The sequence below is a fragment of the Pagrus major genome, chromosome 16 (genome assembly GCF_040436345.1).
Source record: "Pagrus major chromosome 16, Pma_NU_1.0".
NCBI classification, from domain to species: domain Eukaryota; kingdom Metazoa; phylum Chordata; class Actinopteri; order Spariformes; family Sparidae; genus Pagrus; species Pagrus major.
Genome location: NC_133230.1, coordinates 21,552,380 through 21,805,550, shown reverse-complemented (window position 1 = coordinate 21,805,550; position 253,171 = coordinate 21,552,380). Strand labels below are relative to the sequence as shown.

Sequence of the window (253,171 nt, the reverse complement as noted above, 5' to 3'; positions counted from 1 at the left end):
GCTCCTTTTCACAGCAGTGGAGGGGTGACGAATTACAACGTCTCCTCCTGACCTGCGAGGTTTTCTGCTTTTTAATGGAGCATCGGTCGCATTAGTAGATTTCCATGGATAGCAGTCGACTGAATTACGAATTTTGCTCCACTTGTGTGTCCGAGTTATCCTCCTCATTAACATATAGATTAGATGTAGAGAAGTCAGTGTGGTTTATAACCCTTCTTCCCCACTTCTATTGCATCATTAGTGTAAAGGCGGAGGAGGTCAGGCAGGGAGGCAGAGGTATCAAAGGTTGACACAGAAGCAACGAAAGCTCAAGTATTACCATAAAACATAATTTGATATGGTCATGATGATGTTATGAATGTCAAGCTTTTGTGCAGAATAACACGGTAGGTCTACTTGACTGGCTCATTCCTCATCCCCGCTCCTCTCTCTGTCCATCTGCTTTTTTCCTGCCTGTCTGTTCATTCTGTCCTGTCTGGTGTTTGTATGTGGGCTCACTAAGAATGTAATCCTGCTCTCTGCACATATATAATATATAAAGCAGGTCCGCCCACTTCATCCTGGAAGAAGGGGCCTGTTTTTGTTACCATTAAAGGATTTCTTTTGGGAGTTGTCCCTTATTCAAACTCAGGATGTAAGGACATAGGATGTTGTATACAGTTAAGATTTAACAACCCACTTATAACATGTTAAAAATGTGACTACCAACAGGTTGACCTATTTCTTACAGGCACTACTGATGCTCAAGGACAGGATTAGGAGTTAGAGGCAGTGATTCTGGGACTATTGTTGCAAGTGGCTTCAGCATACTGCAGTTCCCACTGACAGCCAGTGACAGTTAATGTCAGGTTTATACACCGGGGAAGCTACAGCTTCAGAATTACCAGCTGAGAATGGGACAGGTGTAAAATGTCTTATACATACAAATCATGAAAGTGTAATCAAGATTGTACTGTTTGCATGAATAGCCCTATAGGGACGTGGCTCAAAAATGCAGACTCACTTCCTGGTTTTACAGCAACAAAATGTAAAACTAGGCCAAAATGCAGATGATACTAAGTATTTACGTTGTTCAGTCAAGATGTGTTGCCAGTGAACTTGCTCTATAGGGAGAGACTGCATGTTTTAATACACTAGAAGAGATTCAGTGACCTATAATTCTTCAGTGCTGTTTGACGTGTTACAGAAAAGAGGAGCTCCAGTAGGACATGTAACGCTGCTCCACAGCCTCAGGATTAGGAGCTATTTACAGCCCAAAAGCAGATTCTCCTCGTCTACACTCACGTGCCTTCTCTATCTCCCTCCCATGAAGTCTGTCTTCCACAGAGACTTAATAGTGAATAGGACATCTTCCTTTTTAAGCCTCAGCAACCAAACCCTTCTTCACTATCGCTCACCTTAAATTCAATACACATGCTCTTGTTTATCTTACAATGACTGCTGCAGTACGCCATCACAGCCTATATTTGCTGATTTATTTTAAAAATTTAAGAGTTGATTAAGCGTTACTCACTTGATTTTACCCATAATGCCAGGGTAAGAATCAGTGCTGCTGTTAAAATCTTTCAAATACATCATTGCACCACAGTGAGACGTGCAAAATACATTCCCACGGGCCCGTCCTATTTTAAATTCTTAAATGTGGGTAAATGTGGGGTTTTGTAGATATTACAGGGTCTGGCAGTGGATTTCTACATGCATAATGCTATTAGAAACCACAAGCAAAAGACTGCACTAAAAACAAGTGGTGACCCAGTTTTTCTGAACCATAACATCATTATTTGGCATTGCCGCTGCTTGTGTGGCCCACAGTGCACTGCAGTGTGTCGCTGCCATTTCCTTTCATCGTGTAGCCTTGTTTCTCTGTACTGATTGCACAAAAAATATATTATTACAATCTTTGTAAGTTGACTCTTTTCATTGTGTTCGATAAAATATTGAATTTGGGGGTGGAGTGGGGTGCAAAGGATCGAACCAGACAGATGGCAAGTATCGATAAATGTTTCCATACAATAAGAGATTATACTGAACATTTTCAGCTACATATGCAGCTATGACAATGTCGACAATTTGTGAAAGGTCTCGTATGGCATTTGGTAATTATATCTTTAGTTTCCAGACGGTGAATTCTAATGACTTTGAGGATCTCATGACTTTTCTTGTAGCATCGCAGGCAGGTGACATTTGTGAGTGAAGAGTGAAATATATCATAGATTGTCATGAAAGTTTGGTGCAACCTTTCAGAAATAAGGAAGTCCAGTCATCCATAAAAATAAAAAAAATACACAGTACAAATACACAGCACACAGTACAAATACACTAGAAATACATAGCACACAGTCGAAATACACAGTCGAAATACAGAGCAGACAATAGAAATACACAGTAGAAATACACAGCACAGAGTCGAAATACACAGCAGAAATACAGAGAAGACAATAAAAATACACAGTAGAAATACACATCACAGTAGAAATACAGAGCAGACAATAGAAATACACAGTAGAAATACAGAGCAGACAATAGAAATACACAGTAGAAATACACATCACTGTAGAAATACACATCACAATAGAAATACACAGTAGAAATACACAGTAGAAATAAACATCACACAGTAGAAATACACAGGAGAAATACAGAGCAGACAATAGAAATACACAGTAGAAATACACATCACAGTAGAAATACACATCACAATAGAGATACACAGTAGAAATACACATCGCACAGTAGAAATACATATCACAATAGAGATACACAGTAGAAATACACAGTAGAAATAAACATCACACAGTAGAAATACACAGTAGAAATAAACATCACACAGTCGAAATACACAGTAGAAATACACAGCACACAGTCGAAATAGACAGTAGAAATACAGAGCAGACAATAGAAATACACAGTAGAAATACACAGTAGAAATGAACATCGCACAGTAGAAATACACATCGCAGTAGAAATACACATCACAATAGAAATACACAGTAGAAATACACAGCACACAGTACAAATACACTAGAAATACATAGCACACAGTCGAAATACACAGTAGAAATACTAAGCATACAATAGAAATACACAGTAGAAATACACATCACAGTAGAAATACACATCACAATAGAAATACACAGTAGAAATACACAGCACACAGTACATATACACTAGAAATACATAGCACACAGTCGAAATACACAGTAGAAATACTAAGCATACAATAGAAATACACAGTAGAAATACACATCAGAGTAGAAATACACAGCACACAGTACAAATACACTAGAAATGCATAGCACACAGTCGAAATACACAGTAGAAATACAAAGCAGACAATAGAAATACACAATACAAATACACATCACAGTAGAAATACACATCACAATAGAGATACACAGTAGAAATACACAGTAGAAATAAACATCGCACAGTAGAAATACACATCACAGTAGAAATACACATCACAATAGAAATACACAGTAGAAATACACAGCACACAGTACAAATACACTAGAAATACATAGCACACAGTCGAAATACACAGTAGAAATACTAAGCATACAATACAAATACACATCACAGTAGAAATACACATCACAATAGAGATACACAGTAGAAATACACAGTAGAAATAAACATCGCACAGTAGAAATACACATCACAGTAGAAATACACATCACAATAGAAATACACAGTAGAAATACACAGCACACAGTACAAATACACTAGAAATACATAGCACACAGTCGAAATACACAGTAGAAATACTAAGCATACAATACAAATACACAATACAAATACACATCACAGTAGAAATACACATCACAATAGAGATACACAGTAGAAATACACAGTAGAAATAAACATCGCACAGTAGAAATACACATCACAGTAGAAATACACATCACAATAGAAATACACAGTAGAAATACGCAGCACACAGTACAAATACACTAGAAATACATAGCACACAGTCGAAATACACAGTAGAAATACTAAGCATACAATACAAATACACAATACAAATACACATCACAGTAGAAATACACAGTAGAAATAAACATTGCACAGTAGAAATACACATCACAGTAGAAATACACATCACAATAGAAATACACAGTAGAAATACACAGCACACAGTACAAATACACTAGAAATACATTGCACACAGTCGAAATACACAGTAGAAATACAAAGTAGACAATAGAAATACAAAATACAAATACACATCACAGTAGAAATACACATCACAATAGAGAAACACAGTAGAAATACACAGTAGAAATAAACATCGCACAGTAGAAATACACATCACAGTAGAAATACACATCACAATAGAAATACACAGTAGAAATACACAGCACACAGTACAAATACACTAGAAATACATAGCACACAGTCGAAATACACAGTAGAAATACTAAGCATACAATACAAATACACAATACAAATACACATCACAGTAGAAATACACATCACAATAGAAATACACAGTAGAAATACACAGCACACAGTACGAATACACAGTAGAAATACATTGCACACAGTACAAATACACTAGAAATACATTGCACACAGTCGAAATACACAGTAGAAATACAAAGTAGACAATAGAAATACACAATACAAATACACATCACAGTAGAAATACACATCACAATAGAGATACACAGTAGAAATACACAGTAGAAATAAACATTGCACAGTAGAAATACACATCACAGTAGAAATACACATCACAATAGAAATACACAGTAGAAATACACAGCACACAGTACAAATACACTAGAAATACATTGCACACAGTCGAAATACACAGTAGAAATACAAAGTAGACAATAGAAATACACAATACAAATACACATCACAGTAGAAATACACATCACAATAGAGATACACAGTAGAAATACACAGTAGAAATAAACATCGCACAGTAGAAATACACATCACAGTAGAAATACACATCACAATAGAAATACACAGTAGAAATACGCAGCACACAGTACAAATACACTAGAAATACATAGCACACAGTCGAAATACACAGTAGAAATACTAAGCATACAATACAAATACACAATACAAATACACATCACAGTAGAAATACACATCACAATAGAAATACACAGTAGAAATACACAGTAGAAATAAACATTGCACAGTAGAAATACACATCACAGTAGAAATACACAGCACACAGTACAAATACACTAGAATTGCACACAGTCGAAATACACAGTAGAAATACAAAGTAGACAATAGAAATACACAATACAAATACACATCACAGTAGAAATACACATCACAATAGAAATACACAGTAGAAATACACAGCACACAGTACAAATACACAGTAGAAATACATTGCACACAGTCAAAATACACAGTAGAAATACAAAGTAGACAATAGAAATACACAATACAAATACACATCACAGTAGAAATACACATCACAATAGAGATACACAGTAGAAATAAACATCGCACAGTAGAAATACACATCACAGTAGAAATACACATCACAATAGAAATACACAGTAGAAATACGCAGCACACAGTACAAATACACTAGAAATACATAGCACACAGTCGAAATACACAGTAGAAATACTAAGCATACAATACAAATACACAATACAAATACACATCACAGTAGAAATACACATCACAATAGAGATACACAGTAGAAATACACAGTAGAAATAAACATTGCACAGTAGAAATACACATCACAGTAGAAATACACAGTAGAAATACACAGTACACAGTACAAATACACTAGAAATACATTGCACACAGTCGAAATACACAGTAGAAATACAAAGTAGACAATAGAAATACACAATACAAATACACATCACAGTAGAAATACACATCACAATAGAAATACACAGTAGAAATACACAGCACACAGTACAAATACACAGTAGAAATACATTGCACACAGTCGAAATACACAGTAGAAATACAAAGTAGACAATAGAAATACACAATACAAATACACATCACAGTAGAAATACACATCACAATAGAGATACACAGTAGAAATACACAGTAGAAATAAACATCGCACAGTAGAAATACACATCACAGTAGAAATACACATCACAATAGAAATACACAGTAGAAATACACAGCACACAGTACAAATACACTAGAAATACATTGCACACAGTCGAAATACACAGTAGAAATACAAAGTAGACAATAGAAATACACAATACAAATACACATCACAGTAGAAATACACATCACAATAGAGATACACAGTAGAAATACACAGTAGAAATAAACATCGCACAGTACCCCCTCCTAAAGTGGGTGCACAAGCTCGACTGCATGTCGAGGGTGTCATAGCGTCTTTCCAAATCAATTTTGGACTTCCCGGGGCTTCTGGAGACACGCATTATGCCGAATAAGCATCGTTATGCTTAACAAGGTTGTACTTTTGGCGCAGCAGCAAGCACAGATCACATTGTGTCTTTTACGGACATTGCAGCGACAGACCAAGAAATTTCACAAAAAAGCTGAATTTTAAATAGCCTCTGCCAATATTGCCGAAGACTCGTAGTCTTATTTAACTTTGTGACTTTGACAGTAATGATGTAATACAGACGGCGGGCAGGAAGTTGGTTTATTGTGATCAGTCACAGTTCATGCATCATATTGTGGGTTTGAATCCAAATCTTTGTTGCCATGGGAGTCCTCGTGTTCTGCCTGATGCAGCTCCTTCTGGTTTCTCTGAAGCAGAGCTGTGAACAAAACATTATCACCCTGTTGGATTCTCCCCCATTGAAAGTAGGTCACATTACCCCCTCATAATTCATGATGACAAAAACTTTCAACAGCTCTTCTTCATGGATTCTAGTTGATTTTTGCAGGGGTTAAACAAAACTATTTGATTATCTTTCAGACACACACACACACACACACACAGCAGATGACGGCTTGTAAGTGGAACATCAGTACACAGGCAGTCTCTTTACTTTAGATTCTTGAAGCTAATTATGTTCGACATGAGGGGAGCAGAGTTCATAATTCAGTGTCAGGAAATGTCCTTTAATCTGGACTCAATGCCTACTCAGATAAGCATGTATTAGAAAGGATAGGTTATTCTCCCCAGCAGGATGGAAATGATGTATTTTCAGCAGTCACTCAGCTGATTTACTCTCCCCTCTCACATTCAATCTATCTCTCCCCGTCTCTATCTGTGCTCTCCTGTCCAGACAGTTATTAGAAAGAGTGAACCTGTCAGTCACAGACAGTATTACATCCTCTGCTGGTCTGGCCTCTTCTCGACATCCAGGTGCATTAGTAGTACAGCTGCTGTTATTAGATGTCACGCGATCACGCCTTCAGAATTGATCTTGGTTCCATCGACCAAAGTCTAAGGTAAGATAAGATATGAAAAGATTCAACTTTCATTTTCCTAATGTGGAAAGTTGGACATTTGAGGATCAATGTATGCTAACATACAGATGTTTGGCAGGTAATGTTTAGTATTTTGAGGCTAATGGGAATGCTGTTGGCAGAATGTTCTGCCCAGCTTTCCTTGTTAGCTCATATTTGGTGAACTTTGCTACCTGCTGCTGGGCATGACTAGCGATGCCTTTATGAACCCTTATAACTTTTTATTTCAATGTGATCATTTATTGTGATCTCACTTCCTTATATGATGACAAGGATATTCAAGAAGTCTTCTGGCAACTTTCTCAGTGTCACAAGCTTTCTGTAATGTTTAACTAGTCAGAGCAAAGCTTAACGGGACCGCCTACAACCCAACCATAAAAATTATACAGACTCTAGCCATGCAGCTTGACTGACTGTAAAAAGTACATGCGTCCCACAGGCTTTGTTTGAAATTTGATGTGGATCATTAAAACCCCAGGTTGGATTAATCCATGGTGTAAAGCACAAAACAGCCCAATAACCAGGACAGGCACACAGATGGTGGCTGGATCATACAGAGGATTGACCTTGTTTCCTCCTCAGCTCTGGATTTGATTGTGCATAATCCTGGCCCACTGACAGACTGACTGATCATCTGCAGATAAAACCAATGTCAGCAGTTTCTTTTCTCTCTCTCTGGAAGAAAAAGAAGAACGACCTGCTCAGTTTGAACATGACCTTCAAGTGCCTCCTGAGAACCAAATCTGTAAAAACAGAGTCAGCAGGGTAGGTGAGAGAAAAGTGCTAGAGTGCTTTTAAGCAAGAAACTGCATCCTCTGCCAGATGTACTATGTCAGATAACTGCATGTGCTCTGACCCTGCAGGTGGTCCAAAAACTTACTACAATTAAAGGTCTCTTTAACAGACAGACCTGGTCTCTAGGCCCATAGGTCTATAGCTCCTGCACTAGCCATGTAAACAGTAATGGCATTTTTCCCCCAGTGCTTTTTGCTGCGCCGAGTCAAAACGAGCCGTGCCAATTTGCTTGTCCGTCACCAGTTTTATAAGCAGGGCCAAGCTGTGCTCACTATAAGGGCAGCCACAGTTAGCAGTAGTTAGTGTTACCCTGGTGATATGCTGCTGGTGATAAAGTAACTTACTTTAAAGTTAGCCTGGCATACTGCATGAGGAAACCTTCAGTATCTCCATTAGAATTTTGAATTTCTCTCTTTTGGTGGCTGGTGCATGGTAATGCAGCAGATTTGTAAAAAAAAATTGTGCTAGTGTCAAAGTTTAAGAGGTTAATTAACCCTGCAATGACTTGTTTTTGTTTATAGGGGGCAGCAGAAACAAGTGTGAATACAACATAGACATATCAACATTTATGTTAATCCAGTAAACATGTTAGCTAACATTATTTACACATCCAGCAGGTATGGAGCAACAATGTCATTCATGTGGAGTTGTGTTTATGGCCACCTGCTGAATGTAAGTCCAATATTCACTCTCTTTTAGCTCTGTGTTTGGTCTCCACCAACTCCTGAGGCAAATATCTGTTTCTTTAGCTGCTAAATAGTCCACTTTGTTCACTAGCTACGTGCTAACTGCTAACATCTGCAATATGCATGTAGTTTAGAGTAGTTTTTATATCTTTTTCTCTGAAAACATTAGCATGATGCAGCTGAAACCAACACTGTGAGAGCGATTAGTGGGCCAAAACAGCAAAGTCAAACAGCTGAGCAGTGAGGTGAAACCTGCTATAAAGCTCCATGAAGACACTTCATGTCATACAGTTCTTAAAGTGTTGATTATAGCTGCTTTAAAGCAAACAGAAAATAATTTGATTATGTTCAATGGTATTATAACAGAGATGTCTTGAGATCATTGCTGTCCCAATTTGTTCTCCCAGATGGCATGTTGTGGGCTGCGTTCATACAGTAGCCTACTTGTTAGTAAGAGACATCATCACACTGCACAGCACTATCCTGTTTATAATCTAAGTGTGTGACTGTGTGTGTGTGCACCCCCTGGATTCACTGAGGGGAGGTGGGAGGGGGGGAACAATAGGGAGGTGTGGAGAGAGGAGGGGTGGAGCAGCAGCAGTCCCACCACCTGCCACCCGCTGGGTTGTAGGTGGGGTTTAGGGACCCGTAGGGGGGGGGATTTTGGAGGGAACGTACCCCAGTTTTAGCTGCCTCTCTTCTCACGTGAGCATATGCACAGCGAGACAGACACGCAAAAACCAGACCTGCCCCTAATCTAGATCCCAAATCTGCCTCAGAATGAGATTTGTGATAATCTGAACGCCTTCAGACTAAACACCAGCGTGACTCGCGGCCTTCTGAACAAAAACACAAAGGATGTTTACAGTGCGCGTTGCTTGCTTGCTCTGCCTGAAATTCCTTTCTGTATCTAAATGAAAACACATGCACGGTATGCTGCGACCTGTTTAAAACAACTGAAATGGGATGATCGAAATAATTGCAAACACCCTGGTGCATATTTTACACGCTCTAGTTGTAGATAAGAACATTAACTGTAGTTGCTGAAAAGAGGTGTAAAGGTCAACACTCTCCTACTTTCTGTGTGTTTTGACATGTAATATCCTTGTGATTTTACAACACAACTACTGCAGTGTGCAAATGTAACACCGGCCTACAAAGAGCACCTTGTTTTCTCACAGAATCTGGCCTGCTGCTGCCGGATCTATTGGTGGCTTTTTGTTATGTTGTAATAAGTGAAGCAGAGTGCAGTGTTTTCCTGAGGGAGTGGAGGGAGAGAATGGAGGCGCAGCTCTGAGGTCAACAACACAGAGGCCTTGAACCAGAAACTGATCAGCCGTTAAAAGGTGCTTCACTGCACCCCTTTCATCGTCCTCTTAAAGGTCAAATCTAGCCGCGCCACCTTTGAACCAGAAGTGATTCTCCATATAATGGGAGATACCTGCACAGAAAGAGCACACAGATTGTTCACCTGCTGGGCTAAAAAACACCGAGAGAAACAAATGCATCCTTTCATGGTCTTCCCCTCCGCTGCCTTTAGAGCATCCCTCGCCTTTGTGTAATTTTCGTCGGCTCCGTCTTGTGATCTCGCAAGAAAGGGGGGAACATTTCAGACACGAATATAGGCCACAGACTCTGTCTTCTTTAGCCTTGTTATTTCTCCCTGCAAGCTTGAATGATAAATAATGCAAAGAGGCCCCCCGCTCACATGCACATACAAAACCCCCAGTTAGATTTAAAAAGCACCCATTTTTCAGGGGGTATCCCCTCACAAAAGTCCCACCCGGCTCACTTTTTAATTTGCTCCTTCTCTCTAAACCCTGCACCCTCCTCAAGCACTCTCTCTTTCAGTTTCTCCTCCATCCCCTCCCCCTCTATCCCATTTATTTCTTCTCTTTTCTCAATCCCCTGGTTTCCCTTTCATTCTCTCCCCCTCTCGTCCTTGTTTTAGGGATCCCTCGCTCTCTGTGCAGTCTGCAGCGTGGCAGATAAGACAGACAGAGGACAGAGTGATAATCATGTTTAGCCACAGCAGAGATCCCCTGGCAGTGTGCGAATGTCTGGCTGCAGGAAGGATGTGGCGTTTGGTTTGTTATGGCGTGTTCCCATGTGACTTTACATACATACAGTGTGACTCGTGGCTGTGTGTGGAAGAGCAGCAGAATAATGTAGTAACAGAGAGAGCCACAGTGCCTGAGTCATTCTGGTAACTAACCATTTGGTTAGTTTTGTATCCTCTTCTCTCCTTTCCTTTCCTTTCCTCTCTCCTTCTTATTCCTTTCCTCTTTTTTCCTCTCCCCACACATTCTCTCATCTCTTCCTCTCCTCTCATCCTCTCCTCTGCTCAGTTTCTCCTACCTTTTCTCCCCCTCTGTCCTAGCCTCACCTGCTCTCTCCTTTTGTTCGTTCACCTCTCCTCTTTAGTCCGTTCCTTTACTTTCCTTTCCTTTCCTTCCCTTTCCTACCCTACTTTGTCGTCTTCCCTCCTCTCCTCACTACCTCCACTCCCCTGTTCTCCTCTCTTCTTTCCTCCTCCCTCCTCCCACACTACCTTGTCCTTTTACCTCCTTTCCTCTCCTGTCTTCTCCTCTGTCTGTGTCCTCTCTCATCCTTTTGTCCTCCTATCCCTTCTTTCATCCTTTCCTCTTTTCTCATTCTCCCTCCTTTCCATTCCTCCCCTCGTTTCTCATCCTTTCTCCTCAACTCTCCTCCACCCGTCTCTTGTCTTCTCTCATTTCCCGTCTCCTCCTCTCACCTCACCTCACCTCTTTTCTCCTCTCTTCTTGTATCCTTTTCTCTCTTCTCATTGCCTTTCCTCTCCCCCTCTCCTCTCTCCTCTCGCAGAGGAGGAGGATCTATCTGACAGGCCCAGCCCCCTGCGTTATGACTCGTCCACACTGTGTGACAGGGGAAGGCTGGGCTGTCCCGAGCTTTATCTCAACACACACACACACACACACTCACTCACTCACACTGAGACACACACTCTACCACACACACACACACACACACAGTGACTGCCTGTGCCAGAGCCTGCCTGCGCTCTCAGCTCAAGCCCTCTTAAAGCTGTTTTTCTGCTGGAGATCAGCGAGAGCTAACGACACACAGCTGCCTCTGCTGAAGACAGGAGGACAAGAGGAGAACAGAGGGAGGGGAAAAAGAGGAGCAGGAGGGAGGAGAGGAAAACAAAACCACCAGCAGCCTCTTAACTTCTGTCTCTGCGTCTCTCCGGCGGTCCGGTGCAGTCATTCTTCAGCAGGGAGTGTGTTCTGCTCCAGTTCAGGACTTTTTTTTGTTTCTCATTAAGAGGGGGTGGATAAGAAGAGGAAGAAGAAGAGGGGCTGGAGTTCACATGACATAATCAGAGTGAATGGGTTGCCATGGTGACTCACCCAGGGAGCCTGACCCGTGCAGAGTGAATGGAGGGAGCGCCTTGGACGCCAAGTGAACGATAAACTAACGGAGGGGAGTCACCAGCGAGAGAGGAGAGGAGAGGAGAAGGAGTGGTGGATAACAGAGGGAGTAGAGAGGAGCGGAGCAGAGGTTGAGAATGGAGGACGGCTTTTCCAGCTACAGCAGCTTGTATGACACCTCATCACTGCTACAGTTCTGCAACGGTAAAACTACTAATCCTCTCATCCCCATCCCCTGTGTTCCCTCTGCTGCATGTTGTTTCTCTGGACTTGACATGTCACCAGCTGACTGGCTAAACTTGACACCAAGTAGAGGTGTGTGTTGCTATATGTGCATGTGTGTTGCAGACGTGAGCTATTTTCAGGTCCAGTGCAAGCTTTTTATGTTCTTCTGCATGTCAAAACATTTGCTTTTGAGCATATGGTCTTTGGTGAATATTTAAGGAAATGATAGAAAATAACTGCTGGAGAATCAAAATGAAGTTTCTGGTTTCTGCGTGTGAGCCAGCAGCCACCAAGAGAGCCAATAAACAAAGAAGGAGGGAGGATGAGGAGCAGTCCTTTGCTCACAGCAGCTGCCCTGATTACTCTGGTTCTGCTTGATGTGATGAGGTTTATGTTATGAATATATTTCTCCCCTGTTGACTGATTGCGATCAGTTCACTGAACAAGACAACACAGAAGTGACAGGACGGGACGCTACTGCTCATGTCGCCTGCTGCACTAATGTTATTTATTTGGTGGCAGAGGGAGAAACCATACTTCAGGCTGCTGATGTGATGGGTGGGAGAGGGAGTGACTCAGGGAAGAAGTAAGGCAGCATGACACATCAGTATGACATCAGTTTAGGATTTATTTCCAAGAGAGCTGCAGTTGCTTTTTTAAATAAAGTAAACACTGGTAAACTATGCTCACAAAGATGGTGAGTAAGCTGATCTCAGTCCAACATTTCTAATCGCTTTTGAATGAGGTTCAGTTTAACTGCGTGCATACTGACAAACTAGAGTTAGTGAGCCCCCTTCACAAAGGGGATTATCCCCAACACAATAACCTGTGTCCCTAATAGAAACTGTAGCACAGGGACTTTGAACCAGGCTGTAATGCTGATTCGAGCCTCACTCAACCAGCTAAATGAAAATACAATGAAATCTTTTATCATATGAATCTCACATTTTTCATTGTGTACTTTGCAGTTGACCGCGAACTGGTTAGCGAGCGTAAGCTATCATTGCTGAGGCATAGAGTAACCTATAATTGGCACTAGTGGATAATGAAAAAATCAATAATATTTACTGCGCTGTGTAAGCAGTAGCTGTCGATGGGATGAGGGAACACTGTTGTCCAACAGAGCAAATTATAGCTGTGGAATTACATAGAGGAAGAGGTATCCCCCCCCCAGCCGTGGATACTGGGAACCTCACTACTTTCATGAATGACTGATGAGGTGAATCCGGTTAAAAGCTTTTATCCCTCATGGATTTCCCTCATTAAATTTATAGCGATCACAAAGGAGGAGATGCAGACAAAGAGGAAAAGATGAGCTAGAGAAGCTTATAGTTGTGATAAAGATCATCCGAACAGAAAAATATGTTTTTCTTATATATTTAGTGTAACAAACAGAGACATAACTACTCCCTTGATACAAGTCCATAAATGAGTAATTAAAGATGGAACATCTGCTCCAGTTTTGAAGGTCACTTGTAAAGAGAAACAGGAATAAGTAACAAAGAGGAGGCGTCAGATTGAATCCAGTTCATGGTTTTGCGTCAGGGTTGTGCCATCTCGTATCCTTCAAGATAATATTAGTATAATTTTAACATGATAATGATAATAGCCTATATAAACACACGGCAACAACAACAATGACTGAAAGCATAGGTAACATTGCTCCTGGCTCCAGGGTGGAGGAGCTGACTCTTCATTAACGTTACCATCGCCTCCAGCCTCACGTTCACCTTACAGTGCTTTTTCATCCTTAGTTACTTTACTTTTCACAGCTAGCTTTGTGTTCGTAACACGGATATGCTTCACACTACATTGTGCAATCTCTATTAATCTCTATTAATCTCTTTTAACTGGGGGAAGAGAACAGAACTGGGTTTGTACTTGTCTACTCACATGTTGTGTTTCTGTGCACCAAGGATAACAACTGAGGTGGGTTGGTTGGATTGACCTGAAAAACAGGTGTAGCAGTTGTAGTACAGTAAGAAGAGCTCTATGAATTCCTCTGAGGAAATGACTGACCTTTAAACATCCAACAAATTACAGCGCAGAGGTGGCAGGTACAGCATTTCAGTACTACACGCCCTCGAGGCTCAGTGGTTTGTGGACAGGTGGAAGAAGTTTAGTGTCAGAGCAGGCGAGCATGGAGAGAATCTGTAACTTCCTCTTTCTACACTTTGTCCACTCAGTCTACTTTTGATTACGCTTAAGATTCCCCTCTTGTCCTTCTTGCCATGTCATTTCCTGCAACCAGAGTGAGAGGCTGTGAGTTTACACTGCAAGGTTGTTTGTAATGCTTCACAATGTCACGTCTCCTCTCTGAGAGAAAGCAGATGAAATAAGACAAGCTCCTCGGGGGCTGTTGCCAGGGATTTTCCAGTCTCCAAACAAACTGATTTCTCTCTCTCTCTCTCCTTCACACACACACACACACACATAAAACTAAAACACACTTAACTGGGCAGCAGCACTTTGCTCGTTGTTCCAACAGAGTGCTTAATTGGTTGAGCCTTACTTAAGGTGAGTGTGTGTTTGAGTGTATGTAGGGTTACAGCAGCTACAGCAGATATTCTTGTGTTTGTGTGTTTGTGTGTAGGGCCTGTAGGCCAAAGTGACATCACTCTGCTGCTGCCGTCCAGCTGAACCGAGATCCACTCAAAGCAAAAGTCAATGATGTCATTCATCCTCCCTCTCTCTCTGTCTCTCTCTCTCTCAGCCCGTGTGTTGTGGAGCACCCAACCAGACTAATGTTCGGAGACTAGGTCAGCTAAACTGCAGAAACACGCGCAGGCTCCATGTTTTGTCCTCAGGAGGTTGGGGCTAGCTCAGGCTAACTGGAAATTAGCCTCATTACACACTCTGACACACACTGATTACAGCTGATGAAGGAAGCGAATCCTTTAGAGAAGCTTTCTGTCTGTGTTAAATATATCAAATCACATTTGGGATCTACTGGTTCTGGAGAAGAGGACAGTTTGATTGAATTAGTCTGTGTTGTGCCCCTTGTAATAAGATTGCTGTTGTTTTTATAGAATTATCATTGTCCTTAAATCAGATTGGCAGGATTCTTGTTCAGTTTAAGGGTAAAAAAGTGTCCATTTGATGTTACCATCACTTTAAAGGACCATCATGGTTGTTTTTCCTACTTCCCTGACATTATACAAAGGAATTATCTGCCCAACAGCAATCTTTTTTCATGCAATAAGAAATTAATTCCTGAAATATCTCTCCACTGTCCCGACTGCTTGTTGTTCATTTTCTGGCTTTAAATTTGCTAGTGCAGTGCCTGTTCAAAACATGCTGTTCAGCACAGACTATCTGGTAATGTGAGGGGTTCACAGATCCAGTCTTAAGCCTCCTGAAGTGCTCACAGACTCATCGGGGTTGCCCTGATGATATCAAAATAAGTTCTGGATGATTACATCTGTACTTTTTCCAAGCCAGACCACAAAAACCAATGAGAGAAGACTCCCGGTGCAGCTGACAGTGCTGCCTTGAAAGGGTAAACATTCTAGCCCTTGAGGCCTTGTTTATGTCTGCTTCCCCATGAGATTGAAGTGAGGATCAGATCAGATTTTCACTGCTTGATTATCGTGGCCGAAAATAATTCACGATATCAATATTATCCCAATATCTCGCTCTAGATCCTATCTTTCTAAAATTGTTTGCTGCTTTAGACTAAGATTTGCAATACTTGAAACAGTAGCTGAAACATGCACAATCATTAGAGAAAAAACATGACTTAATGCGATTCCTTGTTCATTGTCTCCTGATGCACCAAAAGCTCCTGATGTGTTAATAAGTAAATCTGTTAATAAGTAAATCCGGCTCGCTTACAGCGCTCTAATACTGATGATCACACACTCATGTTCATCTCGAAGCACCCAGCCTCTACATCCTATCAAATCCATTTGCCTGCGCTCATTAGTGAGAGGTGGTCTTGTACCGTTTTGAGGTAATGACGTCCGCTCAGATTTGGATCAAAACATCCCTTTATCTCTGTGTTCCACACTCACGCTGTACACCCACAGGCACACTGGCACAGCCTTCACCTCAGCTGCAGCGTACCATGATGGCACCAGAACATGTCAGCAAGACAGCTGAGGGGGCATGGTGAAGACGAGATATAGAGAAATTAGGAGCAAAAGAACAGCAGAGTGAGAGCTTAAGAAAGAGAAGGAGGAAGTTTGAGTCAGTCGCAGTGCAGATGGATGGGGCTGGCATGCTGGGCGGAGAGGGGAAATTAATGAAGACAGAGGCTCTTTTGATGTTTGTCGGCGGTATTTTGATACACAGTGGAGGTGACGCGACTCCATCCAGTCTCCTCCTCTTTTTGGCTGTGCATCTATGGGTATCTGCATGCAAACCCTGATTGGTGATGGCACGTGCAGGGGGATTTAGGATTAAAGCCCTGCTCACGTTACCAAGCACAGAAGCCAAGAAAGGGTGCCAGGGAGGAGGAGAAGGAGGTGCATGTGTCTGTATTTGTGTTTGGGACTAAGTTTGTTTTCTTCAATTTAGAGGCTACAGTGAAACTTCAGGTCAAATAGTGTTGATAGAGCCTTAGTTTTAGATTTTTGATTTTCTATAAATTACGGACCTTTAAAGGAGACATATGCTCATTATATCCCCTCCTCCCAAACACCAGGTCTGCTCTGACTGGTCAGCTTGCACATGCCTGAGCCAAAATTGTTAGTCACAACAGAGCAACTTTGCTAAATGAATTCTTACGTGCCAAACTAGCCGCTAGGCATTAAATTATGCAAATGTGTGACATGCTGATGGAGTGTGATGTCACAAAGTCACAGAATTAAAGGCAGGACTTCTGACGAGGTGTTTCAGGAGCACTGTTTTCTGTGGGAGAGAGGAGCATCTGTTGTCTTTTCAACTTTCAAGATCTTTTACTTGCACAATAACATATAAAACAGAGGAGAGAGGAAAACATTTAAAAAGCATGATACGTCTCTCGTAAATAATACAACATTTCCTCCTAAAGTGATAAATCAAGTAGTTTGAGTTATGCCTTCCTGTTGAGGTTAAATCCACATGTATTGACTCTCAGCTTACCAGGAAATATCCACTCCTCTTCATCCTTTTAACCTCTTTCCCTGCTCTTTTACATCATCTATCAATGTCTAGTAAAACCTGCTAGCAAGCTGACCTGCACTCTGATATTTCCTCCACTTGAGTAAAGGTGCACTAAAATGTCAATGCAGAAACAGTTAGAAAGAGGAGTTAGAGGAACTGATGTCTGTTGCTGCCATTATTCATGTGTCACTGTAAAATGTAGCAGAGCAGCAGTTTAATAAATATCGACCTGAATGGGATAACTCATCCACTGCTGCTGATTCATTTAAAGGTTGCCATTGATTTCCTATTGCTGTGTCAGTGAGAGCACACACTACTCTCCATTTGTTTTTTTTATCGCGCTCTCTCGACGTCGCTGGATTTCTTCCTTTTTCAAGACTCTCTCTGTCCTTCACCTCACTTTGCTTGCCTTTTCTCTGCTCACCCCTCATCCCTGTGTCAGACTCTCTCACGCTCTTTGTTTGATCTTGTGAGAGTGCCCCAAGTGGAGCTCACAGTGCTTTTATTTTTTTTATCTCCAGACAGTCAGATATTGAGCTGGGCAGTTTGGGCTTCTGTAGTCACGAGTCTGCCCACCCCCCTCCCCCCCACTCCTTATCTCCCTCACTGTTTTTCTCGCCTTTCTCCTGATAAGGCTCGTCTTGCACTTTCTCTTTCATGCTGCAGAATAGCTGCTCACAGTTACACCCAGTGACTCTAATCAAACTTGGACATGTTAACAGCTATATTGAGTGTGCGCAGACGGCTACAGCAGCGGCTACACTGTGACTCTGTGGTGTGTTGTCTAAAACAACAGATTGTGCTGCAGGAGAGTCAAGCTGTGTGTGTGTGTATGAGAGTGTGTGTGTTTGCGGATCTGTGGCTGCCCTCATTGCCAGTTGAGAAATGATGCCGATTACATAACGGAAGCAGTCCAGTGACCACGTAGTGCCAGCCCTCCTCTCTGGGATCCTGCTCTATTCGTGAATCATCTGTCTTAAATACTTGTAAACAGGGCAGTCTGTACAGTGGATACACACTAGATATAGAGGAGAATGTACTCTATCTGTAGAGATGTGCTTTATAGTATCTGCATAGAGGCCACAAGCCAGGATCATGCGGAGTCAGGATCAAATGATGCAGAATAGCAGGTGGGCATGTGAACAGCCCCAATAAATAATTTTATTGTACATCCACTGAAAGGACCAGTGGACGTATTTTTTGCTGAGATGAAATCCACATTTGAGTCATGATATCTGAGCTTTGTCCAAACAAAAAATTGTTGTTGCTGTGTTCCCTTTGAGGGCTGAATGCAACTTCAGTTGTTGTGCATTTGTGCTCAACTGTCAATACTGCAATATATAAAATATGCTTGTCAATATTCTGGCACCAGCGTCACAATACTTTGTTGCCTTATTGAGACAGAGGCACTTTCTTAGTTTTCTGCTGACGCTGCACATCTGCATGAGCTCAGCTCTATATAAAACTCTCCATAAAACTCAGAAGTACATTGTTATAGTGTTGTGCGTGGTGTGGTAACCTTGTGATGCGGTGCGTTTTATCTAGAAATAAGGTCAGAGTCAGTGTGCGCATGGAAAACAGGCTCTTGGTGAGCCAGCGGGCAGGGGATGCCATTTGTTGTCCTAACTGAGTATTCCCCCTCTCCTCTCTCTCTCTCTCTCTCTCTCTTGTCTTTTCCTCCACTGACACACATTCACGCAGCCTCATCTCATGACCCACTAAAACAATCAGGCATGTAAAGCAGGCGTGTGTGAGTTCCTGTGCTAAATATATATACTGGCTAATGCTTCTGCCGATCGAACATGAGAGGGAGAAGCACTCTCTGGTTATGTGTGACTGTATTTGTATATCTGTGTGTGTGTCCATCTTCAAGTTCATGTTGTGTATGTGTGTGCATGCCATCACAAGGTCAGGAGAGGAGACACGCAGGCTGCATGAGTCCTTGGACAGGATGTCAGGGGTGCGTAAAAATACCATGAAAGAGCCAAAAACAGAATTGTGTCAGATGCTTCCACTCTGCATGGAAACACTAAGTGTGCTCAGCAGCGCGTCGACTTCTACCTGTGGGGGAGGGCAACGAGTCATAAATCACACAAGTCAGCAGAATCCCAAGGAGATGCCATTATTTTTAGTCCCTGCTTGATGCTCAGAGTAACACCAAAGCTATTCTGTTCAATCAGTGAGACACAAGAAAGGAAAACAGGCATTAAAAAGTCATGAATTTTTTTCATCTGAAGAAGCTGTATAGCGTAGTCAGGTATTCACGTGTGGTTCAAATTAGTATGCAAATGATTTCCAGCACAGATCATCAGCGTGTGTCTGCATGAGCGCAGGTATGTCAGCAATCATGAGTGCACATATCTGTGAATATGAATGCTGTGCATAAATCTCCCTTTAATCCAGCAATATGCCACCAAACAGTTTAAGATTAATCAAAGATCAATTTAATTACTGTAACAAGGCGAGCAATGTCTCGATTAGATTTATGGTAATTATCTCCATAAGCGTATTGTCTCCAGTGGGCCCAAAGCCACGGCTCATTGATTTGTCCGCTCCTCATCTCGAAACCTCTGCCAGGATTTCATCTGTCCAGTTGTGATGTGAACAGATATAATTAACCTCTGGGTGCCCGTGGTGCAGCTCCCAGGAGCTGCTCAGCACCCTAATTGGTCTCTTACACCTGCTGTTAATGGAAGAACCAAGAGGGAAGCCCCAGCTCTGCATGCATGTGTGCGTATGTCCACCGTTGCATGTGTTCAGCCTGTCTGTAACAGATGGAGAGGGAGAAGAGGAGAATCCCATTAGAAATTCCATAAAAAATAGATGCATCAAGAACACAGGTGCAGAGATGAGAGGAAAGAGGGTGGACATGATTATTTGATTTCTTTTTCCCTCTAGCTGTCACTTTCAATGAGGGGATAAAGGAAAAGTCACAGCTTTAAACATACATTGTTATTATATTTACATAGTTGCAATGTACCATCTTTTCTTTGACCAGTGTTGGCATATTTTTCAAACTCGATAAAATACTTAGCATGATTATGGATGTATCATTAAATCAGAATTCATGCATCATTAACATGGTGGTAAATGTCACATTTTGTTCTCAGAATCACAGTGAAGGTAAACAGTTAACCAGCCAGAAATACAGAATGTAACAACAAGCTACCAAGCCATATACTAAAAGAAATCATTAACAGAACAGAACAGAACTTGAAGCTGTCTCATTTTTTCTATTTGTTGTGGATTAAATCTGACGTAACTCAAAACTGTTGTTCCCAAACTCTTTTAGCCTAAGGCACCCCCTTAAAAGAAATGTTTAGCATGGCACCCCAGAGCCACCCAATTTCCAGTTTAGCAAGCGTATACATATACAGATGCTTAACGGTTTTCACACTTTTTGATTTAATATTACTAAGTTAGGCTATATTGTACAGAATTAGTTCAAGATAAATGATACAGGCCCATTCTCAAATATGAATAAAAGCTACAGATATATGATGTTGGGAACACACAATACCACACTGACAATGACAGATATCCATCTTCAAAAGCAGCCAAAGCCTGTCATGTGACGGTGTCAACAGAGCAGTGTTGAGTCTGATTTTAGTTTGTTAATCTGCTCAGATTCACTCCTGTCAGACTGTGCTGAGGGCTGAGATGTATCAGCATTTCTTTGAACTCTGTCTGTTTACCACCGCTGCTGCTCTGACTGAAGGTTGCTATTTTTCCAACTGCTGAGGAGCTGAAAAATGTGTTGCTATGACAATGAGAAACTGTGAGTTGTCGTGTCACTGTCTGTGGCTCAACTGAATACAAAGTTATTGATAGTGTGATTTTTATTTTAACTGCTGTTTTTAAGGCTCTGAGGGCACCCACTTTGGGAACCACTGATCTAGAGGCCTCAGTCAATGCTTACATTTAAGTCTGGAGAGCCAACATTGACAATCAGTGAAAACCCATGGCTGACCGGTCCAATCAGTGAGCTATGGGAAGAATTTAAATGATTACTCAGGACTCCTCAAAGTCACCAAACTATTTAAACCAACCAAAACTGAAACAGCGCACAACTCCAAATGTGAGGGATATTTCTTTTCCCAGATTTATTCAGAAATCTGTACAGTTTTTCATGCAACACCCATAGGAAATAAAGCTCACAGCCCAGTGAATTGCATGATTTTTTCACCAGAAGCATTTAAGTAAATCAGAATACTTGTAAACATCCCACGGGTCTGAAGCAACTGTCCACTGTGACCACAGCGAGCAAAGAAAATATAATGAGGTGGCCTTGTGAGGTTTATCGCTCACTCGAGATAAACATAGCTGGGACAGGCTCAGGTGTGTTTTCTGGGTGATGTGACGGCTCTGGTTGTAAAAATAGACTGCATGTAGAAGCAGATACGGTTTGTTGTGTGATAAGCCTGAGCACAGAATAGTAAATCATCCCAAAATAACTCCTGAAATGCATTGAACATCACTGACATATAGCAGCGTGAGTGCATTGGAGGGATAGAATTCAAAAATAGAAATGTACTAAAATTAGTTTTTTAACATTACCATCAGTCGAGTTGTGCACACCCCATGCAATGAGCGAACATATGGGCCACACCCATGTAGTCCTAGATCTGATTGGTCATAATCTAATATAATCATAATCTATCGCCTCCCTTCCCAATAATCCTGCCGCCTGGTCTCTAGTTGTGTAATGATCTCATTCGCTGCCAACACTAGTGCCACTGTATGTTCTCTTGCTTCCAGATGGCAGATATACAATTGGCTGATGTTCAGGATGGTGACAGTCTGTATGTGTGAGACCATTCTCACACCATGGAAATCTGGTTTCCCATAACAACACTCTTACTGGATGGAACAAAACGAGTGCACACACACATATATTGGATAGAAGAAGTGTCCCGCCTCCTGTTCCTTCCTGGTTGTTTGTTACAGAGGGACAAAGCCCTGTTTTATGTGGGGAAAGGTTGAGACTGAGAAAGAGGCTTGTGTCAGAGCCCGAAGTCGCTGCCAAGCATGACTTAGAGCTTCTGTGGTCTGTTTCTGCCCTAAAAGTCACGGCAACAAGAGGGGTGTCTGTCGTCAGCCGTTTGTTACTTTTATTAGTTTAATCCTAGACAGAGATGTCATATAAAGGACAAATCACCGGTGTTTGGGTGAAAATAGCTGCCATAACAACTGCCCCGCTGTTTGTGATGAGTCAGCAAAGAGCTCCCTTTTCATTCAGGGACTGAAGCCATCTGTTTACAATATTATGGCTGGGATAGTAACAGGCTTATAGCTGCAAACTTGTCGCCTTTTTGCAAAATTCATCAAAAACATGGCTCCCTTGCGACTCATATAGATCCAAAGAGTTTTTTTTATTAGGGAAGGGGCTTATATATGCATACATATATGTCCAAGACAAAACAAATAATGATTTTTTTTGTTTCTCTTAAAGGCAGGACCCTGCCCGACCTGGTAATGAGACTGTTTCGGTCACTGTAACTTGAAATGCTCAAATAGCAAATAGCAGCAGTGGTGTGTTCTCAGAGCTGGCACTTTTTTCATCCCGCTCAAGTTTGCAGACCCTAAAACCTTAAAGGGGCAATGTACTGTGTTGCAGAGGTGTACGGAAGTTAGCATGCTAACCAGCTAGCCCCGGCACGTCCTGTCCAATAATCCCACTTTGTACCTCTAGAGGCGATAGTCCAATAGCCATAGCCCCCATCTTTTCAGCTCAGAGATGTATGCGTTTTGTAAGCTCCTCTAGCTTTTATTGTAATAAACAAGCAAAATAAACTCACAAAATGTCAAGTAAGTAAATATTCTCCCATCTATTTTCATTAGCAAACAGAAAAATACAACCGTACACCATCTGACTCTGATATGATATGCAGCACCTTGTATTTTTGAAGCGACCTTCGAATTCTGGCCAGATTTGACGTAATTACACCTTTAAACCTTTTCAGCCATTGTGCAGCCTGTCTGAAGAACCGATGAATAAACGTTATCTAAAGGCCATCAAAGGCTTTGACCTTTTCTCCACGCAGGGAGAGACATTAAAGCATAAACCACGTAGCAGTTGCTGCTGCATCTTTTTCCGTTAATCTCTCTTGCATGTAAGGTCATTTGAATCCATAATTGGAATGGCGGACCCCGCCACTAACAATGAAAATGACTACATAGAGATATAATTACACACTTTACATACATTGAATGACATTTGCTGAATACATGCAGACCATTAAAATTATCGATAACAGGGTTTGACTCAATGAAAATCTTTAGTATTGCAACTTTAAATATAGTCATTTGGAAATCTGAATCAGTGTTAAACTATCCTTTAAAAATCCCAATATATGACAATATCCATGTGTATCTAAGCCCAATTTATGCTACACACTACTTTTGCAAAGTCAGTGTCATTTTTATGGCTGCACACTGCATAGGTTGCTTTCTGAATTCCACTCCAGTTTAGCATATTAATGCTCCAAACATCCCACGCTCGGAAGTCTACATGTCCTCCCAAAAGTCTGTCGCTAAAGCTAATCTGTCATTGGACTGAGCAGCACAGACGAGAGCAAGAGAAACAGAGGACAGATGTTGGAGAAAAACTGCCGAGCCCTCTTTAAGTGTAATCCTCCAGTCTCTCTTTTCCTCCCACAGTCAATTCATTCTGAGCCTTGATTCAAGACTCCATCCCACCACAGCTTCATGAGACAGACAAATAGAGGGAGAGGTGAAGGAGGTTAGAGACGGAGAGAGAGACAGAATACAAATCCAGCCGGCTGCTAAGCTCAAACCCCCTGAGTGTAGGGATCACTAGTGCTGAGCAAGATCTGCTCCACATATCCAGCATAATCCCTCCGCCACACCGTGAACACTTCCTCTTTGACAGTGTGTGCAGGACTGTGTGATTGTGTGTGTGTGTGTGTAGGGTGTTATTGGTGTATATACAGTATGGAGTTAAGAAGGAGTTATTCTGCCTCAATGGGCCGTGTCTTTTCTCTCTCTCTTTTTGACTTTCAGATTCCTCACACCGTCTCAGAAAGTCTTCAGGGACTGTAGCAAAGTTACTGTTGTTGGAAGGGGGGGTTACATCTTATATTTCAGTTTATTACAATTTCAAGACACTCCCCAGCATTGTTATTATTTTATCTGCACCTAAAAAAAGACATTTAACACCACCTTATATCTGATATCTCTAATATCTTAACAGTACTGGGCCGCTACAACTCTTTCAAGCGTTGAAAAACTGAAAGGGCAAATGCACAAATGAATTAAGATGAGTGATTTATATATATATACACATTCAATGTTTTACTTTTCATTATGGGAAAGTGCACCTTAATGACCCACTGTGCCCACTAAAGCGATCATTTACAGCAATTTGATTCTTTTTTATCAATCCAGCGAGGGACTGCTGCGATGTAATTCGGAGGTTCGAAGAAAAAACACACAATGCTGCCCCTTTCCTGACCTCGCCTCCCCCTCTAATAATTTGTACACAGTCCCTTAGGTCTCTGTAGGCAGACAAAAATGCTGATGGTGTTTGGTGCATCACCTGATCATTAACTCAGCCACACCCGGCTCTGCTTGTGCATCAGTGTGTGTGTTTAAGTGTCGGTGCATGTGTGGGAGTCTTTGTGATGGTGTGAGCAGCAAGGTGGGGGAGCTTGTATCATCCCATTTGACCTGCATTTGACCCAAGGAAGGATGTAGCTGATGGGAGGAAGGAAGGGCTGGAAGGGTTTAACATGCTCTTAGGAGGACAGTCGTGTCTCTCGTGGGGGTCATTTGGCCTCCCTTCATTCTCCTCTTTGACTCACACACACATATCAACAGTTCCATCTTTATTTTAACCCCCCTGTCAGTGTTTGTGCGATTGTCTCTCTCCCTGCACCGTCTCCTCTTTAATCTCCACTCAGGTCGTGTGAGGGCTTCCCTTCTCTGATCCACCTCTGTCTATTTATAGCCCCTAAGCTCCGGTCCAGCAGGAGCCATCAAGGTGGCTTGTGAACCAAGCATCTGTCTCCCTAATCTGGCCAGTTGATTAGCTAACACACCTCTCTGCTCGCTGCAGGTGACACACAGGATTGATGAGACTTTAACTTACTTTTTCTTTCTCCTTCGCTTTCGCTCTTTCTCCGGTCTCATTTTTCATTCTGCTGACATACACCTGATGGATGATTTCAGTCATGCCTGGGGCAGACGGCAATTTTCTAAATGCTGCAATTTCAAGCGTGATATTTGTCATGTCTCGCACTGTGCATGTTATTAAAATTCAGCAACATGCATTCATATTAATTCAACCTTTTAGCTATGCAGACAGCGTGGATGGCAGTGTCAGTCAGTTGGCCCACCGCTTTGGTCCAGACGGAAATATCTTAACAACTGTTGGATGGGTTGCCATGAATCTTTGTCAAGACATTCATTGTCCCCAGAGGATAAATTCTAATGACTTTGTCCAATACTTTGATTTTTGAACAAATTCCTGCTAAACTATTGACATCCTCATCAACCTCAGCTGTACTTTGTGTTAAATGCAAATGCAGATGTTAGCATGCTAACATGATACTCTTAGAGGCTGTTCACATTTGTTTTTACAATCCATCCTGAGTGATCGCAGGTGGACAGCTTCAAGCCCGTCAATTCACCGCTGGCATTAAATGTGTCTCTCACTTTCCCACTCTATATGCAAATATACACATACATCACTGAATCAAACAGACACTTTTTCACATGAAGAATGAAATATCTTCTTGTATAATGTTTGCTGAATTAACAGGTAGACTCAAATAGTTAAGAATTTGTTGTAAACAGCGTTTCACAGAGTTTAGAAAGTCTCTCCTAATGCAGCAAGTCTCAAAATTGAGCTTTTTTTTAAGGGAGTCTGGGGATGACAAAGAAGTATCATGTTTAAGTTACTGTTTACTGTATTATTAAATAGATTTGTAAATTTAGACACCGCCAATATGTTATATTCTTTAGTAAATTTGGTGTAAAGGTGAATCAGTTGAAACGGTGTGTTCAAACAGCTGTTGGGAGGTACCACTCCCTTCAGACACAGAGGCAGACAGGGCTTGGATCACTCAGGACGCATGATGATACCACATCTGAAAAGCCTTAGCATACTAGCATTAGTAAAAGCAGCACTATACTTCAGTACAGCCCACAGAGCTACCAGCATGTCTGTAGACTCTTGTTTTATTATCAAGGTTATTCACTGCACCACCTACATTCACTCTAATTCAACTCTCTCTCCCCTCTGCCTTAGTCCCTGTCTGTCTCTAAATCACTGCCTCCTTTACCTCTTGGCATGAAATTAAATCCTGCATGCCATTTGATTATGATTGGGTCTGGACTTCCATTAGTGAAGCCAGCAGCAGACTGAAGTCAGGTTGTTTAATAAGTGTGACTCATTGGTCTTGGGAGAGATGGCTTTCCTGGAGGCACAATCTGCAGCAGCTGAACTGGCACGATACGGCAGTGCACCACCTGGTCGTGTGCACTCACGTTATGAAATTAAAACCAGTTGGCAAACTGTTTTCCGTCTGCATCCAGCAAATGGGAAAGACGTGCTAGCAGTCAGCGTTAGCTTTTCTGTCTCTGGAAAACAGGAATTGTAGTCGTAATGTTGTGACAGGCTGTTTCCTGCAGCCTCGTGTTTCTTTGATCTGTTGGATTTCTGCAAACACTGGTTGGTGGTTTTTCAAAACTCCCCATTGTGGGCGCAGCTTAACCTGGCTGCTGAACTTTCCATCAAGTCAATTCAGCTTTTATTGTTCTGCTCTGCTTTTCACCGCTGGGTGAAAAGAAAATAGACATCAATCTCTGGTTGTCAGTGTGCAGGAGTTCTCGAACACATGGTGAGACAGCTGGTATCCCGACAGGGAATTTCCTTCACGTCATCTTCTTTGATTCCTTGAGTGTGTACTTATATATTCACATCCTCACGTGTTTTTATAAGGTATATAAAAGTGCACGTATAAAAGAAGAAAGCCAGACAGCTCAGGGCTGCTGCAGAAGATATTTTATACATGAAGTCGCCATGTACTGCTCGAAATGTGACAGTGCCAGGACTATTTTAGTATGTTACTCCTTTAGTGTATTGATCTTCTTGGTTGATGAGAGTGCAAAAGGGTGGAAATGGGTCAGAGCATTTGTGCATGCTCCAGTGTTCATAATTGATGGCGGCGAGGTCAGTAAATGACTCAGGAATAAGGAGGAGATGAAAGTAGGGGCGGGTGTGGTTATTTTAGAGCAGGAAAAATGAACTGAAGAGAGTGCCTGCTTTCTGTTCGCCCTTGATCGAGTCGCTGTGGCTGAAGTGATGGACAAGCACTTAAGCAGGCAGGTGGTCCTGCCAGAACGACATGGCCTTGCAGAGAAAGGTAATAGTGTCACAATGCATTAGGGCGAGCAGATAGCTCTCCGTCTCAGATTTGTGATCCAGCCACATATTGACCAGATAATGAAACAAGGACAGAAAAAGACAGCGAGGGAGAAGCTCTGACGGGGAAGATTGGCAGAAATGAAGTAATTTAAGCAGCCGGCTGACAGGTGTGAGAGGAGAGGAGGGTGCTGGGGTGAAATGAGATGCTTTTGTGGGGATGAAAGAGAGAGACGAGTGTCCAGGGGTGTGATGTGTGATGGATTTGTTGTTAAATGAAGATTGACATCTCACTGATTCAGAGTCTCCAGACAGAAATCACGTGACCTGCGCCCCAGAGAGTCCTGTCACATCAAAAGCAAATTTAGGCACATCAGTGTCACACTATCATCACACATGCTCCTGTAAGAAAACAAACACCAAACTTAAGCTCCAATGACCTTTTCTGGTTTGAACGTGTTATTGGGCGTTAACTTGCCCCAGAGCTATTAAACCGGGGAGCGGGGTGACAGAGGGAGGATGTCCGAGGGGAGCTGTGACAGCCAGTCATTGTACCTCAACGACTCATGGTATCATGCTGTCATTGTGTCAGTGTTGGGAGCAGACCCTCAACAGATGCTGAACAGATAATAGAGGCTTTATCTCAGGATATTCACTGAATATGAGCAAGGAGGGCTTCAAAGAGAGCGTCTCAGGTGAGCAGACAGTTATTTCTGAAGACAAAGTTATGAAAGAAGGAAGCATCTCCTTTGAGTATGAATCTGTAAGTGAATGTATAAGTGTTTGAACTAAAGCAGAAGTATTTCTTATTGTATTTCACTGCTGGGAGTGTAATATATTAGATTGTGCACCCGCAGGTTTCACCTAACTCCATTTCTCCAGATGGTGAGTTTTCATTATGGCGCTTCGCTGGGTGGCCGGTGAAGCAGAGTGTGTTTCCGAGAAATCTATGTGTGTTTTCATCACAAAACACCAGTAATAGCTGTGACAGTGACAGATGCGATTCCAGTCAAATCAAAGAGGGCACTGGAGGACGCCTCTGTGTGTGCGTACAGTATGTGTTGGTGTTTCTGTTTGAGAAGTAATTGGTTGATCCAGCCGTGCTGAATCTGTTCAGATTTCCATTTTCTGCTACAAGCATCAAGTGTCCCATCTGCCTAATGCAGCCATTCACCATCCCGTCTCATCGAAGGTTTTCCCGACTGAAACAATTCATAACCGGCTCACTAATGGAATTTGTCCACTCATAAACAAATCTGTGAAATTGGTTTTCCGCCGTAATCTGCCAGTTAAATTAAACTGACCTCACTGAACCTGATGGGATTATAGATTAGTTCTGAATACTTGAGAGATGAAAGTGTTTCTTAAGAAATGTGGCAGTTTTGATTTGGTTTTTGATTGGCTTTGAAATGAAAGACAACAATTACTTATATTAATCATTTGTCAGTCAGTGTGACACTTCCATGATATTATTTATTAGAAAAACACCTGTGCTAACAAGGACCCTGACGAAGACCCTTGTAGGTCGCAATGCTTTGGTCATTTTAAATACATATTGTTATATAAAATAAAGGGATTTTAATTTTGCACAAATCCTACAGTGTGCCTGCATTTAAAATCTTTTATCAAGATTATTTCACCCATGCAATGAGCCCTTCACAAGATGGAATAACCTTTGCTGCTCAGTTGGAAAATCTTGTTTGTTAATTTATTTGCATTTCAGTCATTATCTACTCATCCCCATGCTGATGGAAATTCAGGTGAAGTTTTGTTAACCACAAAGCATTTCTGGAGCTTCACAGTAAAACAGAGTTGCAGCATTCTCCTGAACAACTACAGAGTAGATGGGGACTTATTTTAAAACGCTCCACGGCTCCATACAGCTCGTCCAGCCCTGAGATCCTAAATTTATTTGAAAAGACGTTATTTATACCCTTTCTTTAGCCAAAGTCTTTAGTGTAGCTGTTACACTAAAAGCATTAGCGCACACCCATCTGAAGTGGATGTGCGAGCCCAACCCCATGTCGAGAGTGTTTAATGTCTTTTCAAATCAATTTGGGATCTCAGGGCCTCTGGAGACTTAGATTACACCGTACAAGCTGTATAAAGGCCATTTTATATGTTTTGGACATTAAGAGGCTCTGATCAGGGATGTTTATTTAATAGACTCGTCACACCACTTTGCTTTCACCAGATTGTCTGAATTCCGACACATTTCAGATATTTAAATGCGTTTAAAACACTGTTGTCCTTGATTGTTTGAACATGTTATTTACAGAAGTCAAGCGCTTCCTCAGAAACCCATAATGTTAGCAGGCAGCTCAGACTCACAGGAGGAACACAGCCTGCAGATCTGCCTAATCACCAGATGCCTGCTCTCTAATGCATAATGCATTAAACTGTTATTGCAAGTCTGCAGGGAAAACACAGCAGTGATTTACATTAATATTTCATCAAGTCCCTGTGACATCAAAGTCTTAATGGAGGAGACCCTGCCTGCGTGTGTGTGTGTGTGTTACCATTAATGAAGTGGACCCCGGTGGCCGGTGCTTGGCCTCTATCGGGGGGTAAGATGGAGAGGTGGTGGGAATGACGTGTTAAGTTAGTTTAAACTCAACGAACAGACAGACGGGCTCATGAATAAAAGGTTCAATAGGAAAGCAGCCAGGTCTTTGAACCAGAAGCTGAACCCTTTCACAGAAAGAGTCAGAGGGTATAAAAAGCATAAAAGTGAGATTATAGTGTGAATGGAGTTTGTATATCAACCCTGGCTTTGCACTTTCTTTTTCAGTCCTTCCTTTCTGTCTTTCTCTGTCCTATATTTGTCTCCATCTGCATGAATGAAAGGGTATAAAAAAACCTTTTATATAAAAAAGTTGATAGTAGTGATTTTATGTGAAAGAAAACTCTTCGCCTGATGTATCAGCTTTGTAACGCTTTCCACATCTCTGACATGTGTGTCCTCAGATGACAGTGCATCAGCAGCCAGCAGTATGGAGGTGACCGACCGCATCGCCTCCCTGGAGCAGAGGGTCCAGATGCAGGAGGACGAGATCCAGCTGCTTAAGTCTGCTCTGGCCGACGTGGTGCGCCGGCTCAACGCGTCTGAGGAGCAGCAGGCCATGGGGTCACGCAGAGGACCCACCAAAGGTAACATATATACATCAGCATGGTCTCTCAGTTACTCTTTCTGGGATGTCGAACAACGGGGTCGTTTTTGGAGATCTCCGTTTTCCGCTTTCTTTCCTGATCATTTCCTTTCTCTGACTGGTTGTCGGTCTCCTCTCTCTCTCTCCCTCCTGTCCTCTCCTCTCCTGGACTGTGTTGTGTTGTTAAACGTGTTGTGCGTCATGTGTATAGACCCTGCTTTGATGAGAAAGTCTCCCTCAGCAGACAGCAATGTTGGGAAGCCAGGTATGCTGACTGTGAAGTCTGTCTGCACTAACCAGGCCTGGTGTTGTGTTTACAAAAAGCACATTTCAGTCACTGCCTGCTGGAATTATGTAGTCCACACTGTAGTATTTCACCAGGAAACACACAGTTACTTTCAGTACTACACTGCCTGAGGTCAATGCACCATGGTCTGAGTCTGGAGATAGAAATGGTTTTAGCCAGGGGGCATTTGTGTCTGCATTATAAACACTCATCATGCCTCTTTATACTGCTTCTAAATCCAAGAACTCATTGATGATTTTAATTGACCTATGGGCCACCACAAATTAGTGAGAATAAGCTGCTAAGCACATTTTATGTTTACATCTGCGTGTATGCAACGTTTCTGTTGAATGACAAATCAGCCCTCAAACTCTTGTCCCTGTCAAAAAAGAGAAGAACGGTTGTCACTGTGTTGTTTCATTCCAACTGAAAATGTCATGATGTAATGTCACAAGTATTTAACAGCATTCACACCTGGCAATGTAAGTGGTTGCAGCCTCAGCTGTAAAAGTTACAATGGAGGAGTAGTTTGACATTTTGGCAAATAGACTTGTGAGGTTTCTTGCCAGGATTTAGATGAGAAAATTGACATCACTTTAGTGTCTGTCACGGCGTGCAAGCAATTATCTTAGCATAAAGAGTGAATTCAAGGGGAAACAGTTAGCCTAGCTCTGTCCAGTATTAACAAAGTCCTCTTACAAGCACCTCTAAAGATCACTATTAAGGTTAGGCTAGGCTAGCTGTTTCATCCATTTTCCAGTGTTTGTGCTAAGCTAAACTAACAGGATTCTGGCTGCAACTTCATATTGAATGGATAGCTATTAGATTGCAGCTACACTGAGCCCAAGAAAAAAATTCCCAAAGGGGACAATAAGGTATATAATATCACATTGTATTGTATCGGATCAGATAGGATCAGATCGTAGATCGGTATCGATCTTTTCATCTAACCAAAAACATCAACACAACAACCCAATTGCCAAGATAATTGTTGGCAATGTGTGTTTCTGCAAACTCATGTTGCAGCTTGTGTTTCTTTGGGTTAAGTTTCTAATTTTATGTTGTGTTTAAGACTGTGTTCATGGTCTGGTTAGGTTTAGGCACAACAACCATTTAGTTGGGGTTAGGAAAAGATCCTGTGTGACTTGCCTGATTCTCTTCTGGTTCCGCCACAATCAGCACATAATCACAGGATAAGAACTCACTGAACATCATAGATTGATACTCTTTTCTGTACAATATTGCATGTGTTACAATCATGTCTCTTAAACAGCATCTTCACGCAAGAGGCTGATGAAGTCATGCATGTGAAATCAGCTGCACTTCATCCCTTTTTATGTGCTCAAATGTGCATTTGAATGATGAACCAGAAACAGATTGTGATTCTGAGCTGCTGCCAGTTCCAGTCTCCGGAGTGACTGTGGACGGAAGAAGTTTCAGTTTGATCTGGGAGCCGGAGGATGACTCAGACTCCAAGCTGCTTTCCTTTACTGCTCTCCACTTGATGCTACGGGGAGGCAGCAGCCTACCTCCCTAAACTGAATGATCAGCTTCACAAAGCTTAAGCCAGGCACACAGACTGCACATGTACAGTCATGGACACACACACAGGGACACATTCATCTTCTTTAACATGCTAACGAAATTACATCCTCGGTTTGCCCCTGCTGTGTAATTACTACATGAAAGATAACAGAGCAATGTGTGTGTGTAGGCCTGAGTGCGCATGCATGTGTGTGTGTTTGTCAGCTGAATGAACAGGGTCTATTAAATATTTATCACTGCAGATAAAGCTGCAGCTTGGATTTGTTATTCTGGGCTAGCCTGACGGGCATGTGTGTGTGCGTCAAAGTGTCTGTGTGTGCATGACCCTTTTCTTTTGTCGAATCACCTCCTGCAAATGATTTGTGAACATATGTGATCTGTTTAAACAACTCACTAAAACAGAACTATATTATCAATAAAATAAGAAAATACAGCTAATTAATATTTGAATTACATTTGGAATAATATGATTCTTATGTGCTGTGTTTACTTTCATCCTTGTGATACATTACACTGTGCAACTCTACATGGATACCATGATACTGAGGGAGTATTTTATGATGTAGTTAAAGCTACAACAGAAAGAGGTGCACTATATATCAGTTAAAATGAGCAAGTGTTCAATTTAAGTTTTTATGAACATTATTATTGTATTAATACAGCAATATCTCAATTGCCAGCGGCAGAAGAAGTACTCAGCTCTTTCACTTTAGTAAAATACCACATTGTAGAAATACTCTCTATTCCAATTTCACTTGACTAAAAAAACAAAAGTATCAGCATCAAAATGCACACAAAGCAACAAAAGTAAAAGTGCACATTGTGCATAATGGCCCATTCCAGAATAATATACATTATAGGATTATAATTACTGATGCATTCATGTGTTCATCAGTTTAATATTGCAGCTGATAAACTGGAGCCAATTTAAATTATTCCATATATTGCTGGGTACCTTGGGAATTTCCCCCGAGGATTAGTTCAGTCTTATATTAATGGACAGCAACCTTCAATCATAATTTATGAATTATATTTTATCTTATTAATCTGAATCTGCAAATTAACTAGTCACTAAAGCTATTAAATAAATGTAGTTGAGTAAAAGCTACAATATAGGACCTCAAGTTAGCACTTGAGTTAATGTACTTACTTTTCATCACTGGTGGTGACACATATCTTATGGCACAAGGTGGACAAAGCAAACCTTCCAGGAAAATATTAAACTTAGCTAACAGTATTGCCTTAGGTATTCATAAGAGTTGTTAATAATGTTTGTTTATGTTTTGATGTAATTAATGTAGTAATTAAAGCCATTTTGTATCATTTAAACATGTTAAGTTTAGGCCACAACATGATAAATGTTGAGTTCTTCAGAATTGAGGTTTCCAGTTTAGCATTATGCTGAATTAGCTTCTCAGAACTGATTATCAGCACATACAGTCGTCCTCAAAATTATTCATACCCTTGCTAATTTTTGTGATTTTCTATTTTTGTGATGAAATGACTGCATTTTTTCAAGTTTGTTTATGAGGTATACGTGACCAACAAGTGAAAGAATGACAACAATACACAATTCAAGAAATTCTTCATTTCAGGGGTATTTTATTCAAGGATTCCCAAAAAATGCCATGTTCAAAATTATTCATACCCTAGTCCAATGTCTTTCTTTAATAGTCAATAGCATAGCCTTTGTTTTTTATGACTGCTTTGAGATGATTCTTGTATGTGTCCACAAGCTTCCTGCATGTCTCCTGTGGGATGTTTGCCCATTCCTCCTTTGCGAAAGCCTTAAGCTGGGTCAGGTTGGTCGGTTTCCTAGCCATCACTCTGGTCTTCAAGTGATGCCACAAGTTCTCGATGGGATTCAGGTCAGGACTCTGACTTGGCCATTCTAGGACGTTGACATCATTGTCCTTGAACCATTTCTTCACTACCTTGGCAGTGTGTTTGGGATCATTGTCTTGCTGGTACGTCCAGTTGTGGCCAAGCTGTAGTTTCTCAGCAGATTCCTTCACGTTTTCATCAAGGATCCTGATGTAATCTTCCTTTTTCATTATTCCTTGGACCTTGACTAGGTTCCCTGTGCCACTGGAAGAGAAGCATCCCCATAGCATTATGCTTCCACCACCGTACTTGACTGTGGGCACAGTGTTCTTTGGTTTATATGCTTCGCCTTTCTTCCTCCAGACATATTGAGCATCCATATGGCCAAATAACTCCAACTTGGTCTCATCAGACCACAGGATGGTTGACCAAAAGCTGGGATCTTGCTTCAAATGACCTCTAGCAAAGGCCAGGCGAGCCTGCACGTTTCCTCCTGAGCAGCGGCGTCTTCTGAGGCCTATGTCCATGGAGACCTCCTCTGTGCAAGACTCGCTCAATGGTGGACCGTGAGACCTTTGTCCCTGACTGGTCAAGCGTTTCAATTAGGGCCTTGGTTGTGGTCTGGGGGTTGTTGTTGACCTCTCGGCATATTTTCCTGGCAAGTTTGGGGGACACCTTACGCTTCCTGCCACGCCCGCTGAGGTTTTTAACAGTATTGAATTTCTTGTACTTGTTAATTATGCTCTGGACGGTTGCCACAGGGACATCATACTGCTTTGAAATGGCCTTGTAACCCTTTCCTTCACTGTGGGCATGCACAAGACATCGACGTAGGTCTTCACTGAGCTCCTTCTTCTTGACCATGATGACCAGAAATTGAGAATGACCAGAACACTTTTCCTCTATTTATACTCTTCTGGAAAGATGCTATTTTTTTAAATCAGTGTTTAACATTTGTTCAACAATGTTAATGGTATTTATTCCATTGTAACATTTTGAAATAACCACAGGACAAAGATTTTTGTTGAGACATTGTCAGGGGTATGAATAATTTTGAACATGGCATTTTTTGGGAATCCATGAATAAAATACCCCTGAAATGAAGAATTTCTTGAATTGTGTATTGTTGTCTTTCTTTCACTTGTTGGTCACGTATACCTCATAAACAAACTTGAAAAAATGCAGTCAGTTCATCACAAAAATAGAAAATCACAAAAATTAGCAAGGGTATGAATAATTTTGAGGACGACTGTATATAGATGAACTGCAGGAACAATGAGAACACTGTAGAGACATGAATAAACTAATAGTGGGATCCATAAACCTGTTACTCCAGTGCATGCTGGGAGGCTTTCCACTACACCACTCCTCCTGGGATGCCAAATACAGCTCTGTTGATTTTCACTAAACATGAAAATGTTACAATACATCAGGAGATGCAACGTTCTGACCAGCATTCTGTAACTCCTCACTCTCACAGGTTGCTTTAATGACTCCACAGCAGTTGATAATAGTCTTAAATCCAGATTGTTCTGAACACGCCGCTTGTTGTTGTCTTGTTCCTTCCAGCCAGGCCAATGATCGCCACCCTGCCGTTACGGCCCACAGTAAACAACGGGACCATCCTACCAAAGAAAGGCAGCGGGACTCTGCCCTCCCCATCTGGATCTGGATCCAGGAAGGACAACAGCACACCAGCCAACAAGAGGTATCACATTTTAGGGAACTTTTGACTGTACATGTTGCTGCGGCTCAAGTCGAGTGTTTTCTGCCGAATTCAGTCGATCTTTTAGTGTTTCTTTACTGAACCTTTGTGCCTTGTTAACTCCCTTGTAAACGTGTTAAATCCTGATGTGAGCTACATGCAGTCCAGGTTGTGAGGTCTTGCATGTATCACGTATTCGTGTACAGACATTTATTTGCCTCAAGAGACTTTTGCGCCACTGTCCGTCTGTGCCACATCATCTAATTCGAGCCATAAATCATCATATTTATGGCTTTTTATCAGCTGACATTAAACAAGGCTGATAAACAGAGGAACAGTGTCATCACCAGTGTCTCTGCTTCTCTGTTGTGCGTGTGTGCGTGTGTGTGTTTATACATGCATGTGGAGCGCAGGTTATCAATCTTGTCTGTCAGGGGAACAATAGCCTTTTCCCATCTCTGGATGACATTACCATAATCATATGGAGCTCCGCAGACAGCAGAGAACGGCTCCAGTCCAAACAGATGTGAACCCCCCTGTGGCGTCGTTTCTTTGATTTTCCATGTGTGTTCTCTTATTTCTGCTTCGGGGATGTTTTCTGATACTGAGAGTTGATACTTTTAATACTTGCTGACTCTCACCTTGAGGTTTACTGGAGAGGACAGTTAAGAAATGGTTCTGCAGATTGAAATGTAGCCAGGATGAGGATTGTTGTAGGAACAAACCCCCAAACAAGAAGCAAGACAGGAAATGTGATTTGGTCTGGTTTGTTACCTTGTTGAGTTTTCTTGCCTTTTGAGCTTGACTGACTCTTTCTAATTCACAGTTTCTCAAACTTTAACTTGTACTAGAGCCAAGATTTTAAACTGAAGTCATTAGGCCAAGTCTAGAGAGATCTGTTTGCTCAGTTGTATTTATTTTTACATTTTCCACCATAGTGGCTTCAGTACTGTTTCAAATCCTTCTCCACAGTGCCCACAGCAAATTCTTGTGGAGAAATACTGAATGTCTCATAATTGTATTTATTTATTGGCCTAAAAATTGAAAAAAAAAAATAGATTAAGTGTAAAATGACTGTAATGAGCCAATAAGAAATCCATTCTGTACATGATTGATTCCTTCCAGCTTGTTTAAACCATGAAATTTCCAGAAAAAATACACATGACCTCAGTGTCTGATATGAATGAAGCTATTGAATGAGTGTTCATGCTGCTGTGCTAAATAGAGGACTTGAATTTGTCCATCCACTGAAATTTAGACATTTTTGGGACATCCTCTTGGCATTATATTGCAGATGAGATTCGGTATAATCCACAATCTTCTTCATAGAATTATCCTGATTTTTAATTCATGTGGATTTAAATATTGTCAGGTGGCAAGATCGATTTTACAATTGATTGCAGAGTGAATAAAGTTAAACAAGTAAGATTTACTTGGTCTATTCAAGGCAGTTTTTTTTTGGTTTTTAACAAAATAAATCAGATTGCTGTTCAAGTAAATACAAAGGAAAGGTCATATTTGTTAACCCAACTGAAAGGCAGTTCACCTACAAGTAAAAACTCAGTTATTATATGCTCACCAGAGGAAGTAGAGTGAAAGCGTTACTGCACGTCGAGGGTTTAAGTAACGTCTCTTTAATCAATTTGGGATCTCAGGGCTTCTGATGACTTGTATTAGCTGTATGGGACCATTTTAGGTTTTGTTTTTTTCCTGTTTCCTGTTCCTCGTCTGCTTCAGTTGTTTAGGGAAATGCTCCGACACTGTTTTGCTGAGAAGCTCCAGAAATGTTTTGTGGACTACGAAACTTCATCCGGCTTTTCGATCAGCATGGGACTGAGTAGATAATGACTGAAGGTTTATTTTTGGGCAAAATTTTTCAGAAGACAGTATATTTCACTTGAATTTCACTTAATTTTTGTAGAGTTTAATTGGTTTGCATGCTTTTTTTAAGTAAGAGTTTACAGTGCATCAGTCGTCTCTCCTGTTTATCTTGGTGTTGTCTGTCTTTCCCATCTCTCCTGTCTTGCATGTTCTCGCTGTCATGTATTGTCTCTCTCTGATAAAGTGATGTCATACCCTGTTTGTGTCCCGTCCACCTACAATGTGATGTCCTGTGAATCTGTCCACTCTGTCTTCTCTGTCTCACTCTACCAGATTTCTCTACCTGCCCCTCAGGTGAGAGGAAGTTACAGCGTACTGGTCACTATTTAACATCATGGCTGCTCTGATCCGTGCTAACTATGTTATTAATCCCCTTCACCAAGCTACATAATAACTGTGACATTCCCTTTCACCATTTCGCTCATTGCTAACGCTCGCTGTTTGCTGTTTGACGCATCGTTCTTTGGAGTTTGAGTTGTTTACCGTCTGTGTGTGGGATTAGTCTAAACTGCAGATTGGTCACAATCCCATCAGTGCTGGCATACACACACAACAGCCTTCCCCAATGCCCCATGGCCCAATTACTATGATTCCTCATGGGATAACACAGCAAACAACAGTTTCTCTCTCGCTCTCTCTCTCTCTCTCTCTCTCTTCTTTCTATTCTGTTCTGCTCTTTACTGAACAAACACACACAGGCTCTCCAGAAGGGATAACGGCCAGCGGCCAGTTTTAGGATTTGAATAGACTTTTCTCCCATAGGGTGGATTAGGTGACTGTGCCTACTGGCCATTGGACTGCTGATGGAGCCTTTTCATTGTTGTGAATAGGCAGGCTGTCTGCACCACTGATATGCAGATTTGCACAGGTCGGTACTGATGTTGTGGTTATGAACACCACAGTAAAGAGAGAGTGAGGAAACAACGAATATCCACATTTCTTTCTTTCTCTTCTGCTTCGGTGCAAATTCTCTCTGACACTGTTAGAAAAGAGTCACACTTTAAAAAAAAAAAAAAACGTCTGAGCTATACGTTCTTTCAGAAGCTATTTCCTGGATGAAAACTTAACCAGAGGGCATTTTTAGAAAAGCAGCGTCAGGCACTTTTATGACCTATTTCTTGTGCTTCCCCCCCTCCCTTCTCTCTTTTTTTTGCCTCTGTCCACCTTTCTCCTCACCACAGCACTGTGAGGCGAGCCAACTCAAACGAACACGTGGGAACCCTTACGCGGAAAGATTCAGGCGACAAGGGCAACCGCACTCGCGCAGGATCCACCGGCAGCAACTCAAGCGGCAAAAGAAGTGACAGGTAACGTCATGTTAAAGCCAGCTTTCCTCCATCTTCACAGTCAATGAGGTTTTCTGTCTAATCAAGACAGGAGGCCAACACACTGATCTCCTTATAATCAATGGTTTACCTGTTTACTCATTTACTTTGCAGCAAACAGAGGGATCCAGTGTTCAACGCAGGTAAGAACTAGAGGCTCTTTTATGGCTCTGTAGCCTGACAGCTTTGATAGTTTCATGCAATGATACAATCCATCAAGAGCCATTACACACCAGGCGCTCAGTGGCTCCCTGTGTCAGTAAAAGGTCAACTCATTTTAGAAGGAAGGCTGTCAAAATTAATAATAATGTATTGTGTGCCCAAAACAAGACAGAAATTGATGTTAGCTTTAATCTGAGTCAGTGCCTTGGACTGTTTCCTGCACACAGAGGACCACTGAGGGCGTCTCTTCATGATGTTGTGTCTTAATCATTCATTCTTTCCATGATCTGTTCATCCACAAGTAACCAGTCATCCATCACTACATCTTCACATCCACACTTCCATGCATTGTTTTCTTTTTAACAAGCTCCCTCTGCATTGTGTAAATCAAACTTTAGTCGTGTACTACTTAAGGTTTGGGTCTCCCATTAAATGTTTTTAGCATTCTAATCCAGAACTCGTCACGAGACAAGACAACCATCTCACAGTTTATTCTCCAAACACAAAGCAGGGCAGACACAAGACAATGGGGCTGAAGATGAAATGAAATGAGTATTGATCAGAATTTCCATCTCCAGCGTGCTATTGATTTTTGTGTAAATTGAACTGCTGTTTTTAATTTGCATTACCTGGCTCCACTTTTCTTCAGTTGGCTTTGCATCCCAACAAACTACCTTAAATATGTGTTTAGTTTGAGGTCTAGTAACAGCAGATATAAAAATACATGTTCTTAGTGTGTTTGCAAACCATCAGATTACGAGGCAGAGTAACACAGTAAAAATTAGTCGCATAACATTATGCAAGTGTTAGCCCATTAATTGCTCTTTAAATATCCCTAAGGTTGATGCTGACGAGGAGAAAGTGCCACAGGGTTAATTATTACCACTGCACACCACTTATTGGACATTTGAATTCATTACAGACAAATAATCTCCTGCAAAGTGGCGTGATCAGGGCAGTGTCGTGGACATAAACTGCCACCGGGTGACAATTAACCGATACAGATGATAATTACAGCAGTGAACTCTGCCAATATACTGCTTACCTGCAATACATGAAGTCATTACATGCAAAGTGGTTCATTTCATTCAAGGAAATGTGCTCCAAGTCAGTGTAAGCACTTTTTTGTGCATAGTTAGAAACAACAGCTGATGGAAGAATAAAACAAACCAAAAATCAGAACCAAAGGAGAATTTATTGAATCACCATAAACCATCACACAGGAAATGAAGAGCTTTTAAGATGCAGTTCATTAGCAGCAGGAAACAGGAAGTGCACTCAGATTAGGGCAGACCAGGAAGTGAGGAATTCACCTGGTGCCACCCTTCACCTGGTGCTTGTGTCTTTCTCTGTGACCTTTACAAGGGATGCGACGTGTGACCCACTGCAAAGGTAGGCTGACCACCCCTCCCTCCCCTTAAAGCCCCCGGCCTACACAGCTCTCTGGACACTGCAGATGACTTGTGCAATGCATTGGATAAAACCTGTATTTTTATTTTGAAAAATTAATGAATATCCTGTAAATGTAGAGATTCTCTTTGGTGCAGTGATCAGTGAGCTGTCCAGACAGGGGCAGGAGTGGGTTGACAAAGTGTGTGTGAGTGAAAGTGACCTTACCTTTATTGTCCTTAGACTAACACACACACATCCTACCTAACCTGCACTGAGAGCTGCGTCAGAGTGTGATTGCAGTGTTTGCAGTTCACCCGTGTGTCTCCACACTTGTTGTTTAACTGCGGATGAAGCTGCCGTTCCACCCAAACATGTGTGTGCGTGTTTGCTCACAGCCGCGCTTTCGCTTGTAGGCATTTAGTCTCTGTCACCATAGTAACAACACAAAGATTTCTGACACACGCTTCCTCGCAGTCGCTTTGAGTTTCACTGCGAACACTTTTAAATCCTCTGCTCTGAGATTCCTCGCTGCAGCTGAGAGCGAGTAGATTTTGCCGCTGCTCTTATTGTCTTCCGGCACTCCAAATGAATATTTGCATAACAAACACACTGAGTCTCTTTTCTGCTGTAGTTCCTATTGAAGTCTGTTCGATTTTACTGTTTGTAGTTTCCTCACATGCTCTGAAGTGTCGTCTGTTTGTGTGTAGCCTCCCTTCAGAAAAGTATTCACAAAGCTGCCAAGGATTTAGAAAAGAATGGAGTTGAGGCTCATTTCCTCACAGATATATTGCTGTTTACCCAGTCGTCTTACAGGATAATTCATTCTTTAAACAACCATTTTACCTTTGGAAGCATGTAGACCAGTGGTTCTCAACCTTATTGGCTGGTGACCTCTTAAAATGAAGCAGAAGCTTACATCCACTCGTCACAGGTTGCATACAGTACGTCGACAGTATGTTCTGAGCAGTTTCATTAAAGAGGGATTTTTTCCCGTAAAGCTCTCAGTTTGTTCCACTGAATAATTATTAGAATCCCAAAGAATTTTAAAACTATGCAGTAGTTATCAAGACAAAATTGATCCCCTCCACACTTGTATTGAGACCCATGTGTGTCTCAAAGGGTTTTTGCAGACAACAAGTATAATTACTAAAATCCTTAAAATGTCACCTACTCCTAATATATTTCGTTTGCACCAGGATTGGCTTCCGAACTATTTGTGATATCACAGATCACACTCATCAGCCGCCTCTTAAAATCGGATCTTCAGTGAGCACAGAGAAGAATTTACACTTTCTGCAATGAATGTGAAAATGGAAATATAAACAAAGTTAAACAGCTTTAAATTGTGTTGTCCTCGAGGTCAGTTCGTTTGTTCGGTTTATTCAGTCATGAAAGCGAAGAGAGTTTGTTGAGGCATAAAAAAATCAGTCAATGAAGAGCTTTTCTCTTCTGATTAAAACTACATAGTGCCAGACTTACTTTATGAATCCCTTTAAGGAGAAACCTAGTTTTTCACTCTGTTGTTGTTTTTTTACAGGCCCAAAATGTGTATTAATAACTACAACTTCAAAATAAGATCCCAGTGTTTGATTATAACACTCAACAGCAGTTCCCTGCTTTTTTATTTTGTTACTTTGTGTTTTGCCAGTTTCATGTTGCTTTTTACTAAATGTGACACAAAATCTGTCTAACTTCTTCTACCAACCTCCTCTACCCTTTACATGTCTTGCTCCTCTGCCCCTGCTTGTCCCTGTTTGGCCCCCTCCACCCAACTGGCCCTGACAACCTCCACAACCCCTCTCCATCGTTTTGCGGCTCCTCTGCTCTTGTCCCTCATCTACGTTGTAGTCACAGTGCAGATTTACCTCAGCCGCTCTGCCAAACGGACGGGGACCAGCGGCAGCCGCGCAGCCTCGACTGTTACGGCCCTTTCAGCCACCAGCTCGAAACTAACCCCAGAAAGCAGCAAGGCCACCACGGCCAGAAGGGTTGGCGCGGCCGCTAAGGTGCCACCGGCCAGAAAGACCCCGAGTATTAACATCCAGTTGAGAAAGACAGGGAGTTTGTCATCATACTCTCTCCTCGATACACCCAGTTATCGCAGCCCCGTCAAGTCTCCCAGCCAGTACTTCCAGATCTGTTACTAGTTTGGAAACCCCCAGTGGACATTCACCTCTCTAGATGTGTGTTTATTCCAGTTATCAAGGCAGTCAGTGCAGAGCCAAATCCATGGTTTTATATCACATCTGTACCCTTAAAAACACTATGGCCACATGTCCTCTTATACCCATAAAGTTGCAGAGAGATTTAGCTTCACCTAATCAAAAGAAATAATAAAACAAGTCCCAATCTCACTTTACACTTATATTACACAGACTTATGGGTGAGATTGGGAACTTCTTTTACATTTCTAATGAGATTAGAAAAAAAACAACCTTTGTGGACATTTATGATTCGTTTTGTTTGTTTTGTTTTCTGCATGATTTCGTTTCCAGTGTTTTACATTTGATGAGGATTTCTCATTATCCACTTTTCTAAGCTTGGATCTGTTTTTGTTTTTTTCATAACATTTCCATTGCCCTGCTTGTGTCTGCATTTTATGTTGGTTAACCTCTGCTGTGAGCTGAATATTTATGAGTTTTCAACGTAATTGCAGTTCATTTTGCGCTCTCTGTTGTTGTCATACAAATGTTTTTGAAATGACTAATAAAGTCTGTTAAAAAGCTGATTTGTTCGTGTTTGCAAATTCTGTCATTTGTTGTCTTTAATTGAGAATACATCATATCACATCCTTCCATTATCCTCTAATCTTGTTGCATATTCATTGTCACCCTTGTCATTCACATCATAATAACACGTTGTATTGTGCTTCAGTGTTATGTCTGTGCTTTTTGCATACTGTCATATATAAGAAAACAACATAATTCAACCAATCACCTGTGTTTTTCTATATGTATCTTACCTGACTGATCCTTTCTGTTGCTTTTTCTAGAGGAAGGTTATGTGAAAATGTACTTGAAGGGTCGCCCCATCACCATGTTCATGCCCAAAGAGCAGGTGGAAGGCTACTGCCTGGAGGCCAAAGCCGACCTGCCCAGCAACAAACTCAAACTGGACTGGGTGTATCCTTTCACTGTGGCTTGTTTATTTATTATTTTCTTTGCACAGGAAAATAAAAGCCCTTCTCCTGAATTGAAAAGTTTTGAGAAGTAATTTCGTGAGGCAAGTAAATCCAGATTGGCCTGTGATGTAGTTAAGAGAGGAAGCCGACAAATGTGTCGTCTCCTCTCGCCGCCTGTCAGAGTAGATCTGCTCAGATGTTCATTTTCAACGTGCCGGGCTGCCGCAGTTGGAGTCGGCCTCATCGCTCTGCAGCCTGCAGTCAGTAATAACCTGCACACAGCTGGCAGGCTGAGACGCAACCAGTCAGCAGCTCCTCTTGTGCTGTTTTATTTTTATTTTGTTTCATTTGCTGCTCTCTCCCTCTCCCTCTCTCTCTCTCTCTATCTATCTATCTCTTTCATTTACTGAAGGAAGAATGAATGTAGTTTGTTGTTCAGTCAAGCAGAAAGCCGAAGGAGAAAGAGCCGTAAGGGAGACAAAGAAAAGATTAAATCTGGGAAGAGAACACACACACACACACACATACACAGAAATAAACATGTGGGCTGCATATTTTGTATGTTGAATCCAGTATGAACTAGATTAAGATGAACCAGTGAGATGCATACAGTAGATAGATGATTTAATGGAGCAAAGAGTAGATTGATGTACTCATTTAAATGTGCTTTTGAAGTTTCTGTCCCACATGTTATAAAGTGTGAGATGAAATTTGAATATTTGTGTCTAACTGATGCCTCTATATGACCTACACAAGCAAATGAGAAGATTGGCTGATTCTATAGTTATTTTGTTGTCTGCACCAGGTCAGATTTTCCGTATAATCATAGTATTCCTAGGGAACTAACAGCTGTTAGCTCTAAGCCACATATAGGGTAACCTAGGTGTATGAACAATACTAAAACAGATTTTACTTGTTTCATCATCGCCATATTATCACTGTCACAAATATATACATTACCTAATCGATATTCATCCTGCAAACAGCTGTGTTTAAAAGCTAGTATTAAAAATTAGTTGCGTGAATATCATTACTTCTTCAATAAATGCACAGGAGCCAGATCAAGATCTTTATCTCAGTTGGAGCTCATACCACTTTTGTCCACAGGGGCCGCCAGAATCAACACAAAAAAATTGTTTCTTGTAGCCGCTTTAACTTTTTAACTTGGAACTAATAACATTTTCTTCTCAATTCATGTCTTGGTCTATAAAACGGATAAACAATCCACAAGTTTTCTGGGGAGGTTATTGGGAAAACGATTATGGGTGATTTTTGAGAGTACCATTTTACCAATAAAAGGAAGTGAAAGAAAAGAAAATTCACATACTTGACTGCAGACCAGCCTTGCACACACAATACCTCCAATATGGTGGTTAGACCCACAAGGCTAGTGGTCAACGCAAGTTATACGTCATCTGAGAAAGACCAATAACTAACGCACTTGAGATAATTTCAAGGCTTTCGAAGCATTAGCTTAGTGAGCTAGTTTTAGTAGTGTTCACATGATAAAGTAGCTAACCTAAATCGTCATGAATTAATCACACGCCTTAGGAATCGCTCTAAGAAAGTGGGTTAGCGTCCTGTTACCATGGACAGTTCCAGCAAAGTAACCATCATAATTCACGCAAGGTATCATGGGGGCTAGGAATAATTTATGAAAATTACGCTGATGTCTTCAAACTTCTTGTTTTGTCCAACAGTCCAAAACCAAGGTATCCAGTTTACTATTAGAGACAAAAAAGCAGCAAATCTTCAAAAGTGAGAAGCTCCATCCAGGAAATGTTATTGCATTGGCATTATTCTTGTTTTACTCCTTGACCTGTCTGACCGGCAGTTATGGCTACCGCGGTCGAGACTGTCGCTCCAACCTTTACTTGCTGCCCACTGGAGAGACGGTGTACTTCATCGCCTCCGTGGTCGTCCTGTTCAATGTGGACGAGCAGCTGCAGAGACACTACACCGGACACACAGATGACATCAAATGGTGAGAGACGCACATAACCCGAGGGACTGCTGTTCCACATGCAGTCAACTGCAGCACATATCACATCTGTCATCTACTTTTCATCACTTTTTCCTGTTGGAGCTGATATTTCAACACTATTTCTTCAATCCTCACAGGCTTTGGAGCTTATTCACAGCAGGTTTTTCTTCTATTAAGAGCACAAACACAGAGACAAAGGTCTTTCAGTATGTTTGTCTACTCCTGCAAGCAGGCATTTCTGCACAGGCATTTAAGTATGTCTGTGGAAAATGTAAAGTGCGGCTAAGCCTTTAAAAGTCAGCCATGATTATGTTTTAACACTCTGGGGTTAACGAAAGTTCAAATTATTAATGAACACTTTGGATAACAGATCAGAAGGACAGATTGAAAACAGATTCTTACTCCTTTGAAGCCATATGTTCGAGCTTTACACGTGCCACGAGTGTTGCTACACCATCATACCCAAAAGAGGATGACTTTATCTTAAACTGTTTCATTTTCCCCCTCACATTAGCACAGACGGCGGCGTGTGGTAGTTACAGTGAATATCATATTCACAGCTTAAAAAACCTCCCTCACCAAATGCTGCCTTTCATGTCCTGTGAGCACGTTGCTCATCTATATTCACGCGTCCCTTTTGATGTTGAAAGGCTTTTAACCAGTTTCATGTCTGTTTTTTTTTTCACATCTTCTTCTTCACCAGCCTGGCCGTCCACCCCGATAAAATCACCATAGCAACTGGGCAGGTGGCGGGCACCTCTTCGGATGGGAAAGTAAGTGAGAGAGATTGATATTTTATCACTTCAGCTCTCAGCGACTGATTTATTATTGGAGTGAGGGGTTATGGTTTTGCTGTTTTCTTATTATGTTTTTACCCGACTGAGGAGCTGAAACACATTCTCTCTTTCTTTCTATTGAATTCAGCCTCACATCATTTCATACTGAAGATATACCTTTGTGACCGTGTGTGTGTGTGTGTGTGTGTGTGTGTGTGTGTGTGTGTGTGTGTGTGTGTGTGTGTGTGTGTGTGTGTGTGTGTGTGTGTGTGGGGTTTTCCCGGGCAGCAGCTGGCTCCTCATGTCCGTGTGTGGGACTCCGTGAGCCTCAACACACTCCACGTTCTGGGCATAGGCTTCTTTGACCGAGCCTTGGTCTGCCTGGCTTTCTCCAAGTCGGTGAGGAAACAGCACAGACATACCAAACAAGGAGTATTAAGGCCATGTCTGACATGCTTTGACTGTTGTCAAACTGCAAAACACGGGTGTGTGTCTTTTTGTGATTGTTAGAATGGAGGAAACACATTGTGTGTCGTAGACGACTCGAATGACCACGTCCTCTCCGTCTGGGACTGGCAGAGAGAGGACAGACTGGCTGAGGTCAAGGTATGTGTGTACATGTGTGTTAAATTGACCTTTAAAGGGCTACTCTGCCAATTTCACACATTACAGGGTGTTTACAGGTCTTGGGGAGTACAACTGCATTATCCACAATGCAATTTAGCTACTGTGACATCACTGGAAGCAATTTATCAGATTACATGCAGCTTCCTCTGGAGCCACAAAAGGCTTTATACTACTTTTTCACATATGCAGTAGTTCTCCACCTGTAGACCTGTAAATACATTTCAATGTGTAAAATTGGTGGAGTTACCCTTTAAGAAATAACATTCTGCCAGTGTCAACGACTCACTATTTCTTGTCTTACATGTTTCGGTTCAGTGCTCCAACGAGTCGGTGTTCGCTGCAGACTTTCACCCAACAGACTGCAACGTCATAGTGACCTGCGGCAAGTCTCATCTCTATTTCTGGAGCCTGGAGAAAGGCATGCTGGTCAAGAAGCAAGGCCTGTTTGAGGTAGGACACCAGACTGCTTCACACATGTTTGATCAATACCATAAAGCAGGTCTATTTAACTGGCAGCCTGTGGGCTGAATGCAGCTCTTAAACAACCTCCTTCCAGCCATTTGTTAACTTTGTTAGTGGGCTAATTAGCCCATTCATTAGTTATGTATGTTGCAAAGCACAGAAATACTCTTATTACGTTAAAAAGTTTTCACTCAGGTTGTGTAAATCAAATAGACAACTCGAGATTTAACTAAGATTAAGATAAGAAATGATACGATATGATGCAGTGCGATACGATACGAGATGAAATGATACAGTATGATACGATACATACGAAACAATACAGTGCGATATGTAACAATACAGTACAATATGATACAATACACAGAGAGTGTAAATGTCCAGCCCCTTGGCACGTCACCTTTTTCCAATCTGGCCCTTGTAGTTAAAGAAATAAAGTGTGATATGAGGAACAAATTCAGACATGGCAGCCTGTGTTGGGATGTGATCCCATCTATAGCTTTGTACTGTAAAGACAATCAGTGCAAATATAGCAAAAAGGAAAAAACATTCTGTTTTTTTTGTTTCTTGCAGAAACAGGAGAAGCCCAAGTTTGTGTTGTGTGTGACCTTTGCAGAAAACGGAGATGCCATCACAGGAGACTCAAGCGGAAACATCCTGGTGTGGGGAAAAGGCATGTTCACTCATTCAGTCCTTCAAGCTCTATTAATACAGAGTGGTCCAATGAGAGGAGTTCACTCTCTTTTGTATGGGTGTCACATGAACATAAATTCAACATTTAGACAAATATCAAAACTTAAAAACTGCACCATCTCCCTTTTTGTCTCTGATTGATCTGTTGGTCACCGCGCCCGTCTGTCTGTCTGTCTGTCCGTTAATCTGCCCTCTTCAAGCAGTCGACCTTTACGTCCGACCAACTGAACCTTCTCATCCATCTCATCCCATCTCTGTCACGCAGGCACTAATCGCATCAGCCACGTCATCCAAGGGGCTCACGAGGGCAGCATCTTTGCTCTGTCCATGCTGAGGAACGGCACGCTGGTGTCTGGAGGGAAAGACCGCAGGCTCGTCTGCTGGGACAGCAGCTACCAGCAGATACAAACAGTGGAGGTGGGAAAAAGTTCAACAGAAGTCAGAGTCTCCTTTTCTTGAGATATCTTTGAATCTCAAGGATAAAATGCATAAGTTATACTTTATAAAAATAATTTAGCTACAAGATGTGTGGGCTTTTAAAGCAGAGCTCTAATGATCCACATTCTGTTAATATGCTTTAATAAAATGTTCAGCTGCAGACCCTTTTTTTTAAGTAGGTTGCTTATATTAGACAGAAATTGCACTCCTGCCCGAGGCGGCGGACTCTGCGTTCTGAATACTGCACGATATCATAAATATTACAGAGGATGAGATGGGTTTGTGATTCATGGATATTTATAGCAGTGAAAATTATGGATCACTCATGTCTTATTTGCTCTAAAGAGACCTCATTATGCAGTAAAAAAAAGAAATTAGTTGATGTTTATCCTGGCAAGTGTTGGATTGCAGGTGAACAGATGGTTTACATGATTAATGTGTTTTCTCTCCGCAGGTGCCTGAGCTGTTTGGTCCCATCCGTACTATAGCGGAGGGCAGAGGGGAGACTGTGCTCATCGGGACCACCAAGAACTTTGTTTTGCAAGGAAGTTTGGATGGAGAATTCATGCCTATCACACAGGTAGATGCATAAATACATATTGTTTTATTGTATTTATTTAATACAGGCATGAACACACATAAGACGCATGCACGCAAAAGTCAATCAAAATGAGAAATGATGGAATAATTTTATTCAGTTTCTTGCATATGACTGGGAGAGCATATTTCTCCTCACGAGAGCAAATTATTTTCTGTTTCATTTGTCATCAGTCCAAGCTGATGACTCCTTTAGTCTGGCCAACAGTTCACAATCCCCATATCCTACTTTTACAAAGATATAACACAGACAAAAGCAGCAAATCCTCAGTTGGAGAAGCTACAACCAGAGAATATTTGCATTAGATAACAAATCTATTGTCAATACAGATCCAGATCAATTTATCATCAATTGTTGCAGCTCTTCTAAGGCTAACATTTGAAAAGCTGTGATGTTGTAGCTAAAGAAGAAAGCTCTCCTCTCCTCTGCAGGGTCACACAGATGAGCTGTGGGGTCTGGCTGTCCATCCCTGGAAGCCTCAGTTCCTCACATGTGGATACGACAGGCAGGTCTGTCTGTGGGACTCGAGTTCCCATCAGCTCATCTGGACCAAGAGTATGGAGGTAAGTTTAGTCAACACTGCCCCCTGGGGTCAGCCATGGGAAATTACATATCACACAACAGCTAATGAGTCAGGCCATTAGTCTGTAGTCATTTTATCAGTTGCAATGTCCATTAGAAACATTAAGAATATAATATTTAGCTACTAAAATGTATTGTATTATGTATGTGTTATATGGAATAGATGAATGTTTTGAAATGAATGTGCATGGAAACAACCAGAATAATATGACTAGAAAATCTGCAATTATCATATAAGCAATGTACCATGTGCATTATTTGGGTTTTTCATGAATGTGGTTAATAACAGATTTTCTCCTTTTCATTTTTTGACATTAACGATCCCATTTCATGACATGAAAATACTCTGATTTGAACAATAATTTGTGTCTGTAAAGATTTTTTCCACAAAAAGTTCAGTTACTTTCTTAAAATCTATTTCTCCGCCCTCATTGAAAAATGTTTGGATACACAGATATTTTTCATCATCCTTCAAAATGTTATGCACTTGAACGCTTTTGTAAATTAAGTGATATATTGGACCATGATTGGCTCCCTAACTAGTGATGATGTCAGAAGATCCTGCTTGTATCTACACATGTTAAACTCAGATTTAAGGTGGGAACAGAGAAATTTTCCTCCTTCAGCAGATGAATGTAAAATACAGCCATTTAGCATTCTACGTTCTACACAGTGAAGCTTCAAATATCCTTTTCTTCCTGTTTCTGGCAGGATTCTGCCCAATCAGCAGGCTTCCACCCGTCTGGAGCTGTGGTCGCCATTGGAACTCAGACTGGCAGGTAAGGGTTTCCATCACTAAAAACACTTCTCTCTTTTCACTCTTTTCTAAATAAATATAGTGTTTATCTGACTGCTTCAGTTAAACATTAATGAAGAACAAGTTTTCTGAGCAGTCTGTCACTGACCCTGCAGGTGGCTGGTGCTGGACACTGACTCTAAGGATCTCGTCACAGTGCACACAGATGGGAATGAACAGCTGTCTGTTATGAGCTACGGGCCAGGTGTGCTGATAACTGCTGACAGTGTGTGTCCACTGTCAGTTTGCCCATTTGGACATTTACAGAATGAATTCATGTCTAAGGAAAAACAATAAGGATTATACAAAAAAGTTGTATTTTATGGTTTTATAGAATAACATTTCTAAAAACATTTTACAAAATTATTATTATAATTATAATAACTAATAATAATTATAATTATTGACCTTAGCTTATTTGCATCCACATTTTCTTTTCTTTCACCACCAATAATCTTCCTGTCTTCTTCTGTTTTATTTAGATGGTAACTTCCTGGCCATTGGCTCCCACGACAACTACATCTATATCTACGCTGTGGCAGAAAATGGGAGGAAGTACAGCCGAGTGGGGAAATGCTCGGTGAGCACCTGTATTTATAATCCCCCCTCATCCGTGGCTCCTGTATTTTTAGTTCCTCCCAGCATCAGCTTTATATTTAGTTCCCTCCTCAAGCTCTATATTTGGGCCTGTACGCTCTGTCCTCACTGTGTGTTGATAAAGAAGCTGTAAAATGACAACGAGCTGAGTCATACCGTGGTGTGTCTATGTAAACATACTGACGAGGGCTGCTGTATCAAATCCAACCCACGTTGTTAGGATTATTTCTGGGGCTTGAAGAACCGCATTGCCCCTAGTCCAGGAACAGGAAGTGTCTGTAAAGATAAATAATCTAACCTGGTCCTTTTGTGTCAAATCTCAGGGTCACTCTAGTTTCATCACCCACCTGGACTGGTCAGTGGACTCCCAGTACCTGGTATCAAATTCAGGGGACTATGAGATTCTGTATTGTGAGTATGATCCCTCTCATCCTTTCACAGCCTTTCTAGTTTTGGTGGTTTAGTTGTTGTATTAATTACTTAAGAGTGTGTTTTCCACCCTTATTATAAAGTGCTACCAAATTGTCAATGTTTAGCTGTTTACTCAATACATTATCTCTGTTAGTGAACACACTTTCCAATCAAAACTTGATGTGATGAGAGCTCATTTCTACCGTAAAGTAGATTCTGAAAAATATTAAAACAGCACCCATGATACTTCATTCATGTTTATTTGGTTTGTGTGTTTCCTCAGGGATCCCGTCAGTGTGTAAACAGGTGGTCAGTGTGGAGACCACGAGAGATATCGAGTGGACCACCTACACCTGTACTCTGGGCTTCCAGGTGTTCGGTAAGTGAAGGCTCGTTCCCTCTCCCACTTAATGTGTGTGTTTTAGTTTAATGTCCATTCATATAAATGTTTCCACTGCTCTCTGTTCCTCAGGCTTGTGGCCCGACGGCTCGGACGGCACTGACATCAATGCCGTCTGCAGGACCAATGATAAGAGCCTCCTGGTCACTGGAGATGACTTTGGGAAGGTCCATCTATTCTCATACCCCTGCTCACAGTTCAGGGTAAGATACTGTACGCTGTCAGGCATAAATATACATCTCAGTTATGTTAAAGAATAAGTTTACCCAAAAATTAATATCATTGTCATTATCTACTCACCCTCATGCTAATGGAAGGTCTGGTGAAGTTTTTAGTTGACAAAAGGATGTTAAAGTAGTTCTTTTGCGTTGTCTTTCCAGGCTCCCAGCCATGCTTACGGCGGCCACAGCAGCCATGTGACCAACGTCACCTTCCTGTACGACGACAGCTACCTGGTGTCGACTGGAGGGAAGGACATGAGCGTGATGCAGTGGAGGATAGTCTGAGGCAGAAACAGATACTGTCGGTTTTGACTGATGTCGGGGACCTGAAACCCAGCTGAACTGAACTGAACTGAACTGAACTGAACTGAACTGCACTAAACTGAACCGAACCAAACTTAAATTAACTCAGATGCTAAAAACAAAAAGTGGATCTGCCTGAACTGAAGTGAATTGACAGAAGAGGAACCCGAGGTTTCTATTCCTGATCTGCTCTCAGATCCCGAATGAGGTGAACTGTTGGAGGTGTAACGTGTTGTTGCTTGAAATACAAAAATCTTGAATATTTCTCCTTTTTCTTTGATCACACTACATGTAAAAACAAAAAAAAATGAAAATGAACATTTCTCTCTTACGTACTGTAGCCTACTCACCAATGAGATGAAACGAATCAAACGGATCAAATCCAACTAAACAGAACCAAAGGCTCGGACTTTCTGACTGCATTTGTACAGTTTGGCTTTCGCTGTTCTTGTGTTGTGTGAACTCCAGCCGCTGGACCGAGGAGGTTCCCAACTGAATATCATCGTGCCGGAGATCCAAGAGCATCGGAACAAAACTGTGTACGGAAAGAAAGAACATAGTGATTTTCTAATTGTTAAACTTTCTTTTATTTTGTATTTAACAACTCAGGAAAGCACTAGTGAAGCAGGACTCCTCCCTGTTATTATTAACATTGACATATCAGAACGAGCCCGAAACACATCCAAACATGCAGAGAACCACAGTTAATATCAGTGACCAACCATTATTGACTCATTTGCATTGACTAATTGTGTATGAAAACTACCTAAAGAGTCGAGGCAAATGCTGAATTTGGTGGACGTGATATTAAAATAGAGCAAGGAGAATACTAAGGGCAAACGAAAAATGACATTATCTGGAATCAGAGTTAGGATTTTAACCATTTTCCACAATATTATCTAAACATGTTCAACGTTTTTTTTGTGCTTCCAGGTCTTTTAAAAAAAGGCACCTTTTCTATTATTTATTGAGTCGAATCCTTCACTGCCAATTTCCTTTTCCTTTTGAGTTTTTCCCAGATGTGTAAATATGCAGAGAGGCTTGAATGAGTGGAAATGTGGGTGAATATGCAGCGTTTGAAACTGTTTCAGAGTTTTGGGATGAGTTGTTGCATCTTTCCTTCACTTTAACGTGCAGGGAAAATGAAAATCGAGCATGAAGTGGCGTTTTTCAATGATGTAAAGCCTTTTTAGATCTGTATCTAGGGGGAAAGGTGAGACCATTACACTGTAACTGTTGACGTCTGATGTGCACATCAGTCACTGGCAAGATATTTAACTGACCTGAAGCTTCTTGAGGTGTTTTTTTTTTTTTTTTACTATAATTCAGCCTGATAAACACACAGCAGGTGTCTTTACCTGCACAGTAGAAGAAGGAAAATCACCATTTAGCACTTACTGTAGCTTTTCATGAACCGATGATGTCTGCGTTCAACCTTTCAAGCTGCATACGGTCCTTAAATGCACTGTATGCAGCATGTCACTCTCTCATCTCATGGTTAACAGCAAACAAATATTACACAAATCATGCATGATTAAACAAGATGTATTTGATTGGGGTTCAGCAGATATGAGGCATACTGTTCTGATTGTTGGAGTTGTCATATCAGGAAAAAAATCCTCTAACAGCAGTGATATAAAGTCACCACTCTTCAGGGTGAATGTAACATGATTTGTCTTACCACTAAACACTCGGGGCTGCAGAATACCATTGAACATTTAACATTTGTCTGAAAGTAAACGCAACATGAAATTACTTGTTTGTGTTGTCTTATATTTTCCACTTTTTCCCTTTCATTTTTTTGTATGTTTCTGTTTAATTTTACATCTTTATTTTAGGAGTAAGTATCAAAATCCCTAAGAAGTCACTGTTTTGTTGACTGAAAATAAATTATTTGAGACTTGACTTGTACTTGGAAGTCAAGGACTGGTGACTTGACTTGAGACATGATAACTAAAAGGACTTGTCTTCATTAAAAGTTTTCAGTTTAGGTTGTTTTGGGTTGGGTTTTTTTATATCAGGCTGTCACTTAAATGTGGAATAGGTAAGTAAGTTTTCTAACAATAATGTTTTGTTATTGGTGCAGAAAATCAGGTGTCACATTGGTATAAATATGGCAAATTGTTTGTTCAGTCAAACCTACCACTATCATCCAGCACTAATTCTTAAATACAGCACCTTTATTTTACTGAATATCAATAAATATAATACAAACTGAATTTATGTTGAACATTTTCAACAGGTTAGAAGTAATATATTGTCTTTACTCTTTATAAAGACTGGATACTGCAGGTAAGACTGACTTGCCTTGACTTGCCCAAGAAAAAAATGGGACTTGGGACTTCCTCGAGAATTGGACCAAATGACTTAAAGGGTAACTCCACCAATTTCACACAGAGTATTTACAGAAAAAAAATCATACAAAGCCTTTTGTGGCTCCAGAGAAAGCTGCATGTGATTTGATATTCAGGGATGTCACTCTGTGGCTAAGTTGCATTGTGGGTAATGTAGGTACCGGGTTTTGAAAAGCAGTCCACTGGTCTAGCATTGCACTCACATAAACTGTTGGACTCTACAGCAGAACCAGAGATATCACCTTTTTCATACCACAGTCTTCTTTGTCTTCAAAATCTACATTACCCACAATGCAACTTAGCCACTGAGTGACATCAGTGGAGGCAATTTAACAGGTGACATGCAGCTTCCTCTTGAGCCACAAAGGGCTTTATATGACTTTTTCACATATGCAGTAGTGCTTCACGAGACCTGTAAACACACTTTAATGAGTTATCCTTTAAGTCATATGTGCACTTTTATACTATAGGCTACTAACAAGCTTTATATTTCTTTATAATGAAAATATTGTCGTAAAAAATGAAATTTAGGAGGATCTTAAAGCAGCTGAACACCAGACTTTAAGCTTTTATAGAAGACATTAACACCAGACAGGCACACCGGTAATCTCAGGGTGGGGTAGGGGGGCGTCAGTGGGCTGCATGTGTGCGTCTTGGCCGCAGATGGGCAGCATCGAGCCGGTCTGTCTCCCCCCTCCCTCCCCTCCTCCTTCGCACGCAGCAGGCTATTAGCATTTTCCCCCAAACCCGCTCCACCTCACCAAAACACTCCGAATGGGAAGAAAATATGGCTTGAAGGAGGCGGCGGCTGACGACCAGCGTTCACCGTCTTGCACCGAGCGCGATACCCGGCTGAACATGGACTTAAGGACGGGCGGCAGCGCGTGTGGAGAGCAGAGACAACGGAGCACAAAGCGGATGGGAGACAACGCTCGTGTTCTCGCTTAACACGACTCACCATCACCATCAGCAGCCTGTGATATCGCCACAAAGGACAGCTGATCCAAGCCTCTCAGACTGTAAATACAGACTAATAAATAAGCGGACCGGTGGTCCTATTCATCAGCCTCATCAGTGCCATCATCTCCGGCTGGATAAAGACGAGAAAATGAGGTAAGCGGCGGCCAGCACCATGCGCTCTGTTTGACGCGTCATGACAGATGCGCACTCAGCCCTCTGCCTCCAGCATCTGCATTTATACATTTATCTTATGAGAACATACACAGCTCATAATGTGCTGAGGATGTGCAGCATCTCAGCCATCTTAAGGCTCATTTTTCTGCATTAGGAGCACCCAGGGGCCCACCCACCGGGCCTCAGCTCCTTATAGGCGTCCTTTACCGCTCGCTTTACACTCCTGATATACAAGACCCTTCGTTTTTCATCAGTTCTGTCCTCTATTAGCCCTCTATTGTCGCCGCCGGACCCGCCCAGTGGGTTCAATGCAGGATTTAAGCCAGGATAATGTTGTCATGGAAACGACAGCATCATTTTTTTTTTTTCTCCACCTGGTTGGGTTGATGCACCGGCCAGTGTGCTGAGTGGCTGCAGGGGGTGGGAAATAGGATAAGTGAGGGCGCATGGGAGGGAGGAGGGTGTTTATTCTGGTGGTTGCCAGGCAGGTTATCATATCCCCCCCTTACACCCACCCAACCACCCACCCTCACCCCTCCTCACACACACCTACATAAGCCCACCCCATGCACACATTGAGCCTATAGATAATGTGTCTCATGGCGAAATCCTCTTTCCATATTCGAGGATGGTATGCCAAACGCGTCGACTCCCCAGATCTTCTCCTGCAGCTCAGTCTCTGTATTCTGATCTATTTATGAAGCACTCCTTTTATATTTCCCCCTCCTGCTGCCTGTAGTTTGACTCCTCTGTGTCCCCGTAGCTGCAGCCTGCACCATTCTGTTTTATGGCTTCAGATTTAGTCTGACAGCTCTACTCTACAGTGCACTCTCACCGCTTTCACTGTAGCTACCGGTGTTTGTCTGCATGTGTGTGTGAGTGTGAGTGAGTGCGTCTGCCGGGGTGTGTAGTTGTGGTGTTACTCCCCCTCAGAGAGGAAGAGGAGACAGAGAGACAGAGAGAGAGAGAGAATAAGACATAAATAGCACATCTGGATATCTTCATCTACGTACCCTCATCCAAAAAAATTCATCCCTCTCCTGTAACCTCACACGACTCAAAGCCAGTAGCTGAACTCTCCTGCTCTCAGACGATAAACATGTAAGATTCATATCTTCCAGTCCAGTTGGATGAACATGCCGTTTCCTCTTTTCTGTAAAGCTCTGCTGCCTGTGTCCCATCCTGTGTGTTTGTTCTTGCCAGAGGCAGATCTGTTCTTTGACTCAAAGCCCAAAAGGGAAGTCTTAAATCCGCACAAAGCAACAGCGAGACCTGCAGAATGAAGAAAAGGAAGATTTAATTCAACCATTATTTGTTCAGCATCACTGCGTCCTTTGCTGCATTTATGTAAGAGTGCACGTGCATTATGTGAGTGTAGCCGAGTTATTTTTAGTCCTGTAACAGTAGTGGGTTCATTATGTGATGCTGTGTGTGTGTGTGTGTGTGTGTGTGTGTGTGTGTGTGTGTGTGTGTGTGTGTGTTGTGAGAGAATTGGGCAAAAAGCGAGCCGTCCGTCCTGTACTATTAATGCAGGATGATTTCTGAAGCCCCTGTTGTGGTGACTCATCGTAGGAAAGGTAGAGAGAGCGAGTGCAGCCAGCGGAAGGTAAAACGCTGAGTTATGCATCTTACTGCAGGCTGCTGCTGTTGCTGCTGCTGCTGCTGCCCTCCTGGCTGATCAGAGAGCAGCTCCACGTGAGCCGGCGTCACCACGTACAGCCACTACACTCATGCTTCATTAATGGGGAGGATGTATAGGTTTACTTCAGCCTTTCAGAGAGACCAGAGGAAAGGAAAATACAGAGAAATGCAGACAGAAATACAAAAATGTTTTTATTTAAGGAAAGAAAACAAAGATATGAAATGCTGTCTTAACACAACTTTGGCAAATTTAAATTTAAATCTGACGCTCACTGATCAAACAGTATGCTGACAAGATACCAGTCTCACCAGGCATTTGATTCTCTAGTTTGTGGGACTCGACACAGACAGAAAAGTAAAAATATATAAGGTTTGATTCTCGTGTTTTTTCAGGTTGGAGCAGGGTCAGTTACATTTCTCAGGTTTAAGAGGTTTTTTTTAGCCATGCCTTGAATAGGATGTCATTCAGTCAACCACTTTGGTCCAGACTGGAAAAATCTGAACAACTATTACATGGTTTGCCATGAAATTCTATACAGACATTCACATGCCATGTGTGCAGCCTACTGGCGTAAATATTGACGTCGCAACCAGTGCAGTTGCACTGGGCCCCCGAGGCTGTCAGAGGCCCATCCGTGGTCGGACTCAGAATAGTAGAGCTTAGCCCCCTTAATTTTTTCCATTCATCCTCTGTGATAGTTCTTATCGCTGCTAATGCCATATATTTTTGGCCACAAGCAGGATTTAGTTGTCACTCTTCCCCCCTTTTGGATAAACGTAAGTGACTTTTTGGAAAGAAAAAATATTTGCACCAGGGCCAGTCACCATGATGTTACACTGCAGTGGCAGCCCCATCACTATGTCTGTAGGTGTGTTCATGTCTATATTTTGTCTGTATGTGTGTGTTAACTGTACAATAGAGTGGAAAATAATCATTCTTCTTTTTTATGGAGAATAGAGCATACTACATTTGGAGATTCCCTGATTTTTTTTCCTACCACCATGAGGTTGACATTTGTGGTTTTGAGTTAAATGTCTCACTTTAATGGATTGCCATGAAATAACACACCAAAATAATATGGTGGACGTGGACTGCAAACATTATATCTGATAAAACAAAAGAATGTTGGCATTGTCACTGTGAGATACTTTATGTTAGCGTGTGGCTGGAAACTCTTAGCCTTGTTTAAAGGGAAAACATGACAGTTAACAGACCTTAAAATGGGTACAAAAAATCAAAGACGGTGCATTGGGAAAAAAATTATATATATATATTTCGAGGAGTAATGAAGCCAACACATAAACACCCACAAACTGCATATACAAAGACAAACAGTGGATTAACCAACAGTCATGTGAAAATCATGATACAATATTCAGATGGTGGTGATATGGTCAAAAAATCAAATTGCAATTATTTTTGACAGATATTGCAATTGTGTCTGATCATTTTTGCATCACAGCATCCTGAAAAAGAATATTGAAATCATGATGATGTGACATTTGTTGGGGTCTGTATCAAACAAAGATGTTTTCTTACAGCTAGAGAACAGGATTTGTAGGCGAGGTCATCTCTGCAGCACCACAGTACTTCATTATAATGCTGGTTTTGTCACACAGTTTGCCTTTATCAAAATATTGCAGCTTCTTGCGATTTGGATATTGCACTTGGCCATATTTCAATTCATTGTGGAGCCCTACTCTAATACTAATACAGCCCCCACAGCCTCAGCTGTACTGTGTTTAGTGCTAATCAACCAAATGTAAGCATGCTAACACACCAAATTAAGATGGGTGACATGGATTGTGAAGATTTATTCTGCATCAACAAAGACAAACAGAGAGTCTTTATTTGTAGCAGTGGTTCAATGGTGGTTCAGTTTCTTCAACTTCAAGTGTTGATGCTGTTTTGTCTGCCTCCTGTAGGTGTCAGCAATAATGTATCAGTAGAGTACTGTTCATTTCATTGTCTGCAATTATATAGGTCAAGTAACCACTTCATTAATAGGGAGATTACAGAATTCATATCTGCATATTTTTCTAGAACAGATCACTCCCCGAGGAGAGAAGATAAATCCAAGGGGTTGCAAGAAGATTTAGAAAGTGGAAAAAACATACTCAAAATTATATATATATATATATATATATATATATATATATATATATTATTTCCACACAGAAAAGATTTGCATATAATCCAGATAATAAAAAAAAGAGATGTGTCGGAAGAGCTCAAGAGGTCATCAGGCTTATGCAACAGACCTCCCCTCCCAAAAACAATAAGATATGATTTTGTAAATGCGACAAAAAGATTTTGTTTTTTTGCAATATAAATACAGATACCATGTGACCCACCCTCTCTTTTTTCATTTACTGCCCTGTCCTTACCATGCACCATATATACACATTACAAATATCCCCTTCATAATGTAGTTATTTATCACATCTCATACATCATACACAAGCTTTGTGTTGTTCGAGATTTAACAGTGAATGTGCATCATGTGTCCTTTTGGCCCAATGGAGGTCACACCGGCTGTATCAGATGACCCCAACACATACTGTGAGAAGCATTTACAGTCAAGTCACAATACAATTCTGAATACATACATACATACATACATACATAGCTTCTTTTTCTTTCGGATGCATATTCTTGCGTCCTATTTCATACGAGCCCTGTTTTTGGATAAGAAATGTATCTTGTATTTCACTGACCCTCCAGGCTCCATTTTGGAGTCTGTTGCGTGTTTCGTACTATTTTCTAAACCCACAAAGCCTCCTAATCTTTCCGTGGACTAGACGGCTCCTTGTTTGTTCCCCACACCTCAGCTTCGTCGTGGCAAAAAAGCCTAATCTTCTGAGTTTGCCTCAGCCAGATGGACCACCGGTCGAGGACAAACTCTGACAAAACCGCGAGGAAACCACAAATGTTGCAGTAGATGAATGAAACCCTTTGTTGCTGGAATATAAAACTAATCATTACATCTGTTCCTGCACTGAGCTTTAATGTCGTGTCCTCTTTATGAGAGCTGAGCTGAATGAATGAATGAATAAACTGGTGTTGCTGTGTGTTTCCCTACTCTGTAGTTAATTGATGATTAGGGGTTACATGCATTTTTTAGAAGTCAGTTACCGTAGAATCTATTTAAAGCTTCACCCTACTGTTTCATGAACCTTACATGCTATAGAGAGACGGCTTGTAAAGGCACTCCTGTTTCCTATATAGCCTAACATGTAATTTCCATCCAGTGGAAATGATTCCTTGGAGGTTGAAAGACAGCACTCCAATCCTCGGAGTGGAGAGAGGTGAATGGTCCAACACAGGTCACATGATCTCCTCTCTCTCTCTCTCTTGCATTCCCTTACTCTGTTGCAACACTCCTCATCTCTCCCTCTCTCTCACTCACTCACTCCTTCCCTCCCACTCTCTCTCTCTGTCTCAGTCTTATGTCTGCTCTGTTGGCGTAGAGGATTTAAAAAAAAAAAGAAAGGAACGTTTTTAGAGGATGTGAAGAAGAAGGGAAAAGGTTGCTTCAGCATGTGTACCGCTCTCTCCTCTCAGGCTGACACTTCCCCCTCTCCTCCATAATCTCTCCCCTTTATACCTCTTTTCATCCTTTGCCTGAGGATTGGACTGACTCCTTCAGCGACATGTATTCCCTGGACGACTTTGGGTAAGTCGACCCCCTCATCATCTTCTCTCTCTCTCTCTGTCTCTTTTAGCCTTTCTGTGCTTTTGGAGTCATGTGCTTAAAACAAAAAAACTGGCTTTGGAGTGTTGTTTCTTCTCTCCCGAGTGTTTCTGTTTAAAGCCTGGCTCAGCTTCCAGACCGCAGAATCTGTACTTGTGGGATTGTTTGTCAGCAGCAAAACCTGCATTTCTTTCTGAATCATCCGTCTCAGCCCTACATGCTGTTGAAAAATGCGACTGGATTGAGTTGGAAAGAAATCCAGGAAAAACAGGAGAGGAAAAACTCCTCTAGGAGTTGCTGACTTTCTGTGTTCTGTCTCCTTCTTTCCACCCCTCTGTCTGTGTTTTCTCTGGAGCCAGCTGTTAGCAGAGGAGCCTGATTGGTTACCCTTCAGCATATCTTTCATTGGTTCAGTCTTTTTCCTGGGAAGAAGGAATGAGCTCCTCGCTGTCTGTCGGTGTGTCCGCTCAGCTGCTCGCTGTCGTTCACGGGATGGATCCCATCTGACTCGTTGCCTGTGTGAGAAAGAGAGACAGGAAGAAAGGGATAGAGAGCGCTAATCTCTGAATGGCTGAATGAGTGGGACTATCAAAAGCCAGATGACACAAGGATAGAGGGGTCGCTGTATAATATGGCCTTGGCAGATTACAGCGGGGCACAGTGATTTGTTGAAGCTCAAATACAGATGTGGAGCCGAGTGGGGTAGAGGAGATAACATCAGAGGTTTACGCTTGACCGTATGCACTCTAGTAATCTACTGTAAAGTACAGTATATCAGAGGGAAAACCTCTCTCTCGCAGTTTGTTCATTATTAAAGAGGACCTGCTCACACTAGCATGATCATGTAACAAAAAAGAAACTTAGATAATCAGGCCAGTCACAGTAATTACATTATTGACTTATCCTATCTTATATTATGGTACACAACTTATCGACTTGTCGATTTATGTACATATCCTCGATCATTTTGGCTGACGTCGATGTTACCCATTGTGTTTATAAAGTGCAGCAGGAAGGACGTACTTTTGGAGGCAAACCCGAAAATTTACATTACCCCTTTTTCCATTTTTCATTGGATTATTGCTGAAAATAAGCTCAGTGGTTTATTCACCACATGATCTTCACAAATGAACATTACTTAAATTATTTTTGAAGCGTAAATGAAATTTGCAGTTTGCAGTCCCCTCCCTGCTCTCTACGTCACCACACTTGCACAACTCCTTCCCTTATTTTTTCAAGGCAGTTCTCTTTGCCTCTCTTTTCTTCAAGCGTTTTCGTCACTTGTTTGCTAGTAAAAGCCGTCACCCAGAGCGCTGGAATTGGTAGCTCTCCCTGGCACCAGAACAGGAGGATCCTGCTCTCTGTCTGGTCGCCAAACAGACAGGAACACCTCATTATGGAGTTCTCTGTCCTGATTGGATAAAGTGAGCAGGAATACCAGAACATTTATTTTCCATTTTACTGCATGAACAGGAGGAAGAGAGACATGGATTAATGACCAAACACTCAATAACAATGATAGCTGTTTGAATATGGAATTATTTTAATAAAAAAAATATCACTTACAGCAGCTTTAAGTCAGCCTTTTAACCATTCAAAAAAACCACTGACTTCAAGACGAGGGAACCCGAAGTAAAAAAACGCTAACTTCCTTCCATCAAATGTTTTTTGTTTTTGTTTTTTACCTTTTATCACATTTTATTAAGTTACATTTTGATTTATGTAGGTTTTATTTATTTGGGATTCTGAATATATATTTTTTTTCACATTCCAATTCCAGTGTCTGAATTCAGTGTGTGAATATTACAAATACAAAGTTAAGCTCTTTGAAAGAGTTGACTTGCATTATCATGCTAATGTATTATCATTATATCAGTTGTATAGACATTTCTATACATTTCAGCATAAGTAACAGTACATATTCCACTGAATGACAGTTATATAAAAATAAAAATACAGGACTCTTGTTGTATTGTATTGTATTGTATTGTATTTAATTCTTCACTGACTGAGAGATCACTGAGTTGAATGAAATATGAACAGGCTTATATTCCTTCCTTCATTTTGTACACGCTGTGTATCCATCAGTGAATCCTATGTAAGTATTTTCCTCCAAATGGAAGCGGCGTTTCCCTTTAAGGATCAGGATTAGTGACAGAAGCAGACACAAGAGCGCTGAAGAAGGTGGAGGGAGGCGGAGGAGCTGTAGAGGTGGGGGAGGGGTTGTGTTGAAGTGGGGGTTGCTACCCATATTGTACTGTATGTGTGTCCATGACAATTAGCCTGAGGGCCAACTGGCATCTATAGAGGTGTGTGATGAATAAGTGATGTCGTCATGATGTTCAATATGCTGATTCCTCACTCTGGGAGGCTTCACTGCTGCTTACTGTGGATATGATACCATCATATCCACTCCTGACTAACACAGTGATCCATAATTAAGCTTTCGTCTAAGGATCATTCAGTCTCATTCGATATTTTGATTCGGTATATCGATATAAAACCAATAGTGTGTCTGAAGAGTCTTTGTAATGAACAGTAAATGCTTCTAATTGGAGAGAAACATCCACATCACTCGTGATTTTTGTCAAACATCTTTTTGATTTGCTAATTTAGGAACACAGTGATGAAATATCTGTCCTCAGAGCCTTATAAAATGCTCTGATGAAAGTGTGCAGGAGTTTTTTTTGGTTCTTTCACAGTAAGTTTATGATCCGACACACTTGTCAATAAGATTTTCTGGAGCGCAAGAGCTTTGTAGTATCTGCTGGGAACATAATAGGCACCCCCAACCCCAAATAACATCATAATCGTAATATGGCAAAGTGCAATATCCATCACGAGGGACCTGCAATTTGTGATAAAGGTAAAATGTGTCACAGCCCACCATATAAATGAAGAATTGTGGTGCTGCGTCCTATGAGATCATATTCTCCAGATGTAAGGGAACATGCTTATTCGATACAGTCACTTCATTTTTATATTTTCTTCAGCAAAAATGTCCACTAAAATCATGACTTATGTAGCAATTGTTATATCTGTCAAAATAATGCTGTGATTTTTTTTGCATGCGGTTTGGCCCTACCTCCATCACATTGTTACATCAACAATACAGAGGGCTTGAGATGATGTCATCACACTAACAGATACTCATGTCTGACAAACTCCATTAGACTGAAGACGTAACACAATTCATGGGCAATATTAAGACTGTATCTGAGCAAATGTCCCAAAGGTAATCAATTCCTGAATACATCTACTCTTTGTCTTCATCTTAAAGCATGTCTGTGTTACAGGGGTACTTTTTTTATATATATGTGTGTATATTATATATGATATTGTTTATATATGTCGGTATTGGCATATATGTTGTCCAATATAAGCAGATTGTTTTAGAGAATGTAATGCAAGATAAGATAGATCCCAGTAAAGTTTACTGTTTCGGTGCACTGATTGCATTATGCATGATGTATTATGGACACTAAAGTAGATTATTAAACTATGATATGTGAGTTATGTCTTCAAGAAACTATCTGGACAAAGTTAAGATCTTCAGAGATTATTTTTTTTAATCTTTTTGTCCTTTATGTTGATAGGGCAGCTAGGAGAGACAGGCAGGAAAGTGGGGAGAGAGAGGTGAAACATGCAGCGAAAGGGCTTCAAGTTGGACTGAAACCCGCACCACTGCTGAGGACTCAGCATGCTCTTGAGCTAACAGGGTGCCCCAAGTTGAGATATTTTGAATATTCATTGTGCTAAATTTAACTTTTAGCACCAGCTACTCCACAATTTAGTTTGATTATATTTCCACCAATTACCTAAATTGTACCCGTAAACACTAAAGCTGTTTTATAACTGAATGCATATACTAAGTATACTCTGCCTCATATAGTATGTAGGTTGTATATATGTGTTAACCATACCTCTCACAAGAGAAACTCGTGAAATCACATCATGTATTGTCACATGTTTGATGCCCAGTGTGATCACTTGCCCTGCAGCAGTTGAGCTTTGCCTGTTATCATTTTCTAAATGTTAGAGAGCGGGCAGCATCGTCCCTCCTCAGGGCACGACAGAGCCTCGTCTGCACAGATCGAGCTTGTTAACATTTGCCCGACCGGCCACAGAGATGTCCTGCAGTCCAGCTGGTCACTCAGAGCCTCCGACGGGCCAACGGTGTTTCTGCTATAACAAGTTTGATAAAAACAAATCACTTTTGACTGGCGCTCCCATTCAACCAATCACTGTTGACTGTGACCCTCATTTAACCAATCACAAGTGGCATTTTTTTGCCGCGGAGTGGCATGTCACGCCTCCTGGCGGTGTGACTGTGTTGTTTGCTGTCACAGCGGCATATGAGGTCAGCTGTTGGAGTGGAGGCCAGTGAACCAGAGAGGTCAAAGTTGAAAGAGTAATAATCTGTCATCGTCACACTGGAGTACTGTCAGTCCCGTGTGTGTGTGTGAGAGAGAGAGAGAGAGAGAATTTGAGGCTCTGATGGGTGTATTTATTCTATGTTTTGATCACCAGCCTTGACAGCATCAGCTGGTAATGTTTTTACCTTGTGAGTCTGTGTGTGTGTCACGGCAGAATGTGTTCCTGGAGACACCTATTGTAGCAGGAACTAACACAGAAGTGTTTATATGTCTGCTTGACTGTCCGTGTGTCTGTGGACAGATTTTTTCAGCATGATAGCGTCACAACCATGCAAGATGCAGTCACGTAACATTACCGGATTGAAGTTGAGATCAAAATGAAGGCCGACTTTGAAGATGGGCATGAGAACTCATGCAATAATGTAGTAGTCAGTGCATGAACATGTTGATGGGTGTCGCAACTAGTGTGATCCCTTTGAGGTGATCCTTTGAGAGAGTCTCTTGTCTTATTTATTATATTTGATCATCTTTTGATCGTTGCCTGAGGAAGACCTGAAGCCTGTCAAAGGGTCACTCACAAAACGCTTGAAAATGTTAGATTTTTTAAAGCTGTTATACTGCTATCAATATTTTCTTTTAAGTTTAAAAAACTCTATTAATGATATATCGACCAGTTTTACATTTTGGTCATTTAAATGTATTTTTTTTACTTAAATGCACATTTTAAAGGAGGAAAATTAGAAGGATTTAAAGAATTGTGACCAGGACCTGAGCAGGATATTTAACACATTAACAAAACTAAAAGTCAGCCAGGACGATGGGAAGATAATTTGTCACTTCTGCCAAGGAGGTTATGTTTGCACCCGTGTCCATTTGTTTGTTGGTTGGTTTGTCAGCAGGATTACACAAAAACTACAGAATGGTTTTCCACCAACTTGAATGGAGGATGTGCCCTGAATAGACCCCCTAACTTTTCGTGTGGGTGCGGATAAAGAGACGGATTCAGGATTTTTTTCTCACTTTTTTTCTTTTTCCATCCATCCAATAAAAGCCATTCATCGTCTAATAACTACTGCATACACTTTTGTGGTATAGTTTTATCCATCCAATAGTTGTTGAGATATTTTAGTCTGGACCGAATTGGTAGACCAATCAACCAAAGAGCTACGCCGCTAGCCTGGCCAAAAATAAACTTGTCAGTGCTATGTCATGGAGACGCTACATACATCAATATCATTATATCAGCATCAGCTTATATAGGCCAATTCATCGGTCCAGTTCTAGTTTTAATTTAACTGGAATACAGTCTGGACAGAGTGCCTCCAGCCAGTGATAAAGCTGATAAAACGCCTCTCTGATTGAGTGTTCGTTAGTCAATTACTCAGTGGATGTTAATGGACTTTCAGCACGCCACCTCTCCCAATTAATGTCTGTCGTACATGTTGGTGTACGTTCACCAACTTCATGTGTCCGCTGAGGTCGAGGGCATCCCAATCAATAGGAGTGACCACAGTATGAACCACTGGCTGTTAATACAGGCTGTGCTTAATACTGGGTGGCTATGGCAACAGCAGGCTACAGTGGGGGGTAACAGCACACACACACACACACACACACACACACACACACACACACACACAATCATTAAACATTAGTGTGTGTGTGTGGAGGGGGGGATAGAAGCTGGTTGAGACGGATATGAGGTAATCTCCCTTGGGTTAACAGTATGACAATAGCACAGAGGTTCAATCACACACACACACACACACACATGCTCATCTGTTATGCGGTCATCAGACAACAGGCTGGTCAATGACTTCATCCCTGCCAGTCTGTCCGTCAGTCATCTCTTTGTTGCCGGATGGATCATAGTGGATGCAGCAGCGCAAGAATTCAACACTGAGGGACGTTTTTTAATCTCATTTTTAAGTGGATGTTTTTGTTCTTTTACAGCCGTCGCTCTTGTTTTTATGTCATTTATGTGGCCGGCTTTCAGCAGGAGGATTAAACTGCGTTTAATGAGTTATAGTTTGAAGCTAGCGGAGCAGCTCGAGAGGGAGTTTGTGTCTTAGACTGCTGCAGTTGTTGTTTTTGCTGTTCACCAAAATGGACATACATCGGCTCCAAGTGCTTCGTTACTGCCTCCCTCAGAGTGTCAGTGACTCAGGGTTGTTTTACAGCCACATCGCTGCCAGGTTTGTACCCACACTTTGTGCGACAATGTGTGTGAGAATGTGTGGTCACTTTTACTTCCAGTATATGTCAAAGATGAGCGATGAAAGTTAAATGTCAAAGGTGGCAAATTAACTGAACAAAGAGATGAAAACATTTTGGGTTGTTTGGAATATGTGCTCTTGACTTCTGATAGTTTTCAATCGTTGTGTGTAAAGAAAGTGTTTTTATGTTTAAGCAGCAGCACAGACAGACAAATCTTTCCCTGCTGTATTTTAATCAGAGCTAAAATACTAATCTTTAATCTTAATCTGGCCTCAACAAACTGTCGTTCACACACAGAATTTAGGTTATTTCGGATTACTTATTCTGTGCATGGATCATTTGAGTTTGACTGCAAGCAAAACATCTCAATTTTAGTGTCTTGTGTGAAAGAGTTAAGTGTCAGAAGTTGTGACTGTGATGTGTTTTGATTCTCTCCTCCTGACTCGTCGTATCTTTTCAGTCAAAGCCAGAGATGCTGCCAGAGAGATGCAGCAGCCCGCAGTGTGAACACCACGCCGAGCATCTTCTTTATTCTAAACACTCGGCAGCCTCACATAGAGCATCTCTGAATAGCCTGGCTTTGTAAGGGCTCCATACATGTTTAATTCACACAAGTATTGAAGACAGCATGGCTTCTGGCTAAAATTGCAGCCTTTCGGGCCAGTGCCCTTCTCCTTCTCTCTCTGTTTTCTGATGGGAGGATGGAAGATGCGGATAAGAGATGGAGAGAGGGGAGGGAGGTTTGGTCGCTGCTGCTGTCCCAAGTGAGAGCTGAAGGATCAAACAGCTCTGTTGGCTGTCTTGCTATCATGAGGGAGAGGAGGAAGGGAAGGGGGGCGACGATTTAAAAAAAATAAAGGACAATGAGGTTTTATGTGGACAGTATGTGCAGCTGCTGCTTAAAAATGGCCTGAACAGCTCAATATGTAGGACACAAGAACCTGCGTGGTCGTTCAAACCCGATAGTGGCATCATGACTTTAGCCTGCTTTAATGAGAGCTGCGATAGACAATTACATAAACATTTCATTGTGTGTTTGTGTGTGAGTGTGTGTGTGTGTGTGTGTGTTATTTATACTGTCACGATTTCATTTTCACTGGACAATTATCGTGGCCAAAAGAATTCCCTTTAACTTTGTTTATTGTATGTTTTGTCTGCTTTTTCTCAAATGAAAAACTTACATTAAACATATAAATTTGTTATACGAGTGTAGAGAGGTGCTGAGAGAGTCTATGTGACCATAAATGTCTGTCGTTTTGACATGATTTTGCACAGCAGGAGTAAATCAATGAGTAGCGGCCACACACCAGGTCAATGCCACACTGGCTGGCTCACAGTTAACTGTTACTGCAGCTTTTTCTTCTTCTTTTTCTGTTGTATGGCGGATTGGCAAGGCGCATGACCCCCACCTAATATAACAAAGCGAGAACAGAAAGAAACAGAAACTATTGAAGAACACACTTTTCAGTCGCACTGCTTTTCCTATTGATTACATTTGATGGCCGGATGCAGACATTCCTGTCATCTCTGAATGAACTATTTTCATTCCTATGAGTGTGTTTTGGTGCCAGTACACCTGTAATCAGTCACTTATATGTATTTCAGTATATTGTAATACATGTGACGCACACAGTCAAGGAAATGCTGAATGTAGGTCATGAATATCTGTCATTATGTTGTGCGTGTGAATTCAAGTAGCGCTGGAAACTGATACATCATGGCATGAGACTGAGCTTTTTGCACACAACTGGGACATTTAGCTAAGAACATAAGCACATTAATGCGGTTTGCATTAATGCCATTAAGACAGCAGTTCTCTGCTCTCTCTCTCTCCCCCTCTCTCCCCCATTTGGGGCTTAATTTTAGCCCTTTCTGCATTATTGCAGGGGAGTATCACTGGGGCAGAGGTTAGATAAACACACCATGGTGTAGTACAGTTATCACAATCTGGACAACATGGATGGATCAGGGATGCTGAAGCTTTAATGACGTTGTGTGTGGCTTATGAGCATCTGAACTGCTCTACCAGTATATAATAGTCTTTTTGTTAGCGGAATATGATGCATTAGTGAAGGGGATGGAGATATCTTTTCTTTAAGTCTCTGAATCCTCATCGCTGCGGTCTTAATCGCGATTACATGTAAAGCATGTTACTTAAATATTCAGTGCTAATACCTCACGTAGAATGTCTCATACATATTTATACCAGCCTACAGTAGAAAGACAAATGTAGAATTTGGCTCCATATGAAAGAGAAATAGGTCTTTGCTGCAGTCTCAAGGGGGGAAAAGTGCAAATCTGAATCTTTTTTATTAAGTGTCAGGTTTATATGTTGGCAGCTGAAAACCTGCCATATGAGATGCATGAGATGACATGCAGTTAGTGAGTTAGTTTTTTAGGTCGACTTAACAATCAGAGACTTAGACATGAGAAGTACAGAAGCTTGATTCCACTCTTGTGTCTGTACCGTGTAAATATGTAGCCGCTACAGGCTGTTAGCTGTCTAGTTAGCTATACTTAGCATAAGGACTAAAAACACAGGGAATGCCAAAGTGTAAAAATGACAAACCATTTCACGGAGTCACGTGCCACCTGATTTATTGGCTAGGAGCAGTAACTTGAGTCTCTACTGGTTGCCAACTGCTCCCAGCCAAGAAATAGCCTGGCCCAGCAGTGAGTTGGATCATCAGAGGATTGTTGGTGTTGTTTATTATTGGATCATCACCTCTTGAGGTACAAGGTGACAAGGGGCTCGCTAGTTAGCATGCTAACTTCAATCGATACCCCTGTAACACAGTACATAGACGTCTTTGAAATAATATCAAAGCTGTTATTTCTTCACTCTCTCTTGATAATTTAAGCTACTTTATGAATGTTATAAACTAAAATTCCTACATATTGCACCTTTTAAGAGTTTGATTTGACACGTATGGAAAATGGCAGGGCGATTATAATCTGGATGTAGATCGCAACATTTGAATAATAATTCTTTATGACTGTTTGAGACTCTTTTTTAGTTTTTATTACAGTAGTAGAGTGTTCCTCATGTGAAGCAACATCAGTGCAATCCCTGAAATCTGGCATCTGTCGTATTTCTTGCTGTTTCTTCCCGACAAGCTAACTGTGCTTTGTTTGCTCACTTACAGATGAGCAGGCTTCACACTGCTCCCCAGCAATATAGTTGGCTTGTGCTGTTTTTAGTTCCCGCAGGCCTCCTTCCCTCCGTGTGCCTGTGAACAGTACTTTCCCCGTGGAGCAGATTAGAGGTCTTGTACGAGAGTTAAGTCCTGGTTAATTTAGATTTAAGACTGCAGTGAGGTAATGATCTGCCTGCCAGGCTCTGTCTCTAATCCAGCCAGTCAGACAGACCTCTTCCCTCCGTCAGCTGGACCCCAGCACCCACCCAAACACACACACACACACATGCATCCATACTGTAAATGTATACACCCCCACCTATTCTATACAAAGGCGGTGGCTTTGCCTTGCCCCAAAATTTCCAGTGATCCCTGGAGGGTATAATCCTCATGGTGGCCGTAATAATGACAGACAACTAACCGAATCCATACACAGTTACCAATCTATGTGTGTGTGTGTGTTTGTGTGTGTGTGTGTTGGGGAGGGGGAGGTGGGGAGTCGATGCGTTTTAACCACCGTTATGAGGACATTTGTATATTGTGAGGACATTTTGGCTGGTCCTTAGGTTTAAATTAAGCATTTAGTTTAGATGGTTTGGACAGAGTTAGTTGTTAGTGACAGATTTATGACAACCCAGTATCATGCCAAACCGTGAAAAAGACCCCTTGGTCCACCGTGTCTCTGTCGTGTTTGGCCTGCCTAACCATGAAAACAAAACGGTCTCATGCAGTGGTCAAGTTAGTAATAACAAACATGGAACGACTGGTTAGACTTTCAAAATAAAACCACCAAAACTGCCTGGTTAGGTTTAGGAAAACATCGTGGTTTGGCTCAAAATAACTATTTCCATAAATAATCACCACTACTTGGTTTTGGAAAAAGATCATGGTTTAGTGAAAATAAATGTTCCCATGAAGTCAAAATTGATGTTTAAATGTTTTTATCACATAATTCTTGCTGTGTATCTCTACCTTGCGCCAGTATTAGACCAATTAGTGACAACAAAGTAGTTTTTTGGTATTGTTAATGATATTTTAGAGTTTTTAATTTACCTGAAAAAAATAAAAAATGTTGATGACTCATCGTGCACTCGGGGGCGTGTACAAATTTTTATCCAATAAATGCCTTCTCAATTTGATTATGCTGCTGTCATAGATGTATTATAACCTGTACAAAAACACGTTATTCACTGATTGCAGGTTGCAGCTCTGTCGCAACTTGTAATACATGTTCAGTGCTATTGGCTACTGAAAATGCCAATCAATATCTGCAGCAAGTCCTTCCCTAGCTGCCTGTTTTACATGAAAGATGTAACTATGCTGAAGCAAAAAGCACTCCACCAGCCATTTCATCGCAACTTTAAAACAATCACTATTGACTCAAACCCTGGTCACCTGGTCTTTCTGGCTCTTTCAACCATGTTCGTCCTTTGGTCTTGTCATCATCACCCCCTGCTGGTACTGCACCTTCACACACACGTGTCCTTATCACACCTAGGTGAGGGAAACACTCACTCACACTCGGCTTGTCAATGACGTATACAAGTATTCAAACGCGTGTCTGTTTGTCTGCATGTATGAGTGTTTGTGCCTGTCTGTTTCTGTCGCCCCAAGGCCAGCCCTTCACTAAAAATATCAGTGCATGTTATTTTGGGTGTACGTGCGGCATGGGTACCATAATATACCCTGTGTGGGTGTATAATTATGTATCTCTGTTCCTGTTGAGCGGATAGCCTCAGTCCTCAGCAAGATGAGGACATGAGCTGACATCCCGCTCGAACTGCTGTTTGTGCTTTACATTCCCAGCAGTCTGTTTACATCTCCTCTTATGTTCAGGATAAACCCAAACTAGATGGATAACTGAGAACATGCCTATTATACAGAGCTGGCGTAGACATAGTTTAGTCTCTCTCCACTCCAGACAGCCAGATTGGAGCTATGACAGCATATTTCCCTGCTGACATAAACACTGTCCATCTGAAGATGCCATTGTTTGTTTATCAAACCTTGGATTGAGTTATAAACCCTCCCTGACATTGACTGTATGTCTCTATTAGTACCAACCAGGGATGCATAAAACTGTGTAATTATCACTCCGGCTGCACAGGAAACCTCTCTGGATTGCTTTCGTCTCTCAGCTGGCGCTCATCGTACAGGAGGTTATGATTTTTTAAAGCTAGTTAATTAGCATGAAATGAATTGATTAATTGGATACATGAAGCTGTCGCCCGCTGCGCAGATCGACTGCTGCACCTCTAAGACGGAGCAAATAATCAGGGTTAATTCTGTTCTTTGTCTCCGATGTGACAGTTGAGAAAAGGATTAATTAGGATTTTCTGTTTACTATCAGGTCTCTTTTCATTATTTTAGGAATCAGTTTTGCCCTTATTAGCTCTGAGCATTGACAGAGACATGAGAGACTGGGGCACAGGGTCAATGAAGCGGGCACTGAGTCTTTTCTTTATATTTTAAAGTTTTATATGGAGGTAATTAAATAATTCTAATACAGGCTAATTCTTTCAAGCAAATTCAGGAAAGCCTCTTTTCGTTCTTGCACACAGTTTGTAAATTAAACTGTTAGATTAGCCTAGTTTAGATGGGTGTCTGTTAAATAAAGGAGCAGCTGTGGTAGGAAAATACAGCCTCTCGAACACTGTGGGTTTAATACTGAGGACTCACATGAGCATTCATTCTTGAAAAATAGCTATTGCAAGTAATACACAGTCCAACAATAACTTTTCTTTAGCTTGTTGTTGCTGTGGCTACAGAGGCAGGTAGGAGGTGGATTTGGATCTTTTATAGATTGTATCTATGGCTGCACAATGAATCAAAATATTATTGAAATCACATTATGGCCAAGAGCAACATCCACATCGCAGGAGCTGCAATTTTCTGGTAAAGTAAAAGATTTGTGACCAGACAGCATTTTAAAAAGCTACTGTAGTGCTGCAGAGATACAAAAAGGATCATTCCCACAAATTGTGAATCATATCACAGTCGTAATATCTGTTGAAAAACAATTGTAATATGATTTTTGTTTTTATGTGCAGCCCTAGTTACTGTATATCTTTTTGAATAGAGACAATAATCAACTAAGAGAATACCAGTGGCTCACGGGTTTAAGTTGTAGACCATGAACATCCCCAGTTTGGGTCCAGTCTCCCTTCATTTCCTGTCCTCATCTGTCAAATAAAGCCATAAAAGGCCCCAAATATACAAAAATGTAAGCCATCCATTTTTGGAAAACTATTTAACTCCATTTGAGTGGAGCTGCTACACGACCACTTAACTGAATCACTTACATTTAAGCAAAGCTTGACTAACTGCATTACTCAAGGAAAATTTAAAGCAGGCTACAAAGAACTTCTATATTTGTTGATTCTGGCGGCCCCTGTGGATAAAAGTACTACGAGCAGCACCGTCTCCTGTTGTAGAGATCTGGATCTGGCTGTCATGTGCATTTGTTTTGAAAGCAACTGAAAGAAAGATGCAAATTATTTAAAATTTGAGGTAATGTATGTATTTGTGGCTATGTAAAATTAATAACTGTGATATGACGCTGGTGAAATAATGTAAACTTTGTTTTAGTGCCATAGCGTAACACCAGACTTCAGGGCAGCCTCTTTCCTGTGAGACCCCTCGGTTCATCCTCAGCACTCTGCCATAAAAAACAGTTTTACTTTTATGACTTATTTGACCCGTATATGTCAGAATCCAACCTGGTGACAGGTATTAAGAATTACTCTAATAACTATTCAGAAATAGCCAATCTTCTCGCTAAAGGTCTTGTTCATTTATGTAGGTCATATAGAGGAATATTATTGAATTGAGACTGTTTCATAACCTGTGTAAAACTACTTCAGGAAAAATAGCAAAATTCCCTAAAAACTGAACCATGAGGACTCTCATACTGATGTCTAGCTTTGTCATTATACAGTATACGACAGTACCTGTTTATCAGTGGTCCAACATGTATAGATCTCTGCTGACGGCGCACTTCTCTACAGCCATTGGTCTTGTTTTCAACATTTAGTTTTCATCACCGTGCGGGGCCATGCTGAATGACTCATCATTTGTTCGGGTCTGTTCGGGTGCCTTCCACTGTGAACCAGCAGGATGAAACAATTACCCCGGCAACAAAAGCTAATTGCCATGATAACAGAAGCTCTGCCCTCGGGTGCTACCCAGAGAGAACCCCACATACACCCCACCGGCCCGATCCACTCTCTCAGTATGCCAAGGAAACACTTTCCCAGCCTAAATACATCCAGTGATTAATGGTGAAGCTGCAGAATCTCACAGAAACCTGAAAGTGCTGCTCCTAAATACAGAATGCACACTCAACCCATGATGTACACAGTTGTTTGCTGGACAGGATCAGGCTCAGGCATCATTTCTCCCTGCACTGAGATCTCTGCTAATGGACTGAAAACACACAGCCGTGACACTCAGAGAGTGCATGTATAGGATTTGTGTGGAAGAGGGTGGGGTGAGTGGGGGGCACATATGTCTAACCATGTGTGCAGGGAAGTGCTTTGCTTAATTCAAAAGCCTGGGAATGTGGCCTCCTTTTCACCACTCGCCTATGAGGCTTATTTGACATGAGGAAGTGCTCAGTGTGGCAGAAGCCTTCATATCCTCTCTGCCCTTGTTTTTGTCTCTATTCATCTCCCTCTCTCACTCTCTGTGCTCTGTGCTCCTCGTCTTTTTTCTTCTCAGCCCGTCTCAGGCTGCCTTTTGAGGTGAATATTATTCAGACTCCACTGAGAAATCTGCTTAGTCCAGCAAAAACAAGGTGAAATGCTCAGACAGGAGCTGTTGGCCAAATCAAGTCAGGCTGATCCTTCTTATGAGCCAGACTTTAAAATCAGGATACATGTGTTTTCTCTACACCAATACAATTATACTGTCAGCTAATAGAAAAAAGCTACAGACTTTAAAAACAACATTTTAAATATTTGTGCTCATCTCATTAGCCTGTCAATGTGGTGTGAGGAACAGTATTTCTTTTTTTATTCATGAGCCAGCAAAGAGGGGAGTGCTTATGCATTTTTAAAGATGTAGTGTATAGAGAATACACAAGAGGGAAAATACCAGCAGGCTCAAACCTTCAGAGGATTGGAGCGGCCTGAAGAGACAAACTGCCCAAATGATCAGTCAGCTGTCGTTCATTCAGACTATCTGCAACTCAGTGAAACAGTGCAGAGCGGCTTTAATCAATATTCTTATATTAACGGTGGATCACCTGACCACTTATGTGAAAGGGGTCGATTGTGAAGAACCCACTGACTCTGCAGGAGCATTTTGACACCGTTTAGCTTTTACTGTTTACCCGTATGGAACACGCATGTATTATACTAAAAAACACAATTTAATATATTAAAAAATACATTTTAGTCCACAAATAATTAATTAATTCAAGCCATTTTTTTGCATTTTATTTCAAGAGTATATTACATAATATATTTTAATAATACACAGGTAATATACACGGATATGTATTTTAAAATCTATTACTTAAAATATATTTTGTGCATTTTACTAGACAATATGTTTTTGGAAAATATATGGTAATATTTTTCACAATGTAAGAGAAACTGCAAAAATAAGGTAGAATAGATCTGTATTCCAACAGTAATACAGGATTAAACGAACATTGTTCTAAAATAGTTTTTTCTTGTTCTTTAACGCACAGTATCTATTTTTTGTCACTAGGGGTCTCACAAACTAAACCATAAAAGTAGTTTGAGGTGGTGGTGTCAATGGTTGTGACCATTGCGATGAAAATCTATTGACATGACTCAGAAATGTTCGCGGGTGAGGTCATGTTTTGGATTTTTATTCACATTATTCACATTCATCGACTTCCGTCGCATCATCTGATGTTTCCCCAGAAGTCATAGTGGTAGGCGACCAAATGAAACGCGTTACCTTCAAAACTGTGAGTAACATTTAGAATAATGCACGGACACATAACAGATTGAGTTGTTTTTAGACATTTGAGTGTGGAAATGTTACACACTATCTCTTTAATTTGACCTTCAGTTCTTCCTGTTATGTTCGTTCCTGCTCTGAGCATCAGTTTGATTCATCGCGTTATTTTAATGTCACTGATTTGTGATTTTCAGCAATAACTGACCTTTGTCAGATTATGCCATATCTCCAACTATCCCTTCATCACAAACACATAGTCACTCTGTTTTCTTTGCCTCTCATCTCTGTCATCTCTCTACTCAACCACCCTTTTTTCCGAAAGTATCAAGCGTTTGAGCAAAATGAGCCTCTTCATTTTTTTTTTGTCTGTAGATGCAGCTGTGATGTAAGGCAGCCATCATGTGCCCTATTGTGCCTTGTCTCGTCTTCGTCATGTGACCTAGAGAGAGTAGCTGGATCAAACGCAGAAGCATTTAGCACGCTGTCAGAAGTGGTGAGAAGTCTGTGAAGGTCTGGATGAGGAGCCTGCTGAGAAATTGTCTCAGGCCAGATCACCATCCTCTTCCTCTTCTTTTTTTTTCTTGTTCCACATCCCATCATGTGTTGATTGAGCAATGTGCCGCATGTAAAGAAGCAATAAGACGAGACGCCAGCTTTATTTCGGACTGCTTGAAGAGAACTGAAACCGTCAGCGTCAAGCTGGAGGCACTCCTCCATCCCTCTGGCCCAAACTGCTCCAGAAATAGGGCCTGTTTTTGTAAGAAGATCCATGAGAGAGATGCAGCCACCTCCCTCCTCCCCTCCCTTTCCTTTTCCCAGGGAGACTCTGGTGGTCTGTCGGGTCTCTGAAGTGGAGAGAAGTGTCTGTTATGTGATTAGAGAGTGTGTTTAACTTATTTAGAGATGGAGGAAACATGATGTCTGTAGTTATCCCTCATGGTTTCACATCCAGAATAGGAGGTTCTCCTTGAATGTAGAGGCAGGAAACTTTTTCGATTCATTTATCCTCCAGCCTGGCTTTTCAGTGTTGAAACTCATTATTATTTTCAGCTGGAAAGTTGGATAAATGTTTCAGTTTTTCTCAGTCTAAATATATAAGGAGCACGATAACATCTGCATGAGGTTAAGGAGGAATCTCATCTATGTCTGGGCTGTCAAACATGAGTTTTGATTTTATCTGGGGTGAATTGTCAAGTTCAGATTCTGTTTAAATGCGTTTGAGAAACTTTCCGTTCACATTTACTTGTGTTAATGACAAATGTGTTTCCTGTTTGATTTTGAAACGTGTTTCCTGTTTGTCCCTAGATGGAGGATCTTGATTGTGTAACCGTTTTCCAGCCATCAGCATCTAGACTCGCTGTTGTCTTAATTTTGTCTCTGCTGGAATCATTGTCATAAATAAATTGTGTTTTGATAGCTTTGATATGATATATCGCTGCTGGTTAACTCGACACCAGTTGTGCAGTGGGGAATGATGGATGTTGGACAGAGGGAGGATGGTTATAATCGTGGGAGTTGTTGCTGAAATCCATCTGTCAAGTGAGCTTTACAGGCCTCTCCCTCAGGAACGACATGATGTTGCTGTGCAGTTTTTACGCGCTCTGATATTGTTGCATGGAGATAAACATCTGTGTATACCTGTCCCCTGTCAGAAAGGTTAATTGCCCCTGAGAGTCTTATTTTGTTGCACCCAAAGTGCACTCAATATCACTTTGTTTCAAATGCTGAATATCAAGTGCATCAAACAACAATGGTCCCAAATCATTGTCCAATATGAAAAAATAATTTTTGGAGAAGATAAGCAGCAGTCGAGTGAAGCCAATAGCAGCACTGCTCTCTCATCACTGCTGAGTTATTTGAGGCTGTTCAGCCCACCGCAAGGGAACCGGAGAGCAGATGACGGCAGGAAAGTGAGAGGAAGCCGGCTGAGACAGAACCATGTGTTATAGCGGTCCGGGGGAGGGTGGGGGGTCTCTCAGGTGTCATGCTGACTTCCTCCTGCAGAGCGCCACATCGGAGGAAAGGTTGTCAGAGGATGGAGGGAGGGAGGGCGGTTCCTTGTTGGCGTTTGAATGTTACAGCCGTCCTCAGGGAAACAAGTCCTCGTAATCTGACTATTCATATATCTCACTTTATTATTACTGGCATTTTTATTGTTAATGTAATTGGAGTAAATTGCCAGGGGTTCAACATAACACCGTACAATCTCATTCACTTCAGGCTCTCTAGATAATAGAACAATTGATCATACTTTGGTTTTTGTCACCATTTCTGGCTTTTTCTTTGCTCTCAAGCACTGTTTTGTAATATAAAGTGTTATTCTGCCAGGAAATCTCTCTAGAGGAGTCTATATCTACGGTGTATCATTCCTAAGTCTCGGATATTAATGTTTTGTCAAATGAGATGTAATAATGGATTTAAAATGTGACTGTAAGGCACATTCTTTGCCTTACTGAAACTATATCATCTCTCAAGAAAAGTGTAACAGGTTATATGAAATCTTACATTTTAAAGCTGCATCAGTTTGGTCAATTTGTCAGTCAGAGAAAATAAATAATTTGCATTGCACGAGTATGATATTTTCACACTACAATAACTGTCCTGATTTCACAGTATCATAGTCTACAGTTTTACACAGTACTGTATTTGATTATTATTGTTGAGCTGTTGAATAACCGCTTTCTTATAATTTAACAAAATATTATACAGACATTAAAACTTGATATAAACTTGGAATAATGTATATATGTATATATGTATATTTTTCATAACACAAATACGTATAAATTATTCATCATGGATAAGCAAATATAAGCTACACGGTATGATTTAACCTCTTTAAAATCACTATATCACTGCATCCTTACAAATCATCAACTATTTTGATGATCAATTAATCATTTCAGTTTTGTTTTTGTTTTTTCAAACAAATATGTGAAACATATCAAATGTGAGAATGAGTTGCTTTTATTTATCATTTTGTAAAAAGCAAATTAAATATATTTGTTTTTTTTTTCAAGTGTCAGTCAGGCAAATCATGATATTTGATGTCATCACTTTTGGCTCTGGGATGTTGTGAACAGCGTCTCTACTTTCTGGCATTTCATAGATTTAATGATTAATGGTTAGTTGAGAAGAACAACAGGCAGTTAATGAAAATTTCAAGTTGCAGCCCTGGTAAATTTTGTGAAGTTGCACATAGTATAGTATAGTCCACCTCATTTTTCCACCATATTGCAATATTTTTTAGGCAATATCATGATATATATGACAGTATTTTGAATCCCTCCTCAAAAGCACTTCATAAATGCTAGATTTAACCCACATGATTTAATCATTTTTATGTATTTTCTAAAGATTTCAGTCAGATTTTAAATCCACTTTAAAGAAATAGGTTTCTGGCTATATTTGTTTTCTATATTTTCAATAAATACATAACACACATGCACAAGCACATACGCACAGACAGTCACACAGACACATATGCCATATGATGATATAACGATATGCAAAATCTAAGAAAATACATAGTTTCATGTCACGATAATGATATAATATAAATATACTGCCCAGCCCTAACCTGATCCTATTAACTTCTTCTGCTGCAGTGACCAAATTTGTTTTATATTACTTCCTGTCATCTCACTGCAGAGGCTAAGGCACTAGAATACCTTGACAGTCAGTGAGCACATCAGCAACGTTCTTCAGTTTTCTTTTCTTGGCCCTCAGTCATTAATGCTGCTAATGTGAGTCTCGCTGCCAGAGAATCAGTCCCTCGGGTGTTGGAAGTGAAAATGAGAGAAGCAGTTAGTCACTTCACAGGTTCTGCAGGTTAACCTCACCTCCACCCGTCCAAATCACCTCTTCACCTGGTGTCATGTGTTTCCATATGAGGCCATTTTAACACCTTCAGGCCCATATGGTGCTAAGGTCATAACAGTAGCATACTGTATACAGCTCTGTGTCTTCTCCAGCTGCAGCACTTGAAAGTGGTGATTTTATGATGTGACCACATAAGTCACTGGCCAAATTCGTCTTTTTCAGTGATCCCCTCTCAGCTCTGTGGTTGTGAACATGATTACTTTATGCTTCTTTGTCGCTGTGTGTTGTGTGACTTTTTCATTTGCTTCTTACCAAATGAGCCTCCAGCTGGCGATACGCTTGCTGATCAAACACTTCTGTTGCGTTTTTAACACACTGTGTCATTACCCAACACATTGCGCACACCCTCCCGCACTGCTGCAGGGGAATTTTCCAGGGTTCAGTTTTAGGTTGAGGTCTTGTTTATAGCTGTTAAAAATGGCTCTGCAACACACACACACTGTAAGATTTCTACAGTTGCAGTATGTGGTGACTTGTAGTGGTAGCTGCAGAAAGGTGTGGCTCCCCAGTGACCCCTCAGCTACCCAGATAATCATAGAGTAACTGTATTTGACTGCTTTGATTTTATTGACCACCATCACATTTACATTATTCTGGTGTACAGTAGCATATTGAGAATTACCAGTGCTGTGAAACATCTATATGATCCAGTATTCTCTATCATTTAGAGAACCGAATCCTGCTCACGTTACAGAAAATAACAATATCATGTTTCTGAGAAACTGATAAAAGAAAATGAATTAACTGCATCTCTAAATGCCTCTCCACAGTCAACAGTGCGACTTTTCAATACTCGACTTGACTCTCATCATGTTCTGTCTCTCTGCCATCAGTGAACAGAGTATCTGCCAGGCGCGGGCCTCGGTGATGGTCTACGATGATGCCAGTAAGAAGTGGGTGCCCATCAAGCCTGGGCAGCAGGGCTTCAGCCGCATCAACATCTACCACAACACTGCCAACAACACCTTCAGAGTGGTGGGCGTCAAACTGCAGGACCAGCAGGTGAGAGACGAAGGGAAATAATCAGCATCACTCAAGACTGTGATGCTTAGTGGATTTCATGGCTGATGAATTTTGTGATGAGACATTTCATTTTTGTGTTCATTAGTTCTTTCCCTCAAACTGTTATATGGGATGAATGGTAAATATGGGTATAACCAGTATTTATCAATAATAAAATATGTATTAATGGATCACTTCTAGACCATCACCACTCATATTTACCTATTTTACCAAGGCAAACACCCACAACGCAGCTCCATTAACTCTTTGAAAATAGGCTTAGAGGTATAGTAAAACCATCAAGTGTTAAGTGAGAATTACTTTAAAAGTGGAATGGAGCTTCCATTAAATGTATATTTTCAATATAATTACATAATTTGTTTAGAATTTAATTATTACTTCACGTTTTCAAAAGTTGGAGGGGAGTCATCCCCTCTGACCTGCCCTGGATCTGTGCTGAGGTGTGATCAAGACGATATGATTACAGAGCTGATCATGTGAGGATTAAAATATTGTGCATTGACAATATCACACTGTATACATTAAATTTGGGTTAAATTCAATTAAACAATGGTCGTTGGCTGATTTGAGACATCCATGATTGTTGTTCTCAGACACTTCCGTATTAGCGCTGCCAAGTCGGAGATATCGGAGCTTTCATTCAAATCAGAGGAAGTTTCTCAGTTGTAATCACAACTTGGATGTTGGTGTGAAGACTATTCACAAGTCAGAAACTCATAATCACAATAACTCTGGTACGACATGAATGCAGCATTAGCAAAAGCAAAGAGTAACATGTTACATAGTTGAGAAAATTTTACATTTGTGCCTTTACTTAAAATGAATCATGTTCATGCCTTTTCGGGAATTTATCAGTACAGAAATGTCTGCCTCTTCTTGATGCGTTTAGTCTGATGATTATTGATGATGCAGCATGATGACCAGGGGATTTTCAAAGTCTGAGACTGTGGGCGTCCCCTCAGACAAAGCCTGGAAAAAGGCTCCCCCTCACCCTCCTGTAGTTTACTTGATTCGTTTTGCTCAATGGATTCCTAGATCGTGATTATGGTATTTGATCGCGTAGACACTCAACACTTGAGCCAAGATAGCCTAAAATTGCTGTTTGTTGTTTCATCAAATACATAAAAAAGGTCGTCGGGCATGTGTTAGTTTGTGACTCTGGTGGAAAAAGTGAGGAAAAAAAGGTAAAAATTCCCCCAAACTCCTTTTGAGAACTTATATAATAACTAATACTAATATCTTTCAATGTCATTCACTGAGACTCCCACTTTGAACACCTCTGTCTGAGAACTAACCCCAGCTCTTTTGATTGACTTATTTTGACTCCAAAACTTGATGCTAATTGTTCATGATTGAAACAGTCGAGCAAATCCACATTTGGTCTATTAGTCACTTTGTATAATTACAAGAAAAATGTCCTATATTTCCTAATTAACCTATAGAGGTTAGAAAATCATCAAGCAAAGCAGAGCAGAGGGACACTGGTGTTTAATGTCCAAACAGCTGGTGAAATATCAAATCTCCATAACATTTTAATGCACAACTTCATTTTCCTTCCCCTCTTGCAGGTGGTGATCAACTACTCCATAGTGAAGGGCCTGAAGTACAATCAGGCTACCCCGACCTTCCATCAGTGGCGTGACGCCCGGCAGGTCTATGGGCTGAACTTTGCCAGTAAGGAGGAGGCCACCACTTTCTCCAACGCCATGCTGTTCGCCCTCAATGTCCTCAGCTCACCTGACAGTGGAGGTGAGGATTCATTAGATACGATTGAAATGAATCTTTTTGTTATTTCATTACACAGTCCGCTATGTTATCCTTTCATTAAGGACTTTCTCCATGAGTGGCTGAGAGCCTGATTTGTATTTGACTACCTGGCACATCTTACTGAGACATTTTCTGAATGTTTTTGAATCTTAAAGTATTGGTATTTTGGTTCAGATTACAACTAACTGCTTTCATCTGTGTTCAGTCTATTTTTGCCTTCAAAAAGACTGTCATGTAACTACAATCAAATAATCCACACAGTTTTGAGTGCACATAGACTCTCTTTGATTAATACTTTCTCATCAGACCTGCTAAACAGGAAGTACAATGTTCACAGACAGCAGAAGCATGCTGACCATGATTGGGAATATTTGACGCAATGGCACAATAATTATATAAATAGTTGATTATACATCCATATTCAATACACTGCAATGTTCAAAGCCCATGAAGCGTACCTTCTTAACTAAGCTGTACTACCCTCTGCTGGTTGATATCATGTACTGCAGCTGCACTCTGCACACTGAGCCAAACAATAACAACAATAGCAGGGCCTGGTCGGTTGATGACTGATGACTTTTCCTCATTTAAAGATGATTTATTTCAGTTTCATTGCAATACAATGCTTTTCATTGCCTTATAAAGTAAAACATATGAGCTGTGTGTAGCAGGAATGCAAAATAATTAGAGACATTTAGTTAAACAGACAGATTTGTATTTTTTTTTTTTCTTTTTTCGTTTATTTAAACATTGAAATAAATTATGAACCCTGAACTGTTTGAAGCCAAACTTACGCCTACTCTTAGTTTACTAAATAGCATCTGACCAGCTCTGGTTACAAGCTACTTATAAGTTTTGTGTGTGTGTGTGTGTGTGTGTGTGTGTGTGTGTGTGTGTGTGTGTGTGTGTGTGTGTGTGTAATTAAGTAAGATATTGAGAGAGAATATTTGTGAGTGTTTAACTGCCGTGTCATCCCATCCTTGCTCTCCTATTGGTGGTTAAAATATCCCGTATGGAGCCTCGATGTCGAACCCCACCGTGCTCACATGGCAGCCCTCCTTTTTTTGGGTGCATTCAGATGTGGGATGATGGGCCTCGTCATGCAAGGCGAAAGTTCCTCTGTCTGTGGAAAATACTTCTTCACCTATTTGACCACGTTTTTCATGCTGTTTCATGCTGGAAGAAGTCACATACGGTAGTCATAGAAGACATATCTTATAGTTCTCATCATGCCGACTTCAGAGATTTCACCTGGTGTCCTTAGAAGGGTTTCCTCTGCCATCATCATCCTCAGTAAGTGTTGTGCAGTAGAGAACTGTGTCCGCTAGAAATGCATGGATTCATAGTAACAGACGTTGAGCGTCACACTATGAAATGGAGAGAGGTGTGTAGGTGATTGTCGGTGGACAATAACAAAGTACATTTAACCTAAGACTCAACTTACAAAGAGTTGTGGGGGCACACATATTTTACTTGAGTATTAACACACGTGTCATGCGATCTCTCAACAACAACAACGGAGGAGGAGGAAAAGAGAGAGATCGCATGACACGTGTGTAACACACGTGTCATGCGATCTCTCTCTTTTCCTCCTCCTCCGTTGTTGTTGTTGAGAGAGATGAGAGAAGAAATGTTAAAGAAAAATTGAAGGAGAACAAGAGAGAGGAATAATTGATTTTTCTTTGATTACATCAAGATAACACACACACACACACACACACACACACACACACACACTGGTCTCCTGAGCTCCCATAAAGTGCTTACAAGCCTGATCAGGCCCTCTCATCCCCTGAGCTTCCTGTACTCTGACCTTCACCATGGCAATCAACAGAGAGCTGTCAGCAGTGGAGACGCACATCCATGCACATATGCACAGATACACCTGGGGTGATAATTGTCACCCTCACATTGACGTCATTAAAGTCTGCACAAAGGTTGTGAAGTGTTAATAAAGTCCCGGGTCGTGTTTTAAGAGTGAATCCCTGAAGTCTCACATAAAGAAATACGTAATGGAGGTGGACCGGGGAGTACATTGTGTTTTAGTATCTGTATCTTTATATTCTTGAATCCTTTCTTGACGATTTCTGTTTATGCAACAAACATTGCTGCTAGTGCAACCAAATACAAAATTAAAAAAGATTTTAAAAAAAACAGGTTGTCATGCTGATACCTAAACAGAAAGTGTGTATTCATGATACCTGCAAGCCTTCTACTGCATCCATCAGCTCCCTCTTAGAGCATCTGAAATAAGTTCTAAAATGCTTAATTAAGCCTGATCAAAGCAGTTAGTTGTTATTTAAGTGTCCTCTTTTCTTGCAAAGAGAGGGGGGGTTCTTTGCCTTTAACTCTCAGGATATTTGCTAAATTTAATGTGCAGCTTTACCAGCTGAGCGTATAATTACCATGAGCTAACAAGCAGAGTTCAGGGGAGTGTCAGGGAGCGAGGAAACAAGACATCTTTCAGGCCGCACATCTTCTTTCTGTGCTTCTCATTATAGTTGCAATGCAACAAAAGAAATCTACCAGCCAAGTCGGCTGTGGCAGTATGTCATTATCAGCAAGTGATACTTTATTTAGCACACTTTGGTCTGAAGATTTTGAGGCAATAGGAGTCACATTTTAGCCAAAAAACACAATTACACATTGAAGGGCACATTTCATGCAAAATTACAATGAAGGTGAAAATACAAAAGGCTCGGGTGAAAATCCCAAGTAGTTATAATCGTCATTTTCAGCCCTTGCTCTGATCCAGATTGTGTTTTTCAAATAGCACTTTGAAGCCACAGCTCTGTTTTGTGTTGACTGCCCCCATGGCCCCGCCCGCCCACCCTCCGGCCACCCCCATGCTCCAGACACCGTCAACGGAAATATCACCCAAGGGTGTTGTTGATGTCACGATGGGCGTTGAAGTTTAATGACTGGTATTCTGGTGATATGTGATCAGCGCTCTCACTGATGCTGCCTGTTAATAGCCGCCCCAGAATGAGGCTCTAACTCTGTCTCTCAGCTGGGGGTGGGAGGCTGAACACTGTCTGTAGTTGGGCAACAAGCAAAGTGCTAAACTGAGATGATCATGTGGCTGACGGGAACTTCATGAAACAATGTTGATGACTCATGTTTTATTGACAGAATGTAATTGCAGACTAATCCTCTATAATTCTATAATTGTACTGTAGCTTGTGTTGAATTCATATTTGCGGGATGTATTCTTCAGCTCTTTTAGTTTAATTTCTGCTGTGGTTTACAGTTGAAATTCCTGTGGCTGGCAGCATGTTGAGCAAATCACATTATAAACAGCTTGTTGGCTCTCCGGGGCAAAGTGCCTCACATGATGCCGGCTGTGCTCTGTTCATTCAGTAAACACAGCTTCCTGCACTCTCTGCTGGGACCGTTTTTCATCAGAAGATTACAATGTTGACAGCTTGTTTACAGATGGAAATCTATCTCACAATTAATCTCTATTGATTTCATACGTATCATATGGAAGATGTTATATATGTTGAACAAGACACACCCACACACTTCAGTAGTAAAGGGGTGACTATCAGTGTTGGGAAGGTTACTTTTGAAGTGTAAGGTGACAGATTCTTAGCTACCCTGTTTAAATGTCATAAGTAATGTAACTGTTTCAATTACTTCAATGAAATTAATCAAGTAATGCAACTTGCTACATTTGATTACTTTTTGAGGACCTTAAAATTAATGTTTTAAGCTGTGAGATAAAGCATTTCAATGTTTTCAGCATTTTCACCACTGGTAAACAAGTTTCACACTGTAAAGTAATCAGTAGTGGGGCGATTGAGGGGGGATGCTTTTAGCAGAATGACCTAAATGTATCCCCATTTCATGGGTTTCTTGTTCACCTAGAATCCCCTCTCTTCATTCCCAAGTAGCAGAGAGGGTGCAGGAGCAGAGGGGTTTATTCTTTGAAAATGTGAGTCTAGTCTGCATGACTTATTGAGCCTTTATCTGACTGAGGTTTGTAAGAATCTAAGCCACAATAATGGCTCTGGAACAAAAGGGACCAATGGAGTCAGTTTGCTAGTCGTGGGTGAAAAAAAAACAGACAAGGGCCCATTCCCCCCGCCTGCTGACAGAGATGTTGGAACCTTCTCTGTTGAAATATTGTTGAATTTCCAGGACTGAAAGGTGTTCTTGATTGAGCAACTTTAAAGGGATGGAGGGATGAGTGCTACCAGGGCCTCATCCATGGTCTCCTTTTCCTTATAAACAGCTTGTCTTGTGTGTGGATTGCTACTGTTTTTTATTGCTTTCATGCAGTTGAAAATTTTTCCACCTTGTGTCTTTCAGGTCCAGTCGTCCAGCGCCAAAATGGGCCCTCTTCAGAGGAAAGCGAGGCACAGAGGAGGTAGGATTTCTAACAGCTGCATGCAAGAGAAGCAAACAAAACAAAGCGCCATGCTGCTGCTTCTTCTAATCCCAAGACACAGAAGCAGGTCTTAATTTGAGGGCAGCGCAGCCATTAGTGTTGTGGTGTGTTATTCATTAATGATAAACAGAAAGGCATTTAAAGAGCAGTGGCATCCTTTCAATTCATAGGATGATGGAGCAGCATCAGATGGTGCACAAGGAGAGGGAGCGACGAACGTCAGGATCAGGTGAGGCTTGAACAAACACACCCACACCCAACTGTATTAACACACACACACACACACACACGCACTCGGTTTTACACGCTGCTCTGGAGACCAAAACGAATAAAGGGGCTGGCATAGCGTTTGCTCCTAGCTACACAAACATTTTAGACAAAAGCTGTCACAGCACACTCTGCAGGGGAGCAAATGGATGTTTGCTCTGCTTTTGTTTTGTTTTTAATGAGGGAAGCTATCAGTGTTGGGTCAGGCACAGCACACTTTACTTTCCCACGGCAAACAGGTGACTTCAGCTGTAATACATACCACAGATTCCACACTCTGATACGGTAGGTTCCTGGAGGTAAACAGGCTTTTCCCGATGTGTGTTAGTGTTTCCCGCCTTAGTTCCAACCACTGCTCCCTCCCAGTCTGTACGCCCTTATGCTTTTTTATCCATGCACACATATAAATGTTCAAGTCTGCCCCGTAAAAGCACATACAGACTTAAACATCCTCCTGTGTCCCTGCTGTCAGTGGCGATATCAGTACCTCCCTGTCCCTGCAACATGCTCTACTGCCATCTCTTTCTTCCAGCTACTGTTGGGGGGAAATGCCATATGCTTTCTGACCATGGCTCAGTCATGTTGCATTCTGCTGCTTGTTCTTTTTATGATATTTTGATTCTTTCTTATTTGCTACTGGCTTCCGTTTTTTGGATTGCTCCTGATTTTCTCATCTTTACTTGCTTGGTTTGCTCAGTCGGTTGCTTTTCATTCTTCTCACGTTTTTCTCTTTTCTGTTTTCCTTTGTTTGTTGCCCTCCTTCGTCCCTCCTCTTCGTCTGCATCTCCTCCTCCTCTCTCTCTCTCTCTCTCTCTATCTCTGTCTTTCTCTCTCTTTCTGCCCGTCACAGTCGTTTCCACTCTCCAATATAAAGTCTCCACCCCTCCCATCCACCCAGACACTCCTCCTGAGTACAGACAGTACAGGGCTAGCACACTGCCACCCTCCTACGTCCGCGTGGCCTCCTCCTCTCCTCCCTCCTCCGCCTCCTCCTCTCCCTCTCAGGAGAAAGAGGCGGGGGCTGCTAGGGACAAGGCCCAGCTCTCCTCCCAGCTCTCCACCTCGCTTGCCTCAGCCTTTTCCCCAGTCCAGGCAGGAGTGACCACCCAGGGCCGACAGGTCCGTCAGATCCCCCTGTCACCTCCCACAGCAGCCCGCCACCTCCACCTTCAACAGCAACTCCAGCAACAAGACATCATGCTCCCCCCTAAACACGGCACATGGTCTGCCTCACATTTGCAACAAATGTACGCCCAGTGTGCCCCGTCTTCCTCCCCTCCCGTTATGATGGCTATGCCTGCGAGGCAGAGTATGCCCCCACAGCCTGTCCTCCCGATGGCTCACCCCCTCCCTCCCTTAAACACTAGGATGAAGCCCCCACCTCTTGACCCAAGCACAGTGACAGGCCCTCACCAGTACCCCTCACACCAGCCCCACCCTCACTCCAACGGTCAGCCAGACGACTCCTACTCTCCTCACTCGCAGCATCTGCCACTCACCCCGCAGTACTGCGAGGCCATCCCCCTGCCTCCCCTAACAGCCCCAGGCCCCACCCCCAGCCAGCAGCCCCAATACGCATCCACCTTCCACCCTCAGCAGCAACAGCATCCGCAACATCAGCAACATCAGCAGCAGCAGGTGTACTACCAGCAGGCCCAGCCCCCCACCACCACCACCACTTCCTCCTCCTCCTCCTCACCCCCCTCTTACACTGCCATGTCTGACGGGGGCTCGCCCAAGAAGACCCCCTCCCCCGTCCCCCAGCAGGCCCCCATGGCCAGCAGCAGTAAGTATGAGGAGGAGAGAGGAGGAGGTAGTCTCTCAGCAGAGGGGTTGTTATGTGTACAGTGTGTCTGTGTGAGTGTGTGTGAGTGTGAATATATGTGTGCAAATGTGTGTGAATGCCCCTCACATATAATGTTACACATGAAAAACAGACATGTGTCTTAAGCCCACAATAACTACAGGGTGGGACAACTATAATCAATACTATTAGCACATGAAGTTTTGTGACTGAAGTGTAATTTTCTTCCCAAATTGAATCTGATTTGAGGAAAACACCCGCGTGGGAGTCAAGAACTCATTCTACCATTGCAGCACACTGCAGCAGGACAATAGGCCTTTGACTTGTCGCAGCAGGAAGTGCACCGCTGTTACTGATAACATTAGTGATGGCTCTGTTTTATTTCAGCGTCGCAGAAAGATGCGACAGAGTGACAGTGAGCCGACATGGCCCTTAAACTGAAGCAGCTAAATGGACTTCAGCCATCAGTAGTTTCATTATGTACACCTGTGCTTTTCCTACTGTGTCACGTCAAAATGTCTCCTGTGTAAATAGCCTACAACACTAAACGTACAAGCAGGTAACCAAGGAGTTCTTATGACCCAGTATTTGAATGTTTTCGATTAGCCTGACCAGCTCAATGGGTGTTTCACATACTGAAAAAAAAAAACACTGAAGGAAAAATTTACCTAAAATGGCCACATTAGTAAAGCTGATGTGATCGTATTCGCACAGCGTCCATTTTCCTCTGATGTCCCGCTCAGGGTGGGAAACTCAAATGTCGTGCTACTGTCTTCCTGGTTGCAAGACCCGTAAACGTAGCGAATCTGACAAATTGTTATCATTTCACTGCTTCCTGGTTTACCTACAACTGAAAAGACAATAGTGAAAATCAGGAAGGATACTGGGCCAAATTTGAAATTGTAACAAACTGTCAGATTCCTTGCTTTTATACGACTTGCAACCTGGAACACGGCAGCATAACATTGTGTCAGCATTCGACCTTTCCATCCTTAGCTGGCCAGAGAAAAATGGTCACCAAGTGAATATGGACTGTCAGTCATAAACATCAGCAAGTAATTAACTGCGATCGATCTGCAAGCAATTATTAAATATGACTTTATTTCAGGTTGTGTTAACCTGTGAAATTACTTTCTGTCCCATAAAGCAGGAGGACTGTGTTAGAAAGGGCCACAATTTATACACTGTTCATCTGACGAATGTAAACACCGTCAAATTAAAGATTACATGCGCCTCCTCCGGAGCCATAGAAGGCTTTATACTACTCACATATGCAGCAGTACTCCCCAAGACCCATAAACACACTTATAAAGCCTAAGTGAAATTATAAAACCTACTTGAATCGATCAAAGTCAACATTTTATCACCTTTATCGTCGAAGTACTGTGACTGTCACATGGTTGTGTGGTTGCAGGCAGTTGTAATAGCTCTTAACATTGTGAAAGGATAGTATGCAGGCCTAAGCAGTTCATTGCTTTAAGGCGTCTTGGTTATTTGAGTTTCCCACATTCACTTACAGAATCACCACCAAGCTAGAGTTCTTAAACTGCCCCCATTGCAACTGTTTTCCCATAAGACTTTAATATCACTTTCATGCTGCACTAAAATTAATTCAAATCAATGGCTGCCTGTAAAGTAGAAAATATCAAAACCTTAGCTCTTATCCATTATAATCAACCAGTTTACCATATATCCAATATCCTTCTCGTCATGAAAACACGTGGCACAGCGGCCAGCGGCCGTGTAGGTAGAAATTATTAGTAGTTCATTACACAGTGAGAGTGCATATCATTCCTCAGACGGTCTTCATACAACCTTCCAAGGGACACAAAAGGTAAATCAACCCGTGCAGCCATTAACCAGTATCGAACTCTGCCCCTCCCAGGCCCCCCTGTCTCTGCAGGTCACCCAGCTATGCTCTCTGTGGCACCTCCAGCTGCAGTTCCAGCACCCATGGCTGGTCCTCCAGCCCCACCGCCACCGCCGGGTCCACCACCCCCAATGGCAGTGCCCCCGCCCATGCCCCCTCCACTGCCCACTGGTGGAGGGCCTCCTGGGGGCCCGCCTGGGGTCCAGCAACAACCCTCAGGACTGGCTGCAGCACTGGCTGGAGCCAAACTACGTAAAGTACATAGGGTGAGCCTCCGTGGTTAAAGGTCCACTCCGTCCGGTTTTATTCTTTGAGGGTGCAGATAAGACACGCCCCACAGCAAAAGCCTGAAACCCATTTTCTGATGTGTTCTTCAGGATGAGAGCAGTCCGCCGGGGTCTGGTGGCAAAAGTGACTCCAACCGATCTAGTGGTGGCAGTGGTGGTGGTGGGGAGGGGCTGATGCAGGAGATGAATGCCTTACTAGCTCGCAGGTGAAACAGTTACACACAAATACACACCTCTCACCTTTCCCTTAAAATCAGTCATGGAAACAGAAGAAAACACCTGAAAACTCCTTTATATACATTATATAACATATTATACCAACATTTTTCTATGTGCACCTCACTGTTTGCTCATGTACTCATTTCTTTCATAGACGGAAAGCTTCAGAGAAACCCGATGAAGTAAGTTTGTGTTTTACAGAAAAAAATGGACATTTGTAAAAAAAAAAAATAGTTAATGTTAGATCAGAAGATTGATACCACTCCCATGTCTGTTTGTGAAATATGAAGCTGGAGCTGGAAGCCCGTTAGCTTAGCTTAGCACAAAGACTAGGAGCTGTACAAGATGTTTTAAACTTGTGATATTAACAAAAAAACGGTAGAGCTGATTGTGTAGTGATAATTAATTTCTTCCTCTCCTGCAGGACGACTCTAGTGGTCGAGGTCAGCAGAACTCAACAGGTACCGAACAGCCTACTCATCAGATTATTATATAACACAGCTTCAAAACATGCAAATCTTCTGCTTTGCATTACAGCCTCCTGTTTCAGGGTTGTTTTATTTGATGCAATCTATTCTCTCCCCCTCTCCAGATGCTGTGAAGAAGCCATGGGAACGATCCAACTCTGCGGACAAGTCCTCACTGGTGTCCAGGTCTGTAGATAAGAGGAGGAGTGACGGAAGTGTTGTCTGAATAATAACAAGCAAACCTCATTAACTGCAGAGATTTCAGGATGAGTCTCATCTTCAAGCACAGAAATGTTGTGGTTACGTGTGGCAAAAAGCCCTTTTAATGACACATAATCCTTAAATGTGTGGTACAATACTCATCCGTTGAAAAAAGGCTTGGCTGCTTTTATATTATCTGTTTGTGTTGCAGAGTGAGACCCATCGGCAGCACTAGTGAATCAGACACAGAGTTTGACAGGATGAAACAGGTTGGTATAAAGTGCTCTATTACAGAAGGGATTTTCTACCAATGTACCCCTCCCGTGAACTCATGAGCGCCTTGTTTTGCAGGAAATTTTGGATGAAGTTGTACGCGAGTTGCATAAGGTGAAAGATGAAATCATTAATGGTAAGCAAAGTTCACTGCATTATGCGAGAGCACAAAGCATGTTTAATCTTTAATCTTTTGCACACAGTAGCTTTTACAACTCGCTGGCAGTAAAATTTTACTATTCAAATCCTAACATAAAAATAAAAGTAGTACTCCCCCCCCCACACACACACACAGATTTTATCAATGAGTTCCAGAAATTCTCTAAAGTCCTGCGTCCTTCTCCTGCAGCCATCAGACAAGAAATCGGCAGAATCAGTACATCCTAATCTCATCCGAGCAACAGTAGGAGGAGAGCGAGAGGAGGAGCTGGAGGAGGATGGACATGCAGATGCACAGACACGAGGACCAGGGAATGTTCTCTCAATGTTTCTGTGACCTCGCCACGCCACGATGCAAGTTGCAGAGATGTTGTGCCAACATTTGAGTCTGCTGGACAGCGAAAACGGAAGAAAGAAACAGAGAAGAAGAGAGGGAGGAGCAGAGGGATGGATAAAGAAAGTCTAAAGGGACTGATGAACTCTAAAAGAGAGGATGGAGAATATTGTAAAAGATGATTCAAGCGATGGATGGACGGACATTCGTGCTGAGTTTGGTGTTGTGGTCCTCTCTGTGCACCTATAGACTCAGTCAGCCCGGTGTTGCAACTCTTTGTTCTCTGTTCAGTCCAAGTCTTAAGAAGAAAATATTTTTGTTTTCTAAGTTTTTACTGTTTTATTATTTAAAAACTGTGGTGATAATGATGATGCTGTTGATGACAATGAGTATTTTATTGATATTATAGAAGGAAAAAGGAATCTTGCACACCATTTATGTCAGCCTTTTATATTTTCTATTATGATTTTTTGTTTAGTTTAGCCCTGACTATTCGACGATAACAAGCACAATATGGGTACAACGGTGCTGCAGACTCACGTGCCCTCGACTGGAATATTTAAAAAAAAAAAGAAAACACAAAAAAAAAAAAAAACAGGCTTTTTATGACCTTATTCATACTGGTGTTGTGTGTCTAACCTTTTCTCTCCAGAGACGCTGGAAAACATGTTAATGTTTGAGCCACAATTAGCCACTTAATGACCTCTTTTCTCCACAAGGACATTAAAAATGAGCGATCGATTTTCCTTTTTTGGGCAATTAATTGAATTACACAATAACAGTCTGCTCTACAACTCCAGTGTGACCGAGGTACACGTTTCTCTCCACCTGTTCAGATGTGTGAGATCATTTAAAACTTGGGGATCATTCACCAAACAGGCCGATAACTGTAAATGTGCCACCTGGTTTTACCTAGATATAACAATGTAGTACTCTCTATTAGTCATCCTATGCTTTGTGAACCTTCCAAGTATGCATGAAACCCCTCATCTCTATGAATTAGTTGTTTTTTTTTATTTGGTTTGAAAAAAAAAAATACAAATGGTGGTACATTTATTATAGTGGTTTGTTTCCATGAAGATTCCCCTTTTCTATATATGAGATGTTGAACTTGATGATGGTAGCAATGTGAAAATTAATAATGACGGGGGTTGCTCTGGCAATATGCAAATCTTACCTAGACAAGAATGTGCAGAAAGTGAATGGTAGGCCTATGTGATGGTAGCTAAATGTGTCTTTGCAGGAAGGATTTGGTTGAATATCGGTTGTTGCATTCTATCCACTCTGTCCGCTCTCAACTACGTTCTGATTTAAAAGCTGGAAGTAAATTCATTCAAACAAAACATGAGGCTGTGTCAACCATCTGCGCAATATCCTGTGTGTGAGTGTGTGTGTGTTCCTTTACGTTTTGGTACATGTGAAAAGTTTAAATAGTTTTCACCTTAAAGATAAGTGTATTTTTTGTCAATTCAGGCGGCCCCCGTGGACAAAAGATGACGATGGTGAAACAAAGTAAGTTGCTTTTAGAGCAGTTTCTTTCATCCGGCTGTGAGACTCCTCAGTTCATCTTCAGCAATCCGCCATAAAAAAATGTTTTTAATTTTATGACTTATCAAACCTGTCAGAATCCTCCAGGCAATAAGAGAATAACAATAATAACTATAAAGAAATAGCCATTCTTCTTGCTGATGGCCTCCTTTGCATATGTAGGTCATAAAAAGGCACGACAAAACAGACAGGAAATGAAAAACCAGGTACAAACTCATTTTTATTTTTATAACTCATTTATAGTTTTTTCTTATATAAAGCTCTTTAACTGTTTTTTATATATATATATTGCAGTCATTTAAATATAATAAAGATCAAGCTGATCAATCACAAAAAATGGATAAAGTTAAGTGGGTGGACAAAATAACAAAAACACAGTACAATAAAATAGCTCTGCCGTAAATTCCAAATTGATAAAGCTTCAAACGTTTTTATTCACAAGTGTTGATGTCCTGTATTTTGTGGTGTCAAAAGACTTTCAATGAGTGAAGGTCAGGGACTGCTCCTCTTTCCTGATGCCGTTTTCTGTTGTTTGGCCGACATCAACATGTTTTCCTTTTCCTCACCTCAGTACCTATTATCTTGGATTTTGTGTTTGATGCACCAGCATTTCAGGCTGTGAATATTTGGCCTATTTTTTTACAGTTTCTTGGTTTGCCGTGGACACTCCCAACATAAAAAAATGAATTTTTCTCACATTTGTGCTTCGGAAACTGACTTTGGAGAAAATGCAGACAACAACATGCTGGAGGAGCCTTAAAAATAAGCTCCTGGGACTGAATGTTCTTGAGACTAAAAGTTTCAGATACTTGGGGTGGAAAAGCGGCTAAGAGACATAATGGAGTGTTGGTTGAGGAGGATGAAATGACCTCAGAGTTAAGTTAAAAAAAAAAAAAAAGGCACCCAACATAATAAGACTTCATGGCATTTTCTAAAGAAGGACTATTTTGCACTGTAAGGTGTTTCTGTTGTTTTGTCCACTCCCTGTAGATGTAATCAAACAGTTCACAGCACAAATGGAGCAGTGAACAAGCAGAATGTGGCGTCACTGAAGAAAAAGCTCTTCTTACTGAAAGGTAAGTTTCAATGCTCATTTTCCACCTCAGCACTGTTCTGCATGATAGCTGTGAAATTGTAATTAATCTGAGAGGCTTTGTGCGCGTCGATCGCCACATTTCAAACTCTTAATCAGCCTGACGCCATGCTTATAGGCAGGAAAAGGAGAACACAGAGCCAGTGACTTCATGAAAATGTATGCGACCATAATCCTATAATAAGGAGTTTTTATCTGTTGAATACTATTATTTGTTGTCTCCGACTGCAGGGAAGGAGATTATCTTTTCATCATAATTTTGCCTTCTGGATACATGGCAGTGTCATCACTGTGTCACGGGGATTCTGAATTAGCTTTCCTGACTGATTTAAGATGGTAGAAATTTGACTTTACAGTGACAACCACACAATACATGGCCAAAAAAACAACACATATCAAATAGATGATATTTCATAGATGTCCATAGATTTTTAACAACTGTAATTCACATTCCTGTTTAAGGGAAACGTAATCAGTCACAGATCTACTCCTTCTTGCTTATCTTGTACGTCCGTTTGATTCTGGCATAGGGGCCGATGCTGTCGTCAAACACAAAGTCCCATAATACCCGGGTCCAGGAAGTGTGCTGAGGCAGGGAGTCGTAATACTCTGCTGCGATTTGCTTGACCTGCCAATGAAAAGAAAATATCAGGAGTGAGAAAAAGAAACATAAGTCTGTAAACTACATGAAGTACATATATACATGACATCTAAATTGCAGAAAAGTAAAACAAAAAAAAGAACAAAAAAAGAACAAAAAAAGAGGCGCCTGCAGGGACAAAAAAGGCTGATAGAAGGAGAAAATTCACTGCTCTGTTCAACAAAGACATTACAATGCACAGTTCAGTTCAGTTCAGTTCATCATTCATTTTGTCACAGCTAAAAATCGAGCGTTTCAGACAGGGGGAATACAGAGCTGCAGCACTGGACAGTTTGATAAAACTGATGTGTTTTTTGAGCAATAAAGCATGTTAACCTGTTCGAATAATAATAAAATGATGAGCCTGAAAATCAGCATAATATGTCTCCTTCAAAAGCCTTATACTTTCTATGGAAAAATACCTCCTGGCACAAATTTGAGAACAGTCTGTTTCTATTACAGAGTGAATTTTTTTTTTTTAATCCTGAAACGTATCACTCTCTGAATCTCTTCATTCTTCTAATGGTTCTAAAGAGCCAGCAGTTAATCAGTTACAAAGCCCAGCCTTTCATCTGATAAATATTTGCCATTGATAGAAAAAAATATCAAGCAGCATTTGTCTGTACTGTTTTGTCTGAAAGACGGAAGAGGCCCCATCTTATCTGACCACACCTGGTGGTGATGCAAGCGTTCTCCACTGCTCAACCAATAATAGTCTCGGGGAAAAAATTAGTTTACTTATTGGAAATGTGGTAGTGATTTATCACAGTAACACAGTCTCACCTGAGGTAGTTTACTGCCAGGTATGCTCGGGAAGTCATGGTGCTCCATGTGATACCCGACGTTGAAGGTGATTAAGTTCAGAGGTCCATAGTAAGAATACGTCTCGTGTCCCTTCAGGAACATGTAATGTTCGGCTATAAAATGTCCAGAGATAGGATGCAGTCCCATACACAGGACAGAACCTGCAATGAGGTAAACAATGGGCTTTATTCCCCAGAGATAGTAGATAATTAAGTCTACTGTGAGCTGAACAACTGCGTTCTGGATCTCCAGCTGACCCACTGGCTTAGGGTTGACCACCAGAGGGCGAAGGGCGTAGAAGAAGGGCTGGAGGAAGAGCCAGACGACCTTCCTGGCAGGAGTGCAGAAGAACCATCCCTCAATGTCTGTGGGGATGTCAACATCCAGCTGGTCGCCACCCAGATACCGGTGGTGGTCGACGTGATACTTCTTAAAGGAGGCCGAGTAAGGCAACCCAATGGGCAGGTTTGCCCACATAGCAAACCAGCGGTTCCACTTGGCCAGCTTGTTGCCAAAGGCAACATTGTGAGAGATGTCATGGATAGCCAGAGTCAGGGAGTGGTTGATGCATCCCCCGAAAGCATAGGCCCAGAAGAAGATCCACTTCCAGGAGAGGTCGTGGACCAGGTAGCAGGCCAGGAGCTGGGTTAGGACCATGCCGGATACCACCCACTTCAGCTGGGGGTCCGGACCCATCAGAGACTTGATCTCTGGATATTTGGCTGAGGTGAGAAGGAGACAGAAAGGGGGATGGAAAGGAAAGAAAGGAAGCAGCAAGAGCAGAGGAGGGTTAAAGATGGACAGGAGGTATTGAAGAGGGAGAAAAAAAACATTCATTTCATTTTTTGAATAATTATATACATTGTAAAGAAAGTAAACTATCTGTCATGAATCCAGCTGTTTATCAGGACTCTTTCTCCTTGATGTTTACAAAAGCTTGGTCTCAACTAATCACTGTGTAAATAGACAATAATGCGTGTCATGGTAGCAGCCTTTCTCCTGGGATGAGCCTGCTGACAAGTCATTTTTTAATTGGCAGAGGTGTTGCTTTGCTGAGGGACGTGAAACTCAGGGAGGGTTTAGTTTAGTTCATAAGAGATTTACAACTTAATCTACGTATCACACCATATGGAGTCTAGTTTGTTCCGGCTGCCATACCTTACAGCACACTAACTAACTAAGAGATTTGAAGCAAATAAGTCAGTTGTTGTTTTTCCTATCCATCTAAAATTCAGGATCACAGGGGTTCAGAAGCTGACCCTAACATGCTTTGTTCCAGTTGAAAGTCATGTGCCATTGTGTGATACTGATAGCTCATGCAAATCTTGTGTGTTCGTATGCCTTCAGCTCACTTGTGTAATGACTGTATGCAAACGCGGCTCGCCTTGGTAACATAAAGGTTAAAATCACCAGAGCCTGGAGCCTTTCAACAGCGTTTCTGCTGCATGTAGGTCTCCACTTTACTAACCAAACCCTTTTTTTCTGTTAATGTTTAGCCAAGAGGAATTCCCTACTGCTCCCCTACAGTCACTCATTTTAAAACATCAATTTATCCAGATACAGCTCCAACACAATATTTAGTTCATATTTTCATATCTAATGTGTCATTTGCTCATGTTATTTACAGCCATGTTATTGGGTTGTACATCTTAAGGTGTCCGCAATGTTGCCCACTCACAGGTTGTAAAGTTGAATCAATAACCAGACATCATAAAATAATCTGTTTAAACTGCATCAAGCCGATGTGCAGAACATGCTGTAAAACCATCAGTGGATTTCACCTTCACCTTGTCAGAGAGACAGAAAGTCATTTCATCAAACTTGCGGTCACACCCATTTAAGAGTTCAGCCTCAAGTTTCAACTTAATATTTCATAATCAACAAGCAGGCTATGAGTAAAAAAACAAAAAATTAAATCATGTATTGGTCAGAGCTACAATTTTCCAGAGCTGCTAAAAATGATCAATAATAAGGCACTGTTGCAATCATTCATGTGACCTCACAAGCTACTTAAAAAGTCAGGCATTGATGTCCTGTGAATTTACAGGGTACAGTAATATCAAGTTTATGATGTGTAAGTCGAGCCAAAACCTTCAGGCTGCAGTCATGTCAAAGAACTAGCCATTCACCTCATGAAACCACTTGCCAATATCCTCCTCCCACTTTTTTTTACATCTGGGTGGGGAGGAAGGTGCAATCAGACTGGAAAATAGGAGTCATCACATGATATTCTGCACGATCATTGTACACCAAATGACATCAGGTGTAGAGGAAATCCTCAGTGAGGAACAAGGCAGAGGGTGAATTAACCAGATCTTCACTCTCAGGAACATCACTGAGCCGTGTAGTGAAAGGCAATGAAAAAACTTAATCAACTCTCCTTAACGCTTTTGACAGCATTCATGGTGATCCAGAAGATCCTTAGAAGTTATGGTATCCCCTCTCATATTGTAAACATCATGTGCACAGCGTAACGGGAATGATCAACTCACTGACAATCAAACTATCTCACATGACAATGTAAAAGGATGTGAGGCTGAGCCACCTCTGACACTCACACAGAGTGCAGGTTAAATTAAAAAACAAAACACTTTTTAATAATTCAAGAGTCTGTGGTATCAAACAACCCATCACCTGCAAGCATGCGACTGCCGGACAAAGCCAGGATCAAATATGTATCAACAGGTTTAGATCTTGTCAATCTAATGGTTGTAAAGGAACTACATGATACATCAGATTACAAAAGACGACTGTTCTTGATACATATTTGATATCCATGAAAGAGTACAAAAACAAGGGGATCTTATATACAGTATTCTCTTGCATTAATAAACTGATGACAACAGATGTGGTTTAAGGCAGTTTTGGTGATTCCTGATAAATCCTTCCTGACCCCCCTGACTCTACCAAAGTCTTCTTTCTTCTCACTGTGTTTTGTCATGAGCATGGAATGTGTCTTGTTACCTGGCAAGCCCCTGGTGCATTGTCAGCCGCACCTGCTATCAATATGCTCTTATTGTCTCACAAGCAAAGGAAAAAGATGACCAGAGGAAGATAGGTTTACACTGAAAGAACAGGTTGTCACCCTCAGTGAGACTTTCAAGCAAAACTGAAATCACCTTGTATTTGATAGTGACAGTCACATGCCTTTTGCTCTGGGTGACTGAGCTCATTAGACTGTACACTCCCAGTTTCTTAAAAAAAGGGACATTTTATTACAAAACGTCATGAAATACTTGAAGTTTTGCAGCCGCCTAAGTTTGACTCAGCTGTGAAGCAATGTCAGAAACAGTAATGTAGTACGCTTTATAAATATTATACCATATGTTTCACATCCATGTGCATTAAATTACAAAATAATATATACTTACCTTAAAAATCTGCAGTTTAAAAGGGAGTGTCAAAGGACATCTCTACCTGTACTTCTACAAAAGGACTGTGTAACTTCCATCAAACTTCCTTATTTAAAATTGTGTTCAGCTTTCTAGACATGTCACTTTCTGCATTTCTCCTGCACAGACTGTTGACTATAGCTCGTTAAGCAACATCTAGTAAACAGGTTAAACCGGCTACGATTTTATAAGCAGGCTGCGGTCAGAGAAAAGCCCACGCTTCACCTTACTACACAAACTAACCCGAAGTTCAGCTCATCAGATTTCCTCAAAGTTTTATCTTTTTTTTTTTCGTTTCTCACCCAGGATTTCTTTTCTTCTTGAAGTGTGCGGCTGGTCATTGTAGACCCATTCAAAGTCGTCTCTTCCACCTGTCTTCCCCATGATTCTCACTCTGTGTGTGAGAGAGAGGCAAGCGGCTTTGTGGCGTTATGTGTCATCAAACACAGTATCGGGGCACACCCACACACGCAGGTTGTAGGCTGAAGGTGCCAGGTGTGATCACAAGCTCCTCCCCCATCCGGAGGGAAGGACCAAACTGGCTGTGCACCTGCACAAGTGTGCGCAACCCTGCAGCATCTTTACATTCTTACTTTTAATGTAAAGGTTTATTGTGACTGCTGACTGGTTTTTCTATTGCATTTTTTTAAACTAGAGAAATCATGAATCTTTTACATATCAGTGGAATTAGCATATAAGTAATGCCATAGCAGAGATAAACCATATGAAAGAGGTTTTCCTAATTCACATGATATATGTTTATATATAAATGTGTTGATACACATCAATTTAGACCATCTATTATTCGCTTCAGTCATTTTTCAATTAAAAATGCCAGGCATCTGTTGGTTCCAGCTTCTGAAATGTAAGAATGTGTTGCTTTTTTCTATTTCATATGATTATAAATTGAACATATTTTGGTTTTGGACTGTTTCTCAGACAAAACACGCAATCTGAATGTGTTACCTTGGATTTTTGTTTTCTAAATATGCACTATTTTGTCACATTTTATAGACCAAGCAGTAAATGAAATAATCAAAAACAAATAACTGCGTTATTGTTCAGCAATGAAAATAACGTATGCAACCTCAATTTGCAATTACATATTAACAGTGATCGAATGTAACTCAGTACATTTACTAAAGTGCTGTACTTACGTACATTTTTGAGGCACTTTCCTTGAGTATTTCCATTTTTCTGCTATCAATACGCTTTTATTGTCTCACAAGTCAAGGAAATAGATGACCAGAGGAAGATAGGTTTACACTGAAAGAAGAGGTCGTAACCCTCAGTGAGATTTTCAAGCAAAACTGAAATCACCTTGTATATGATGGTGACAGTCACATGCCTTTTGCTCTGGGTGACTGAGGTCATTTAAGACTGTACACTCCCAGTTTCGTAAAAGAAGGGAATTTTTCATTACAAAACCTTATGACATACTGAACGTTTTGCGGCCGCCTAAGTTTGACTCAGCTGTGAAGCAATGGATTTATTGGACTGGACACTTGCACTTTCCTTGGGTATTTCCATTTTTCTGCTACTTTATACTTAGTCGGCACTATTTTTAGAGGCAAATAGTACTTGTACTCCACTACATTTTTTTTGGGATAACTTTAGTTACTAGTTACTTTGCAGATTGCATGCTGCAACCTGGGCCAAAGTAGCACATATTTAATTTATTTGATCACTAATTGCAAAAAAAAACAACACTGATGCAGGATATCAAAAATTAATAACTGGCCAGGCTGATAATCGATAGAACCATAGTATACAGTATATACATACATGTAAATATATGCATAATTTTACTTTTACCAGTACTTTTAGTACTGAAGAACATTTATTGCCAGATTATTACTTTAGATATTTAATTACATTTACAATCTGATACTTTTAGACTTTTACTCAAGCAATGTACTTTTCATATGGGTGACTTTCACTTTTACTTGATTCATATTTACCATTATATCTTTAGTTTTACTTAAGTATGACTTTTAGGTACTTTTGACAACAATGCACATGAAATGGTAAAAATAGGGAAGCTAAAATGCTGGTCATTTACATACAGTTGATTGAGTTGTCAGGCATTATTTAGAGGCATTAATACATGTTGTGATTAATATGAACGTTAGAAATTGTGTCCCATGATAATAACTGAAAAATGCAAACACTTTTACATTTAAATCAGTAACTTTATTGGCACTTTTTATAGGCTTAGTAACATTTTTAAGAAGACTTGTTGGTCCAAATCACGCGAGACTTCAAAACTGGAGCATTGTGGCGACGAGAGTACACTAGTGTAGAGTTGTTGTTAGAGAGGGAGGGGGAAGGCTGAGTGTAGACAGGAGGGAAAGCGAGAGTGTTAAATAAAATAGCATAGAAGTAGTAGGAAACACAAAATTTATGATGGCATCGGGGGACACCCTGTACATAGAAACGGACGGGTCAGAAATGCCAGCCGAAATAGTGGAACTGCACGAAATTGAAGTAGAGACAATCGAGACGACAGTTGTGGGAGACGACGGTGAACACCAGCCTATGATCGCCTTACAGCCTCTTGACTCGGATGATCCACACTCGCTTCACCCGCACCAAGAGGTGATCCTGGTGCAAACAAGAGAAGAGGTCGTGGGCGAGGATGACTCCGAACTGCACACGGATGACGGCTTTGAGGACCAAATCCTCATCCCAGTACCAGCCGTGGAGGAGGACTTTATCGAACAGACTCTGGTTACTGTCGCGGGGAAAAGCTCCTCGACAGGCCGGATGAAGAAGGCTGGAAGCGGAAAGAAAGCGGGCAAAAAGAGCTACCTAAGCGGGGGTGAAATGGGCAGAAAATGGGAGCAGAAGCAGGTCCAGATAAAGACTTTGGAGGGGGAGTTTTCAGTCACTATGTGGGCATCGGGTAAGTTGTGTGAATTCCTGCAAGCTGGTTCCTCGCTTTGTTCTCAGCGTGTGTGCCGTGTGACTGGGCCTAGTTGGGGCCTTGTCCTCCGCTAAAAGTAGGAATTATTTCCCAACTCTGAGCCACTTAAACTTCATTTGAAATGTTTTTGTTTTTATGGGAAGCCATGTTTTATGTGTCGATGGGCGCCGCCATATTTCCCCGGTCTAGAAAGTATGGCGGCCCGAAAAAATGGCGTTTATTTGGCCGACGAAGATGGCGGCGAGAGTGGGAGCGACTGCAGCTGGCTCCGCTAGGCCGCTGTGGCGCAGTTCAGTTCAAGTGTGGTGGTGGTGCGTTCAGGAACCCGTCATACTTTACATTTCTGAGGCTTTAAATACACATTACTTACTGTGTGGTTCCAGCGAATCAGATCCCGTGTCAAAAAGTAGTCCCTCTGTTTGCTAGTGTTGTGCATTGGTTTTGAAAAATATTATTTAATCCAGACGAGTTACAGCACTGTTATTTTATTTATTCTTGTTGCGTAGACAATACTGTATGTATTAAAAGGTGACAAATTCGTAAAAAGATACCAACATCTCAGCTTTATTTCCACTGTGAAACAGGATATTTGTAAATTATATTTGTATATATTTGAAAAGTGTTGTTTGTAAACATGGCTGTGAATCTTCCTGTACCATTTCATCTCCATTACCTAAATTAAAGCTAGTTACTTCCAGGCAGATTGTATGTAAGTTACATGAGGCAATATTAAACCTGTGACCCTTTAATCTCTCCATAATAAGACATTGTGAAAAGTATTTGTAGGATCCTCTATTCTTCTTACTATTTATGTTTTCTAAGGCTATTTAAACATGTAGTGGCTGTGTCTTCAAAGGACGTTTTTTTAACCTTGTTTAAAATCTTGTTTTTAGACCTTTGAGCCAAAACCTGTATTTCCTGTCACATTTTTCTACAAGTAGTAAATAAATAACCATAGAGTGTTGCAGGAGATACTGTGAGAGAGGTGGGGGTGATGTGATAAAGATTTGGCTCTAAATGGCTTTATCAATTTGTTCCACATGATCTGGTACTGTTTTAATTATCAACATGCCTGTCCCTCTCATTCAGATGACAAGAAGGACATAGACCATGAGGAGCAAATCACAGGCGAAAACTCCCCTCCAGATTATTCAGAATACATGACAGGGAAGAAGCTTCCTCCTGGAGGCATTCCAGGCATTGACCTGTCAGACCCCAAACAGCTGGCAGAGTTTGCACGGTAAGTTGTAGTGTTGATGTTAATGTATATGGTGGCAAGACAAATTCAGTGGGCCATTATAAATTACATGCATTCACACAGTATTGAAGAGAGAGTTGTTTGCTTCATGAAAAACCTGTCCAAGAAACGTTATTGTAAAATGTGAGGGTGCATAAGTGAAAGAAGTAATACAATTAATGTGGTTAAAACGGCGCTTGCTGCATTTCTTTTGTGTGAAGTCTGGCACAAATGACTGTGTGGCCTGGCCCACTGTGCATACATGTATTGTTGAGTGAAGCAAATGAATCTTAGTTTGTTTCAGGAGTGTGGAGAGTTTTGTGAACAGTCTGTAATGATTATGTGACCACTTTTATTTCTGCTGCAGAATGAAACCAAGAAAAGTAAAAGAAGACGATGCGCCCAGGACAATAGCTTGTCCACACAAAGTAAGTGCATAGTTCTGTTTATTAAACCAGTTTATACAAAAGTTGAGTGTAAAATAAATTATATTTTTGCTCACTTGTACTGTATGGATTTACTATTGACATTACATTACTGGGAACATGCATGTATTCATGACAATGGTATGAGGAGCATTTAATCATTGTGAACTGATGTGATTCAATTGCTAAAGGAACACTGCAAAGTGAATATGTCCCGAGTGATTAGCTTCATTTTGTTTCTCTTCCTCTAAGGGATGCACCAAGATGTTCAGGGACAACTCAGCGATGAGGAAGCACTTGCATACCCACGGGCCTCGTGTGCACGTCTGTGCAGAATGTGGCAAAGCCTTCGTCGAGAGCTCAAAGCTGAAGAGGCATCAACTCGTACACACAGGAGAGAAACCTTTCCAGGTGAGTTTCTTCCCTGTCTCAAGTCATACATACGTGTCCTTGTTCTGGAGAAAAAAGCCTGTCACTAATAAAGCAAAGTAAAATCATCTCAAATGCCTGCTGTTGCAAAATGATATCTGTTTATCTGTGAGTCAGGCTGAGGCATGCAGTGATAGTAACTCAATCTCTCTCGTCTGCAGTGCACATTTGAGGGCTGTGGCAAGCGGTTCTCACTGGACTTTAACTTGCGCACACATGTGCGTATTCACACTGGAGACCGCCCATATGTGTGCCCTTTCGATGGCTGCAACAAAAAATTTGCCCAGTCAACTAACCTGAAGTCGCACATCCTCACACACGCCAAAGCCAAAAACAACCAGTGAATTAGACCTGAACCCGGATAATGACGACAACGTGAGCATACACTGGAGGACTCAACATGTATCTCCGCTCCCTGACAAACTAATGTCCCGTGGCCTGCTTTGTTGTGAGAGAAGAAGTCCCCTTTGTATCATCTCTAGATAAAAGGTTTAAACAGAGAAATGAAACTTTCTCAAACTTTTTGATATACATACGGAGGTTTGAACAAGGAACTCGTGAGAACCCAGACCCCCTCAGGCATCCTACCCTACTTTGACGCTACCTGGATGGAACGATTTACGGTTTCTTCTTGTGAAGATGTTAATTCATGGATCTGCACCTAAAAACTTATTTATACCTGAACACAGCCAGTTAAACTTTTTGCAATAGACAAATTTGAATCAATCCTCAGCAGTGACACCTTTTCAATTTTGTACTTATCCCCCTTTAAGTGTGCATATTGTACACTGTTTGACATAAGCTCTGTGGTAATGTATGTAGTCAGATTGTCCCTGTAGCTCTTCATGGAAGAGGTTTCACAGTTTGTTTTACCTTCCCCTTCATGTGTGTGTGTTTCCAGGGGAGATTGGGGGGTCTTTGCATATTTTCATTTTGTACAAGGCAATATCAGAAAAATGTAGATAATAGCCATGTGATTTTCAGTAGTGATCACTGAATAAACTGTTCCCCCCCCTTGCACTACCAATACAAAAAGTGTCATTTTGTCCTCTCACAATGAAAACTCAACCTGTAATTCACATTTATGTTTATATTATTTTTCAGCTTTGTGAAAATGTTTTTATTTTTCAAGCCATGTCAACCATGACTATTCAGCTGTTTTGTTAAATCACTTGGTCACAAGGATTTGAGGTTGCTTCCACAGTTTAATGGTTGATAAAGATCTTAATTATATATAATTTTGGTAAAATCAAAAGAAGGAAGTGACACAAATTCTGGTGGTTTTTATTTCAGAGTTCTGCATATACACAATTGACAACTGTAGTCACAAAACTTAGCTTTAAGGTGACATCCAACAGCTGGTTAATTCTGTGAGTCTGACCAAAGACAATACACACAGACCAAAGGGAGCATCAAAATAAGCATTGGAAATTCAAAGGTTTCATTCTGATATATTTTTAAAGATAGTCACTTTGCCAGTCGCAACAGCGAAAGATTAAAGTTCAATTAAAATCAAATCTCAATGTAGAAGCAGGAACTAGGATATGTTTGGCAGTGTTTCTTTAAAAAGGGAAATGAGTCAGAGTTGCAGTTCCTGTTGTACAACACTTCACTCCTTTAACATCTGACACCACCTAAAATCAGGATAATCCTGAACAATCAACATTTCAATTTCAATCGACATTTCAAAGTAGAAGTCCAGCTTTAATAAACTCACAAACAGCACAGGCAGTCTTTCTGACATTAAATACATCTGATTCGAGGATTTACATGGTTAAAAGGCAAAAACAAGTGCAACGATGCTGGTGGGTAGAGTTGCTGAATCACTTTTAACCCACATATTACAGTGCATTTAGTTAGTTCATAGCCGCAGAGCAGACGGCAACAAACCAAAGTTTTTAAAGTTTAATCCTAAGCCACATACTGAATGATCCCATTTTATTACAAACACATTAGCAACATTTTGTGGATTGCATGCAGATATGTTATTAAATGAAATGGTGACGTACCTAGCTCATCCCTGAAGGTTAGTTAGTATGGCAGAACAGACGGTCTTAGAACAAATCAAACTTTTATCCAATTACATGCTAAAATGTCTTGATCTGATGAAATGATTGCATCCGATATACAGATTTATTAGACACTTAATATTATAAACATAGGCCTATGTGCACATGTAAGAGGTGATTGCCATGTGTACCTCAAGTATGTTTTCTTTATGCATAGCAACCAGTTTACCCACACTTTTCGTTGGTATAAATCTGGTGGCGTTAATCTACCTGCAAGTTTGTGTAAGAAATTCAGAGAAATCTGGATCAGTTAAAATGCAGTGAACAGCAGAAACAGGCAACTGCAGTGTAGCGTTAAAATTCCCGATCCACCACTATCCCTGACCTAAAAATATCTCAAGAAACAGTTTAAAGCCTTTGGATAAAATCAAATTACACTAATAAAAAAAAAAGAAAAAAAAAAAAGGAGTTGAGCAAACCCTTAACTGGATAGAAGTGATGATGGCAGATAAAAACATTCCTGAAGGCTGAATAAAACAGGAGAGGCATAAATCTAAAGCGTAGGCATCATTTCCCCTCCATTTCACCATCCTGCCTTTGGTATCAGGCACCTGGTCAATAGTTTGGATGTTTGTATAATGTTTGTATTGTTCACTCAGCTAGCAGGGCAGCCAGTAGTTCGGGGTAGTTTGGTGTCCCCCAGCCTGTAACAGGGTCCCATGATGGTGCAGCACAGAAACCTTTTCCCTGAACCGTTTCGTCCAGACAGCTCAGGTGACAGCCTTCAGTCACCTGAAGACAAGGATGCAAAGCATTTAGGACAAGAGTTGGAGAAGGGTTTCCTTCTAACATGTAGTAATGCCTTACCAAGTGGCAAAGAAAGCAAAAAAAAAAATAATTGTCTTGGGTTTTTCATACAAAATGTGACACAATAATGCAATTGTGGTTATCTAGGAGCCTCGAGAAGTAATCAAAGTTTGACAATTTGAGTCCTTGGGTGAATCTTCACTTGTACAGCAACTTTGAAGCACAGGTGGAAAAGCTTTACAAATGCAATCCACGGCCACACCAGTACAATCTAATGAAATCCAGAACTGTTCTGTCTTTTATGAAGCCTCTCACCTTTTGTCATGTCACCGTCATACAGGTGCCAATTCAATCATATGTTCGCTATTAAAAAGGTAATAATTAATGGCGCTGTCATTATTATAGTCTGCATGTTATTGAGTTGTATGCTATATTCTTCCCCTCATGAATATAAATAGGGGCAAAAACATGAAGCATCTTTGATATACAACATGTAATTTGGACATGTCCGAAAATGTAAAAAAAAAAAACACAGAACACTACGTTTATGATTTGATTTATGGCAGTGTTGTTGTACTGAATTGCAATCAGGTGTAACAAAGTGGCAAAAGAGTGAGAACATATCTTTGCAGAGAAGCAAAAAAAGAACACCACTCCCCAAAAATGTTGGTAACAAAATAATATGAGATTGCTACATAAAATCAAGTTTTAAAATGAGCTGGTTATAACTGGACTTACATCAAACAGAGCCTGTCCTTTGAGCTTGTAGAGGCGAGGGTTGAGGAAGCCGAGGGCAGGCAGGCCCTTCAGCAGCCGCTGGTCATTGATGAGAGACAGCATGCCTCCGACCACAGGGGTCGACGCCTGGAAGAGAGATCAATCAATCAATGAGATGTGATAATATGCAATTAGGTGAGCAATCAGAGCAATCAATACTACATGATAAACAATGTATGCATAAAGTAGGTGTACTTTATCCTGTATGTTTTTTCTTTTCTCACAATACTGCCCTACAAAAGGACATGAGAAGCACCGAAGTTGAGAAAAAAGGGTTTCAGCCTAGCTGGCACACTGCATGACTATGGAGGACTAAATCTGCCAAAAACCAAATAAATGTAGAAATATATAAATGGCCAAAAAAAAACAAAACACATCATTTCAACCCCCAAAAAGATCATTGCTGAAGACCTTACACATTAGTTAGGGACAAATTTTCACATTTTGTTTGTAGCATTTACTCTGCCATACAAAGGCTGCCACATAAATATACAGTATATACATACAATACGGTGCAGTAACAGACGTAAAGTGCATAGCGCAGAGGTAAGTATACTCAAGTACGTACAACACAGCCCTCATCAACAAATCAATGTTCATACAATTGAATACATTTAAATGGAGCCTCACTGCCAAATTGATTAGTCCAAAGTCTAGTTTGAAAAGTAAAAGCAACAGGAAGAGATCCTGGAACAACCTGCCGGAAAACCACAGACTCACCAAATCCATACTATTTTTGTAATCAGTGCTTTGATTTCATCATTTATGTTTGTTTTTTTAATCCTTAGTTTTTACTTGTATGGCTGTATCTATCTGTTCTGACACACTGTCAATTAAAGATCGTCAAGTGTAAAGTATTTTACCGAGGTCCCGGAAACCCAGGGGACGGGTACTCTGTTGATGACCACCCAGTAGTTATCAGACAGGGCAGCCATGTCCGGATAGGCTCTGCCGCTGGTATTGTAATATGACTGAGGAGGAAGGCTCGCTGCTACCATCTTCAGATACGCATCCACTGCACTGGCCTAAAGGGACACAGATACACACATCGATGACACCATATGCAATAATTGAGCTTTTAAAGAGCTGATGACTCTGTGTTATTACCTGGTAGTCGGGCATCTTGAAGACGTTGCTGAAGCCTCCTCCACTGATGTAATCTGTTATTTCATACGTGACCTTATATGGGTTCTTGAATGCGGTTCCTCCAACTGTAGTCACATAGGGGCTGGAATGAAAAAGACACAGGAAATAGAGGGCGTTAGATGTTTAGTGATTCTCCTAAACCTTTTGAGATTAGGACCATTATCTTTGGATTCATTTTTGTGATTTACACCAGAAGGCTACAGCACATACAAGAGGAAGGCTGGATGGACCAGTCCCATGCTAGTATGAGTGCAAAAACAGGTCTACTTTCAGAAATGTACAAATGCTTTACCTTGAGGCAGGAAAACTTGGCCTGAAGGAGTTTTGTTCTTTACCCAAATGTTTGCAGCCTGCACCGCTGTCACCTATTCATGAAACAAGACCACAGAGATACAGAATGATGTAACAAATTTACTCATTAAACAAGCTCAGATTGATTGCAGATGATGAGCCAGGTCATCATGCAGCACAACTTTCTGCCTGGCAGGCTCTGCGAGTATTGTTGTTGGTTACGGAAAAAGCTACATGCCAACAGGTAACGTGCAAACATGTTTTTCCAGATCAGGAGTGTTTGTTTAAAACATTCCCGCTGTTATCATGTTCCAAGTGACACAATGATGTGTCAGTAAGACTGGAGCCATGCCACAGTAGTTTGACAAGTTGCCAAAGAAACCAAGGCTGTCTTGCTATTGTTGCAACATCAGCTCTCTCTCAGACTGTTTCTTGCTATTGTTGCAACATCAGCTCTCTCTCAGACTGTTTCACATTACATCTTGTGTTTTAAAAAACATGAATTTGGGTTCTTTTACTAAATAGACTCAACAAGAAGCAAGTACTGTACATAATATATGTTAGTTGTACTTTGGCCTGTGTGCTTTAAGGCATGCGGAGTCTGCATATTTCCTCCTCACTAACCAGAAGCAAAGAGCAAAGAGATTCCCCTGACGCCAGCCTTCATGAACTCTGTGTTGATGCGCATCATGTACGCAGTAGACAGGCTATCTTCATCATCTCCGTAGCTTATGGTGTGAACCCAGGGGAGGTCAGACATGTTGCTGAGCAAAACCATCCACTGGAGGAAAGGCTCCTGGGTCTCGTGACGACCTGAAGGACAATGAGGAAATGAGAGTGTGTGATTTTTTGAGCCAAAAATGCTATACCTAAATCATAGCAGGTACACACTTAAATAGATCATCAGTTAAGGAATTATAATTCAGTTACCTCATACATTAGCTAATGTGCAAGCAAGGTAGCCTCCTAGTCCTATGAGAAGTGTTGTGCTTTCAGAGAGGCTGAGCAAAAACATGGGTCTGCTTGGCCATACTTACAATATGATTGAATTTAGTGTCTCTAGTTTAGCCATTAGCTTAACTGAGAAGAAAGTCTGAAGGCAAGCATTTCAATACAATCCTTGTAATGTGTACAGAGTTTCAGTTCTCCACACTCACACATGATTGAAGCCTCGCTCACTCATACAGACCTGGATTGGTGAAGACCCATGTGGAGATGTTTGCCCCCGTGCTCATGATGTACTCCACATCCAGACTGGCCTCCATACCAGCCTTTCCTGCTCCCTGAGTGCCCACAACTCGGTCCACCTGAGAGTGATGCTGGAAGCTCCTGCCAAACATGCTCATGAACTCAGCCAGGTCTGCGGGGCTGTAGTACTGCTCCAAGAACTAAAAAGAGAAAACAGTGTCTTTAAGTACTGAGCTCATGTGCACATGTCTGACAGCAACAACTTATTAGTTTGGACTTCTTCTGAGATGGTCACACCTGAGCTACAGCCTGGCTGTTGTTCTGAGCTGTTCCCACATCAGTTGCTGACAGGTTATAGCGGGCCCTCAAGATGGCAGGAGTCACTCCCAGGTGCACCCCTGCTTTAGACTGCTGTTGCCTCCTGTTGGAGGAGGCTTTACTGAGGTCCTGCTGCCCTTTAGGAGGAAGGCGGTGAAGCCCCCCAACTGTGGAATCACAAAAATAAAAATATTCATCCAGCAATTACAGATGACAGCTGAACATTTCACAGCTACAGATATTGTTCTCACCAAAGTCCAGGTGCTGGTGAACATCATCATGTACTGAGTACGGAGCTGAAGACCTCACTACAGACTGGCTGTCTCTGGTGTAACGTCGGAACTTGCTGCCTGGGAGCAGCGTCTCTGCAACCCTTAATACACAAAACAAAAACAACTATAGCATATATGTATAAAAATTCACATGAAAAACATATTCAATTCCAGCATAAGTACTTAAGAAACCATTTGGCTTGTGTGTGAAAATTCTATAACACCAATTAAGTTACATTTATTCCATGAGTGCAGTTGCATAACCATTACCAGGAAGCAACCTTGGCCTTGATTTTTGAATTGCAACAGCCTTCAGCCTGAGATTAGTTTGATTTCAACCAATAACCACAGAAAGAGGAACCATCTCACAAGATAAGTGCATGATCTTTGCATGTATTACACATAGAGGGAACTTAAGCAGACAAGGTACTTTTGTGTCTCCTAACTGTGTCAAGAGCAAGTAAAAAATAACTGCGGAGTAAGCAGAACATGTGTTGCTGAAAAAGATATGCTTACTCTGCAGTCATGGTGCACTGTAAAAAGTCCTGAGTGCGAACAGTGAGGCAGTTTGTAATCCCATGACTCTGCAGCCAGCGACGCACCACCTTCTGGGTCAGGTCAGATGGACGAACGAGGGAGGACACCTCCTCCAGGGTGAGGTGTTTACCTGTGGAGGACAAGACAGGCCTCTGTCACTTTAAGTATTGAGGCAAGGTTGAGACATGATCACTTAAAGCTAGTTTTAAATTCAGAGCAGGCCAGATCCTAGACTATTAAGGTTACTTCAGGACAACCTGCAATTATCAGACAGAGCCATACCATATTGTGCTGAGTCAGGGTCCGACACCCGTCTGAGTGTCTCCTCGAGCAGGTCGATGTTTCGCTGCTTCAGGGCAAAAGTCAGCTCCAGCTCCTCTGTGGGGTCAACCCGGCCCACATGAGTCCAGTCCTCTGGTATACTGAGGAAAGAGGAGAAACTTAAGATTCACATGACCTAAATAGAATAACTGTAATCTTTACTATGTTGTGATTCTGCCTTTAACTGAACTTTAGTGCAAGCTTTTGGATACATCACACTAATTTGACAATTTTTGATCAAACCCTGGTTAATTAATTTGCCAAATTTTGTATCCATCTGTGCTGCCGTTCATGAGATCCTCTTCTTCAGACATCACAGGTCCTGCAAACCAAACTGCTCAGCATGGTAAAATCCATATCCACACCACCTGATTTTTGGCTTGAATATGGAGCCACGCCTGGAAACAAAAGCCCCAAGAGGACAGTTCCTTCAAAACACATGCAGGGCTCCAGGGTGTTTCTGTTGCTTCTGTTAAGTGCAGCTAAACATTTTGAATGGTTGCACAGGTTAAAATTATTTTTAACAAACACCAACTGGGTGTGCAGACAGTGGGCTTTGAACAAATATTAGCCTATAAACAATTTTTCTGTAGATTTCTTCGTCAGCAGGATTTTATGTACATCTTGCACATGTGGCATGGATGTCTGCATGTGTTTGCATGTGCAATACGACGCTGTTTACAATCATCAATGTGTTTAAGAAATTAAATCAAAATGTGTGAATGGGTGCACCTAAATGAAAAGGTTAAGTGCACCAGTGCAACCAGAGTAGTTAGTCGTTCCTTATTTGAGAATATTGTAGGGAGTTCCTCTTTTATAAAAGGTCATATTTAGGCTGACAAGACTTGTCTGTACCGATGAAAAAAGTCTATAAGGCTCGACTTTCAAGATGTATAATAATGAATGAGAATGGATCTTAAAGTGGATTTGCTCACAGGACATCTTGGTTATATTCCAGATATCCACTCCAGACCAACGAGCTGAACAACAAGGGGATGGAGAAGGTCAGTCTGGTGGAAGGAGACACAAAACATAATGGAATAAATGCACACCCTCATAAATATAGCTGGCACATGTTGACAACACTTCCTAATTCAGTGTTATCTCACAACAAAACAAAGTCTCGATGTGACTTGTAGTATGTGAAATGAAACGCGTTTCTCAGTTACACACGCATAAAGCAGTTCGCTAACACAACACTTTTAAATAAGAAACGCAGCTTGTTATTAACAGTCGCCTTCTTGAACGCTACGTGAAGACTTCAACCTGCCGTGTTAGCTGGCAGCTATCTATCTGGGTCACCTCAGACCCAAACAGAAACAAAAAGCACAGGCTGCCATGCAGAACAAGTCACGTAGAAGAAAGAGTTAGCGTCATGCGACCGCCTTCTTTCCCGTTTCTCTCTCTAAAAACACACATTTATGAACTTATATAGTGAACTCACAGCGCGTTCATCGTGTCCTCTGCTGCTGTCTGAACTCAGCTGCTGTGTCCGGTGGACTGGTGTTATAGACGCAGCAGTCACGTGACATGGCTTCACGTGACTGTGTTATTCAAAAATGAGTTCACCGCTCCTGTGTCAGTGCATTGGGCGCATTTAATGATGTTTATTTTTTTATATTTAACATTTTTATGGAAAATATAAAGTCAGTAGCAGCCATCTCATTTTGGCTTAATCTGGCAGGTATGTGTAAGCTGGGTCAGATCCATACATTTATAGTAAAATCATACTATATAAGCTATAATATAGTTTAGTTTAGAGAGTTTATTGTCATTATACAATGTACAACGAATTAAAAAGGGCTTCACATTAAGGCGCACAAGAAACAGAAAATACAAAATACAGGCAACCCAGCACAAAAAATGAATAAACTGCAGGTGCATAAGCATAAATATATTGAACTGTAAGGTGAGTTATCCATATATAAATCATATATTCATGGTCAGATTCGTGACTCGTGTATATGGTGCTGTGTTTCAGATTGAAATCCAGGACATTCATGCTTTATTTCACCCTTTTTTCCCCCAAATCCACCTGTGCTGACTTGAACCAGAACAAACGATAAATGTGCTCTAAAAGAAAGGCACAAGATGCAGCCATGACCCGTATATAAGGAAGTGTCATCATCCCCTTCCATGCCAAATGAATAGCCTCATAATGCAACTGCATACCTGCTGGTGTAAAGTTGGTGTAAAAACACACTTAAAGCAGGGATACTTTTTAGCAGATGAATGTAGGAACTGAGAGAAAAATAAAATCCTATCTATGGAGTGGTGGAAGAAGTATTAACATCCTTTAATTTAGTAAAAGTACTGCAACCACGCTGTGTAAATATACTACATGTCAGAGTCCTGCATTCAAAACATCAGAAAATAACGTATTATGAGTGACATGTATCAAAAGTAAAAGAAGTCATTCTGCAGTGACGGTCCCTGTCAAGTTTTACTATTATATATGATGTTTGTCTATTCTATAAAAGTGGTTCTCAAACTTTTTTGGTATGACCCCCCTCAAAAAAACCCAAAAGTTCATGCCTCCAACCCACAATCATTCATAACATTTGAGGAGCTAACTAATAAAAACAATCCAAGTTGAATTTTAGCTAAATAAAGGTCAGGATAATTGCATCAGAGAACGTTTGTTTGTTATTTCAAGTACATACATATTTATTCAACCTGGTTTCCCTTAGTTTGAGTAAAACATGAGATCAACATATGTCTGCTGTCCTGTGAGAACCACACCATTTTTCTTGACACAAAAAGGAACACGTATCCTTGAGTTTGTCGGCATGATTTTGTCCCTAATATATAGAAATAAACCATGACCAAGATTTAAAGTTTGTTTATTAAAAGAATAGTTACAACTCACTCTTGGAACTTTGAACTAAAATAAATTTACAGGAACATATTCACTGGAAGACAGCAGCACAAGTCTGTTTTTGACAACATGTCAAAAAAACAAAAATGTGTATCATTTTTATACATTCAATTCCAAGTTATGTTTAGAGGCTTCAAATCAATCATTCGCCTGCATTAACACATTAAAAGAAATCTTACGGGGGAGCAGAACAGCAGTTTTATTGTTCACATTGTATGAATTAAACACGTGACATCTCTCCTCTGTTTCATTGACATTATTTGCTATTAAGAACAAGACTCTTTTTAAAAATGATATGACATTTATGATCCATAGACTCAGTCATTGTCTGAGAAGTAAAAATCCTCTTCCTCTCCGCTTTCACACAGCCCTCCATCATTTCCTGGGAACATCTCCCAAACAACAAAGGTGTCGTTTTCTAGTGAAAAAAGAAAAGAAACAGATTGGGTTAAGCAACAAGACTCGCATTACAAATAAAACGTAGCAACAACTTTACGTCTTCAATTACAGCTTTAGAAATACAGGCATTTAACTTCTGAGGTATCGTTTTGTATTGTCCCTCCCCTCCACAACACAAGTGGAAACTCGCAATGAGCACATTTGTCAGGAAATCTACCTGTGGTACCACATCTTCTCATCGCTCTTTTAACTGATGGTGTGGGTGTGAAGTTCTGAAACAAACAGACGAGGAAATTATTTTTACAATAAAAAAGAACAACTGATGCGCTTCAAAGTAACAAGAATCCCATCATTAGTACCTTTGCAGCCGGAGCCTGTTTGCAGACATTAAACTGACGTTTTTTCATCCTCTTCTGGAGTTGAAAGACGTACTTGTCGTCATTACTCCTTTAAAATTGAGCAAAAGGTGAGTTAGTTATTGCACTGCAAACAACTCTACTGAGCCAGAATGCAGATGTAAACACAGTTCACCTGTTGGGTGAGCCCATCATCCCGGGAGTGATATGTAGACACTGAGGAGTCTTAACTTCAGGGAAACCTGTTGACATGGGGGTCGTGGGCTCCAGGTCTGCCAATGTGAAATCATTATCTTCACTCGGACACATGGAGGGGATCTGTGTATCAGGACAGACACAAGGTAGTAAGATAGTCTCATAATCACAGGAAAGGGATCTTTGCCAAGTACAAATGCAGAAAGAAACAAACCTCAAAGCGTTTAGTCTGCATGAATGCGGAGCTGAAAACGTCATCGACGTCTTCTTTGGGCATCGCCTCCAGGAACTGACGGACCTGCTGCTTTCTCTTTAAGGTTCCCACTCGGGCAGATATCACAGGATGATCTGTAACTAAACGGAGATGATAGTTTGTCAGATCTTTGCAGTTTCACACCTTCTCACTTTATCCAATTATTTATTATCGGTTAATCGTCTAAGTCATTTTCTGAGTAAGAATGCCAATTAGATGGTTGCAGCAACTAAATGCAAATTAAATGTCTTTCTTTGATTCATTTTATCGTGATAGTAAACTTGTTATCTTTTGGTTTCGGACTGTTTGTGGGGCAAAACAATTTATTTGAGGATCACCTTAGGCTTCATTAAATTATGCATTGTAAGAAATGGGAATTTTTTAAAAACTGAATTAAAAACGAACGATTAAGACTAAAGATAAAAGGCCTTCTTTACCTGGATGTTTTGGTGCTTCCCCTTTTTTCTTTTTGGGTTTCTTGGCTGGAGTCTGGGAGGTTCCCTGGGACGGGTGCTGGTTGTGGCACTCCTCTGCAGAACGTGTCCCAACGATCCTCGCCACCTTTGCCCAGTAACCTGCCACGTGCTTAGGATAGAAGGTCACGGCCCTGGAAAACACACACATATATGGGGTTATTATACAGAAATGTGTTACTCTTATGCTACTGCCTCATTCTGTCAGGTTAAACAACTTACTCTTTTAGCCGCATGAGCTCTGCCTCGGTCCACTCTTCTTCATCTTGCTCATGTGGAATCCACAAGTTTCCTTTGTGTGCTTTCTGTTTCTTGCTAGATTGTGTTGACTTGCCAGCCAATGGCTTTTCAGGTTGTGATGTCTTGGTGCATTTGCTCTGTTCATGTTTTGTTTGTGTTTGTGCAGCATTTCTATTTTTTGTCACTCTGGTTCTTTTCCTCAGTTCCTTCCCACTCCCCTCTGACTCACTTGACGGGCTTGGCTGTGACTTCTCACCTCTCTTTCTGTGCGCTGCTTTCGGCTTCTTTCTGCTGATGGAAGAGTCATCAATTGATGACTGATTTGGTGATGTTTTATCAGCAACAGCAGGAGATTCTGGAGATGACTGAACTGCAGGTCTTCTCCTCAACACTCTCACTAAAGGACTTGTGCTGTTAGGCGTCTGTTTTTTGGACCTTCGTGTTGAAGTCTTTTCTGGTTTGGTTTGTTTTTGAGGGACAGTGTCCACATGCGACGTTCTCTCTGCAGCTTGATGCCTTTGGCTGGACCTTGTCCTTCTGCCAGACTGCTCCTTTGGGCTGCCAATTGTCTCCACAGGAGATTCAGGTGAATTAGTGGGCTTAACCATCGCTCTGTCACGTTTGCGGACTGGAGCCTTGACCTTTCTCAGCAGTACAGGTGCCTCGTTGATGCTGGCTGATTGACATTGCTTACGGCCTGGAAACACATAGGACAGTTTGTCTGCATGCAACTCATAACTTATCTCATAATGCTAAAAGTACAGCTCCTCAGTCATCTTTACCTTCACTGCAAGGCAGGAACACACGGGCAGGTTTCTGTGACACCCTCTCAGACACTTCTGTTGTGACCTCCTGTGAGATAGAAACATAGTCATGTTGATTAGAAATATCAGTTGTTTGCTCTCAAGGATAAAAAAAATAAATAGTCTGGCTTTACTCATCTGAGCTGAACTTACGGGGATGCAGATGGATGTTTCATAACATTCATGGATGGTAACGTTCATGTGTGCGTCCAGAATGACTCTCCCGCCTTTCCAATACTCCAGAGGCGGTTTGATGACTCGTCCACTTCGAGACACTTGTGTAGAAGACGAGGGGGCAGGAGGACAAGAAGCAGCTGGAGAAGAGGAGAGAATAAATGTAAATGGTCACAATAAAGTCCTTTAGATACGGATACACAGGTTACTGAACGCACTATCACAGATTGTTTGCTGTGGGGATAAAAATCATGATCTGAAACACTGGGGACTATGATGTCGATCTGTAAGTCCATCAATTTGGTCTACACTGAAATATCTCTATCTATTTAAACATTCATGTCACCTAGAGGATGAATCTTAAAGCCACCAATTTTACACAATAACGTGTGTTTACAGGTCTGGGAGAGTACTACCGCATATGTGAAAAAAGTAATATAAAGCCTTTTGTAGCTCTAGAGGAAGCTGTGTGTCATCTGATAAATTGTCTCCAGTGACGTCACTCAGTGGCTAATTCTATTATGGGTAATGTAGGCACCAGGTTTTGAAAAATAAGAAGAATGTGTGGAATAAAAAAGGTCTCTGGTTCTGCTGCATCAATTATGTTTATTTGTTTCTAAACTGTTACACGAGTGCAATGCTAGACCAGTGGGCTGCTTTTCAAAACCTGTGGCCTACATTACCCACAATGCAATTTCGCCAAAGTGACATCACTGGAGGCAATGTATCATATTACATTCAGCTTCCTCTTGAGCCTCAGAAGGCTTTGTACTACTTTTTTCACAGATGCAGTAGTACTCCTCAAGACCTGTAAACACAGTAATGTGTAAAATTGGTGGAGTTACCCTTCATTCACTTTGATGATCTCACTGACTTTGGAAAATCCTGTTTCGTTTATAATCAAACCCCCTTAAAATACTTTTCTATTGTACTTACGTGTCTTCAGAGGCTTCTGCCTGTGCTGCTTCACAGAAAGGTTGATGGAGGAGGCTTCAGACTTTGTCTTCGCGGCGATGTCTCTGCCTGTTTCTCTGCTGGGGTCAATACAGAAAAACAAAATTCAGCTCTACTAAGAACTACATTTTAACAGCTACACTCAGTGGTCATTTAATCTCATGCTTAAATTATTCAACATCCCCAGCAAAAACAAAACATTTTTGTATCTGGAAGAGCATGGATGGACTTCATTGTTGGTTGCCTTTGAGTGAAATAAATATTCTTACTGTCGTGACTCTGACAGAAACTTCTCATAAAGTGCCTTCCAGTTTGGAGGAAAACCGTTAACAAACTTCTTCAAAAGCCACTTGGGAAACCCTGCTAAGATAAAAGAAAACAGAATATTAATCCACGCAATAATTAATTTTCAAAACTTTCAAGACTTGCCTGAGAATTTGACCTACCGGCGTCAACATCCAAGTTCATCTTGCCAACCAAGATATAAACCTTGCCGGAGACGGTTTTCAGCACATAATTAGAAACCCTGTCCACGATGATGTTACTGTTCCATGGTATGTTTTCCTCCCTGGGTGGAAAGACGAGTAAAAAATCCCAGTGTTTATTTTGAACCACACATAAGTCTTAAGAGATCCTAAGAACCCATGATTTTCTGCTCACAATGTCTAAATCATGTCTGAAGAAACACTTACCTGTGGATTCCATCAACAAACAGGCCTTTATGATTCCTCCTCAGGAACCACCTTTTGAGATAAACTACACTCTCCTGCCAAAGAGGAAAACCAAACCCAATGAGGAACCATAAACTGACATCATCAAGACAAAATATAGATGATTCTGATTCCCACTTGACCTAAAATGAATGCAATAAAAAAATATATGTACAACAATAATACAAATTCCTACTCACACTTGGGAATTTTGTGCGTTTGAACGTGGCCTCGTTATTCCTCCGGATGGAGATCCTCGGCGTATTGAGTACTAGCGGGTCTTCAAACAAGCAAGGTTGTGATGGCAATGCGGGGGGCAAGGCATCCTCAGAGGGATCTATGTCTGATTGGCTGCCAGGTGACTCTACTCTGGACCAGTCAGCAGAGACCACACTTTCTGGTACACCTCTAAAGGTTATGTCCTCCATCTGGCCAACATTATGAGCTGTGGACGGAGGTGGGTCTCTGGACTGATGGAAATCTCCTACAAAAAAGCATGTAAGTGATAACATGAGCATGCAACATAGAAAAACCAAAACAAGAAATATGCCTACACGCATACGCAGCTTAAAATAAATGTTTTGCTTTGCCAAATTATGACAAACGTACCCCCAAAGAGATCCTGCGTGCTGCTGCTGATGTTATAAACTTCCTGCTGCTCTTTTTGACGTTCTCTCTCCTTCATGTAAGCAAACATCTTGGCTGGAGACATCAGAGGACCTTTTTCACTTAAATCATGGCAACCTGTTCAAAACAACAAGGAGCCATCAGTCAGTTTCTTCCCCTTAATGAGTTTCACTTGGAAACAAATCAGCAATAAAATCTTACGTTTCTTTGCGATGGATCTTGGTGGTTTGAACACGGGTTCACAAGTGACCTGATTCATCTCTGGTTGGTCAACAGAGAGCCGTCTGACATGACCCAGATCCTCCATGCAGGTGTTGTTATAGGTGTCATCCTCACTGTAAACTCTGGAGGGTTTCCTTCCTCTTGGCTGACTTATGACTTCACTGCTGACCTCCCTGGTACTGTTGTTACACCCCAATGGCTCCCATTTTCTTTTCCTCAACCTCATGGGGGAAAACATATGGACTGGGGACATTAGGGGAGCACATTCCTCCTCAAAGACACAGGAATTTTCGACTGGCTGCATTTTTACTGGAGTCCTGCTGGTCACACTGAAACCACCCAAGTCTCTGATCTGAGGTGGTTCTGTGTGGATCTGCTGCCTGACCAAAAAGTGGGGCTGAGACACAGCTGTTGACTCCAGGAAGGCTCTCTGTCTTGGTGTGCATCCATGTCCTCTTTCAGTCAGAGATATTTCCTCCGCAGGCTTGTGGCCAATGTTTGAGAGCGAGTAGCTGAAGGTTTTCTGAGGACTCGATATGGGTGAGATGGTCATAGCGTGCACTTCATTGCGATACGATCCAAACCTGTGATTCTCCTTGAGCTCATCGGTGATCCAGGTGCTCTCTGCTCTCTTCCGTGGCGACTTAAACTCCGCTCCGTGTTTGTCTCTAACATTACACAGCGGATCCTTGCCTGTAAAAACCCCCTCGTTCGCGCACATCGCCTCTCGCTGCACCCTGGATTTTAGCTTCGCAAACACCTTGGCAGGAGATTCAAACCGCGGTTTTGTGTGTTGTGATAAATGGCGATAGGACGCCATAGTTTGGGGAAAACGAAAAGTTATTGTTTTACATCCGACACGTATGCTAGCGGCTAGCTCGCTAGCCCGTAAATTTCAAATTTTTCATCACTGCCGCCTTTGGCTAGAAACCTGTGACGTACAGCCAAAACAAATACGTCACTTCCGCACATAATTTAACTATTTCCGTTTTTTTTTTCATAAACAGAAATGTGATAAATCTGTTTTCACCTTTCATCTAGAAATGAATTCGCTTATCAAATCTCTCAGTTTAATAAATGTATGTGTAAGCCTACTTCTGTTTTCTATTCATCTATTTATTTTTTAATATTTATATAATTTTGTATTTTCATATTTGTTTCACTTACACTTGATCTGTCTTTACTGTCATTGTATTATTTTTGTATACTGTTTTTATTTTCCCAATCCATTTAACTTCAAGAGAAAGGTGTGATATGGTCATTATAGTACGGAAGCCCTAAAGGGCCATGCATTCATACATTTTATTTCCTCCATTTTCCCGTGATAACGAGTTAATTTCATTTGTTTTCTCGAGATCTCCAGTTATTATCTCGAAATAACAACTGCCGTTTTCCCGAGATAACAGGATAATTTTCTCGAGATAACAAAACTTTGTTTTCCCGAGATAACGACATAATTAATTTGAGATCTTGAGAAAACAAAACGATAGTGTCGTATATTAAATCATTGCAGGAAACATCATTCAGTGTAGCAATGTCAGAGGAGCAGGAGCATATCGATCATCGCGTCACATATCTTTTCAATCAAGGCCTGACACAGGCTGAAATAGCATTATGCCTTGCTATTACAGATAATTTACACATTAGTGTGCGTAATCTAAAAAGACGGTTAGCAAGGCTTCAGCTATATCGGCGGCGCAATCTAAGTGAGCCTGATGTCGTCATTAACTACATAGCTGACCAGCTACGAGGTCCCGGGCGTCTCCATAATCTCAGGCCTATCATATCACAGTCATTATCTCCAGATCTCGAATTAATTATATCGTTACCTCGGGAAAACGGCAGTTGTTATTTCGAGATAATAACTCGAGATCTCAAGAAAACAAATGAAATTAACTCGTTATCACGGGAAAACGGAGGAAATAAAATGTATGAATGCATGGCCCTTTAGGGCTTCCGTATTATAGTGATACGTGGTAAACAAACTTCATTGGAGAAAATTGGGAGTTTAATTTATACAGAATAAGAGCAGAATTTTATTCAAATGAAACCAATCTGAGATTATTCTCACAACAGCCTTAGTTTCTTTAAAAACAATTCATATTATTAATGATGAGTTCAAAAAGAGATTATTTTAAAATTACGCCCACTGGTTGGAACAGAGCACAGAGGACACAACAAAACTGATGACAAGCAAGTATATTATAACACATGTTGCATTGTTGAGTGCAGGATCTCAAGGCCATGTAGTTCCCGAAGTCTGTTCATATGTCTGGAAATGGAGAAATACGTTCATCAAAAGAGTACACTGTGCATTCAGAGGGTTGGCATTCAACTGAAACTACACTTGTGTGAATTTGTGAACTAAAAAGTTCAAGACATCCTCAAAAGCGGAACTCCGTAGACTACATGCTGACTTTACATGTGACTTTGAGATGTACATAGAAAATAATAATAAACAAATATTTCAGGTCAGACTGAAGCAGAAGCCATAAATTAGTCTCATGTGTGACCAACTTCTTTATCCAGAGCCATACTGTTGCATTAGCTTAACAGAGTGACATTTCATCTTTTCTATCGATGCTCCTTCAGGTGTGTTACTAGGTGCATGAGGTGAAAGGGTACCTGGGCTCAGACCGGCACAGCTTCCCAAGAGCAAGCGCTGCATTTTGCTGCACACTTGTCCTCTTAGCGTCCCCTGCAGCGTGGCGCAGTAGCACCAGCACAATATCAGTGCCCAGCAGGTTGCTGGCAGTTCCCTCTAACTCAAGGCAATGGGCCAAGCACAGGGCCGCATTTCCTGACACCATCTCATCACAGCTGGAACCCAGCAAACGACGTAAAATGGAAAGTTCTGTGTGGAACGATAAATGAATAGCAAATAGCAATAGCACTTTAAAATATATTAAAACACATGATATGAAATTCTACCGACATACTGCACACTGCTGTCACACGTGTATCCACACATAGACACATGTTCTGTTTGCATATTAGGTCAAACCCAAAAATATAATTTGTGGCGTAACGAAAGAGCCTGTAAATATAATGACAACATGTCAATCATTTCTCACTTTTATCAGACTTCAGCAGCTCCTCCCGTGCCAACTGACTGGCAGCAATGCACACAGTCAGAGTCTTAATGGCATACTTAGTGGCAGTCTGCCCTGTTCCCTGGGTAGGCAGACACACAAATAACAACACGATTAACCATGTAGAACGTATGTTTCTAAACTGTAACAACACTTAGAGGTCACACAAAAAATGCCATACTGCCATACAGACCTGTGGTGGATTTGGACACATCTTTTATGTACTATCATCATGTCTTCAGATCACGATGTTGGTGAATGTTTAAGGGGTTATGTAAACATGAGCTCAGCAGTCAGAAAATCAGAGCATCTGGATTAGATTAGATTTTTGTATTTGTTTGTTGATTTCGTTGCAACATTGCTTGTGAATACTGCTTATCAGTGATCACTTAAGCACACTCAAGTTGTCAGGCCCTAAAAAAGAAAGTATTACATAGATACTTATTCAAGTATTATGCATTAGAAATGACATGAAAGTCATCTTCAATCATGTAATTATTTTAAGAGTAATAAATCCAATTACACAAGTGAGATACAAATATGTGTTGGTGTATTTACAGAAACTGGGCTGTATGTACAGTTATGTACCTTCAGCAGTCGACGCATGGTTCGGACCACATCCCCCTGAATAGCATGCTGAACAGCCTCCGAGGACTGAGGGAGGACATAACACAGCACGCCTGTGGCTCTCTGTAGGACAAAGAAGAATTTTGGCATTAGAAAATGAGATAACAGAAGATGGAGAAAGATAGAAGAAGAATAATAGATTGAAAGCAAGAGCGGAGAAATGGGCTAGATAGCAGAGGGTCAAGAGAAAACTGCCACTACTACTACAACAACAGACAAAGTGAATGTGGGGGTGGAGAATTTGAAAAGAGAAAGATGTGAAATCAGTAGGGGTTATGGAGTATGTTTGTTTGCAGCAATAATAAAGTACAGAACGTCTATTGTAAAGACGGTCAGAGAGTTGCTTGAAGACATGTTTGAGGGGAAATAAAATGTGACACTTTCAAGGACAAGATAATAAAAAGAAAAGAAAGAGAAAAACAAGTGTAAGAACTGGAAGAATGTGAACTTTGAGGTTATGAATTACTCAAAGAAGGCGACAAAATAAGTAGTTAGTGTACAAATTAGTCATTTGAGAGAATTATTTGTAGGTCAAGGGCACAAAGAAGTTATTTGAGTGAATAATTTGTAAGAAACGCATGCATCTTGAGTTTCCAATAAAGGATAAACTTCAATTTTTTACGAGTATCAATCAATGCTATAATCAACCACATTTATCACAGCAGTAGGCAGCTGTTTTCACAAAATAAGCTCTGATTAACCCACTGCATGCTGCCACCCCAGTGCCATATGAAAAACAGACAGAGTTACCTTAAGGCCACCAAATACTGGAGTTACACAGCTCCAATCAGATTGTAATGTTGCTTAATGTCTGTAAGGCCATATTATTGTACAGAATGTCAGTATGTGTCTTTCAGCGTGTTTTGTGGCCAGATATTGAATAATGGTGCTTTAAAACTCTTAAAATAATGTTTTACAAGTGACATTTCTCTAATGTTTGGAGCAAAGTGAGCACAGTGGAAGTAAATGGCATGTAGAAACTGGGTAGTTTCCAACACACCTTGGCTCATATATGCATGCTCCTTACTCCAACTCTCGAGAAAGCTGAACCGTATTGTGTATACAATGTGTTTTGTATAAAATTATGTGTTGGTGTCAATTTCCTTTGCCAACTATGAACTATATTTTTTCAACACTCCTGAGTAGTACTGTGTAGTGCTTAAGTGAGGTTCTCTCACAGTTATGATGCCTCCATCAGTATCCCTCAGCAGGCCTAGGCTGCAGTTACAGAGGGAAACAGCATGCTCCTGCAAAAATGAGATGGACAAGTGGCTAAATCAATTTTACATATATTTCACCTCTGATTAGGTGACTGATTAGGTCACACATCACAGTTCACACAGATGCTCCCACTGCTTCCCTTGTCCAGTGGCTTTTAATATATCAGCTGCACTCTAAACTATTGGATTTCAGTGGTGTGGAATGAATTTTCAGTCAAAACATAAAATTCTTTCCAGGTTCTATATTGACTGATAGTTCAGCTCAACTTTAAGATCATCATATCATCAACTAGTACAGTGTGTAGACTACTAAGAGTAGAGATGAGATTAAATCATATCTTACCTGAATGACTGGAGAGGTGATAGCTGAAAGGTTGATGATCAAACCAAGCAGAGCGTAGAGGATCTCTCTGTATTCACATGCACTGCACAGCCTCTGCAATGATAGCCAACACATTCTACACTGCATAAAATGCAAAACCAGCTAAGCATTTTCATAACATTCAAGACAAACTGTAATTAAAGAGGTGAGGTCCTGTCCATTCCAGTGTGCCCCATGGGACCTTATTTCAGACGGTGGTCCACCGTAAGGGCACGGACTCACCTCTCTATTATGTCTAATTGTGTCACACAGACTATACTAAGGTCTAATATTGTTGTATATTTGTATTGTAGCATCTGATTTCAGCTAATTGAACACGTCATTTGCACTTTTCTATGCAAAGAGACCAGTCTGTAATGATACTAACAATGGCGATCAGAAATGCCTTCCAACATTCTGGATTATGAGCAAAATCGTGACGGAGGACTTCATCTTGAGCCAGACGGCCAACAGCCGATATCAGGGATAGAACATGCTGGCTGAACTTGTCGATATTTCTCTGTAAAGTGAAACACACAGACAAAAATCCATATTTACTCAGACACACACACACACACACACACACATAAACACAGCTGTACATATTCAGTGCATAAACATTTATCCATATGAAACGTCGTCTTTTTATCTTCATATCTTACCAGTATTATTGTAAATGGCACGATGACAAAGTCTGTAAACCCTTCCCTTAACTGAACGCAAAATCTGTAAAAAAAAAAAGAAAAAAAGGATATAAATAAAAAAACTGCATTAAGCAAAACATATTATGTATGGGGGTATATTTGTATTAATATGCACAATGTTTGATGGCTGGACACTGTTGAACAGAAGTAGCACCTATAAAACATCACATGCGTTGTTGTGGTACAGTGAACATAATGTTCACTTGAGGACGCAGTGAGTAAAAGTCAAGTTTACTCCTACTCTACTACAAAGAGAGAAGCAGGTTGAGAGCAGCTTTTTGCCTTCAAGTGGCATTAGCACTTCCCGACACGATGTGACAACAGATTTTAGTACTTCTTATATATATATGGATATGATGTATGGGAAATTAATAGACTGTCTTGTGGCTCATGTTCTGAACTCTGCAGATACTCTGTATTTTTTTGTCCAAAACAAAATATACATTTCTAGGGTGTGAGGACAATAACTCTGTTGTTGTTTTTTTTGGACTGTGTAACAGTAATACTTGTCTTCTGCTGCAAAGTTCTCCAGGATGTTGACCACTGTCTTCTCCTGTTGCTGCGTTGTGGTGCACACCATGAGGTTCCTCACTAGCCTTTAGAAACCAGATCAAGGGTGGAGCAACGTACGGCAAGAGGGAAATAGAAGAAAAAGAGAGAGAGGAATACAGAGAAAATATAATAAAACATTTTGCAAAATGACATTCACAGCCTGGTACTGAACAACCCAAGAGCCAGTGCCAGTCCTCGACCCGGTGGTTGGGAACTGGGAGGTGGCAATTGGACTGACAATCATAAACATATGGCTCAGAGCCTCCACTGATTCTAATCAGGATGGGAAGAGGCACATGGAAAAAGTATTATAAATAATTTGTTTATATACTAGTACATTTTTACACCAGCAATGTTATTGCTCACAAGTTGCATCTGATAACAACATCAAGAAATGTCTTACTTGTGTACATTCAAGTTGTCAATGGCCAAACATCTTCCATATGGCGTCTGTGAGTACAATAATAGTAATGCTATGCATTCTTTCTGTACTGCACCATCCTCTGATGTTAGCAAGTCAACAATGGACTGTCTGCTGACTGGGCACGACATCAGCATCTTCAGGTTTTCATCTGAAAGCAAAAGAAAAATAGAGTATATGTAAAGAATGACTTCACTGGACACAGTAATGTGTCACACAGTATATAAACCAGTGTGTAAACACAATAACATGAAGTTCATGAAGTTGATACTGACACTATGCTTGCTTTGTCATATGGTAAAAACATACCCACATCGTGAATATCCATGTCAACAAATTATTACAGTTGTGCTGAAGCCAACATAGCTTGTGTGATTCAAAGACAAATAAAGGTTTGATAAAATAGAAGGCTTCGTTATCACATTGGAAAGCTGTGTGGTAATGGCACAATGCCACAATAGAAAATATCAGTATTGCAATCTTTTAATTTTCCCTCTATTTCCATTTCCATTGCTGTCATAAATGGATAAAGACAGATGAAATGACAAATGAAGTGTAATTCAATTATCTACATACCATTTCCACAACAAATAACCCTCCATAATCTCAGAACAGACGCACACAGCTCCTGGCTGTCTCGATCCTTTGTTTTTTGCAAGAGGCAACTGTGGAGAAAATAAACTCAGTGACCTTAGCTGGGTTCTCTTCTTATCGACATATTACAAATCAGATTTAAATATTACTATCAAATCATGAAAGTATGACAATAAAAATGTATATAACACAACAAAGGATGGAAAACATACTTGAAACTACAAAAACAGAATGGAACACAGGCAAAAATGCCCAATATTACCTTTATAGTCAAATATTGTTAGTAAAACTGGATGCAGGAAGCAATTCAACTCACAAAAGCAAGATGCCATTCCATTACATATGGATATTAAGCAATCAAGCTACAGCTGCAAGGTCTTGGTTTTTAGGGTACCAAAAGCACTCTACTATCATTGTAACTGATTAATGAAGAAGTTGAGACATCATTATCTCTGTTTCTGTGTCTCTGGGTCCATCTGACCTCTCCCTCTGGTCTCTGACCTTACCTCTTCACCACTTCATTGCTGCTGATGATACTGAAGCCATTGTTGAGTCTAAAGAGGGTCTGGCCTGTGCCTGTTAGAAGAAAAGAGTTGATTGTGTAAGAAGACAGAAAGCTATATATCATCACCAAGTAACCTCAAGGTTTTAGAGAAACACAAAGGTGTCTCCTGTTTCAGTTTAGCTTGTATTGTTCATGGGTTTGCAGTCAAGGGCACTAGAGGAAAGAATAAATAAAATATGTTGAGAGAGTAAGGTACAGTGAGGAATGGTTTTCAGCTTTCAGGTGAGAGTTATTGAAGTTTTGCCCTTTTCAGTTGAATGACACTGAGACAGGCATTATATAATTTGACTGTGCACTTTTATTCATCTGAATGAGGACATTTAATTTACCTTGTAAAAAGGATATAAATGCTTACCATTCTGCAGTCGACAGCCAGTGCAAAGGAATATGGTGTACTACAATTTAAATTAAATTAAAATTACATTTTTTTTATTGCTAATGGTATGCTGAGCGTCAAGCTTCACACCATCAATATCATCAGCCTTGGCTGTGTGGTAGAAGAACCTGAAGTTATACAAGGCCTGTATGAGAGCAGCAACAAGATGCATGTTGTTGTTGCCTCTTCTTTTGAGTGGTACCTGATTGGACCAATGCTCTTTTGTCAATGAAGTTTTATGAGTTGCTTTTTCTTGGTCAGAAATGCTGCAAGAAATTCTGGGTCTTCTGACAACAGCTTTCTCTTGCCCTGAAATATATACAACAGTAATAATCTCTTGCATGTTCCGGGGCCCCTGTCCACCACTATTCACAATGGAAGAAAGGGGGGAAAAGTAAAGTAGGTAGACTTTACTTTTCCCCCCTTTCTTCCATTGTCACAGAGCAAGACAGGAAATTATTTATTTTTGTAGCCCTGCCTCATCTGATGGCCGAAGATGTTCTCTGTGAGTAGATAGAAATGGTAAAGAGGTGGACCAGTGAAGCAGACTATTGAGGTAAGAGTGGGCACAAAGAGATTGAAGGAGAAAGATAATTGTGACAAGCTTCTACCAAAAAGAACAATCACTCACAGTCAGTTACTGCTTGTGACAGAATCTCACATCCCCCACAGTAGTAGAAGGAAGCCTGGCCAGGCCTCGACAGCTTCTCCAGCAGCTCGGGCACTATTTTGGCATTCCCATCTCGCTTGTCAAACTCTTGCATTGCTTTCATCTCTTGACTCTCCTTCTCTGCCTCCGAATCCACCTGCATCAGGTATTCTGCGTGAAGAAAAATAAAGAGATAAAAAGAGGGAAGAAGAGAAAGCAGACTGTGATCGGACTGAAAGTTATTCCATAGAAGTAACTGTAGTTACCCTGTTACAGAAAAGAGTGAACTGAAAGTCTCCTCAGATAACCAAGCCACTACCTATTAAACATTCACTGCCCTTGTATTACAAATGTAATGCTACACCAACATATGAAAATTGCAAATAGACTGTAAAACTGCACGACAGCCACAAGCTCTAACCAAACATTTAGCCCATTATGTTTGAGAACTGCAACAAAACATTTGCTGCTTCCAGCCTTCTTAAATGCACTGTAAATTTTAAAAGTTGACTTTACTTTAAAAAGTCAGGAAGCCATGTACCTCAGACTTGCCAAGTAAAGTCAACTATTGTCAAGCTAAAAAGTCTGAACAACTTAAAATTATTTGTCTACTTTACTTGGCAATTTTGAGGTAATCTGTGTCCTGAAAAAGTAAAGTCACTTTGTCATATTTTCCAGTGTCTAAGGATTTTCTGCTTTTCTTTTAAATGTATTCTCGCATATGAAGAGTCTGACTGTTGGTTTGACAAAAAATAGTCATTTAAAGGATTAATGGGGAAAATAACCTGCAAGGGCAATTATCACAAAAGGACTTGAATACAGAAACGTTTTCATAACATGACCTCTGAAAAAAAACAAAAAAAACGTCACTACCTTTCATCATCTTCTCCCTCGCAGGTTCAATCTCCAATATCTTTTGGAAGCAGTTTTTGGACTGAAAAGAGAAGGATTAAGTTCATCACTGGTTGTATGATGTGCTTCACTGGTCTCTTTAAGAGACATGGAAATCAATATGATTCTGGCAACTTTGACAGCCTAGTATCTCAGCACAAGAGTGTGGTGTATAGAAAACTATAATGCACCTTGCAATCACTGTACTAAATAAAAACTTTTACCAGCTATCAATGTTTAATACAAACCCATTCTCCAATAAATGGACCTAAATACCTATAAAACCGAATTTACGGAAGACTACTGAGAGATTAGGACTGCTTCATGCTTATACCCTTCTCTATTACAGGCACACAACCTTCATAAATATAGCTAAGTTACTGCTACAATTAGATGAAACGCCAAATGTAGCTATCTGTATATACAAGAGCAATGTGGGGAAAAAAAACAGGCTTGATTACATGTAATGAGAGGTAATTATACTCACCTCATTATATTTCTTCAATGCCAGATATGCTTTCCCCATGTGCAGGTAAGCCTTTATGCACCTCTCATTACACTGATAGAGACAAAATGATCAAGAGAGTGTGTCACAAATCTACATAATGGTGATGTAATGTTTCTGCATTGATCATACCAGCACAGTAAGACAGAAATGCTCAATCTGAACTCGGAAGAAAATAATTTGCTTTATAGAGCACATCCGTCATCGAAAACTAAAGCTAGCCTTTTTCATTGTAAACATGCTTTGGGTTTGGGGAACCTAAAGAAATTAACTACCTAATTAGGAGGAACTCATAACATCATTCATCTTTGTCAACTTTTTCAAACACAGTGTTCTCTTTAGAGCAGCAACTGACTGACCCCAGCTCCCAGCCAGGCCTCACCTTCAGGGCCCATTCACAGTCACTGATGGCCTCCTTGTACTTTCCAAGCTTGATGTAAGCCTAAGTAGATTTAAACATTGAACAGATAAACAGACAAAAATGGCTTCACAAATAAAATAATCATAATATGACTACTGGCATAGCACTGTTTGGTTATGAATATACAACAGAGACAGCTATCACGATGCAGGATCTCTGGAAAGGAACTTTTTGATTGTAATAAGGTTGCCTTGAAACCAAAAGTTCCTTCATGCACAGTAATCAGCACACAAATGCCGACCTGCTTTGATTTCTTCTGAAGGACAACAATTGTCACTTTTCTCTTAAATCTGGGATCAACTCATTGGATTAAATTCCAACCCTTTTCCTACAAAACAAAATCTGTGTTTTCATTGTAAAACACACACGAAAAAAGGGCTGAAAATATTCACTTGTGCTCGGTTGGTGTACAGAGGCTGCATGTCCCGTAGTTCAGCCAGGCCATCACTGTAATACTTCACAGCAGTTTCATAGTCTTCTTGAGCGTAAGCTTCATTCCCCTTGTCTTTGAGTGCTGCAGTGACACAACATACAACACATAAATGGATGCACTGTTAGCCTTTACAGAAAACCGTTCACTTCCAACGACATCTTTGAGGAACAGAGAATCACACACCAGTTGCCTTTTTCTCTTTTGCAATCCTCCTCACTCTCCTGTCTTCAGCGTCTTTTTCCATAATCTTCATGAAATTCTCTGGTCAAAAAGAGAAAAAACTCTTGAGCGCGAGTGCCACAAATGCATTGTATAAAAATTTACACTTTAAGGTATCCCTTGTCAGAGTGTTGTCACACATTTAAATTAATTAAAATTGAGGTCAGAACAAAACAACAGGGTTCTGTATGTCCTTTCACCTAACACTGAAATACAGGTTTTAAACTAGGCTTCGAAAAGGCATCTTTGGTAACAATAGAAATCCCACAGGTTTCTTACTCTGTGAGATTGTTAATACAAAAAATGTTCTCACACAGACAGTATCTGTCTTTTGGAGAACATATTTTATATTGTTGATCGACATAAGCTGAGACTTTGGTTGCATCATAGTCGAGGATGTGGCTGATCTAACACTAAGTGAAGTGCATCTTTTTCAGCTGTGTTTGTTCAGGCAGGCTACTTTCTTGGAAAATATACAGAGCACTGAAGTAAAGTATCATTGAGCAACAAATTTTCACCACGAACAGTTACATTTTTACTGATTACATTTTTTTTTTTTTAATTCTACATTGTTCTTGATACAAGAGTATGTTTGCTGCTGTATTCTGTTTGTTTTGTGTGACTCTGAGAAACTTTTCTTTCACACATATACAGTAAGTCTGTTGCAATTCATTGCAAGGGACAACCAAATAACCCACTCACCTGGACTTTCATTCTGAAGACTCTGTAAAACAGAAAAATAACGATTACAAGTATATCCATTTACGGAATCCCTAAAGTACGGAAGCCCTAAAGGGCCATGCATTCATACATTTCATTTCCTCCGTTTTCCCGCGATAACAAGTTAATTTCATTTGTTTTCTTGAGATCTCGAGTTATTATCTCGAAATAATAACTGCCGTATTCCCGAGATAACGGGATCATTTTCTCGAGATCTCGAGATAACGAAACTATTTCAGCCTGTGTCAGGCCTTGATTGAAAAGATATGTGACGCGGTGATCGACTATGCTCCTGCTCCTCTGACATTGCTACACTGAATGATGTTTCCTGCAATGACTTATACTACACTATCGTTTTGTTTTCTCAAGATCTCGCCTTTTAGTACGGAAGCCCTAAAGGGCCATGCACTCAGTTATTATCTCGAAATAACAACTGCCGTTTTCCTGAGATAACAGGATAATTTTCTCGAGATCTCGAGATAACGAAACTTTGTTTTCCAGAGATAACGATATAATTAATTCGAGATCTCGGATAATGACTGTGATATGATAGGCCTGAGATTATGGAGACGCCCGGGACCTCGTAACTGGTCAGCTATGTAGTTAACGACGAAATCAGGCTCGCTTAGATTGCGCCGCCGATATAGCTGAAGCCCTTTTAGATTACCACACTAATGTGTATATTATCTGTAATAGCAAGGCATAATGCTATTTCAGCTTGTGTCAGGCCTTGAATGAATAGATATGTGACGCGGTGATCGATATGCTCCTGCTCCTCTGACATTGCTACACTGAATGATGTTTCCTGCAATGAGTTAATATACTACACTATTGTTATCTCGGGAAAACAAAGTTTCATTATCTTGAGATCTCGAGAAAATTATCCCATTATCTTGGGAAAATGGCAGTTGTTATTTCGAGATAATAACTCAAGATCTCGAGAAAACAAATGAAATTAACTTGTTATCACGGGAAAACGGAGGAAATAAAATGTATGAATGCATGGCCCTTTAGGGCTTCCGTATCCATATACCATGCCCATCCTTGCATTAAAAAAGGGATATGGTAGAAAAAAACACAACAAGAAAATTTGTGTTGTGCATATGTAAAAGTTAAATGGACTCGTTTTTATATAGCAGAAAGACATACAGACAGAGTGAGAATGACTGAGACAGATGGAGAACAACAGAAGGAGTTGTTCTCCATCTTGGAGAGACTTTGTGTGCATGTCTTTACTATGGAAGGCTGGAGCGGTGGGTTTGTGTTGATTGTAGTCTTGTTGACTTTTGTTGTGCAGGGTTCATCCAAAGCAGAAATGTAGCGGTCAGCTTCCTCCATTGCTTTTTGCTGGACTTCGGCATCAGAAGACTTCATATCCTTCACTAGCTCACCTGAAAAAGAGTAATGATAAATGTTATTGTAAGCCTTGACGGACATGTTCAATATCAATAATAATCACATAAGCTATGTAAGCTTACTATACTAGCTAGCAGTTATCTGGTGAAACTTATCTGAGCCGATTTTAGGAAATAATGTCTTTGTCAATGTTATAATGCCATTTACTTTTGTGGTAGGTTAAACAAACAATACTTCATCTGTCTGTTTAGTTTGCTAACTAATGACTTTAGCAAGTTTTGCTTCCCTCAGCACGAACACAAGTTAGCCATTCGCTAACAAGCTATTACCTTGTGTTAGTGTTAATAAGGTTTACACTTATATTACTCACTTATTTTGTCAACATTCTTCAAAAAACTCTCCAAGCCTTCAAGTTTGTCCATCGTGCCGTGTCCTTTATAGCCTGCGTTGGTTAATTGATAAGCTAGATAGCTCTGTGTTAGCTTTTAGCCACACTGAGTTTACTTTACTCTCACTTTTCTGACGTCTCAGTGTTGTGTTACCATGGTGACGTGATGCATTCATGGTCGCTCGTAAACAGGTTTTTAACACTTGGCCACAGCAGATAATAGGCTAATAAAGGAATAGCATGTGTCAGTGCGAAACTTTTAACTGAATACTTTTTTTAAAAAATTATATATAATAATGGCTAACTTTATTTTTTTAAACTCAAAGTGCCTCAGGGTTCCTCTTTTCCTGCACATACTGTTTATTCTGTGCATGTGTAACCTAAGTGATGTGAGTTGAGTACAGTGGCTAAAGATACAGTTTATTTCCACAACACTTTGATAAATGAGATAAATAAATAAGAATGACCATCTTGATGAAATAGCATCCTACACCCTGAAGCCCAAAAAAGAGGTGTACAGCCTCAATCCAACAGACTATTGAATCTTTAGCAATAATTAAACTGGATAGGGGAACTATTTATTAAGGAAGTAGAATTTTAGTTGAATGAAAGTCAGCATCAGCAAACACTAAATTGTTGTTTTTGTCTACATAAATCAGATTCATTCAACATAGTTTCATATTTTCTCTCTGGTCATCCACCCTCAGGGCCGGCCCGTGGCATAGGCACTATAGGCAGGAAGAAAAACATTATTTTTTAATTGGTTTATTAAATCATTACCATTTACTATTTTACACTAATACTATTTAATCCTATTATTTCTAAAACTTGCAAACATACATATAGCCTACAACATCATCCATGTCTGTTCAACAATTATTATATTACTAACATTACTATTATATTACTAACTTGATAAGAACTGTGGCTAAATTCCACATTCATAATAGCAATTTAAGAAACTCAACAATACATGCAAACATAAAAGCAGTTAAACACTCAAATGTGACGTACACTCAACTGTTCACTAAATGCATTTTTACTTCATCATTAAATATTTTTACTTTTTAATGTTTTGTGATTTGTATCCTGTAGATGGCAGTAGGGCCTTAATTGCAAAAACCCTAGAAGAAGAAGGGGCGTACAGCGCAGTCTCGCAATAGACTTAAACTTCCGGTGTAAGGTTGTCGCTTTCTTTGCTGTGGCTGTCTCTGTTTCGCGAAGATAAGTTAAATTCAAAGGAAGTGTTTGTACTGTATTGTTTTTGTTTACATGAACAGTGCCGCTGTTATAAGTGACACAAAAAGGAGCGTTGTCACTGTAAATATATTTGGATATAAAGTGTTGTTGCTGTCCAAAAACTCCTGAACCGGTGTGACAGAAGTGATGCAACATGGCAGCAACTCCTCTCAGTAGGTGTTTTCTCTCAGCACTGAGGAGACATACTCGCTGTCCGAGCCGGGGACTCACCTGTGTGGCAGACAGGACAGTCAGCCCGGTGTCCTCTGTAGTAATATGTAACCACAGAGGAGCAGAGGGACACACAAGCCTGGACAGAGGACCGCCAGTGGGGTGGGACAGACAAGGTGGTCAGGACAGCAGCAGCTGTCCTCTGCTCAGGTCTGTCTCGCTGGGTTTGGGACTGTGTGGTGCGGCGCTTCTGGACAGTGAAAAAGACGATAAAGCCAAGGACAGAAGAGTCTCGATAACCGGACGGTATCTTGACCTCATCCTGCCATCAGCTCAGTGTGCCTCTCCCTATAAACCTGACAGCCCCCGGTATAAATACAACTTTATTGCAGATGTGGTCGAAAAGTCGACTCCAGCTGTCGTGTACATCGAAATCATTGGCAGGTGAGTTGACTGAAAAAGACGCCACATGGAATAAGTGGAATGGAAATGAATTCGTAGCATGAGTTACACCCACTTATGAGACCCGAGTAGGAATTTCAGCGATGTTGCTGCTGCAGATGTTTGTTTATCATGCTTCACATTACAGATGTTATTTTGATTGTAGTCACAGCCACAGTATTTGGAGTGTGTTGCATACAAGTATGTATCTAAATATTATGGGGACACATTTATCAAAGTAAAGAATGTGATAAAGTATAATAAAACATTTGAGGAGGCAACACAGATGAAATGCCCTCAGGTCACAGAATGTAGTGTAACATCTGTCTTGTCAACTTCTTTAATGTAGTAAAAGTGCAATATGTAAGAATTTAAATTGTAAACATAAAAAAAAAAAAATGGCATGAGAATGTGAAGAAATAACAGTTTTGACATTATGCACTGTGTTGCAGCGAGAACTAGATAGTCCTTTGTCATGACCTTCAAGGGCCCCAAAAGCCCCGGTTTCACTTCTCAGAATCTGAGTTTCTGTGTGGATTAACTCAAATAATACATTTTGCTTCCGGGCTGAGTATGATTTGCATTTGCTGTTTCACAGGCACCCATTTTCAGGAAGAGAAGTCCCGGTGTCAAATGGCTCTGGTTTCATTATCAGCAGTGATGGCCTCATCGTGACCAATGCGCACGTTGTGGCCAACAAGAGGGGCGTCCGTGTGAAGCTCACCAACGGAGACGTGTACAATGCGACTGTGCAAGATGTTGATCCAGTTGCAGACATCGCCACCATCAAAATCACTGCGAGGGTGAGAAGCAAATTAAATAATATCTGTTTAATTTTTTATCTTACTGGATGCACGTTTTACAAATATGTCTCCCCAAGAGGGCATGTTCAGAGTGCATGAGTTCAAGTTCTCTTAAACAGTATGCAGTGTATGAAAAAGTCTCAAAGTCAAGGTCCTCACTTACATCAGACAACCTCTTTTAAATAGCTTCCTGTATAGAATGACTGTATTGTATGTTTTGCCTGTATTGTTTCCTCTAGAGAATAACAAGGTTGTGATTCATACATACGCTGAAAGACCAAAACTCATGAATAGTCTTCTGTTTCACCATCTAAAAGCAGCACAGTGATAGACGCACTAAAGGCTGATCCAACGTCTTTATAAGAAAGCGGGACACTTACATGATGGGGTCATTGCAGGAAGAAAACAGGCTGTAGATAAAATAGTAAGCTCCTCTAGAGATAAAAAGAAAATGACCTGAGGAGTGAGGATGTAATGTTGACCTGCTCTGTCTCTACCGTGACACATAGAACCCTTTACCCACGCTCGCCCTCGGTCTGTCGTCTGATGTTCGACAAGGAGAGTTTGTGGTCGCCATGGGAAGCCCGTTTGCTTTGAAGAATACAATCACGTCAGGAATCATCAGCTCAGTGCAGAGAGGCAGTAAGGAGCTGGGTCTGTCTAACTCAAACATGGACTACATCCAGACTGATGCAGCAATTGATGTGAGTATTCTGCAATAATTCGTTTTACCGGGTGTATATGGCCACATGATCAGTTTATGTAGATAAGGGAAGAACACTGTGAGAACCAGTAAGGGAAAATGTTTTATGCCCCTTTTTTAGTTCACAAGTGACCTGTTTTAAGTCCTGAAAATATCCCTGATTGTTAGGAACAGTAGCATTAAATGGATCAGGAAAAAATAAGCCAGTGGGGAGAAGATTTACTGTGACTCAGAAATGTCTCATATGATGCTTCCTGATGTCAGATGTGACTGATTTGTTTTGCAGTTTGGAAATTCTGGAGGTCCCCTGATTAACTTGGTGAGTCACCAGTCCTGTTTAAATGTCACCACAATCATCACATTTAAATGTCAGCGGACTTGCTCTGACTGTTGTGCTGTGTCAAGTTTGAGCAGACAGAAAGTTTGTAGACAGATTGTTGCAGCAGGCAGCTTTTTGTCTGTTGTCACAAGATATATGTAAACTGATTTTTTGAGGTGGGGAATGATGTGTGTTGGGCTGCAACTAATGATCATCTTCAATGTCGATTAATCTCTGATGCTCACTAAAACAGTTATCAAAATAAATCACAATTAATTAGATAGTTGAAAGCAAATCAATGAATCGTTTCAGCTCTAGATGTGTGTTAAGTTTAACATTTAAAATGTAGTTTTGTGTGTTTAAAGGTTGCCTCCTAGCAACTGACACAACTATCACTATCAATAAAACTGCAGTTTATTTATTCAGACATTACTGGACTTTGGCAGCCAAACATAATAACATAATGATGCACAAGGCCTTATCTGAATGTCTTATCTTCTCCAATCAGGATGGTGAAGTCATCGGTATAAACACCATGAAGGTCACTGCAGGAATCTCCTTTGCTATTCCATCTGACCGCCTGAGAGTTTTTCTTGATCAGGCAGCAAAAAAGAAGAGTAAGAAGGGATAAGATGTACATTACACCCTTTTTTCTGCATCCAACTGTTCTCTCTTATTAAAGAAATTATCCTCACATCCTTGTTTTTGTTCATCTTCCTCAAGGTTCTTGGTTTGGTGAGTCGGAGACGAAGCGGCGGTACATTGGTGTGATGATGCTGACGCTGACGCAGAGGTAAAACACTTCATGATCAAAAATTCCTCCAGTAAAACTTAGTGAAGTGTAGTTACAGCAGAGCTCACACCACTGCATCTAAAACCAGTCGTGTTCTTGTTTGCTTCAGCATCATTGCAGAACTCAAGTTGAGAGACCCGTCCTTCCCACACGTGACACACGGCATCCTGATTCACAGAGTGATCTTGGGTTCCCCGGCCAGCAGGTAAGCCGACCAAGCAGCAGTGGATGATAAGGAATGGTAAAGGATCCTCCTTGCTCCTGAACTTTGATGCTGATGATGAATGTTAGAGAGAGTGTGTTTCCCTTAAGCCAGTGAATATTTATATCTCATGTTTGTACTGGGTAGATAGGATTTCTAGATATTGCAGGTAATGTTTGGTGAGAAGACATGTCAGAGGGTGGAATTGGGTTTTGGTTGGCTATATTTGCAATTAGTACAGAAAAGAGCATTCCCATATTAATTAAAAACCTTGAAATGGAACCTAACAGGCATCATCTTGAATCATCAAGAAAACATTAAGTAAAATCTGGTTCCAAGTTAGCCAGGTAGTGCACTAATTAAAATGCACATTAACTTACCTAAGTCTGGAAAATCTTATCTTTTTTTTTTTTTTCATTGTGGACATTGTTGATGAATTACATAAGGAACACTAACACACAATGCTGTTATACCTGTTCCAGAGCTGGCATGCTACCAGGAGACATTGTGGTGGAGATAAACGGTGTGAAGGTGCACACCTCCGAGGAGATCTACCAGGCAGTCCGCAACAGTGACAAAATCACCATGGTGGTACAGAGAGGAGACGAGTTGCTGCGACTGCAAATGACTCCAGAGTACACAGAGTGACACCAACCACACAACCTCATTTCTTAACTTTACGTTAAGCTAATGGACAGACGGCCACATGATTAGTTCAAGAGAAGAAAAAAAAACAAACTGTGCAATGTGATGGTGTGCGTGGTCGGATGAACATGTGTTTGTAGTGTCACAAACAATCAAGCGCGGGGGGGTTCCAGCGTATATATGTTCAGTAAATACAAAGAAAAGCCTGCAGTGTCATCTTAAAAAAAAGGGTGTTTTGTAGCCATATTTATCAGTCCAAGTATTGTCTATATTTAAACTTGTCAAGTTTAAATATATATATATAGAGAGAGATGGCTGTCAACTACAATGAATTTCAATGTAATTTGTCTAATTCAAACTATTTGAATTGTCATTAACCTATAGAAGCCCATTTCTACTGGTTAAGTAAATAATAAGATGAAAACAAAGCTTGATAAAAAAAAATACTCCCATGGTAAGTCATAATTATGAATTATAATTGATATTATGAGACATAAAGTCATAATTAAGATAAGTCATGATTATGAGAGTCTAAACTTTGAGATAAATATATCATCAAATTGACTTAACAGGAATATTTCTTTTAAAAATCAAGGCCAGGTTATCTTTTTTTTCTTTAACTGGCAAAAATGGGCTTCCATATTAACCTGTCAGCACTCAAGACTTAAAGTTTTTATTCACAGGGAGTACAATAAACAAAATGTGTTTTCTACCTCAATGCTCTGTTTCTTCTTACTTGGCGAAGTAGCAAAACTAGTTATGTAATGAATCATGTTTGTAGACTGTAAGTTAATGAAACCCGAAACAATGTACTTTATTAAAGCCATTTAATGTTAGACAGCAACAAGAAGCATGAGAGACCCAACAATATGGCATGGATCAATGGTATTAAACTGACTACCATTAACTGAGCAAACAAGTTTGACAACTCACGAAGGCTACTATGATGATGATGATCACACAGGTAAATTATGAATTGTTGAGATCCCACTTATTTTAAAACAGACTCTTCTGAGTATGTCACGCAAAGTAAAAACCAAAAACATGAATTTGCTTCATGTTTAAAGAGAAAATGCCAATCCTCCACGATGAGAAGCAAACAAAGAAAGTGAAGACTCATTTCATTTTGGGAGTCAAAGCAGTGGAGCCATAATGAGTAAATTAAAATTTCCCTGGTATATGTACAGTAACACACACTTACAGTAAAGTAATAAAGTGACATGTACTGGACCTGCTACACAATTAAATGCATTTACCTCAAAGACTGACAGCTATTAAATGGAGATAACATTCAAACCACCTAAGGTTTAAACAACATGTTCATACTTCTGGACTAAAGACATCTTGTTAGGTACGAGTACTACAACATACAAGTATGGGAGGAAAAATAAAATTGTTCAAATCCCATTAAAACGACTTTAAAAAGGCTTAATATATATTGCTGGTAATATTTTTCTTTTTAAGAAAATATAAATTGTGCGACTGAAGCTTACAATACACTGCTGGCAGTAGCGCCAGGTTTCTGTGGTGACCTGCTGGAAAAGGGTCATCTGTCGAGGCGCTGTGTGCTGAGAGACTCCCCGGAAAAAAGAGAGAAAAAACAAAACGGAAAAAAAGAAAACAACAATTGGACATCTCATGATGCCTGAATCCCTTGCACCAAAAAACCAGGCGCTGCTATGGCGTTTGTCACGGCGGAATGATGCAGATATCACATGATGTGCGCAAACGGCAGCCAAACTATAGTCAAACTCATATGGATACATAAATAAGGGGGCAGTAAGGGTGGGGTAGGGTGGGTGGGGGCTCTTAGAGAGGGAGAAATTGTAGTGTCCAGTCTAGTTCAGCAGTGAGCAGGCTAAGCATTGACTCAGTTGATGTGGTCCAGAGCACGCAGCAGCTCCTCCCCCTGCAGCAGGTACTGACGACCCTGTAAGGGGGCGTTGACCTCGCAGTCGTCGCGTGTGAGCTGAGGCAGGGTGAAGAGGGAGCTGGTGCCCTCTGACGTGCTGCCAAGAAGACGACTCGCCAGATCTAAATGAGAACAAGACAAAAGAGTTATGATTGTGCTGGTGTTTTGATTCGCGTGACAAAAACCAGAACTAGAGGTCCTGACCCACACTTGGGTTCCCAAAGAACCACTGATCTAAACTATTGAACACAGATCTAGTTTGTTCACCTGAAGGCAGCACAAGTATGGTCCTGGTTGTTCCCGACTCTGAGGGCTTCAGCTTTTTGCCCTGCTCCTGTTGCCCCTGGTGCAGAGTCCCCTGCGAGAAATCATGAAATACAGACACTCAAACTCTTCATCTGTAAATATAAAGTGATCTATAAATCATGTTTGGATGTTGAGGACTTACCTGTCCAATCATCTCTTTTATGTCACCCAGTTTTCTTTTGCGCTGTGTGAGCTGAGCAGCCAGGGTCCCGAGCGTCCCCAGCTGTGTGGTTCTGCAGCACAGCAATACGGTTAGTTAACCCAAAAAAACTGATATGATAAACCCTTAAAATGGTGCACCTGGATGACTTTACCTCTTAGCAAGGATGGTGGCAAGATGAGGGGCTTTCACTGGCTCAGGTGGTGCTGGGGAAGCTGTGCGACTGCCTGGTGAGCTGAATGGGGAGCTGGGATAGCTGGGGATGTCCTGTTTGACACAGACTGGAGAACTCAGAAGGGATTTGACTGGTCCACAAGTTAGAGGCTCATCTGGGGTCAGACTGCGAAGCTGGAAGTCATCATCCATGGGGATGTAGGGAGCCAGCATCTCCAGATCTTCCATTGCCTGAAGGGGAGAAAAAAGGTCTACTGAATCAGAATACAGAGAACTTTTCACTATATTAGATCAACCAGAAACTTTATTAAAATTAAGAATAATCAACAGTATCTCCTGGCATTATTACCTGTATGGGGGGGGTCTTGGGTTCTGTATCGATGGCAAACAGCTTCTCCACCAAGTCAAGTTTGAAATCTGAGCTCATGTCTGAGTCCATGGGGAAACAGAAGTCCAGCGGACTGTCAACCTAAAGAGAAGAGAAGTCAAGGGTCACCAAAAGGTTTATTGCCTACACTGCAAAATGACAGTAATTCCCTCTGTCCTACCTCTGAGGAGCCAACCAGTGAAGTGGATGTGGCTGGAGCATAGTGCTCAGTTTTTGCATCCTCAGATGTGGTGGTGGTGACGTGGAGAGGCTCGCTGGGCGGCAGAGGGGAAAGAGGCAGTACCAGCTTGTCACTGGTTGATGGAAGCATTACATCATTGTAGAGAGGAACATCCTGCAGCAGCTGGATCTCTGAATCTGTACCAAAAGACAGAGGGAGGTCAGAACGGTTGCACTCAGGATTTAAACTCTGAGTCATGCAGTTTAATGGTCCCATATTGGGCTTATTTTCACATTTTTACATGCTTTAATCTCATCTCATCTGAAATCTAATTTTCTCCAATATGGGACCTTTAAGTGTGTGTGTCTGGGGCCACAAACCAGGACAACTGAAGTCCAGGGAGATGATAGTGTCTCCAGCAGCAGGAGCCAGCAGGGTGAGGGCCTCGGGCTCCTCCTTCAGTTGGTCGTACAGGCTAGCCAGCGACTGGGCCTCTGTCGCTTGAGTGAACAGTTTGATCACATCCACCTCTGGCAACTTCTCCTCCACCTCCTTCTTCAGCAAGGTTGAAGACAACTCGGGCTGGCTGCTCTCGACTACTTCCCCCTCTTCCTCCTGCTGCAGCTCTTCCTCCTGCTGCAGCTCTTCCTTTACTGGCTTCACATCCTCGGTCTGCTCCAGAGACAAGATCAGTTTCTCCTCCTGGATGCCGCTGTAACAGAGCCATGCAGCCGTAAGATTGAGTTTAGTAAGGATTTTGCACAAAAACAGTCTGTAATCTATTTTGTACATGGTAATATATTACAATCTCTCCTGAAAATACTGAATCTTCAAAGAGCCTTTAAAGTACCTGAGCACAAAGTTGACACAGACGACACACTGCGGCTGGGAGTTCTTGTTGTTGTAGATGACAGTGGCTTGTGTTTCCACCCACACAAAGCCTCCTCTCTTGGCCAACATCCGGTACTGTCCTGTGCAGACCTGGCCCTTTGCAAACACTAAAAGCACAGAGAAACGAGAAGGAAAAATTAGAATAAGACATTTGGTTGAAGGCAGAAATAACACAGCTGGAATGTGTGGGTATTTCGCTTGGTATTCATGCTTACGGTTGTGGTGAGTCTTGGTGAGATGGTCCGAGTCCTGAGCATGATAATACTCATACACAGAACGATTCAACAGGTCCTCTGGATCATAACCCATGAGCTCAGTGATCCTGGAAAAGACATTTTTTTATTATTTCTTCCATATTTCCATGCTGAGAGGACATTTGCAGTACCTACACTGAACACTAGGTGGCTCTGTGTGACTAGAGCTTTGGCAATAATATCCATTGACACAGGTATAGCCACAGGTGGCTTAAGAGGCAAGCCGTGTTAAGCTTCTTACGCAAATAATAATTCTCCAAGACTGGGAAACTGACCTCTCATCACAATATGTGAACTTCATGTCCATCGTGTGGCGGCTGAGAAAGGTCTTGGTGTCCAAAGGGACCTCAATGTTGGAGGGGTGTGGGATGGGGTCACAGATCAGAACCAGGTAGGGGACCGGTGGCTCCTTTTGCCCATTTGGAGTCTCCTCAGTGTGGCTTTCATATACATGGACATGACCTGAGCAGTGGAGGACCTGGAGAGACATTAATAGGGTCACAACACTGTTATTATGATTTACAGACCCACAAGGAGAGTAAGAGGTTTCCTAATGCAAGTAAAATTTAGAATACGATTTTAAGATATTGTTAATAGCATTTAGGGCCTTCTCTGGACTTGCACAGAGGCACGTCTCAGATCTTTTCACACCTTAAGTGCTCAGTCTCAATATGAGGTCTTCAGCCAAGGCTTTCCTAGCCATTACACTATCTAGGCTCTAGGCTGACGACAAAGGGTGACCGAGCAGTTTCTCCTTTTAAATCCCTCTTAAAAACATATTCTTATGTGCTTTTACAGGATTTGGGTTCAAAATTTCACTTTTATTCATCAAGTCACTTCTTGAAACCTATTTTTATACAAAAGCTTTCCCTTAACTCTTATATTATTTGATTTAATTTTACTTTGTGTTATATTTAGCTGTTTTTGCTGAATGTTGTATAACCTCAAAACTGCTTTTTAATTGTTTTTTTTATTTTTAATCATCATTTGTCAACTTTTATTTCATCTTTGTAACTGTGTTTTGAAAAGCACTATATAAATAAAGTCTATCATTATTATTGCAGCAGACAGATAATGATCAGACATTTGTAAATAAATAACATCAGTGTTTTGGGTTATGTGGGTTGCTGATGTGAGACTTTGACAACAGCTGCTAGCTAAAGGTTGCAGGAATAACTGCATACTTTAGATGGTTTCATGAGATTATTTTAAGACAAAGATTTGTATTCTTTCTCCATTATTATTTTGATGTAAATCTTCATCTCCTCTTGTCCACTAGGGGACAAAAATTCAGGTGCCTGTGAAATGTCCTCATTTATGATATGATAATGAAACGTACCTACACACAAGGGGAAATGTGCCAAAAGTATATATAATTTCAAAAGTAACAGGAGTTAAAGTACAAATAAATGATGTTTGAATTTATAAAATGATGTTGTAGGTGCATTATAATTGGTTGGTCAATTAGCCTTTCCCTATCCAATTGGTTGGAGATTTCCTTTATACTTACTAAACTTGATTCAAATAATGGCTACATCTAATGTAGGTTTTTTATGTGTTTATATGCTAAACACAGGCACTTAATGTTTCATTTGTATCCCGATTAGTATGATGGTCCATTTCCTCTTCACATTAGCTTATTAGATTACTGCTGGTGTAGACATCATTTACTGCACTCTGTATCTTTATAGTTTGTGCATGTAATCTCCAAAGTTTTCTAACTCTTTACTTACAACATTATGATCAGCTAATTTCTAAACATACATGAGAAAACATTTCCTCAGTGATTCCACCACGGCTTACCTTCCATGTAGCTGATTTGACATTGACGGTGCGGCCCCGGCTTGTGAGAGTGCACTTCATTCGGAGGAAGAAGCTGCGCTCTGTGTTTGGCTCCTTGGCCTTTTTGGAGCCTGAAATCACATGAGCAGGTAGGGAGACGGTTTCAGAGAAAACCAGCATCTTGTGTTATCATTTCAAAACTGTAAGCATTCACAACTGCCTCCATTTTATTATTTTTTATTTCACTTTTGCCTGCCAGCAGTTCACATTTGCATTCAGAGAGGACGTAGAGCTACAGTGGTTTTGCGTTGGGGTCAGCTACTGCAAAATAATTAAGGAAGTGGAGTCGCCAGCCGTTGTGGCTATGATAACATCAGTGTGTACCAACGTTCCTCAAACAAACATGCATTGTTAACAAATTATGCTATGAAGCACTGGAAAGTTTTAGCTTAATTAATTTCACTTAAAAACACTACCGAGGAGTGGGAGTTATGCAAAAAAGTAGACTAATTCAATCCACTGACTGAACTCGACAACAAAACTGAATTCAGTTGTATAAGCACAACAGTAAATGTGCCAGTGATGCAGCGTCCTGTTCCATTTATGCTGCGTGAAAGGTCACTCAAGTACAGACAGTAGCCAACTCTAATCACTTTGACCTCAGGCTTGAAGTGGGAAAATGATAACTTGTTCTGACAGCCTCCCAGTCTGAATCTGCCAGCTCAGAGTGAATTGGACTCCCTGCTGATTGGAGCACTGGCAGACCTGACAGAGTGCCTGTGTGTGCCCGTCTCTGTCCATTAGTGAGGTCTTATAATGTGACTCCCTCCCTCACCTGTTCTGTGGACCAGCATCTCCCTCAGCTCCTCCTGGTCACAGGGATGGATGAAGTCAAACACACTGTGTCCGGTCAGGTCAAACTGCAGCAGAAAGAGTTGTGTAGTTAGAGATGTTCATGGTAGACATTGTGTGGTGACTTCTAAGCTTAACCTAAACAAACAACACTGTTCTCTTCAATGCAGACACACGTCAACTCATCAGACATACCTGTGCCAGCCCGAGGCACTTGTTGATGTTCTCAGAGAGATAGATCATATCTCCGTCTTCGGAGAGCACCATGAGAAAGCCGTCCAGAGCTTTTAGGTAGGAGCTGTTTAGCTGTATATCAAGTTCTGTTTCCTCCTCTGCCATTGGCTCAGCTAGAGAAAGATAATAGAGGAAAGATGGGAGAGATAAAGGAAGGTAGAAAAGAAAAGCAAGAAGAAATGAGGCACAGGATATCTCTTCTGTCTGAAAAACATGTTTGGATGGCTGAGACTGCTGCACAGAGACAGCACACAGGTTTATCTGCAAAAGGATCTATATCTGTGCATGTCTGAGTCGATTTTCTTGAGCAGCTGACTCAGAGTTTAACCATCTATCAGTGTTTTCTTCAGTTTTTCTCTGCATCATTTAATTCATTCATTTCACTTGTGGCTAACCACAGTGAAAGAAAACTTATGAAGATTTCTGAAGAAAGGGGCATCTTCATCAAAACAATACGTTCTCGAGCCTCTGAGATAATAATGAAAATTGTGACACAATTTAATTATAAGTAGGAGTCCAGAACGAAATTTAAAATGAAAATGTGCCCCAAGATAAACTCTCCAGTGACAGATAAAACACCTGCAGTTACTGACCGGGACTGAGCAGTTTCCTCATGCGCAGGTAGCTGATGGTGAGTCTCATTATTGAGGCCTTGTCCAGGCTGGAGCTGACACTGTGGGGCAGGGGGAGCTCCTGGGCCAGCTCGTAGAACACCTCTGACTCCTTCCCACGCCGGCATCGCGCCGCATCCCTTGACTTCTCCTTCCTCCGCTCCGAGCTCACCCTGCGGGAGACAGGTGGAGGGTCAGTCGCAGCCTGGCCACAAACTGGTTTTGAACCCACTATGCACACTACAAGAGCTGACATCCCTCCTTCTGTGTACAGAATCTGGTCAGCCACTGGCCCGTCACTGGGGAGACTGCAGTAGCTGGAGTCCGCAACACGTGAGCTCACGGCCAAGCTGCCGTCTGGGCCCCCGTCAGACTCATTTACATACATGGCTATCTGCCATCGTCTTATTGGCTGCTGACCAAAAGACATGGAGTCCACCCCCTTAGAGAGATTGGCTGGGAGGCCGGGCATGGACTCTCCTGTCTGTCTGTCTGTCTCTTGGTGCACAGCCAAGCTATAGTGCAGCACCAATCATTGTGACATTTACGAGCCTGGCTCAACAGATCTACAAGGGAGGGGAACGATAATACTGACACTGACGCAGAGAGAGCACACAAACACGAAGTGAGTGACATCTTCAACTGTCAAGTTAAACAATTCAGTCGTATTTTCTATTATTCTACATTAGCATTCATCATAACTGCTTACTGTTCATACAAGCTCCATTTTAAGCATTTATGCAAGCAGCTGTCCAAGATCTGGCTAATGGGCACTCACTACACTGTAAACAAGATCTTAAAACCTGGCATTATTTTAAAATAACAAAGTACAGCAGATTTAAAAGGGCACAATGACTTGCAAGTCACTTGTGTGAAGAAAAAAAAAAACGTTTTAACTGAAATGAAAATAAAAACTAGACTTTAGGGTGAAAAAAATAACCAAAATGATAATGTGTACTTACCGCTAACCACAGTGTCATCTGAAAGACAAGGGTTAGGGTTGTCATTCTGATGACACTGGAGCAGCGTCGCAACTGAATGGAAGGCAGTTCAAAAGCCCTCGGCTTTGAAAGGTATACCTAATTGAAATTGATCTGTTATGCATTTACAGCATTGACCGAGGCCATATCGTTATTTCTGGCTCTCTAACAAGAGAATGGACCGCTTAACTAGAATTAGCCTACTGTGTACCAAATGACATGTCAGGGTTGGAGACTGATTTTTTTATAGACTAGGTTAGGGAATTATTTAGATTTTAGACCAAAATTTTCCACCAAGTACAAATGACAAATTTAGTCTTCGGGTAAGAAGTCTCACATGACCTTTGTCTCTCAAAAAGCCCCGAACATGACACTGACCCAAGCCTGAGAAAAACATCGTCAGACAGTTAACACAAAAACAAAAATCCAATCTACCCAACACCCACATTGGATCATGGCCCCATGGCACTACACATCTACTGGACACTGATCTTGTTTTCCTTATCCCTCTTTGATGGATCTGATACAAATTATGTGTAACTGAGGTACATGGTGGTGTGTACACCAATAATCCTCCTCCTCTCAAAGATGTTTATACATACTGTAATATAAACAGGTTTCATCCCAGGCTGTAATTACAGCTGCAAGCTACAGGCATTTACACTCATCCACATGTCGGCACATTTGTCAATAGCATTAACAAATATTTACAATATCTTATGTCAACCCCACCAGACACAGCCAGAAGATCTGGTTGCAGCATTATTATGCAACCGGTTCTGCATTCTATCAGTACATTTCCTTTGGCTCCTGTAACACAACAATCACCACCAAGCTACATTCATGTAAAAAGGGTGAACCATCAACACAGTGTGAAATGATCACATTGGGAACACACTGGGACAGTAATCTCGCTAAGCTACTGGCTAAGCTTACAATGATCTAATGTCAGATAACCATTGCTATACACCGTGTTCCCACTGGGACTATAGATGATTGATTAGTAGCAAACTGTATACAAATTGTTCCCACTGTAGTGGCTTCACCCCCCATTGTATCACATGCCTTCATGCAAATCCTATCCAAATGAAGTTTAGCTGTAATATTCCACTATAGTACACATCCGCTGAACACAGAGGGATGGAACAATGGATGACACAGGACAAACAGTAAGTATAAGATGTATGAGCCACTGTGTACTACTCTAATATCGAATCTATAAATAGCTGTCCTGTGATATAAGAGTCATAAGAGATAGTCAACTTATCTAAACATACAGATCATAAAAGACAACAGATTGCGTTGACAGCTTTTTTCAGTCCTATTCTGTTCCTTCCATACCTAATTATAAAAAGTAAAACTGCAGCTTTTCTATGACCCACCTCCACCATTTTTCAAACCGACAGAAGGAGAAGAAAACTGCTTTCATTCTTTGACTTGAATCATGCAATGAAAACAAAAAAGGTCCCTTGATGTTAAAACAAAGGCGAACAGAGAGGCCACCGTTACATAACACTATTAATGCACATGGTCATGAATCCCCAGCAGTCCACTGCCTGTCATGCTCCACTGCCAACACAAATCACATTTGCACTTTCACTGGCTTGAACTGGACATGTTTTGGTGCCTAATAAGAGCAAGTGCGATTATGTGAGCAAAAATTATTTGAATTGTTCACAGATCTAAACAAGAGGATTGGAGATTAAAGGAGAAACAAACCAGTGAACAATAAAAAATCGCGCTTTACGAGAGTTGCTTGTGTATTTTGTTACTAAGAGCTGACCTATTTTACAAGAGAAATGTTCTCACTATCAGTCAGTCCTGTTTAGTCTAACAGTAAACACTGTCTTATCTATTATATAATCCATTTCAGGGAAACACCACAACTAAAACCTCTACCCAATATGGGGAGAAAAGCAAAGCAAGACTGAAAATAAAGCCCTTTCACAGAACTCTGAACCCTTGGCATAATATGCAGCTACATGCAATACCGTTTTTGGAAGCAGCATAGTAGGGATCTCCCCTAAATTTACGACGCCTCAGTGACACCGACGTCAGATATTCCTTGTGTTCAGGAACAATACATTGGTTATTCCATTTCCTTGGTGGAAACTGTATGTAGTTTTTGTTCCACTCTGTTTAAATTATGTAAACTGTACAAACTTTTGTCAAAGGATCCCACTCATGAGAGGTAGTTTAAAGCTCTGAAAAGGCAAGTAATTGCACCCTGAGTCAATACTATTTTGTCATGCAACAAAAAATGCATTTTTTTTCTTTTTTGGAGGGAGGAGAATGAAGCCTTAAAGAAAAAAGTATATGTAGTAGTAATAATTATCAGTTGTAAAGCTATTTCTGCAGTGTGGGAAGTAACTGGAGCCTGTCACATGAAACACTGCATGAGATTCCTGATTTAAATATGTATGAAGCAAAATCCATTTTCGTTTATACTCAAACACAATTTTGAAAAAAAAAAACCCATTGTTGCATCTGAAAGACTGAAGGCTTACGGGATTCTTAAATTCACAGTTTAAGGGCATTTATAATTTGGTACTTCAAATAGGGACTCTGGCCTGTTCCTCTCCACTGGAAGGTCCTAGCAAACATACTTAAAATGACCAACATTATAAATCATTCATCTAACTGATACAATTTAACTTACCTCCTCCTGTACTACACTCCCGAGAAAGCCTACTTCAGCTGATTACATATGGCCCATGAACATCCACCACGTCTAACTTGTGCACTTAATTTTTTATTTTTTTTTAAGAAAGAAAGAAAGAAAAGAAGAGCATCTCAATAGGGAGTTGGTCTTGTTTGCCTCACCCGATATAGATTGCACAAATCCATCTCCAGCGGATCAAGCACTTTACTTCCTTTGACTTTCTGTGGGTGTGAACTATACTTTGAATGACACTACTAAAGGGTTCACTAAAACAGCAGACATTGATAAAAGCTGAACACTCTTCTGGCTTTGACTACAGATGCTATTTTACAGGGAATCAGTATACTGCAGCCAAAAAAGCTTTCAGTTTGTTTTCCAGTTAAATGTTACAATGATAAGGGTGGGGTTTTTTTTGCGTAGATATTACACTTCACACAAACGTTGGTGAAATATGCAGGAGAACTAGTTAGCTTTTTGTGGCTGATACTGAGGTGTGTTTGGCTAAGGGAGCCAATACCGCAAACAGAGCTAATGCAGCTAACAGCTAAACGCACTGCAGGAGTTTTTCTGCAAAGAGGAACATGAAGCATTAAACAGTGATCTGCAGTTTAATGTGACAACAAATGAAATTTACAGTACTTCAGCCAAGTACAGTTCGGAGGTAAAAATACTTTGAATGCTAACAGTTTTAATTCACAACTATAGAAGATATGAAGTGAAGAAACATGATTTTATTTTAGGATGGTTTACATTCACTTCGGGACATTTAAAAATGTTTTTCAGGATGGTGGTGATAGCCATTACGTCAGTTCTGTATTTATTAATGAAGATGGTGTAAAAAGATGCTTTATTACATAGATAAATGTGAGATTTGAAATCTTGCAGGACAACAAAACCCTAGAAACTGCTCTCTGATATGGTTTACTTTAGAGATCGTACCTTCCAGTGAAAAACAAGCTTCCTTCATAATCAACAAGCCCTCACAATTACAGCATTCAAAGCCTAAATTGCTTGTTTTCCTTAAAATACGTATGCATTTTACTGCCAAAAGCAGTAAGATTCTTATTTGATCAGAGGCAATAGCCATCCACAAAAGGCAGTGATTTAGGAGTCTGATAAAAGCAAGCCCGCAGTGTACATTCTGTTTTTGTGCCCCATTACAAAACATGAAACAAGAAAAATGTGTAAACAAACAAAACTATGCCCTCTACCAGCATGTAGCCCAATTTATTCTTCAAGTTCAAACTAGCCCACACACAAGTAGCAATTGTACTTGAATGTCTTAGGGCAACCTGCAAATTGCCAGGCAGGGGATTGCGACACACATTTGACCACTCCTATTGACGTCAAGCCCTAGTGATTAAGAGATGAGACAAAAATAATATCAAAGCACCCCACAGGGACCAGACAAAACTGCATCAAACTAGACTGCATATCTTGCTCTTTTTCTGAGATCACAATGACCACAAATCTATTGAATCTTAACAGGATGTTAACCCTCTACCTAGGCTTATACAAAGTGCCAAATTTCATGTTGGCAGAGACTGAGTAAAGCCTATAACAACACATTGTAACTGGGGCAAATGCTTAAAAGGAAAAGATGAGAACTATAGGCTAACTATTTACCTAGTCTACCAAGTTAATCAATGCCACTCAACAATTTTGGCAAAAGTAACTGCCACCAACAACAGCCACAACAAGATCTTAACAACAGGATGATAAATAATTGAATCTTTATGAACAAATAGCAGCAGAGATGAGTTAGCGATGTTTCAAAGACATTATTATATAGCTGTTATTACATGGGCTAACTTTTAGGGGACCTTCCAATGCTATTATGTATTAATTTTCAAATGCAAATCAGTTCAGATGTACAGGAAAACCTTAGTACAAAGTACATCCTCTGTACAAGCTATGCAGATTTCTCATGAGCCATTAAGACTCTTTTACACCAGACTGACTGTATACTCCACAGTGAAGCTTTCTATTATTTTCCTCTGTGGAAGAATTTTGTCGATGCCATTTTGCCCTCAGCTGAAAGATCAATCTCAAAGTCTCCCGTTTACGCTGCTGACTACCAGTTAATGTTGTAATGTAATGCACTTTTATCAATTTCATTTTTCTTTTAATCTCAGGACCATATTTGGAACGGGAAATAAGACTGTTATGTGACAAAAGTTGTGCACAAGAGGTCTGACTATAAGTTATTCACCTGTCTGCATATCTAGTACGTCTGTCAATGACAGAAAGGCCCAGATCAGTAATCTACTGGATGCAGAGTCTGGGAGTGCGCAGGTAAATCGTCCATTTTACAGTCCATACTAATTATGTGCTTCCCTCTGACTTGTAAAGAAATACCAGGAACTTAAGCTACACATTGCACTCAATAAAATCTTTGCCAGACTTGATTTATAGTTTTAATTAATAACAACTAGTATATATGATGCAAATAACTCAGTTATTGGTCAGACAAAATAAATAAATCTCATCTGTGACAATCGGTTAATCATTAAACTCATTTAGCTTGTAACAACTTCATGTATGGTCCTAATTTATTGGTTATATCTGTGTGTAAAAGGATTATGACAGGAGTATTCTGGGTTATTGCTTGTTGGTCTGGTAACTTTTTATAGGCATATCATGTTATTTTTAAACAAGTTATACATTTTAAAGACTAATAAGTATGAAAACAATTTCAGCTGTGATACTTACTTAACTGTTGAACTTAAATATATTTGATACTTTATTGCAATATTGCCATAATAATCCATTCCAAAAGTCCATTGAACATTTTCCAGCTGTTGATCTGCACCCTGCCAGATGTTGCATCACTTTCACTGGTTTTGTTTGAGTAAATAGACGTCCAAATGATGCTTGGTTAGCAAACAAGGTTCTGATGCAGGCAATTCTAGTAGCCACTGACAGAAAATGGTAACACTTTGCTAATGTGTGACATTAAACCCCTGAGGGGGTGGGGGTCACTATTGTTGTATTCTTGTCATTTTAAACTAGACTACTGAAAACTTTCCACATAAGTCTAAAAGCTGTATAAAGTTAAGTTAGATGATTACTTCCCAAATAAAACTACACCATAAATTATTACCAAACCAGAAAATTGAAAGGGAAATTCAAACCGACACCTTCACTAAACCCTGAATATTTCATCAGAAACCGTAAACCACTCACCAGCAGTGCTTACATGGGCACTGCCATGGCACTGCCAACACACACCACATTACACCCAAACAGTACACCACCACTGGTGTACTATAGAGAGGATGTATAGCTAGCTGTCACATTCAAAACAAATGTAAATAAAGCTAATGTTGCATCTCTGAGGTCTCAACACTGATTACAAACCAAACATGTAGTAACGTTGGGAGGACATATTTTGTTTAAAAGAAAATAATAAAAAGGTAAACGGACAACAATCAATGTTTCCATACATAAACTCGCCTGTGTGCACTAGTTATCGATAGTATGTTGATTTCAAAACAGTTTGACGTCGACAGCTCTCGGTCTATGCCAGCTAGCTAGCTATGTTAGCCGCTTGCTAACGACAGTAGCCTCGCTAGCAAACGCATTTTGTCGAACTAACACGATACACTAGCAATTAACCTTGAAACAAAGCCCATAATGTCACACCTAAAGTCACAACCAAACCCCAACAGAAGACCAAAGTTGTTAATATAGCTCTAAAACAACAACAACAGCTTGCTCCGTAGCATAAGCTAGCACTGTCGTTACCTTTTCTTTTCTGGTACAATTCCTGTGTCCATGTCAGGACGAAAGGACCTGAGTTGAGTCTCTCTATGGGTATCAAGCTGTATCCGGGCCCGTCGAGAAATGAACCAAAATCCCACGATTTTTCTCTGAGATAAATCCGTAAATCCTTCAAGCGGTTTGCATACGAGTTCTCACGGTGTATATTTCGTCAAAGAAATCGAGCTTTTCCTCAGTTAAACGCACAGCCCACTCGTCTACTCTTGGTCGAAGACAGTGCCACGCTGGAGAGAGGTTAGCTACTTGTCGAGACAATGTTGCACCGGAGCCACAGGATCACTCCCCCCTCTGCCTCCGCGGGGCCGCGCAGTCACATGCTTTCTGTCCGGCGAGGACGCGCACAGGAAACCTGAGAACCTAACACAAAATTAAATGTAATCTCCGACGGAAGTTACAGTTTTCAGGCCACTCAGCTGCAAGTCTGTGACACCAAAACACACATTACATGATTACACAGATCAGACGCCTCTTTGAACCTCTTTGAAGTAATGCTGCGATCCTGTTTCTTCCGTGTACTTTGTACTGTACACATGCTTACTGTATGTTGAGATGTATAGATGTGAGTTTTATGATGTTGTGCTATTAAAAGCCTTGTTTTGAAGTGTGCTGGGCATTGGTTGAAGAAGTACTTAGATCTTATTGAGGTAAAAGCAGCAACACCACAGTGTAAAATACAATGATGGAATGTAACTAAGTATATTTGCTCAAGTACTGTACTTGAGTACAATTTTGAGGTACTTGTACTTGAGTATTTCCATTTTCTGCTAGTTTCTACTTCCACTACTCTACATTTTAGAGGCAAATATTGTACTATTTACTCACTACAGGTATTTGATTACTTCAGTGACTATTTTGCAGATTACATGCTGCATCAGAGCCATTTCCATTTTTTATTGTATGTATGTGTTTAACATATTGCCAATCAGATAAGAAAAAAAAGAACAACACTGATTCCAATAAGAAAAATGCTGAATATCAGATCTGATAACCCGCCGACCGACAGTATACACATACATGTAAATATATGTATTATCTACTTCTACTTACATTTGTTACTTAAGTACATTTGATATCAGATGTTTTCAGACTTTAACTCAGCCATTATGACTGTAAGTGTCTCTCACTTTTACCAAAGTAATATTTTTATGATATCTTTACTTTTACTCAAATATGGGTTTTGGGTACTTTTTTAAAACACTCAAAAGTTATACTAACACTGGCCTTCAAAATTGAGAGTTACAGCAGAAGAAAGTAGGAGAAAGCGCCACAAAATGAGTAAATGGGTAAAAATGGGTACATAAGGTCGCAGGGCACAACCAGTGCTGTCCATATACCTTGTGTGCAAATTAGTGTGGCAAAACCCAAACTGTTTTTTAACAAAACTTTAAAATATGACACTCATGGATTAGATTAACGTCTGTTTTTGAGGGATTTCAACTGGAATCCCCCTCACACTAACTGGAATCCTCCTCACACTTACTGGCTTAGAGTTTTAATTATTTTTCCTGAACTGGTTTTGAGATTTCTGTCCAGTCTCCTCATGTTTGGCAGCTATTCGTGCGGTCTATGATTCAGCTCTTGCTTTGGAAAAGAAAAATGGAAGGAAAATTATTTTTCAAAGGCCCTTTACGATCACAACAAAGCTCACTTTCCATCAGATGTACAATTCTTCATTTTCTTATTTAATGGTTGTTACATCTGGCTACGGTAACTAAGCAAAGGTTTGGTTCCCAGAACTGTTGCCTGGATGGCACAACATGTCCGTGTGTGTGGCAGAGCTGCAGACCTAATTGACGAGAGGACGAATAAATACATGACCAGGCAGGTCTTGTGTTGTGCTGATGCCTTGTGAATTTAATTCAGTGTGAGAACTGAGAAATTGTACGTTACAGGATATTGTAATGATTACTCTGTTGTAGATGCTGTTGGCCTAATTAGTCATTCTGATTAACTTTACGATTGTCTGGAAATGTGTTCAATGTGCTAGCCACACCCTTTTCTGTGCTATTGGTCACCTCAGCAAGGTGAGTGCATGGTGCCACCTCAGACGTTGTAATATTCCAAACCCTGCCAGTCACCTCTGTGGCCGCAAACTGTGTGAGAATACTATTTGAATGACATGCATCTAGTATGCAAAAATATGAACTTCTGCTGGCTCTCTCTTGTGCCACAACCTTTTCTTATTTCTTCAATTAAAATGCACTGAAGCAACTCTGCTGTGTGGTAATACTATTAACACAGCTTTGAAAAGGAAATGTTGGAATGTACAAGATTGCATTGTCATTGTAATAGAGGCCATCCTCTGATTGGAGTTCACCCAAACATGCTGATGGATGAATTTTTCGTAGTCCACGAAACATATCTGGAGCTTCACAGCACAGTCGCTCCTAAATAACTAAAGTAGATGGGGACTTATTTTAAAACGTATAAAAAGAAGGAAAAAAAAGAAGAAAAACAACATAAAATGGCTCCATCTCGGGCCTCCAGAGCTTTGGATTATGCTGGACGAGCTGTATGGAGCCAATTTATGTTTTGTTTGTTCTTCTTCAGTTATTTCTTTAACGTTTTAAAAGAGGTCCCCATCTACTTCAGCTGTTTAGGAGAATGCTGCAATACTGTTTTGCTGTGAAGCTCCAGAAATGTTTTGTGGACTACGAAGCTTCACCCAATTTTCCATTGGCATGAGGGTATGTAGATAATAACTGTTTTTGAACTTATCCTTTAATTCTTGTAGCTCATTCCTGGACAGAATAAGAACCATGATCCAGCTGACGCAACAACTACAGGCTGAGGTACTGAGCATGTATGTAAACTCACAGAACGTATTTCGTGTTGTTACACAAAACAAGTGAGAAAAATTAAGATTCCTACAGAGAATTAAGGAGGTAATGCCTTTGTAGTGTCTTTTACATGATCTGTTGCTACTTTTTTGGGGGGGGGGATCAATCACACGGGAAGGACGGCAGGGTCAAACACTGATTGGATCAAGCAGTGCAAAGACACTGCTGGCAGCCATCAATACCTCAAAGTAATGAAAGCTGAGACAAGGCTCCTAAATCTTTCCTCTCATTCAGACATCTCCTGAGGAAAGCTGCCAAAGGGGGCCACATTCATCGGTAAACAAAAGGTCATTTAATCCAATGTCCCGGTCTTTGTGTAGCACACATCAACTGTCTTTGCTGGTATATCTTAAAGTAGATTAGTGGGCTGCTCGATTTAATGTTTAAGGTGAATCTGAGACTTAACAAGATAAGCATGATAGGAATAGCTTGCCAGCAGTATTAGCTGACAAGCTTTTTGTAGCAGCACTGTTTTCAGTTTCATATTATACACAGGCATATTTGTATTTGAAGCCACCAATTTACAGTATTTAGTGGCACAATCCTCCACAGGATGGGGGGCTGAGGAGATAAACAGATGTGAGCCTGAAGACTTCCTCCTTCAAACTAACAGGAAGGAGTCCATCTCCATTTTGTGGAGGACGGGGCTGTTGGTTCAGCACGGGGGCACATGCAGTTCCTCTTAATTGGAGTCCATTTTCCCCTTTTGTTGTTGTTTTAACAGTTTCAATTCCTTTTACCAACAGCATGCACTGTACTCACACTGTATTCATGCTCTTCAGAGTGTCTCAAATGCTGAGTTTCCTTCTCGTGTCTTGATGCTTCTATCAAAAGGCGACAGTAATGACGCTGTGTGGTTTCCTGTTTACTCTCTACTGGTTTGCAATGACAAAAGGAAGTGCTGATGGCGCCCTAACATGTCAGTGTACTGCAGGGTTAAAGTAAAAGTTCTCTCTCTGTCTCCACCTCCTATTTCCATTTCACATTCTCACAGTAAGGCTGGTTTAAGTGGTTTAAGCAGGGAGAATACTCAATAACTTATATTTGAAAATGCCCCCACATGAGTTCCCATTACCCAGGAAGTCTGCCCACAGACCTCGGAGGTTTCAAAGGCTCTGTGTCTGTCAAAAGAAAAACAGTGTGTATAAGAAGAGAGCAGCAGCCCCACCAATATAAGTCTTCTGGAGGACAACCGTGTGGTGAAATCTCCAAACTTCTACAGATTTCTCATTCAGCATGAATCACCACAGTGCTTTTACCTCAAATGAAATCTTGCATCATCCTCAACATGCCTGGCTGATCAAATTACACAGAGAGTCACTGAGATGAATGCCAAGTTTTTGTTACAGACAAAATCATGCTATTAATGTTTAACTTGACATTTTGACTTGACTAGGATATACTGCTGTTTCTCAAGCCTCATTTAAGTTTTATCCCTCCGTTTCGAAAGTGGAGGGATTCAGCTCTCATTTAGCCAGAGTGGGTGGGTCTGTGTATTAGTTATTTTCAAGTAGGAACACATCATTGAGAAACTATTTCACCCGCTCACTCAGTCCTTCCAGGATCTTAACTGGCAGCTTGACTTTTCTGGGAATCTCTGGCAGACCGGTTAAAAGTGACTCTTGTGCTCGAGCAAAAATGAAACACAGACCATGTCCTTATACTCCAAAAAGTGCTTTTTTTACATTTGAAGTAACTGGAAAAAAAAATCATCCATCTTCAGGAGAGCAAATGTACAGTAAAAAAATCTGTCATTGTGCACTTTTGTCAACACATCAACATGTCATATACACCATTTCCACACAGACACTTAAAAGAATGTGTCCAAATCAGGCTGCAACACAGTCAAACTAAAAGTCACTTTTACGGGAATCACAGGAGTGCTTGAGAGTTCGTCAGCATGTGTTTGGTTGACTCCTCGGCACTTTGCACCTTCATGTCTCTGGGGAATGTGACAGTCTCATTCTGTGCGTACCACTGGGTACCATCTTAGACAAAACCATAGACACTGCGAAGAGTGACTGGTAGATCAATGAGGAGACTCTTAGCCCTCCAGCAGTTCAGGAGAGGTGAAGGAGAAGTTACGAAACTCCTCCTGGTTGATGGAAGGGATCAGGGGTTCATCAATGGGCGTGAGGTTCGGCTCTTCCTGAGTGAAATCTGGGTCGAAGTTATTGACGTCCTCTGGTGCTTTCTGGAGGGGGATAATGAGGAATTGTTGAGCATCTTTATAATCAATTATACACACACAATCGCGCCATCAATGTCATGTCATTCATGTGACTTACGATCCTGGGCTTGAAAGGTGGCTCAATTTCTCTACGATTCAGCTTCTCCCAGTCGATGCCAGCGAAGAAGGCGTGGCTGGTCACGGCGCTCTCTCCGCCCTCTGAGGCCACACAGCCCAACCGCCGGGCCGGGTTTTTGGTCAAGAACTGTAAAAGTGAGATGTAGTCTGGTGAATAGGCCATGTGGTGCCTTATGAACCAATAAAAGACTTTTAAAATCAATACTTTTCAAAAAAATCTTGTGAAAGAAAGTTAAATTAAAGGTTGTATGATGGAATTTGTGCTCTTCCAAAAGACAGTTTTATTCAAATGACTTTAAAACGAATGAGGATTTCTTTGTTTAACTAGGGGGAATAATTGGAGTTGGCATCGGCTATCAGCCAAATTGTTATTTTAAACATTGTGTCAGCCCAGAATTCCTCCCTAGTAAATTATGGATAAAGATATGTAAGATAAAACAAGATAGGATGATTATTTTCTGATCTGTACAAAGTGGGGAAATGTGGTGCATGTTTATAAACTAGATCAGACCAGAAATTTTTTTGGAGTAATGCCAGGACGAAATCCAGTCAATCCCCGCCTCCAAACTCATAAAAGAACACACCCTAGATTGTGTCTAGCACCTCCCATGATGTTTCAGTCGGTAAGAGTTCAGCCAAGTTCAGTAAAAGTGCAACTAAGGTGTCTCCACTTCCTGCTATTGTGCACAATAAAACAATAGAGCAGTGGATCACCTGATGAACTCCAAGTGTGTCTCTGCCACAAAAGTAGTGGAAGGTGACAGAGGCCGGAGGGAGAGGCCCAAACTAAACAAACTTTAAATTGAAAAGCTTTGTTTTAACTTGCCTCTGGGAGGAAACTGAAAAAACAGATGTGCTTTTGGACAGCTGTGTCTTGGCTGTGGAGTTTGTGCACACCTCAGGGCTGGCGGTGACATTCAGACCAAACTAACGAGCCTCAATGTCCACGGTGACAGTGTCCAGATTTACCCGAGGACTTTTGAAAGATGAATATGTCTTACCATATGAGCTCCAAACACAATGAACAACCAGAGGCCTAAACAACACTCAAGTCCACAGAGAAAGCGAAAGTAGATCAGAAAGACAAACGAAGCACTAAAGGGGAGATGAACAAATGCTCTACTGTTGGTTTTGCATAGTTCAGTCCTTTAACCTACAAATCACACATGCCTCACACTGTTGAGCAATAGTCCCAAAAAACTTGCTGAAACCTGAATCCAGCTTGACGTCGGTATCGCTTGATACATCAAGACAGGGCAAAAAACATTACAGTTTAATGCTTATGCAGTTTATGTGCAGGGATTTGCAGCTGCGAGCATGACTTTGATGACGTGTTTTCTAACTAATGGGAGGAAGCGTATTAAAAAAAACACACCAGCACACCAGTATGGTCCTTGAAATGGAAATAAATGCGAGTTAGACAGACCAACAGGGGTCAATCAGTTCAGGAGCTTACAGAGCAGAAACCTTAGGAGAAACTATTCCACTGAAGTCGATGCCATCTTTCCATGGCTGCAAGTAAGCTGTGCCCTCCTCAGCACCAGACCTGCCATGTCAGCATTAGTGCACTAAGAAGCCGTTCTCCACGACACCAGCAGAAAGATAAAAAGCTTTCAGAAAGGAATACAACTACTGCTCTGTCCTTATTTCTTATTTTTATTATCAATGCTATCATTATATCTACATGTATAAGTCCAGTAAAACAATAGAAGGTGGCAAAGATGTATTTTATCTACAAGTCCTTTTCTATTTTGTGCTCTGCCTCATTTTCTAATAAAGAACCAAGGTCATTTTTGTTGAACTTTTATCTTATGGACTTTCATGGCAAGGGCAGGAGGGGATGGGTGGAAGAAACGCATGGAAAATGGAAAGGTAAAATGTTACTTTAAAGGTGCAATACGTAAGAATTTGAGTTTAAATCATTCAAAAAATTAAGGGAAATAATCAACAGAATGTGAAGAAATGAGAATTTTGAAGCTGTATCAAATACATCGATGTATTGTGTTGCAGAGGTGTCTACTTACTTACTTAGCATGCTAACCACCTAGCTCCAGACCATTCTTTTTTTATATAACACTCGGAGCTCCCAGTCGGGACAGCTAACAGCACGGCTAACTGAGCTAATAAAACTAGCAGCTACAATTAGCAGCAGTTAGTGGTTACTCTGGTAATATGCAGCCCCCTATTTGTTTGGAATATTAATTCAAGAGGTGGCCAATTCTTACATCTTGTACCTTTAATTGTACATAATATGGTTTCCATCTGTCCTTCAATAAAATAGATCATATAGATATTCTTAAATAAAGGGGATACTACTGCTAAAACTTTTGGTTGATTCATCAACAATTTTGACTGCATCGATCAATCAAAAAGTCACCTAGAAAGAAAATAAATAAATATTTGCTGGTTCCAGCTTCTGCAATGTCAAGGTTTAATTGTTTATATCAATGTCAATTGAACATCTTTGGGTTTGGATTGTTTGTTGGGCAAAAGAGGCCGTCGATAGGAAGTCACCTTGTGCTCTGAGAGAGTGTGATCGACCGTATGTACATTTTCCTGATACTTTATCGATTAAATGATTAATCGATTAATCAAAAATCGACAATAAAAAATAATCATTTGTTTCGGCCCTAATGAATAGCTTCATTTGATTATCAATATCAACCTGTCTAAAGAGTGTATATATGCAAAAAATCCAAATGACCTGACCAATGACCAGTTATTATTTTGTAATATTAAATTAATAATCATTCTTAACAAACCCAACACTGATCTCAACTCTATAGGTTAAACCCACATAGAACCCAGAACAACCTGACCACAGAACACCGTGAACATGCTCATAACAACAAGGAGATCCTTGCAGCGGATCAACCTTCAGTATAAATAGTGCAGCCGTGTTCAAATCCACTCACACCGACATGCATCTTTACGTAACATGTGACACAGACCACGAGGGGAGATTGGTCCAGTGCTTCCTCAAGCATGTTGGCATAATAACAAGGATAAGAGGAGGTGAACAGGGTGCAGAGAGTGGAGGAATGGAGGGAGGAGTTGTCGTGGTATTTATAGCGCGTGTGCTGTGGCTGGGCAGTGGACCATGCCTTAATATAGTTATGTAAGAGACCAAACAGCTGGTTGGCTGAGCTCCGTAGGGCTGCCAGTCACTCTGCAGTCAGAAAGCGTCAGTCATCCTGAAGGACAACAAATAACAAACCCTGATCATGGAAATCCAGAGCAAAGGTGTTCCCGCCTTTGGCATGTTATTTTATCACACTGCAGACACTTGGTATGCTGTCCAGGAATGCGGGGAATTGGTCTTTTAGTAAATGTTCACCAACTTATTGTATTTTCCCGACACTGGTCACAGATCCAGGAAGAAACTGATTTCCTCTATCAGTGTTTAAGTGATGATTTATAGACTTTTCCTCCAATTGTTGAACATGACAGAGGAAATCTTCTTTACAGTTGATGAATAATTTACTGTACGAATACAAAATGAAAACACTCACAGCTTTGAGTATGTTCACAGCCTCTGTGCTGAGCCAACCCGCATAAACAATGTCTTCATTGAGGATGGACTCGAAGAGGTCATCTTCATTTTCGGCCTCAAAGGGGGCGTGTCCCGACAGCATCTCGTACAACAGCACACCGAGAGCCCACCAATCAACAGAGGGCCCATACAGCATCTCCTGCAGGATCTGTGGAAACATGTCAAAGGCAGCATACCATTGAAAGAGCAGCACTAGAGAGAGCATTAGAGAGTCCCAACAGAAAACTGTGTTGGATTAGTGAGGCTACACTGAGGAGCGAGTGTTGAGGACAGCAAAGAAGTCTTTCATAAATCCAGACACACAGTCTTGGTCAGAGAAAAAAAAATCTCTCAATCATGAGGGAATATCTTAATCCCTCATTATGAAAACCCAGCACGCCTGTAAAGGGATGAGGGATCAGGGCTTGACAAGTCAACAGCACCATTCACAAGCTGACCTCGCAGGTACGCTGCCTTCCAGTTAGTCAGGAGGGAGTTTGGAGTGACGGGCAGTGACCGCAGTGTGTGTTTTTAGTGAGGTGGTGTGATGGAAAGGGGATGGGACTGGGAACTGCATCATATGAACTCAGTAGACCTGGGCTGCAGGAAGCCAAATGTGGATGAATTCATACTTTTTTCTGTAATATTATAAACTTAGATATATAAAAAAGCACATTTAGTTTCCCCACATTCCCCCAGCTAGTCCAACACAACAAGGTTCCATCCTAGGTCCGGTTCTTTTCTCTATACACATGTTTCTCTTCTGTAAAATAATACATTTCCTTCCATTGTTGCACTGATGACACACAGCTTTATCTCACCCTAAAACCAAGCAACCAGTCCAGTCTAGTCAGTTTCACAGACTGCCCTGAGGATAGGAAGTGTTGGACAACAGCTGAATAAAGGCAAATCTGAATTTGTCCTATTTGGCCCCCCTGACTCATCAAAGTGATTAACAACAGTCATGGCAACCAGTCCACACACGTCAAACCCCATGTCAGAAACCTTGGTGTGATGTTCGATTCCGCCTCATGTTTAATAAGTAAATTAATGTAGCAGTAAAAGCCATTTTTCCCCAACGTCGTACCATTGCCAAAAGCAGGCTGTTTCTCTTTTTCAAAGATTATGATGAAGTCATCCTCGCCTTTATATCCAGCCACTTGGACTGCTGCAACTCCCTGCACTAATTCACTGGAATTGGTTATACCCCTTTCACGCTGGCCCGAAAACCCACTAAGACCTGCTAATATCCTGCTTTTGTGTGCAATTGGGATTTAATCCCGGCTCAAATAATCCTGCAGTAGTAACAGGTATTTATCGCCTAATTTACTCGATGCTATGACATGTGTTGAAGCTAAGGCTGCTGGCTTGTTAATATCTTTAATCCGTCTCTGTCAGAGGTCAGAGAAAAAAAAAGCTTTCAATCATGAGGAAGCATCTTAATTCCTCATTATGAAAACCTAGCACGCCTGTAAAGGGATGAGGGGATCAGGATTTGACAAGCCAACAGCACCATTCAAAAGCTGACCTCACAGGTACGCTGGCCTTCCATCGTTCAGTCGGCGCTGAAGTAAAAGATATTTAAAAAGGTAAGCATTGGGTGTTGTTAGGTGTGGTCTGAGCCTAGTCAGCTGCCTGATCGGTACTGCGCATGTGCAACTCTCAACGGAGATCAGTAAGAAGCGAGATGTCTCACTCCTTAGCAACTTCTGTTATCAGCTCCAGAAAAAAACTGTGTCATATACAGATTATTATTGATTAAGACTTTTTTCAACAAGTTCAATGTCTTCTGGAAATAAATAATATTAGTTTGACTTGACTTGGTTTATGAAAATATCTATTTCACAGGTGTAGTGGATACAGGATCCAAATGTTTGTCATTATTAGTAGTTATGATTCTGTAATGAAAAGCTGTATGTTTTTTGGCACAAGTGTAGAAACTGACCTCTGGAGCAATGTAATCTGGGGTTCCACAGAAAGTTCCTGTGGCAGCACCTTCAAATATGCCCTCTTTGCACATGCCAAAGTCTGCCAGCTTACAGTGACCATCTTTGTCAAGAAGAACGTTGTCCAATTTTAGATCCCTGAAGGGAAAGACAAACAGAGAGAGAAACAGAAAATGAGATGAATGGAAAATAGTTAATGGCTGGAAGCCAATCAGCCACCAAAATCCAATTGTAGCCAACAGCTCCTGCTAAAATGACAAGTTTGAGTTCAGTCTTCTGTCACGCCCTGTCTGTGTTGTTTCTCCTTTAAACTGACAGAGGTAGAAATTTGTGGTGAGAAAAAATGAAAAGGTCTTCTGAGGACAGTGAAACGCCTGACAACTTCTTGACCATTAAATGGCAGCCAGGAAAAGTCAGACACAAGACGTTTCAGATGGCCACTTCAGTTGCCAAGAGGAAAAAAGTGCCCTGATGTCAATATTTATTCTGCTCCTAGGAGAAGCAAAACTTGACCTTTTGTTTGTTTTGTGTAGCACATTCATACAGCACAGTAAATCGGATTTGAATGAGATGTTCATGTAAGAACTATTCTCTTTCCATCAAGCTACACCCGCCAACCGTATCACTTGCTGATGCTCACAACTGAGCGGGAAGTACATATCAATGGTGTCTTCTTCGGTTGAGCTGTAACGTTAGCTAGCCTCTCGTCCATGAGTAGATGCAGACATCCTTCCGCATGGTGATGCAGCTGACGGTTGTAGTTCAATAGATAGTTCTGACATTAAACTGCTCACAACAAGGTCTGTGGATTATCTTGAGTAACTGGGTCATGATTTCTGGAAAAAGACATTGCTGGTGAGTTCAAATGTGTATTTTTGGTGCTTTGAGTGCAGTTCAATTGTATTCGGATGGCAGACATCTCTACAGCTGATATCTCCAAAACTTAGCAACTCACACCAAAACAATTTTGATGGATAAACTGCACGACAGGTATGAGGACACATTTTCATTTTGGGGGGAACTGTCCCTCTAATACGATAAAATAAAATGTGTCAACCATACTGCAGAGCAACTGATTTTTTTTCTCTCTCAAGGAATAAAATAGAAAAAGGATGTTCAGTGATTTTCTCCAACAGAATGACAAATACAGGAACACAGACATTCTGAATGTAAAGGAGGAAGACCGAATGCTGGCCAGGCAACAGTGGTTTGGTTTGGATTAATCTGGTTTGCTCTTTTTTTACCGTAAGCTGACTCTGCAACAGTGACTCAATGCCCCTGGTGACTGTCGCTCGCAGCCCAACAAACAGGCCAAAAGACACGCATCATGACCACTCAGCCGTTCAGTACACAGTTTAGAGCATGTAAGGGCTTAGTGAACAATTAAATGGAGGCCGGCCACTATACATTTAAGTATGAATGTGTCCAGTCATGAAATGAATCCCTATCCCTGGCCTTTTTACTACCATGCTCTCATCACTGAGCTACACACGACCAAACATCAATATGCAAATAACCAACTGCAACTGGTGCTCCTGTACTCCCTCATCCACCCACATCACCATACTAGTCTGACTTACTCTGAATCTCTTTCTATGGGAAGTGGGTCAGCTGGGCAGAGAGGTATCCACAGTGACAGCTAATGCACCTGGAACTACGACAACATCTAGTTATTGAACTTTATCACACTGTAAAAACAACTAGCTGGGTGAGAGAGGGGGTTGTAGCAACATGAAAATTTCCAAAGAAGAGAAGAGGAAGTCCTGACAAACACTTTGACGCACTGACTCAATTTTTTTCTTTTTGTGGTTAGTGTTAGCGCACATCTGGACAAACGGCCTTCTGAAATTCATAGAAACAATGAGACTCAAGATTATAAGATAATGTCTAAAGGTTATAAAAGGTTTTTAATACTTTGATCCCTCCTAGCTTTGTTTGTTCTGTAATATAGCAGTGGGAGCAAAAATTAGACAATAATCTTTAAAAGCCTCACTGTTGATTGCATCCTGCAGACTTGTTAAATTGACTCCACACTAAATTGTTAAAGTCAGCCCGTATTGGTTCAGACTGAACTGAAATTAAGTCTTCAAATGTCAGTAGAGATGCAACGATTAGTCGATGAACCTATTAGTTAATTAAAAGAAAATGACCATTAATTAATTGTTTCAGTCATTTTTCATGCAAAAATGTCAAACAGTTGCCGACTCCAACATCTTAAATGTGAGGATTTGCTGCTTGTCTTTGTCATTTATGACAGTAAATGAAAAGTCTTTGGTTTCGGACTGTTGGCTAGAAAGAAAGTAGCAATCTAAAGATGGTCATTTTGGCTTCTGGAAATGTTAATGAGCCTTTTTCACAATTTTTTGACACATTTATAGACTCAACAATTAAATGCCCAGTGTGTGGGATTTAGGGGAAACTAAAAATTGTTGTGTTTTTGCTACCTTAGAATGATCCTTTCATACAGATAGGGGGAGTGGGTCCTCTTCCATGGAGTCTGTCATGTTGTACTGCCATGTATCAACAGAACAGACAAACTAAACACTGGCTCTAGAGAGGGCCTTTCACATTTTTAGCAGCCACCATATGGGAGGGTTAAAGGTGGGATATTCAGTTGGTTGCAATCTGCAACCTCACCACTAGATGCCCCTAAATCCTACACACTGGACCTTTCATCCATTATTTGTGAAAGTAACCAGCAGATTTGTCGATAATGAAAATATCATTAGGTGCAGCCCTGTATGTCAATAGCTCTATCACAAAACTAGATGTACTGTACTTTAAGTCATGAAAAATTGCAGATTGTTATTTCTTTAAACTTCAAGAAACATGATTACACTGGCATAAACTGAGAAGCTGCAAAGCACGACTTTGCCTGAGGCTAATAGAGCCACACAGAGATAACTTGTCAAGTCACAAGGGGACACACATATTACACAACACAGTTACTGAGGCTATCATTTTATTTTTAAGGAGGCAGCACGAGCTCTGCTCTTGAAACACTGGCCTGATGTGCAAGCTTCTATTAGGCTTGCTATTCTAGTTTTAGCATGCAAATTGCATGTGGCCTCTTAAGCTAGCAGTCATGCTATGTGGTGCAGGCTGACGAGGAACACACGGACCACTAAATATAACTTCAGGATTTAGTTCACATGATGCCTCCTTCCTTATCATCATGTACTGGCAGGAAGCCACTGTACTTCCTGCAGGTAGCTAACAGCATCCTAAAAGGGCCTTAAAGATTAGACTTACATATCTGATGCTGGAAATAAGCAATAACGTGGTTACAGTATACAGTTATATTATTAAAAGGGTAGTTCACACAAGATGAAAATTGTACCCATGCTGTTGTAGCGTGCACTCTATGGTAATCTGCTGTTACACTGTACTTGCTATCATATGTTTGGACGTGAGCAAGCACTGATAAAAATATAGGTAAGAATGAGCCTCAAAATGAATTTTTGTATGCACAGCGCAAGTGTTTGGCTGCAACACACTGTGCTACAAAGGTTTAATTTTTAAAATTTTTAATTTAATTTTCATTAGGTGAAAGGCATTGTTCTTAAAACAGTATGCCAGCAAAGTTAGACGATTTGCACAAGACAGATTAGGAAAATGGTCAAGACTGATGCAACAGAGGCCAAGACATAGTTTCCTGAAATGTAGTGCCTAGGGTTTATGGATCCAAAAATGGTGGATACTAAAATTTCCATAATGCAACTTCAGAGTGTCCTTTTAGTTAGACTGTCCTAGGACAAATTTTCTGCAATAAATCTGTAGTCTGCAAATCCAAACCGATATAACCCAGACTATATCATGTGGGGTTATTTTTTCATACTAAATAAAATATCATACATTTGTTTCCCATGTTGTGTTTCCCCCATGACTAGTAAACTGAGATTAATGATGTGTGTGGAGTGGTGTTTTCATTCAACAAGCAATCCATCATGACATTCATCCATCACAACTTGTTTTTCTTAAAACGGTTCAACCATTTGGGTGAGATATTTCCACATTTCCCTATTCTCATTAATTAAAATAGGACGGGATGTGCTGGATTTATACAGATTATGACATCTCAATAACAAAATATCTAGTTAAGATGGAGACTTTTACTAGACTATTACTTAAAATTCGAAATTGTCAGAATTGATTACCATGGGGGATCTTACTGTAGGTCAAATTTACAAGATCATGAGAATAGTACTCTATGTCAGTGTTCTTAGAACTCCCCTGAAATTGTTTTATAGGATTGTTCTATTGTTATGCATCATAATCGTTGTTTTATTATTCTTTTAGACTATACACTTGGATATCTATATATATATATATATAAAGCTTTGAAAACCTTTATGTGCAAAAGTATGTTCTCCTCTACTTGCAGATTGCCTTGTTATTTGTATTCCCTGACCTGTAAAGGATGCCTTTACTGTGCAGGAACATGAGCGCGGAGGTGATCTCTGCTGTGTAGAAACGTGCCCTCGGCTCTTCGAACTTCCTGGACTTTTGGATGTGGAACATGAGATCGCCGCCGTTCACAAACTCCATCACAAAGAACAGACGGTCCTGCAGAAAGAAGCGAGGAGATGACATTTACACATGTGCACAGAAACCACACCAGCCTCACAGAGACCACCCTGCGCGCATTATTAAACAGTCCAAGAACCCAGGAGCATGAAGATGGCTCCAAGGATGAACATGTCTGCTTCTCATAAATTTCACTTCTGCTTAATGGATTCCTGTGCAAATAACCGCAGTTGAAAGTCAGCGGGGCAAAAATAATACTGATCAAACCCATAAATCTTTCTTTCTCATTATAGGCGATGGTCGATATGTGATCAAGAAAATTAAAGCCTGGAGGGGAAAAAAACACTGGAGGAGAATGTGATGTAGAGATCTGCCCACTTCATCTTTCTGAAGGGATAAGGACATTCAGCCACAGCTGACTCTGTTTAACTGCTCTGTGGTTTGGAGTGGTCTGATATTTACCCTGAGATTACAGGTATAATGTCCATAATAATGTGCTGCACAAGCAGAGCAGCCAGCACGCTGTGTGTGGTCTAAGCTGTTATGCTGTGGGAATCTTTAAATCCACACTCAAACAGTTTCATGGTCCTGCATTTTGATTGATTCCTATTGAGTTATACATCTTAAAATACTAGTCATGTTGATATTTTAGCTCCAAAGGTGCTATTACCAATTTTATCTCAAAACGATGGTTCACTGTGGTGAATTTGGTCCTATTTGAACATTGAAGTAATCGCAGATGTCATTTCCCGGAGGAGTCATTTTAAATCCCACGCAGAGTTTCCAAAGTTTATCTATCCTAATTATTTTGAAAGATTCTCTCCAAACCACCGTAAACTTGATGAGTAAGATGTCTGGTGATGCAAGATTAGATTTAATGTAATGTTTAAAGACAAGCAGCCGGTGATAAATTGCTGTGTTGAAGGACAATTCATCTACGCCACATCATTTGCTTAAAAAAAAAATGTGTGCCCACTCCACCACACCACAGGCGCATCAAATTCCCCCCAATCATCCCCTCTTCCTCTCTTTATACTCACATTTTTCAAAACTCACACTGGAGTGAAGCTCAAATGGATGCAAAATTACTACAGTCAACATGTCATAATTCTAATAATTGCAATATAATTATGATAACATTTTGACCATTTCTAAAAATGTTTCCAGGTGCGTTCACAAGATAAATATCAAGTCATTTATAGAAACTACCTACTCAGGAAAATGGCGTCAAGACACATAAAAAAGTGAGGAGGAACTGTGGTGGAACAGAGTGGTTTTGTGTAGGTTTGAGTGGTCAGGGGAGAAGCTCCACTGGTTCATTTTTCACTTTGCACTGCTCTATTTTGATCCGAGGTGAAGTAGGTCAATAGAGGTTAAAACAACGAAAGCAGATTAGAAGTGTCCTGTCTATGCCAGGAAGAGGAGCCCTGCCAGCCGAGGCCCCCTCCCGCCCTCCCTCACACCCTCTCAGACACAAGACTGGGAAACTGCTGCCACCTGCTGATTAATGTACGCACTACAATGCTGTGTCTTAATTACACACTACAGATCAACTGTACACAAGACTGTGTCTCCAACACATCTAACTGTACCACTTTTGTGATAAATACATAAAGGTAAAGGACATTTATCATTTTGTATACTAACAGGAAACTATAGCAATAAAATGGCAACTTTGGAATGCCACTGCTGACTAAACTTTTCAAAGTTTTCCAAAGAAATAATACTCATTTGTCAGTTTTCCCCGAGGCTGCCACTCCTCTATCTGCTCTTATTTTTTAAAATTTTTTTGCAGTTGTAATACCTCTATTACATTTGTGCATCATAGTGTACAACAGCAGTGGATTTATTAGAAAGAGTGACTTTTCTTCAGTATACTTAAATTTTTCCAGTGTTAATACCCTTCTGTTATTTAGTATGTAGTAAAGTTGTCAATAGTACCGACACTTCAAATACTTTTTCAACACTACGTTTAAAACGATACAGTGTCTGCATTCGATAGTATCGAAAGTAGGTAAGCTTTAATAAAAAAAAACAAACAGATTTACAATCAGATTTTCAACCAAAGGCTTCACAGATATTAACATTATTACCAGTTTGTTTTCAGTGACTTTTTCTGTACTGACAGCCCCATGTTTGCAGTTTTCTTAATATTAAGAAAAGAAAAAATAACCTGTGTGTGCCTCTAACTTTTATTTTTTTATGCCACGGTATTGAAAGAGTTATCAAGTGTCGTTTTTTTTAATACTAGTATTGGAGCAAAGTTTAAAATTCTTATATTGTGACAACCTTGGTATGTAGGGTGGTTTAGAGTTTCACACTTGCATCCAGTGATAAACGAGCTCTTTGTTTACAAAGTAACCAAGTAACCTGTTAACACCACAACCTGTCTGAAAATTTTCTTCAGTAAGGCAAGGGAGACGGTTGTTTTCATAAAACTGTGCCTCATTACGTCTGGCACAGATAACCCCCACAATAAAACCTATTGAACTGTGACAAAAGTGCATGTGGGCGTATCTGTACTGACCGGTGTCTGGAAGCAGCAGTGCAGCTGTGTGAGGTAAGGGTGACAGCGGGCGAGCGACAGCACCCTCTTCTCCGTCATGGTACACTCCACATCATCGTCCTGCAAAATTATGTCCTTCTTCAACACCTTGACCGCGAAAACCCGATCATTGCAGTTTAGTTTCGCCAGCATCACCTACAGATATAACAAGCAGAGAGTATGATAGATGAGAATTCACAGGTTTTGTTCAAAGTCTGCATAACTTTGATACAAATCCTAATCAGAATCAAATCAGAATCGATAGGTTTTTTTATTCAAGCAAATAAATCTGGCATTAGAAAAGCTACATATGTTTCATGTTACAAAATAATTTTAAAATAGTTTATATTTCAGAAATTTTAATTATTTCAGAATTAAACTCCTCTTAATTAATGGCTCCACTAGTACACAAAATATATTCCCACGTTCTACAGTCTTCCTCATTTTTCACCTTGGTCATCATTTCATTACACAGAGCATTTCTCCTTTTTCTATCTCATCATTCCCACCTTGCCAAAGCTGCCCTTGCCAAGGACCTGAAGGAACGTGAAGTCTGAGATGCCGAGCCGAGGGTTCTGCTGCTGACTTTCGGTATCCTCCGTCCTTTCAGATGGCGCTCTAATCTGACCTGCACTTCTGGCCTGTCAGACCAAAAAAATAAATAAAACACCACTTAGATCAGCCTGATTAAAGCCATATTTCAGTTAAATTAGAACTTTTTCTGGAAACTCAGCCTTTGTACCAATGAGTTGCGTTTAGAGACCTCTCCAGCCTGCAGGCCCATCTCTGCAAGCTTATTGGCCAGTTCCACGCTGTTGACCCCACAGTTGGGAGCGACGTTGCCTCTGCAGCGGATGTGAACATTCATTTTACAGACTGAAGAGAGAAACCACACAGACAGGAAGACTATTTAGGACATCTGAGATCCTGATTTTGAGCGACAAGTGCTGACACGGGTCTTACTTTTACAGTGCAGCCCCTGCTTGACTATCCCCCACAGCAGGGAGCCGCAGTGGTCACAAAAGGTGGGCGACTTGTAGTTGTGGATGTTGAACTTGTGAGGGATGTTGATGCTGAAGCCTTGGGTTACAGGCTGCGGAGAAAAAACATACAGTAAACTAACCACTGTGTGGTGAAATTATGTGTTCAACCGTGCATGTACAGATTTAAAAATAAATCCGAATCATCACATAGTGTGTGCTGTGAGAAATGTTTAGTTCCTGGTTTTTGTCATAGTGGGACCTGGTCTCAGTTTATTGCTGCATTTGCTTCTCTCTGAATTTCCCCAAGGAAGAGAAACTTGTAATGCTCAGCAAAATATTATAAAACAAGGCCATAAATGACATGTTCCAATGCTAAAATAAGCACATACGTATTTATGGAAGCATGAAAATGCTGCAAGCATGTATGGAAAAACAGATAATAGTATAGTGTTCTGGCTCAGTGACCAGAACTCAAAAACAGGAACATGTACAGCCTGCTGATCACAGCAGGTGTGTGTGTGTGTGTGTGTGTGGGAGGGGGCTGTCAAACATGTCTGCTATCTTTTGCATATCCTGTATTACTAAGAAAAAAGAAAAATAATGCTAGAATGTAAATCAATAAATAGAATTCAATGCCGTAGATATGAAAGTGTACACAGTATGATCATCTTCAAATATTTTCATACCACGGTAAAAAGATGGAATTCAAAATGAAAATGAGGTACCGTTCAAACTCTGCCATGTAAAATTAGCATATCACAAGTCTATAACAACTATGCACAGCAATTTGATAGCGAAGCACCCAGAAGGTGGTGTGTGCATGTATGTCGGGGGGTAAATCTTAAAACTTAGCCGAATAGTTCCCAATGAATATCGGATATTACTTCTGAAACTACTCCTGAAACACTGATCACTTTCTTATTGATCTGATGGTTTGTTGAGATGGAGAAACCTGCTGTCATAACTTATATTGTTGTCTAACAGAGAGTGATGTCGAGTGGTCTTACCTGTTCTTTTGTTGACTTCTTCATCCGCGGACACACAGTGACCACATGCTGGTGGCATCGTTTGTGAACCACACAGGTACACACTGAGATAACAAACACTCAATGTCAAATTTGTGTCTTTATGTTTAAGGAACTGTGTGAAAAGACAGAAAGAGAAAACAAAGTCCCCTCACCTTGGCACTGGTAACCCTGTTTTCCAAAAACACCCCTATAAACAGAGAGAGACACAGTCAGATACAGTTTACAGACCACACAGACACATGTGGGCAGGAGTGATCCGTCACTGCTCATCTCTCTCACCAGATGAACTCTTTGCAGTGAAAACAGAAGGTGGGTTGACGGAGGAAAGTGGACATGAACTTGTGCCCGTTGACCTGGTGGATTCTCCGTCTGACAGCCCCCTGCCGCTTCCTCGTAAATTGCTTATAGGTCTTCTCTTTCACAAGGGCGTCGTCTGACAGAAGAAATGAGAGATAAAAGTTTGTGTTCAAATATCAGGAGTGAAACAAAAGCTGCAGTTAAAAAAATCTGAAATAAGCTCATCCCTAGACCCAATAGCATAAGAACTTTGGTTTGCAAAGGGTTCACTGTTATCATATTGTGGGACTTTAAAGCAGCTATAAGTAATATTTCTGTATTAAAAATGGATCACATCACCACCCGTATGTGAAAGGGGTCACTCGCAATGACAAATCCACAAAGAATTGTCACCCAGCTCATCTGTTGTATCGCAACTTTCAGCTCATCATTTTAGTTTTGTGACCTACAACTTTACTGTTATGGTTCACTCTTTCTCTCAGTGGTCTCTGGGATTTTTGGCAGCTGTTTTCAGCTCATAAGCACCCACTAAAACCACTCTATGTCACCTGCTCAGGACCAATCAGTAGACAGACAAGTTAGCGACTAACTGGTGAATACAGTGGGAAATTTTGCAGCGTAAGAGCCAGATATTTGACAAAGGTGTTGGTACAGACCTCCAAATAACTGCTACCATTTTTTCCATATTCACTGAATATGAAAATAATTAGATTTTGGCTGAGAAGTTTGCCTTGTCGACGTGAAAGGTGTTAATATGTCAGTGTTCAGAAGTTCACAGCTTGCTATATATTTCAGGTTTAAATATTGTGAATCAAGAAAAATAATCAATTTTGTTGTATAAATTAGCAACTGATGGTTTTGTAAATAAAGCATGAGCAAACAATGACAAATAACAATGTCCCATAACTCAAGTCGACATCTTCATATTGCTTGCTTTGTCCAACCGACAGACCAAAGATTGCTGTTATGACTTTTACAAATAAAGTGTGACGAGCATTTAACCAGACAGAAGACAAACATGTAACTAACTGCCATCAGACTAACGTAAAGGGGCTCAAGTCTGAGAACTTCAAGTCTGAGTTCCCCAGGTTGAACATTTCCTGTTTGACTTGATGCTACAAATTATACGATCATTTGACAAATGATTTTTCATACCTAAACAAACTGTTACCATTATCAGAAGAATATCACCAATTAATTTTTCTCCGTATCATCTGACCCCCACTGTGACACGGCAAAAGTTTTCATGCCACAGTAAGGCTTTAGTTTTGTTAAATTAATGACATTTATTGCTTTCACTTGACATATCAGAATGTGAAATGAGATGAACTAAAAGACAGAAAATTAAAAGAGGATGAACAAAATTCCTTTAAACATTATATTATGTAAATTCATATATATATATATATATATATATATATATATATATATATATATATATATATATATATATATATATATATATATATATATATAATTTAAGCTTTGTGCGTATTTGCGAGGTTTGGTTTGGCTCTATGTGTTCTAGGTCTAAGTAAGTGTAGTGAAGCTACTCGTGAGTTGAAAACCACACACACATTATGGAAACCTGTGTGCTGAGCCCCCGCCATCCCCCTGCAAGCAACACAAATGCGTGTTTGTGGTTGAAGTGTGAAAGAGGGGCTTTACATTAGAACTAAGTTCGTGTAAGATCATATACAAGTACCGTGTTTTTCTCTGTGAAAGGTCACATGTCTATCAGACAAATGGATCCATTTGTAGCGTCGCGCCAAATATTTTCCCCAACTACAAAGATTTTAGTTTCATTTTTCTTCAAATGTTTTCATGAAAATAAAGTTTGAAGTGCATAATGACTAATAAAGACTTAATTAAAATTATATTGTTATGATGGAACCATAAGGTGTTTGTCAGACATAATGTAGGTGAGAACCTTCATTTAAGCTGTAAATTAATTACATAATAATACATTAATATACATCCAGTATATTTAAAAACAAAAAATGTCATGTGTCTCATAAGAGGATGAAATGTTAGTATTTCATGAAGTTTATCAAGCAGTGAGGCGTGATGGTGGCAGATTAAAAAAAAAGGAACTTAACAGAAGGCAACTAGCCACCAGCTGACAGGACTCCTGCTTCTAAAGACCTCCAAACATCACTTCTCGCTCATTTTAATTAAAAGGCTTCATCTCATTGGTTACAAGACCATGTACACGTACTCTCCAGACGTCCTCAACACTGACATGCTCTGACGTTTGAAGAAAGCAAACGAGCATACGTGAAACATACCAACCTACTCAAGTCACACAGAAACATGTGTGCATACCTGTTCTCTGAGCCTCTTATTACATGGCTATACATGGATCAATTTTCATTATTATTCAAAACGGTGCTTTTCAGACTAAGAGAAACAAGACAGGGACAAACTCTGCTATAGCAGCAAATCTATCGCAGCCTTACCATCAGTGAAGGACCCAGTGAGGGCAACATGGACGTAAACCTTGCCCTCTGGTTCCAAGTCCATCTGTAGACAAACAAAACACAATGTTATATATCTGCATACTTAAAATAGCTAAACAGAAACAGTAGACAGATATTAACACTCACCACATTTCAAAAGTATCTAACAAACATATACAGCCCAAACTAATATATATTAAACAAAACGCAATTCAGGAGAATGGCACATTTGATGCTTTTGAAAATATATTTGAAATGTAGAAAGTGAAAGTTGTTAATAAAAAAGGCATGTGAGAAAAGGTATCTGACATTTGAGCCTCAGTCCTTCTGCTCTGGTATAGGTATGTAACTGCATATGTTTGGCATTCCTCAGTGTGTATGTAATGTCAGAGGAATTTGAACAATGTGACGGAAAGACAACGCAGCAGGTCTGGCAGGTTGGGCTTGTTGCAGAGGCTGTGGTGATGCTCAGCTGTAAGTGATGACTAACTAAATGTCCGAACACATACCGGAGACATACAGAAGTACAGCAGACAGAGCAAAATACTTCCTGCAGCACACGCTGAATGGAAACTTAGGTCACTCTATGCTGAAATAAAGATCTATTTATGTTACACACACACGCCAGCTGGAAAATACTGACTGCCCACGAAACAGTGACACATTTGGTGTCAACTGTGGCCACTCATTTAGTATAAAGCTTTCATTTCATGAAGGAGTTCATTTCACTTCAACTAAAACATCTGCACTTTTGTTTTCAGTCACCTGCTCATATCCTGTGTCTCAATCTACAGTCTAGACAGCAAGTTTGACTTGTCCACTGTGAAGACTTCCTCGGCGTGTTTGTTATCTTTGGTTTTTAAACCCTGTTTACTCTGGTCAAGCTTTAGAGAAGAGCTGAAAGGCTTGAACGCATTTCTGAAATTTCACCTGACGAAAGAAGCTCGACTGTACAAACGGAGTCCGAGCCTTGAAAACAATATTTATATGTACATATGTAGGTAGAAAGAATTACTGGCGATCTTTGTGTGACTTTCCCTCTGCTGAAGCTCACCAAAGAAAGACATCCTCATAAAACATAGAGGAGAATTCTTTGCTCAAAAGACTGTAATCTCAGAAGATAATTGATATTATATTGCTGACGTGATATCAGACTATATATCCTCTTAGATTTTGGGTAATGTTATAATGTGATATGACATAAGTGTTGTCATTTCCTTGTTTTAAAGGCTACATTACAGTAAAGTGATGTCATCTTTCTGAACTAAGCAGACTGCTCTACTTGTTCTAATACATGTCTTTACCCACTTGTCAACCAGTCCTTGCATTTCTGAAGTGTTATTGAATAGAGGCCGAACAAAACGTGATTTTTGGAGCCGATGCCAATATCGATATTTGTAAAAAACCCTCATGATGACATATCAGCCGATATACGCTCTTTTTTTGCAGTGACGCCTCAAATTATGGGAACTTGGGATCCTAGTACCATTTTGCATTTTAACAATACAATACAATACTATTGGTGTTTGCCCGCCATTAAGTTTGAGTTTTGGCCCTCCGAGGGGAAAAGTTTGGGTGCCTTTAGAATTAATTTCATCACAGAACGAGGACTGTGGATTTTTTTCTCCATCGCTTACATTTCTAATTACTATGTAAAGACAAAGGAGAAACAATTAGAAGAAACCACCTTCGTAGTGAGTACAGGCATGTGAGCATTATGTGAGACTTGAAAAAAATAGGAAACTACAGAACAGATCTCATCTAAAATAGATGGGTGGGTGATGGCGGCATGATTGTCAAGTTTAAAAGCAGAACATTTTAATGCTGTATCACAGAGAGAGGAGGAAGTTTGACTTTTTTTTTTTAGACACAGGGGATGGGGCCTGTTTCACTCGAGCACGCAGTACACTTGGCTGGAAAATGTCGAGGGGCCATATTTAACCCACTTTCAGTTTCAGTGCCATTAGGCAGACTTGATCGCTTCAAGTCCGAGAAACAACTCCAACACCACAGATGCCAGAGTAATGATTACTGGAAACTTATTGTGCAATTAAAAAACTCAAATAAATGAGTAATAAGTAACAAAGATGTCATTATGTTGTGCCATGGGGTGTTAACAAGTGGGAGGCAGAGGAAACTGTCTAAATGTGATGTCTCAGACAGATGAAGTCAGTCCTGATGATAACTTGAGTTGAGTCACTAAGAAATTCTGCAAAAGTTGAGCTTGAACCTTCAGCGATTTGTCAGGATTAAGGGCATCAAATTGGACAGAGTGCACAGAGTCAAGTGAACGCACTGAAAAAGGGTAAGTGAGAAGAAGTAGAGCACCTGGACAAGAGCCAACAGAAAGTGAGTATTTTAACAGTGAGCCCTTGAGCAGTGATCAGATGGTGGGAACGCTGTGATAAACAGCAGTGTGGGCGTGTGGAGGCTTGTGTCTCAGTCTCATGTGTGAAACAAACCAGCCCAGCATTTCTTCAGCGCAACAAAGCACAAAAAAAAAGACATTCACTGATCTGGCGGATAACAACTTCAAGCTTGTGTCTCAAAGTGAGAAAGGCAACTAATTACTTCTTCTAAATCTGCAAGCAGAGCTGCACTTTCATACCCACTTCCCCTCAATGCTTGGGGTCTTGGTAAAGGTGTGGGCACTCATCCTGCTCAATACTTTAAAATCTTAAATTCAGTCTGCTGGTTTGAGGTTAATTTTGCGATCATTTCTAATTACGTGTATTTCTTTAAGATGTATTTGCGCTATTGAGGCATGTGACAATATGAAAACTTAATTTCCAGCTTAGTAGCAATTCACGATATTATCCCCATAATCATCAAAATATTATTAAAACTCACTTTATCCTTACATTTTGTGAGGAAACAAATATTTTTTATTGCATCACAGATAGGACACACTTTTTATAGTGAAAAACAATCAAAGAATTTTAAATGAGCAACCATAAATCATAAAAGAAATCTATTTTGATAATTGATTATTCGATCATTTTGCAAGCAAACATGTCAAACTGGTTGCTGGTTCAGCTTCTTAAAAGTAAGAGTTTGCTGCTTTTCTTTGTAATTTATGTTTATGAAGTGAAGAGTCTCTGGGTTTTGGACTGTTTGTTGGACAAAAGAAGCAATTTGCAGACGTCGCTTTGGGCTCTGGAAAACATAGCATTTTTCACAATTCTTTGACGTGAAAACAATCAGCAGATTGATGAATAATGAAAATAACTGTTAATCTAGTTTCCTTGTTGTGTACTTTGTGGTGACGTGATGCTCAGACCACCGAATTGATTGAATTCTGAAACACAAAATCTGACTTAGAAACATTTCTAGTCAAAACAAGTCTTTTGCAGCAGGATCTTGCTGCTGCTGACCCACTGGGCGATTTAATTAACTTAAGGTTGACACATTGACACAGAAAAATGTGCTTTACTGACAAAAGTCTGTAGAAGAGAGACAGCTCTGTTGTGGTACGTAGTCGATACCACCTCAGACTGCTCCAGGCCTGGACAGGTTCAGATTACATTCATCGACACCTGCAGAGGCTTACAGTCCAAGAGGGATGAAAGTTAGTCAGAGGAGGGAAACTCCGGTTTGAAGGGGCAGTTTTCTGTTTGCGTTTGGCAAACACTGAGACGAATGTGATACTAAACATAAGACACTGAATCTGAGCTTTGATGACGTCCATTTTCTCCCTGAATTGTCAAGTGTGCATCAGGCGTAACGTTTAAAAAAGACAACCAGCACCCTTACACCTCAATCAACCGGGTATGGTTAACTTCTCACCCATGCCAACTTGTTGAAGCGTTGAGGGTTTTATCAACATTCATTTGTTTGTACAGGCAGGTCAAATGCTTTGCAAGCTCAAGAAATTAGAGACTGTTTGTGCAAACTGCAAGCAGAGTTAACACCTCGCCACAGCAGCGGTATGTGTGGTTTGAGACACCATTTGCTGATGATCACAGCAAATCTTCTAGGCCGATAAGCGCAAGACGTGAAAAGTTCAGGTCCAGCACTTGCTGTCCACGCAAAGACATGGACATGGGAATACGTGAGGTGTTTTTCTTGAAAGTAAGCCTGGTTGGATCTCCCGTCAGTGAGCTCAGCGAAGACAAGCAAGTGTTGATGTTTTCAGGCAGAAAAACAGGAGTCACTGTGTCACTCAAGACACGTGTAGCAACATCGCCCCAAGCTATATTCCATGTTTTGTTTCCTAAGTTTGCTCTCAAATCCTGATCAGCACGGTCAAATTCAGTACTACAATATACGATATTTCATAGGAACACTTTTTATGATGACATTTCTCAATGCTTTTTTTTTTATTTTCTAGTTAATCTGTTCCACTGTAATCTTCTTAGAAGTAAATGGGGAAGTACTATTAGCCTACTAATGGATGTATGTTGTAACAATAGATCCCTGTACCAGATAATAACCAAAACGAAGGATGTGATAAAGATTTCAGAGTAGCCTTGATATGGACGGATAAATCGAGGACTTCAATCACCATAAAAAAAATACACAAGCAAAGGCTTGGCAACTCAAAGATGGATCTACTGGCTCTTATTTTCAGGAGTGGATTACCATCAAGGCTAAGCCAGCCATTGCTCAGGGTCCCCAGGGTTGGTCGATATTGACCTCTCACAGATACATCTCTATTTTGTCATATATGCACTGACACAAAAGGCTTTTTAAAAGATTATAATGCAGAAAAAGATCCTTGGGGTGATTTATAATTATTAAATTCCCAATGAGGTTTACTGTTTCAGTGCAGTGATGTCATTTCAGAAAATAAAATATGCTTTTAAACTGTAAAATATCCCGCCTCCATTACATTATATCTTTGTCACAAGTGTTTGATAACCTCATTTGATGAATCGTTGCAAAAAAATGTGTGTACATCGGCCGATATATCGATATCAGAATTTTTGACGCTGTAATATCGTTATCGGCCCCAAATATTGAGTATGGGGCAACTCTAATCAATATCAATAATATGAATTTAGTCTTAATGTTATTGGTGTCTTGTTTTGAGTATTTATAATAGAGTCAATGAGCAATCACCTCATAAGATCAAATATTTCTCAACATAACCACAAAGAGATGAATCAGAGATGGCCTGGAACACCTGCTTGTCTTGTGTTTTAATGCAAATGTAGCACTACATTCAGATATTGAGTCATGACTCACTGCTTTTCAGTGTCCTGTGAATACATTAATGCGTTTAAGTAAATACTGTAGTTCAAGTATCAGCATTGGTGACTGTAGTACTGTAATTACTCAACACTGGATCGAAACCAAATTTTGTGGTGTCACCCACCCTTCCTCTCTGGGTGTGCCCCAGGACACCCCAATAGGTTAATCCGTCCATGTAGGAGAGGACATGGCTACATATTTGTTTTCCAGTTTATGCTTTGTACTCACCCATCCCTCAAAAGTCTCTCCTGTGTTGGAGGTTTTGATGAGGTCTTCAAACTGCATGATGCAGTTGGCCACAAAGTCATCATATCCGATTGGAGTGTCGTGGAAAACTGCCATCTCGATCTGTTTCCCGTTGTTCACGTTCAGGCAGAACTCCTCGTTGTACGTCGGCGAGTTGGTTTTCTGTTTGGTGTGAGTCTGTCCAATTTTGTAGTCGTCCACCTTCACCACAATGTACGGGTCCAGAGCCGGGGAGGCTTTGTTGAAGATGACAGAGTGGCGGAGGGAGAAGGTGGTCGGCTTCAGGTCCACAGCCTCGCCGATCCGGAGCTTCAGGTAACCGTTAAACTTCATTGTTTTTATCAAGGTAGCGACGTTAAAAAAAACAAGCAAGAAGCGACAAAAAAAAAAAAGTATTTAAAAAAGTATTCGCATTCACTTCACATCAGCACTTGACCAACAACAGTGCTGTAATGAACTCATAAGTATAATAACAAACACTCATCCCGGCTGACTGAAGTTCTGGCTGCACACCTTCCGCCTCACTGCTCGCTGCTCACTGTCAGCGCGCACAGACGCTGCTGTGTGTCGGTGTGAAGCTGCTTCAACAACTTTCAGTAAGTAGGAAGCCACAACACACACACGCCGAGGAGGAGGAACAAGTTCCGCATAGCTTGTCACGCAGTGCACATTCACACACAAACACACACATACCTCCTCGACCTGTCACTGAAGGTTTGCTGTGTCACATGGTGGAATTTGTAGTCCTCGCTTACGGAAGAGGAGCCTGGTACTATAATAACCGTGATGCATCAGTGTGTTCACTGAAGGTGTTGCGAAGGCTCACCTGTCCTGAGTGGGGAAATGCCTCCCTCTAGTGGCCATTATCCTGAACACCATGGCATGACCACGACGGGTTTTTTCTTTATTTCTAAATTTGAAAAGAAAAAAACTTCAGTGTGTACTTTAAGTGCTGTTATTTTTATAATAATAACAGCACTTTAAAAAATATTAAATATAATATAATATAATATAATGGCATATGATATAATATAATATCATATAAATATATAATATAAACCTTAACAACATTGTTCTACAGCAAATAAAGAAAGAAAAAAAAAGAAAGAAAAAGCAAGGAAAGAAAGAAAGAAAGAACCAAAATGCATAAATTAGTTTTACGCAAGTTACTCATGGAGGGTTTTAAGTGCTGTTATTTTTATAATAATATAATACAATATATAATATTATAATAATACACAGTAATATAATAAGTTATAATATAATATAATATAATATAATATAATATAATATAATAAAGGGATCTGGTGTTTCTCACCCCAGAATGATTTATTACAATGTATGAGCATTTATTAATGGAATGCCGGCGAGGGGAGTTTTCGCAACCTGGCAACCCAAAAATCTTATTGGTGATCTGCAAAGCACTGATAAATGTTTTATTTACCACTGATTAATGCTTTCAAATTAACAGCCCTTTTTAATGGGTGCCTTATTAGAGAGTGGTACCAGATTTTCCCAAAACAGCTAAGGAATGCATGTTTGTTTACTATCATGCACAGTCAGGTTTCTGTCATCACCACAGTGGTGTAACAGGAAATAAAATATCTGTCAATGCAATCTGTTGAACAGCATCTGTTATAATAACAGGTCCATTTAGTAGCTGTCTCAAGGCCGCAGATGGGACAACCTAAATGAATACGCCAGCGATCTGGTGTCCTTCCATAATGTTGGGTGACTCAAAAAAGACAGATGTAAGAACAAATGGTTCAAATATAGAAAAAATTATATAATCTTATAATATAAAATAAGATTTAAAAAAAAAATAGAGAAAAATAAAGTAATATAACATAACAGCAACAGACAGAGGTACATAGACCAATATAGACATCACAAGAGATAAGTTTCAGGGAAAAGGGTTTCATTACTCATACATTTTTGTTATTTATTAACTTAAATAATTAAAGCAATGAGTTTAGTTCTAAAAGCGGTGCATCAGTGGGTGGCATTGGGAAGATGTGGATTCAGACATCAGTATTTCTGAAATCCTGGCCCAGATTTAGCCGCAGCCAGATTCTCATTGGGGCAGTCCAAGTGAAGTGATGTGATATGATGCAAAGAAATTTGGAACAACTCTTCATTTGCACAGACATGATGACCTAAATTAATCAATTAGTCATCAGAAAACCATTGTTTAAGTAATTTATCAAGCAAAAATGCTTCGCGTTAGTTAGTTCCAGCCTCTTAGATGTCAGGAGTTACAGCTTTTGTCTATTTTGTCATTGTAAATGGAGTTTTTGGGGTTGTGACGTCAAAACAAGTATCTTGTTTGGTTTGGTACACTTAATAGACCAATTAAAAAACAATATAACAAAAGAAATTCCAGTTGCTAATGAAAAGTGAATCCTGAAGTGAAAGTAAACATTTGAAATGAACTCCCTTCTTTCTTTTCGTGCCCTTTCTTTTTTCTTCTTTAAATGCCATTCTCTCTCTCTGTCTCTCCCTCCCTCTCTCTCTCTCTCTCTCTGTGAGGGTGCTGTGCCTGCTCCATCCATAAATGCCACGATCAAAGTCTCCACTTTATTGGTGTTAGACTTGACCTCTCACCCCACTCTGCCAAATGTCAGCGCTCCACATCTCTCTGCTCCAGCTGTTATAAATAAAGAGCCGGGGTCCCCTCTTCTTACACATCCCTGGGATACAGACTGTCTTGTAAACAACATCTCAGACATGACCTTACTGAGCAGAGAAGGTCGTAATGATGAGGCAAGCAGATAGCGGCTTAATGGTGAGTAAACTCACAGATATTAGCAGTACTTTTATTACTACATTTATGCTGCAGATCGGATTGACCAAAAAATTGTAAGCATGCTTGTTTTTGTTCACAACACTTTAGAGTCAAAGTATTTTAATGTTGTTTTTGTGCTCAGAGGTCACAAGTTGTGAGGAGTTAGTGTACCTCTGCTCACAGAAGCTCAATAAAAGTATTAAGAGATATTTTATTAAAATTGTCCAGCAGAGGGCAGAATAAGACTGCTACAGTAATATTTTTTCTCCTCACCTCCCCCTCCTCTTCCTCTGATTGCCTCTCTCTCATGAAGAAGCAGCTTTTAAATCTGTATATTTTACTTCCTCTTAGCCCAGAGCCAGAGCTGGCATTTTTACGGTCCAGGATGATTTGTTTTGTTTCTTTGTTCTACCTTTGGTCCACCTCTCTTTTTCTCCCTCAGTCCGTCAAACTCTGTGGCTCTTTGCCCTGCATCCCATCCTCCTCATTCCAGCCTATAACTTTCTCCCTGTAAGTGGTTGTCACGGCCAAATCTTGAATTATGCACCCATGGGAGAAGTGTGCAACTTCACATGACTTGAGTCACCTAACTGACTAACTAACACTGACTTGTGGGCTTCATGTGTACATGTACACACAGAGACACGTGCACACACACATACATTACTTCTGATGTGTCTCCTCAATATGCCAAAATTTTATTGCACAAAAGGCCGGCTACCAAAAGCCTCCCATATTTCAGAGCAGACTGATTCTCTGTATCGACTTAATTTCAGCCACCTGTAGAGTTTCCACGTTCACTTCACAGTCTGCGCTCCAATTTATGTCCGTGTAACCCAGGACAGCTCAATCCTCTGGCTCCATGCCCAGGTACACCCTATAGCTGCGGCTAATGAACCATAGCATTAGTGCCAAACAGGGCAGCAGGGGAAAGGAGAGTATGGCCCAGTTATGGCAAAGCCCATTCCCAACTCTTTTGACCCCGGTGAGAGAAATCCTGCGGGGCCAGTATACACCCCCAACACGCCTCCACAGAGCTAACCCCCATCCTACAGTCACAACCTCTCCTCAGGTATAGGGACCTACACACAGTCAACACACACTCATACATGCATACATACACATACATCCCTGGGGCTCTCTTGTGTGGAAGCAGAGGCACTCCATAAATCACACCTGTAAAAGCTGATTTGGTACTAAATGTGCTTTATTCACAAGTGGTGTTTACTGCCAGTGCTCCACCACAGGAAAACATGACTTACGATGGCACTATTCAGCAGAACTTCTACCAGCAGTGGTCACGTTTCCGATTAACTAATAATTTTTTTTGTTGTTTTTTAGCCTTTAGTAGGAAAGAGAGAGAGAGAGAGAGGACAGGGGACACTGTGATTAAAGGATTCACCCAAAAATGAAAATTCAGTTTTCAGTCATCTTCTCACCCCCATGCAGAAGGAAGGTCAGGTGAAGTTTCATAGTCCACAAAACATTTCTGGAGATTCACAGAAAAACAGCGTTGCAGCATTCACCTTTCTAAAAGGGGGGGACTGGTTTAAAGTGTAAAAAAAACAACTAAAAAACATAAAATGGCTTCATACATCTCGTCCAGCGTGATCCAAGTCTCCAGAAACCCTGAGATTCCAAACTGATTTTTAAAGACCCTATTTACACCCCTTTTTCAGCTGAAGGGGCTGCATACATGACAATGGTGAACTTTTTTTTGTGGTTTTGGCTGTACACCAGACACACTGTATGAAGTCCCCAGGTACTTTAGTTGTTTAGGAAGGACTATGAAACTTCACCTGACTCTCCACCCACATGGTGTTGAGTGGATAATGGCTGAATTTGAATTTTTTTGGTGAACTTATCCTTTAATGTCTTAAATCTCTAAGTCACAACCACAACAAATTTGTTAAAACTCAATAAAGAGGATGTGTTTGTTGTAAGGCAGAGGAGAAAAGATGACAAAAATAAAGAGTGGTGTTGTGAAAAGTGGTGGAATGTAACTGTGAGAGTGGTTGAGGCTGTGTTGGACAGCGGTGCAGAGCGTAGAGGGTGGTGGTGGGGGGCTCTGTCACAGCTCCTCCAGGGTAATTGGCTCCAGATGTGAGGCAGCGTGGCCCCTGCGCCAGCAAGGCGTCAGGGCCGCATTAAGAGCTCAGCCCAGGGCTGATGGGATCGCACAGACAAGCTCACCCCTACTCACCACCCCAAAAATACAGACTGAACCTCATACTGTGCCACTGACCACTGGGCCTCCACGAGTAGCCCTCCCACCTCTCAACCCTGCACATCATCTGCCAAAACAACAGAGCACTGCAATAAAACATTGTTAACCAAAGAGTTATTACACTTTTGACCTTGATTTCTGCACTGACAATATAAAATCTCTCCACGGATTATTATGTCTTGGTAACTGTGGTGACAGCAATTTTGGAGTCAAGTCTATTTTATGTCATTGTGTTGCTGCTTTTGTGTTGGCCCTGACTTTCGACTGAAAGGTGATGAGTGTGTCCAGCAATTCTCCCTCTGACATGCTGTTTAAGGAGTGTCTATACAAGACAGCAACATATTTGCTGCACACAATGGTTACATTTTCAGTATTTTTGGTGAAAGGCAGCTTTGTGCAGCCTGTGGTCATCTTAACATCCACAATAGAAGGATGTCACCTGTCCATACACGTGTAGCATGGAGCATCAGACACATTGGCTAAACAGCAGAAGCAGATCACAATGTTAAAACACATGATGTCTCACATAAAGACCACTGAGGATAAGCACAGCCTGCTGAGCTGTTGTTATATAAGATAATGCTCCTTCCTTCCTGTTACAAACAATGACCTTATGCTTTGCTATCTGATAGTACCCTAATAGGAAGTGGGCCTATAATCTACAATTTCACAAAAAGCATGAAGAAATTTGAGTGTAAAAAGAGTAAATTTGACTTTGGCCAGAACATCTGCTGTCTCAAAAGAGTCCTCAGAGCCAGGAATGTTCTCCCTGTGACATAAAGAGCATGTTTTCTGATAGAGCGTGGAAATTGATTCAAAGCAGAAAAGCAGCAGGGAGTGATGGAGGGAACGGAGGGACTGGAAGGACAGGAAAAAAATTAGGTGGAGAGCACTTCATCAGTGATGACACTTGCGTATCGATGGCCCTTGCTGAGTTGCAGTCCGCCACCATGACTAAAAAGGAAAACCACTCATCATGCCAACCGGCATTAAAAGGCTTATGTGAAAAGACCCTTGAAGCACCTTTCAGCCAGGAATGCCTGTTGAACAAGATTATGCGGGTAAACAGAAAGCAGATGTGCATGTTCTCAGCTCTGCAGCAGTTTCTGACGTCCACTACCTGTGAAGGCACGCTGATAATGTTGTGGAAACACAAACAGGAAGAGGAAGTAAAAATACTGCATTGGCTCTGCTTTCTGCCAGTAGTGATTTGGAGGGGGCTGAAATGACCTCACTGCAAAGTCAAGCTGAACAGTTAAGACTGCTGGGTGCTTTCTGCAGATGATCTACTCGACTACCGTTTGTTTGCTCACTAGTTTTCAAGTAGGCCTAAGTTAAACTGGTAAAAGATCATTATCACGTTTGTAATACTATGGCTGTTTACTTTCAGCCTATTTGAATATATAGATTTTCTACATATTATATACATATATATTTAATTGACTTGGTTGATTTTACTTTTGTTTCGCTGTAAATCTTGGCCACTGCAGTAGTACCTATAGGGTTCATGTACCCCTAGTTGGCAATCACAGATCTAATCCATGAAGGCAGTGCTATCAAACAATAAGCTGTCCAGCTGTGTCAAAGGTCAAGGGTAGCAACATTGGGATCAGACCCAGCTGTTATCCAAAAACCCTAATCTTCAACAACAAAAAATAATTTTCAAAGAACACAGCCGACACCTCTTAAAATAATACGAGAGCAGAGGCTGCCAACAGGGGATTAATTTCAGCCCACCATCGTTCCTCCGCCTCATTCCATCCTTTAACCCTGGGAGATGGTGTTGTCATACTGCTGGACATGGTCCCAGGGTGTGAGTGAGTTTAACTAAACAAAAACACTCCCACCCCGGGCTGAGGACACATACCCCAGTCAGACCTCCATAAAAACAGCTCTGGTCTGTGTTAACGTGCTTTCCAACACACGATAAAAGTGGGAGAAAATTGGAGCATCTGGTTATCTCTTGCTAGTTAGGCTTTCATAAACTAGGATAGGAATGTCAATGAAATGAGGAGGAACTGAGCTGCTGTGAACACAGTCTGACACTAGGTGGTAATCTTGTGTTGAAAATGGTTTTAGTTCACATAGGAACCCATGTATAGAGGTCAGGTCGTTTAAATTCCTCGAAGAGCTTGTGTTTCGATAAATATGGTGACAGACGGCTGATGATGGTCAGTGAAAGTGCTAAACAACTACGTCACACCTACCCCTCTAAGTAACTGCAGTGCATTTACTCAAGAAGTTCATCTTTCCATTTTATGTGTGATGTGATCCCGCAGTCAACCTCGCATGTGTAAGATCTTGCTCGTGCTGATGTGTTTGTGCGTCTGTTGTGACTCAGGCACACATGTTCATGGACGATGTAATGTTTTTAATTTTTATTCACGTCAATAATAGTCTGGTTTGTTGGCTTCCCTAAGGAAGTAGCGACAACCAACCGAATCAAACTCACTGTTTACCTTGAGTAAACTTGTTGATTTCTCTGGGTTTGAATATTGTTGGAAACATTGGGGATAATGTAAGTACACAACTCAACAAAGGTCTAGACGTTTTACGACATCTTAATGCAGAATTCTTACATATTATATCTTTAAGTAAATTATTTGAGTACCTCCTCCACCACTGCCTACTAGATATACAGTTTATTCAGTGTTATGTAGTAGTTGTGATTCACTTTCTTTATGGGAGTGTCTTTCAGAGTGGAGGATGGAGGTCAGGGATATTTCCTGTACTGGGGAACCTCCCTTGAGGGGGCGTGAAGAGCGGGCAGCCACTGCTTTCTGCAGGGACGATGGGGCTGGTCTGCCTAATTCCTTTCGATTAAAAGCAGCAGTCGGGTGCCTGTAGGTTCCAGAGGCAGCATGAAGACAATCTAAACAGCATCATGATTAGAAACGTACCGAGCATGTGGCTTTCATTAGCTACAGGCTGAACTCACAGCACAACACTGAGGAGCAGGTTTCCGTGTCAATACTGTGCCTGCCAATCAAACACACAGCCATGAATGTGACATGTTAGACTGATGGGCTTTCCACAACACTGATAAAGACATGTTAGTGGTTAAATGAGCAAACTGAAATGTCAGTACATAAACAATTTCCCTTTTATTAAATGCCAGTCATATGAAGAATAAAATGATATTATTTTACATTATAACCACATGGAGTACATTGTAATTAACTGGTCCAAACAAAAAATAATCAGTTTAAAAATATGGACCCAGCTGTATTTGTCGCATTCATTAAAGCTAAAGAATACAAGTAGCAGCAGAAACACCTGAGGTTTGGACTGTGGTAAATCAATACATAAATTAAACAATAAAAATAAGCTTAAAAAGCCATAAACAAACTCCGAGAAAGCAGTAAACATGACACATTTACCGTTCAGACATGGTCCACAGCATTTTCAAATGCAGATTTACATAAGGTGCATGATCATCCACAGAGAACAATACAAATGCATGTAAAAGTATATATTTAAGAAAAAAAGTACATAAAATAAACTTAAAAGGAAAAGGGCAACTTGCTTGGCAAAAGCCTTGCCTATCTTTTTTTCCAGGCAGATTAAAAAACAAAACAAACACAGATTGCCCTGAATGACTGTGTAAAAGAAATTTCAACATTAAAAAGTACCACATGTTTGATCTATATTTGTAGTTGAGAAAGAACAGGAAAAAAAAAGAAGCACAAGCCGAGTGTTGAGAACAACTTTACCATAAATAATCTGCTTGAGGTGATGCTGATTAGCATCTGTCTGATACAGTATTCAGCTTCTTTGGCACGCTTTTCCCTTTCTTTGCTCTTGTGCTTGATTTGGAAGAGGGGGGCCGGAGAGGGTTAGGAGCTCTGTACCCACTCGATGACAATGAGAATGAGGCTGCTGAGTCCCATAATTAAACCAAACACCACCAGGAATATAGCCTAGAGACACAGAGCATAAACAACACAGTTAGCATCATTATTAGTAAAAATAAATAAATAAAAGCACTGTAGTAGTAAAGTGGGCTCAAAATGTTTTTGTTGCTTGAATTTAACAGCATTTCATATATTTGTGTAGTTACCCCAATGGAGTCAAAGGATCTGAGGGGTTCGCTGCTGATCTTGAGGTAGAAAATGCCGGGGAAAACAAACAACAGGGAGCTGGATGTTGTGGATCCTGCGACAGAGACAAAAAAATCACTTGATTTGCACAGACAACAAACTGCATGCCTGATAATAGCAGCTTCATAAACTGTTTGAGCAGGACTGCATCATTAATTATGTATAAGCAGATACTGTGATTTTAGCCCCCACAATCAATAATTATTATTGATATCTTGGCTGAGATCTTGGCTGCTTTTATGTCTGCTGTTGTTGAAAATGGATCATTATATTTAGAGGTCAATGTTAAGCAAAACTGTGTACATAAAATAAAAAATAGAATAATTAGATAATTAACAAAGGCAATAACATTTAGCAAAACAAAAAGCTTTTTTTGAGTATTTCAAAAAGATCACATACCAACGACTCCAAAGACATTTCTGATATCCGGCACAAAGATGGCCATCATCAGCACCACACCCAGGATTGTTAGAGTTATAATGATGTGGATCAGCCAGGAGAAGGGCCGTCCTTCACACAGCAGCAACATCGCAGACTTACGGGCCTGCAGCACACACAAACAAAGCTCATTCAAACAAAACATACTCTCAGAAGGTGTTAATGACTCTGAGCTGATGTCTCAAGAGAAAGGTGGAAACTGGGGCGCTGGTGTTTGGACTTGAAGGAAGTAGTAGGATCAACAGCAGTAGTGAAAGAGTTTTTTTTTTCCAGTTGCAAAAGAGAAACTGAGTAAATGTGCTGACATGCATTTAAAGCTCCTGTTAGTAAGATAGTTGATTTATGAGTCCCATTCCCAATTCCTCAAATACTGACGCTTTGGGTTTCCCCAACTTGTCAAGCATCAGCTGATGCGACCTACAATCCCATAGGGTCAGTATTACTATCTTACTAACAGGAGCTTTAATATGCAATGCAGCATCATAAAGAAAAATAATATTAATCTATTGAAATTACAATTATAAATGTTTTAAAGCCTCTAGTTTGGCATTATGGCTGCCACCATCTTGTTTTCTTAAAGCCAGAAGTGACCATATTTGGACGAGAGGGTTAAACTGGGGAGGATATCTTCATTGGATCTGACTGAGAACCAGTGGACAAGCACACCCGTGCTTTATCGTTTATTTTACTATAAACAGGACCATAAGTTGCAGAAAAAATGTAAAGCTGCGTCGAAGAAGACTTCAAACTAACGATTGAGACGATAAACTCATCAAAAAACTGTTTACTGAGGTAATAAATCAAGGGAGAAGTAGGGTCATTTTCTCATAAGCTTACATACAATCAGACTTCTTTTTGAAACCAGAGGAGTTGCCCCCCTGCTGGCCTTTAGAAATAATGCAAGTTTAAGGTTTTCAAACCCAGAAAGCGCCATTTGTTATTTATACTGTCCCTAATGGTTAAAATAAAATTCTTAGGTTGTTCTACTCACAGGGAATTGAATGAGCGGCACAGTGAGCAACACCGAGAGCAGGATAGCCAATCGAACCGTCATCACCATGATGTCCCGAGGCATGTAGGTGTCGTAACCAAGCATCAGCTCAGAGTCCACATGAGCTATGAGCAGGAGACAAGCACAGATTGAGGATGCAGTCATAACAGATAGTACATGGTTTGGAGACGCAGCTTCAGTAAAATGTGTCAGTGCAGGCTTACCATAAAAAGTGAGGTAACCAAACAGCGCAGAAATGATGTAAAGCAGGAAGCTCAGGCCAATACTGACATTTGTAACGTTCTGCATCCTTTTCTTAGTAGGTCTGAAAGATACAAGGGCACATTCACGGAGAGTAATGTTTATATAGCTGATAAACAAAAGATTCAATGACTTAAATGTCACAGTTAAAGTAAAGCTGAGAGGCTGAGGGCTCACCGGTCCAGTTCACAGTAGATCGGCAGGATAGCCGTGTGGCAAAGAAAGGAGAAGGCCATGGTGGGGATGGCGAAGGCACTCTGCAACACCCATCAGTCAGAGCACAGCCGTCATTAACAAATTATCAGCTTACACGGTTACACAGGAGTTAAGGGGCAGGTGGGTCAAGGTATGGTTTGTGTAGCAGTAATTACCATCTGGACTGCAGATTGGGACGATGCAAAGTTCAGGTGTGAATATATATTATTAAATTCTCTGTAAGAGAATCTACTCACAAAACATTGTCAAGCTGTGTTTAAACAACTGGACCAAACATGTGCTACGTGTAATTCTGCATGCCACATGTGCATATGGCCTTTAAGTGTGACATACATGTGAGTGGCAGCTGCACAGTGCACTCGAGTTCCTTACGTACACAGCCAAACCTTCATAGGTAAAGAGTGTGACTTGTCACCAGAGTCACACACTACTTTCAACAGCTTCTCACTTGCCACCTCACACATTCTGCATGTACAGCATAGAGGAAAAAGACTGGATTCATATACACGTACCTTCCTGGATATGACAAAGAGTTTGGCTGTACATTCTGAGTCAGAGGAATTTGATATCTGGAGAAACAAGGAGAGAACAGAGAGGTGTGTTATTCCTGTGGGATGGCTTCTGCAGTGCTGCTGAAAACTGGACAAACAAAAAAAGCTGGATTTCATTGGTTGGCTGTGGAGCTGAAAGGAAAACAACCATCTAAGTAAACCATGCCGGGTCTGAAGCTATACTACAGTTTGTTTAATTCCAAAAGGCCAGAGGTCATTTCCAGACTGATGCAAGGTCATCTGAACTTCCTTCCCCTCAGGACTGGCACCAGTCACCAGCTCCCTGCAGCCTTCTCTGGTCCTCATCAGCCAGAGTCGACACAATCAGTCAACTCTCGTGGGTTTTTCTCATAATCCTGCAGCCGTGACCGTCTGGTTAGACTACCTACGCCAGACTTATGGTATCTTATGTATAGAAGGAAATTGGGGTTGTTACCTGGACGGCAGTGGTAAATGTTGTCACATTGAGAGGCAGTGGGCAGGGGATGGACCATTTCTTGATCACAACCTGGAGAGGAGAAACACAAAATGTCAACAACAGAAAAGATTGAAGAAAAAAAAAAAAAAAAAAGGGGTATAGTAAAACTCACCACAACTACAAAGTACACTACGAAGAGAGAGGCAATACTACTGGTGTAGCCCAGGAAACCTGTAAGGGTTAGAGACAGAGCAGGTGAGAAACAACTCAAAGCAGTCAGGGCAGCCAATCAAGATACTTGATACTTGAATTAGGTACTTACCAATTTTAGGCAACATGGACAGAGGTAGAACAATACCAACTGTGACTATGATCAGAAGCAACCTGCCATCTTCATACCAGGCATTTCTGGAAAAGAAGTGGAGATTAATAATTATAAGACCAAAAGCCAAAATAAATCTTCAGTGCCTTAAAAATGGTCCAGCTCTAGAAATTTGTCTCCATTTCGTGCTCAAATACAGAGCGACAGATTCATCATGTGGTACGAATTAAGGGCTTTAGCTCTTGCAAACCATAACAATTATGTAATTCACATGCAAACGTTGTGTCGCTCTGTCATTTGAAACCACATTTCATTTGCCGGATTTTTGGAGAGGGGGAATAATATTTTCCTTTGCCGAGGGACAGCCTTGGCGGTTTATTCTGGATTGGGGAGCCACAGGAGGAGAACGACGAGGAGGTGGAGGAGGGGCGGTGTTCGAGGTGACACATGTGGAAGGCATGTCGGCTCCGCTGGGGTCGGGGTCGGGTGGGAAGGGTGCTGCCTGGCGCTGCTGCATGTTGGACCGCAGCGTGGGGTCATGAGGGACTGGCTCCACCACTCTTTATGGGGCTCCCACAGTCAGCAGCACCTGCTCTGACCACATCAACACCCACTGACCCCTTTTTGGCAGTTTCACAGCTGTGGCGTTACCATAGGCGCTGATGGATTTGTCTCTGCGTCTACACCGTTTCTGCCCTGTAACTGGATGTCAGGGAGACCTCTGCTCTGACCCCCCAACTCTCTCTTGTCCAATCACTTCTACTCTAACCTATGTTTAGCTTAAGCACTCGACCGCAGCTTAACTAACCCTCTTCTCCACTTTTACAGAGCATTATGCAGAGGCAGGGGTGTAAAAAAAAAAATCTCCACCACCACTAGGATCTGACTTGAGGCTTACTGTAAAGGCGCAGGATACCAAGACAACCCATGAAATGTGGAACATTTCACGCTATAACGAGACGCAGGATAGATCTCAGTTAAGGTTGGAGTTTGACTGCCAATGAGTCAATCTCCTCATAGTGTCGAAGATCAGCATAAATCTAGCCGATCCACAGCTGCCTATGTCTTTGGCCTCATTACTGAACTGAAACACGACGAGAGAAACAGGACATACAGACCATTAACACAGACAGAGACCAAAAGATTGAGCACGACTGTGTTTTCGCTCTGCTGTATTATGATAAATGAGCCAGAAAAAAGAAACGCGTTTTAATATAAAACAACTCATTTATTCAGGCTTTGACGGAATTGAGTATGTGTCTGTTAACATCCCAAAGCCACTCATTAACAGAAATGTTTTGTTTCCCTCGGCAGTGAGCTGTAATTAGAATGGCAAAACTGATATCCCCTTGTATCAGTCTGATTCCGGGGGAACATGTGCGAGAGATTTGGGGGGTGAAAGGAGAGCACTAATACAAAGCAGCTGTGTGTGGAAGATTCAGATGTTGACGGATTGGGCTGAAAGCAGCTACAACTCTCGCTTTAAACCAGTGTGGCCAATAATAAAGTGATAGAAGTTACATTCTTGGCCGGGGACTTCTCTGTGCAGGCTCGTCCACGTAGGCCTATGAAAGACACAGGCTGCTGATGACGGGTGACGAATGGCTCTCCATCATAAATACATTTCCTCTGGGCATGCTTCTGGCTATGCAACACAGAGCATGAGTTCCCCTCCAATCGCTCACAGACAAAGTATTAGTAGTGCACTGTGGTTTGGTGAGAGGTCCTCTTCCAGTGCATTATTCATACGTTCCTCATTGCACTACAGTTTGAGCAACTTTGTGGTGCATAAGTGTCAAATTTGACTTATTTGAGGGCCAAAGGTATAATCTACAGAATCATGGGAAAAGGGATGACTCATTTGTTATCTTAGGTCAGCTAATCTAAAAGAATGGCTTGGTTTTACCCACAGCTGTGACGGATTTTGAACCAAATTTCCTTATTGGCGAGAGAAGGAGCTCACAGTGCTGTTACTGATTCATTGATTTATCGGCCACACGTCGGCCTTACCTGATGTGGCAGCTGGATTCACAAGAACATGAGATCTCGCAAATCCATCTTGCCAGGCTTCAAGCTATGCGTTCGTGGCCGAGCATACAGTGGTTCAAACCAATCAGCGTCCTATGAGGAATTATTGGCAGACGGTCTAGGTGTGACCATAGGTTTAAATCACAGAAGGGGCAGCGGGGATGTGACCCCTCCATCCTGGGAAAAATATGGTTTGTCCCCTCCAATATATCACAGTAAACACAACTATGTAATTTCAATGACATCAGCTACCAGTTAGCTCCTGTTCACTAGTGAGCCACAGTAACATAACTAGAGTCTGCAGTAAATGTAGCAATGTAGTTTCCCTTCGCAGAGCTACAGCACTACTTTTGGTGTCCCCGTCAGGAATATCTCTTTTCATGCAGTCATACCCTCCAAAGCTGATATTCGTTTTTTGCTCCTGGGCATGACGACAAGATGGAGAAGCATCGTTTCATTTTAAAACAACACTGGCAGCTCCACAAGAGGTTAGCGTGGCTGCTAAAGGCATCTTTTGTAAAAGAAAAGCAAAGACCGCCACTGGAGGCTTTTCTCGATGGGAAAGATGTTTTTGTTCTTCTCTCAACAGGCCCTGATATAAGTTTGATTTACCAGCTGGCTCCACTGTTAGTAGCCCTCTAACTGTTGATCTGATTGGTTGAAGTTAGTGATTGACAAATGGTTTGTCCAAACACCTATTTTCTGAAAGTGCCTTCCCTTTTCCCCAAATGGTTTCTAGCGGTGCCTTCCCAGATTGTTTTGTGAAACAAACCATCTGGCAGTTACTATTAACCTATCTGCAAATAAGATGACATTTATCAATAGCATTGGCCGATGTTTATATGATGTGTCACATCAATTTTGCAATGCATCAGCTGCATCAGCCAAATTGTTATTTCAAACATCAGTATGAATCAGCCCTGGGGTGCATCCCTAAAGTATGTATATACCCACCCTGTGCCGTCTTCGTTCAAGAAGCTGTTGATGGCTGCAGGAAGCTCCGACTTAAAGATGAACAAATAGGAAGACATAGCTGAGGGAAAAGAGGAGAAGAGGTCAGAAAATGTGTGTTTTATAAATTAAATAAACAAAAAAAGCGCGCAATCACACCAAATGACCAAATCATAAACACAACAGATAACTGCATGTTGCCACAAGCAATACTTATTCGCTGTGTGAGGGGTGTGTATAATTTCCAGCGCAAGGAAATGGAAGGCAGGGTGGGGGTGGGGGGTACCGCGGCTCTGAGTTAATGCAGATGGGTGGGGCAGGCAGCTCAAGGGGGATCACTAGCAAAGCCCTCGGTGCAGAGGAGCAGACATTATGCAGATCTACCAACTGCTGGAGACCAGGAGTAGCAGCCGGGATGAAGAAGTGAGAGGGGGGAGGAATGCTAACAATAATGATCTCTGACGCTAATCCAGGTATTTCTCCCCCTGCTCCACCTCATGAGGAAACAGGATATTATCAGCCTCCGACGGGCTCCAACATCCTTTCATGGACAGCCAATCAGAGAGGGGATCGGGGTCACTTCCTGAGGGTCACACCAACACACAAAAACACCAGGAAGAAAATAGGAAAGGGGAGATGGAGATTGCACCAGGTGGAGAAGACGCTGGGACTGGGATGCAGTGTGTGGTCAATCATAAAGGGAGAGAATGTTAAGGGATTTAAAATTGTGAAGTGAGGCAGAGCCAGAGATAGCTGGGACCTTATTGCCCTGGGGGAAGCGCTTGCACTCGCCGTTAAATAAGCCTAGACCATAATCCCTCAGATCCTGTCTTTGTTTATGAAAGAAAATTCCTCCAATAACGCTCCAGCCCACACAGACGCAAGGACACTCACTCTGTGAAAATCTAATGCCATTTATAAGCACTAAAATCTGTCAATAAGAGGTCGCTTTAGTGTTTTAGCCAAAATGTTTCCCTGCAAAAGTCCATCCAACAATTTAAATGAACCATAAAAACTTTCAATCACGCAAACCCATACCGACACACTGACAGGGATCACACAACAGGCATGACGCAATGGTTTAGTTTCATGCAAATGATTACTGAAAGCACGACAACACTTTCATGGGAATTCCTGCTGGGATAATACTTACATCTCTACACAAAAAAAGGCCCTTGAGTGAAGAAAAGGGATTGTTATTGCCCAAGTGGTAGGAAAACACATTCTAATAATAAGCATGCATGTAAAAATTTATTGGAAACTTGATGGAAACTTGATGTAAACCTTCTGCGTGTGGTCGGCGAACAGTGGGAGAGTGTGTTCAACATAAGACAGAGCCACTTTCATTTCATTAAGAGAGAGGGGAGAGGCAGGCTGTGAGAGCCCTGGGCTGGTCAGTAATTAAGGTCAATTGGCCCATCAGGCTTTGGCAGTGCAGATGAATGTTTACCCAGAGTGAGGCTAATTGCACTCTTATAAAAGGGGCCCGGGGTGTAGACAGATGCAGGCTGGAGTGCTGGCTCTCACACTCTCGCACATACTGCCCCATGCTGGGAAAACCACAAACATACCAGAGGGCACGGCAATAATCCACTCAGCTGTGCCACTAATGACTGCAGAGGAGCGATCACCTCAGCTCTCCACTGTCTGAGGGACGGATGGAAATGGTAGTAAGAGAGAGAGAAGAGTGGAGGAAGTAAAGGGAGGGGGTCCCATTAGGTTACTGAACACTGGGTGGGTTTACCATCAGTGATCAATTAGACGAGAAGTCAGGTTTCAGGCTCAGGGGAGGGGGGCCGAGAGGACAGCGGCTACATGGTCAAAGGTTATCAGGGAATCTAGATAATAGCCTTACAGAAGGGAGGGAGTAAACCTAAGCACAGGGGCTTCTGATCACCAGTAGGAGGCACTATCTGCCTCCAAAATAGACTGGCCAGAGTCTGACCCTGCAGCACTCTGCACCCTCTCACCACTCTGCTTCTAAGAAAGCCACAAAATCAGTTTATGTCCAACATGTCAGAAATAATGTATGGAACTGTACAGATAAACAGGAGCTGACTTACCACCAATATTTTGGATGATAATAGCAATTCCAACCAGGACCTAAAGAGAATTTTGAAAAGGTGGTCAGTGTGTATACGTCTTCTGGTCATGTTGAAGACATAATGAAGTGAATTCCTTTTTTGACACACTCATCCAAGAGACAACTTACTTTTCCTGGTTTTTGCAAGGCTTTGCCTCCAAGGTCTTCATATGAATTGATACCTGTGAGAGTCAAATTAACAGAGGTGGAAGAAGCACTTAGATCTTGTACTGAAGCAAAAGTAGCAACATCACAGTGTAGAAATACACTGTTCAATTAATATGTTCATCACTTTCATGTTGCAGCTCATAAACATGGAGCTAATATTAAATACTTCATATACTCCCTGGGTATCTAGTGCATTTCACATTCTACACATACTTCATATAATCTACTTGTATCAGATATTTGGTCAGTGAAATCTGTAAACTTGTGATTTTGCTGTTCTGTTCTGTACACACGACATCTACTGGATGTCTGTCCGCCCTTGGAGAGGGACCCCTCCCCTGTGGCTCTTCCAGGGGTTTCTTACATTTTCCCCTGCTACAAGAGTTTTTTCATCTGGGGAGGTTTTCCTCACGCAAATCGAGAGCCTAAGGACAGTGGATGTTGTTCACTGTACGGAAGGTAAAGCCCAGAAAGGCAATGCGATTATGATTTTGGGCTATAAAAATTCAAATAAAATTGACTTGACTTGCATTTACCTGCATGGATCAAAAAAAGTATTAGCTTTATTTATCATATTACATCATTTTTTGTTTGTTAATAATATTGTGTATTATTAATCAGTACTCCACTGGTTTAGCATTGCTCGCCTATAACATTTTTGGATTCATGATGGATCAAAATTTAAGCAGCAGAACCAAAATTGTTATCTTTTTTATTCCATGTACTCTTCTTTCTTGTAAAAAACCTGACACGTACATTACCCACAATGCAACTCAACTGCAGACAGCTTGGTCAGAGATGTGGGTGTGTTATGCTCAGCTATTTTAACCTCAAGCTGTTAGCCTCAACCAAAGATGAGATACAGGCTATGGAGGTCCGGTAAACTCACTTCTTTCAAACTCCACATCCCCAGATTTATTTTTTTATTTTTTTATTTCAAAGCTCGTAGCCATCAGTCCAAAGCCATGCTAACTCATGTCACATCATTTGGGGAAATTTATCAGACTTTGGACCCATAAAAGGCTTCATACACATAAGCACTGGTACTCCTCAAGACGAATTTACAAGTTCCCTTTCAAAGATGATCAAAAATCTGGATAGGATGTCCCCAAACTCAGAAAACTTCCAACTTTATCAGGGTGCTAATTGATAGATAACAACCCACTATTATCTCTTTTTATCTTATTTGACCCCTTTTAAAAACCATTTAAACATCACCTGATTCAATAACAACTAGGAAGTAAATAAAGACAAAAAAACAAGGAGACAAAGTAGCTTTTAGATAACATATCAGCTCGCTTCCCTGAACAATGACCTAATCATACGTCAAGTTAGGGGGGCAGTTACGGGTGTGGGTGAAAAAATCTGGATGGATAAACTCACAGGGATGTGCTTATCTATAGTTAGACTGTGTACCCAATGTTAATCTCTCACCTGTTTGGTCACATAGCTTCAGGAGGAGATGTATGGAGTACGCTGCCAGGCTCGACACTACTATCAACAGGATGCTGAAGAGGAAAGGTAAACAGAGTAGAAGTTAGTGTACATTTAGTTGTTTTCTGTCTGATTTATTGAAAAGGTCTGTAGTAGAAGACGTAATGAGATAATTCTTACCAAAAACCAACTATTCCAGTACTAGCCATAGCATAAGCTAGACCCAGTATACCGCTGCCCATGATGGCATTCATCAGGTTAAACACAGAGGAGACGAAGGAGGCTCCTTTGGCCCTGCTCTGTATTGATCCCTGCGCACAGGCACACACACACACACACACAGCAGAGATAACATTTAGATAAAGATGTAAACAATGTGTGTGTGAGGATAAAGGAGCTGAAGAAATCTGATTATTTTTGCAAGAGCTTTAAGAAAATTGCTCCTGACAGTATGAAGAACAACTGGCCAGCCCTGATGATGGATGTCATGAGACAACACTGCAGTGGCATGTAGGCTCAGGGAATGGAAATGGGAATGTATTGGGTGGGATTTGAGCTGCTGGCTGTGGGACAGCTGCCTGAGCTCAGGATAAGGGGAGCTGCCCAAACTGCTTGACCTCTCTAATAGGGGATATCCTGGAGAGAACGAGTGGCAACTCTGGTGTCAGTGTCACAACAAGCTCGGATTGACCTGCGTGCCGCTGAATCTGATTCACCCTGGGTTACAGTACTGAAAAAGATAGGCAGTAAACTATAAAACCTGATGTAAATAAAGACCGGCTGTGATGTAAAATCATAATGCAGCAATTTAAATTAAACTGAATTTAAAATACTGAGAATTTAACTTTTAAATAAATATGCACTGGCAAAATGATACCCATACAGATGTATTTATTACTAGTTTAACCCTGTTTGGCGTCACAGTGATGCATATCCCGGCATGCATTACTGCTTATCTCACCTTCCTTTTCTGTTTTTATGGCTTGTGTTTGATCCAGATTAGTGATAGGATTCATTTTAAATAACTTGTTGACAGACTTGAGTGGATTCATTAATTACCTTTACTCGACAATGGGTCTTTAATTATGTGCTTTGCTGATGCTACTGTCACCACTTCCTTTGAGTTTCTGACCACAGGAAACAATAGATGAATGACACTGATTGATAAATCTAATCATGAATTGGCGTAAATGGCACCCCATTACACTATCAGATGTCAGATTACTACTTGGATCTGCATTTTCCTTCTTCTGCACTTGTTAATGTTAAAAAATTAAAGAAAAAATCCACCCAAAATGTGCACATGTTGATCATATACTTAAAAAAAATGCCCTATACTGATTTTTAATCCGAATAACAGACTTCATGTCTGTTATTCTCTCACAGTCAAATGCTGAAGCTACTCTACCAATAATGAATAGTAGAATGACCAACAGTGCCTATAAAGACTTTACTGGTATAAAAAGACATATTCAACGCTCAAATGAAAGACTTAGATACAGATCAAATAAAACCTTTTGAATCTCAAACTGAAACTCTTTGAGCTTACAGAATAAATCACTACTGGGACGAAATCCAAAACCAAAATCAGAATTGATGAAGATGACACCATCAATACATATTTTGATAGGGCTGTAGCTACAGCTGATGACACCAGGGTCATGTCCTCTGTATCTATGTTAAGAATTTAGACATTTTAACAATCTTATGAAAAGTTGTCTTTCTAAAACCTCAGAAAACTGACTCATACTTTACATTTTAAGGCTGGTTCTGATGATCTTTAGACTCAAGAAAAACAACGCCAGGAATGTAGTGAAGGAGACATGTTGTTGTTTTTCTTGAGAGACCACTGTGTTTGAATACCTGTTCTCCTGTATTATTGTGGATAATTGTATATTATGCTTTATATGTTGTTATGAGAGATCTTAATCCAGATGGGACTTCTTTGTACAATAAAGGTGAAATAGAAAAAAATACCAATGAAAACAAATAAGTTCAAATAAATAAAAAAAAAAAAATCAAGGAATTTAGTGTGTAAAGCTGTCTACAGAGCCAGGGAGCATATGACAATTATTTCCTTTTTTTTTTTTTTTTTTAGAGTGGACTGTCTCTGTAAGTGCTGACAGAGGCAGAAGTAGAGAGGAAACTCGTGATGTCTGTCATTACCTGCTGCTGAAGCTCACATATTTAGACTGAAGCGGTGTTTCTTAGCTGTGAAAGACACTCTGCTATTATTTAGTACTTACATTTCCTAATAAAGGTGTACTTTCGTTTCCCTCGGTGTCTCCGGCTCCGCATTCAGTATACAAATCTCGGTTTGTATGTCCATTCATGCTCATTTTTCTTTCGGAAAATTCAGGACACAAACTAAATTAAATAAACTCCCACCGCTTCAGACTTCTCACTCCGGTCCTCGTCACGATGCACAGCTGCAGAGTTATGATACCATCTTCTCCAAAATCACTTTTAAACTCTCCTCTTATCAACTTATCAGCTGCCGATTGTTGTTGTTGATCACTCAGGTCATGTGACTTTCTTTCCGGTCGCGTTTAAGACGTCAGAAAGGAGACTACCCAATCGGAGATCGAATGTCTCCTCGGTTGACCAATCAACAGTCGGCTCTGGTCGCCTGCCGATGACGTAGATCAAGCATGCAGGAGAGCGAAGGATGTTGAGGTGAGCTCTGAATGTGATTTTTCTCGAAAGTAATCGCTAAAATAACTATCAATTCAGCCTTAAATCGTCTCGTTTTTGCTCATTTGCTAGTTACGAAGTGTTTTTAACTTTTCTGCTTCATAACAGCTGCATGATGTTGTTGCAGGCTCCTCTCCAGAGTCTTGACGCCTCCACAAACTCAAAGAAAAGCCGTCGCTGTGTACCGGAGCCTCTGGTCTGCAGCCACACTGCCAGCCTCAGCGTGTTCTGGCTCTGCTGTGAAGCTCATAATGGAGCCTAAACTGTACCGACCCCCTGCAGAGGTCCGGGGTATGACCTCTCTGGACAAAGAGGCCTTCACACAGAACATTACAGTCCCAGCTCTACGGGTGCCCACTGGGGTCTTGAACAAAGTGGTCAAGAGCCTGAAAAAGTCGGCCATTCATCGCCCAGGGATTCCCCGAGTGGTACAAGACAAAGAGGAGAGTAGTGACTTTCGTTTAGTGCTGTTGGACCCCCACAAAGTGTCCTCACCAACCTCCTTCAGTGAGGCTGAGGCCGAGGCTCTGAGGTCATTCGGTGTCTCTGAGGAGCTGCAGTACTACGAGCTGCAGCTCACCTACCACAACCTGAAGACTGAAGAGGTTCTGGAGGCTGTGCTCCCTCAGGGTCAGGACGTGACCTCTTCGTTCAGCCGGGTGGGACACATCGCACACATGAACCTGAGGGACCACCAGCTCCCATACAAGAACCTCATAGGTGAGAGGCAGATGATGCAACAGAAGGATTGCAATACAAAGTAACACAGAGAATTGTTGTGTTTCTACATCAATCTATGAGGGTTATTTTCTCTAATTCTTCACCTATCCTTATATAAGTCTGATTCCGATGTGTTTGCTATAAGTGACTGCAAAGGTCTCAAAGTTGTGTCTTTGAAAAATACATCTCATAGTGTTGTTTAACAAGTTAAGTTTCATGCAAAGTTGAAGAGAGTTTGCACACCTCTGTGCCCCGATGTTACTTTGATGTGCAAGGTTTCGATCTTCTGATAAAAAGTCATACGATTAATTTGGTTGTGTTGAATAGCTGCAATGATTAGTTGATTAATTGATTAGTTGTTTGAAAGACAATGAGCTGCCAGCTGTTATGATAATTGATTTCCTTTATCAAGTAAATGTCAAACATTTGCTGGTTCCAGCTTCTTATGAAGAGATAAAGAAGAGTCTTTGAGTTTTGAACTGTTGGTTGGCAAAAAATAAACTATTTGAAGACATCATTATGAGCTCTGGGCAACTGTGAGTAGCATTTTTTTTACAAACAAAGGCAGATAATTAGATAATGGAAATAGTAGCCAGGTGCAGCTCTAGTGTTGAAACATTACAGTGTGCCGGGTCTTTCCTTAACAAATAGCCCAATCACCTCAATTGTGACATACTGTCATGTGAGTGAATCAAGAGTAAGACATGTTTGATCGATGCCTTCCAGTCATTTTAGGCTAAAACACTTTTTATCAGCTTCTTCAGAAAACCTCTTGATGACCAATTGCACATAAATGACACAATAATGTACGAGCTGCAGCTGTATTACATTATTTTATTATAACTTCCTGTATAAACACGGATATAACAGTAAAGTCTTTAAGTTTTTATTTTTATTCTTAAAATCTTATAAAGGTATACATTTTCTGGATCATAGTTTAACCAAGGAAGGATTTCAGATTTAGGAAGTTATATTAAATGCTAATTTTGTTGGCTGCTTCCATCATAGGTCAAGTCATCATGGACAAAAACCCTGGTGTTACCTGCGTGGTCAATAAGACAAACATGATTGACTCGACTTACCGCAACTTCAAGATGGAGATGCTTGCTGGAGAGGAAAACATGGTCGCCAAAGTAAGTTACATCACAAATGTGCTGTTATTTTGTGTTACTTATACACACATAGCATTATAAAGTTTAATCAAAAGGCCCTTCAATTTATTTGTCGTTATACAACACAGGATTGTGCAACAAAAGTTGTAGCCTGTATATGTTATTCACATTTATTCAGTTAATTAGCTGATGGTGAATATAATTTCCTTCATCTGTGTGGCAGGTGAAAGAAAATGGGGTGAACTACGAGTTTGATTTCTCTCGTGTGTACTGGAACCCTCGGCTGAGCACAGAGCACCAGCGTGTGGTGCAGCTCATCAAACCTGGTGAGACTGTGTTTGATGTGTTTGCTGGCGTTGGACCCTTCGCCGTCCCAGCAGCTCGCTCAGGCGCCAAGGTTTTGGCCAACGATCTCAACCCCGAGTCCTACCGATGGCTGCAGCACAATTGCAAACTGAACAAAGTGGAGAAGAAAGTCAGGACCTTTAACTTAGACGGGCGAGCGTTCATCCAGGGACCTGTGAAGCAGGAGCTGCCTGCGCTGCTGAAGGGAACAGCTGGCATTCATGTAGTGATGAACCTGCCTGCTTTGGCTCTGGAGTTCCTTGATGCATTCAGGGGCCTGTTGCACCAGGAGCCTCCCTGTGATGAGAACCTACCCATAGTGCACTGCTACTGCTTCTCTAAAGATGACAACCCTGAGACCGATGTGGTGAAGAGGGCTTCTGACAGCATTGGATTCCCTCTGGAGAACCAATGTTCTGTGCATTTTGTGCGAAATGTAGCGCCCAACAAGGATATGTTGTGTGTGAGATTCACAGTCCCTAAAGAAGTCCTCTTCAGCGAGGATCATGACCAGACAGGTAAGAAGAATTCATTCATAGAACACTGAGGAATCTGCCAATAAATTGGCAGCTCTTCGAAAACAAGATAAGGAGAATTACTGAGGAACCTGGTAGGAAGTAGTTAGAAGTCATTTATCCTACAGGTAATTGGGTTGCTCAATTCTTAGTTTCTTAGTTTTTTTTGTCCTGACTGCTTGATTGTTTTGTATTCTATCTTACTATTTAATGTAAAGCTGACACAATTAAAAAAATTAATCGGTAGACAAAAAATTTGCTATTTTGATAATATTTTAAAAATGCCATGTTTCCAGCTTCTCAAATTTCAGTTTATAACAAGTAATTTAAATATTTCGTCTTCAGCCCTGGGAGATTGTGATGGTAGTCTTACATTGTTCTGACATTTCAATATATTGATTTACTACTTAATAATCAGCAGACTATTAGATAAATCATTTTGTTGCAGTCGTAACTTAAAGTATTCACACTATCACTATTGCTGTAAGTGCTGCGTGTAAATGTTTTAATGTACCACCAGATGGGTCAAAGACTATTTTCCAAAGTAATGGACAATATAGTTGTCCATGATTCGATTCTAATCAGATTGTTTATCCACAGAGCCTTCAGAAGAACCAGCTCCAAAGAGACAGAAGTGTGAAGAAGCTACAGATTCGACATAATCATCATATCAATCAAGTTACTATAAGGAATGCAAGGAAACATTTGAGTTGAGAAAATATTTTAGTTGCTTTTTTTTTATAAACTGCATTTTACTGATACTTTTATCACAGATTTTGTTGCATCTTGTTGTAAGAAATCCATACCCAGATTTAGTCAATAAATTACTTCCTTTTGTTCATAAAATAATGCATTAGAGCTATTATTATAGGAGATTGACATCACACATCTTAAGTTGCTTCACTTCTAAATAAATCTATAAAATGATGGATGGATTCTCAGGTTTCACTGTGATTTATTTAAATATAAAATAAACACAAAAGATATAAAAAGACATATTCATCTTGACCAAAAACAGTCAGAACACTGTTCACCACCGCAGCTTCTGCCCTCTCCGTGGTTGTTTTTACAGTCCTTTTAGTCACATTTCTACCCAGTGGCTGTTGTGCAGTTTGATCCATGGATGTGTTCAGCTTTAGAGAAGGAACAGCCCACTGAGAGCGTCTTGAACTGCTCGATGACACGCCAAAGCTGAGGTGTATCCTCCAGCTGTGTCCTGAGGCATGGCAGCCCGCACGTGGTTCAGATACCTGAGAACACACAGAGAGAGCCCTGGTCAGTAACAGCAGTGAGGTGTTTTTGTAAATAATGTGACTGACTGGCAGCCCTGAGAGCTGGTTTCAAAAGTAGTTCCTGTGAGTGTAACTTGAGTGTAAGTTTATTCTTCATTAAATCCACACTCCGAGTTATTTTTTCTGGCTCTCTGCGACCCTTTGGCCCTTTGATGAGATCAGCGAAGACAGACATACCCATACGCTAACACTGGAACACCTTGTGCCTAAAAGCCTCTCCAACACGGCTCTATTAAAGTATTATGGGTGTCTTTTATTTTTTAAGTGCTTACAGATGTATCCTGCCAAAGCTCCTTTTCAGGTTCTTAAGCAAAGCCAAAAGTCAGTGTTTATTTTCACATTCGCGCACAGACAGAAAAACAGTCGAGCTGTTAATGTAGTCTCCACATCTTGTCCCCACAGTGAAAGATGCCCATCTACTTATGATGTGTGTGTATAGGGGGGTTAACCTGTGTCCTCGCCCACTTTAATCCTTCCTCCATCAAAAAGTGGTCATTGGGTGAGAAACCCCGCACACATGTTCTGTACTGCTTTCTGACTACAAAGCTAAAAAAGCAAAGTCCCGCAGCAACTGAGACAACACGTAGCCTTGCCTGTCAATACTGTCTCCCCCTACGCCCCCCCAATCATAGTCCTGGCTAAAGCCCTCACACGAGTCTGGCTTTGTGGCCCCCTGTTCCTGTGAGCCGGGGAAACTTCAAAGTGAGACGGAAATCAAGAGCACAGACAGCCTTCTGTGATTTCTGTGCCCATTCAAGCTGCTTTACAGAGTAACCCAACACCTGTGGGGAGGCTCGGAGAGAGTTGAGGTGTGTGTGTGAATGAGAGATGAACAGCGAGAAAAAAAGGTGTTGGTGGGACTGCACGCTGAATAGATCAGATGTTGCCTTGGTGTTTTATGATTCTGCGAGGCGCTTTTGTTCGCTAGCAATAAAACCCTTTGCTGAAAATAAAAAATGAAACATGCTCGCTAGCATGACTGCGACACAAACAGTCAGGAATATCACAGAAGATGACCTTGTCTCGTCTTACAATACAGAGTGAAAGTGAGAAGAAGAGCAGCGAGAGATGTCAATCAGGTCCAGCACACAAAGACCACTCATCACCCACTAGAGAAACAACACGCAAGTTCAAAACAGGAGGCCCAGTGATTAATAATAACTTCATTAGGCCCAAGCTGCTGTAGCCTGTCCTTCAGAGCACTTGAGGGAGGTCTTCTCATATGGCTTCCTGCATCAGATGAGTGCTATCTATTGATTATATTGTACTGGGCCTTTTTAATGGTGAAAAAAGTGGGCTATTTACAGCCCGGCTAAGTCTGCTCTTCCTGCTAATCTAATCCCCAAGCTACTCATGTGGTCATTCCTTCCAAGAAAGCTGAGAGCTCTGTGTAACTTTATACCTGCCTGCCCCTAAGGAGAGAGAGAGAGCAAAAAGAGAACATGAAGGGAGAGGGAGGAAGAGGGTGAGTGGTGTGGGGGTGGGAAGCAGAAAGGGGGGGGGGGGATATGAGGTGAAATCACCTTTGGGTATCATCACAAACCCTCTTCTCTTAAACCAACCCTGTCTGCCCTCTGCTCACCCCTAACACCCGAGGTTAGTTCAGTTCTGCTCCATTAACTCAGCGGCTGTATCCGCATCTTCCTGTGCCGCCTACATGTACATACACATGACCGGCCATAGATGTTCGTGAAGCTGAAAGATAAACTCTCCGCACATGACTGTACTTGACGATGCTGAAGCATTAAGAGGTGACTGACGACACCTAAGACGTGCAACAACATGAAATACATAAAAAAAAAAGTGCAGCACACTCGCCTACAAAAACAGGCGGGCTCTTTACACTGCCTTCAATCATAAAACCAGATACAACGCACACACTACCCTCCGAGACAGACGCTTCAAACCCCTCTGACGCTACTGTTTCAGTGCGTGCACTCACACTCTCCACGCCCCCCCCATCCCCTCTCTCTCCCTTTCTCTCTGAGGACTGGACTGCCTTTTGTTCGCAGGGCCCTGAAACCCAAGCCGTTTCGGCCGGTAACATCTTTCACTCTCTGGGCCCCACTGGAGCATTAGCTGCAACTCGATCTGGGTCTTTTCAAAGCCTCGTATTATTGGGTAAATATGGGTCACTTTGGACTGGCCCATTATGTCGCTTTGGGGGGGGGTGAGTGGGAAAAGACGAGTGCATGTGATGAAGACAATTGAGTGACACGCTATGACACAGTATGATAGCGTGCATGTCAGACTGTGATTACCACATGGGAATATGTTGGGTTTTCCATTAGTAAACACACTCAAAGGAGTGATATATTATGCTGTGTTGAAAAAAGTACCCAAAAGTCATACTTGAGTAAAAGTAAAGATATCGTGCAAAAATATTACTTTGGTAAAAGTGAAAGTCATTCATACAAATAGTACTTAAGTAGCAAAAGTAATTTTCTAGCAATAAATGTACTCCAGTATCAGTAGCAGTTAAATACACACATGTTGTGTGTTGTGTCACGAGTCATGAGCACAATGGGCTGCAATTTGGCTTATTATTATCAGCTCCATTTATCAGCTAGAATTTCACCTATACCGATAAATAGCCGATAATATACATTTCCCAATAGGACGGTAATTTATCGGTCTGATATTTATCCTGCATCTCTAGTATGGATTTCTTTAATATACATTTGGAATCAAGGGCAGCCTCTTTTGGAATATCTTTGTTTTCTCAAAAGCATAATGGAGGTTTAAAGTGCCTGCATTATTTTTCAACCTCTGTGCATACCATCTGCTATTCCCCATTTCTTTCAAAAAGCCATGTGCAGTTGGATCAAAACTGTTCACAGCTAACAGCATTTTTCCACTTGGGTCTGGAACTCTGAATACCTGGGCAATGTCTCCTGTTAATGCTAATAACGGTCAGACTTTTTCCTGACGGGACCCTGAAAGTATTCCCCCACTCCGGCTGCCTGGAAAACACAGCACGGCCCCATCTCTAATTCAAAGTGAAAAGATAAGTGGCGAAATGTTCCGGCGGGTTCTGCGTGATTTCCAGCTGAGAATGTGCGGCTCCACTTTGTGTTTGGATCGGAGATGCTGCTGCTGTGGAGAGGAGGGTGTTTGGGTTTTTCAGGGGAAACAGCAGCGAGTTTGGGGACTCCGAAGGGAAACCAGCAGATATCAGACGGAGTTGGAGGCTGTGTTGGGCCTCTTGTCTAGACTCCATGTGTTGGCTGGAATTGGATTAAGAAGAGCTGTAGAAGCCCGGGCTTGATGGAAAAGAAAAAGAGGCCTGTATTACTACAATGGCTATTTCAGCACTTAATCAGCATACAAACCACAGAGCAGAAGCACAGGACAATGGGGGAATCTGAATCAGTCTTAGACAACGCTCACTGTAGAGTTAACCGTATGTGGTTTGGCAGCTTTTACACATGAAGACTTGATATTCCTGTTTACCATACAGCAAGTTCAAAGACGCTAAACTGACTACTTCAATGGAACAGAAAACATGAGGCAGTATCTGAATCAATGAGGTTTTCCGAGAGAATCCATAAAGTCTGGCTGCTCTTCCATTTTTCCTTCAAAGCACTGACCTGAGACCTGGCCTCAGCTTGGCACCTGTCCGCTTTCACAGCACCCTCACTGATCCAGGGTCAGCTTTTCTTTTTACTTCCCCAAGGATGAGAGGCTTTTTAGATTCAGCTTGTCATCAGCATGATTCATGATCCAAACAGGGTACTATGACTTTCAGGCATTTGGGGAAGATAAACTCTGTATTCAGTTCAATCAACACTGGAGGGAAAAATGACATCTACAAAGATCAATCAATAAAACCTAGACTACCTGAGACCACTCCAAGGACAGAAGCCTCATTAGCTATGTTTATTAAAGCGAAGGGGCTTAGACCGGCGTGTTGAGTGCACCAAGAGGGCAGCTGACAAGCACAGGGCAGGCTATATCTGAACAGAGGCTGCCCCATATTTCTGAAAGGCCAGTCATGAGGCTGCTGGATGGCAGTGTGAATGTCCGGAAGTCTTCCTTTAACGCTCCGCTCCGGCAGCGGTTGAGGATTTCTGGCTTGGAAACGATGGGGGCTGCAGGAGGGGTGGTGCAGAGCCACACACCTGCCAGATGATTTGTCATTATAGAAGGGTCAGCACTCAGCTGTCACCCCCTAATCACCCATCCTACCCCTCAAGTCAACCCCCCTTCACCCCCCAAACTCCACTCCAGCCCTCCAAAAACACCCCCTGCATTCCTCAGGCATCTCCGGTTTCACTCGCAACACTGCTACCCCATCTGCCCCTCCTTCCTACACTCTACCCTGAGAGAAAATGTACCCCTGTGAGAGACACAGCACACTGAGTGCATTGTGTGGATGTGCGATGTGTGCTTATGCCCCCCATGTGTGTGTCCACACAATTCACATGTGTGTGAATACGTGTTTATCTAAGGGCGGAGCTGTTTGTATCGATACATACGGCGGACTGATGGAGCAGAATTTTACCAGCGGAGAACGTGTGAACTGGTCCGGGCTGCGGTCCAGAAACAAAACCCCCGCAGACAAGCCAAACACAGAGGGCTCTCACAGGTATACTATATCTGTCAACAGCGGTCTTTCATCGCCATGGGTCAGAGGTCACACTCTTTTCCATTGAATGCAGCTTCCTCTGGGACGTGCGAGTGTGTGAGACAGATCTTCAGCCATTAGTCGGCCCACTGTCCACCAGATTATCTCAAGTTGTACTCTGTGAGTGTGTCCGAGGGGGGCTCACTGCGGTTACATCATATCCTCACGAGCCTACAGACCCCTTATCCATTATCGTGTGTCTTATCATCACCACCGACAGGCTCTCCATCCCAAAAGAGAGGAGGATACGGGAGGTGGGTATCGCTAACACTTAGTTAAGGGGAGAACATGTTTAGAGTGTTAACAGAAGCTTTGGGTGACACTTGACATTAACGCTTATAGAAATACATTCTGACGTAGAGTGACTGACAATCTGTAAGCTGTTCTCAAGAAGGCAGCTCGTTGGTATTAGTGATAATGACTAAGAGGTACACTTGTTTTGTGTCTATGAAAGACAGCATTGTGGAGGTGCCTACAATAAAGGCCTATTGTGCTACTTGCGCCCAAATTCACTTCCTGGCCCAAGCGTCACCTGTCACTACTCATCCAGGGCTCTTGTGTCTTGGCCCTGCACCTCCTCTGTCTAACCTGATGGGGGCAGTAGAGGCTGACTGACTGGCTGGGGCCACTGGCTTCACACCTAACCACAGCAGCCGTGGGGTTTGGAGCGGCATCACACACACCGCTAGCCACTTGATACAGAGAGCATCTTTCTTTCGTCTCCTGAGCTGCTACTTGATAACTCTGCCCCCTGGAGAGCATGGAGGAAGGAGGAGGAGGGGGGAGGCAAACCAGACTGGAGAGGGAGGATAATGGCATGACATCAGTGTCATCGTTAACCAAATGGGGCCGTAAACAATGGGAGGACATATGCTGTTCAGTGAATGGCTGCTAGCACGAGGCACACCCAAAGCAGCCTTGACAGTTAGATGTAACATTCTGGGAATAGAGCACCGATGCAGAGAGAAAGAATAGAGTTTTCCCGGGAGGGTCAGGGGGGGTTTGCCTCCACAGGTATCAGTTACAGAAGCACCTCAAGCACTGAGGAGAGTCAAAGAGGATTTCAATTAGGGAGAAAGATGGGAAAGGAGCACAACAAAAAGGCAGGGAAAGGAACAGCAGGGGGAGGGTGATAATTCATACATCATAGTGAAGTACCTCCTACCATGAGGTGTGCGTGGCAAGTCCCCACAGCCAAGCCCCACATGACGGGAGTTTGTTTTCTTTCTCCAGCTCTTAAGAGGGGAAAATGAGCCAGCTAATCCCCCTGTACATTGTCGGGCCCTTTGCCCCAGGGGTGAAGAGCAGGGGAGAGGCGCTGAGTTCAGCTCTGTTGGTGTTTGTATGAAAAACTACACAAAATGAGTGTACACGTACTTGTGAGTACAATCACACTTAAAATCAAAGCAAGCAGCTCTACACTTCTGCTTTGCAAACCTCTACACAGATCAGTGTGTGTTGAAATAGTCAGGAGACATCACCTCAGCCTCTGCTGGGTGTCGACCGCGTCGCCACTAGGCTGTGACACAAATAAACCTGGAGGCGAAAGACACGGTGTTATCCTCGGAGTTCCCTGCCCGCTGGTGTCTCCTTCACTGGCAACGGCCTGGTTTGGCCTGGCCTCGGTTTATCTCGGGAGGAGACTGCTGGTCTGTCTGGCACAGGGCCCACGCAGGGGGAAACAATAACACTAAAAGCGGACCTCTTTCAGATGACCAGAATACACACAAGACAAATGTTTCTCCCGCTCTGTCATTCTGTAATGCTCCCTTCTGTTTCCGCCCGCTCTTTGGGTCAGAAATGACTCACCCACAAGTAAAAAGCCTCCACTCGACTACAGCTCGTGCTTATTTTGACTCATACTTCAAGAGAAGATCAATATTTGCACAGATCTATGGGAGGGAAAACAATAGTGATCTGGCCTCCACCAGCTCTGTCTGTTAATGGTCTGTTTACTGAGACAGACGGGATAATGGCCTGGGTGGAGGCTGGCGGAGAATCACATGGTGGCCACACTCCACTCTGTTTCTGATCTAGTTAGTAACGAGGAGAGTAAGCTCCTACAGTACAAGGAGCCGAGTAATGAAGCAAGGTGGAGGCTATATCCTGTGAATAAAGATGGTGCATCCAGTTGACACAGACAGGTTTGCAAGTCAAATAGCTGGACTGGAACCTCCACACTTTAATAATGCCTGCACTCTCTTTTGGCTATGCAAATTTTAAATCTGTGAGCCCCACAGCCGCAGTCAAACTTTTAGATCCAAGCTATGGAAACACTTAAATGGTCAGAGAAGCACTGCATTCAACTCTATAGTTACTGGCTATGCTGGATCTAGTAACACAGGACACTGGCACGTGCATTGAGCGTGTAGTGTGGAAGAATGGAGGATATCAGATATCTGAGAAACCAGGTTCAGCTTTAGGTCTTGGTTATGGTGGCAACCCCAAAGTATTTGAGGGAAAGCCCTTCTGTTACGCAAGAGCCAAATAAACCATTTTCCCATAAATGGTACTATTTGGCAACGTCACAGAATATTTTAATTAGCTGAATGAGAGACAAATATGTGCCTTGAGACATTATCTAATAGTAGTAAAAGTAGATCAAAGACTACTGCTCTTGAGGGAGTTCATCTGAGGTCATGCTAACCGGCGCCTCAGTCTCAAGCTCATAACTTCAAGCTTCAAAGCTGTGGTGGTGTGTGTGAGAGAGTGCGTGACTATTTGAGGCCAAGAATACGAGACCCGTCTCTCCAAGGTGCCATCACTCTGCTCCTGTCAGTCTCAGCACTCTGACGTCCCGGTGCTACACCTCATGTCCCCCACGGTCGGTGACCTCTGATCCCTCCCCCTGGCCCTTCCAGGCCCGTCAGGCCCATCAGATAGATCTGCGCCCTGCAGGGATCACAGAACCTGGGATAACTGGAAAAGCTATTCATGGCCGTTTTTCTAGAGATTCCCCTGGAGCGGCTGTTCTCTGCATATTGAGTGAAAAAGAAGAATATCACGGCTGACTTGCACTTTCATCACAGAGCGAGAGGGGAAAGCAGGGGAAGGAAAGAATGATTTGTATGCAATTTAAACCTCATATACTCTAATTTAGTGATGGCAGAAATGGATTCAAGAGTACTCTATGGACCATGTTTAGTGGTCCTGCTAACTCCTGGAGCCAAATCCAGGGTCAGTGGTAGTGCTCTTGGCCAGCTAGGCCAGAGCTGGAAAGATGGAGAGCTCAGACCTGGAGTCAGGCCAACCAGGCAGGGAGAGGCTAGCAAAGCCGGCTGCCAGGAACTGAGGGTGCTGTGATGGCACCACTGACTATTCTGGATATCTCCCTCCCACCAAAGCACTTAACATGCAGTATAAGCCAACACACAAACAAACAAACAGATACACACTCCATTCATATAAACACGCAGACGCCAAGGGATGCTCGCAAAGCTGAAGAACACCGGCAGGAGGAGAGCATCACTCAAAGACCCATTAACCCCTGGCTCCCAACCAGAACAGTGAGCAGGCGTCCTTTAAGTACACGTAGCTAGTACGTATGTGTGTGTGTGTGCGCACAAGTGATTTATGTATTACTTCTGTGTGACTATGTGTATGTACATGTCCATAAAAAGAGCAACTTTACATGAATACTTTGGGGCGGTATCCAGGGGATGAAAACAAATGGGTGTGCTTTGTGTTTTGAAGGTCACAGTTAACTACCCATCACTATTTAACCCTTTAGCTAGTTACTAGTTGTCTGTTTGGTGAGAGAAAGTGCTCTGGGACTACTTCCTCGTGCAGAGAAGTGCATCCCCAGGAGACGAGCTCCAGACTAAACACTCATGCTCATTCAGCTGCTCCCCTTCACCCCGCCGACAAAAGATGATGCTTGACAAGCGCTCCCAGCAGAAAACCTCACTTTTTCCACCAATTATAGAAAGCAATGCAGAGTGGGGGAGGAGGCAAAACTTCATAATATTATACACACTGGCATTTGGCGGAGAGCATTGAGCAACCCCTGTCAGAGAGAGATGGGCTAATTTCGGGGCGACCGGTGCCAACACAAACAACTGTTCTGGCTAGCTTTCATTGTCAGCACTTGAGGTTTTAGTCGAATTTTTCGACGCTCCGCAGCCAATTTCTCTTTCCCCTATTTTTCCCCCCGTATGATTTGTCCTTGTCCAACATCCCAGTCAGTCTTTCATCGCCTACGCAGCCAGAGCTTAAAAAGCATTCTTGTAGAAAACAAATTCAAACCAAGATGCTCATCTTAACACACATACAAAAACAAAAATAGAACATCTATTTGTCTTTTAGGTCTTCAGCGTGTGCTTTAACACAGACCCGTTTGACTACAATGCATGACTTCTTCATTGGTGCTGTGCGTTTATATGTATGCAATTGCTTCCATTCAGGTTATGTCCATCAACAGGCGCAGGGACGGCGTCAGGAGGCAGGAGTTAAAACAGCTACCGCTTCGTTCTCTGTGTGCTGGGATTCATATCGCAGCCATGTCAACGTAAACATCATATGTTTCTGTTTGTGCCTCCAAAGCAGTATTTACTTCTACTTTGATTTTGTTTATTAAAGGCTTTTACTGTTCAACATAAAAGCAAGGAGCCATGGCAGGACATTTGGAGCACAGGCTGTAATGTTACATTCGTAGTCAAACTCATAATTCTTACGGCTCACGCATGGTTCTGGGTATGTGCCAGTCAATGAGATGGACAGCTCTATACTGCTATTATAGAAACTTCACACAGTCGGGGTCTTATCCTCTGTGGCAAATCATACGCACCTATGCACATCAGGGGAGGAGCATTCAGTTATGTATGTGTGTGTGAAGGGGGCGATAGATGTTGAGGTGGAAGCTGAATGGGCACTTCTTGGAGGCCCCTGTTGCCTGAACATGCAGCCTTTACTCTGCTCCAGTATTGAGGCAGCTGTCTTTAATATAAGCGCTCAGCTCAGCCCATATTTATTCAGGTACAGCTGACAGAGAGGCAGAGACAGTAAAAGAGGCGTGGCCCTTCTTTTTCCTGGCAGCCGTGCAGCACTCCTGCGGTTTTTTGGGGGGCAAAGGGACAAGGCGAAAAAGACAGAGACAGAGACAGAGGGAGAAGGAGAGCGGCAAACAAGCAAAAGACTGAGTTGAAATAAAAAAGCACGGCTCCAGTCAGTCCTGTGTTAACTGGACATCCTGTGCAAGAGACCAGCCCCAGAGGCCCCCGGGGGCCACCAGGGAGGGGGTGTGTGAGCTCAACTCTCCAGTCTCACTTGATGGCTGTGTCCAAGACAAATCACCAATGGTGCTGCTGTCACCGTGGGCCTTGACCAAGACAAACAGCCCTGTTTTAAAATAAGTACCTGCCCCCTCGCAGCCCCTTTCACCTCATCCACACTCAGGCACATCCATATCTCCTCACACGTTCAGGCATATTCCCTTCACAGGTCATAGACCCAGGGCTGTAGTCCAGTGTCTACACCTGGGGACTCACTTTTCACCCTCTCAATGCTGTCTGCATTCTCTCCCCATTGCACACACACTTGTGATATTTACCACATCACACATGTTCCATTGTGGCCAGAATGCTGGGACTGCAATAACGAGGGTGAGTGTGAGTGTGTATGACACAAAATGTACAGCAGGTTTAAGGGACACCGTCTGTATGCATGCGTATGTGTATCTGAGCCTGCATGCATGCACAAAACCTCAAACTTAAGCTGAATCACAAACTGCCAACTGCGCAGAAGTGTCAGCACTATTCCTTGCTTTTACTTAACAGCACGTTGCATCTTGGGAGTTGTGGTTTGTCTGAAGGGGCCTGTCTGTGTCGCTGCCTGCGGCCTGCACCAGTGGGACTGGTGTTCCTCACTGAACTGAACCTCATTTATCTCTGTGGCAGAGCCCTTCCTCTCCAGCATCGGTCCTCCTGGACCCCTGAACTGCTGACACCGGGCCCCCCCTCTCCCCTCCTCTTCCTCCCTCCTCTGAGCTCCAGCATGCGGCAAAAATTGTGAGATGTGTTTCATCTGCATATTGATCAGCCTGGCCAAAAGAAGTAGGACCTCAGCACTTCACTGAATACATAATGTAAATAAGTACCAGTTATTCTGCTTAAACTCTCCCACAATCCTTTAAGGAGAATGTTTCAACTTAAGTAGGTGATTTTCCAGGTAATTAGGGAAAAGTGATTGTGCAACAAAACTCAATAGCAACTTTTGTCTGAAGAAAAAAGAAGAATAAACTAGAAATCCCTTGTCCTAAACATGCTGACATTATGTCCAAACACATCTCAGCCAACTGAAGGTTACTGTCAGGCTGAGGCAGTGCTGAAAGTCAATGAGCTCGCCCAAAAAGAATATGACCCCGTTTTGCTCCTGTCACCCAATAAAAGCGGGCCGTTCTCAGTGTGTGGGCAGGCTTTAGTGCCAGCTAGCTGCAGTGCAGATGGCTGGGCGCTGGGCTGTCTGATGGATCGCTTACATTCGGCGAGGACTGGACCAATGGCGTCGTGGATTGATTGGCCCAAAGGGGCCGTCGGGGAAAGCACTTCCTGTGTGTGTTAATGGACGCTCCTGCAGAGGCACTGTGGCGGCTTGTGGCAGGGTGATGGTTGTTACTCCCTCTCCCTCTCTCTCAGCCTTCCTCCTCCTCCTCATTTGCTTTCTCTCTCTCAGTTAATCAGAGGAGAGTCAAGTGAGACGAGCCAGGCTTCCCAAGCAGACAGACTTTCCAGCAGTTTTCTAACCCTACATCAAAACCTTTACAAAACACCACTGTAGCTTTGTGGAGAATTACAAAACTCCACGATTAAAGGTAATCACACTTTCCACTTTATTTTACCCATCCCAATGTTTCCTATACTTTCCTAGAAAAGAACTGTAAATTGATAGGACGGTCCCTGGAAAGACTTATAAATTTGGTATTCGGTTGGTATATTTTTAAATTAATTAATCTTAATTAACTACCATCAGTAGTGGAAGAAAAATTTAGATCCCTTCCTTAAATAAGACTATTAATACCACACTGTGAAAATACTCCACTACAAGTAAAAGTCCTGTAATCAAAAACGTACTTAAGTAAAAGCATGTAGGTATAACCAGTTAAATGTAAACTCATAATGCAGGAAAAATGTCCCTGTCAGTGTTTTACTGTTATATCTGATGTTTAAGGTTTAATATTACTGCTGCATTAATGTGTATATTGCACTTTACTGCTGTAGATGTTTAAGGTCAAGCTTAATTTAACTACTTTATATACTGTTGGGTAGTTTTATCTACTTTATATACTGTTAGGTAATTTTATCTACAGGATTGCATTTATAAGTTCATCATATGTCTGTAGCAACGCTGTCCTGTGAGAACCACATAAATCTAAAAAGAAATCTTTTCATGAGCTTGGAAAAACAGCCTGTTAAATAAAGTAGACTATCTGCCTCGGAGATATAGTGAAGTGTAAAGTTGTAAAAACTGGAAGTACCTCAAAAACTTGTACTTAAGTAGAGTACTTGAGTAAATGTACTTCCTTTCATTCCATTACTAACTACTATTGTAAATCAGTGCGTTGCGTGTTGGCTGAACTTTTACCTAACAGCTTTTCTTTCAGTAAAATTTCAATGCAACTCAACAGCTGCTTATTTACTTTGTATGACTTATTATTCTCAACAGTCTAAGAACTTGTCTGTTTTCTCTCTAGCCTACTTGGCACCACATTATGCAGTTCTTTCCCAGGAAGAAATTATGGACCCGTCATTGTTTATTCTTCTCTCATTAAACTTGACAAATTGTCTCATCTCAAAGTGAAATTAAAACTCAGTGTATAGCCCCGTCCCTGGCTACAGCGAACATGTGAACATGAGTGTGTAATAAGTTTGTACCCAAGTCGGCCCAGCTGCTCCAGTTCAGGCACTTGAGGTCCGTACGTTTCAACTGGAAGAGGTTTGTAGTGGTACAGAACTTCCTCTATCTTGGGCACAGCTTGGAGAGACACCGTCTGACGCTAAAAAAAAAAAAGACAGAGAGACAACATTCAACACAGGACAATAATCTTCATTGTTTAGTTAAGTATGCACTAGAAACGCTGGTTATGGCACAACCAAGATGACACAAACGGAAAAAACAATTTGGAAAAGGCCTAATGTCAATCAAACTGCACCTTCAACAACCACCAGTTCTTGACCAACTGGTTTGGAAATGGGAGTTTTGTCTGACAACCTTTTCATTTTTCCACACACACTGCTGCTCTGATGTAGAAACCTAACAAGGACAATGACTGAGCATGTTTTCAGTGTTCAACAACACTTTGTTGGCAACACAACAACTATGACTGATGGAAGTCTGATTAAGCAGAAACTAACATCATACTGGAGAACTGTGGTTAGGTTAAAGAGGAAATGTTTTTCCGTAAGTGTACATTGGAAAATTCTTATCTGCAAAGGCTACAACTTACAATTACTTTGATTGCTGAGAAGTCTGTTGGGTATTTTTGCAACTGATTGATTAATTAATTAGAAAATATTCCCTTCTAAGAAATTGACTTGCCTTTTTCCCTGAAAAAATGACTCAAACTGATTGATTGATTTTCAAAATATTTGGCAATTCATTTAAAAGTTGACAATTAAATAGACTGAATCATCCCAGCTCTAATAGCTGCTATCAGTGCTATTGTAAGTGTGTAAAAAAGTGTTATTGTTATTGTTATTTGCAACCTCTTCCCATGGATTCACCTAAAACATCATCGATCCAGTGTGGGTAAATGTGAATGTAAATTAGGCAAATCCTCAGGATTGTTAACTTGGAAATGTTACACTGAAGAACCTCCAACAATCATAAAATCTGCACTGTCAAACTGCCAACTGTAGTCTGATTTATAAAAAACTATTTTTGACGCATAATTACTCCAAGTTGAGATTTCAGTCGGGCTACGCTGGCTCCTAATGGTCTTGACCGTGGTGATCGAGTGAGAAACCTGATACCTCTTAAGGACACTGTAGAATTATTCGATTTGGGGCTCTGCCATCAAAGGGGAATTTCCACAGAGCGTCACACCACAGTGTTTTCTCCAGCATTAAAGTAATGCGACTCAGAAGACGAGCCAGAGTCACGAAACAAACCTGGAATTAAAAAGATGATGTCTAAACAAACACGGACTATTTTAGAGAGGGGCAAAGAAACTTAGAGACAAAGAAAAGATAAAAAGATAAGGGAGAGAGCAAAGAAAAGAGAAGTGGGGGGAGTATAAACAACAGAACACAGAGGGGAGCTGATGAAAACCAAACTAAACGAGTAACATGTGCCCCGCGGCCTCAGACTGCCCGCCCTCACACAGGCTTTGGCCCATGCAAGCGCGCCTACAGGGAAAGAACGCAGCCAACACTGAGCTGGAAGTTACAAAAGAACCAAGTGATGCACACTGAGACAGCAATAGATGCAGAGTTTCTTTGCCAAACATAACATGGTGGTAATTGGCCTGACTGGGCCAGCATGTAAGACAGTTCGACAGACAAAACAATAACCACACTCACTAAGAAAACTCATATTACACTCTCACAATGTTATATTAATACATATTTGGGATTTGGGACATTTTCCTTTTCTTCAACGTGCCTCTACAACTTCAACTTTAGCGTGCCAACTTCTTCATTTCCCATTAGGGTTGGGCAATTTGAAAATATATACTGTTAGTTGACATAAATTTGTCTATTGTCAGAGATTTAATGCAGTTAATGCGGAATGACTTACTATTTAACATCTCTAGTTGCATCAGGACATTGTGGGCAATGTTGCAACTTTTTGGGAGTTTTGGTTGTTAAGACAGTTTTAGCATCAATGTACGAAAGTAGATTCATATGTCAGAATTTACAATTGAATTCACTGTATTAGCACAAAAACACAAGTTCCTGATTGAGTATTTTATCCAGATTTTTCAGCAGATGTAATATATCACAATGTTATTACACGCATCCGATTTAACTTGGTTTTGTGGGTTAAACAATGTGCAAGCCATGGAGACAGGCTCATGCAATTCAAAATAAGTCAGGAAACCAAAATGGATTGTACATATAGCAAGATGGACAGCTTTATCAAGTCATTCATGTGAGGATATTCACAGTTATCTCGATTCACGATTATCCTGATAGTAGAATTCAGCTCATTGTGAGTGTTTTTATCGCAATCACGATAAAATCTTTTATTGTCCTATCCCTATACACAATATACAAGTAAAAAAGAGTGATCACTGTTCTACTTTGCCTTACGTCATGAGTTTAAGATGAGTCTTCAATCAACATCTATCAATATTGCAATATAAAATATAAAGTATTTCATCCAAATCATGCAGTTTCATTTCCCAAAATGACTCACATCTACCTTAACAGAACAAGTCTGAACCTGTTGCATTCAGCCGTGGTTTACACATGCAGGTGGCCCTATATTGACACCAAGTGAGTGGGTTTTTCCAGCAAAGAAATAGAGAGATGAGCTCAACACACACAAGAAGTATTTTGGCAAGTCTTTTTTACCTGGTAAAATAGCGTGCGTTGTTCTTTTCTATGATTCAGTGATTTATTTGTATGTAATTAATCAAATAATATCCGTACCATCAAAGTCTTGCTGTTACATTTATCTATGTTTGGTCACCTACTGTATCCAAAATAATTAGAAAAAAAATTGCGAAACATCAAAATTAAATGCATTAGATTGAGACTGTTGGATATTTTTCTTTTAAAACACAAAACACTGGAAAAACGCTTCTCTGTGGTTTTCACTCCACCTTTAACCCCAAGGTGCCAGTGATCCCCTATCCTGTCCCGTCCACTCATCCAACACAGTGGCGCCCCACCACAGCCTAATGAAACCCAGACCAACCAACCCAAACCCAGTCACTCTCCCTCACTTTCACACTCCTTCAGTCTCTCCATCCATCTTCTTTCAGACTTTCAGCACTGTTTAACTCCCCTACTGCGCCAATCAAAGAGACGCACTGGGACGAAGGGGTGGAGGGAGAAGCAGGAGAAGAAAAAGTCTACAGCGGCGGAGTGGTGGAGAAAGAGAGCGGCAAATTGGGAGCTGCAGATAGCTAAAGGGCAGTAAATCAGATTTTTTAAGCGACAGACAGAACAGAGCCAACCCCCAGTCTGGAGAAATTTCTGTTGCATTCCTCTGCAAGGGCACCTTGAAAACTGGCAGAGACACATCATCACGGACAAACACAGCATAAGACATGCATACACAAGAACAGGCTTTGCTCTCCTGAATATATTTCCAAAAAAATGTGTAAATTATTGATTTATTGTCCTTTTAAACTGCTTTGATACAGGATAAGCTGTCCATCAAACGCAGAGCTGTGCCCTCTCAGGCCTGCTCTGCCCTCCACCTAATAATAATGCTGAAACGTTCAATCATGAACTCATCACGTCCTATTAAAAGCTTGTGTGAATTACAACATGTGAATGAATGTTGTTTTCCAAATCCTCCAGTGAAGGAAAGCAACAGAAGGGGAGAGAGTGGGACCTCTAGCCAGGCCCAGCAGAGCAGAAACGTCTTAGGGACCAGGGGCCATTGGAACAACACCACTGAAAGAGCCAACACAAACATCTGCTTTTAACATCAAGGAGGCCCCATCTTACTACCTACACAACATTATGTGCGCCCTCGTGACGCTTTCAAGTTTGTGTATAACTGGTATTAAAGACTCGTATAATACCCCTGTGACACTAAAATGAAACTCTGGGGGCCATCAATCTTAATAAAACCGCAGGGGAGGATGATTTGAGGAAATCACCATCGAGCCAGAGGGAGTAGTCCTCCTTCTCCTGGTCTCATGATCCTCCTACCCCAGGTCCAGATTGTGATAGTGATCTACTACTACCAGCTTCAGTTTCTAGGAGTGGTACCATCCTTAAAGGTCAAGCAAAGCCGGCACTGGTGCCTGTCCTCATGTTGGTGGAGGGGACAGGTGTGCTGGCTTGCGAAACTGTGAAGCACTCTACGCCTCCGGGAGGAGGAGGGGGGCGAATTCAGCTCGTGATGTGCCGTCACGTTACACGTTACTTAACTCTGCTGTCCATATTAACAGAACCATCTGGGAAAGCAACAGGGTTAACCCATCTGACAGAGTGATATGGCAGACATTTGGTGTGACTTTTATGGGACAGGGGTCTCATAAAAGTCACATTACTTTCAAGGTATGAGAGGTCTGCCCCCGAGGCATAGCACAGAGTGCACCGAAGTCCACATTAAAAACAAGAGACGGATGGGGTGTTTGTCAGAGGTGCGGCTAGACTTTGAAACAAATGTATTAACAAGCTTGATTTTTTTTACTTAATTCTTAAAACTTACTTTTATATAGGGTAATTGCAATATGACTTACTTGGCCATATCACCAATATTTTGATGAACTGTGCAGTCCTACAATAAACACTGTTTATTTTATTATATACCAATGATCATCGATTACTTCTACTATAGAGTTGTCAAAATACTGGAAATTTCTAACTTAGACATATTAAATTGAAAAATACTGATATCCAATACCACAAGTAAAATTTGACATATATACAGACAGATATATTCATTCAGATTTTTATCAAAAGATTAATAAAACAAAGCTTGTGTACTGTGTGTTAAGAACAGCATCTAAGTTAATTTACTTCTGAAGGAGGGAGGGCTATGTAGGCACTCAGCGGTGCACATGTCTACTTGCTGTCGAAGAGGAGAGTGAAAAATCGTGGCTAGTACTGGTGTAATGATACTGCAGAAATTAGTACTGAAACCGTTTCAAATTTTCAGAATCAATATGTATCAATATTTGATATTTTTTTATTTCACTATTCTACCATTACTGCTATGCTTTTGTCTTTTGATCTTTGTTAAAGATAAAAAGAACTATTTGGTCAAGGAGAAGGTGCTCACAATGCCAGTTTTGATCAAAAGCTCATTGTTCAATGGCTCAAATCATGGGTCACCACTAAGAATGCCAGCAGAAACACGTGCTGCACACACACACTGCACGATCATCAGCACTCTCCAGGCCCCCATCTCTCCTGACTTTGCAGCTCAGCAGGACACATCAAGGTCGCTGAGAGACTAACCTCTCCATCAGCACCTCCCCACCACATTCACATTCACATACACATACATACACACACATATACACACACACACACACACACACACACACACACACACACACACACAAAAACAAACAGATACACTTGCTTGAGTCCCAAAGGTTTGGGGAGCCACCACTAGCTGAAGCAGAGCTCCAGAGGCAGTGAGGCCCTCGTCACTAATGTATAAAAGTGACAATGGGAACAATGGAAAGGTAAACAGTGGCAGGGATTGTATAGGGGATGCAATTAATACGCCTAGTTAGGGGCCAGCCTAGTGCCATCCCATCCTGCGGCCTCACTTCCACCTTCTGCCCTGGCACTGCCAGCGCTTCTGTATGGATAAAGAGCTTTGGGCTGCCCAGTGGCCCACTGAGCAGCAAGTAGCAAGTGTAAAAGCCGCTGCCCACTCAGTGCCTCCCCTCGCCTTAGAAGTTTAAATATAACTGCCTGACCAGTGGCAGCTGCCCCAGCGTAAAGCCCCTAAAGCTGACAACTCCTTTTTTTCCGCGGGACTGGGCCGGCCTGCCCGTGGGCAAGGGTTGCTGAGGCCAACCTAAACAGGACCAAGCCAGCGGCAGGGGCAGAGGTGTGAATGCCCACATGTGCTGGTGCCAGTCAGGGCTGGCGGGTTCTCTTTACCCCTTGAGCTGACCCCTGTCCCCTAAGCCCGTGCCCGCAGCTATCAAACTACATGCAAGCAATCCAAAAAAAAGTAAAAAGGCAAAGTGCAAAGGGTAACACCCAATACCCATAAAATCCACCGTCAATGCTTTACACGTCAAAATGTATGAACAACAAGACATTTATATAAATGACAAAACAAATATCTGATGGAAGAGTGCAAATAAAGGAAATGAAAGTAACACTGAAGATAGTGAAAGAGTGAGTGGGTGTTGGGGGAGTATACAGCGACAACCTCCAAGGCAAAACAGGTTAGGCCAGTCTGCCAGAGTAAAGGAAAGCAGAGCTGAACCTGTGCTGACGATTACGTCTACCGAGCAGAGGTCACCGTAGAGGACAACTCAACCAAGTAAATCAGGCCTGAGCAAACAAGTTCACAGCATGAGTGTGTGTGAATGTGTGCACTTGTGTCAGTGTTTTCTGTGGTAGTCAGATCCCACTGCCTAAGTGTAGAATGGAATAAAGCCAGAGAGAACCCGGGGTTATTTCTGCCAGCTACACATCTATGTTTAGGGATAAACTTTCCACCCACATTTGTCTGTGTGAGTTGCACTTTGTTTATCTGTGCCTCCTGCTTTCATTAGGTGCCCATGCCGGCCTCGTCAGGTATGTCAGCTGCTACTGTCGCCTGTGAGGAGTGGATCTGGCCCCAGCATTGCTGGAACCTTGGACCTTTCATTTAAGATGGCGCTGAAAGCTGCTCCAAGGTGGAGAGATTCCCCATCGGTCAACCGCTTTTAGGAATGGGACACCGTAGCAGCTGAGGACAATCCCCAACCTCACACAAACGCTCATAATACCTTCACACAAACAAACACAGCAACCGCGCTTAAATATTGATAAAAACTAACAACACACAATTAATCATGCGATGCTTAAACCACATATAATTTACATACAAATGATCATCAACTCAGGTCCATGTTTTCCTCTGAGCAGGTGCCAAGCCTGATGGCACTGAAGTTGGTCTTATGTGTCAGACAACAACAAGCAACCTGTTTAAACAGTGAATAGTGGCCTCCCTCCCACACAGAGAGTCTCTTTTGATATCAGCGGACGTCTATTTTAGAAAGACACTTTATTCTTCAAAGGATGTTTACTCAGACTGGGTAAGGGGAGTGTGCATTTGCGTGTATGTGTGTGTGCACGCATCCGCACACGAGTATGTGTGTCTGGGTTCAATAGAATGCCTACAAAGTGAGGGATTACTGAGTGATCCCAGACCATTCCTGAGGCAAGACCAGGCCCATCCCACCTCACATCACACCTGGACCGACACTACTTTCCCTAAGGATTGGCTAAATTTCCTCAAGCATCCATTCGACAACAAGTTAACACACAACTGCAATAGCTGGGATCAGGGTTGGAGTCCCCTTCACCAACTCCTGGAAAATCACCCGGGCAAAGAGTAATGCCAGAATGGCTGAGATGTTCCCTTGCATGTTCCCAGTAAACAACATGACACAGCTAGAGGCGACATTAGATCACTCTTTAAATAAAGACTGCAGTCATTGGGAAGCTGAGGAAGAATTGGCATCCTCACGTTCCACGGATATGTCATTCCACCATTGACGGCTCACCTTGGCCCAGGGTGAAGCAGCTGGCTGAAGTGCTGGTGGGGCAGGTGGTGGTGGGAGTGGGTGGGGGTTGTTAGGGATACTGTGAATTTCTGTCTCTGTGACTGGTGCACATCACCAAAAACATCCAGATGAGAAAACAAAGGGTCATGAATCAGCCTCCTGTCCATTCATCACTGTCACACATGGTTTCTCCTTTGTGTACATGCTTCACAACAAAGTATCGACCCTGAGGCCTCTATTGAAGCTTATTTTGAGTGTTCAGTTATTTGTTAAGTGGAAACTGTCCATCACAATTTCCCCAAAACCAAAGTGGCATTGTCAAATTGCTTGTTTTGTCTGACCGGCAGTAAAAAAAACTAATCATTTGTCCACAATGACGGAAAAATTGAGAAAAAAATAGTGAGTGTTTGTCATGGAAGTCTGAAGAGAAGCATTACTTCTGGATGTGCTAATAAATTGCACTTAAAGGGAGCAACAGTGTGCTGACTTTTTTCATGCTTTTGATGTTTGGCCAAGTGGGGGGGTCCACCTTGAGTGAGCCTGGGGCGAAGTTGTTGATAACTTTGTGGCTAACCTCATTCACTTCAGTCATTGGGTTGCAACAAGACACGGCTTCGCTTGGTTCTTGAGGAGTTGTAGTATTTATTTGCCGACAAATAACCTAAACTGTGGACACATTGCAGTGCTAACTCGCCTCTATAACATTACTATAAACCTCTTAGTCACCATCACACGCATACTATTTTTCTCTCCCTCTCTCTGATGTGTGTGTGTGTCAACTGGCTGTCGAAAATGCATATTGAAAACCGTTTCAAATATTCAGAATGTATTTACATTAAAAAATCTATATTTTTAACAACACCAAGTACTAGCTTGCTCATTTCATTCCTTGCTTTTATCTGGTATTATCTGGTGTTCCCTGTGTTTCCCCAGCACCTAGAGGGGATAAAGTGGGTTACGAGATTGCAGTCATCTCTAGTTTTGAACATTGTTGGAAACATGTTGGATAATTTAAGTACACAACTTAACAAAATGCATAACAAGAGTTAAGATATTTTTAGACATTATAATCCTGAAATGGTATATGTTTAATCTTTAATGAGTTTATATTTCAGCACTTATTGATACTGTTATCGTCAGTAGAGGGAAAACCACAAATCAGCTTCAATGCAGATACAAACCTATCGTGAAAATGTGGCCCAGTTTTAGAAATGTGTTTTTACATTTGCCTCCCCTAATTTCTGCTGAAGAAAAACTGAAACCCTGCTTGGAACAAGGGACCACAACCTAGCAGATAAATGAATTCCAGCAATCTGCAGGAATCCACCGCTCTGTGCTGAAACCCCACCAAGTCAAACAGGAGTCATTCTTATGGACTCTGAGGTGAAGGGAAATCCAAACCCACACATTCCCCCGACTCAAGTCTCTCAGTCCAAAACACAGCAGATGCATGGTGAGAGCTCTGCTCCACCAACAGGAGCTCGGGGACGGGAGGATGAAGAGAAATGGGAAGAAAGAAGCGAGGAAAAACAGCCACAGAAGAAGCCAAGAGCAACATAATCATGCTGTTTCTCTCTCCATCAGCAAGTTTAACTTCATGCTGTATATCAAGGGGGTGAGAGTCAGAGCACCACATCCTACATTTGGATCAATTCAATGCTTTTCCACTGGTTGTGGATGAGAACGTTGTCTGTTCGGGGTTTAATGAGTAAATTAATGTTTTTGTAAAGTCTCTGATTGTCACTGCGTCAGATAATTTAACCAAGAGCTTTCAAAGAGCTATGTCAGTGGAAAACACATTGAAATTGGCAGGATAGGCAAATAAAGATGAGAAGAGAGAGAGTTTGTTTGTACCCGAGTACGTCAACTCCACCTTGAGCCTAGGTGAGCACTAAGCAGATATCTCTCCCACGCACCACTGAACTGTGGGAAGACAACCATGTCCCATGAGGGTTGCTGGGTAGGGGGTGGGGGTGATGACACAGCCTATCTCATCCCAGTAAAATGAAAATAAACTACTGAAAACCTGAACGACAGCCAAATGGAAGGTCTCTCCAGACACGGTGAGCACAAAGCTGCTAGCTCAGAGCGGCCAGAGCCCTGAGCCCACATGCTCCCTCTGTGGGTCCCACCATTCGCCCAGAGGAATGTGATGACATGACTGAAGGAGTGAGGGCCTGTTCCCACAATGAAGAAGCACCACACACAGAGGAACATCCTCCCTTTGAAGGTTTTGACTGTTATCATCACTCTATCATCAACAAACACGCCACATGAAGTTTAAATTAGCACTGAACTAAAATCACACCAAGGCCTTGACTGTTCAGACCCACCTGTCCACCAGTAGATAGAGGTATACAACCCTGTGACCTTAACCTGCATGGGCTCATTGTAAATATAGTAGCTATTTGTTATTCATGGTACAGACAGCTTCTTTAAGCTCTCTTTTTACACTGTGCTCACCCTGCTTTCACTTGAAGCAGGATAGCCCAGTCTGACAGGCCATGTACAAAAAATGTAGCCCCCTCATGCTTTTGAATGAGGCTGCTCTGTTAATGCAGTGAGGGTTTCAATGCAGAGGGATCCGCAAAAAAAACTGAATTGTTCAAAATTGGCAAAAAAAAAGTCATACCTAGCCAAACTTTTGCACATTCCTGGTAGATAAATATGATGTATAATCTGTATTTATGATGTTTATTTCAAGATTGTCTCAGCGAAAAATAAAATAATTGCTGCCGTCATAACTTTCCACAGTTGTTAAATTCTAACTAATATTTTTTGATCATCAGGGTTGTTTTCAGTCTGAAAGGTCACTAAAAAGAATGCAACCTTAACCTCTGTTCATCACATACAGACTCAAGAGATGCAACATAATGCCATTTATTGTGAAATCAAACCTCAAAAAATCATCTGGCACTGCCCACTGCAACTCAAAATGTTTGGTGTTGCATGACAAGTTTTTGCATCACAGTTTGTACGTGCACAAAACTGCATACCCTGGCTACCCTGGCTAGAACTGGTTTTCCGACTTGTTGTACTTGAACGTGGTCAACTCAACCTCCAACTTCCAAGCTAAATGTAATGCCCAATAGTTGCCCAGTGGCGCAACTTTAGGAGTTTGAGAGGTTCAACTTCATTCAAATTTCCTCTGATGAACAGAATCAACAATCAATCATGCTTGCTTTGAATCCCTCAGAAAATGGAAGCACAGTTGTCTAAAATCACTACATTAAGTACTTTAAACAAGAAGGAGGAAAAGTTGATTGTCGCAGTCAATGACTTCCCAGTTCACTATGACAAACCTTCAACGACCTAAAGGGACTCAAGAAAAATCGTGCACAGAAGCACATCGCTTGGGAAATGCACTACTTTGATGTGTGCTAGTTTAGTGGCAGAGGGAGACAATAACTGTCCTGTTGGAGCCGAGTACTGACTTGAAGGCTAAAACACACTCACAAGAGGAAGAGAACCTGTCACTTTAAATCCGTAGTTAAAAGCTAATTTGCCTAAAGCGTTGCACTCACCATATGGATTCCAGTCGAAAACAGATTTGTAGGTTTGACCACTTTGTTCTGATGCTCTATCTCGCTCTCCAGCTGAGCAGCACGGACCTTGTGTTGGGCGAGCAAGATGGTGGCAGGAAGTTGAGACTGCTCCTGGAGAAACAAATGGGATTTTGGGATTTATGAGAATGTTAATGTTAGGTGTGTGTGAAACATGCAACAAAGTGCTTCATCAGGGATGCTTCTGCTCAGCAAAAAACTGCTGACACCTGTACATATTGAAAGCTTGTCCCTTTGTGAGTGTTGTATGTTGAAAAACGATGAGAACACATGCAGTCAGCCCCCCACCCACCCACACAGATATCCCTGTCTAACTGGATAACCATCAGCATAGGGTTATTTTAGGCTAGCAGCCACATTATTGATGCAAGCCATATTCACAAAACTGTGGCACTGCAGGGGACGCTGCTTCAAGTGCAATGCGCCGCCTTCACCTCCATTAAATGCAAGGTCGGACGTTTCAATTTCTCCAGTGGAGTGTTGCCAAGCACAGAGGTCTAAAAACACAAGCTTGGACACGTTGCGCACTGAAGAGGGAGGACATTTTTGATGGGGTGGACAGCAATGGGCAGACTAGAGGTGTCTTAGCATTAAACAATAAACCAAAAGAGATTTAATGGCTTCCAACACTCAGTCCTGGTCTGACTGTAAAAATAAACCACTTTCACTTATGTGAGTTAGAGGATAGGCACTTGTGTGAATTTATTTGCTTTATTTGGACGACATCACATGCTTAACATGCTTCTCATTTCACAAAGATCCCGAGGAAAAAAGTTCATAAACTCAGGAAAATAACAAAATATACCTGCAGATAAATAATGTGAATTCAATGTTTCTAATCGATAAGAACAATAATCAAGAGGAGCATAACAAGTTCCCAGTGATGTATTTTATTGACTAGTTACCTACTGCTTCAGCAAACAGCAACAATGAATCTAAATGTATGTGTTGGTGTATGTGGGCGTGCATGTTTGAGAGCAGGGATGTACAGATGTCAGAGCTCAGGACAGTTCCCTGAGGGGGGTGAGAGCTCATCTCATCTGCCTACAGTCAACAGGCCCTGTGCCTTAAACAAACAAACACACAGCTTAGCCTGCTATCTGTGATGGTCCTTCAGCAGCCCGCTCTGCAGGAACAATCACTTCCAAAGCCCACAGCTCAACACAATGGAGCCAAGAGGCTTTGGAATCACAGAATGAGAACAATGCAGCCCGCAGCACAATGACTGGTAATAAGCTCTTAATGATCTCTCAGCCATGAACCCTCAGGCTGAGGGTGTGTGTGTGTTTGTGTGTGAATATGACATGAAACGTCAGTCATAATGTGACTGCTGTGGACATATGTGGATATAAACACACAAGCAACATGTGTGAAACTCACCAGTTCGTCCAGCAGAGCCTGCTTGTTCTTCCTCTTGGCCTGTAGCTGCCTCTTCTCCTCCTGCAGCACCTCCAGTCTCCGCTGCTCATTGCCCTGCTGCTCCAGCAACAGCAGCTCCTCCAGCTCCTCCTGCTCTCGTGTCTGAGGAGCGCAGGACAGACATAAGGGATGTTGCAACTACTCACTTCACATCTTTCAGTACAGTGTAGCACCAATTTATCATTATTAAAAAAAGTATTATGCATGTGTGGGAAAATACATTTGGTACGTACAAGTTTCGCCTTGTTCTTCTGGATGATATCTCTGTTCTCCCTCTGGTACTGCTCCATCCTCAGCTTGGTGTTCTCCACATCAATGTTGTTTGTAAGGTTATACACTACACAGAGGGGACACAAACCAGCATTAAGGGGCCAGTAAACAGTTTTTCACCAAGCATTCGAGAGTGGCTGTTCATAACAAATACAACACTGAGGACTGTTTAGACAAAAAGTTGTTCGATCTGGTTTTGACAGAGTATGCACCGACCCTTAAAACCTCTTCAACCCAGGAGACCTTTTTGCGGGTCTATCATCAAGACAAACGCTGTTCAAACCCACAATGCTATCACTTTCAATTATAGTCAGGATCCAAAGAGTTCCAGAGATAACCAATATGTCCAGCTGAAAGACAGGAAAAAATAATGTTCAAGACTAGATGGAATAGGCCTTAAAAAATGTCATCTGGTAATTCAATATTTCTCTCAACTTGAGAGAGATACAGTAGCTTTTCAATGACACACTGGAATGAAAGAATACAGAATAAAAATGTGTATACTGTTGTCACACTGAGGAAAAAAATCTCTATCATCAAAGGAGAAATTTATGGAGAATTTTTAGGGTTTTAAAAGGCTAAAAAACTATTGATGCAAATCTATGATGTAGACCACAGGAGCTGTTTTGCCTTCTGTTAGTGGCTTAAAAGCCATCAGTGTATTTCAGGAACTAGATACTTGACATTCACATTGGTGTCCGTCTTCCTGGCCTCACCCTCCCTGTCCCATTTGTCCAATACACTTCACATCGGGACGACATCACACACATTTAAAAAATAGCTTTTCTAACCTCTGGGAACGTTTTGTGAATTCTACAATTATTATTACAAAGAGTGACAAAAGTAATAAAAAAGTAAAATGCTTTTTGGGCCGCAGCATATCCAGCTCTCTTAAAGGTCCATCGTGGGTCATCACTCAGACATGTTAGCACCGGCTGAGCTACTCCCTGATCCATACCCCCGGCTGGCACTAATGCCTGTAAAACATCCCCCTGTGCAGCCAGAGTCAAGGAGAAATCATTACACTTCTAAGCATCCCTTTTGCCCTCTGTTTCAGCATGAAGGCTCCAAGCTGGTGCTCCTACCTATGTCCTCCACTTGCTCCAGATAGTCATTATAGTCTTTGAGGCTGGAGAAGTCAACATCTCTCTTGTTGTAGCTGCAAAGAAAGAACAGAATCGCTGAAACAAATAGTAAAACCTGATGAAAGCAAATATGCACTGACATTAATAGCCTCCATTAAATCAACCGTTTTATAATACCATGTCTGCATGCTGCCTAATAGACACACATTAGATGTCAATTAAGGGGCTATTAAAGAACAGAGGAGAGGGAGAGAGGGAAGGCAGGGAGGGGCTGAGAAGTAAAAACCTGGCAGGGAAAGAGCCTTCCCGTTTGAGCCCCCCCTGGGGAGACTCATTGTCTACAAAACAAACAGTGTAATGAGAAAGACAAAGGTGGCTTAAGAAGTGGGAGGAGGCATGAGATGACACATAAACACGCAGAGCCGCACCCCTCGCACTCCAGGTTCATCCCCCTCACTCACATCTTCAGCACCTTCTTGCGAATCTCCACCTCCTTATCTACGGCCGGGTCTTCGAAGAGCTGCACGCGGAAGTTACTCTTCCTCAGGGGCGTGTCGCACTGCACGCAGTTACCTGAGCCACGCACGAACAGCATCTCCACACAGTTCTCGCATCTGCATGGGAAAGACGACAACAAAGCAGAACATGCCATTAAGCTGAGGTGGATGTTTCCAGAGGTGACCCAAGCTTAAGAGTCAGTGGGTGTCATGTGTGGGTGTATGTGGCTGCCGAAACCCAATTTTCCTTACAGAAAAGCAACTTTGTGTTTCTTCTATGTCTGTAAGTTACCATGAGGCACAGTGGGTGATAATGGGGCACATGAATATTTCCTCTAAGTGCTCAAAGATGGCTGGAATTATGATTGGAATGTCGATTAGGCTGCCTCCAACGCTCAGACAAGAGGAAATTAGTCTGACACCCCATCAGTGGAGTGTCTGTCTGCACTGGAAAAACATTTCCTTTATTGTTATTTCAACAAACCTCAGTCATTCTGCCGCGTTGCATAATATGATAAAATCCAGCTCAGTAATTCACTGTGTAGTCTATCATTATAATAATGGACTAGGTCTTACGTTATTTGGGAAAAGCAAAGAAATACAGACAGCAATTGTAGTGTTATATGGATTCCTTACTTCAAAAAGTATTTTAAAATGAGTTGTCAATTGTGCTTGAGGCTTTAATTTATGTTTAAAAAAGACATTACATATGCAATTCTAACATTTCTCCCTTTTCTGCCAAAAAATGTCATTATTATTCCTGACATGGTGCTTAAATCAAAGGAAGATGCATTATGGACAAGTTTAAGCCACGTTTTAAAATACCGTGGAAATGTAGGCAATTATTGATCAAAGTATCAACTGTAAATCTGTTTAATGGTTATGATTACTTTCCAAGACAAAATATGTAGCAGTACAGCACAGTCATGATGACTTTTTCAGATGGTTCCTCATATAAGCGCCCATGAATCACAATTCTGCTCAGTAAAGAGAACAACCCTCGAACCCGTCACCAATCCTGAAACACGCTTCAGATGATGTTGGAAAATTTTCAGGTAAAGTCCAGGTTCAAACATGAAGGTTTACTTCATGCACCATAGCGATGTGACTCCATGGCAACTGGCAGACCGACCCGAGGGCACAACCCTGAGTTTAGCCATCAATCACACCTTTATGCAGGTAGGCGTTTACCCATCAGTCACACTCAATGGAGGAGTGGACACTGAAGACAATGGGAATGTTCCTAAATCTCCCCTGATGGGCTAGAGGGCCTGGATAAACGTTTGCACAGTACACTCTTTTAATTAAGTCTCAGTGGAGCTTTATTTCCACAGGAATTCACCTTCCTGCTTGTGAATCACCTTCACAAAAATGAACAACATCTGGTTTCCAATCTGCTTTTGACAGTTTTTATAATAAAATACAGCAAAGTTGATGAGAAAAAGCCAGATTTTTCACTATACGTCATTGATGGTATGGTTGAGTCATTTCTTTCCAACGTCAAAGCCTGGGCTTCAGACAGTGGTGTGTAGTCAAAAGCTCTCTGGGGGATGGAGCCTATTAGAACAATCATGACCGAGTCATCATGCAAGACATTTTGCTTCATCAGCAGGATTGAAAACAAAAAAAGCAGTTAAAAGGATAAACTGCAGAGCCATGGAGTTTGGCTGTTTACACCTAGCATCTCAGATATGGGTCAAACAAGACCAACCAGCCAAGAATGACGCCAAGCTTTCACAGTCACACAACAAACAGTTATGAAGCACTGCTGAAGACTATCTTACAAGCATGCCAGGTCAGCTTGGCTTAGAAGAAGCCACAACATAAAAATGAAACAGAAACATCTGCGTTGTCCAGTTGGTGCTTCAGAGCATGAGGAGCCCCTGCTCAAGTGCACCCGGGAAGAGGCAGATGTTCACTGCGGCCCCAGGCTACAGGAGATGTATAGGCCTGGCCATATGGAGGTAGATGGAGGGATTCAGCTTGTTTCCACAGGCCCACAAAGAGCCCATTCATCAACACGGGGCGAGGAGTGGGGCGTAGCTTGCCCCCTGCCCCATAAATGGACCACACAACAGAACTCTCAAAGGGGAAATCCTGTGTAACTCAAGAGCAAAGAGGTGAACGTCTAATAGCAAGGGAGGAGACTTCGAGTCAATCTGCCATCTTTCTCCTGAAATGCACCTTCTCTTCAGTGACAGCTTTTGGATTGTCTGCCTGTTGCAATTTGTTTTGAAAAGGGGACTCAGAAATCTCTTGCCAAAGCTATCTTCTTGGCATACTGAACAGACATTTAAGTGAGTCAACAGACCACTAGCAGCTTGCCATCTCTGTGTCCCTGGGCTGTTGTCGCTGACTGAGTACTCCTGACTCCTCCCTCTCTCACCTGTCCTGCTCAGAGCTCCAGGCTCCTATCTTTCCCATCTGCAGCTGTCAGCAGGTCAAAGACGGGGGTGGTAAGAGGAGGGTAAACAGGGTCCTGGCTCAGCAAAGAGGCCTCCACACCACCACCAACCCCCACCACCCCTTAGTGACATTGCCTGCATCTTTGCCTCCTTATACAAGAAAGAACAGAATGGACGAACAGCCAGGAGCTGCATTCACTCGTTTCTGCCACAAAGCTCATGATCTTCACAGAGCAATAACTTGAGTCCAGACAGAGCAGAGCTGGCTTTGTGTCAAATTTCAACCTGCTATGACGCTCTGTCCTGCCTTGTGACCTACAGTACCTGCAGCAGCACGGTCAAAAAATGCTGAGGCCCAGGAGTGTGATTGCTTACACAGGAAGCTAGTATAGGCTTGTGTGATCTTAAAAAAATAAAGCTTGGATTTGGTGTACTTTGTAAAGAAACAAAAAGGGCAGCATCACGGGTTCCAAAGTTTTTAGATAATAATTTCAATGTTCCTGCTGAGAAATACTGTACAGTCAGAATCACAAGCTAGTCTGATGTTAGGCCCTGTATTAACAGCAAAGGCAACACAATTTTTAAGCTTGCACTTTTCAGTTCTCCTGACCCATGAAACTTGTAGTTGTCCAGCATCTACAGAGAAAATTAACAGAATTTTTACTTCTGGAACCACACATGCCGCTTGACTAGTGTGTATCAACCTAAAACATATAACTACCAGGTATAGGAAACTAGCTTCTACTTAATGAGGTGTGTCTATCCGGTCAGCCTCAATATAGAGAGCGGCCCCTCTGATCCCCATCGTATGTCTAAGCTACTATCATTTGTGGCTGCCTGTGCCTAGTGTCAAATGCCAAAGGACATGGACCCGGTGTCATTGTGCAAAGGTAATAAATAACGCACATCAAATGCCCCCGGTGACAGGGATACGAAATGTGCTGTGGTGGGGTTTAAATTTAGATGCATGCTAGAGGTGGAGAAGCTCAATACTGCATTGCATTGCCCCGCCAGCCCAGACTGGAATGGCCACTCAACCAGGCCCAGGTACAGAGAGGCTTACAGTAATATACATGAATGAGCCAGTGAAGAGAGTCCAACCAAGGCTACAACTAATGATCACACTTAATGCCAATTTAATAATTTAGCCCATTCACATAACAGAGAAAAAATATCCATTGCCCTTTTCCAGAGCCACAGGTGACATTTTCAATTGTTTTATCCAACACAGTCCAAAACTCAAAGGTTTTTTCAGTAGTTCGCAGAGAAAGCTCCTGATGTGTTCAATGATGTTCGACTCAGAGGGTCACTTCCCAGAGGTTTAAAGGTTGTTATGTCAAACTCTGCTAAACCAAATCAGATAGTAGCAGAAAATGGAAACATTCAAGTAAAGTAAAAGTACCTCAAAATTAAATAGTAAGTACATTACTTGAGAAAATTGTACTTAGTTGCATCCCATCACTGGTTAATTCTAAATTTTGGCACTAAGATCTTTATTTTTACTGCAAATGTGTATAAGTTCTAAATATCTGTTATCTGTGTCCGTTACAAATAAGCCATATTGGCCCTGAAAAAAACATATCAGTTGATCCTTATTGCAGAGTTAGGCAGAAACCACAAATTGTATTAAGTGTGTGGAATGATATATCTTTATAATTATTTCTGGGTTAGTTAGTTGTGGATTTATGTATACATAGACATCCTGTATTTGCATGTACAGATTTGCCTTTCTAATTTCATATTTTTCATATTTCCCTTTCTTTCTTATTCACTTTTCTGCATAGAGTTCTTGCTTTCACCAAATGGAAAATCAGTAACTGTGAAATTGAAACACGTTGCTCAAGCTACAGCACTGGTCTCTGAATCTATCAACTCACGAGGAAGCCTAGCTGCAAACAAAAAAAATGACATCAGTGATGAAAATACTAATACAGTTTGAGAGTACAGCAGTTTCCAAGTGCTGCATTAATTCACCATGGCACTGGCTCTGAGGAACGAATTCAAGGTGACCTGGACTAGGACATCTCTCCAAATTGCTTCATTGCAGAATCATTTTAATTTTCTGTGTGTAGCCCTGCATCTAGACAGAGGCAGTGAGTTATGAGCTTGCTGACCTGATGACAAAGCACGACCACTTCCTGATGGTACAGTCAATAAACAGACAGGGTCGAAAAAAAGATGCTCTCATCAGGCTACCGCCGTCACCGCGTGATGCTCTTCATTTAAATGGCCCGGGTTTTTAAACAGATGACAAGGTTAAATATTGGAAAATGCACCGCAAACATGTTTTACTGAGTACTGACATGAGGATGACGCACAATCAAAACTGTAGCATATAAATAGAAATAGTGTAAACTAGTGCCAGAAAAACTGGTTTGTCAATTGCGTTGGTAGTTGTATCAGTCAAAATAACATGAGTCTGCTAGTGGTGACTACTTGTTGAAGTTTTTTGTATTTTCATGAATTTATTAGATAGGACAGCTTAAGAGTGACAAAAAATTTGATGACAGACAGGGATGACATGCAGCAAAGGTCACAGGTCAGATTCAAACCCTGGGCTGCTGCAGCGAGGACAAAGCCTCTGTACATGGGGCGAATGCTCTACGAACTGAGCGACCAGGGCGCCCCATCAAAGACATTTTTTAACTAAAAATACGACATATTTTCTTGTTACAGTTTAACAAAAACAAAACGTTCTTATATTACCTTGTTTCATACCATTAGAAATTTGCTTAAAGTTTAGTTTAACTTAAGTTTTTTAAATAATTTAATAATATTTTAGGCTCTGGTAACTTGTGATGGGCATTTTTTCTGTTTCATGCAAAGTTAAGAATCCTGCCAGGTTTAAAAGGTAGCGCTAATGGAACTGACCCATAAAACCAGACCTACCACAGGGAGGTTTATCTAGTAAGTAAAGCATGCTTACGTTTAGGCTCAGCCTTGAGATGTTTAAGTTTAGGTACGAAGGTTAAGACAGTCATGTTTAGGTTGCACAGTGGTGGTGCATCATGGTGTGGGTTAGGTCAGGGTATGGTCTTGGAGAGATTTGTGTCTCTGCTTTTACCTACAGAATTCATAATAAACAGTTTCTGGGATTCATTAGTTTCGGGGAAAAAACATATATTAGTTATGGCTGCACAATTAATTAAAATATAATCAAAATCGCAATATGATCAAGTGCAAAATCCTTATTGCAAAAAAGCTGCAATTTTTTGATAAAGTTAAAATGTGTATTATAAAGAAGTACTGTAGTGCTGCAGGGACGCCCTGGCCAACATATCTTGTTCTACAGATGTTGTCGACTCCAAGAGATGTCACAGAATCATGATTTTAATTGTTTTTTTCAAGGAAAACGAAAATTGTGTTACAAAAATCATCATTCCCACTAATCATGAATCATGTCACAAACATACTATCTGTCAAGTAATCACAATATGATTTTTTGACTACATCGTGCAGCGCTAATAGTAGTCGCAGGTTAGATTGTATTTGTTCCTTTAAGTTGGCAACTTCAGCACATACTGCAGACACACACAGTTTATACCCATCATCATCAATCACTCTCCTCTCTGCCACTCTCCTCTTTTCCATAAAATGTCCTATAACAAAGGAGTGACCACTCTTAATAAAGCTGTCTGTCTGAAGACCTCTTCTACCAGTGTTTCACAGAGAGGCAGGCAGGTCAGGTGCAAACAACCAATGTGATATTTCATGTTTATTAACAATGTCTCGTGAGGCTGACAGCTGTCATTCAGCACTATCCAGGCTGTGATGGAGCATGAAACCTTCATATAGACCGTATCAACTCGTGCCTTTATGCTTTATTTAGTCTTTCCAGGAGGTAGTCAGCAGTATTAATATTACATCAGCAATAAGAGCCGGCAAGAAGTCAAATTATTTCATACCGCTTTATATTTGTGACGAAATCACAGAGCACAGCTGATAGCTAAAAGCTCGTGAAGCTTGAAATAGTCTCCTACGTCTTTTGTTTGTTTACGTGCAGCTATTCAGATTTAGGAGAAGGTAGACAGCCTAACACAGCTGGAAACTGTTTTAAAATAAGACGCAGCAGCCACATGTGTGTGTTTCTGTGTCGCTGTATGTCTATTTGCACAGTTTGAAGCAGAAACCTCGTCGTGCTCGTGGATGTGTGCTCCTCTCTGTACTTTATTTTAGCAGTCAGATGTGAATACTCACAGCGTGTGGCCGCAGACGTTCACCATCAGCTTCAGCGACGGGTTCCTGTATTTGGTTGTTTTGCATCTCGGACAGCCCTGGTCGTCCATTTCAGTCTGCGCAACACAAAATACAAAGTTTGAGAAGGATGTCAACAACTAGCAGCTCTCCTGTCACTTTTCAGGCGGCGAACCGCTGCGTCACACAGAATGCGGTCCGACGAGAAACGCCACTAATAAGAGTAGTTCCTACCTAATGATAACCCCCAACAGCAGCGGTGGTGGCACTGTGGTGCAGGCGCACCCAGGGGTCCTTGAGGAGTCTCAGGGGGTCCGGGGTAGAAAAAAAAAAGCTGAGTGGTTTATTTTCACTCATCCACACAAAGGCTGTATTTAGTGTGAGATCGTATAGGATGGTTGTTTTGATTATAGGCTCCACTGTCTCCTCTGTGCAGTACCCTATAGATTACTCCATATATTCCATGATCTAATGTGAGCCTGAACTGAAACATAATTAAAAGCAAAAACCTCCACAGATGTTGTTCCCCAGGGCTTCTGACATCATATATTTTCTGGATGAATGTGGAAATAATTCACCCAGGATGATGAATATACCATGTGGTTTATTATCTTAAAATAAAGTGTATTATAGTGATAAAACACTAATACTAGCTGCAGGGCAGGTTGGTCTACATTTAAATCCAGAGGTTATAGATCTGAAAACATATATTCTATTACAGCCTCAAAGCCAAAAAGTCTAGCCTACGTGTCATATTGATTTATTGACTTTGTATAAATGTCAGATTGATCAGACAAAAAGGTGGCCCACTGAGTTTGAGTCCAGTGGCACATTCAACTGGAAATTATTACAAAAATGACCAATTTCTCAAGTTAAGTTTTGAAGGTATTCAAATCTTTTTTATTTCAAATTATATTCATGGAGACATATAAGTTGATTGGAGCCTAAGAAACGTGAAAGGTGCAAATAAAACTAGAGCTTTACATTCTGGAGGACAGAAATATCACAGCACACATACTTCTCTGTTTATAGATCGGACACTGCTTAATGAGATAATGAGGTGTTTGTTGTGACTTGATTCAATGTGTGAGGGACTTGTGACGGGGAAACTGGCAATAGTCACACCTCATTTTCGTCTTATTCAGCACCTTGAACTATTAGGCATCTGTACTGGTTTATTGCTGTATCGCTTTGAGGATCTGGTTCAAACAGTGCTGGGATTTTTGAGTGTAATAAAGTTAAAAATGGGTGATTTGTGGCTCTAGTCATTTAAAAAATGTGTTTTTTAAAAAAAATATATCCGACAAATCCAGTCTCATTCTCAACTTTTACTGAATGCGTTGATCTAATTTAAAAATAGTAAAAACCATTTCAGATGGGACATTATTCCTGTTTGGTCTCCATACCTCCATATGAGAATAAAACTGCTTTTAAGTTGCCACATGAAGCTAAGTCAGCTCCTGACAATACGGACAGCACGGATATCCCGTTCCCACGGATCCCAGAAGCACTCACCTTGCACAGGTGAGCTACGGGAATATACTGGAGGTTATATGAGTGACAGCTGGAAACCAAACATTCGTGTCTGAAATCCCGCTCGCTCCTCCCTGTTGGGGCCCTCGGCGGCCAATAGCGTGGCTCTCCTGCAGATAGACCCCAGTGTGTCTCCTTCCAGCTCCAGTCCCCGCAGAGTAAAAGTCACGTTGGAAGGAAAAGGGGAGAGAGATATCTACTTACAGCTGCTGTCAGATATCCGATCGCATTCGCATGGCGAGGAGGTAACCTGATCGAGCTGGGAGGAGTGACTTTACCAGGGAAGGCTTGAACAAAAAAAATGTCTTCTTCTTCTGCCGGAGAAGTCACAACAGCAAATGACATCAAGAGGGAAAATGTGAAGGAGGTGGATACGCGGGAGTGCATCAAGCTTGTGGCGCTGGACGCGGCGGAGTTGTCCATGGAGCGCACGACTCCCAACACGGACGCGGTGCGCACGGAGCTGCTGGTGAGCGCCGCTTCCTCTCTGGCTTTCTCCCCGGAGCAAGTGGCTTGTGTCTGCGAGGCTTTGCAGCAGGGAGGCAATGTGGACCGGCTGGCCAGGTTCCTGTGGTCCCTGCCACAGAGTGACCTGCTCCGCGGCAACGAAAGCATCCTGAAAGCCCAAGCCCTCGTTGCTTTCCACCAGGCGAGGTACCAGGAGCTGTACAGTATTTTGGAGAACCACAGCTTCAGTACGTCCAACCACACCTTTCTGCAAGATCTGTGGTACAAGGCCCGGTACACCGAGGCGGAGAAGGCGCGGGGGAGACCCCTGGGCGCCGTGGACAAGTACAGGATCCGCAGAAAGTACCCTCTCCCCAGGACTATCTGGGACGGCGAGGAGACTGTGTATTGTTTCAAGGAGAGGTCCCGGAACGCACTGAAGGATCTGTATAACCAGAATCGGTACCCGTCTCCTGCCGAGAAAAGAAATCTCGCCAAGATTACAGGACTCTCCTTGACCCAGGTCAGCAACTGGTTCAAAAACAGGAGACAGAGAGACAGAAACCCGTCCGAGGCACAATCAAAAAGGTGAGGCAAGAAAAAGAACAAGGCGCAGACTATTTCAATTAAAGAAGTCTTATTAATTAAATTGTTAGAATATTCCTGTGCGTAAAAGGCGCGTTAAGATAGACCCGGGCTAATTTTAACAAAGTATTTGGAAGCTTATTACGAGGAAGGGCGCCTGCAGTTTATAACACTCAGTGACTGACAATACTCAGTGTTTTTCATAAACTCCCGTCGGACTCACTTGACAATGTAAATCATCAACTGTAGGTGATTAAGAAACAAAAGAAAGTACGCGTAAAAGGGTTTGGAGCACGCTTTTAATGTTTTGAAATATGAAGCGGTTGCCATTCAGATCGGGTTTCAAGTGCGTTGGTGCTAAGGGGCATGGAAACCATAAGCAACAAAATAACATAGTAGGTCCCACACACACACACACGCACACATACAGTGGTTTGACTGTCAGACGCGAGGAGCTGGTGACTTTGATGAAACAATTAACAAGGTGACTTGAAAAGTTACTTTAATTTCTTCTTATCTCCTTGTGCCGTGTGGTGCACGGACACACACACACACGAGCGCGCGCACGTGTCCCCTAGGCCAGCACATAAATCATTTTCATTATCACTTTTTTTTCCCTTCCCTCTCAGACCAAAAAGGACCTCAGAGCCTCCATCAGCTCGTGCGTTTCATTTCATAATCCTGCACAAACAGACAGAAGTGAAGCTTCTTTCATGTTTCTCTCTCTGTGAACAAAGCTGACGCACACCTGGTGGAGGTGACCCCTCTCTCTCTCTCTAGCTCTCTCTCTCTCTCTCTCTCTCACACACACACACACACACACACACGCACACACGCACACACTTCTTACTATAGACTGCATTGAAGTCGCAACTAAAATGATTCAGAGAACAACTTTTAAAAGTTGAAGATATTTTGACATTTTGAACAAATTGTCTCATATTTTGTATCAAGTAGTATCTTTGCCTTTATTCTTTCCTGGAAGTGGGGGGTGAGACGTTTTCAGTGTGTGTGTGTGTGTGTGTGTGTGTGTGCTGTCGAGGCTGCAGCTGTTTGAATCAATCTTAAAAAAAAAAAAAAAAAAAAGAGCAGCTTATAAATAAACAGTATGAGCCACGTCTATATCGTTTTAAAGACTTCATGAAAAGAAAAACAAAACAAAAAACAGGGAGTTTGAATTCCGACAGCGTGTTAAATTGGGGGTAAGAAATTCAAACAAATACTTTCAGCCATTTGTTTTGTCACGCCACCAGCGCTGGCACTTTGTCACGCCAGAATTTATTGCGGCAAATGGTTGCACGGTTGTTGACGTTGGTCGGTTGTTGTCAGTGCAGCTCTCCATGAGGTAAGAGAGGGCTGCACAGTCACAAACACAGCCTGCTCTTCAAAGCTGTGTAATAACACAGCAGCAAATGTGACTGTCTGCTCTGTCTTCACTACAGGAGAGATGTGGGCGGAATGGAAATAAAACCAATAAATACATTTGTATTTTTTTCTTGAAATCATATTGTAAAAGTGCTGTAAAGTGTCTTTTTTGCCAAAAAAAGTGTAAAAATGGGCAAGAACTACTTTATATTTATATTAGGGATATTCATTTTTCATATTTTGTTTAATTTCTCTTAAAGTCACCTAATACAATAATTCACTACAAAATATGTATATTTTTTGTTTCATTTGTCATTTATTCTGTCTTTTTCCACAGTGAATCTGATGGAAACCACAGCACAGAGGATGAGTCCAGCAAAGGCCAGGAGGAGTTGTCCCCTCGGCCCCTCTCTAACTCCTCAGATGGGGTGATCACCCATGGGGCCCTTCCCATTCAGACAGGGCCTATGGACAGTGGGGTGGTCATCCAGCAGATCGGGGACATCAAGCTGCCCCCTGGATCCAGCAGTGGCGGTCTCTACAATGGCAGCCTTGTGACCAGTAACACCTCCTCCACCGTGTTTCACAATGGTGGCTCGTCTTACCTCCACACACCTGGAAACATCCTCTTCAACGGGCTCAATCTGGGCATCCAGCCCCTGGCGTTCAACCCTCTTAGGTCGTCTGGAGGGGTGCTGCTCGGGGGGTCAGGAGTGGACATGCAGATGCAGACAGGTCATGAGAAGGGACTGGGCAGTTCTGCTGAGGACTCGGCCCTGCACTACACCTCCTACGCAGGCTGTGTGAACGGAGCGGAGGTGAAGCTGGAGGGGGTTCACACCATGGCTGCCCAGAACGGGGGCTCCTCTGTGCTCACGTTCAGCTCCCCGTCAGGTGCGCTGCAGCTGGGTGGCTATAGCCTGGTCCAGGTACCGAGTGGAGTCCCCGACAGTGATGGCAGCTCATTACTCAACAGCGATGTGGGTCTTCCTCCACTGCAGCTCTCCTCTGCCTCATCTTCCTCAGCAATCACACAAGGTTGGTTCAGATCATTTAAACCAATCTTATCAAGGCTTGGCCAATATTGTATAGTAATGGAGATTTAGAGGCATTCATTGCATGTTTCCCCCCTTTTTAAAGGCAAAATGAGTGAAAACAAAGTATAGACCTAAGCAAAAAGAATCCCTCTTAATCACCCACTACAAGTGTGTGGTGCTCTGCCTGTATTTTCTTATTTTGCTGTGTTCTGGATGTTTCTGGATATCCACCTTTGGGCAGTGGGTGTGTGTCCCCCAGCCAATAACAGAGTGTGAGGAATGGGATGTAGCAATCAGGTGCCAGATCGTAAGGATGAATCCAAAAGGGAGCTACGAAAATGGAGGAGCTATTTTGAATGTTTCGTTTACAAACTGCAACCACAAATCCTGCTGATTCTGCCTTTAAGCAGTCAAGTTGATTCATTAAAGTTTGTTATGGAGCTGCACTGAAGAGCAGGGACAGACTTAATTAAGATATATCAGTGTATTAGGATAACCAATCTCCAGACATAATCTACTCCACTATTATAACAAACTATACATGTTTTATTCTCATATGTCACTCTCAATCTGTGGTGCCCTTTGCCCTCTAAATGTTCCAGTGCAGTGCTACGTGTCCGTGGTTTGTCAACAGGTCTCTACTACGTCAACCCAATATATCTGAGCTGCTTCATTCTTGGCTTGTCTGTGTTTGGGCCGTAGCCCAAATGGCTGATACTACACATAACACAGAGCAGAGGAAACAGGGAAGGGCCACACACACATGCACACACACATAGAAGAGGTGGTCCTTTGAAAACCCCAGAGATGAATAAAAACAAGTTCTGAAGTCACCATCACTCATCATCATTGCGCTCTTGATGTGCAGAGCAGGGAGGAGGGGAAATATGTTTCAGACAATCAGAGGCCATGAAACGCACTAACAGGGAATCAGCCACTGCAGCACTTAGTTTGACATGAAGCAGAGAATCTACACTGGGATGAATAATAAGGAAAAACAGAAAATTGCAGCTTGCTGTTGAGTCCTGGCAGGCTTTTACGCTCGTTCTCTGGGGCACCGCAGGGTTGAACTTAAAGAGCACAGAGTGTGTGAGACACACAACAGCAACTTTTGGGCCAAGGCCTGCTGAACATGAAACATATAATAGTGTAAGGAATGAGAAGGGGAGGAATGGGACCTCCTCAGACTAGTAGAGGTGTAGATACTGTATTGATTGATCCATTGTTGTGTCACCACAGGTACCCTGCCTCTGAACAATGTAGCAGTGACTTCTTCCAGTGACGACTCCTTCCAGCAGCATGACAAGCTGACCATGACGTCCCTGCACCACAGCACAGTCCTCTACAACATGAGCAATGCTGGCCAGCCGTCCATCAAGAAGGAGCCTCTGGAGGGAGGTGTCTACTCCTCCTATCACCACGGGCTCCACCTGGACCCCAGTGGTCAGCTCAGCTACACCACCCCCAGCTCAGAAGAGGTCCCCTCCAGCCAAGGTCCCGCCTCGACCACCGAGGTCTCCGCCATCAGCTCGTCCAGCCCTGAGCCAGAGGTTTACACCACCCTCACCGTCAGCACGCCCCTGATGGCACAAACGGACCCCAGCAACCACCACCTCCAGCCCACAGAGTATCTTGGGGGCCACGAGGTGGCCCGGGGGCCCTCACACCTGATGGGCTCCAGCATGAACAACAACTACATGAACCTTTCACAGAACAAGGTGGGCTCAGGGGGTGTGAACGAGATGGTGCGGGTGATGTGTGGGGAGATGGAGGCCGTGGAGGGGAAGGAGCTAGCCAAACTACAGACAGTGCAGATGGAGGAGGACATGGCTGACCTTTAACCTCAAACCTCCCTCCTCGCAGAAGCACTCATGTCCGCCCCAAAGCAGCGATATGGTGAATCTTTTTACTTTAGTGTGCGTGTGTGTGCGTGTGGTTTTTTTTTACCATTCATTTCCTTTAAATGTTAAATTATTTGTAGTTCATTTGACTTTTACAATGCACTCTAGTCAGAGAGGAGCCCTGTGGGTGGGCATTATCAGTTTATCTTTAAACTAAATAAAAGTCTATGACATGTTTTTAAAAGCCCCGTTCGTTAGAAGGAACGTTACGACTGTTACAGGCTCACAGAAGAAGTCGCTGTGTGAGTCGGAGCCGTGTTTAAATGTGCATTTTTATAGACAACACCTGCTACTTCCTGTTGAGCGGATTTGATCCGTGGGAGCAGGTGCTGGAATGCCTCGAGTCATGTGACCAGGATGTTCCTCCAAAACTAAATGCGTCATCTGGGTCAAACCAAAAAGGTCATTCAGTAGGGGGAAGAGGGAGACAGCCTCTATGAAAATGGTCGGTTAAAGAGCGACAGCTAACACACATACGGAGAGTAGGTCGCTTAACACACAAAGCTGCTGTTTTAGGAAAAAGTGTCCTTCAGTAATCACTTTAAATTCTCTGAATGCCTCTCAAGTCACTGCAAAACCCTGCTTTTGTGCTTTATATCACACCAAATGATCTAGGAGTGTCGAAAAAGGGACTAGAGTTAAGACGAATGTGCCTTCCTGCTACTTAAAATACACAATGGCATCGATCTGTTCTGGCATTTGCACTACCATAACGACATTACAATGTTTGAAACAGCCTTCATGTTGGAGGGTTTGTCATATGTGACACACCTCAACAAATGCACACTATTTCAGTGATGACTCAAGTTTCAAGCCTCATCATCAACCTGTGAGACCGAGACATGAATGATGACCGAGAGGTCACGTTGTCGGCCTCACATGTTGTCCATCATATGTTGTTTATAATGCTGCAACTCATTGTATGTTAACTAGATGTGATGATGCTTTACTATATCCTGTTTCATTATGATGTGTCTCCAAATGTCAGTAATCATGAATGATATTTTTCTATAAAGGGATTGTCATAATTTCTCTTTGCATGGCCTCATAATGTTTTGGACACTAGTGCCTTTTACCTTTGTTTTGTGAATAACACTGAAAGTAAAGCCCGGTCGCAGCTTTCGCCTCGGTGTGCAGGCAGTGACATTGCAGTTTCAGAGATTTACCGCCGCTGCCGTCACCGGCACATTTGCTGGGTGTCAGTCGAGGGAAAAGACAAGAGAATGTGGAGCCCATTTGTCAAGTGTGTCCGGTGCGTTTCACAACAGGAGCCTAATTCCTCGCTGTCATACATGACTTTAATAGCACATTTCAGCCTCACAGCCAACTCTCACCACACACATCTATCAGTGCATCACATGTCTTCATACGAGTGAACTCTTTACTTCGTCAGGATTCATGACACAATCCCATCAATTTGAATGGACACTTCATTGAAAGTATTCTCAGTGCTTTAATGTCATATACCAAAAATGAGTCGTGGGCAAATAGCAGAACTGATAGTCATTTGTTTTTGTTTTTGTTTTTTTTTTATCTTAGTTTGAATTATATGTTTGTTATCTGAAATTATGTGAATGTATTTTTCTAAATCTCCATACTGCAATAAAA

At 41.4% G+C, this 253,171-nt stretch overlaps 14 protein-coding genes across 22 annotated transcripts; 6 read left to right on the top strand and 8 right to left on the bottom strand.

Moving 5' to 3' along the window:
* Positions 1–11,872: 11,872 nt before the first annotated feature.
* Positions 11,873–55,034, top strand: eml1 (EMAP like 1). Of its 4 annotated transcripts, none has more exons than XM_073483998.1 (23): positions 11,873–12,508; positions 30,969–31,151; positions 36,375–36,513; positions 39,573–39,698; positions 39,831–39,859; positions 41,244–41,270; positions 44,263–44,392; positions 46,226–46,375; positions 47,079–47,148; positions 47,440–47,550; positions 47,662–47,757; positions 48,094–48,228; positions 48,814–48,913; positions 49,199–49,350; positions 49,826–49,951; positions 50,401–50,532; positions 51,263–51,330; positions 51,464–51,552; positions 51,830–51,927; positions 52,268–52,355; positions 52,639–52,734; positions 52,828–52,958; positions 53,136–55,034. In XM_073483998.1, exons 1-23 carry the CDS (start codon positions 12,442–12,444, stop codon positions 53,259–53,261), a joined length of 2,469 nt encoding a protein of 822 aa, XP_073340099.1. In that variant the 5' UTR covers positions 11,873–12,441; the 3' UTR covers positions 53,262–55,034. The 4 variants fall into 4 exon arrangements, with proteins under 4 accessions (XP_073340099.1, XP_073340100.1, XP_073340102.1 ...); XM_073483999.1 differs by having other exon boundaries at positions 11,894–12,508; positions 47,443–47,550; XM_073484001.1 differs by lacking the exon at positions 41,244–41,270 and having other exon boundaries at positions 12,376–12,508.
* Positions 55,035–56,326: 1,292 nt separating this feature from the next.
* evla (Enah/Vasp-like a) lies at positions 56,327–96,028 on the top strand. 2 transcript variants are annotated; one of them, XM_073482708.1, is made up of 14 exons: positions 56,327–56,746; positions 82,483–82,651; positions 84,241–84,421; positions 88,754–88,811; positions 89,003–89,061; positions 89,950–90,885; positions 92,789–93,039; positions 93,151–93,266; positions 93,434–93,461; positions 93,704–93,740; positions 93,872–93,932; positions 94,159–94,216; positions 94,299–94,356; positions 94,570–96,028. In XM_073482708.1, exons 1-14 carry the CDS (start codon positions 56,742–56,744, stop codon positions 94,605–94,607), a joined length of 2,055 nt encoding a protein of 684 aa, XP_073338809.1. In that variant the 5' UTR covers positions 56,327–56,741; the 3' UTR covers positions 94,608–96,028. The 2 variants fall into 2 exon arrangements, with proteins under 2 accessions (XP_073338809.1, XP_073338810.1); XM_073482709.1 differs by lacking the exon at positions 89,950–90,885.
* Positions 96,029–96,465: 437 nt separating this feature from the next.
* On the bottom strand, positions 96,466–102,591 carry degs2 (delta(4)-desaturase, sphingolipid 2). The gene is made up of 3 exons (XM_073482707.1): positions 102,493–102,591; positions 98,778–99,520; positions 96,466–97,982 (listed from the first exon to the last, which is right to left on the bottom strand). Exons 1-3 carry the CDS (start codon positions 102,572–102,574, stop codon positions 97,839–97,841), a joined length of 969 nt encoding a protein of 322 aa, XP_073338808.1. The 5' UTR covers positions 102,575–102,591; the 3' UTR covers positions 96,466–97,838.
* A 1,900-nt stretch (positions 102,592–104,491) lies between these two features.
* yy1a (YY1 transcription factor a) lies at positions 104,492–108,227 on the top strand. The gene is made up of 5 exons (XM_073482768.1): positions 104,492–105,095; positions 106,206–106,356; positions 106,721–106,781; positions 107,031–107,189; positions 107,369–108,227. Exons 1-5 carry the CDS (start codon positions 104,594–104,596, stop codon positions 107,549–107,551), a joined length of 1,056 nt encoding a protein of 351 aa, XP_073338869.1. The 5' UTR covers positions 104,492–104,593; the 3' UTR covers positions 107,552–108,227.
* Positions 108,228–108,475: 248 nt separating this feature from the next.
* Positions 108,476–116,370, bottom strand: tpp1 (tripeptidyl peptidase I). Its single transcript, XM_073482767.1, has 13 exons — positions 116,318–116,370; positions 115,809–115,883; positions 114,835–114,974; positions 114,532–114,682; positions 113,995–114,116; positions 113,723–113,910; positions 113,427–113,625; positions 112,862–113,050; positions 112,239–112,311; positions 111,908–112,028; positions 111,664–111,825; positions 110,762–110,887; positions 108,476–110,008 (listed from the first exon to the last, which is right to left on the bottom strand). The coding sequence occupies exons 1-13, from the start codon at positions 116,326–116,328 to the stop codon at positions 109,868–109,870; spliced, it is 1,698 nt and encodes a 565-aa protein (XP_073338868.1). The 5' UTR covers positions 116,329–116,370; the 3' UTR covers positions 108,476–109,867.
* A 1,329-nt stretch (positions 116,371–117,699) lies between these two features.
* On the bottom strand, positions 117,700–124,082 carry mis18bp1 (MIS18 binding protein 1). Of its 3 annotated transcripts, none has more exons than XM_073482764.1 (16): positions 123,137–124,082; positions 122,918–123,052; positions 122,509–122,792; positions 122,291–122,364; positions 122,045–122,166; positions 121,868–121,961; positions 121,581–121,678; positions 120,624–120,784; positions 120,450–120,519; positions 119,650–120,364; positions 119,392–119,561; positions 118,916–119,055; positions 118,682–118,824; positions 118,510–118,597; positions 118,368–118,422; positions 117,700–118,169 (listed from the first exon to the last, which is right to left on the bottom strand). In XM_073482764.1, exons 1-16 carry the CDS (start codon positions 123,975–123,977, stop codon positions 118,069–118,071), a joined length of 3,291 nt encoding a protein of 1,096 aa, XP_073338865.1. In that variant the 5' UTR covers positions 123,978–124,082; the 3' UTR covers positions 117,700–118,068. The 3 variants fall into 3 exon arrangements, with proteins under 3 accessions (XP_073338865.1, XP_073338867.1, XP_073338866.1); XM_073482766.1 differs by having other exon boundaries at positions 121,581–121,675; XM_073482765.1 differs by having other exon boundaries at positions 121,868–121,958.
* A 1,087-nt stretch (positions 124,083–125,169) lies between these two features.
* On the bottom strand, positions 125,170–137,363 carry ttc12 (tetratricopeptide repeat domain 12). 3 transcript variants are annotated; one of them, XM_073484507.1, is made up of 21 exons: positions 137,234–137,363; positions 136,744–136,898; positions 135,490–135,511; positions 134,752–134,829; positions 134,528–134,649; positions 134,097–134,156; positions 133,697–133,768; positions 133,192–133,252; positions 132,301–132,489; positions 131,235–131,304; positions 130,711–130,799; positions 130,117–130,285; positions 129,668–129,757; positions 129,120–129,183; positions 128,846–128,977; positions 128,440–128,532; positions 128,055–128,123; positions 126,838–126,939; positions 126,232–126,331; positions 125,783–126,011; positions 125,170–125,429 (listed from the first exon to the last, which is right to left on the bottom strand). In XM_073484507.1, exons 1-21 carry the CDS (start codon positions 137,283–137,285, stop codon positions 125,360–125,362), a joined length of 2,088 nt encoding a protein of 695 aa, XP_073340608.1. In that variant the 5' UTR covers positions 137,286–137,363; the 3' UTR covers positions 125,170–125,359. The 3 variants fall into 3 exon arrangements, 2 of the variants coding, with proteins under 2 accessions (XP_073340608.1, XP_073340609.1); XM_073484508.1 differs by lacking the exons at positions 125,170–125,429; positions 125,783–126,011 and having other exon boundaries at positions 126,246–126,663; XR_012180220.1 differs by lacking the exons at positions 125,170–125,429; positions 125,783–126,011 and having other exon boundaries at positions 126,248–126,331; positions 126,443–126,939.
* Positions 137,364–138,410: 1,047 nt separating this feature from the next.
* On the top strand, positions 138,411–143,279 carry LOC141010914 (serine protease HTRA2, mitochondrial-like). The gene is made up of 8 exons (XM_073484072.1): positions 138,411–139,105; positions 139,701–139,905; positions 140,415–140,609; positions 140,895–140,927; positions 141,436–141,544; positions 141,651–141,720; positions 141,830–141,925; positions 142,405–143,279. Exons 1-8 carry the CDS (start codon positions 138,645–138,647, stop codon positions 142,568–142,570), a joined length of 1,335 nt encoding a protein of 444 aa, XP_073340173.1. The 5' UTR covers positions 138,411–138,644; the 3' UTR covers positions 142,571–143,279.
* A 98-nt stretch (positions 143,280–143,377) lies between these two features.
* On the bottom strand, positions 143,378–158,011 carry hif1aa (hypoxia inducible factor 1 subunit alpha a). The gene is made up of 15 exons (XM_073484071.1): positions 157,681–158,011; positions 150,274–150,464; positions 149,642–149,793; positions 149,430–149,514; positions 148,616–148,725; positions 147,088–147,290; positions 146,774–146,880; positions 146,518–146,665; positions 146,048–146,379; positions 145,668–145,864; positions 145,469–145,588; positions 145,100–145,350; positions 144,928–145,018; positions 144,747–144,837; positions 143,378–144,601 (listed from the first exon to the last, which is right to left on the bottom strand). Exons 1-15 carry the CDS (start codon positions 157,710–157,712, stop codon positions 144,438–144,440), a joined length of 2,274 nt encoding a protein of 757 aa, XP_073340172.1. The 5' UTR covers positions 157,713–158,011; the 3' UTR covers positions 143,378–144,437.
* Positions 158,012–162,214: 4,203 nt separating this feature from the next.
* Positions 162,215–186,194, bottom strand: prkcha (protein kinase C, eta, a). The gene is made up of 14 exons (XM_073484092.1): positions 185,603–186,194; positions 180,182–180,245; positions 177,705–177,858; positions 177,578–177,612; positions 177,405–177,487; positions 176,378–176,507; positions 176,157–176,290; positions 175,924–176,055; positions 175,397–175,570; positions 172,754–172,908; positions 168,342–168,480; positions 166,377–166,565; positions 162,845–162,991; positions 162,215–162,750 (listed from the first exon to the last, which is right to left on the bottom strand). Exons 1-14 carry the CDS (start codon positions 185,951–185,953, stop codon positions 162,601–162,603), a joined length of 2,037 nt encoding a protein of 678 aa, XP_073340193.1. The 5' UTR covers positions 185,954–186,194; the 3' UTR covers positions 162,215–162,600.
* Positions 186,195–193,711: 7,517 nt separating this feature from the next.
* On the bottom strand, positions 193,712–207,087 carry slc38a6 (solute carrier family 38 member 6). The gene is made up of 16 exons (XM_073482713.1): positions 206,840–207,087; positions 204,774–204,904; positions 204,594–204,667; positions 203,121–203,173; positions 202,972–203,011; positions 200,912–200,990; positions 197,930–198,015; positions 197,780–197,838; positions 197,626–197,697; positions 197,151–197,207; positions 196,600–196,679; positions 196,386–196,486; positions 196,162–196,286; positions 195,132–195,276; positions 194,693–194,787; positions 193,712–194,552 (listed from the first exon to the last, which is right to left on the bottom strand). The coding sequence occupies exons 1-16, from the start codon at positions 206,930–206,932 to the stop codon at positions 194,469–194,471; spliced, it is 1,374 nt and encodes a 457-aa protein (XP_073338814.1). The 5' UTR covers positions 206,933–207,087; the 3' UTR covers positions 193,712–194,468.
* Positions 207,088–207,217: 130 nt separating this feature from the next.
* trmt5 (tRNA methyltransferase 5) lies at positions 207,218–210,915 on the top strand. The gene is made up of 5 exons (XM_073484374.1): positions 207,218–207,269; positions 207,415–208,007; positions 209,016–209,140; positions 209,343–209,982; positions 210,580–210,915. The coding sequence occupies exons 1-5, from the start codon at positions 207,262–207,264 to the stop codon at positions 210,639–210,641; spliced, it is 1,428 nt and encodes a 475-aa protein (XP_073340475.1). The 5' UTR covers positions 207,218–207,261; the 3' UTR covers positions 210,642–210,915.
* Positions 210,915–244,865, bottom strand: mnat1 (MNAT1 component of CDK activating kinase). Its single transcript, XM_073484375.1, has 8 exons — positions 244,699–244,865; positions 238,061–238,213; positions 237,600–237,673; positions 236,478–236,581; positions 236,206–236,346; positions 234,787–234,918; positions 223,767–223,888; positions 210,915–211,229 (listed from the first exon to the last, which is right to left on the bottom strand). Exons 1-8 carry the CDS (start codon positions 244,785–244,787, stop codon positions 211,115–211,117), a joined length of 930 nt encoding a protein of 309 aa, XP_073340476.1. The 5' UTR covers positions 244,788–244,865; the 3' UTR covers positions 210,915–211,114.
* A 1,664-nt stretch (positions 244,866–246,529) lies between these two features.
* six4a (SIX homeobox 4a) lies at positions 246,530–251,503 on the top strand. The gene is made up of 3 exons (XM_073484016.1): positions 246,530–247,263; positions 248,963–249,663; positions 250,902–251,503. The coding sequence occupies exons 1-3, from the start codon at positions 246,530–246,532 to the stop codon at positions 251,501–251,503; spliced, it is 2,037 nt and encodes a 678-aa protein (XP_073340117.1).
* The last annotated feature ends 1,668 nt before the right edge of the window (positions 251,504–253,171 follow it).

Coding starts and splice junctions, on each gene's coding strand:
- eml1 (XM_073483998.1), top strand. CDS start 12,442: ATGGAGGACGGCTTTTCCAGCTACAGCAGCTTGTATGACACCTCATCA. Junction 47,149..47,439: donor GCACCTCTTCGGATGGGAAA/GTAAGTGAGAGA, acceptor TTTCCCGGGCAG/CAGCTGGCTCCTCATGTCCG. Junction 48,229..48,813: donor AGAAGCAAGGCCTGTTTGAG/GTAGGACACCAG, acceptor TGTTTCTTGCAG/AAACAGGAGAAGCCCAAGTT.
- evla (XM_073482708.1), top strand. Junction 93,040..93,150: donor AACTACGTAAAGTACATAGG/GTGAGCCTCCGT, acceptor TGTGTTCTTCAG/GATGAGAGCAGTCCGCCGGG. Junction 94,217..94,298: donor AGTTTGACAGGATGAAACAG/GTTGGTATAAAG, acceptor CTTGTTTTGCAG/GAAATTTTGGATGAAGTTGT.
- degs2 (XM_073482707.1), bottom strand. CDS start 102,574: ATGGGGAAGACAGGTGGAAGAGACGACTTTGAATGGGTCTACAATGAC. Junction 99,521..102,492: donor AAGAAGAAAAGAAATCCTGG/GTGAGAAACGAA, acceptor TTCTCACCTCAG/CCAAATATCCAGAGATCAAG. Junction 97,983..98,777: donor CTGGCAGTAAACTACCTCAG/GTGAGACTGTGT, acceptor TTTCATTGGCAG/GTCAAGCAAATCGCAGCAGA.
- yy1a (XM_073482768.1), top strand. CDS start 104,594: ATGATGGCATCGGGGGACACCCTGTACATAGAAACGGACGGGTCAGAA. Junction 105,096..106,205: donor AGTCACTATGTGGGCATCGG/GTAAGTTGTGTG, acceptor CCTCTCATTCAG/ATGACAAGAAGGACATAGAC. Junction 107,190..107,368: donor CAGGAGAGAAACCTTTCCAG/GTGAGTTTCTTC, acceptor TCTCGTCTGCAG/TGCACATTTGAGGGCTGTGG.
- tpp1 (XM_073482767.1), bottom strand. Junction 114,117..114,531: donor CAGTGCACCATGACTGCAGA/GTAAGCATATCT, acceptor TTGTGTATTAAG/GGTTGCAGAGACGCTGCTCC. Junction 113,051..113,426: donor ATGGGTCTTCACCAATCCAG/GTCTGTATGAGT, acceptor ATTGTCCTTCAG/GTCGTCACGAGACCCAGGAG.
- mis18bp1 (XM_073482764.1), bottom strand. CDS start 123,977: ATGGCGTCCTATCGCCATTTATCACAACACACAAAACCGCGGTTTGAA. Junction 122,365..122,508: donor AACGCACAAAATTCCCAAGT/GTGAGTAGGAAT, acceptor CCTCTTTGGCAG/GAGAGTGTAGTTTATCTCAA. Junction 119,562..119,649: donor GAGCTCATGCGGCTAAAAGA/GTAAGTTGTTTA, acceptor TGTGTTTTCCAG/GGCCGTGACCTTCTATCCTA.
- ttc12 (XM_073484507.1), bottom strand. CDS start 137,285: ATGGACAAACTTGAAGGCTTGGAGAGTTTTTTGAAGAATGTTGACAAA. Junction 129,758..130,116: donor GACAACTTGAATGTACACAA/GTAAGACATTTC, acceptor TGGTTTCTAAAG/GCTAGTGAGGAACCTCATGG. Junction 128,124..128,439: donor TCACCTCTCCAGTCATTCAG/GTAAGATATGAT, acceptor TCATTTTTGCAG/GAGCATGCTGTTTCCCTCTG.
- LOC141010914 (XM_073484072.1), top strand. CDS start 138,645: ATGGCAGCAACTCCTCTCAGTAGGTGTTTTCTCTCAGCACTGAGGAGA. Junction 139,106..139,700: donor TACATCGAAATCATTGGCAG/GTGAGTTGACTG, acceptor GCTGTTTCACAG/GCACCCATTTTCAGGAAGAG. Junction 141,545..141,650: donor TCAGGCAGCAAAAAAGAAGA/GTAAGAAGGGAT, acceptor ATCTTCCTCAAG/GTTCTTGGTTTGGTGAGTCG.
- hif1aa (XM_073484071.1), bottom strand. CDS start 157,712: ATGGACACAGGAATTGTACCAGAAAAGAAAAG. Junction 149,515..149,641: donor AGTGCCTCGGGCTGGCACAG/GTATGTCTGATG, acceptor TTTCTGCTGCAG/TTTGACCTGACCGGACACAG. Junction 145,589..145,667: donor CACTGGTTGGCTCCTCAGAG/GTAGGACAGAGG, acceptor TCTTCTCTTTAG/GTTGACAGTCCGCTGGACTT.
- prkcha (XM_073484092.1), bottom strand. CDS start 185,953: ATGAAGTTTAACGGTTACCTGAAGCTCCGGATCGGCGAGGCTGTGGAC. Junction 177,859..180,181: donor CACTGGGTCCTTCACTGATG/GTAAGGCTGCGA, acceptor TTCTTCTGTCAG/ACGACGCCCTTGTGAAAGAG. Junction 176,508..177,404: donor AGAAGTCAACAAAAGAACAG/GTAAGACCACTC, acceptor TTTTCTCCGCAG/CCTGTAACCCAAGGCTTCAG.
- slc38a6 (XM_073482713.1), bottom strand. CDS start 206,932: ATGAGCATGAATGGACATACAAACCGAGATTTGTATACTGAATGCGGA. Junction 203,174..204,593: donor GAAGCTATGTGACCAAACAG/GTGAGAGATTAA, acceptor TGACTCTCACAG/GTATCAATTCATATGAAGAC. Junction 198,016..200,911: donor TTGAACGAAGACGGCACAGG/GTGGGTATATAC, acceptor CTTCTTTTCCAG/AAATGCCTGGTATGAAGATG.
- trmt5 (XM_073484374.1), top strand. Junction 208,008..209,015: donor CCCATACAAGAACCTCATAG/GTGAGAGGCAGA, acceptor CTTCCATCATAG/GTCAAGTCATCATGGACAAA. Junction 209,983..210,579: donor CGAGGATCATGACCAGACAG/GTAAGAAGAATT, acceptor GTTTATCCACAG/AGCCTTCAGAAGAACCAGCT.
- mnat1 (XM_073484375.1), bottom strand. CDS start 244,787: ATGGACGACCAGGGCTGTCCGAGATGCAAAACAACCAAATACAGGAAC. Junction 236,347..236,477: donor AGAAGAACAAGGCGAAACTT/GTACGTACCAAA, acceptor TGCGCTCCTCAG/ACACGAGAGCAGGAGGAGCT. Junction 234,919..236,205: donor AGGCTCTGCTGGACGAACTG/GTGAGTTTCACA, acceptor TTGTTTCTCCAG/GAGCAGTCTCAACTTCCTGC.
- six4a (XM_073484016.1), top strand. CDS start 246,530: ATGTCTTCTTCTTCTGCCGGAGAAGTCACAACAGCAAATGACATCAAG. Junction 247,264..248,962: donor TCCGAGGCACAATCAAAAAG/GTGAGGCAAGAA, acceptor CTTTTTCCACAG/TGAATCTGATGGAAACCACA. Junction 249,664..250,901: donor TTCCTCAGCAATCACACAAG/GTTGGTTCAGAT, acceptor GTGTCACCACAG/GTACCCTGCCTCTGAACAAT.